General features: G+C 40.3%; 6 protein-coding genes and 1 long non-coding RNA gene across 21 annotated transcripts in view; 3 read left to right on the forward strand and 4 right to left on the reverse strand.

Moving 5' to 3' along the window:
- Positions 1-1,089, forward strand: part of sdhaf2 (succinate dehydrogenase complex assembly factor 2) — a 4,657-nt gene extending 3,568 nt beyond the window's left edge. For both annotated transcript variants that reach the window (XM_086025817.1, XM_086025816.1), the window contains exon 4: positions 589-1,089. In XM_086025817.1, the coding sequence (XP_085881943.1) occupies positions 589-716 (128 nt within the window). In that variant the 3' untranslated portion in view covers positions 717-1,089. The remainder of the gene's footprint in view (positions 1-588) is intronic.
- Positions 1,090-9,019: 7,930 nt separating this feature from the next.
- On the reverse strand, positions 9,020-150,700 carry syt7b (synaptotagmin VIIb). 2 transcript variants are annotated; one of them, XM_086026576.1, is made up of 13 exons: positions 150,386-150,700; positions 99,549-99,652; positions 80,844-80,923; positions 80,324-80,458; positions 77,348-77,548; positions 66,010-66,357; positions 56,806-56,928; positions 28,111-28,246; positions 17,997-18,264; positions 14,472-14,641; positions 14,079-14,193; positions 13,723-13,922; positions 9,020-11,416 (listed from the first exon to the last, which is right to left on the reverse strand). In XM_086026576.1, the coding sequence occupies exons 1-13, from the start codon at positions 150,417-150,419 to the stop codon at positions 11,312-11,314; spliced, it is 2,019 nt and encodes a 672-aa protein (XP_085882702.1). In that variant the 5' UTR covers positions 150,420-150,700; the 3' UTR covers positions 9,020-11,311. The 2 variants fall into 2 exon arrangements, with proteins under 2 accessions (XP_085882702.1, XP_085882703.1); XM_086026577.1 differs by lacking the exon at positions 77,348-77,548.
- A 2,861-nt stretch (positions 150,701-153,561) lies between these two features.
- Positions 153,562-210,002, forward strand: apba2b (amyloid beta (A4) precursor protein-binding, family A, member 2b). 2 transcript variants are annotated; one of them, XM_086025841.1, is made up of 14 exons: positions 153,562-153,691; positions 187,126-187,610; positions 189,910-190,982; positions 195,272-195,352; positions 197,072-197,111; positions 197,551-197,696; positions 202,387-202,422; positions 203,122-203,208; positions 204,057-204,242; positions 205,177-205,356; positions 206,388-206,600; positions 206,701-206,820; positions 207,060-207,200; positions 207,286-210,002. In XM_086025841.1, exons 2-14 carry the CDS (start codon positions 187,166-187,168, stop codon positions 207,355-207,357), a joined length of 2,820 nt encoding a protein of 939 aa, XP_085881967.1. In that variant the 5' UTR covers positions 153,562-153,691; positions 187,126-187,165; the 3' UTR covers positions 207,358-210,002. The 2 variants fall into 2 exon arrangements, with proteins under 2 accessions (XP_085881967.1, XP_085881968.1); XM_086025842.1 differs by lacking the exon at positions 202,387-202,422.
- A 4,057-nt stretch (positions 210,003-214,059) lies between these two features.
- Positions 214,060-225,738, reverse strand: sord (sorbitol dehydrogenase). Its single transcript, XM_086026750.1, has 10 exons — positions 225,720-225,738; positions 225,104-225,273; positions 224,987-225,020; positions 221,833-221,997; positions 219,861-220,020; positions 219,643-219,761; positions 217,110-217,175; positions 216,861-217,039; positions 215,444-215,565; positions 214,060-215,337 (listed from the first exon to the last, which is right to left on the reverse strand). The coding sequence occupies exons 2-10, from the start codon at positions 225,155-225,157 to the stop codon at positions 215,172-215,174; spliced, it is 1,065 nt and encodes a 354-aa protein (XP_085882876.1). The 5' UTR covers positions 225,158-225,273; positions 225,720-225,738; the 3' UTR covers positions 214,060-215,171.
- A 3,388-nt stretch (positions 225,739-229,126) lies between these two features.
- On the reverse strand, positions 229,127-233,928 carry terb2 (telomere repeat binding bouquet formation protein 2). Of its 2 annotated transcripts, none has more exons than XM_086026133.1 (7): positions 233,764-233,928; positions 233,311-233,392; positions 233,102-233,241; positions 229,690-229,745; positions 229,532-229,587; positions 229,376-229,460; positions 229,127-229,297 (listed from the first exon to the last, which is right to left on the reverse strand). In XM_086026133.1, exons 1-6 carry the CDS (start codon positions 233,825-233,827, stop codon positions 229,406-229,408), a joined length of 453 nt encoding a protein of 150 aa, XP_085882259.1. In that variant the 5' UTR covers positions 233,828-233,928; the 3' UTR covers positions 229,127-229,297; positions 229,376-229,405. The 2 variants fall into 2 exon arrangements, with proteins under 2 accessions (XP_085882259.1, XP_085882258.1); XM_086026132.1 differs by having other exon boundaries at positions 229,376-229,464.
- A 24,809-nt stretch (positions 233,929-258,737) lies between these two features.
- On the reverse strand, positions 258,738-259,759 carry LOC147150415 (uncharacterized). The gene is made up of 2 exons (XR_015086063.1): positions 259,242-259,759; positions 258,738-259,074 (listed from the first exon to the last, which is right to left on the reverse strand). It is a non-coding gene; the product is annotated as an uncharacterized LOC147150415 (long non-coding RNA).
- The window catches only part of tjp1a (tight junction protein 1a), a 132,846-nt gene continuing 103,474 nt past the window's right edge, over positions 258,987-288,358 (forward strand). For 8 of the 11 annotated variants that reach the window (XM_086025030.1, XM_086025036.1, XM_086025037.1 and 5 more), the window contains exons 1-2: positions 258,987-259,511; positions 285,733-285,946. In XM_086025030.1, coding sequence (XP_085881156.1) covers positions 259,420-259,511; positions 285,733-285,946 — 306 coding nt within the window. In that variant the 5' untranslated portion in view covers positions 258,987-259,419. The remainder of the gene's footprint in view (positions 259,512-285,732; positions 285,947-288,358) is intronic. The other 3 variants (XM_086025035.1, XM_086025041.1, XM_086025042.1) reach the window with 1 other exon arrangement.

The raw sequence follows: 288,358 nt of genomic DNA on the forward strand, positions 1-288,358 counted from the left end.
AATATTTGTTTTATAAAAGGTTGTGTGAAGACAGTTTTTCTGAGATTAAAATTGTAATCGTAGAGAATAAAGCGGTATTATTACAAGGGGTAATGAAAGAATGAAGTGCAATTTGTGACCCGTATAACGGCGAGCACTGTAGGCAATCTCCACTAATGGGTGGGCCTGAATATTTCCCTCACTGAACACAATCCTCCTGTCCCGACACATTGTATATTCAAATCAAATGACAAAACTGAATAATATGAAGTTCAAATCTTCCTTAGACAACCACAACTATGCCGTTCTTAATATTCAATACAATAAAAAACACAAATTACAGAATAATTTCATAATAATTTACAAAAGAATGGAAAAGTATATATTTTTTCATGAATCTCACTGGGTGGGCAGTCTGTCAACCGTGGCCCCGCCCCTGCTGTACCCTCATGTGAAATCAGGTCTCGCCACTGCTATACTGTATGTATGTCGATTATGTGATTTTTGAACAATTTCTTGATTGATTCGTTGCCATAACTTATCCCTCCGATTATGATTTTTGTTGTAACATTGTGTAAAGAATCCATTCATTTCCTGTTTTACTTACAGAGGCTCAGCCCACCCCAGACATTTACCAAGGAGAGATCATGGATATGCTAAAGGAGTTCACAAAGAATCGTAATCAGGAGCAGAGGTTGGATGCCCCCAGCTTGGAATACCTGGAGAAAGAAGGCTAACGACGACCCCACCCCCGCCCCTCCCATTCAACAGACTCTTTTTCTTTTGGGTACTGAATGAAATAATGGTGACATGATATACGGTGGAAGACCTTCGACTGCATTGCTATACTGTATCAAGTCAGTTGTGTGCAATGTATTGTGAGCTACATTACATTGACAACATTTTCTTCTTATTATCCACTTGCATCTTGATATCTGAGGCTTTTAAGTGCAAGGCTGAAGAAGTATCAGTATTAGTCAAGATGAATTTAAGATGATTATTATCGGCAGCACATTATTCATTTTGCATAGAATTGAAACAGTCTTGGTTTTCTGGTCCAATTATGATGTGTCAACCACAAACATGTTATTTAATAAATAATTGATCGTCTCTTGGTCCTGTCATTGCCATTTTCCAGTTCTTATTGGAACAGTTGGGGCCATAAATAAGCAATGAAGTTAATCAATTCTTGTAATTATTAGTACATTTTTTTTGCCGCAATTCATATCTCTTTGTTTTGCGTTGAAGAGGCTGCTTTGTGGAAAAGAAAAAACATAAGTCCATGACAATGGACTATGCAGTATGCACGGAGTGGTGCGATGTATTTCCGGTAAATGAAATGTAGAATTTTTTGCAAATTTATGAAAAAAGAAAAACTGAAATATCATATGGTCGTAAGTATTCAGACCCTTTGCAGCGACATTCATATTTAATTCACATGCTGTCCAATATTTCTGATCCTCCTTGACATGGTTCTGCTCCTTTATTGGAGTCCAGCTGTTTTTAATTAAACCGATTGGACTTGATTAGGAAAGGCACACACCTGTCTATATAAGACCTTACAGGTCACAGTGCATGTCAGATCAAATGAGAATCATGAGGTCGAAGGAACTGCCCAAGGAAATCAGAGACGGAATTGTGGCAAGGCACAGATCTGTCCAAGGTTACAAAGGAATTTCTGCAGCACTCAAGCATCCTAAGAGCACAGTGGCCTCCATAACCCAATGGAAGTCTCTCCTCAGTGCAAGGCACATCAAGGCCCGCATAGAGTTTTGCCCAAAAAAAACACATGAAGGACTCCCAGACTATGAGAAATAAGATTCTCTGATCCCCGTCCGTCCTCATCCTTTTAAAACGGTTCCGTCCTTACGTCCGCCCCCATCCATCCAAAAAAAAAAGTGTCCGTGCATGACGTTGCAGGAGAGATGCTAACGGAAGATGTTTGTGTAAAGCTAATTAGCTGGCTAATTTACTATTCAAATCCGCTTATCTTATGGGCAACGAGAAGAAAACTGGCCAGTGACGCTTCCAAGAGGCCAACGGCAACATTGAACAAGAAGCAGAAATGTATGGCATGTACGTGTGACAACAATCACCCATCTTTTTAATTTGTCTGGGCTATGGGGTATGGTGGAAACGACGGTATCTTACAAAGAAACAAATTACACGTTTGTAATCTCCTTGCATCATGCTTGGGGATTTATGATCTATTCCAAATATCAGTCAGTGTTACAACAAAACCTTCAGGTTTCTGCTGTAAATAACATTAAAAAAAAATAATAATGCTGGGAAAAACCTACTACAAGATCTGAACTTTAAATGGTAGCAGACGTGTACTGACTCCCATTTGACATGAGTTTGAAAGTGGTGAACAAGGCCATATCGACGCTTGTTGAGATGTGCACACTTGTGCAACCACATTATCTCAGCTGCTTATTTTTACTTCTCCTTTTGAGAAGGATTTTTTTTTCTGATTGAGTTGTGCAGGTAATAGGTGAACTTACTGGTGGAAAAGAGGTTTGAGATGCTTTATATTGGTCTCATTTTTTTTGTACCACAAAAATCAGCCATTTGAACATGTTTGGGTAGACTTTAAATCTGCTGTACTTTGGTTTTAAATTCACAGTTCATGTCACATTGACGATGGCAACTGAACGAAATGCAACAAAAATTGGCACATTCCAACTGACCCATTAACATCTGAAATCTTGTATTTTGAAGTGCAACATCAATTGTGTTCTTTTTGGGAAATGAATGCTGAAGATATAATATAGAAGTTATAAATACACCAAATAATTGTTGTTGCATTGGAAGTTGCATTTTGCTTTCCCCATGAATCGCTGTACTGATTCATGTTGGCCTGATGCCATTTCGAATGAGTTAAGTTTGACATTCTGCCAAAAGCGTAATTCTAGCCATGATGTCTGCTCGCCAGAAGCTGAGCTGCATTGTGTTTGTTTACAGACTAAACGTATGGCTAGAGCACGATGCAGGTCAACTTCTTACCCTCATTTTTACATTTTGAAATGAGATCATTCAGTAAAAGATTGTGGCCAGAATTAGCAGGTCACATGAAATGACGTGGATGACCGGATCTGGCCCGCAGACTTTGGGTTAGACCCCATTGTGTAGGGGAACCTACAATTATGGTAAAGACTCAAGAGTGACTGTGTTTATTACGTAATACAGTACACTTTTGTACACTTGCAGTGTCAAATTATGTCCAGCAGATGGCGACGGGGTATGCTCGAACGCAACCATTTTGGATGTGATGCCAATGTCTACATTAGCCTACTATAAATGGATAATATAACCACATAGCCATCGGCCATGCTCTCTACAAGTCAACTTGGCAATTATGAATTATCCAAAGCGCCTATATTTGATTTATCTGTATGAACATATACAAAGTTATGATAGTTAGCACATGTGTTATCGTGCTCATATGGGTCATTATGAGGTACGATGCCTCTGGGTTTCAAAGAGAGTTAGCCAATCTTTTTATTGCAACAATTACCACTGAAATTGTCTTTCCTTTTAAAGCTCATAAACGTTAGCTCTGAGGCATTTAAATATAGCTCCATACTCTCATCCCTTCGTTATGCCTCAACTGCTGAATAGAGGAGAAAACCCCTTTGGCCAGATGTGCGCAGATTATTAAATTAGATCAAGCCTGCATGTGCATGCCCGTGGAATTATAATGTATACATAAGTCGGACAAGGTGTTTTGATATTGCACAATAAACAGCACATGCTGAGCACAATTTGTATGGCCAATGTCTTAAAGCGACACTTGATTGGGTTGAACATCAACACTTATATAATAGGTCTGTATGAAAAAATTATGCCAGAACTAAAATTCACCCCCCCTAAAAGAATCTGTAGGGATTTATGGGCTTTGTTGTGATCACTAAAGCTGCAAATTGGACCGCCCACTTTTGGGGCGTGGTTTACCCTTCCCTCTTCTGTCGTTCGCCTTTTTTTCGTGGGGGGGCAATAGTATCCGCTTATAGGCCGGTCTGCCTTTGATTTACAACGGGCTACCGTCAGCGATTCCGACTGCGAATATTAATAGCCTACCCCCAACCCCCCCCCCCCCGAAAAAAAGCAAAAAAAAAAATTTGTCCAAGCATGACACTATTTCAAACTCATTAGCTGGGTAATTTCCTACGCACATCCATTTACCGGCTGGGTGTGGAATGAGTGGATAGAATTGTTTACAACTAGCTTTTCGCAACCAGCAACCACCATTGTGATGCGATGATGATGCGGACCGGAGCAAGCCAGGGGACATCACGAGGATATTTAAGATTGCGTAATAACACAATACTATTGTGTTTTGTTGCACGTTTTCACTTTTTATTGCATCACTGATGGTACACTGGGTTGTGTACGGGCAGGATAGGCTCCAGCACCTCCCCGCGACCCTGTACAGGATAAGCGGTATGGAAGATGACATGTCACTATTTATTGTGTTATTTCGCAATCAAAATAATGATTGCAAAATAAGGCTATGTTATTATACGAGGAAAACGAACGTCTTCCACTTCCGTATCATAGTTTTCAGAGTTTTTGTTTTTTTCCCTCATCAGTGAAATGGGCCCGCACAAGAGGGCAGTCTATGCCTGTGAGAACAATACTGCAGGGAGGGAATGCATATGAAAAAGCGCACTCCAGTGTTGTGCAGGCTTAGCAGGCAGTCTTGCTCTTTAAAAGGAACCAATGCAACAGGTCAGCCAGTACTTGACCCTTTTAGGGACGATTAGAGGGACGGAATGGGCATCTGCGACAGACGGAGGGACCGTTCTGTCCCAGGGATGAAATGCCCACCTCTGGTCTGTCTTTGCACTAGTGACTCTTTGTTTGAAGTTTGGCTGCAAAGTGAGCAGAGGTCAGTTGTCACAGGAGGTAAATAAAACTAAGTTAACTGAGTTAATTTTTGTTAACGCTTTATGAAAATTAAATTAATCTATAGTTCATGCTTTATCTTTGGCAGCCCCAATATATATATATATATATATATATATATATATATATATATATATATATATATATATATATATATATATATATATATATATATATATATATATATATATATTCTTGTTTTCCAGTGTTTTTAGGATTTTGAATTCACACTATGCTTGATTAACCCTTTGCAGTGCGGCGCCAAAGCTGTTTATGGACTGGAAAATCAAATGTTTGCTAACTGTGGGCAGATGGAACCACAAAATCCTGAAAACATCGAGGTTGCTGTTCGTGGGCAGCACCACAATTTTCCTTGCTGATCCATAACAATGTAAACCAGAGGCTCCTATTGCTGATGTTGAATAAAAGGAAGACCTATAGAATTGTGATTACAGCTTGTAAATATAATCACTCAAACATGTTTAAAATAGTATCGGTACTTTAAAAAAATAATTGGAAAATAGAAAGAGAAATGCTTCTTCATTGGTTAAATCAGCCAGAATGTTATGAATGGTCCTGACCTCAGATGCTTTAGAACTGCACTATATCAACCTGAAAAGTGTTTGTAATATTTTTGTTACCTCATTTACTGTAGCCACTTGAGGCAGCATGATCTTACACCACTGCAAACCACAACAGAATTATCATCATTCACCTAGCAAACAAGCTTAAGTGCTTAACAGGATATGATGAATCATCTTCACACAGACATTAACCTTCTGTTTGGATGGCGGCCATTTTGAAAGGCTTCAGAAAATCGCTGTCATTCAAATGAGATCCTGTAACTTGTAGTCTACTAGTTATTGATCATCACTGGGATCCATCGTGTTCATCATATCAATACACACCCAATATGATTAATCATAGTGCATGTATCCTGTATATCATCCTGGGTTTTGATATTTCATTATCAATCTGCCCAACACAAGTTGCTGTTTGCTGGAGAGATGCCAGCTCACATTCACAAGTCCTTGAGTCCTGCAATGCCCTTCGCTCTAACATCTCTTCCTAATGCATGTCTCGAGCGTGCACCGTCAGAAGCTGAGTGGGCACATAGAAATAGACACGATGCTTGGCAATGTTGCTCAAAACCACACGATTATCAATCATGTCTTGGGCGTGCTATTGTTTTGGGCATATATGGGCATTCCGTTCCTTCCGCTGCGGATGTGAGTATGGTTACAGTGTCAGCCCCGTGATTGAATGCATAGTGATAACTTAGGTTGTAGTGGCCCACTTCTCACTCTAAGACAGCTGATAGACTGCAGCTCCTCGTGAGCCTCGACTGGATAAGCGCTATCGAAAGGTTTTTGTTCTCAAATGAGACGCTGCTTTAAATGCACAATGACTTAAGTGCAGTCAGAGAGGAGAATAATTCTATAGTTCATTCTCAGGGAACCACCTCGTTAGTTGCTGTTTTACATATATGAGTACAGTGAGGATGAAAAAAAAACCATTAGTACACGGACCTTTAAGATGAATATCAGCGATATTGCACAGAAGGCTTTCGACACTGTGAGGTCACATTTGTCTCGGCGTAATGTTATGTCTCCGACAAAGCAAGTTTCCTTCCTTGTGAAGGAATAAAAAGATGCTACTTGTGGAACCCACGTACACCGGGAGTGGGAATCGCATCCCTACAGCTCTGAGACGTGCATTCATCATTTTCCTACGCACACCCACTGTACCTATCTGTGGCCCAGCATTGCTGTCATCCTCCACCGCGGCTTCCTGTGTCGTGACAGCTCCGTGTTTGATCCTCAGCTGTGTCGCCACCCTCTGCTCACCAGGATTTTCAATACCTCATTCTCCTGCTCTGTTTATTCCTCCGCCTCGCGCATCCCCAGCATTCAGCTTGCCCTCCCATCTATGCAGGAGAAGAACTGCTCACTGGTGTGCCACTTCACTTTTGTGGATGGATGCATTGGATAAAAGCTCATGTTTGACTTAATCTCCTGCACAACAATACACTGAATTGTAGTCTGTTGCGGATCCTGTTTAGGAAAGTCTGAATGGAACAGACAAAATAGCAGTGGGGTCAGGGCCTTCAAAGCCTTCTTTGCTCATCATTAAAAGTGCTGACTTTAAAAAGACACTAAAAACTTTGTATGCATTTGTAAAATATTGTATCAATTCAATTGTAGGTTGTTTTTTTTTCTGGGTGCTGAGCAAACTTTTGCCTATTGGGGGGTACGGTGGTGAGTGCTACATTTGAAAGCACTGCCCACCACTGGAAAAGAGTATTACTGTTATTCTAAACCTGACAAAATAATTACTCGGCTATGCATAAATAATTAGTATCCAAGGCCTACAAAAATAGGATAAGCAGTGTTGGGTATTTCTTTGTCTGCTAGTATTGGCAGTGGGAGTGAACGGGCAACACATGCTTTCCCTGCACTATGATGACAAACCTCTGAGCAAGGCACCTAACTTCCCCCATTATTGTGAGAGATCATCCATGCTCCCACAGGAAATGATCTAATTTCACTTAATTTTCCCGGAAAATTGTTATTTATTAATAACAAATATTTCTTTCTCATTATCTATGCTGGCGACGTATAGTGAAAGTCAGAGCAATTAAAAGTTCTTCCATTAGATGAGAAAATAAACAACCTGTGTATCTGCCTGTTGCCCACTTCCTGCAATTAAATTGGACCAGATTTCACACTGAAGAAATACATGTTTAGGTAAAGTGAGAAAGATCATCATTATTTCAGCATTTTTTGTTGTTGTTTCTTTTGTAAAATGGGTGGCTTGGCTCAGTCAAGAATGGAAAACTCTGCACTGCCGTGATAGGCCAAATGCAGAGGAACAGTACACAGGAACAGTCGCAACCCCAATTATTAACTAAGCATTGGCTTAAAATCAATTTATATTTGTAGCACTATTATTATTACTATCTTCTATTATGTTTTTTTTTGTACAGAAAGACCTATTATTCAAAATGTCCAAAATGATTCATACCAATTTTCAAAGCATGCTTATCTCTGGCGTCAGGCCAAAACCCCATAAGTCAATTTCAATTTTTTTCCAAAATCTATACTATTGGTCAATCCACACATGTGGGTGTTATTTTTGCAAGTTAATGGCCTATGTAAAATGTTGAAAATGACTAATCGTCAATGATGCCATCTAATTGGTTGAAGAAACATGCCGTTTTGGAGGTACAGGGTTTCGGCCTGACGCCAGCATTGACGCCAGTTTTTCATTTCTAGTTGATTATAATGCTCCAGAGTAGCCGGCGGACCCTGTTCTAAAAGTAGCTCACCATTAATTGGATATTGTGATTTCCAAACAATGTTGTACAGGTAATCATTTTAAAATGTGAACGCTTGCAGAAATTAAGTGTTGCCTATTGATATTTATGCGACTGTTTCCTATCTTTTCAACATAGTTGATAATAGCTACTATTATCTGCAGTCCAAAATCCAAAGTCCAAAATGATTCATAATAATTACCGCTACATACACATTCAGTGTTTTAAATGAATACTTAGTTAAATGTTCAAAATTGGGCTGACTATATTGGGCATTACTATAAATTTTTGCGTTGTTTCATGTAAAACAACCAAGAAGCAGGTCGGTCTAATTTTAGACCAAAATTGGGTTATTTTTGACGCAGTAGTTTTAAGAGTAAAACATGGATGCATGTGTTTATAACATACTATATATATTTATGGGGGCTTAACTACACATGTGAAGAAAACCAATGAAGATTATCTTGTTTCTTTGGCACATTACGTTTACAAATTTGTAGATAATAAGCCCAATGGAATGCACACATACTGTATAGACTGACAGGGTCCTAGAGTCTGTCTCATTCCTATGTTGCAAAAGTTGAAGTGCAAATCTTAAAAATCATAATTCATCAAAACTACTTCAAAATTTCACTTTCAATGGACTTGGGAAATCTGATATTTTGAGTTGCAAGATTTACCTCATAGATTATACCTTAGTCTTATCTAGTTGATGTATGAGTGGTGGAAAGGATGGATTTGAAAACAATATGAGATGTTTTTTTGTATGTACACATTTATCTTTTATATACACTGTACAATAAAAAAAAAGAAAAAAAGAAACAAAAGGTCATTGTTTCACATTGTGCACCTTACAGATGTGTAACATTGAAACATGGACCAAAGACAGATAGAGCTACCCAATTATTGCCCATGTGGACATTCCATTGCACTTTATACAGTGTGCACATTAGATATTGCTGGATAACCTCTCTTTGATTTAAACAGTCCTTGTGTATTAAATTGTCAGTGTCTATAATAAAAAGGCAATTTGTACCTCTTTTTTCTTTTTTTTTTAAGATGGAATATACCAAACCCTGACACTAGGTAACCTAACCAGAATTTGTAGCTGCATAAATTAAGGTGACTTGTCGTATGCCTTAGGAATGTCATTTTCTGTCATCAGTACTGTTACACCTTGTTTTTGTCACACATGGCCATCAGCACAAACAAACAACTGCGTTGCGGGTTATTTTGGGATGATGTGACGCGCTTCGCTGACCTGTTGTGATGCAGAGAGGTGATGACTATGTCCTGTCTCACCTTTCCCTCTCCCCTCCGCTCCCCTCCTCTTGCTGGCTCTTGAAGAGTGTGTACATATGGTGAGCAGCAAAGCATGGGGGGGTCTGGACATGGAACATGTTGTGCCAGATAGCATGTGTGCATGGTGGGGGTGTTTTGGCAATGCCAGCAGTACTGTGGTTAGCTGCTTTGGTCTAAAACCTAAAATCTGTCAATGTTTTCTTTGTAATCTTAAGATTCCAGGTGCCATCCTTATAAAATGAAAATAACCCTGTTATTTATTATTAAGAGATTTGTTCCAGTATTGCCATAGACATAAAAAAAAAACAACCCCCAAAATATGAAATTAAAAAAATATATAAACAATTTTTAAAACTGACATTGCACACAAAGCTGAGTCAGTGTTGTTAAACATGAACTTCCTATGATCACGCATGCACGCATGCACACAGGCACACACAGATATTCGACTTTCCTTTATTCGTTCACAAAGTACATAGAAAAAAAAATGTCTGAAGGGCAAATATTTTGTGGTTCTTGAACCAATGAAACAAACAACTGGAAGACAAAACTCCAGAATGGACCATAATCCAGACGGACCAAACTTCATTCGCTGCCGATAAAGAGTAAGATTTGGCAGCTGAGTAGAAGGCAGAAGTTAACCTTTACGGATTTATTTTGAATCACCTGACAAAAAGCTGTATTATTTTGACTAATCATGCAGTTTTAGTACAATCGCCAATGGTGAGCCACTCCGAGACCACTGCCTAATGAAAACATTGACTCTGAAATAAAATGTGTTTTCTTTGGAATTAATAAAAATGCCTCATTTTATCACACCAGAATCAATCTTTATCATCAAGACCTTATCAGGCTCAAAATGCGCTCTCATTCAGCCACTGATGCTCACAAACATCACAAGTTGTGACACTGACTTTTGCTTTATCTTCTGTCTTTAGGAACAACTTGATTCTTTTTTTTTTTTGTAAAACAAAAGATAACACACCAATCACTTCTATTCTTTTTTTTTTTTTCTGTCCAAGAAAGCAGGACAGTGTTTTGACGCTATAGCTTTGTGGCCCAGTACTGGAGGTTTTGTCACTGAATCCTCCTCTTTTTTTTAAAAATTTTTTTTTTAAGAACTTCATTTGGGGTCACAGCACATCACCCACAGCACGCACAGACAACAAAGGGGTTCCAGTCAAGGTAAATGATTACACAGCTGCCAGAGCAAAAACAAAAAGTCCACTTTACATCCTTTCCATTTGAAATGGAGCCCATTGCATTCATCAACATCCTGATGCCTGGGGCATGATCAGGATATAGACTGGCAGTGACAGCAACAGCAGAGTAGGACAAGTGAGAGGGCTGCTCCCTCACTCCGACATGAGACGGGGCAGTGCCAGTGGCGCACAGCGCTGTGTATGACTTCTATGGTTACCACCATACAGGAGTTTTGGATCCATATTTCATCCGTTTTTTTGGTCAACAGTTTGTATTCTTGTGTGGCAAGAGGTACTGCTCTCGTGTTTAACACTGGGAGTGGTTGACAAGAAAGACACAGTGGTATTGTGAACAAAAAAGAAACATCTCGTAAAAAGACAGTACAAGGAGGAAGTGGGTGGACATCAAAGACATTTAAAGGTCAGAGGAATGAGAGGGGGTCAAGTGGGCATCACTGTTTGACAAGGGGTGCAATTTAGGAGTACAGGATTTCAAAGAGGCCTGAGAACAAAGAGGTGACACACACTGTCCGCAGCCCACGACTGCAGCTCGAGAGCAGGAGATGTGTGCTGAGGGCACGGGGAACAGAGCCTGCTCGCTCCCTCAGGCCTTGAGTGCATGCCACTGGGCCACGGCAGTGCGAGGATGACCCATCATGTCCTTCCAATGTTTCACCTCCGCGGGGCCGCTCTTCCATGAGAGATAAATCTGTGAAGAGAAGAGACTATGTAAGCTCATGTACTGTGCCGCCAAGTGACTAATGGCTTTTTGAGAAGAGCCTGGCAAAGTAGTGAACACACACAATATAAAAGACGCGCTGAGTCTTTGGCTGAGCCCCGCTTTTAATACTAAGCCTGATATTCAAATCAGGCATCAACAAATCCACAGTGGATGAAACAACTTTCTCAACAATAAGACACCAAATAGTATCTCATTATGGGCATGGTATTAGAAAACAAATTAAATCTAGACATGTAATAAGGATAAGGAATACAAATGATTTGAGGATAGAAACAGCAATTTGTCTTTCAATTGTCTGATGTCCCAAGGGAATGTGCCATGACTATCACAGTACAAGTGGAAGACGTTATATACCACTTTTTATATTGCAAACCTATGTTTTGGTGCCCAATTTCCTTGCCATCTGCTTGTCAGCTATATTAGTACCGTAAATGTCCATCCATTTTCTAGTACATATCCTGTTCATGGTCGGAGGTGAGCTGGAGGCCTGGAGCCTATCACAGCTGACTTTGGGCAAGAGGCGGGGTACACCCTGGATTGATTGCCAGTCAATCACTGGGCACAAATAGACAAACAACCATTCAAACTCACACTCACGCCTCTGGGCAATTTAGTGTCTTGGATGCGAAAATACAACCCTTGGCAAAAATGATGGAATCACCAGTCTCAGAGGATGCTCATTCACTTGTTTACATTTTGAGATTGGGGGTCTTGGCTGATTAATAAAATGCTACAACAGCAAACGCGACTCGAGCATTCAACCTAACTGTTAAGCAGTCAATGAATCACAGCTAAACAGTTCCGCCTCATGGCGTCACAGTGGCAGACAAAGGGAGTTTGGCCACTTGTATGCCGGAGAGAACAAGCTTAGCTTAGCTTAGCGCTACCTAGCTGCTTGTACAACAAGCGGCTGGATTTAAAATTGGTCCAAAAGGATAAGCGCTTCAGTAAACGCATGGATGAATGGTTGTAAAAACACGCTGCAATTTGACAGTGTTCGGCGGGGGATTCTGGAGATTAAAGTAATTACTTTGTATGTTAGCGCGTATGATGGCTTGACATGACATGATAGGTTTTCAAAAGAGTGAATTTAGCCTTGGCAAAGTACTTTGGACAACATATGGTGTACTATGTAGATAAAAGTTCTATAAAAGTGTACTTCATTTACCATTATGATAAAATTGGAGGTTACATTTTTTGGGGTCATCTAAGACGTATCAATGCATTTGATTGGATAGTTAAATGTAGTTAAATGGTTAACAACAGCGATCGCGAGTCCAGCCCTGAGTAATCAATGGCATCTTTTGCAACATTGTGAGATCATTTGCTTTTAATTATTTTGACAGTCATCTCCTTTGTTTTAAAATACATCTCTGGTTCTGGAGCCATGATCATTTCAGTCAGTCCACTTGGTGCAGCAGCGCTCCAAGGTGTGATCACTCCTGTTTAACAACAGAATAATGATATAATGTTATAATCTGATGTGGGTGTCAAATTTGGGAATGGAATTTTGCAGGGTGATTGTATAATTTTTAATCAGACTTGAGTGATTCCATGATATTCTGCTTGGTCTAAAAATGTAACTGTTGCTGCTTACCACAATTGTTCTTGATCCCGTCTAGTGTTTCTTAAAGCCAGAAAGTTGCCATTTGAAATAACTTAAGTTTTGTGTCATGTCTGTGATCTGCTTTTTCGTTCAACAAATTTAAACAACTGAACTTTAGATTGGTGATTCCATATTTTTTTGCCAGTGGTTGTATAATAACCAGCATTATCTAGAGCAATGTATTGTTTGTAATGCTATTGATCTATCTACCCTTCTTTGGCTTAATCTAAAAAAACAAAAACAAAACAAAAAAACCCACCAGAGACATGTGTGACATATTTGAAATAGGCAGCTGCTTAGGGCCTTGTGGCTCTGAGAGTTGGCAAGAATATCAAAACCCCTCACACTATGGGTCACACTATGGTGTTGGAGTGGGGCCAACAAAACAAATTCTGCTTGGGGCCCCTTAAAATCTTGGGCCAGCACTCACAAAGTTAGTTGAAGCAATTTTGTCAATGATCTGATGTACATACATTGCGCGTTCATGACTGAGATAGGACATATTTGAGATAAAATCCTTTCTCAGCTAAGAGGTAGCATGCTATGGACCAGCAGGGGTCAGTGGAGACTAGCTGGGTGATGAAGTGAAGCTGGCCTGTCATGGAGTCAAAAATACACACAGGAAGAGGAAGAGGCAGGAAGGAGCGAAGAAGAGGGAAGGAGATACCTTTCCAATGACATCATTGCGACTAAGCCTGTCCTTGTCCATGACAGTGATAATTATGGTGGTCTCCCTCAGCACGTGGGCAGGCACGTCGAAGGGAAAGGACTCGTTGAAAACAGGGTTTAGACAACGCTTCATTACTACCGTCTTTTTCTTCTCCACACGCTTGTCCTTGTTCATCAACCACACCTTCACATAGGGGTCTGCGAAGAAGAATATGAATTGTTAACCTTGTACTCAATGGGATGCGTATGACGTAATGCATTTAATTCCTCCCTGTGGTCGTTAATATTTCAACGTATTCAAAGTGCACACGACGATGATGCACGAGGAATCCAATGAAAGGAGCGTGTGCGTACCAGAAGTGCCTCCAATGTCCATGGCTTTGAGGTTGCGGGCTTTGACAATGCTCACAGTGATAGTGTTGGCGGTGGGATTGTAGCACAGAGATACCAACAGATCCCCTCGGCTTCCCTGGAGAAATCATACACAAACAGTGACCTGCTTATTTTTCATGTTCTTTCCAATTGTTCTCCCTTCTTCTTACTGTACTTTCCTCCAGCAGTCTGTGTTCAATCCACCAACCTGTCAGACGCTCAGTATTTGCTTCTATCCTCTCCCACCGGCACACTACCCCATCTCCCCTGGGACTGTCACAGCAGCCAGCAATGACATCACCCATTACATTCTGTCCCATCTCCCCTCCTCCCACTCTATCCCTTCTGCCACCTATTTTCTCCCCCTTTACTCACACTGCCGTCGCTACATGGTTTCAATTCCTTCCAGAAAGTCTGCATGTTGGCCAGATCCAATTTGTTGAGCGGGATGGACACCTCTCCGATGGGGTCATTCCTGCTGAAGCGGTCATAATCGAGAACCTGCAGGTAGAGAGTTCTCTGGACCACTTTCTCAAATGGGAACCCTGAAATAGAAATGCACACAAGTCGAATCCACACTCCAATGGCCAAATGATCAACAGGGAGTAGAAAAATTCATTGTAAAAGCTCCTCACCGATAGAATCACCAGGAATACGTACTGTAATCAAGGTTATTTTGGTTAGTGAAAACTAAAGAAATACTGAAAGTAAAATTAAAGGTATATTGACACCAGAAAAGTCCTTTTGTCCGTTTGTTTGGTATGGACCAAAAGTGGACTTAATTTTCTCCTTTAGTGCGATTCGTGCCCAGACTGAACTATATTCTGTAAACACATCGGCACGTGTGACGATCGGTGCTCGTTGGACAGAAATGACGATTGTGGCACGCACAGACCTGAAAATGGATTAAAAATATGGAAATCCTACGTGCTGCATTCCTGCATATTTGTGCTATGATTAGAGTTGCAAAATAATTGTAAGCATTAAGGGCAGCTACGGTAATTCAACACAGGTTTTGCAACGCTGAGTTTCTAATTTTGGATCAGCATCGGCGAATGCGTGCAGTAACCTGAAGGAGACAATGTGCTTTGCGTGCCCTGACCCACAACATGCTGACAGCGGCGTGACCGAACAGAAGATGGAGGATCAGGAATGAACTTATGCTGCATTCGAGGTGGAAAGTCTGACTTTTCCGACCTCCGACTAGGAAAAGTGCACTAGACCGCCCTTTTGAACTGGTAGGTCAGAATTGAGAAGTCGGAAAAAAAAAGGACCGCGACTTCACCAACTGGCTTCAATCTGACGTCACTAGGCCATGGTGACCCCCATGGAGAGACAGACCGTCAGAGGTGGGCATTTTACTAAAGTTTGCCGGCCCGTCATTCGTCATCCGCCAGCAGCCTGGGTACCCATCCGTCCTCCGTCAATCCGTCTATTTTTCAAGCCGAAACAAACTGTAATCATCTGTCAATCAGACCGTCGTGTCATTTTAACCGCGCTTCCGTCAGTAAACATCAAAGGTCCGCCAGTCCGTCAACAGATGAAAAAAAATCCATCAATCCATCCATTATCTGAACCGATTTGTTTAAAATGGTAAATGGAGTGCACTATGTATGTACATCATAATGTGTCGGCTTGCTGCTCAGACAGCTTTATACACGCATACATTTGACATTTCACATAGCCTACACTTATTTGCCAATTTATTGACGTGTTAAGTGGGAGCCTGCTGCAGCTGTAACTCTTAAAGGTTTTACTTCAAAGTATTGCTTACCTTAACCAGAACCCTGTATTGCCAATGGTACAAATCCTGGATGATTAAAATGCTTCCTAGAACTTGTGAAAACTGAAATGAATTACCCATTATAATCAAAGAATGTTTTTTTTCTTTGAGTTCGTCTTCTTTTACTTCTTCTTCTTCTGTCTTTTAGCAGTTGGCAAAGAACTTTTGGTGCATTACTGACACCTTCCGAAGTGGAGTGTGGGGGGCGGCAAAACACTGTTTCACAAACTCCTAACCGCACTCTTTCCAAAAATAAAAATAGAAATGTAAACCTTAACTCACAAGAACCTCTCTGTAAAACTGTGTCTGTCTTCAAAGCAACTTTATTACTTCTTACCAGAGCTGGGCATCGCCTAACCGCCACCGCGTTACATCCTGCATATTTAATCGACCCACGTGGTCCCGGACCGTCCCTTGTCTGCGACAGCCAATCGGTGTCGCGAAGGTCATTTTTTTCACATCACACGCAAGTGCTGCACAAGCAGACACGGCACCAAACAAAGAAAAAATATCAAACAAAAACAACAGACACACACACACACACACAACATGGTGATCGGCGAAATAAAAACAATAGGGGCACATCTCATTGCATCTGTGGGACCGCAAGGTACACAACACTCTTATCTTTCTTATTTTTTTCTTACTCGACCACGTGTCAGGAGTGATCCACCTGCGTGTGATGTGGTATCGGTGAAGTCCGATCTCTACGCCAGTTGGCTGACTCCGACCGACTGGGACCACGTGGGTCGATTATATATGCAGGATGGAAACGGAGGGACGATGCCCAGCTCTGCTTCTTACTGCTCTTTGTCAGGCTGAGGAACTCATGATTCTCTCTTTGGTACATGCCGCCACCTGCTGTACACATACATTCAATGCAGTCTGGGTTGCGTTTCCGTCTCTCCTCGGCAAAACGGGCGTCCGTCAATAATGGACTGTGAGGTCCATTCGGAATTGACCAGGTTAGTTATGATTACACAGACGGACGAAAATCCACTTCCATCTGTGCTTAGTCCATCTTTTTTTTTTTAAGTTTCCTGTCTAACGTCAGCAAAACGGGCATCCGTCAATAATGAACTGTAAGGTCCGTTCGAACTTGATCAGGTTAGTTACGGTTACAAAGACAGACAAAAATCCACTTACGTCTGTGTTTAGTCTGTCTTTTTATTTTAGTTTCCCGTCTAACGTCAGCAAAACGGGCGTTCGTCATAGACGGACAGATGGACGGAATGCCCACCTCCGCAGACCGTGATTGGCAAAACATAATTTACATGATTACAAACACATATTTAGCTTTATTTATTTATTATTCCATTAATTTAGTTATTCAAAATAACTTCATGTAACACAAATTGATTTGTACTGACTGCGTGAAGATATGCCGTTATATCCTGCCTGAATTTATTTGGTGAAATGAATGAAATGCTTTTTTGTGTGTGTATTCACACCTGCATAAAATGTCCGGACTAGCGTGGGAAACGAAGCCTGGTCCGTTTAAAGTGCAACAAACTGTGCAGGTGTAAATACCCCTGAAATTGAAATAAAACAAAATAAAAACAAAAGTGCAATTAAGCAAACAATAACTGAGCTTACTGAGTTTACGTAATAGATGGTTGGATACTGAAACTACATTTATTTAATTATGTGACTATAATTATAGTAAAAATGTCCTTCATTTTCGTGTTTGTCAATTAATTTCATAAATAGGCTTTCAGGATTTATTTTAAATGTATTTATTTTGGTTACCCAGACTCTAATATGTTTTGTATGTTTTTTAGATGAGAGATATCCATTTTCTATAACACTTATTAGGGTCAGGTGTGAGCTGGAGCCTATCCCAGCAGACTTTGGGAGAGAGGCGGGGTGATAGTATATACAATTTTGCATCTGTGGTAACACGTTTTTTGAATGTGGAAGTCGAGGCTGAAAACCCAAACAAGCAAGAACAGAACATGCCAACTCCCTACAGAGCTGATATTTGAAACTCGAACCTCAGAATTGATGTGATAACCACTCAACACCGTGCTAAGTGAAAAATCTCTGGCGGTATTACATAAAAGAATCTAGAATCTACGCTATGGCCATTAGCAATTAAAAAATGTTGTCATTCAAACCTTCAAACAGAAAGGTCTCATTCCAGTGTGGGTTCAGATTCTTCCTCTTCACTTTGGTCTCCAGTTTGTGCTTCTTGTCAGGCAGCAGGTAGAGTTTGACAAATGGGTCAGAAGTACCGGAAAAGTCCTTGGCAGGCAATTCCTGGCCCTTGAGGATTTTTACAGTGAGGGTGGAGTCCTGGAAGCTGTATCCGACGCTGAACTGAATGCGACCCAACTTCTCACACACTGGACCCTCGTGTTCGTCTTCCTCCGAGCCTGGAGACAACTGGGTAAGACGATGACAATGAATTTTCTAGTTTGACAGCATGAATTGAAATGCATGACATTTGACAGTTTTCCTGAACGATTTGATAAATTACACTTGTTAAAAAAACATCTTGGTCAGAGTAAAAGAGGCAAGAAAAGAAAATAGTGAATGAATGCTTTATTGTAAACTTTGAAATAACAGTTTGACAACCCCCCCCCCCCCGCCCTTTTTGTGGGTAACCAAAATAGAATAGAATAGAACCAGAATAGCTTTATTGTCATTGTGCCATTGAGTGCAACAAAATGGAACAGACAAAACCCGTCCAAGAGACACGGACAAAACAATGACCAATGGGGGTATACAGAACGGGAGTCTGATGGGTCACGTGCAACAACCCCCCTCCCCCAAAAAACAAAAAAAAAGGAGGGGGAGTGGGGAAAAATCCACATTAAGTTCCTGTAAGCGTATGTATTTGAGAAATAACCTCAGCAAACAGGCATATTTTAATAAACTACAAACAGACTAGCACATGTGGAGGCGGGGTGTGTGTTGTCTGGTAGGGGGGGTGTTATGGTTTGCACTACAGCCCAGTGAGCAGGCTTTGCAAGCCATGAAGGCACCACCACATTCACTCAAATAAGGCTGGCCGTACATTCATACCTGAAATGACGCGGGCCAACCTTGGACTGCACAAAAGAATTTTTGCTTTGTGCCCGTGACCCGCTATGTGTTATCAATTCAATGCATCGGTGCTGTTGCAATTGTCAAGGAGTTACTCAGTTACAATAGAGCTTTCTGCCACTTGATAGCGATAAAGCAAATGTTGCAAAATGCAACACATAGCCACATTTGTCAATCATCTTCCCGTGGCAGGGCGGGAGTGGCCAGTGAGGTGGCTGGGGAGTAACCACGTAGCTCTGCCTATCATTCAGACTGCTTTGGGATCCTTTTTAATTTTACAATTCCCTCTGATTGAACAGGTCCATAATCAGGTTATGTGTGGTCAGTGAAAATGAACTGAAAAACGTAATTAGCCACCGTAAATCCATAACTTAAATGGGAAGTCAAGTCAAACATTCTCTTGACAATAATATGTTCTATGTGTCCCCACGAGTCTAAACACGGCTTCTGATTAATATCATATTTGTGGACTATGAATGAAGCAGCAAAATCCAGACGTTTTTAACCATCACATGGGTTGGCCATTTTGTCACTGGCTGCCGACTGAAAATGAGGGCTCAACTTGCGAATGTCGCATGACCAAACTCGGAAAACTGTAGACAAGTGAGCTATGTCTGGTCATTACCTGACCCCTGAACAGTTGTGATTCAAGGCATCCATGCAACTCACTTCCACAACCATTACGAGATACCAACTTCCTCTACAATTAAAAATGTATCGAAAAACTCTTCCTTTTCTCATTTTATTACTTTACTTTCATGAGATTTCTAATTGTCATTACTTTATTAGTAAGTTGTAAGGTGAACCTGATAAGATTTTTTTTTCTTTATTATATATAAAAGAGACTCTACCAGAGGCAGAGGTCCAGTAGGTTGAGGGTTCTACACAGGATCTTAGCTGTTACTAGTATTGCGTTCCTCTGCTGGAGCCATCCGGCCAAGCAGCCAGCTTTGGGGTTACTGTCCACAGTGAACGATCACTACGGGCACCACTGATCGATCACTACGGGCACCAGTTTTCCTTCAGTTCTTGGTATTTGTACAGATTTTTGTGCTCCTTTATCCAGATTTTGCTACATCCACAGTATCTTCTCATGATTATTCACCACCACAATGCCAGGCAGGTTGGTCATCCCCAGTTTGTCAGTCTGGATCTGGAATTCCCACAAGATCGTGGCCTGATTGTTCTCAACCACATTCGGAGGTGTCTGCCATCTTGTTTCGAGGACCCCCCAGTCCATATTTGGTCCAGATGTTCCAAAACTCTATTCCTGCTATCTGGTTATGCCGCTTTATAAACAGTATGCCTTATCTGCCAGAACCTCACACTCTGCTATATACAGTGTATATACACACTTTTCCCACGTGCTATTTAAAGCTAAGATTGCTTTACTAAGGAAGAAAAAGGACACAAACTGATGGCATGTCATAATTCAGATTCATGGCGACAGGGGATAGTAATGTTACATGATAGTGTCCAATCTGCACAGGGTACAGGTCCAGCTCTTTAAAATGTCTATATTGATCCAAAATGCAAACTAGCTTAGTGTGTTGTCACATGGCCAGTAGCCACTGCGCTGAAGGGCAAGTGTGCATGACTGCTGCGGTATGACAGGCCGATTATCTGTTGGTAGACTGACCCTCTGATTGACAGCGGTGCAGCCTTGAGGGAGGTGCAGAAATCCAGTTAAAATGTGCAATCTGTTGGGAAAAGAGCTGAGAGCATCACTCAAGGAACAGTCCCACATATGTAATATCCAATTCCATACTTTGCACACACATTTCAGCTGGTGCTGCTCGACCTCTCTCCTTTGTCGAGTGTGATCACTTTTCATTATTCAGTTTGACGCTCTAAAATTTATTCATTCCAAATCAAAATTATCTCCAAATGTGCAGACTCACATATTTTAGTAATGGCTCAGCTCTTTTCCTCAGCATCAGTGCTTACTTTCTTTTCCCTATGAAAGTCTGCCAAATCACAGAATATTGTTCAACGATATACAGTTTACCTGTAATTTCATTGTGTTACTTAAAGCGGAAGTCAACCCAAACATATTTTTTTCAAGAATATGTTAAATATGTATGCAGGCCCACTAACACGGCATTCTGATTAATATTGTAATAATGTAAGTAATAATGTTCTAATAATGGAATATGAGTTAAGCAGCAAAATCCACCCCTTTTTAGCCATCTCAGGGGGCGGCCATTTTGTCACTTCTGTTGACTGAAAATGACATCACAGCTGCTCAGGGCTCAGGTAACAACCGATCACAGCTCAGCTTCAGAAAACAGGTCAGCCGTGATCGGTTGTTACCTGAGCCCTGAGCAGTTGTGATGTCACTTTCAGTCGACAGAAGTGACAAAATGGCCGCCCCCTGAGATGGCTAAAAACGGGTGGATTAACTCTTGTTCCACAAACAAATATTAGAATGCCTTGTTTCAACTAGTGGGTTTGCAGAGAACATATTCTTGAAAATGGCGGCACAGTGGTCGACTGGTTAGCACGTCCGCCTCACATTTCAGAGGTCGTGGGTTCGATCCCGGCTCCGGCCTCCCTGTGTGGAGTTCACATGTTCTCCCCATGCCTGTGTGGGTTTTCTCCGGGTACTCCGGGTTCTTCCCACATTCCAAAAACATGCATTGTAAGTTGATTGGACACTCTAAATTGCCCCTAGGTGTGATTGCGAGTGTGGTTGTTTGTTTGTCTCTGTGTGCCCTGCGATTGGCTGGCCACCAATTCAGGGAGTCCCCCGCCTACTGCCCGAAGACTGCTGGCATAGGCTCCAGCACGCCCGCGACTCTTGTGAGGATAAGCGGTAAGGAAAATGGGTGGATGGATATTCTTGAAAAAAATATGTTTGCGTTGACTTCCCCTCTAAGTGAAATGTCATGTTTTACATTTTTGTAACGACAATAAGAAAACCAACGCAAAACCTCCAACCAAAGCAAAAAAGACCAGTTCAAACGCCTAATGAAATCTAATTAAAGCATATTTAAAAAAATATTTGACATTTGAATTATCTTTATTAATACTGGTCTTCTTTTACTATGTTCAAAATAAAGTAATGAATCACATTGCAGGGTACAAAGACACTGCTGGGAGAGAGAATGCTAGATGATTAGATGAACAAACCTTGTTTATGCAAGTGAGCCAACCCTTATTCTGCCTCACACACTGCTGAGCCAATGGTGAGTACGGATTGTGTTACTATGACGACTTGGGAAGCGCTAGGGGCGGCTGCATTTACAGCCCCAAATCCAAACCAGATACTGTTAACTGTGAAGCACACGCAACCTCGACAAGACAGCATGGACTCGATTTCCCCCTGAGGCGGCAGCACTAAACTGCCGAATTACTGTATGGGACATGTATGTGGCTGCAGACACATCACCAAAAACTGTGTCGACAAATTCACCGAGCAATAATATTCCGCTTATCAGAAATACTGCAGCTAAAGCTATCTGATCTGTGCATTACGTGTCACGCAATGCTGAGGCATTCCGTCCTTGCACTCTCCTATCACATAATGAATGGGTTCATCGATGGTGTGCATTTATTTCTCAGTGCAGTGTGAAAAGGCTTCAAGCCCTGAAACGTAGTGTTGCCCCGGGGATGTGGACTGTGCACTCCTGCCAAAAGCGGACATTCGCAAGTAAGCCCCCTAAATAAGTTTAGAATTGCCACAAGATAGTGGCAAAGCACTACTTATGTCAAAATGAAATTCTTCAATTTACTTCAACGTAGTTGTTGGGCACCAAGATATCACAAGATGGCACCAAAGTCATACTTTAAATTGTTTTGGCCTGAGGGCAAAAGTAGCACATTTTTAATGGAATAACAGAGGATAGGTTCCAATACAAATTCACAAATAGAATTAGCAAAAACTTAACCACGAATACGCAGGGTTTCACTCACAGTAAGGTAAATTTGCGAGTCATGAACTCCCCTCCTGAAATGCTTATAAATCTCTATAATAATAGTTTGAATCATAAATACACCCCAGGCTATGATCCCAAATAATTTAATATAATTGAATTCACATTCAACTTAATTACCATTAAAAATGAATGGCTTACAAATTAATAGATTTTGAAAAAATACACCGAAATTGCAAGGACGCTGGCTTGTACGTCAATGCTTTGCAAGCTGTGAAATACCAATTACTACGAATTACTAGACTCGCCTCTTTGTTGGACCTATCCTGAATTTTTCCATTATGGAATGTTTGTTTGTCTTGTGTGCCCTGCGTTTGGCTGGCATCCAATTCAGGGTGGATTGCGTGAATACAGCTGCGATAGGGTCCGGCACGCTAGCGACCCTCTGAGGATAAGCGCTTTGGATAATGGATGGGTGGTCCTGTTCACCGTCATTTAAGCCAGCCAGCCATTATCTGGTGGCCAACATTAGCTCCTCGTCCGCTAACGTGGCGACGAGAAGGAGCAGGATAGTTGGCGGCATCAGAAAAGAACACAAAAATATGCGTATCAATGTGAATAGGTACGTTTTTTCGGCTACAAAAAAAATAAATAAATCGCAACTCGTGACCTAGGTTCACTGTAGTGTTTCATTCCTCATATGTCCGAACTGTAAAATGTATGGAGCTTGCATGGATGAATTTAACCCTCTTCCTCACAGACATTTTCACACTTCATTGGTGGGACTAAGCGGACGAAAGTTCTCTGTGATGGACCAGTCCGTCTATCCGCCTATGACGTACGCCTGTTTTGCTGATGGTTGACGATTGACAGGAAAAATGTTAAAGGTCGTAAGAAACGCGGTGCTCGCCGTAATGCCTGTGGATGATGGGGAGCTCGCCTGCGCAACCCTGACGCTGGAGGAGCCGTCCGCCTGTCTTCTTTTGGTATCCTGTAGAACAGGGGTCCCCAACCGGTACGGACCGGTACCGGGCCTATGACTGATTCTTAACGCATGTCAAGTTATATCTGTCCCGTGACGCTAATATTAAATGCATAGCAGATGAGTAAAATAAACAGACGTATTTGGAAAATGTCCACATATGAGTTTGACTTTGCAAAGTGCGCAACTTACTTTGGATTTCTCCAATGAGCCATCAAGCAACTTTTTGAAGTAAAACTACGTAAAAGTCCGTCTTTACAACAGTGACTCTCCTCCAAGTTTGGCTGTAAAGTGAGCAGAGGTTAGCTGCCCCAGGAAGTAAATAAAACTGAGTTAACTGAGTTAATTTTTTTAAGTGTGTTTGAATTTTGAACTAATCTCCATAGTTAATGCTTTAACTTTGACAGCCCTAGTTTAGAGTTATTGGACATCGTGGCCCTACTAGATGTGCAATGTACACAATTATAAACTTATTATTCACTAAGAAGTCTGAAAAACAAATACTGAGATAAATGTAAAAAGGACAGGTGATACTTAATCAATATAGATTTTCAAAGAAATGTAATGCAACCACCAAGAAACCAATGTCCATATGCAATTTATGAAACTACTTATGGCCAGCCCTCAATTATTTAAACTGCTTTTAATTTGGCCACTTGAGGGCAGTAGATAAAAGGTGGTAAGCATAACACTGACGTTATTAAATTTTGATTGGGCTGCGCAAACCATTTGATTATTTATAGATGATACATGTTGATCTGAAAACAAAGTCAATGCATTGTGAGAATTTCTCTGTTGAGCCATTTCAGAGGCCTTTTCATTCCATTAGCGTCATCTTGTCAGGAAAACTTTCCACTCTTGTATCAATTCTTACCCGAACAAGCCCCAAGATTGATTGGCACAAAAATTGACCAACCACAAGTGTAACTAACCAAACAGATATATTTTTTACAAGAGACTCGATATAGGAGATTTGCTCATGCTCAAGTGTGATGTGCACACACCAGAGACCATATCAAACACATTAATTAAAAATGTACCCTTTCCCATAAGAAAGAATTCAGTTGGTAATTGTATCAAAAGATAATCACCTAAAATAACTGGACTATTTTACGGCATCATAAGCCTCACAACGCTTGCATAAGCTCTTTGTGAGTGACTGCATATTACAATAATAATAATAAGAATAAGAATAATAATGGAAGGGAAAAACAATTAAGAATAATGTGCAAATGAATATATTGAAAATGTCAAAATCCATTAATCTAAATGTTAATGGATAAAGTGGAACGCAATAAATTGAGATGGTAACACTTTTAAACATGACGGTAATATTGTACTTGTTTATTACAATAATATTGTTCTTGTATGTAATTGATATTATGAATACTGCACTTGGAGTTATTATACTTGGATAATGTAGAGAAGAGTCCGCGTGTGATGAATTATTTGGGGTTTCATTTATAGCTTTTGTGTATTGTCATGGCTCTTGAAAAAGCACATGTATATTTACTTAAAGGAAGGCTTCCTTAATTTTAAATGTGTGGCTTTATTGGAAGTAATGAATTAGTTTAGCTTGGAAAACACATAAGAGCTGAAAGATACACCTCCATATTGATATATTTCACTTTTCATGGCAACGTTTTCAACTTGTCTAAGTCACCATCTTGCAGAGGCACTGTCATGCTGAAACATCCCCCACGGGTGCAAGGTTTGAAAAAAAAACTCTTAGCGGAGCAGTTTTGCAAATCAGTGACTTCATTTGAGGAACACCTTTCTAATTCTAAGGAGCAATTTTTTGTTGGGTAAATCTCAGGGACCTGAAAAAAGGGTTTTATAAAATAATAACAATGCAACGATATAACAAAGGAACATTATCAACAGTTTTTACTTCTTAAATTAACAATGTGTATAGCAGCGAAATATTTCTTGTCTAAAAACATTTTCAGTGGAGCAATTTCGAAATGAAAATACAAATTTGAGTATTTCTGAATGGTTTGTATTATGGTCTTTTAGTATAGCTAATCAAGTTAAAAAAAAGATCTACTGTGATGTAATTTTGAGATCATTTATTGTGCAGACCTCAAAAGTCAAAATCAATACTTATTGTGAAAACAAACAAATAACCAGAGCTGGGGGACCTTCCATCGGCCAAATTCAGCCCTTCGCCCCCCCGCCCCTACGCTTTGCGAAATTTGAAACGACAGACTCATCGTGGAAGCCTCACCAGGTCTCCTTTTGGGACCCAGAAGCTGACAAAAAGCCTCACCACGGCCGACGGGAAACGGAAGCCTCTCCGCGGCCATGGAAGCCTTATATGATATTTTAAAAAAACAACATTACTGATATTATAAATATTGCACTTAACATACTTTTAAGCTTATAGGCCACTCTTCTTCGCTGACGTACACTGTAACGCAACTTAATTAATTTTGATTTCCAATTCTGTTTAATGAGCAGGCCTATGATTTTCTCTCCAGAGTCCAGACACTTATTAATTTGCCTGCTATGTTGCTGTTCAAAGTTGGATTCTCTCCACTTCAACACGGTTCCAGCCAGACCTCTGTGAAATACGCACTCGTTCACCCAAGCACTCAATTCTGCTGTTAAACGGTTACGTGTCAATCTTATGTTAGCTTAGCAATTAGCCTGGCTTCTCAGTCTTTCCTCATCATCCTTTTGTGAGAACAATACTTGTCAGAAGTGTATCTTATTCGGCGCCATGAAGGCGGTGGTTACTTTTAGATTATGCTTAGCCGCACTAGTAGTCAGCTGAAGCTTATTGCTAGCTAGCTGGTGCGGCTATGGCTGCCAACTGTCCCGTATTAGCCGGGACGTCCCGTATATTGGGCTAATTTGGTTTGTCCCATACGGGACCTTAAATGTCCTGTATATTGACTATCAACTCTTGCAAATACAGAAAACGGCAATCTACCGATCCTGTAATATAAGATGCTTTTAGTAAAGCTTTGGATGGCGATTGATTGTCAATAACAACGGACACAGACGAGTTGGCAGCTCAATGTCTTTTACTTGTATACTTGCTCGAACATACATTGCTGGTTCTTAAACAGTGATAGCACATTATAGCGCTCCTACTGGAGACTCTCAATACTACATACGACAGATCCTAGATCTGATAAAGCGTCAATCTCAGAACAAGCGTCAATCACTCCACCTCTCATGTAAGGACTTCTCTCTGGCTGCGCAAAATGACAGAAGACTGCTTGAGTCAGTCAAAAGCAGCCAGAAATATCCACAGAAAAAATAAATTTGGTGAGTCACACTCCTCTTTTACATTTCAGATTTCTTACACCCGTTTTTTGATGAAAAGAGCCAAATTGGTTTCATAAGAGGTTTCATATGAGGTGGCATATCGTCGCTGTCCATTTTTTTCATTTTTTCTTATTTTTTACGTGAATGTGGTTTCCGCATTAACGTGAAAATATGAAAAAAAATCCCAAATTCATAGATCATGCTCACACTACCTTGGCACCGTGCACCTGCCCCTTATTCAGGAGTGAGAAAGTTGGCAACCCTAGGTGCGGCGTAAATAGCACCGAGCTTTCCTCGACCTCCAACTGTTTGCGTGGATTTGACGTGAGTGCGTCTAGCCCAGCTTTTTTGCTTTTAGGTTAGCGTACAAACTTAAAAAGTCTGTGATTCTCAGTTTGGCAGCTTACCAAATATCGGCTGGAACACGCACACTCACAAGCGAGCTCCAGCCCATTATTATATTGACACTTTTCGCCAAGATGACGAAAGACAGCCCATGAAAACTCTGTAATCGCAAAGCTCTGGCTTCTGCCCCTGGTTGTCATGGTAATAAAAGTTGGACTTTGCCATTGGCAAAGGATTAGGATGGACTTAAAGCACAACAAACAATAGGGCTTGCAAGGAATCCCATAATTATTATCTTTGGGTAATTTTGGCAAAAGCATGTCACAGGCATATTATTAAGACACGTGGGAACTGTTTTCAACTGTAGGAAAAAATGCATAATTGGTCTCCTTTAAACTGACTTCAGTTTTATGTTATATTCTCTCTGTAAAAGGTTGACAGCTATTGTGCAACAACAGTATGTTGACTGGCTGTAATATTTTTATATTCTCGTCAACCCACTCGCCCCACTTCTTGTCTCAAGGCTTGCATGTCACTTTCATACTGGATTAGAGGCGATGATCTGGAAGTGCCCTCTAATAGTATATCCATAGCCATCTCCTTCACTTCGATTTGAGAAGGCTTTGCTACCGTGTCCATCATGGATGACTTCAGTTACAAAGAAACAAGAGAGCAGTGTATCAATCAATGTGTTTCGCGTGTTACCATGAGCATTTCACTGGTGACCGAGTTGGCTAAATCGGAGACGGATGAGTTGGCATCGTGGCCCGAGCCCTGGCGACGTCCACTCTCATCGGGGGTGTGGCCTCTGGGACTGCTGCCTGGTTTGTTACCCGGAGTCCTGGATGCAACAGATAGAAAAACACACATTGGGCACATGCACTTAACATGCAACATTAATGAAACACAACCGCTGCTTTCTGGTGAGGGCTGTTCTTCTTGGTAATAGCACTCAGCCAATAATTTGAATTATTAAACAAACTAAAGTAACCTGTTCACTTTCAGCTCACCAATACAATTGCACCTTACCAGGGGCGGAGCCAGAACGTGGCTAATGGGTGGGCCTGGAAAAACCAGGGTGGGCCTGAATATTTCTCTCACTGCGCACAATCCTCCTGTCCCGACATCGTATATTCAAATAAAATGACAAACTGAATAATATGAAGTTCAGATCTTCCTTGGACAACCACATGCCATTCTTAATATTCAATTATAAAAACCCAAATCATTTCATAATTTACTAAAAATGTAAAAGTATATATTTTTTCATGAATCTCACTGGGTGGGCAGTCTCTCAATCTGGGTGGGCCTGTGCACGCCCAGGCCCACCCATGGCTCTGCCCCTGCCCCTTACCTTCTCTTACAAAGGAGCCACACAAAGTGGATTTAGATTTTTCGCAGCCACAAAAAAAATGGTTTATGATTTACTGATAAACCATGATAAGCATTCCAATGGCTAGTGCTGCCATTTTATATTGTACTTATCGTTGCCATCGTATTTAGCATGTCTGGGAGTACACAGCTCTGGTGCTAGCTCCTCTTTTTATTATGTGGCGCAGCACATTACTAGCGAGAGCGTCGGTCGCCAGCGCCCATTTATGTTTTTGGTTCTGCATGTTAAGCGTCAATCTTTCAACTCGCAAATCAGGATTATTTGATTGAGTCGAATTCTTACAGTGTGCTTTGCTTGTTGCTGGTGTGTTGTAGCCTGCTAGATGTTTTTCTCATCTTTAAAATTTTGATTCATCCTGTTCAACTTTTTGCTTTTATTTTGCTTTCTTTGAATCTGCTGTCAGCATCACAAATGACAATCCGTTGTCGATTGCCTCACCTGGAAAAATAAAGTTAAAAACAAAAAACTCAGAGCACATTCCGTATCGACAAACAGCCATTCACGTTTACATTCAAACCTGTGTATATTTTGGAGGGTTGAATTAACCTACTGTGCATGTTTTTGGAAACCCCACATAAAAATACAGACAGGCATTTTGCCAATCTCAATCGACCAAAAAAGAAAACATGACTTTTAGTTTGCACATAAAATGAACACAAACTAAAAAGTTCTTAACTCCCAAGGTGGCAGCCACTGAGTATGCCAAGCTGACTGATTTATTTGTAGAGACAGATGCTGTAACACAGTTGCACCATTTCAAGACGTGGGCGGCCATGCCCGTGAGACAGAGCGAGGGGGACAAAGTGACCTGGCCCACAAGGTGACAGATAGTGAGCCGCAGGACCTGAACATGCACAAAAGATCTGACATCCAGTCCAGTCCAGGAAAAAAGTAGGACAGCGTCTGAGGATATTCAGTCTACATATAAATGCTTTATGAATAGTAGACGAGAAACCCAGGAGAGTTTAATCCTAAATCTGACAACAAATGACACTAGTCATCATGAGCCTGCTCTCCTGAATTAGAGCGAGCATGGGCAAAGTAAAGGTGAGAGCGCGCTTCTTGACCACCTCTGGTCACCACTATATCTGTGAGTGCAAAACAGCTCTTTCTCCTCAACTAGTCTCACTAAAGCGCAGTACAGTATTTGGTAAATAGCAGTTGAGTATTAAGATTTATTTATGGTATTACTTTGAAAAAAGTGCCACACAACTAATGAAAATACAAGCGCATCTCAATAAAGCAGAAATTCATCTATTTCAGTAGTTCAATTCAAAAAGTTAAACTCATATTGCTGGCGTCGGGGCTGAATCCTTGTACCTCCAAAATCATCACTTGTCAGGAGACCCCAAAAACAACATGCTTGTTCAATGTAATTTGCATAACACTCACACATGCGGACTGACAAATAGTACATGTTGGAAAATATATGAAATTGATCAAATTGTGACATAGGATGTTGCGGCCTGAGACAAGCGCTATATTAGACTAGTAATTCATTAAACACATAGAGAAAAGGCAATTTCCCATGTAGTTTCTATATTAAAAATAATTTGGATCATTTCTCATGTAATATTACAATTTCTTGAGATGATGAATTTGGTGTTCTCGTTAGCTGTAACTCATGAAAACTATAAAACACAAATATACAATTGTGAAACATTCCACTTTGCGTGTAGTAAATGTATACAATATACTGGTTACACTTTGTGACTTGAAGTACTGGAATATATTAAGTTTTCCATGCAATTCGAATTTATTGCGGTATGCATGTATACAAATGTTCGTTATCACACTCACAGTGACTGTCTGATTAAAAAAGACGCAACAATCAGGTTCAAAACCATTTACAATGACGATAACAGTGGTTCTAAAAAAACAATTCAATTTTTCACCCCTTTTAAAACAATTCACTTTTAGTATTAGCACACAACTGAGACATAGAGAGAAACGAGTGTAGGACCTTGGAGTTGAAAAAATAGGTTCGGAGAATTCGAAAAGGAAACTCATAAACCTGTAAGATTCATATAATTAGAGAGTGCCAAATAGTACATTCACACAAGTAAATCACAGTACACACCTAACAGGGAAAGAAATTTGGCGGGGAAAGGAGTCAGCATGAAAGCCTAGGGAACAAAAGATCCCAGATTTGCTTCAGCCGAAAAGTTATACAATGGAAAAAAGGAAGCAAATTGCCATGTTATATTAGGCAAGACAAATAGGAGAAAGCTGGAGAGGGAATGGTGCGAGATGGACGGGGGTTGTGCCACAAGGAGACAAGTACAAGCGAGTGCAAGCGAATAAGAGAAACACAGAAGAGACGATGCTGACCCAGTGTAGAGGAGAAACAATTGATTTGTCACGCTGGGATTCTTCACTGTGATCTGCAGGTCGGAGCAGCTACAATGCAGCACAAAGTGAATTCAAAATGCGTTGCTGTCTGCTTGAGACATGTCTAATACACAAATATACCAGCTGGCTGACACACTGGTCCACTGACTGCCTCCAGACCTTTGCTATATGTGCATTTACGGACAACTCCGTGTTTTATTACATGCATGGGGTATTTTAGCAATAGTTTGAGTGGCATTTTTCAATCAAATGCAGATGTAAAATGTGCATTCGTGTTGGGATCCAATACTAAAGGTATGTACAAAAATCTGCTTTGGGAAAGATGAGTACAGTGAACACCTCTGCTAAGGCCAAACAATCCAACATGTCCATCTGTTATATGCTCGTTCTTTGAGTGTAATTGGGTGCCAGCTGCCAGTCACAGCAATCTTTTTTTTTCATCACAATCTCATGGGACCGGTGGATTGCTGTCTCACAGGATTGAAAAAAATAATACGGGAGTCCTCATTTTACGAACGAGTTCCGTTCCTATACTGGCGATGTAACACGGATTTCCGCGTATGTCGGATTTCACCGTTAAAGTCGAAATTGACGTCAAAATACTTTGTATAAAAAATTGAAAATACATTAGAATAAAAAGCATTCGATGCTGTACTTGGCATTACTGCTGAGAAGTGGATGGAGAAAGAGGATTGGAGGGCGAAAAAGGCAACGATACTGCCGGCGCGCAAAGAGACACGATCGAGACACTCTGAGCATGCTCAACCGCAAGGAATGCTGGTCTTTGTAGTACAGGAAGTGCGTTGTTGCCATCGCAAATACACAAGCAGAAGTAAACAAGCTCAGAGGCGCAGCACAAAAGCAGACTTTTGGAGCGAGGAGGAAACCGGCTGCTTCATTCATGTGGTGAGTGACATGAATATCAAGTGTTTTATTGACAATTGAAAGTAACAAGCGGAAATGACGTCCATTTGAGTCATGACGCCGTGTGTCGCCGTACACAGTGGGTTATTCAAATGCCAGAGCAACTCCGTCCGCTCAATCATGTAAACAGGATATGAAGCGAATGTTTCAGAAATCGGAATTTTGACTTTAACCCGAATATTGACTGCATGTAACACGTAGTCACTATGGTGCTGGGGAAAAATGGAGGAGGAGGCACGGGCGTCGTAAAGTCGAAACGTCGTAGGTCGCGTACGTGTAATACGAGGACTGCCTGTAATATGTAAAAATAACTAAAGGAATTTATTAAAACAACAACAACTGAGCAACCAACAAATGACAATCAAAATAATCCTCAAATTGTGTGATTTGCAGCCAAGTTATAATGTACATTTTTTGAATGACACTGTCAGGGATCAATTAATACAGAATAACCCCTAGCTATGATTACTATTGTTACTGTAGTTTACGGTAGCATAGGAATGGACTAAGTTATGCCCTTTTCCTGAACTTATATTAGTAGTCCCCAACAATGAACCAGTGGGATGTGCATTTTAGACAAGATTTTATATGGCGCCCTCCTCCATCAGTGTCATGATTCTGTTCTGTGTTCCTGTCAGGAGGCTGATTGGTGGGCGTGTCCTTCGGCGCCGCACCTGTTCTGCATCACAATCAAGGGCTTTAAACGACTCCGGCGTCGAATGCTCATTGTCAGACTATTCTACCTTGCTTGCTCTCATGGCGCCAAGTGTACGTTTCTTGACTTTCCATGTTCTTGCTTGTATTTCCATTTGCGTGTTTTTTGTCGAGTGTTGAATTTTGTTTTAGTTGGGTTGTATGGCCTTTTGGTTTACTTTTGAATTGGAGTTTCCTTGATCCCGTTGTGTTCTGCGTTTTCCTTCGGTTTTCCTTGCCTTATTTGCAAGCGTCTTTTGTCTTCTCCCGCCCGAGTTCTGTCCAGGCAGTTTGCCTGCGATTGTACTTTAGTCGGTAGTGATTGTTTTTCTGTAAAATAAATTTTTGTTACATATTTCTTGCCTGTCTGCATTTGTGGGATCCCATCACTTCTGGTTGCAGCGAGACCTTAGAATCAGCAATTTACATATATGCGTACAACAGAAACTGAGGAGCATGTTTTGACCATTGTCTTAAATTAACAAGAAAGCATATTCCAATTTTAAATGTAAAATACAATTAAAAATAATGGAATTAGTAAAATTTAAAATACAAATTGAAAAACCTAATCAGTGTGTTGTCTTCTATGCCTGATTAGCTACTGTGCAATGGATTTTTTTTCTGATATGCATAATAGATTAGAAGTTTAGACAATTTTGAGCAGTAACACAACGAACAAGCGATAAAGTGCTGCAAATAGCATCTCCTAACTTTAAATCACCTTTTTGTCAAAAGCAGTTTTGCTTTAGCCTAAGGGATGGAAGAACAATTCACATAGAAATAATATATGCCTGTCAACTGGATCTCGAGCCCAAGAGTCAATAATTTCCTACTTGTAGGAGTGCTAAGATCAATGAGAAGTCACTAAACCCCATTAAATCAGCACTCAGAGCAAACACCAGAGACCACAAGGACAATCACGCTTACATAAACAACCCCCCCTTCCACACACACAAATACACACACATGATTTTGTAGTCCAGTTTCAGTGGAGAGGTGCATTTTCTGTATTTTCTAATCCCAATCAGATGGTCACATGCTGTCATGAAGGCAAGACTCTATACTGTACGAGACCATCTTTTCCCAACCAACCGTTATTGAAAAATCTCATGGCATACCAGCAAACAAAAATGTCAAGTATGAAAATGAAATAATGATCTGATCCGATCCGACTCACAAATTGCCTGGCACTGTTTCAATGAACCCAAATCTGATATACAGTACTCACAGCAGGCCATTACATGTTCTGTTGAATAAATGGCCACAGGTGATTTATTGCACCTTCTGACATGTGAATTAATTCATTGTTCTGCATGTCACTATACAGAATGTCGCTGGCATAGATAGATGAAGAAAGATACATTTGTAGTTGATAAAATACCTGTATCAATTTTTGGACAACATTTTTTGTGCCGCCCTTGATGATCACTCACGGCACACTAGGAACTATGATACATGTTCCTTTGTGTATCGTATACACTACATTCCATTCTATTGAATAGAGAGGTCATCCTTATAGGCTAATGCAAATTACAATACAGTACATGGACAAAATATCAAAACCCTGTTAATTATACCTGCATCTCCAGGAACTGAAATATCAAATATAAGTAATGTTGTGACTGGTTGTTCCTTGATGCATCAATTGCTATGCAATTGCTGTGGTCCTATTACGCTTTGGTCCTTTATTATGTCACGTTTATTCTGTCATATAGGACTGATGTTTTACAGTGTATAAACCCGGGTTACTAAGTGACACGTCAGTACGTCAAGCTTTGTTTGAGTCGGAATATCTCCAGCCAGCTATACTTTTGTCGTTACTTTGGATTTTCGTTGATAACGACGTGTCATGTCTGCTTCTGGGTCCAAATCCCGCTCCTTACAACAAGTACAATGTATAAAAAAAGGTGAAGTTGGTTCATGATGTTGGAGTTAGATTAGATCCAGGGGAAATGTGGTCTCACAAAATGGTTTAAGAGTAGACACAAACACTTTTTGGATTATTTTAATTTACTGTGTGTAGTTCTGTTGTAGTTTCTATTTCTACTTAGAGTGAAAAAGAGACTGATTTAGGAATGCATACATAGTGGTTTTGGCAAGGCCTCAAAATATCCAGTAGAAAAGTGACAAAAGTTAAAACCTCCAAATCCAAAATCAGGCGGTTTTTGTATTTTTGGAAGGATTTTTGTCAGTATTGCCGGAAAGATATAAATAATGCTATCCAGAGGCCTAACATTACACAACCTAATTGTAACTGTGTAATGAGGACTCATTATAGAAATAGAAGTAATCACATTTAATTTAATGCTGAAGTCAGTACCTGGTGAGGCATTTTGAGTCAAGACAGAAGCTTTAATAACCCCAGAAGTAGATGCCATGTCACCCACACTGACACACATAATAGTAAAATATATTTTGTCATTCGTTATAATGTTGTATGGTATGCCAAGGACAACCACATTTGTTGATGTGGAAAAATCCGTGTGGACTCAAATTTTTATTTATATAGTGCTTTCACAACAGCTGCAGCTGTGACATACTCATTCTGTGGGAGCAGAAGTTACCTATTAAAATACAAATTTTGACAACCGCCGACACAGAGAGAAAAAATAATCTAAATATCTCTAAATAGCCCACTGCTTGCAAAATTACAATTATTGGTCCATAATCCCAAATACTAATTACCCAACTATATTTCATAACTTCTTTTGTCAAATTGATGAAGTTGTTTACATTCAGTCAATAAATAGACCTACACCTTAGTTAATATTTGATGTGAAAGAATGAGTCTGTCATGCTTCAAACAAGATGTCACACATCTGCAACTGTGTGTACGCATGCTTGTGTCTATTTTTGGGGAGGGATGGGGGGCACACTAGTTACATAATTCATCCTTAGAGGTTTTTGTAACCATGACTACGGAAATGTGCGCACCAACTTAAGGTTGTACTTACTACTATCATGCATTTTACACAGGGTTGGAGTAACCATGGCTACCAGACCCTTGAAAGGAGGGCAGGAAAAGCCAAGTATTGTTAGGTTTTCGTGGAGGAGGACCCAAACGCAGGAGGCAAAATTGTGTGCAAGATTAAGTATTTCATTTAAAACAAAAGGCATACAAGGCGCTGGAATAATAAACTAACAAAATGTAGAAGTCTCCAAAAAACGAACACGGAACAAAACAAACTAAACAAACACTAGGACTAGGGCCATGACTATGACCGGACTATGACAACACTTACAAAGACCGGATAGAACAGATGAACCAACAAGGCCAACAAAGCTGGCAACTAAATACAGACAAGTTAACGATACAACGAGGAGCACCTGGACAAGACAGAAAGGGTAGGAGGAAGCTGGTTGGTTAACACAAGGGACTGGGATGACAAGCACAGGTGGACTCAATAACTTGACGAGAGACAAAGGAATACAAGGAAAAGCTTGAAACGCAAAAACAAAACTCAAAACACGGACCATAACAAGTATGCTCAGCAGAGTGACGCATTTTCAAAATAACACAAAATCCACAGAGGAGACACCAAAACAACTTTAGGAGACCTTTGGATGAGCACCACAGCTCCCCTTTGGTCACATTCAAGCGGATTCATAAATGCCTAAGATCTGAGAAACAATACAGGAAGTCCTCAATTTACGAACGAGTTCCGTTCCGACACTGGCGATGTAACACGGATTTCCGCGTATGTCGGATTTTACCGTTAAAGTCGGAATTTACGTCAAAATACTTTGTATAGAAAAAAACGAAAATACATTGAAATAAAAAGCATAAGATGCTGTAGTTAGCATTACTGCTGAGAGGTGGACGGAGAAGAAGGAGAGGAGGACGAAAAATGAAAAGATACTGCAGGCGCGCAGACACGATCGTGACGATCTGCGTATGCTCAATCATAAGGAATGCTGGTCTTTGCAGTACAGGAAGTGCTTGTATGCGGAAGTGCGTTGTTTGGCGCGCAACCCATCGCAAATACACAAGCAGAGGTAAACAAGCTCAGAGACGCAGCACAAAAGCACACTTTTCGAGGAAGCCGGCTGCTTCATTCATGTGGCGAGTGACATGAATATCAAGTGTTTTATTGGCAGTTGAAAGTAACAAGCGGAAATGACGTCCATTTGAGTGATGACGCCCTGCGTCGCCGTACACGGTGGTCAGAGCAACTCTGTCCGCTCAATCATGTAAACGGTATATTCAGAATGTTTCATAAATCGGAATTTTGACCTTGACCCGAATATTGACTGCATGTGAACGTAGTCACTATGATGCTTCGGACAAAATGGCGGCGCAGGCATGGGCGTCGTAAAGTCAAAACATCGTCGTAATACGAGGACTGCCTGTAATATGTGAAAATAATGATAGGAATTTATTAAAACAACAACTGAGCAACCAACAAATGACAATCAAACTAATCCTCAAATTGTGTGATTTGCTGCCAGGTTATAATTTACATTCTACAGTCACGTATGTCGTCATTTGAGGACTCCCTGTACCAGAACAAAAACAATTAAAAAAATTCTATTAGACAGTCATTATGTTACACATTTATGTAATGGCATCACAATAGAAAAAAAAAACCTCAGCCCAAAACTGGGTTAAGATAAAACAAAATTTGGTATCAATAAAGCTATAAGCATTTGACTTAGTGATTTAATGAGAGAGGGGAGGGCAGTGTCTATGGATCAAAAAAGCATCATAACACGGGAGGCAAATCAGGCAATTGACACTCCAGATATGCATCCCCTTCTAATTTGTAAAGATTCCTTACACACATTTTTACAGCTGCTAAAAGAATTAAGTTCCTGTTGAACATGTCGCGACAAGCATTTCCGAAAATAGAGCAGGTGCACAAAATACTAATTTGTGGGTTCAATTCTCATGAACAACTTTGACATGGGGGCAAGCAAATGGCGTGCATCTCATTGCCTGCAAGTGTCCTTAAAGTCAAGTCTGTTCTTGTCAATGGCCTGCAATGTCAGGTTTTTCACAATGCCTTTGTAGCTTATTCCCAGCCTGAAAAAAAAATCAAATTTTACTACTTGTATTTCTGTCCATTGTCGATAACACCGGCCTCTATCTCTACCTTCATTTTCAGAAAAGGAGCTCTTGATTTGCTGACCCAACTGTCCAGTACCGAACGAAAAATTGTAACGAATGGCCACAAATGAGCATTTTGTGCACAAGTTATTCTATATTTTAAAAAAATGTGCCCCCTTTTTCAACTTTGAGCATCTTCCCCTCCAAAGGTCTGCATGCCCCTGCTCCATATAACCGATCAAAAACAGAATATGGAACAGCTGTGGCGAGAACTAATGGCTGTATAACCTCTATATGTTTAAAGTGGATGCAATGTGACAAAATGCTCAAGCAATCGTTTTTGCAAACATACTGTAAATTCATGCATGGAAACTGTCCGCAGAGGAATATCATTTTCTTTTTAAGATGTGCAGCAATAGGGCAGATTCATCACTCTGGCAAAAGTGACAGTCATCTACGCTGACAGCAGAGTTGTGCTGTGAGAGCATCCCATCACAAGCATCACCATTCTCAGAAAAGGGTTGTGGATGAATAAGAAGATGGATGGATATAGAAAAAAAAAACAGAGTGAAGGACACAGGCTAACTAGGAAAAGAGCAGAATAAGAGAACGTATTAAAAGAAACTCGAAAATGACAAATTAGACAAGCTTGTTATTTGCTTTGTCTGTTAATATGCGAGCACCCACTTCATGTCTGAATTAGAGTAAATCACTTCTTATTATTTAGGATGAGATATTTAAATGTGCATTTTGCACCGCAATGTCAGTATTGGCTTGGTAAAGCTGGTAAATGTTCAACATATTTTAATAAACAGTTCGGAGGTGGTCCAAGAAAAAGTCACTTTAATTTATACATATGTAGTACTGGTATATCTCTTATCAGGTTCAGGGTCACAGAAGCTGCAGTGTATCCTAGCTGACTTTTAAATCGTTGACTGATCACCTGTCAATCACAGGATTGGCTCACATTTGCACCTATGGACACTTTAGAACAGCGTTTTTCAAACTGTGTGCCGCGGCACAGAGATATTGTCAGGTGTGCCGTGGGAAATTATCTAATTTGTGTGCCTGTGTGCGGTCTAGTGCCTGGCAGCGTAATCATGTCTTTACTACATTGTAGTACTCTTACATACCAGCAGGTAGCAGCAGCAGCAGCAGCAGCAGCAGGTAGCTAATTGTCTTTGTTCAGAGACAAGCGAATTAGTGACGTATGTTTATGCAAACATGCCCATGTTTCACACTAAGTATCAATATGAAACATTATAAAATACTTTTTTCTTTGTGTTTATTTAATTCCTATTCAAGACATTATAATATAACGTCATTCTTCGATGTTAAAAAATGCTTATATAAACAATATAACGCTTATATTGTTAAAATAAGCTTTTTTTCCCCCCACAATTTGAGCTGGTGGTGTGCCGCGGGATTTTTTCAATGAAATAAATGTGTCTTGACTCAAAAAAGTTTGAAAAACACTGATTTAGAACACTCAAACTAACATGCACTGTTTGAGAACACGCACATGCCACATGCATTCACACAGAAAAGTCAGCGTTGTCACTATTTGTGCTTCCCCCAAAAAGATTATGCCAACATTTCCAATGGGTTTGGTTGTGTTATCACCCAAAGAGCCACTGAAAGAATATGCCACAATTTTCACGATCGAGATTGTGAAAACTGATTTAAATGTGAGCAATGAATTAAAAACATTCATTTTTGTACTCTTTTAATGCCCAACAATCACCAATGAACATTTTTGATCATCTCTCATAAAGGAACAAAAATGGGAATGTTGACGGTAAAGAAGATGGCCTCTTGTTGCAAAGTGGGTCTCCATAAACATAAATACACAGGTCATGTTGATCATGTACTCACCCTGGGTGACCATGAAGCACGATAACACTTCCATGTCCCATGATGGATGAGGCCTTTGCTCCCATGTCTGCCCACTCAGTGCTCACCACAGAAGGGAACAAATCACCCGGTCGCTGCCGCCTTAACACACAAGCTAATACAACTAATGGAGTCATCTATAGTGTTTGACTGGCTTGATGCTCTTTGAATCGATCTGGTTGTTTATGTTTTGTATCCATTTACACTTAAATGTTTAGATGGAAGTTACACCTTTTAACTAATTAAAGCCAATCAAAAGGCGTTTCTTGCCGCCACCCTCATTGTTAAATCTTTGTTGGATCATTTGATTATCTCCCACTCGCAGTCACAAATGAGGTACACAAAAGCTATTTAAAAAACACACACACACACACACACAAAATCACTGAAAGCATTCAAACTCAGTGTTTTAATCCATACAACTAAAATGAATTTGAAGTTGTTTAGCTGTCAGCTATTGTTTCACTGCTTTTTACTGTTGTTTTAAGTTTTTGCCGTGGTGTCGTTTCAGTATCGTAGTCAACATGTTGGTATCGTGATGACACGAGTAGCTACATGATTTTAACAGACTGATTACAAAGTGTCCATTATTTTACGTTCATTTTTAGGACCCATTTCTTTCTCAACTGTTTGACAATGTCCATATCAATTATTTCCTTCCTACTGGGGACTACAGAACACAAAATAGAAAGCAGAACAGATTTCCAGACTTCAATGTTAATTAAGAATTACATGTGTAAAAATACTGTTGTTAAATGAATGTGAGGATCTTGTTTGTTATTATTGGTTATTTGACTGTGTTCCACAATATGTACCGAGATACTATGAAATACCGATGAGTTCCTGCAAACACACAATTGTGTACTTGTCTGAAATCTATCTATTTGATTGGCACGTTTGACTGCTTTTACAAATACCGAGTTGAGCTTGGAGGTTGTCCAAGGCCAGTGCACTCTTTGAAATGTAGTCATATTCATTTCCCAGTTGCGCTCATGTGTGGTGGATGCCTAAGCTCATTAAGATTCAGCTCCGCTGTGCAACAACGGCTCTCTGTGCTGATAATAAGTCAAACAGCGTCTGAGCTCCCATCACAGTTATCTGCAGGTGTCTGATTGTGTCCAGTCCGGCACAGGTCTTTAGTCGGTTTAGTTTGAGTCAGTCAAACGCAGTAACCCAAAGTGAGTTTTGCACACACAACAGAGACTTTCCCAATGAGGGGGAAAACAGCAACTACAAAAAAGCAGCCGTTTTTGTTTGGCTATAACACTGCTGGAATGTAAATGTGTCCTTTGACAATAACCTCATGAATGGTAATCACAGCTGCAATAGTTGCTGTTCTCTGATAGGCAAAAAGTAGAAAACTGCTACATCGGCTGCTATTTCACTAATCGAATTTGAACTATATTGAGCTATTTTCTTGCAGAGAGGTTGAACGAATTCCTCAAAGATTACAGTAGATTGTCTGCGAAAGAAGGAGGGGTGAGAAAAGATCAGATTTGACCATTGAAGTGCATATATTTTTTCAATCAATTTCACTGGCAGCCAATGTTCAATAAAATTGAAAGTTTGAATAGAGAGTACTCACGTACTCATTTGACTTGAACCTCGACGACTCCAAAGTTAAAATCTTTGGAATTTGTCACTAATAAATAAAGGCTCGTTTCCAAGGTGCTATTACCACACAAAGGCATGTTGCCATGGTCCACATGGGTGTACTCATTCATTTATTGCTATATTTTTTGTGTGAGGTATTATAGTATCAAAGTATTCATTAATACGACAAACAACTTGTACATGTGGCAAATGTAACAGAGGACCAAATTATACATGTTTTATACATGATCAAGATTGAGAGTTTTTTTTAAACAATCTTATTTTGTAGGGGTAAAAGTACCAACCCGTAACCCTGAGACTAACACTCCCTTCTAAATACAGTGCAACAGGGAGCACAATTAAAAAAATATATTACATATGGCTGTAGTCGGATGAATAAAACACATCTGCAAAAGCATCACCTTTCAAGATACCAGAAAAAAACAAAAACATTTGTTGTCATTAACATTGCATCGACAAAGAGAGCAAGACATTTTCAACAATTGAGATTGGTCGATAGTTTATAAAAATGACATACCCACGTGGGACTGGCCAATAGTATTGATTTTTGAAAAAAATATGGAGCTGACCATATTTGGTCATATGGGGTTTCTACTCGACAGTGATGAAATGAGATACAAAAGATGAGATCATAGACAACAGTTCATCTTTTATTTTTAGCAGAGCTGGCCATTTTACTAAAAGCGAGCTTCCGTTATTCGTCATCCATCTGCAACGTGGGTACCCTTCCATCATACGTCATTCACATTTTTTTCAGGGGGAAAAAAAAAGTACTCGTCTATAGGTCGGTCCGCCTCAAATGTTAAACGGCCGTCCGTCGGCGAGTCCGAGTAAACTTTCACTAGCACCCCCTGAGCAACTGTGATGTCATTTTCAGTCGCACAGCAAGTGCCAAACTGGCCGCCCCTAAAGAGAGGTGGATTTTGCTGCTCAACTCATATTCCACAAATGCAATATTAATCAGTATGCCGTGTTTAGACTAGTGGAGGCACATAGAACATTAGTGCAAAGATTTTTTGGGGGTTGACTTCTTCTTTAAGATGTAACTCTGAATATTTGGTCATAAAGTCTTCTGTGTTAGATTGTGACACCTTCACTTCTGTCCCTTGGAGGTTATTTTTGATGATCTCACTAACGGCTGTTTAGGATTTAGTTGTGTGTGGTTTTTTTTTTTTTTTGAAGGGGAAGTCAACCCAAACATAGCTGAAACAAGGCAATATGATTAATATGAAATATGAGTTAAGCAGCAAAATCCACTCATTTTGAGCCATTTCAGGGGGCATCCATTTTGTCACTTCTGTTGACTGAAAATGAAATCAAAGTTGCTCATGACTCAGGTAATGACCAATCACGGATCACCTGTTTTCTGAAGCTGAGCCATGATGTAAATGACAGTGTTTTTAATCAGTTTTGCATCTCTGTCTGATGAGGATGTTTGGACAACATTGTTGTCTTTACATAGAACTCCCGTTTACACTAGATGGTATTTGTGAGAACATAGGATGAATAGAATAATTTGGCTCAGACGTGGACCATTGAATCAAATCCTATATTCACATCACTCACAAAATATTGAATGCAATACCTCACTATGTTTGGTGCAGTTTAACAGTACTTCAAATTACAGCCTCCGAATTGATGATTAACATAAATCTACACCTCTCTCAAACTGTTTCAATAAAACCGCAACTTTATCCCCAACAAAGGGAGGATTTATTGCAGGCTTGTTGGAATATACTGCATGAGTTTGTGTGTATGTGTGTGTGTGTGTATTTGTGTGCAAGTAATAACTTTGAAATGGGTGCCCATAAAGGTTTGACTGAAGAGAGCTAAGAAGAAATGGGCCATGATTAAATATATTTCCATGGAGTTATATACGATATATATATATATATATATGTGTGTGTGGATGTATATATGTGTGTGTATATACATATATGTGTGTATATATACATATATGTATATATATGTATATGTATGTATATGTATGTATATGTATGTATATATGTATATATGTATATATATGTATGTATATATATGTGTGTATATATACATATATGTGTGTATATATACATATATGTATATATATGTATGTATATGTATGTATATATGTATATATATGAATATATATGTATGTATATATATGTATATATACGTATATATATGTATATATATGTATCTATATATGTATATCTATGTATGTATATATACGTATATATATATATGTGTATTTGTGTGTATGTAACGAGCGAATGAAGGCAGCGTGGTTGTTGAGCGGAGTGGGCGTGTCAGGTGTGTGTGTGTGTGTGGGGGTGTGTGAGAGAGAGCGCAACCTTCCTGCCCAGGTGTCCTTCATCACGGCGTGATGAGGACCGGGCCAGCCTGATTGGCCAACGGAAGGTGAGCGGGGGCCATAAAGACGTTGCCATCGAAGGTGGGAAGAAGGAAAATGTGACCGGCCGTGGCACGAACGCCCATCGGAAGACCGCAGCAGAGAGGAGTGACCCGCACGCCGATCGAAGCACCGCAGAGGGAAAAGGAGCGACCCGCGGCGCCACGCACACCGATCGAGACACCACAGCCGATACAACGCTCGCCAAACGCCGTGAGAGGACAGTCCCCCCCCCCTCACGCACCGGCGCTACTGCAGCATAGTTTTAGCGTTGTTTTAAGGGGTTAATAATTTTTGAAATTTTAGCAACGGGGTTTCTTTTAAGCGGGACCGTGGGATGGAGCCTGCAGCCAACGGGGATGTGGAGTATTAGTGGGACTAGGGTTGCCACCTTTCTCACTCCTAAATAAGGGACAGGTGCACGGTGTCACGGTGGTGTGAGCATAATGTATGAATTTTGGAATTTTTTTTCCCCCTAATTTTCACGTTAATGCTGAAACCACATTCACGTGAAAATAAGAAAAATTTAAAAAATTGACTGTTTTTCACAGGACAGTGATGATATGTCACCTCATATGAAACCAATTTGGCTCTTTTCATCAAAAAACTGGTGTAAGAAATCTGAAATGTAAAAGAGGAGTGTGACTCACCAAATTAATTTTTTCTCTGGATATTTCTGGCTGCTTTTCACTGACTCAAGCAGTCTTGTCATTTTGCGCAGCCAGAGAGAAGTCCTTACATGACAGGTGGAGTGATTGCCGCTTGTTCTGAGATCTGATCTGTCATGTGTAGTATCGAGAGTCTCCACTAAGAGCGCTGTAATGTGCTATCACTGTTTAAGAACCAGCATGTATGTTCGAGCAAGTATAAAAGTAAAAGACATTGAGCTGTTGTCTGTGTCTGTCGTTATTGACAATCGATCGGCATCCAAAGCTTTACTAAAAGCATCTTATTACAGGATCGGTAGATTTGCAAGAGTTGATAGTCAATACATGGGACATTTAAGGTCCCACAAACCAAATTAGCCCAAAATACGGGATGTCCCGGACAAACCAAATTAGCCCAAAATACAGGATATCCCGGCTAATACGGGACAGTTGGCAACCCTAAGTGGGGCCGACCCAAGGGTGCACGTGCTTTTATTTGCCTGTTGACATTGTATGTCCCTGAGTGCCGTGACTGTAGCCCGACTGAATAGTTCCATTTTATATTTTTAGTGAGTGCAGTGTTTTAATCGTGTGTGTGTGTGTGTGTACATTTTAGCATGCCCGAACCCCACGTGACCCTTGGGCCCTACTGACTTCCCGTCTTTTTTTTTTACTTAGTTTTATTTATTTTTTTGATTGCTATTTTTTTCCGTATTTTATTGTGCAGGCCCAGGTCCCCTTGTTTTAGTTTCTTTTACAAATCCCCCTCACGGTTCAATAAAACATTGTTAATCAAACCACCAACCCGTGGCCGTATCTCGTCTATGTATATAATTTTCATTGCATCTCAATTAGCCAATGTGTTTTGGAAATATTTTTGCGTAGAGCTTCGCTTGATTTCATAAAACTAAAATCATATTTCACTGGAAAACATAAAGCGTGGCCCCTTTTTCAGTCGTTTCCTTACTGTCTCACAGTGGCTCAAATTTACTTATACTGTATATTCTTGAATGTGAGCCATTGTTTTCAGTCTACTGGGCACCACTGAAACTGCCAGCAGCAAGCTACTGTAGCAGACAGTAACAAGGAGCTAAGTTGGTGCAGAGACCAAGAGATGAGAAAAAGGGCAGTGATGAAGATGGAGAGCTGTTATTGCTTGCAGAAAGACATTAGACGACTTGGCCCACACAACCCCCGAGCTAGAGGTTTCTTTGCTGCCTGTGATTAGAATTTGCTACTTGACAGACCTTCAGACAATTGAAAGGGAAAGACAATGAGGAGGGAACAAGAAAGGAGCTGGTGATCCCCCTCCCGATTACCCTTGCCGTTTGAAGACATAAAAACAGGCATTAACCTACCTACTAGCTGGAGTCTAATATCACTGAGAAATATTTGATCTGGAATGGACCCAAAATTTACAGCTGGTCTGATTTGAGTAGCACACCAGCGTACACTACTGAAGGGTTTAGAGAAATCTGTAATAAACTGACAGAAAGTTCGCTGAAAGTAGAACCCTTAACTGTAACTGTATTTTTTGCTCATACAACAATTTGAATAATTAGGAAACATAAGTGTTCACCCCATTCATGTTCTTACACAAGGCATGATTATAATCAGGTGTGCACACAAGCACAAGTACTGAAAATAGTGATGTGCGGACTGGATTCGATTGCCTCAGTGTGCATTTGCATTTCAAGCATATTGCAGCCACATTTCTGTGATTGCATCTGAGTTCCCACAGTCGAAAAGTCCAAAAGTTATCAGTCACAACAATTGCTTATTAGGATTAACTTCAGAATAAACAACTGCGGCATCGTTATCCATTGTATAGTATAGTTTGTGAGGCTTGTAATTTGAAGTTGGCATTGTGGCACGTCCCATAACCATTTTCATTGGACAGCACTTTGAGTTGCATTTTTTTTTTTTTTTTTTTTTGTATGAAAAATGCTATATAAATAAATTTGATTGATTGATAACCGTTGACTTTTCTGGCACTCACAGCTGCTAGACATGAGTGCCGCGTCTTCGATGGGCCATCAAAATACGCAAAAGCAGTATGCTGCCGGACGGCTGCCATAAACTGTGCTAAATCAGGTACTGGTCTAACACGTATTATTACATTATCTCATATAAGTCATAGGTGGTCAGTTAATTTTTCGAAACTGCCATGTGGAAAAACTGAAAACGGTTGCCAAAGGCCACATCAACATACTAACTCAATATCGTATATATGTGTGTGTGTGTGTGTATATATGTGTGTATATATATGCAGTAAATTGTATTGCCACTTGTGTAGCCCTGCTACAATTCAAAACTGTTGAAAACATTTTTTAAATCAGCCACATCATATTGACTTATCTCCACATATTACCATTAAACCATTATTTGACAGAGGTAGGCATTCCGTCTGACCAACGAACCAGTCCGTCTATCCGTCCATGACGGATGCCCGTATAGCTGATTTTAGACGATATACGGGACACTTCAAATAATAGATGGACTAACTTTGGTCCACAGTTATGGCATAGCCTGCTAGAGGACGTCAGGTCTGCAGAGACAGTTGACATTTTTAAAGGGATACTTTTTTAGTTTGGCTTTTAAATCCTTTCTCTTTTGATCTGGGACTATTTTTTATCTAATCTTACATTTTTTTGTTCTTTTCTTAATTGTTTTCTGTTATTTTTAGCTTTTTCAGCTCCAGTGTTTCCTCATGGGGAGCCTCCGCGCTGGGTGGTGTGGCTCTCCTTCCCGCGGGGGGGGCTCCCTCCTGGAGGCTCTTTAGGCCTGGGTGACCGGGGTCCTCTGCACTATGTGTAGGGTCTGCCCCGGTTAATCTGAGCCGGGGGTCTCTGTGACGGTGACACTCCCCGTGGCCATGGGCTGTCCTTCATTCAGCGTGGATGACATCCCCTTGGCTACTCTTTCCTCATATGGTTTCTCTGTGCCTTCCCATGTCTTTTTTAACATAGTTTATCAAGTTATATGTGTGTTTTGTGTGTGTGAGTACTGGTGTGCTTATGGATATCTGTCTTTGTGTATGTTGGAAGGGAGGGAGAGAACGGGTCTTCTTTAAAATTGTTGCATACATGAGGAGGTCAGTTGGTGTTGGCGCTAGAGTTGCCAACCCCCTGAAAAATAAATAAGACCCACCTCATCAGCAGGGACAGCCGAAATGACTGCCTTCAATTAGGGATGGGCGCATCGATATCAAAATATCGATATCCCGATCCAAAGTGATCAATTCTACGGATCGATCCTCAAGATAAAGTAATGATATATATATATATATATATACATATATATATATATATATATATATATATATATATATATATATATATATTTACTCAATTTATAAGGCTGTATTGTCATCCAATCAGAAAGTTCACTGTGTTGCCAAGGGCAAAGAGCTTTCTGCCTTGGCAGAAACGTCTTTGACTACTACAGAGCAAAAAACTGAGCAAGGCATGTCAAAGTAGAGGCTCAAAATGAGCTCCCCTTTAATCAGTTCAGCAGAACGTTTTCACATATTTGTCCACTTACTCTTCATAAAAGGGAAAAATAATGTCAACAATTTTTTTTTCCTAGTGTAGTATATCGACTGCCTGTGCAGTACAAAATATGCCTATCTTTTTGAACTTGTAATAAATGTAAGGCTGTGTGTGTATTTTTTATCGATTATTCATCAATTTATTACGTTTATGTATTATCTAATGTACTTGTCAATCAATTGTACTTGTTTATTCCACCCCAAAATGATGTTGTCTGTTCATACAGTGATGACATTCCTTGCACATTCCCATATTAACCTTGATCGGAGGGTTAAAAAAAAAAAAAAAAAATCTTTACATACCACATATCTATCTCTGGCGTTGCCTGGTGGACAACAAATTTGTCATGCTGCTTTGTTGACTTCCGCTATCTACTTTGGCAAGCGACATTACCTCGACCAATAAGATAAGCGGATTCTGTATCCTGATATGCATGAATGTGCTGTCACCTCATTGGTCACAGAGCAGGGGATGGCCTAGGACAGTTACCGTAAATTGTCATATAAAGAGAACTTTTGTTCATTAATTCCATCGACATTTTACGGATTATTTTCTACTCTGACGATATTACGGGACAAAGTGTGTCCCTTTACAACTCACGGGATACGTACAGACGTACCTAAATAAGACACGATTCTGTTGGGACCCTAGTTGGCGCTATCCATTTAAAAAATAATAATAGTTGGAGGAGGGTAGCATGATGGTGTACAACTGGTTAGCAGGTCTGCCTCTCAGTGCAGAGGTCTACAGTTCGTATTCGGGCCCCGGCCTTCCTGTGTGGGGTTTTTCTCCCTGTGCTTGCGTGGGTTTTCTCCGGGTACTCTGGTTTCCTCCCACATTTAAAAAACATGCATGGTAGGTTGATTGAACACTCTAAATTGTTCATAGGTGTGATTGTGAATGTGAATGGTTGTGTGTCTGTGTGCCCTGCCATTGGCTGACAACCAGTTCAAGGTGTACCCCGCCTACTGCCCGAAGTCAGCTGTGATAGGCTCCAGCATGCCTGCGACCCGTGTGAGAATAAAGCGGTTCAGATGATGGATGGATGGATATTTGCTAGGATGGTCAGAGAAGTCACTGATTACAGTGACAATATATTTAAGGTGGTGACACTGAAGCCAAGTCACTGCTCTTGTTCGCTTACACTGCTGACACTCATGCACTTCAAAATAAAAGCAGCGCATACTTGACCTTTTAGTTTGACTTCCTAAAGTCTGCAGAAACTGTGGACAGGCAGGATGTGACTCTTCATCTTTATGTTTATCATGAGGTTGGTGGGTCGGGGGAAAAAAAATTAGCCCCATCGGGGGAAAAAATTAGCACCAAACAACAACCTCAGTTGTTCATCTGAGAACCACACAAACATTCTTGTGCTCCCCTGGTTATTATCAAGCTGTGTATTCATATTATTGTCAGCTACTGGATGATACAAGTGGGTAATCAACTGTTCCTGTTGGCTGACTTGCTGATGTACTGCAAGCTGTGCATTAGGGAGCAATATTTTGTCTTATTCTTGGTGTCATGCAGGGATCCGATCAAAATATGTCTGCTAGAGTTGACTTTTACGTAGTCATCACCTACATTGAGTCACGTGTCCATTACTTGCCATACTCGTGAAATATAAAAACAACAAAGCACTTTTCAGTACAGCTAAACTCATAAACCCTCTTTATGAAATCACATAAAATCCTAAAAGCTTTTCAATAACATGGGCCATAAGTGTTTATAGTTTGCTTGTGTTCACAAGAACCGTCTGCCTGATGCAAAATTGCCATTCTTACTGATTTTCTGAATCTAAATAACAGAGAATTTGATTCAAAGGCCAAAATATAATGTCAATTGAGTCTTTATGAGCCCAAACTGGCAACGATCTCTTGTGGTACTTTGGCAAGTCTCATGTGGGATACACTGATGCACATTAATCTTGAGAAAACTCAATACAAGCCCATTCTTTGATGGTAAATTGTTCAATAATATCACAAATAAGGGCCCGAGTGGAACTCATTTTTAGCCTTGGAGTTTCAGGGCTCAGCCTGTTCCTTTTTAGTTCATGTTGTAATGAAGATACACAATTTAACACTCATTGGTGTATCAATATGAAATAAATTATCATTCCCTCCAACAATATTCATATTGCATTTGATCAAAAATCTAATTTACAATAGAATGTGCTTACAAGATCACAATAAGTGTTTATTCGAACAAGTCTATAGAGCTCCGCATCGTTTAACCGTCACTAAGTTCTCGTCTGCATATTTAGCTAAGCCACGTGGTCCCAGTCCATCCCTCGTCGGTGACAGCCAATCGGCGTCGAGAACTTCATTTACACGTCACATGCAGGTGCAGCATATGTCATTGCGTCTGTGCGACCAAAAGGTATACAACATTGATTTATTATGTATTTATTATTTATTTCGCTGCGTGTGACACTGTACCAGTTAGGTCCGTTTTCGATGGCATTTGGCTGACTTGGACCAACTGGGACCACGTGAGTCGGCTAAGTATGCAGTGGGGAACTTAGTGACGGTTAGACGATGTGGGCTCTGCAAGTCTGAGAACGTAAATGGTTAAAATGGGCAAAGGGACAAAAAGAGACCAATTGGCAAGTGTACATTCAGTGAGATAAGACATTTTACACTTAAAGGTGAAGTTACCCCGAACATATTTTTTTCAAGAATATGTTCTTTGCGGGCCCACTAGTTGAAAGAAGGCATTCTGATCAATATTGTGTTTGTGGAATACGAGTTAAGCCACCCGTTTTATCTCAGGGGGAGGCCATTTTCTCAATTCTGAAAATGACATCACAACTGCTCAGGGCTCAGGTAAGGACTAATCATAACTCACCTGTTTTCTGAAGCTGAGCCATGATTGGTCGCTAACTGAGCCCTGAGCATTTCCAGTCAACAGAAGTGACAAAATGGCCGCCCCCAGAGATGGCTAAATAGGCGTGGATTTTGCTGCTTAACTCATATTCCACAAACACAATATGAATCAGAATGCCTTATTTCAACTGGTGGGCCTACCACCGGCGTTGCATCATCGGCTCCGGGCACGGATTGCTCCCGAGAGCCGATGGTGCTTTTCACACTTTGGCGCCTTGTGTCTGCCGGGCTTAACCCTGCACTTCTTGTTAGAGCTCTCATTTTGAAACCTGTTCACACTACTTCTGGTGCACAATAGGCAACTGACGCTAATTTGAAGACAGCAACGGTAATCGTTGGAGGCTTTCACATCATGCTTTGTTACAAGTAACACTATTATACGTATTATATTTTTACAGACAGAGTGTAATATAGTTACAGTGTTATTATTTGTAGTCATGTATTACATATTTGATGCTTTTGGTGTGACTTGGTGACACCTTCAGTAACAAATGTAGGCAGTCAGTACTGCTGTTATTGCTGTATATAATATTATGGCCAATTCCTACACCATTGGCAATGCCGTATATTTGTATGAAAACTAGACAAAGTTGAAAGCTGATAGTTACTCTATAGTTACTGATATCAAAATGGATCAGCGGGCTGGAAGGAATTAATGGGCAGGCTGGAGTAGTGGCCCGAACAGTGTATATTGATTACCCAAACCGGGCCTGCCTTCCACCATGTACGTCATTGTTGAGCTCCCGCCACAGATGCTCAATAGAATTGGTACTTGGGTGCTAAGAAAGCCTCTCTACAACTTTGACTGTTGTGTCCTTCAAAATGTTTTGGACTGACCTTTATTATGTTAGTCGTGGGTGATCGTCATCATTGTCCATTAGTGGGAAGTAATGCAGTACAACTACTTCACTGTTTTACTTGAGTAGATTTTCAAGTAGAATGTCTGTACGTTACGCATTTATTTTTCTGATGAGGTTGAGTTCCTGATTAACAGATCGATTGAGATCTTTGGGAATTACATGGCAGCAGAGCTGGGCATCGCCTAACCGCCACCGAGATCCCGTCTGCATATTTAAACCCACGTGGTACCAGTCAGCCCGAGTCAGCCAAACGGCGTCGAGAACGGACTTAACCTGTACAACGTCACACGCAGGTGCCGCATTCGCACACGCAGCCGAGTAAGGAAAATGAATAAAATAAAACACTGTTGTGTACCTTGCGGTCCCACAGACGCAATGACATGTGCCCCATATTGTTTTTATTCCACCGATCACCACGCTGTGCGCGCGTGTCCATTTTTATTTGGCGGCATGTCTGCTCATGCCCGTGCAGTGACGTGGAGATTAATTCTCGACGCCGATTGGCTGTCGCCGACCGACGAGGGACGGACTGGGACCACGTAAATGTTTTTTTCTTCCTAGGAGGGGCTTAACAGAAAATAATTGAGAAGCACTGGTCTTTTATATTCTTGCATAGGAAAAGGGGTTTTGATGCCACTTATAGGTTTGTTGAGGGGATAGGGGCTGTGGCTGTCCCTCCCGAGGTGGAAGCTTGGGGCCACCGCTCTCTCAGCACCCCCATTTGCACCCGCTCTAGCAGTAACATGGACGAATGTGAAAAAGGGCGCATTAACGATGATGATGCAATCAATTCCAAGAGGCAAGATATTCCACAGCCATTGCCTTGTATAAGAACATTGTTTGATTGTTGGTTGTAGGCTGAATGAAGAATGATTTGTGGCAAATAAGATCTGTCCTTTGCCAACCTAAAAAAAACCTTGAGCTTATGGTATTCAAAATTAAAAAAAAAAAGTAAAAAACGTTTTTTTAAATTGTTATCATTAGTTAATTTATCATTTTTTGCTAGTCAGTTCCAACGTTAGCAAAGCTATGGAAACACAAGTACTCCATTGTGTGTCCAGTGTTTTATTTTCTTCCCAGTATAAACTAGGGAATGAACAACTACAGATTTTTTGCAGGCGAGGCTAAAGGCCTAGATACACCAATCCGACGTTGGAGGTCGTGAAGCATCGTTGACGTCATTTATATTTTTTACGCTGTCCACTCGCTAGCCAACACGATTGTTTGCCTTCAGCCTCCAAATAGTTGCTCAGTCTCCCCGCCATTGACATACACTTCTTGCTGTCCCCGGCTGCAGTCGTCCCATCCCGTGCCTTGCTAGTCCAATCACATCCAGATTCCTTTGTAGTCAGAATTCATCTAACTAACTCTAAAGGCCTCTACACACTTATCTGCCGTCGACCGTCAGTACACACCGTCTGTTTGGTGTAGCGCACAATGTCGTAAAGTCAGAGCCATTGTCAGGGCGTCTGGGGGGCGTGTTCGGCCGATTCAAGATGTAGAATCGTTTGGGCTGTCCCTGGGATTGGCTGCTAGCTAGCGAGTTAGTGCACTGGACAAGAACGGGAAGTGACAAATGTGGACAAAAGGTGAAAATTGAATCTATTCCTCACCAACTAAATCAACTTTGCTAATTTTTCACATCTCCATGGACATAATGGCGGGCTGGACAGAACAGCGTGAAAAAAAAGACGGCCGTTATTCGACATCACTGTCAAAGTTTACACCGATTGAGTGATGAAAGGCAAGTTATGGACAGCTATTGAGGCGCAATCGGTTATACCAGGTAGGATTTATTTTCATACACTAACGGCAATGGCAATGGGGGGGGGGTGTTTATTCTCACTCATGCGCAGAAGGTCTGGCGTAGTTGCTGTCTCCGTTGGCTTTTGCAGTGTGTTTTTCCGTCATTTGCCGGTCCGACGTGACGACTTCTAGGCCGACGCGACAGTTGGCCACGGCGGCCGACGTCGGATTGGTGTGTAGAGGCACATAATCACATAACACAGCTGCAGTGGAGCCTACTCACTGCAGTACTATAATTTAAAGGGAAAAAAAGCACAGGAGGAGGGAATGCTTTGCAATAATGTGCTGTAACGACTCTGCTCCAACCATCTTACGTGGATTCTTGCTCGGGTTTTCTAAGATCGGACCATCTGTGAGGCAGTGAAGGTAGAGGAGTGTGATTGGATTTTTGAGTCGTGGGTGTGTGGTGACTGGAAGAAGGGAGAGGCATGTGCTGGAGGGTGTCTGTTTGTTGTTGATTGACCACAGCTCATACTCATTTCATCATATAAGAAGACACTGCATTAAACTGTCTTTTCTGTGTTCCAGTGAAGTGTTTGGTGAATTCACAGTTTGCTTACATGAGGATTTAGGCTGTTCATCAGATAGCCTTAGCGGATGCTTTTTTAGATGGGTGTGCATTGATTAAAGAGACCACTCAGAAACAAACAGCTCAAGTTTGGCTTCATCAGACCGAAGTCCCAGTTTCCAAAACCATGTTTCAGGTTTTCTTAGCATACTCTGATGTGTTGCTATGAGAGCAGTAATGGTTTTCAAGACAATGATCATAAATTCCATCATGATGAAGACTTTATGTGAATTATGTGAAAACATAATGTGAAATATCCAGTCCAGGTTTTGACCACAGGCAGGTTTATTTTTGAGAGATTTGGATTCTTTGTACTTTGTGATAACATAACACCCATCTGTTCTCGAAACGGTGAAACGACTGGAAATACCTATTCTTCCCCCATACGATGAGCATCCACTGCCTTTTGTCTGGGGTCAGGAATGACTTATTTGCTTTTTGACAAGATGATATATCACTTCTTACCAACTTTTTAGAGCAACTTTAGAGGAATCCCTTTTGGTCAAGTGGTCATGAAAAACTAATACTGTTTCTTGGGCTCACTTGCAGTGCTCATTCACCGCTCAGGTCACATTTCAAACCTAATTGATTTCTCGGATATACCAAAAAGGGGCCATATCATTTATGATATGGGCAGTATTTTAGGGAAATCTTCAATAGTATCTAGGGTGCAAATCATTTTTACTGTAAGTTGTACATTAACTTTGATAACAACTGCATATGGTGACGATTACCAGAGATGTGCAAGTGACAAGTAAGTCTTGAGTCGTAATCATCAATTCTCAAGCGAGTCCCAACCCACAGTGGAATAAAAAAACAAGCAAGTCAAGTCGCCACCAAATTTTAAACAAGTTATTACATGGTTCAGACAAGTCATGAGTCAATTCATCAAATCTTGCTCAGTAAAACATGTTGGAGTGATAAAAAAAAAAAAATCACTGATCCTACTACAAAAAGTACATTATTTTTAAAAATGTAACAAACATTTACATCTCTATAAAAATGAAATGAAAAACAATTAACTTGTACAAAATAATCCATTAATTCAAATTAGTCATCCTCTGAGTTGCTGCGATGCTGTTTGTGTTTATGTTGCCACATCACACTAACAAGTGACGCTGACCGGGTTGCTAGGTTGGAGTAAATGAACAAAAAAACCCCTCTTTTTTCTTTTCTTGTTTTCAATCCTAAAAAGAAAAACTGTGTTCAAATGCAGATTTTAAACCATAAACAGGATGACTTGTCAAGTCATGAGGTCCAAGTCAAGTCAATTCAATTAGATACCAAGTCCCAAGTCAAGTCATTCCCGTGTTTTTGGCAAGCAAGTCGCAAATCCTAAAAATAGCAACTCGAGTCTGACTCGAGTCAAATCATATGACTCGAGTCCCCCATCTCTTACAATTACTGCTTTGATTGTGAACTCGCTTACTTCACATAATTTAAAGTGCACACAATATTCTTCTCTTTACGCCGTTTGTTGACATTGACTATTCCTTTGGGATAAGCATTGTTAAAAATTTGCATAAGGTGAAAAGGTATAGCCGGGAAATCCAGATTTATCGCTGTGCCAGCGATGAGTGTGGTCATTGTCTCATCAAGCGCATTTCCGAGGCGGAGCAAACAGACGGCGAAATTAAACAATCAGCGGAGAGCAGACGTGTCGGTGAAAAAAACGTCCTCTTTTAAAATAAATGCTTCCATGGCTGTCAGCTGCTGGGGTTTTAATGACTATGATGATGAACTTCCATCGCCAAAGAGTGACGCTGTGCACAAAGGATAAATCAAAGCAAATAAACAAACTTGAATGGACGTCTCCACCGAGGCCCGGTCGTGGTGAAGGGCCTGCTATCCAGACCCACTTTCTTAGCGGGTGTGGCCAGCCACACTACAAAACTTCTGCTTTGAACCGGGCTCATGTGAGGTGTACTAAAGGACCTCACATGACATCACGCATGACAATAATCTGATATATTGTGTGACTTGACTGTCGACCAGTTCGATGTTTACCCCACCTACCGCCCAGAAGACAGCTGGGAAAGGCTCTAACAAGCCTGCGACCCTCGTGAGGACAAGCGCTTCAGATGGATGTATGGTCAGATAATTATATATCCACTAATGATGCATTTGTTCATCTGTTACAGTGACAAATAGTGACAGGGACAACATTTAAATGCTTGTCTATTAGCTGGCACAAGGTACAATTAAACTGCATCTCAACCTGTTGATGACAACAGTAAAAGCTTTGTGTTCAACTAAAAAGGCCCAGATTTAACACTGAGTAAGTTCAATTGTGAGTAAATTGAGGTCGTCATTATTTCAAAATACTGTCTATTATATGGGACGGTTTTGTTTGGTGGTTTGATGTGACTTACCCCTAATTGTCGGACAACTTTTGAATTGCACATCCCAGGTATTTGTTTTCAGACATGTACTCAAGCTGTCGTACAGAGGGAAGCGTGTGGAGTCACTCCGTCCAAGGGTTATTGATCCAGGTTAATAGTTAGAAAATGAGAAGTGCGACTAATGATGCAAGCCAAATAATGACTGAGTCAAACCTAACAGATTAAAGCAATGTCAAATAAATGCATAATGGCCTTTGTCTGACGACATGAAAGGCCAATTTGTGGAAGGTACCTCTGGTAGTTTCAGCACAAGAGTATCTCCCTGAGCTGAATGATTATCAATTATGGCATGACCTCATTCAGTCTTTTATGACACACGGCCACTTCAGCAACTCTTTAGGCCCACTGGATGACTTTCTAATTACATTCCATTTACCTCTTCTCTGGTGTGGTTTCATTCTCTTTGCTTGCTGGCGCTTCCTGTAGGTCAGGGAGGTTAGCGAAGTCATCTTGCTCAGCCAGTCCAATCGCTAGAGACAGAACAACCATCTTCCCCTCACTGGACACAGACGTCACATAAACCAACATATAAACACACCCAAATATCATTTCAGGGTATAGAAAGTGTGTGGCAGAATGTTATGAGACTCAATCTAATCTGTGCATTGAAGAACAGCTTCATCTCTGTGTGCTGTGGAAAGAGTGACCTCAGGGGAGTGAGAAGCACAACAAACTAGGCCTGTGCGACAAACCGAAAATTTACCGTTACCGAAATTTACTACAATAACCGACGTCGTTTTGCCCATGTCGGTAAATTCTGTGTTTTAATAAAATAAAGAAAAACAAAAGTCGTTTTTGTCTGTTTGACTGTGTGCTGTTCGGCCCGTAGAAATAGACGATGAGGAAATGGCTGACGGTTCAAAAGAAGCGGCTGACACAGCTGTAGACGAAGTAACGTTAATCGAGATGATCCTGTTATGCTTGTCGCGAAAAGAAATTTGGCATCTGTCGTTTGGAAGTATTTTGGGTTCCACAATGATGTTGAGCAAACACATCCGACCTTTTTCACCACCTACAGCACATGCATGTTGTGTTTGAAGATGTGCGAAAAGCTCAATGTGGGAAGTAAGGTTCGAGAAGTGCCACCCCAGGACAGCAGCCCATAACAGAGACATTTGCAGGGACAACACAAAACGAGAGAACGTCTTGGTGGATAGAAATAACCAACGCGATAGCCTACCACAAAGCGAAGGATATGGCTCCATTGGAGCGCACGGAGTTTAAACACCTCATGAAAGTAGCCGACAAGTACACAGTGCTTCCCAGTATGTACAACACTAATAGGGAGAATGTCGCTGCCAAGGTTAGACGTGTCAATTATTTTGCAGCCTCATCCGACCTGTGGTCAAGTCGCACCATGGAACCTCTATATGAGCCTGACTGCACAGTAGACAAGTGGCAACTGCGCAGCAGAGTGCTCGAGACAGCATATTTTCCTGATGATAAAACAGGAGAGATGATCGCACAGGGCCCAAGACTGATGCTCTCTGCATGGGACCTCAAAGAAGACAACCTTGTCGCCATCACAACGGACAAGTTATGCCCCTCTTGCTTTTAATCATCGGTGTTACACTGTCATTTTTGCACATGGGCCATGGCACTATTTAAAATGTTTGTTGAAAAGATGTAAAACATTGTCGACCTTTCATTTGGCAGTAGATATTTGCAATTGTTTATTAGTGTTGGACTGATGTTATCATTTTGTTTGCACAGCCACACTACCTCCTTTGCACATGGCATTATTTAGTTTTTCAAGTCATGAATGTTTATACTTGAATACAAGGGATTTTCACACTTTTATATTTAATAGAAAGCAAAGTGCGCCAGTCGGTCAATAAATCAACGAAAAAGCAGTTAATTTGCATTTCCTGCAGTTATTTTCAGATGGCATGAATACACAGTGATCCGCGGGGGGGGGAATTTATCGTGTATTTATCGTTATCAAGGTAAAAGTGCCCAATTTATCATGATATTGATTTGAGGTCATATCGCCCAGCCCTACTACAAACTATATTTTGTTCAGAATAATAGCAGTATAAAGCGATTAAAGCTAAGACATGTTTAATATCTTTTATTGCTTTACATGCAACTGGAAGTGTCTGCATTATCTTTCCAAATTAAAAAAAAATACATATTTTGCTTTCCTGCATATGAAAAACAGTTGGGTTAAAAATAACACATTTTGTTGTCAAAAATGTACCGATGCACTAATTGGGTCAATTTGACCCACCTTCTTGCGTTGTTTTGTACAAAACAGCCCAATTTTAGGGGTTGCTTTGTACAAAACAAAAAAATGTTTGTGTTGGTTGTGCAGTATGTTGGGTCAAATTGATCCCAGTAGTGGGTCGGTCCGTTTTTGACCCCAAATTGTGTTATTTTTAACCCAACTGTTTTTAGAGTGTGAGAATCATTGAACAAATATTTAGTTGTATAACCATTGTTTTTGAGAATCACTTCAAACCTGTATGTTGATGGAGTTGACCAACTGTTTGTACTGTGTACTGGTATTCCAGCCTAGAACGACTGAACGACATTTGACAATTTCTCTTCCTTTTTTAAGGCACTTACGTAAACTCAAGCTATCAGCAAAAAGGCCCCTCAAAGTTGCAATGTTGAATTAACAACAGTGCTGAAGATGTAATTTGTCAAAGAACACAGAAGGGTCAAAGACAAATGGCTCAACATTTTGTGGACTGATGAAAGCAAGTTTTTTTCTTTTAAGGTTGAAGGGCAGCAGATAGCCTGTGAGACGAGACCCAACCTCTGAAAAATGACAGAGTCATTTGGAAGACACTGCAGCATGGTTGTGCAAAACTCATGATGTGGTGATCTTTCTCATATATTGGTGTTATATATACACTGTATATAAATGGCATAAGGCTGAACCCTCATACCTCCAAATCCCTCACTTTTCAGGAGACACCCAAAACGGCATGTTTGTTCAACCATTAACAACATCAACAAAGAGAGCAAGCTATTTTCAACACTTTAGATTGGTCAATAATTGGTGAAAATAATACCCACACTTAGGGGTGGGCGATATGGCAAAAATATATCACGATTTTTAAAAAATAAAATCACAATCATGATTCCATCATGATTCTTTTTTTACATCGTTTTTTTAAGACTAATTTGCAATGTGCAAATGAATCTGACCATTTTCCTCATGTTAAACATATAAAACATAGTTAAAATGTGTATAAAACTCAAAGGAAAAAAATGACATTTTAAGTGAGCAAAGCTTTCTGAACAGGTTTTAATTTGAATAGTGACAATTTTTATCAAAATGCGCAGTGAATGTAAACATAAAAGGTAACATAATGTAAACATAAAAACACAGCTCGTAACGCAGGTCTAGTACTTTGAAGAGTCTTTTAAAGCCCTCGATTTCCACTGTTTTAATGGGAATCATGTCTTCAGCAAGGTAATAAGTCACTGCCTCAGTTACTTCTTCACACTGCTTGCTTGTTTTTTTCATATGGAGTGCTCTTGTTAAATGACTGTGTTACCGTGGGTTGGGTTAGCTTGGAGCTAGCGGCTGCCTCTGGCTACCTCTGGCTACCATGTGTCTGATCTCCGTTTGCTTTGGCTGTTGGCCCTAACGTCCAAACCGAGTCTCTGCAAACTTTGCAAATAACTGGTTTGTGCTTTCTCCTCCGAGGAAAATCCAAACCAAATTGACACTGTGGATGTGGAGTTTCATTTCGGGACCAACTCTGCTTCGTGGTGACTTTCCGCTATAGCTTCCCGCTATACAAACAAACAGGGAGGCGGGGAGTGTCACGTACGTTGCACTGTGCGTGCTGTGATTGGTTGGTCGGGTATACGCGTCAGTGGCTTTGCGCCGCCATAGAGCTAAACCGTATAGAATGTGCCATGTAGACGATCAAACGATCTTTCGGCTTTATGAGATCGTGAACATGTTAAACCGCTTAACGATCTGATATCGTCACATCGCCCACCCCTACCCACACATGTGGACTAGTAATGGGCATGACAGTTCTTTTAAGTCAAGAGTGCTCAATCACGGTTCTCAAGAGGCCCTATCCAGCCTGTTTTCCATCTCTCCCTGCCTGCAACACACCTGATTTAAATGATCCGCTCATCGCCAAGCTTTGCACAAGCCTGATAACGATTGTGATCATTTGTATCAAGTGTGTTCAGGTAGGGAGGGATGCAATACAATACAATTTTATTTATATAGCGCATTTTATGCGGCACGGTGGCCGACTGGCTAGCACGTCCTCCGCCTCACAGTTCAGAGGTCATGGGTTCGATCCCGGCTCCGGCCTCCCTGTGTGGGGTTTGCATGTTCTCCCCGTGCCTGCGTGGGTTTTCTCCGGGTACTCCGGTTTCCTCCCACATTCCAAAAACATGCATGGTAAGTTGATTGGATTCTCTAAATTGCCCCTAGGTGTGATTGTGAGTGCGGATGTTTGTCTCTGTGTGCCCTGCGATTGGCTAGCAACCAATTCAGGGTGTACTGCCCGAAGACAGCTGGGATAGGCTCCAACATGCCCCGCGACCCTTGTGAGGATAAGCGGTATAGATAATGGATGGATGGATAGCGCATTTTATAACAGCTAGAGCTGTAACAAAGCACTTTACAAACTACAAAATAGCCATGATACGTCGTCACTCCGTCATTTTTTCAAGCCGAACCAAACTGTAATCATCCGTCGGCCAGTCTGTCATTTTATTTTAACAGTGTTTCAGTCATTGCTTCCAGCAGTAATTTTATTTATTTTATTTTTTTTTATGCCGTATGAATGGTCCTTGTATTTTGGATTCTGATTCGATGATGAAGAACCCGTCTCAAATATAATTAAAGTTGGCATTTCTGTTCATAAGAATCTTCTCACCCAGAAGAAAAAAACAGCACCTACACCTACAAATTTACTTTATATGATCACAGACAACATATTTACTGTACTGTTATGCTATCTTTCTTTCAAGTTATATATATCCTTTTATCTCCAAATAGTTCTAGATGTCACGTTACAGGTAGTGCGTGGAGGAGGACCCAAAAGCAGTTAGGCAGGAGGCAAAAATTAAATGCAATATAAAGTATTTAATTAAAAGAAAACAAAAAGGCAAACAAGGCACTGGGATCATTCCAAAACAACAAGGATCAAAGAGAAACTAAAACACTAGGATGGGACTTGACTTCAACAGCGGCAACAGACAAATGACCATTGACAATAAAGAGACAAGGACTGAAGGAAAGCAGGGAACTAAATACAGACAAATTGACAAGACAATGAGGAACACCTGGACATGACACAAAGGGTGTGGAGGGAGCTGATTGACTAACACCAGGGACTGGGATGACAAGCACAGGTGGACTCAATAACCTAACAAGTGACAGACAAAGGAACACAAGTAAAAACATGAAACTAAAGTCAAAAACCAAACTCAAAAGAGAGTATGACACTAGAGATACCACTACAAATGGATTTCCAGACACTGATGGCACAGCAGATTTTTTTCCATGCAAAAATGTTTTGGTAGGGGGGTACTTCACCAAATTTCACTGGGGGTACATCACTGAAAAAAGGTTGAGAACTACCACTCTACTTTATGAATTGATCTAACTGCGGGTATTTTTGGGTCTGTTTATTCACCCTCGCCTACAAACACGCAGGAGACACGCTGTGTGTGTTTTGATTAGTCATCAGCGAAAAGGGCATCCGTGAGTGACGGACTGAGCGATCCGGCGGTACTTGACCTGGTTAGTGACGATTACACCGACGGATGAAAATCCACTTCCGTCAGTGCTTGTATAAAAAAAAAAAATGTAAACAAACACAACATACATAAAAACAATAACATTTATCAGTTTGAACATTACATATCTTTTCTCTAAAGTTTTTAATTGATGATGGGTTGAAAAAGATTTCTAAATCATTGTATATAATGATTTGTGTTAATTTATTGATTTCACTTGTTGTATTGTGGGTAGTTTGTTGTTGTATGTAAAGTGCTTTGTTACATCTGTAGCTGTTGTGAAATGCGCTATATAAATAAAATTGTATTCTATATTGTATTGACTTGCCCGCTCAAAACATGTTTTTTTTCTTCCTGGACTGATTAAATCAAAGCTTTTCTTTGATTTTGCAACATTTAATTTTTCTATTTACACTATGTGGTGTTATGTGATTTTCGCTAAATAAATAAATAAATAAATGAAAAAATAAGCTCATAGTGTTTTGAACCTTAATAAAAGGGACACAAAACAAGAATGACTGATTATAACCAATTTTACCAATTTGGAGGAGGCGGTAAAGGTAGCTCTTTCTAATATACGAGTGCTTTCTCTTGTGCACAAAAATATCAGCGCATTGTTAACACCTTTGAAAAGATTGAGCTGACCTTTTCCTCAGTGCTATACACTGTCAGATCATTTTCTTAACCACTTTGATGATACACAAGCTGTTTTATTTGTGAGACCTGTATTTCTTTGCTGTTATGTTGTGAGCAGCTTTTCATTGTGTTGTAAACAAGTATCATGTAAGTTATCATGGCCGTTTGGTTTAACTTCCAGACCAGTTTACTTAGTGTAGTGTTTGGATTTGGACATGTTTCAATGATTACAGTTCTCTATGTATCTATCTATGTATCACAGAGAAAAAGTATATTGTATATTAAGTTAGATTTCATATTTTGTCATATCACATATCGTACTCATTCATCCATTTTGGACTCGATTAAGCCTATTCAGGGTCATGGCAGTGGCTGGAGTGTCTTCCGTCTGATTGAAGAGCTGTTACACAAGTTTCTTTTTGAATAAGAACAGATAAAAACTCTCGTTTTGGCAAATTGTTTATATTACAAGAGCATTTTAGGGAGCAAAAACGCACATTTGAACCTGTAACACTAAAAGACTCGTCCATGAGCGAGTATGTCAAATTCAGTCATGGATATGGAAACACGGGGCTGTTGTGTGTGTGATGATCAAGATAATGAGCTTGATAAAGCTTCTCCAGCAAACTGTACTATAGACCCATTTGTAGTTTGTAAACAAAGATGACATAATCAAGATGTGCACGCATTGTTGAAGCAGAAAGGACGGCGGTGTTTGTTAATATCTACAAAAGCCGATCCGTAAAGGATCATGAAAACTACTTTAAAACACTAATGTTGCTGGACAGAAAGCAACTTTCCTATCGTTATGGGATCACAGAGCGGGAGGAAGATGTGACAAAGTGGCCCGATGTTTCATCTTTATTTAGTGGAGAGACTTGGTATTTACAATAGAGAGAAAACTGTGAGCCCTGCTTGGGCCATCGTCAACAGAGAGGAGAACTACAGCCGCACAGCTAACTCTACTTGCATGGTAACATAGCCAGCTAATTTACTAGTTTGTTTTGATGCTTGTTGTATTATATAAAACAGAAGTGAGAATTGCATTATACTTAACTAATTTACTGTCAGACATTTAAAGACCCTAACGTTTGAAAAGAAAAGAAAAAAAAATAGAAATATGTCCCTGGGATTGAATGGCTGGACTGTGAAAAGACAAGTAAATTCGTCAATGGCAGTGAATGAGTTAATAAACCATTGAAAACAGCGTTTTATAATTAACAGCCAAAATGAAAGACTTTTTTTTTTTTTTCTTTCTTAAATCCCCCATACAAGCATGACTGCATTGATGATGCTGGACTGCTAAATTGATGAGTTCATGTAATGAGTGGTCTTAACAAATACACATTAACACACGAATAAACTGAATTGTTAATTCAGATGAAAAAAACCCAAAACAAAACATGTTAGTTCATGTAAAATTCATCCTTATAATTCTTTCTCTTTTCAAGTTTTTTTTCCTTTCTTTTTTCGTACCGGGTGTACACAGCACACTCAGGCAAGGACACATTACCTCAATTCCTTCTACATATAGCCTTTCTTATACAAGTTATTAAACTAGATTGGAAAGGTTGTGTTGCAGAAATTGGTTAGTTGTATGCTGAAAAACGTCAGATTCCCACAAACCACATTTGAGGGCTGGTGCATGGAAGGTTTTAATTTTGAGGAAGAATTTAATCTTGGTTTACATCAAGATAAAGGGTTGTTTTCTCCTCCTGCTGTTTGAATTGGGACAAAGTGAGGCAGTGCATGTATGCTGCCACTTACAAATGACCCGTATCATCCTACAACGGTATGATTACTGTGTTGGAAGCAAACACAAAGTATTTCGATGCGTGCTAATGAAAGAAAAGAAAGACAAAAGAGCAAAACAATGCTTTAATTGCTAAAATGCAATTATTTGTATCCATGATTTTTACTATTTTACAGAAAAACTGGAATAGTGCAGAACATTATTTATTGTTTAACATGTTAAAGCATAGTTATTTACTTGAGTTCCTGAATAGATAAACTGGTTTTAGTGGTTGAATGTTATCTTGATTAATTTCTGATTCCTTAGACAAGCAGACGGTGAGCCAGATCACATTTGGGTATGAATAGATGTATTCAGTTTGAAATTTCTCATTCCTGTTCAAAATGGTGAAACATCGAGAGATCACTGAAATTTAGAGTATGTCTAAAGTCGGGTTGTCAAAACTCAAAGCATACCTTAGGTTGTGGTCTGAACAGAATACACGTCTATGGAACAGACTAAAACAAAATGTTTTTCAACATTTGCTCTTGACTTCTGCTATGCACATTTGTAGACTTTGCTTTATGCACAGTCATGTGATAACAAAATTGGCCCTTCACTTAACCGCTCTAAAGTTTGAATGGGATATTATCATATTTTTATATTGGTTGTGTTATCGTGTTGTTTTTTTGCATCAGTTTGCATTTCACTATTCAAATTCCTTGCTTAACAGGAGGCATTTTGTTGGTGAAATATTGACATGAAGAAAACACATTAGCACTTGAGAGACAGTGACCTACTGGGGAGTTGTAAACAGTACCAGCACGCGGCTATCAATAAGGGGAATGGATCTGTACAGATGACCAGAAACGACACGTGCCCTCTAACCCGAGGCGTGGAAATCATTACCATGACATCAGTTCTATCGATTAGAAAAGAAATGGTGAGGCTCACTGTTGCATGGCAGACCTGGAGTCACTTGGTTATACTGCTGCATTTGGTTATTCATACCCTCCTGACCTGACCACAGTGGTACTCCTCAAACCCACAGTGTGTCTCCTCCTCAGGCTCTAAAACCGATGTGTTTGGCCGAACGAGATTCATGTGTTTCAGGGACAAAGGGACGTGCCACCTCCCTATACACTGGATACTGTATGTGGCCAGCATTATTTGAACGATGATTCACGTAGGCATGGAGGTCACTGGCCTCAAGACACTGCTAATAGAACATGTGCAGGAAGAGCAAGAGCAGAGAGCCATGTGCATGTTTATGTGTCTGTTTGTGGTTTGTGGATCAAGGGGCATTTATGTGAAGCTGCTTTGCGGAGCATATCCCCTGGAATCCATCAGTGCGGGGGAATGGAGGGTCTCGGTGCTCAGTATCCTGAACTAGCAATAGCCTGGAAAACTTGTACAATAACAATGCTATTATATTTTCAGACTCTAGAGGTCTGGAGTTCAGGGTACTGTCACAGCAGCACTTACAAGAACGATTTGACGTCCAGCCCTCTGTTGCGGATCTGTTCCATCATGTGGTCCCAGCTGCCTGGATTTGACCTGGAGCGGCCTGCCCCACCCCCTCTGTACCGGGAGGCTCCAGCCGTACTCCCCCGGACCCCTCGTGGCCCCCCACGGTGGACCCCAGCACCTGGGCCCGTGTGCAGTTGGCCCAGGCTCTGTGAGGTGACTGGGGGGTCGTTAGGACCTGGAGGGGGCTGGTGGGTGAGGGGCTGTTGGAGGCTCTGTTGCCGGACTAGAGGCCGGGGGCGTGCCACTGCTGAGGATGGGATGTGCTCCAGTGTGGAGGTAGTTGAGAGGGAGGCATCTCCAAAACTGAGCAGAAACACAAGAGACATATGATTAATAACACAAGTTCTACTGAATTTGTAATGGTGCTGAGAAAACACTTTGAATAAAAACAAAATAAGTAGTAATAGTAGGTCTCAGCTCACATCTATGTGGAGTGACGCTATGTAGAAACGAGGGCTGTGCACAAATCGATGGTGACTGGAATTGACATACGAAATGGCCATTAAAAAAGTAATGCTAATTTTCTGATTTTGAGTGAGAATTAATCATGGCATGATGTCGTGTGTACTGGTGTCACAGGAACGATTGAATGGCAACGCGTGTGATGTATGCACAAAGCACATATGTAGGGAATGCAGAGCGTCATGACACACGCTCTTGGAGACCCAGCATCTCCAGTATTTGTGTGTGTACGGCAATGTTTAGCCAGCTAATGAGCATTTTTCATATAATAATAATAATATACTAAATATTAGCTGGGCACGTGCATTTTTGTGTTGACTCATTGTTTTAGTTTGGGTTTAACTTGTTGGCTCAATGCTGGCATTAGACGTACTTAGCCAATTCTAACTCCGGGTCCAGAGCCACACCAGTTCTAAGGTTAGGCACCGGCCGAGGCAGGCGACCGGGCCGGCCTGGCCAGGATCTCTGACCCCGCGAAGGGCGACTACTGGCATCGCGGGGTCCGAGCAGCTGCCTGGGAAGATCTGTGAGAAGGGCCTGGCGAACGTCCAATGTCGCCACCGGGACCCGTGTTTGCCGGCATGTGGCGGGCGGAGGGGGCTAACCAACAGGAGCAGCCAGTGGGGACAGGCTGCCGTGCACCAGCGCCTCAGCTTTGGCAGCAGGAGGGGCTGTGCGCTGTGCACACACATTTTTTATCTGTCCTACTTCATCCATGCTTCTTCCGCGCAGCTAACTAGGAATCGAAATTTAGCACTGACATTCTAAAATCTGAGCGATTCAGGGAGAACTGGAATGATTCTCGGTTATCAATGCACAACCCAAATTCTGCCGTTGGCCAGGGATCCTGGAGATTAAAGTAAGTTATTTAAACAAAAAATGAAAACCTTTCCATAGGTTGATGCGGCTGTTTCAGCATATCGGCCGCATATGCACAGTCCAATATGCTGTCAAAAAAGTGACTATGAGGCTTGATAAAGCACTTTGGCAACATACGGTATAGATAACATTTACTAACAGCCAGAGATGGGCATGTCAGTAAATTTTCCCATTCAGTCTTTCGTCATTGGCCGGCGGCCGGGCCACCTGTCCGTCATGGTCAGTCTGTCATTATTTCAAGCCAAACCAAAACCGTCATTGTCAGTCCTTCACTCCGTCATCGTTATTTTAACCATGCTTCCGTCATCGCTAAATTACAGTTCGTCACCACTATTTTAGGACCGTCAGTAAATTTCATTGGTATACCAGTTCATCATCGTCGTTCCATCATCGTTACTGTCACTCACAGGTGTGCTGGCTCTGAAGCTTACGCTACTTAGCCTACTATCACTATCAGTATAGACACACTCCTGCTCCTGTCTCTCCTGCTAAATCTAGCCATGATCTATAATAGTGCGGTCAGAGTGAATGCGAGCTTTCTCTTTCTCCTTCTTCACCTTTTTCTTTTCTTAGTTTACTGGAAGATTACAGCTCTTTGGTGCATATCAACACCTACTGCAAAGGAACTGCAAAGGGACTTGGCAGGCTATGTTATCTACTACGGGTCAAAGCTAAGGGTTTCTGGTGTCACATTTCCATTTAGAATCAAATCCAGTCCATTTGTAGCAACCCTGGTGTATATTCACCCAACATACACGAGCGAGAAACGTGGTGTGTGTTTCCGCCAGTCTTCAGCGAAACCGGAGTCCATCAGTGAACGACTGACCGGTTAGTCAGTTTCCTGTCATTCGCCAGTAAACCGGGAGCCAGTCAGTGACAGACTGATGGACCTTCCATCACTACTCACGGAATTTTCACCTCCGCTAACAATGATTTTTGCTGCTTTTGATTTGTTCTTGCTGGTAGTAACAATCAGCAAAAGAAGCAGAAGGAAAACGGTGGATTATTGCACTACTTGCCATTAATTGCCATTCTAGTTACTTCACACGGTTCTTAATTTGTTCATACTTTTTGGATCTTATTAAGATGGCTTTTGTTTCTCCGTCTTCATAAAAGTAGGTACTTCTGTTGTTTAGCATTTAATTTCTGTTGTTTAGTTTGTTTTCTAGCTTAGTGAAGCCTAGATTGTGTTTGCATATTTCTTGATTTTTTCCTTCCACTACGACTCTCCATCTCTTTGAGTTAAACGTATACTGTATACAGAATATGCATCATCTCAGAGTGCTGCCTACATAAACTCCAGGTAAACTTCATCTGCAGCACTAGTTTTTAATCTCTCTCTAATGAGACTTGACCTGCGTTGTTTGTCTTGCCTTGCCGCTCTGTTCACAACTTCACATTTTCAGTCCTTCCTTCCCTCAGTCTGCCGTGCTCAGCTCTGTTAATTCATCCTTTCTTCACTTTTATTCTCTCCCAAGTCTCACTTTATTTCTACTCCATCTCGAGTCGCCATTTTTTAAATCCAACCCATTACCAGTTCATTACTCTTACAGCCATGTAAAAGTGCTTCTGCCTCTATCCTCTCCTGAATTGTCTGCTGTCTATAAGCTTGTAACTTGTAAAGAGGTGTAAACAGCCCTGGCTCGAGCTAATGGTGTAAATGATTTACTGCTTGAACTTGTGTTTGCAGCGCTTTGTAGAATTAACGCTGTGTGAACTCTGTTGGAAAGCCAGGAGATGAACACCCAGAGGAAAAAAGCCTTTCTGGATCAACTCATAGTAAACAACAACAGCTGCATTCATATACTATGCCTGCATTCATCCAAAGATGCTTGCTCTATATAGGCACCCAAACTTTTGTAATGCATTGTGTGTGAGTGTATTCACAGTGTGCAGACCTGGTTGACAGTATTATGATGACCTTGAATAATGTCACTTTACAATTGTTGGCTTTCTATTGGTCAGAATAATGTAAAGTGCTATATTGAAGTGACATTTTACGTTAGGTTGATTGAATGAAACTCAGAATTTACTAAAATAATTTTTAAAACGAGGACCCTAAAATGAGGAACATGACTGATTAAGGGCAATCATTCCACAGAGAGATTCTTGTTGGATTATAGAAGGAATTCACCAACATAAAAGGATTCTGTGCAGGATTTTAGCTGTTCCCAGTATTACGCTCTTATGCACGGAGATGTCAGGTGTTGTTCCTGGTATCTACCTGAGCCAGCTGAGAAATTGCCCCCAGTGCCCCGATCACTATTGGTACCACTGTTTCCTTAACCCTAAACATTTTCTCTAGTTCTCCCTTCAGTCCTTGGTAGCTTTTTGTGTTCCTTTTTCTGGATCTTGCTGTCATTGGGGATTGCTACATCTATTACGACTGCTGTCTTTTGATGTTTATCAACCATCACGATTTCAGGCTGGTCCATCACCAGTTTGTCAGTCTGGATCTGGAAATACCACAGACTCATGCATACTCACATGAGTACCAGGAGATTGTCTTTGGTACTCACTAGTGGTCCAACGGATCACACCAGTCACGGTTCGGATCAGTCACGGACTTTGAGTCACGGATCGGATTGTTTTTTTTGTATGAGCAAAAACAAAAAAAAATTGAACTTTGCCTTCATTTATTTTATAAAATGCTTTTGCCCATAAAAAAAAGAAAAGAAAAGAAAACAACTCCTATTGTCTAATATGTGGAAGCACATTCCCGCCAGTAAAAAAATAAAAATAATAATAATTTTTGTTTCCTTTGGAGGAAGCCCAGTAAAAAAAAAAAAAAAAAAAAAAACAACAACAACATTTTTTTTAAATTGCAGATGCCCTATTTCCACCAGTGAATTTTATTTTGCAGAAGCCCATTTCCACCAGTGGAGAAAAAAAAAAGGGAGTGGGGGTTTCTAAATTGTACTATGTCCGCTAATAATGTTTGATATAGATGGCATCTGAAGAGACCGTAGGTATACCCACCTAGTGCGTGCAACCCTTTGCTTCAACGTGATGGGCTATATCACATAAAGGCCTATAAAACCACAACTAACACCATTTTAACACACGTCGTCAAATACGAGTATACAATAATACCTTCATAAAGTCAACTTTTGCATGCCCTTTGAGTGCGACTTTCTGTAGCTCAAACGGTGATTGCCTGTGGATGGGGCTTGCACCTGAAAGTTTTTTTATTTTTTTATTTTTTACCAGCGGAACTAAAAAAAAAATTTTTTTTTAAATCCACTGGCGGAAACAGGCTTCTGCAAGTTGAAAAAAATATAGATATGTATATAGATATATATTTTTTTCTTACTGGCGGGAATGGGCTTCTTCCAAAGAAAGACAACATATTTTTTTTTTTTTTACTGGCGCGAATGGGCTTCCATAAATATGTTCGTTTAGGATTTAAGACCACAATTTAGCGCCATTTTGTAAGTGGTACAGTGTATGCATTTCAAGATATCCTGCCAGACATTTTGAGCTGAATGTTTTCTTACAATTATTAGGCAAATGTGTTGTTATAAATTAAATGAAGACAAAGTTTTATTTTTATCTAATTTTTTTATAATGAAAAAGACTTGAAGTGCAATTTAAGGCACCTTTCTTAAAACACGGACAGCACATTACCAAGTAATCTCGGTCCACAATATAGAAAGAAGTTAAAAAAAAGTCAGTAAGCCAAGGAGCATCTGTTGAACTGCCAGCTAATGATAACAGCTGCTAGCCACTAACGCCGGAGACTTTTGCCATATCATACAATGACAGCGTAATTAACCAGTGGTTTGTTCATGTCCTAATTTAGCGACTGAATATGATTTTGAGACTGCGTTGTGTTGGTGTTGGTAGCAAGCGTTAAAACTGCCGATACGTCGAAAAAAGAAGTCAAGTCAGCCGTTATGCCACCACGCGGGCCAACATCATAGAAAAAGTTCACTAAGGCTATTGCAATGGCATCAATGACTCAATGTATTATTTGGTAAGCTTTATTTTGAAGTTAGCCTTTGTGGAGGTAGTGTGTTCGTTGAGTATGTTTGCAAAACGCTCTTGTACATGCAACTTACGTGATCTTGGGTATTCAACTCTACCGAATGCAGACTAATCACATTGCCTTATTGTGAACGCGCACAGTTTTTTTCACCAACCATTCTGCGGATCGTGCCCATCATGAACCGATGCTTGATCCTTACCAATCAGAGATGATTCGATGCACTGTGCCACTAGTGCGCGTCGTGACGCAAATGACCGTACGCATCAGCCAGAGTGGCCATGTTTTCACTTACAAGTTCATTTTATGTATTTTTTGATCAGGAAAATGAATAAAGAGCCATGCTTGCCTGATTGCTTGCAAGCCTGTCGCACTCCTGGGAGTTGACACGAGTTTAGCGTAGCTAAATGTCCGAAATATAACAAGTCGGGGTGCATGTGCGCATTCATGCTCCTTTCCACTTCAGCCTCTGTAAGTGGAGAAGCGATCGCCACTGTATTTTTGATTTTCTGAAGGTGATCATGATGAGATCACGTTTTATGTCAATAAATCCAAACTATTGTGCAGAAAACTTTTATACTTTCACAGGTTGAAGTGGACAAGAGTAGAAATGTGCATTTTCACTTTGGTGGCGATCGGTCGCCGTTTTAGACAACAGAACTGACAAAGCGAGCAATATTACCACGCTTGCCTCCCTCCCGTGACGTAGACCGCTGAGACTGAGAAAATGTTTTTAAATGCAAACTATTATATAAGTGCCACTTTAAGGTTGCATCTTAAAGTTATATTAAAGCATACAGTTCCATATGAATTTATTGCACATGTTTTGCATTCTGCACTGCATGTGCCATTATCACATTCTTTTTTCAATATATTGTGCAGCCCTAATTTAAATTATGCCTCATCTGTATGATTAGAAAATTTAAAAAAAACAACAACGTAGTTGTAGCTCTCTTTTGAAGTCTTACTTAAATATGACAATGTTCTCAATAATACCTCTTCTAGCTTTAACAAAACATTTCTTACTTTCTTTTCAGTGTAATAATGTAAATAATAAAACAGTAGTCTCACAAAGATGTTCATTCAACAAAGAAAAAAATGCCACTTCAGTCTTTAGTTTTCTTCCTCATAATTTTTTTCTTTTACATTCTGGGTTCCCGGGTCTAAGAATTAAGGACCTGAGCCAACTTTATATTGAACTTTCTCCTCATATAGCATATTTGAGTTTTTCTGCGCACATGTGAGCTCCGACCGGCACCTTCATTAGGCATGGAACATACATGCGAGCTTTGCACACTGTTAACTTTATTGTGTCATAGACTCATTACTGTCCTCTGCTCCCAACCCTAATCGTAACGAACCTCTCGGTCCAGTGACTTCCACCACAGCCGTGAAACAGATGAATGAATGGGATGTCGTATTGCTTGCTAATTCAACTGGGGCTTCATTACATCCCATTTCAGCAGCAAACAGTTTTCTATCGCACTTGCACGCTTGTAACTGAGCGCACCTGCTCACTGCCACTACTTGTCATCTGGGATGAAGCCCAGGGGCATACATTGCTCAAGGTCCTATCAGAATGTGAAAAAAAATAACAATGTGTTAATTTTTCTGTCAATCAATTTACATTCCTGCTATGAATTGACCAACACACAGGTGATTCCGTGCGGCGGCGGGGCCGTATTTATAGTGTCTTATATAGTGTATTAAAAGTCTTAATAATTTCACATTATTCTACCACCTGCTCAACTTTCTGTCAGTCACTTTGCCATTGCAAAAGTTGACAAAGAAGCCCATTCAATGTAGCCTAAAGATTAATGCCAAAGAGCCCATCGGAGGGCATTAAATTCCACATTAATCCGGTATTTGTTTTGATTTATCAGTCAATCATATCCATGGCCCAGTCACACACCTGTACGATAGACTCCGGTCATCACGTGAATGATCCCCGTATTTGTTTACACAGCCAAGCTGACAGGACCGGAGCGGCGGCAGTTTATCAGTCAACATTCTGTCCAAGTGAATTCACATCTCACTTTGATAAAAAGGACATAATGAGATAAATGTACAAGCTGGAGAGGTTAGATTTCACAGACGCACCAAGAGTGCTTTCTCAACTACCATGAAGGCAGATATATCACTACACTGCTGAGTCCTTGTGATCGTACAAAGGCATGGAAGGTTACAAAAGTTTAGGCTGCGGGCTGTGTGTACTTAGAATCGTATGACTTTAATCTTTTAGACAAGCATGCTAGCAGGATCAACCAGTTTGCCACTTGCCTCGAAGGCCTGAGCTGGGCTGGCTGCCGGCTGTGGTGGCGGGTGGCCCGGTGACAGGTCAGGCACACCCGCCGGCACACACGCTCGCCCGCGAACCCCGCCATAGTGGCTGCTACCGGTGCTGAAAAGTATAAATATGCATCCTGATCTCTTTGTCAATGTTGAACAATGGGTTGAGCATCTCAGTTAGGGTTGGGGAAGGTCCTATATTTGATGGTTAGCCCCAGGGCCTATCATTAGGTAAAGGTGGCCCTGGTTCCCCATCCGTGCTGATAACGGTGCACTCTGCCTCTCATGAAAAAGGAAAAAAAAAACACTGCGCCTCACATTCGTTGCGCAAAACGTCACTCAAATTAAACACATGCTAAGTGGTTCCATGAAAAACGATTAAACCCAGACATTTTCATGAATTTATAACCCCTCCCCCCGGGCGCCCAGACAGGGTGTAATACAGTGGACATGTGCGAGAAAAAGAGGACGTTTGGTCACATTAGTGTATATCAACCGGCGGATGGCGGGGCTATTAGTCCACCTGTGCGGTGGTTACTGTGCAATGTAAGGAGTTGAGTCAGCCACCGTTACATGATAAAAGTTTGGATTGGTAAAAGGTAAAGTTACCACAACCTCTGTGAAGACTTTAATGTCACGCATAGTTATAGTTTTTTCTTTCATTTTTTTTAAATGTACATTATTTTATGACGTGATGATGCTATTAAGAGGTGGATTAGGTCACTTAAATATCCACTGAAGGCCCAGGTCCGCAAGTCACCACCCGTCACTGGTATTTATTTGGTCTTCCAGAACTGCTGCACATTAACCATAAATAAAGTCAATTCTTTCTACTCGAACCCGTTATGTGCATTGAGTGTTCTCTTCACTTTTATTCTTGCTTGAAAGTCAATTAGGGTGACTTTAAACCTTGAATGATTTTGTAATTAAGGGAAACTGAAGGTGAAAAACAGACAGAGTGAAAAATACCACATTACAGAGGCAGATAGAGGAGAAGTGAAAGCCATTATAGAAACATGTCTTAGGGCAGCACATAGAAATACTATAACATTACAAATAAAGAAAATTGATTTCTTTAATTATCACATTTAGTTTTTGTGTAATGGGCTGTTTGCAACTATAACATTAGCAAAAGATATCTGAGTGAGCACATATCGATACAACTAAATTGGAACGAAATATGTTATATAACGGTTATTTGCTCCCTGGCTAGATGTCCTGAAGACTTTGCTGCTTGACTTGGGAAAATCAGGCCAGAAAGCAAATGAACTACTACTGCATTTCTTCTGTTGTTTACAATGCCAATACCTTGCATAATGAACTGTATTCGGGCTCAGTAGGTTTAGACTCATGCACGTGCAGTGTCAGTTTTGAATCCCGCTTATTAGTTTTAAATCTACCTAACAAAGTCACGTAATAATGTAAATACTAAGATGAAATGCTATTTGCGGGGGTTAGGGAACAAGCCCTCCTGCCCTAAAACTTTATGCCACTTTTTTCTGCATCATTTTGAGAAGTTTACCACTGTATTCTCCAGTGTCAAAGTCCATGTAATCTTGCATTCTGCTGTTCATTGTCAAGATGGCCAGCTGTCGGTTGGTGGCCAACGCTTAGCTACTCCTCCACCTACATGGCAGCGTGGAAGGACCAGGGCTTTTGGATGGCATCTTAAGGCAATTCACCAAGTGAAAATAGGTAAGATTTTCAGCAAATAGTTGGTAAGTTTCACCGAACAATTTGCGAGCATGTTTGTAAATGGTGAATTGCATATTGGTGGGCATTCGCTGTACTTTATATTGTGGAGACATTCTGGGCTCTTGTGTAAAGCCATCTTTAACTTTTGATGTCCGCGCAATGTACGATAAACATGTAGCCATTATTGGTGACATTGTTGGGCATAGAATATTTACTGCTGCAATAATGGTGACCACACTCTGGGATTCATACTATTATGCGTATGTGATGAGGCAAAATCTCCAAGCTCGGGCAGTTTCTGCTTCCGTCTGAGTAAAAGCAAATACAAAAGTGTCAGCACTAAAGAGCACCGGGTTATAAGTCTGAGTAAGACTGCTTGAATGACTTCACATTTCATCTAATTTCCAAAAATATAATTCAATCATGCTGTATAACATTTGTGATCATCTGCACATGTTGCCAATATAATCTTGTTGATGTTTGCTGAATGTAGTCAAATGTAGAAGAAAGTCGAGATGATTGCTATTAGCAAATGGATTGGCTGTGATAAAACCCATATTCATTGCTTTCCCGTGATAAACAGAGAAATTAGATTAAATCAGGCTGGATTCACCATGTTGAAGAAAAGAGTTTCATTTGTGAAAATGACCTAATAAAATATCTTCCCTGCTGTTCTATGCAGCAGCCCACTTGGAATTAAAAAGATGAGGAGATGAGCTATTTTTGAAGATTTCCTCTGAGCCAGTGTTTTCGTTGATAGCCACGAAATTGTCACAGCCTGAACTAAATTAGAGCCTGCGGAGTAACAGTTTGACTGGGCTTGACATCATCTGGTGGACATAAAGCATGTTTAACATTCTACACTCACAGAGGCTTTAACCAAAAGTTAGTGGAGCATCAGTGCCACGCAGTGCAAGACAGCTGGCTTCCTCCTAACACTTTTTTTTATGCAAATTTAATTCACAAACTCACTAGTTGTATACAGTACATCCATTGTTCCCAGCAGGGTTGTGGATGTGAACATGTTTAGATGAATTTGAGAACAAAAAACAAAAACCAATGGACAATTATTATAATCTTTTGACCTTGTATATTTTAGTGTATTGAAATTTGTGTAAAATACTAAGGACATTTTTCCAAATTAAATCTTACTATATTATGACAAAAACAGGATGGCAGTATACCTAAGACTTGGGGCTAAATGTTTTGATATTTCAATGCATAAAGCAAAAATGTAAGAAAATGTAGTAACATCAGCCAACTCATTACAAGTGAGAAATATCATATGAATGTGCAAATGTAGCCTGAAAAGTGATCTGAAAACACCACACCGAACCTTAATTAATGTTATTATAGTTAATGCAAGTGACCGAAATAGCTAAACTAACATTGAAAAAACATTTTTGCTAACGATTTAAAAAAATAACTAACTGCAACTACATTTTACGTTTATAAATCTAACTAACCAAATTATATCGAAAATCTTCTTTGTTTGCGTATGTCAGTTAGTTTTTGGTGTTGATTTTAAATTATTTTGCTATATGGCTGTATGGAAGAAGAAAGTTGCTTGGGATTTGTACTTTACTTTGTAACACAGTACTCATCTTGAAGTCCACAAATACTCTTATAAAATAAACTAAAGCTAACACTAAAACTAATAAAAAACAAACATAAATGAAGCATTTCACAAATACAATAAAAAATAAACACTAACAAACCCGCTCTATAAAGCAATTACAACTAACTGACTTGAAAAAAAAACACATCAATACAAAATGAAAACTAATTTTAATGAAAAATCCCAAGCTATTATAACCTTGCACTGAACATACAAAAGACCCACACTTAACCAACATATTGTACAAACCAATTTTACATCAATAAAATTCCACATTACAGAAAAGCTCACAAGTTGAATCAATTTGTCACAGCCCCACCTTAGTTTCCACTGCCCCAACCTTTATTTAGCCATGTGGGACTTACTTGCCAAAGCGCAGGCCTCCTGTGTGCATGTGGCTCTGGACCGTGTGCCAACGTCCAGCCCTGCTGCCCCCCGTCAGCATGCTTCGAATGCTGTCACTGCGACTGGGCCCTGCCCCAGCCCCAGAGCAAGCACCAACCCCGCCGTCACTGGCCCCCGGCGAGGGTCCAGCTGCGCCCTGCCCACTCTTATCCACAGCCCCACTGAGACGACGGACAAACACGAGGGAAGGATCAAGAGAGGATACGAACCAAGACGAAAGACGGACGAACGGCATAAGGACAAAGTTGGAGATCAGTAAGTGTTTCCTCTGAGCTTATCCAAGGCAAAATGCAGCCACAAGTGTTCAACAGGCAAGAAAAACAAAAAATGATCTACTGATTAGCCGCACTGTCTTTGGAGACACATCATTTTCACATTTTCTTCTATGGACAATTAGAAGCAGTAATAATTATGGTAGCAAAAAATGATTGACAACGGCTGTATCTTTTCAAAGTTGACAATTCATCAAGGCAATTTGAAGTGTTTCAGAGGGACTAAAACACCTGTGGTGAACATAATTTGAATCATTTTTATCACTGGAAATCAGGCATATATATATATATATATATATATATATATATATATATATATATATATATATATATATATATATATATATATATATATATATATACCAAGCTATTATATTTGTGTATATATACATATATATATAGACACAGTATACATGTATATATATGTATATATATATATATATATGTATATACATGTATATATATATATATATATATATATATATATACCAAGCAATTATATTTGTGTATATATACATATATATATAGACACAGTATACATGTATATATATGTATATATATATATATATATATATATATATATATATAAGTATATATATATATATATATGTATATACATGTATATATATATATATATATATATATATATATATATATATATATATATATATATATATATATATACATATATATATACAGTGGCCCTCCCTGGGGGACTCCTTCGTTCTGCTGGGGGACTTCAATGCTCACATGGGAAACGACAGTGAGACCTGGAAGGGCGTGATTGGGAGGAACGACCCCCCCGATCTGAACCCGAGTGGTGTTCTGTTATTGGACTTCTGTGCTCGCCACGGATTGTCCATAACGAACACCATGTTCAAGCTTAAGGGTGTCCATATGTGCACTTGGCACCAGGACACCCTAGGCCGCAGTTCGATGATCGACACACACACACAACTGTGTCCCTGCATCAATATTCTAAAATGCAAATATCAAGATAATTGTATCAATACACCATCTACTCATTGAGAATTGCACAGGAATAAAAAAAAAAAAAAAAGTAGGAAAAAAACCCCACTTATATCCACAGTACGTCTGCCATGTTGTAGATTACCATGTTGCTGCAGTACTTAGCAATCATTGGTGGTTATTTTTTTCACGATTTCTTTCAATATCACTGCTGCTGCTGCACCTTCAAGTGCTTTAAGTTTTACCATTATAAACAGGAATGACAAATTCAGATCATTGGACTTCTCTGAGAAGTCAGGAATTATCCATTATCTGTACCGCTTCTCCTCACAAGGGTCGCGGGGCGTGCTGGAGCCTATCCCAGCTGTCTTTGGGCAGTAGGCGGGGGACACCCTGAACTGGTTGCCAGCCAATCGCAGGGCACACAGAGACAAACATCCGCACTCACAATCACACCTAGGGGCAATTTAGAGTATCCAATCAACTTACCATGCATGTTTTTGGAATGTGGGAGGAAACCGGAGTGCCCGGAGAAAACCCACGCAGGCACGGGGAGAACATGCAAACTCCACACAGGGAGGCCGGAGCCGGGATCGAACCCACGACCTCTGAACTGTGAGGCGGACGTGCTAACCAGTCGACCACCGTGCCGCCAAGTCAGGAATTAATGTAGCATAATTTTCAGCAACTGAAACTATGTTTTTCCGTTCAGGAAGTTAATACTCCAGTGTGATAACTATTAACTATTACAATCTAAAAAAAACACAATTACCAATGCTGTTAATTTGAGCCAGCTGTGGCATAACCCTTACTTTGGTTGTCTAAAATGTACAAGCACTCTACCATACATGTGTTCATCAAAGCTAAGAGTGTTTTATCGTATTTACAAAATCACGCGTTGAAAGGTTCATTAAGAAGTAAATAACAGTTAACCCAACCCCTGGCATACACTGACATATACATTTAAAAACAATGATTGAATGCAGAGTAATACCGATGTCGGAATTGCTAAAAAATATTGGGGTTTATTCATGGTAACGCTTCACCGGCTGCAGGTGTAAGGTAATGCAAGTCTATTGAGACAAGCGGAGCGACAAGGAATGGGGCAATCAAATTTACCACCTTGTATGCAAAGGTGCATTTCTAGACTTGATGACCACTCTCAAACAATGGAATTTGGACATCAATATTCCCTTTAGATAATGTAGTGTACACCCTTGTTTCTTGATTGACTGTCACCTGAAAATAAAGCACAGTCTTCAGGCATAACTTGCACAGAGGTTGTAATTCCTACCGACACACGTGGGGTCCTGAAATTCAAAGCAATATTGAGGAAAGGCAGTGCACAACCTTATCAGGAGCTGCATGGCCGGCAGTGCATACTAAACGCCACCACACTGTGGACATGCATGAATGGAAAACATGAGGATTACCAGGGATGAAGGCAGACTTGTGCTAACATACAGAATGTGCACCAGCATGAATACAAGTTCAGATGTTGTGTCCCATTTTTTAGGCAGTCAAATGTGATCGTTTCATATATGCTATTTCATGAAAAGCCATGGATTCCGAGTACATTGGTGGTAAGCCCCAATTGACTGGCAACATCTAGTCATAGGTGTTTACATGCTCCCTTTCCATCCAGCTCCACCATGATGGACATATTGTACCTCAAGTGCACCGACTGAGACTCACTTGGGCGTGAGGCGAGGGTCTCCATAGGGAGCGTAGGGAGACATGTTTAAGAGAAACTCCTTCGGTGGGTAGGAGCTCCACCTCTGTTGCACATTGCTGCTGTCATTGTTATTCCAAAAGTCTCTGTCAAGATCACTGCAGTCAGAGAGAATGTTAAAAGACAGTCAAACAACGCAAGACATACAACACGAGAGCATCGTAAGGGGAGAAGGCTGGCAAGGCAAAAGGTGATAAAGTCTAAACCAACAAAATCCCATTTTAAAACTGAGGACAAAGTTGTTGTTGGTGTTTTTTTCTGCATATGTAAACATATATACATACATATTACTACAAGACATAAATTATTCAAAAAATTATTTTTAAAAAATTCTATAATTCTTGTATGCATGTGAAAAAAAATACAGGCTTGCTGTACCAGCTAGTATGCTAAAAGATGAGCTTTTTACTCCGAAACTCTGTTACACAAAGCACCATAAATCATTTCCATGTGTCCCCCATCTACAAATTTCCTGTCACCTACTTGATGGCTTTATTTTCCCCTCGACCTCTCACAGACTCTGGAGAATTGGCAGCTTCCACCCCGGGCTTATTCCTCTTCCCCTGTGCACAGACAAGGTAGAGAGTGATGGCGGATACTTCGAATGATATACTAAATGTGCAGTCACTGTATTGTCAAAGGGCCACTTGTTTGCATTGAATCGTTTTATTAGGTGAAAACATTCCCAGGGTGATCTACACAGAATAAATACATTTTAAAAGGGTCATTTACACAGAATAAATACAATTTAAAGCTTTTTCATTGAACGTCTTGAATGTAAAAGCAATTATTCTTCAGTAAAATATTACCCCGCTCAATTGGGGTTCATAACAACATACATAGACCAAAATAAAACAGGTTCGGAGGGTTACTTCAGAAATGTATTCTGAGTTACCCATTAAAAAAATTTAGTTAGTAAAGTAATCCAAGTACCTTAATATTAAAGTGATAGTGATTTAAAAAGTGAAAATGATTTAATTACTTTTGGACTACTCTAATACCCAGAGCTGGGCAGTCCGTCCCAGGGGCGGAACGGTCCGGCCCTCCGGACACCCATTTTTGGGGCAGAGGGCAGGGGGTGACACATTTTAAAAAAAGGGCGGTCTAACCAAGGGCGGAGGTGGATTTTAGTCCGGCCCATTAATCGGCCCGCATGCGTGTGACGTGGTCGCCAGGCGACCAAAGTTCATGTCAACCTACTCAGCGATATGCATATGTTAACATGGCAGCGAGGTCATTGTTTGTTGTGCGTTCGGTCCTCACTCATGGTTTCATAAAGTAAAATGCATACGTGTCCAGAATTTTGCTCAGCACATTCATGGTGGAAGTGAGAACAAATCTAAATTTAAAAGTAGTGTTTAGAATCGTGGCAAATTCGTGTATTTTGTGTCATGGTGCTTTTTAGATATGAACTGATTGAATAAGACACCAGCATCAGTCTACAAAGTGGTGTCATTGACAATCACTCTGATTGGCTGTCAGCCAGGAAATGCAAATCAGTGCATGAGATAATGGTATACAATACATTTCAGTTCTTTTAAACCAAGCAATATTGTATTAACTGTATTGCATTGTTCAAGTAAAACAAATGTCCAATGTTTAAAATCCAGTTATATATCAATTCTACAAGGAAATATGATCCTTTCCACATATATTAACTGTAAAATTAACAATTACCGGTAGTAATTGTTCTGTTTTTTTTACAATAGGTTGCCTTAAAATACACACCGATTCATTGTCATATTACAGATTTCTGATGTCATGATTTTGCAGCATATTAATGTTAATTTCACAAACATTTTTTACAGTGCAGTTATAATAAGATCCTCGTTCATTGTTCTCCAAGCCTGCTTTCTTTTTTTCTCGTCTCGCTTGTAGCTTGTAGCTGGTCATGTCTTATGTAGCCCAGTAAATATTTTGTTTTATATTTTGCTATTTTAATTTTGTGAACAGTCTCAAAAATCGACATATTCTGTTTAAACAATTCAAGGGTTATTTCTGTGCATTATTATCGGTAATCTACGTTAGTGTTGGGTCGTTCTCGAACGAGTCGTTAAAAAAGAATGAATCTTTTCAGTGAACGTGAGTGAATGGATCACTTCCTCAAGTATTTCGTTCTTTTTTTATATACCTTTATTTAAGCAAAGAACAGGTACAGAACATAGTGATTAATTCGTTTCTCCGTTCATTTGAGCTCAACCATGCTCATGTCGCCAATCTTTGTAAACAACCAATCCGCAGCTGGCATCAGATGGAGAAGGGATTTTATGAACATACTGCCACACTATTGGCGTTCACGAAGGAATTAGTAAAGTAACTACCCGTTCACGAATGAGTCAGTGAGCGAACGTGCTGCCATTTCCCGCTCACCAACGATTCAGTGAGTGAGCGTGCTGTACTGCCATTCTCGTTCATACATTATAGCTGCAACGTTTTTGATAGTAATAATGATAATAATACAAACACACAAATTACAATTACTGCAACATCAAGGTGAGCACTATATATATATATATATATATATATATATATATATATATATATATATATATATATATATATATATATATAGTTTTTTTTTTTGTTTGTTTTTTTTTAAACTCACTCTGTCCGTGCCGGAGGAGAGGTGGCGTGTTCGTGTGTGGGTGGGCTGTATGTGTATGTGTGGGGACGGAGGGGGGCGAACGATTCATTGAACGAATCTTTTGAACGGTTCTTTTTGATGAACTAATTCTAATGATTCAGTTCACTGAAAAGAACTGTCATGCTCATCACTAAACTACATTGACCATTTTGGAAATATGATTGTTGGTTCTGCATTGTCTGTTGTAGCAAGGGGTGCTTTTATTCATGAGACACACAGCGGCACTTGTGTAATGTAGCTGCGCTTTCCCAGCAAAACAGAGACAGCTTCTGTTCGGGGGGGAGATTACTCTGTTACCTGTGTGAATGTGACATGCTTTCTCATGCTCCATCACAGAATAAAGAGGTGTTTGTGCGTACTCCTGGACAACTACATCACCCATAATGCATAGTGCTATTGGCTCAATACGCTGCTAACGAGATCGCTACATACCAAAGGGCTGTGTGCTCCTCCTGAATGACGGTTCAGGTAAAATGACAGATGACAATCAGCTGGTATTTGTAACCTATGCACCGACATCACGGACATTCACAGAGCCATAAAAAAAAAAAAAGCAAATAAATTAAGTGTAAACGTATGAGATTTAATGAAACCATTGATCACGTTTAGGATATAGCAAATTATTGCCCAACAGCTACATAAATGTGTCCATTAATTCAGAGGTCTTAACACTAACCTATTTCACATACGCAGCATCGAAATATAAATAATGACCGCTGTTAAATAAAGCAAGCAGTTACATTACAGCTCTCGACTCGCTCACTTCGTCTCCTTACACACATACAACTATCTCTCCCGCGGCATCATGCACGGACGCTTTTTTTGCGGGGCGGAGGTGTGTCGGGAGGCAGAACGGGGTCGGGGGCCGACAATTTTTATGAATAAGGTTGGAGGGTCGATTCTGGAAGGGTACCGAGGTCACAGCCGGAGGCGGGGGACTGACCGGCAAAAACGGGTGAAGTGCCCAGCTCTGCTAATACCAAATATGTTCAAAATAAATAAAAAATCAATAGATTATCGAAGGCCACATAGCATAATTGCCTAAATCATATTTAAATGTTTTTGGAAAACAAGAAGACGAAAAAAAAACTACACCATTTTTAGAAAACACAGTGGTATTTTTTTTATTGATATTGTAACAAAAGAAAATGCCAAAGTGGCAAAATGGCCACCCCCAGTGAGGGCTAAAAACTGGTGTATTAACCATTATTCCACAAACGCAATATTTATCAGAATGTCTTGTTTCAACTAGTGGGCTTGCATAGAACATATTCTTGAAAAAAATATGTTTGGGTTGACTTCCCTTTTAAAGGGACACTTGATTGGATTGAACATTGGCAAATATATAATAGGTCTCTGTATAAAATTATGTCAGCACTAAAATTCACCCTCGGGAAAAACTCAGTTAAGTGATTTAATGTGTTTTTATTGTAACTTTCAGCATATCTTAATGATGTCTATTTTTCATGTGCATGGTCTGCTTTTTTTTTTCATCTCAGCCTGTCAACATCATTGAGGGAAGGAGGCAAGCATTGTAATATTGTTTCCTGGCTTGTTTTGTTACGTTGTCATCTAGTGTCTGGAAACGGTGACCAACAATCACTAAAATTCATATGCATAGCTCTAGTCATATCCGCTTCAACCTGTGAAAATATAAAAGTGATCGGCACAATATTTAGGATTTTATTGACATTAAATGTTTGCTCCTATGAGGAAAAGCCATTATCACCTCCACAATGATACAGCCAAGGTTAGCGGAATGAAATTATCTTAGGCCGGTTTGGCAGATAATTTCATACCGCTACCCTTGGCTTTATCAGCATAAGAATGATAATTGAGCCCTAACAGCTGCAGTGGCTTTAGCCTGTTAGGTGAGGAGGGCTAATGGCTGCCTGTCTACGGAGTCTAACAAAACTTTAGTGTCACTTAAATGTCAGATGCATTAAAGCTGCTGGAACTTGAACCCAGGTGATGCTATCTTCTCAAATTTTCACAAATTTGATGATAGTCCAGACCTGAAGACTAAACGCTAAAGGAAAATACATGTTTTATTAATTGATATTTTTTCTCCTAGCGGGTTGACCAGACGGGCGGCACGGTGGTTGACTGGTTAGCACGTCCGCCTCACAGGTCAGAGGTCATGGGTTCGATCCCGGCCCCGGCCTCCCTGTGTGGAGTTTGAATGTTCTCCCCGTGCCTGCGTGGGTTTTCTCCGGGTACTCCGGTTTCCTCCCACATTCCAAAAACATGTCTGGTAGGTTGATTGGACACTCTAAATTGCCCCTAGGTGTCATTGTGAGTGCGGTTATTTGTTTGTCTTTGTGTGCACTGCGATTGGCTGGCAACCAATTCAGGGTGTCCCCCGCCTACTGCCCGAAGACAGCTGGGATAGGCTCCAGCACGCCCGCGACCCTTGTGAGGATAAGCGGTATTGGATAATGGATGGATGGATGGGTTGACCAGACCTACTTCATAATTAGCTCGAAACAGTGCTTAGGCTTTTGTGATGTCAAAGCAAGAAGTTTGTTCCGTTTGCAAATACGTTTCAACGTGTACTAATTCTAACCAAACATGCAAGTAATCTGAGCGGCATGGTTCAGTGGTAGAGTGGTCATTTCTCAACCCGGAGGTTGTGGGTTCAATCCCCAACCATGTCGAAATATCCCTGAGCAAGATACTGAACCCCCAGTGTGAAGCGCTTTGAGTAGCAAAGGTAGAAAAGCACTATACAAGTGACAGCCCATTCAAGTGCAAGACTCACCCCATCCCTTTCTCCCCTCACAAACACACATTACAGCTGCAGCACAGGAACAGGAAGTGTGTGGAACAGAATGGCTACTTGTGAACATTTTAATATTTTAAAACTTCAGTAGATGGGTGGATGAATAAATGAATCCTCCGTCCGCGACCTGAATACCCTTCAATCCTTGTCCCTCCATCCTTATTCATAAGAATGATCGTCCCCCGACCCATCCGTCATCGTCCTTTTAAAGTGCTTCCGTCCTTACTTTCCGTTCAATCGTTTAGTTTTGGATCTCCACTCAGCTCATCAGCATGCTGGGTAGAAGTCTGAAACGATCCTGATCATTTGAGTCAGGTGTGTTGGAGTAGGGAGAGATCCAAAACAGGCAGGAACCAGAGTTCCCTACCCGAGCTCTAAAATGACAATATATCGACCACAACGATCATGAGCTTGTCATTTAGAAAATTTAAAAACAATATGTTGCTCTTTGTCCAAATGTACCAGGTGTGCTTCGTTCAGTGCACGAGAAGAGGCAAGAGATGTGGTAGGCCTACTTGTGGCTGCTTTAGCATGATGACACGCCTGCTCACAATGCCCTGAGCAACCTCCTTTCTCAACTGTCCTGGCTACACTTGTTTTTTTGTTGTCATCCCTCCTAAGCTTATCAAGGTGAACCCATTTTGAATGCCAAGGTACATGGACAACATCAAGACGGCCATGACAACGGAGCTGTGTAGAATCCCGGTCAAACTCTTCCAGGAGTGTTTGAAGATGTGGGAGACAAGGCGGCTGGGAAAGTACTTTAGATTCCAAGGGGATACAATGAGATAAAATGAAGACTTGTAGATTTAGACTTTGGATTTGAAGTATATATTTTGTGACCTGTGTCCTGGAAAGTTCCTGGCAGAACCTCGCACGAATGGATTGATTGATTGATTTGGCTAAGTCAGTCATGTGCCTGGTGACGCTTTGCAGTTGAAAAACTATTGTACAAGTTTCCTTAAGGCAGGTTTATCACACAGCAAAGCAGACTATTATTGATGTTGAAAAGATTTAATTCCATAGATATTTCGGGGGGAGGTTGTAGCTTGTAGAGTTTGTGAGGATTCTCAATGCATACAGTATATTTTTACTCTAATACAGTATGATGCATACTTATGCTACACTCTTTCTCCACTTAATGGTTATGGATTCAGTGGTAGTAGTTAAAGCTATTGACCTGGCATTTTATGAAACTATAAAGTCAATTTTGAGGGTGGTAAATGCAATGCTCTTTTTAGCTGAGTTAAACTAAAACGTTATGTAAGTTACTCTTACATAATGTTTTTCTCATTTTGAACTCAGCAAGGTCAAAGCACACGCCATCAAATAGGACATTTTTTAATAAAATCAAAACTATATTGTAAATATTGTATGTAGAAACTGTACAAAGTCTGTTTAGATCACCGGTGTCAAACTCAAGGCCCGGCCAGGCCAGGTGCTACATCAAACCCGCCACACCATTCTATGTGGCACGCCAAAGCAAATTATGCGTATCTACTAAATGTTTCTTGCTAAAATACCAAAATTCCAAATTGATTACCATTATAAAGACATTGAGATATTGCAAGAATTTTGTTACCAACCAGACTTTGAAAATAAATATAATAATATTAAGAAAACACTTTTTACAGGCCTCTGATTTCAAAATGAGTTGTTCATCATCAATTTGTTGTGTTTATGTAACATGAGGCAATCCTGCATTTATTTGGGTTCACAGTCAAAACGGCTCTCCGAAGCAACCCGTAACTACAATGTGGCCCACGACAAAGATTAGTTTGATACCCCTGGTTTAGATGATGAGGCATAACTCTAAATTGCTTGACCTATACTGTCCAACACAGACACAGAGAGTACAAAAACGTGAAAAAAACTTTTAAATTAATCACAATTAATTTATTTATTGTTCCTAAGTAAGAACATCTAATGTACTGTTTAAGACAAGTTTCCCGTGCTGTAGGCTGTGGTTTGTAGTGGGAGGATGCATCAAGCTCATCAGACCTGCTCTGTTAACGTATACACGTCATGCAACCTGCCGACCTTAATTAATTAATGTTTCTCCACAGACACTAAAATCTAAGTGTGAAATCATCGTAGACAACAGGAGTTCATCTCTCAGAGCACCAAGTTGAATTGGATCTGTATTTAAACCCAACTGCATCAAAATAACACCCACATGGACCTAATTGGATTTTGCAGTGCTTTGCATTTAAATGAGAATTCTTGACTTACATGTTTCGTGTTGTAATATTAAACGTTTCTCTAATAATATTGTAGTGGACTTTTGGGGGGTGGTCGCCATGGAGACGGCAGTAAATGATTGGGATGGACTACACCTGTGTGTACTACCGGGGTGTGAGCGCTCGCAGCTGTAGGTGATTGGGGTGTGGTAGCCTATAAGAGTGAGGCAGAAGAGTGAGGGCTAAGTTCGGGGAGTCGTGCAGACAGCACCGGCATGCCTCTGATTTTAAACGGGCTTTGTCAGCGAGTCCGACTGCAAAACTTCAATAGCACTCCCCTGGATGCCCGTTTTGCTGACGGTTGACGAATGACAGGAAAACATTTAAAATAAGCATAGTCGGATGCCCATGTATTTAATCTGTCTTTCGCCTGTCGTCTGGCTTTAGTCTATTTTTCACGTGCGTGGCGAATAACAGTCGTGAATTGTACTTGCTTGGGGGACAAATTTTCAGTGATGGACCAGGCTGTGAACAGGCTTCCATGATGCGGTGAGTCACTCTTTCTGTTCAAATATTGGCAGTGAGTCACTTTCTGTTCAAATTCAATGAGAGCTCCGCTTGTCCGACTGGAATCTGGAAATCTTATGTGCCTTCGATTAGCCGCTTGTCTGACTGGGAGCTTTCATCCCTGACATGCTGCTTATATACCTGGTGAGCTCTCACCTACGCTGCTTGTTCATGATTGGTGGCCCTCGTTTGAGAATCGGTCATCCAATCAGTGCGCACTGTGTGTGGGAGCCCTCCCATCAGCGCACTGATTGGATGGCTGATCATGAAAAGCAGTGCAGGTGAGAGCTCTATATAAGCAGCATGTCGGGGTGAAGGGCTCCCAGTCAGACAAGCGGCTAATCGAAGGCACATGACAACATTTCCGGATTCCAGTCAGACAAGCGGAGCGCTTGTCGAAGACAGACAACTACATTTCCAGATTGTGGTACACGGTGCACACAAAAGGCGCATGGTGGGGAAGGGGGTGAGGGGTTGATTACTATTATGTTTTTTAGAAACGCTAATGGGAGCCTGTTTAAAATCAGACCAGACTGTAGGCAGGTACTCTTACTTTTTTTTTTTTTTTTTTTTCCCCCCCAGGAAAAGGGTACCCATGCTGCAGACGGATGACGAATAACAGACAGAGTAATTTGTAGTGAAATTGCCAGCTCTGGTTTTCCCATTGTATTTTCTCATTTGAGTCCAAGTAGGTGCTGTAGTAACGCTCCTGCACAGACTATCTTCACATCTGCAATCTGCATTGATGCATAATTTAAGATGTGTATCACTGAATGTCACTTTCTGATGAATTCTATATTGTGAACTTTATTGTTTTATGCATGGATTTTGACATTTCCCCATATCGTCGCTGTCCTGTGAAAAGCACTTATCTCCAATTTTGGAAACTTTAAATTTTCACTTTATTGTGATGTCTGTAACGCGGAAACCTGATTCATGTAAAAATAAGAAAATGGAGAAAAGTGTTTTTCACATGACAGCGACGATATACCGTAGGTCTCTGAATATTTACACAAATACAAGATTATGTGAAGTAAAAATCAATTTATATACAATGCAATGTGCAATCCTTGTGCATCAATAGCTGTTGCTCTCAATGGTCAGCAACATCATGTATTAGAATATAATGCCTTCAGACTCCCTACAAGTTTCTATTCAAGCATCCATTGCAGTTGCATCTGTTTACCGGTACTATACACTCTGGCACATCTCCACAGATTTCCAACAGAGAATGGAACATTTCAATTCAGGGTTGAAAGTCAGGGTTGTACAATTCAGTGCAGCTCGTCTGTCATTAAACAATCATAAAAATTGTCAGAAAAGGCTGAGGAAAGTGGAGAATGTTCAATATTGAGGACATGGCAAATGGGAGGTTGGGCAAAAACAAACATATATGGGATAAAGGTGATCTAATCGGATAACACAAGTGGATTAAATCAAAATCCAAATAACATTGCAATAGAAAATCAAAGATGCAGCAGCCTTGATTTGCAGATTGACTGAGGCCATGCATCCCTCTGAAGTATTCTCATAAGGGCCCTGCTGCCATCATGGTTGTCACACAACTGACTGTTAGCGATAACAGCGTTAGCCTTGCGTTTAGAAATATGACATGGAGTAAATTCTCTGTGCCAGCAGCTCAACTGCAGACAGAATTTGACATAAAATTTCGGGCAGGAACCAAGTCACAAATTGTATTATCATTTATTCTCATAAGATGGATATAATATTCTTGAATACCGTTTAATTAAAGCAATTATGTTAACTAGTGAAATACTGTTAGACTATAAGAAGCCATGCACAAAATATATTTGGGGATGGCATGGCCGCGAGCGGTTGGATATTGGGCCTTGCTGCGAATTGCATTAAATAAGTACATAATTAAAATAACTCAAGTACTGTACTTGAAGCATCCTAAACACCAGCCTATAAACTGAAACTACTTAAACATATAAGCCTATATAACTCAAACTAATCAAAACAGTTTAATCTCATTTCAAAGTAATTTTACGACTCTGTTCTTAAAAATACATGGCTTACAGATGGTTTGATTTGGGAAAAAAATGACCATAACTGCAAGTGTATGTGCATTTGTGTTGAAGAGTCCCTCTTAAACACCCATCATACAAACCTTATTTTCTCTCATTTTTGTCCTAATGGTGCAAACTGTCTTTATAAACTAGCAGTAGTACATGATAAATATGATTTGAGAAAAAAATCAGCCATCCGCGGACCCATCTTGTGCCTCTAATTAGATTTTTAAGAACCCATCGCACACAACCAATCAGAGACAGAAGGTGGAATTTCTGAGGTGTCAATCAAATGTCACACACATTCATGGTGGGCACACCCTTGGGGCCTTGCGATGGTCTGTTACCTTGGGCTTCAGGACCTTTGCTGAAACTGTTTTGGAATATCCACCTCTGGGGGAAAAAAAAAGCCTATTCCAAGTTTGACAACATCTGGGCATACAACTAGCAAACAGATGCAAGAAAAAAGGAATCAGATCCCAGCGACAAAACAAGGGTGAACATACTGCATACCAGGCATTTTATGGCGTACAGGCCAAATACGGCCCTTACTGGCCCACGAAGAGTTGCTGGGAATTAAGAAAATAAAAGCTACAGTACTTTTAAAATTTTGCATAATGCGTTTTGGGGCGCGGCCCGGCTCTTACTGGCCCATGAAAAGTTGCTAGGAATTAAGAAAATAAAACCTATTTCCTAAATTCCTCAAAGTGCGTGGACTAACACTGCAGTGCTTTTACTTTGAAACTTGTTTATAATGTGCGTGCATCATTTACGTACAGGTACTATGTCCGAGTCCATGTGATTAGTAACATGTCATTGAAATGGTAACCCTTCAAAATGTTTGCCCATGCCAAAAAACGAAAAGCGGATTATTTATTTACTGAAGTCAAGGGTAACACCATGTGTTTAGTTCGTGGTGAGTGGGTCTCCGCATGTTTAAGGAGTATAACGTGAGTGGTCACTACGAGACCAAGCATGCGGAAAAAAATAGTCATTTGACTGAGATTGGGAGAGCGCAGATATCCGAAGATTTGCTAACGAAGCTCGAAAAACAACACGGCTATTTTGCCAAGCTATACGCAGCCTGGGAAGCAGCGACCAGAGTGAGCTTTGTGGTATCCCACAAAATCGCTTAGAATTGTAAGCCATTTTCGTAGGGGGACTTTGTTAAAGAGTGCTTGGTGGGCTCCACAGCGCAAATATTATGGTCTGTGTTTTGAGTTTTGTTTTTGAGTTTAGTTTCATGCTTTTCCTTGTGTCCCTTTTGTCTCTCGCTAAGTTGAGTCCGCCTGTGCTTGTCATCCCAGTCCCTTGTGTTAACCAACCAGCTTCCTCCTACCCTCTGTGTCTTGTCCAGGTGTTCCTCGTTGTATCGTTAGCTTGTCTGTATTTAGTTGCAAGCTTTTTTTCCAGCCCTTGTTGGTTCGTCTGTTCTACGTTGTCTTGTCAAAGTCCAGTCATTGTCCTAGTCCTATTGTTTGTTTGTGACAGATCTGATGAATGAACTGAATACTGAACTGCAAGGTAAGGGCCTTTTTGTTCATGAAACACATAACCTGGTCAAGGCATTCATGAGAAAGTTGCAGTTTATTTTGAATCAACTAGAGAACAACATTATCACTCACATGCAAACCCTGAAAGAAGTCAAACCATCAGCTCGACACCTCTGCAGGTACTCGTCTGTGTTAGGAGACCTGCACAGTGAGTTTTCAAGACAATTTGAAGATATTAAAAACAATGAGGATGAAATGCACCTGATTTCATCTCCCTCCTCCCTCTCCCCGATTTGAATAATGCACCCATTGATGTTCAGCTAGAGCTCGTAGACTTGCAGTCAGATACAGTACTGGCAGAACACTTTAAGTCAGCATCACTGCCGGAGTTCTATTCATCTCTTAAGGAGGAGAATTTTCCAAACATGAGGAAACATGCTCAGAAGATGCTGGTTCTTTTTGGATCTACCTTTTAGATGTGAGGAAACGTTCTCGGTATTGAAGATTACCAAATCCAGTTACAGATCCTCTCTTACTGATGACCATCTGTCACGTGTGCTTCACATCTCCACCTCAAACATTCAACCTGACTTTGATGCACTTGTTGAAGCTCAACAGAGGCTAGATTTGTCTCACTGAACAAGAAAAAACAAAATAAAAACACTGAAACATGCTTACTTTCATTTTCTCTGCATTGATAAGCAGTTGGGACAAAATGTTGTGTGTTATATTATTACTGACATACAAAGACATTGTGAAAAAGAGTTACAAATGTTGCACAATTACCATTGCTTTTCATAATTTCACTGAATAAATATTTTTTTTGTAAAACAACCGCACTCCCTTCTTATATAAAACACATTTTAGCTTTTGTGAACAACGTAATTTAATTATTTCAACAAAGAAATAAAATCGATAACCCGAGTAGATTTCCAGCCTTCCACAATATTTCCTGCTTCTCATTTGGCCCCCGGGGAAAAATAATTGCCCACCCCTGACATACTGGTATCTGTTGGCTTTAGAGGTGCGGGGGAGCTAGGGCAGCTAAGAGGATTCAGAAGTGATGCAAAATGATCTACATTTCTGCTCCACTGGTAGGTTTATCACCACTTTCTGATTTTCAATTAACTGTGCGTGTGTAGGAGCAATTCAGAACAAGAAGCATCTTGAGTTAAGTTTTATGAGCACAGGGAACAAATGCCATAAATACAGCCATCCCTGTAGTGTGACCCTCATCTCTCTGTTGTTTTCTTGGCTACCGGACTCTGCAAACTGTGGCAATGGACGACTGGCATTATGGTACAACAACTCCGGCCATGGATAGGGGCTCTTGAGGACCGGACTTGAGCACCCCTGCACTAGACGACACAATGAAATGTGACACTTTGATAAGGACATAAACATGAGAAAATGATAATTGGACAAATGCAAACAAGACGGAATAAAAGTAGACGACAAATGATAAGAGAAACACTGACAAAGATAACGTAAGGATAAGCACAGATAAGCAGTGAGTTTACAATGAAGCTGACAGTTGACATTCATGCTAAATAAGCTTTTGAGCTTTTAGCCATGATAAATGCTAATTCCTGCCCAAAAACAGCACCAAAGTGACGTTTTCCTCCATTCACCCATCCTATCCAAAATCGCTGTTGCATTACTTCATCCATGGTACATATAAAATTGTAAATATGGTTCCCCCGGTTCAATGTTGATGTAAAATAAAGTATGTGGACTGTATACACTGTATTTATTGTGTTGACGGCGGGCAGTTTTGTCTGGCTAACTTAAACCCGGAAATAGAGTTCTCGTCTACCTGTGAAAATTTCTCCTTCTATGCATTTGATGGGCTGTACTTTGTGACGTGGCCACATCGTGCAACTGCAATTCATAGTTTCGTGGCTGAGAGGTGGTATGTGAAATGTTACAGCAGAACCTAACACACTGCCAGTGTCGCCATCAGGCGCGGTCCCATCCCGCCGCGTGCCTGCTGTGATGGCAACGGTGGCCGTGCGGTATGGTGTTGGGCCAAGCGGGGTGGTGTGTGGTGCGGGGCTGTTTGGGACTAATTGAAAAGTGGCACTTGTCTGCCTAGTGATAACAACGGTTCATCGTGGGTGGTGACCCCGCGCGTAGCAACCAGTTTTAGGATGACGCCATGAACGGGGTGTGTCAGCCTCACAGGGAGAGGCTGGGTTTTAGTGAACCAGGCGTCTTGCTTCTGGGTTAGAAAAATAGCCACGAAAATAATTCATGTTTCATAAGAAAAAAAATGTAGATCTTGATTTTAGGAATAAGAGGTTGCATATTGTCATTGTTCTGTGAAAAACACATATGCCCAATTTTGGAAAAAAAAAAATTGTCACATTAATGCGATGTCTGTAACGCGGAACACCATTCACGTAAAAATAAGAACATTGAAAAAAAATAGACATAAGTGTTTTTCACAGGACAGCGACGATATGTTAGCCTATATTTACAGTGGGAGTAAAAATGTTCACAGCCACAGGGCCAAGCTTTTGCGATACATTTGTAACCAGCCTTTCAAGCTCATAACTTGCTGCCGCAATTTTTGATTTCATTACAGCAGTTAATCATTCTGGTAAGGGTCTCTCAGCATGGTACATCTTGCCTTTGCAATGTTTGCCCGCTTTTTCTTGCAAAAGTGCTCCAAATGGGTCCAATCACCATCACTTGTGTACGGCCCTCTTCAGGTCACCCCACAGGCTTTGGCCTCTAGGTATGTTGTGTACTTTTGATTTGTTTATGCACTAAACAGTACATTTTAATGGTAGGAGAAATTTGTTAATAGTTTTACATGTTTTTATGAGACCTTAGTCATGTTTTCCTAAAATTCTGCTCAGAAATGTGATATGTAAAATTGATATGAAAAGGCCTCTGTTTTGTTACCCAACCCCATGGCTACAATACAGATTTGACAAAATTGACATTCATTGCACATCCGGTCCACTTGCTGATGACGTTATTGAAAGTGAACCATGATGCTTCCATCCATATTATCTCACGGAAGCGAAAGCCTACCCCAGTTGACTTAAGATAGGCACACAAGCAATTTTAGAAGTTTTTTCCCCCCCTAACTATTATTACTACACTGCACAGGTAAATTGCCTTCCACAGAAAGTCAAAGTGAACAATTTATCGCTAAGTGCTCACACTGTGAAGACCAATTTAGAGCTAAGAGTTGACTGCTCTCACAATACTCCTCAGTGGCAGCAACCTGTTGCCAAACTATAGAAGAAATCAAGAAAATGAAGACAGTTCATATAATTTAATAAAATATTCTTCACTAATGGTCAGACTGGAGGAGTACTGGTTTGCATGGAATCGAATCTTGGCTCTCAAGTTGCCCACAGTAGTGAATGTGACTATGAAAGGTTGTTTGCATATGCCGTGCGACTAAGTGGCGACTAGTCCAAGGTGTGCACCAACTCTCGCCAAAGTCAATTGTGATAGGATATAAAATGAATGGATGGATGGATATTAACTGACTGCAATTGGCTGGCAACCAGTTCAGGATGTGCCCCGCCTACTACCCGAAGACAGCTGGGATTGACGCTCCGGCACACCCGTGGCCCTCATCAGGATAAGCGGGTCAGATAATGGATGGATGGATGGATATTAAGTGTGACGATTATCGGAGATGTGCGCTTTTCAACATTCCTGTCACACAAGTGTACAAAGAAGTGATTAATTGTTTAAAGAAAAAAAAAATCTAAGAGCAACAAACCACTACTGTGCCTTCAGGCTGATAAAAAGTGACGATACATACTGCATGGTGACACTGGAGTTTTACTGCTTTCGGTACAATTAATGTCTATAGTATATTCTCTTACTGTCCGTTTCTCACCCAACCCTTGTTAAGGTCGGTCATTCTTTTGTAATAAAGATAAAAATAGTAATAATGGAAAAAAAAGATGACCAAGATCTTGGGCAATACACTCCAATCTCACGTCATGTCCTGTATGGCAGCAATTGTAATCTTGAGGTTTTGTGGCTTTAAAAGCACATTTTTACTGGATTGAATCGCATAGGTAGAATTACATTTGCTAAAGCAGCAGAGCCAATTGCTCCGAGTGATTCTTATTAGCATACGAATCATTAGTATGGTGCTGGAGGCATGCGGCACGCAGCCACTACACACAAAGCTTGTGATCCACAAAGTCCTGATTACAGAGCGCGGTAAAGTTTTCGATTGTGCTCGCTGTCAGGAACAAATATGCAAACCTTTCTTTGGCTCCAGTGCCTTGTACTCAGCATGAAAAACATGAGGTAAACACTCACTGAACACATTCTGTCCAAGGTCACAGAATCATGGAAACAAAAGCGTGACTGCCCACGTGAGTGCAGTTCACTTTCAATGGCCAAATGATACAGACTACAATATTGCAGGCCACACAATGTTAAATGTGTTTGTCATTTAAGCTCTCTGCGTTCAGTTCTATATATTGCAGATGTCATGCTGCACTTTTAAAGTTTCCCACCAACTAATACATAAAAGAAAAAGATGTGTCAGTGGAATTTGAATCAATACCTGAACAGAAACGGGTAGCGCAAGATGGCATACGCTGGGATTTACCAAGCTTTTTGAAACTGAGAGCTACTTCCAGGATACTAATTAATACGAAGGGCAACCAGTTTGATACACGCTTCTGAAATAATAAATTCCCTCAAATTGTTATTCTATCTATCTTCAATACTGCTTAGCATCACTAGATTTGCAGGTGTGCTACAGATTGTCACAGCTGACTTCAGGCAAAAGAAAGGTAGGGTACAACCTGGATTGGTCGCCAGTCAATCGAAAGGAACATAGACAAAAAAAACATCCACTACATATTCAGTTTTCACTTATGCTGATAATTTCTCAAAACATCATCAACAATTATTTAACAATGTAGGAAAAACAATAATCCACATGCAACTCTTTGTCTATGTAAATAGTAGGTGAAAAACGAATAATGATTAATGAAATTATTTTCCATGTTAGTTCTCTGGTCCGTACTTCACATTGATTGTCTTTTTCAATTCAATAATGTCAATGATTTAATCATCAGAAGAGATGAATTTGTGTATTTCCTGTTCAAATACACGGACGTGAAGTGAAGAGCAACTCGGGGAGGCATTGCTCGCTTTGTGTCTCAAGCAACTACGCACATATTAATGGCGCGGGCCCTCACACAAGACACTGCTGTTTGTCTTTATATCGCCAATATTCATGTTTTAGCACTATTATTATGTACTGCACATGCTAACCACCGTGTTGCACGGGTGGTTGCAGCTGTACGCAGCTGTTCATATGGGAAAGTCCGGCCTCAAGCATTTTTTTTTCCTGAAACAATGCAGAATACAGCTAGTTACACAGTAGCTTGCTAGAACCTCTATCAGTCTCTCACTGTCACGCGAGTTAAATTCACTGATGCGCTTCACCAGGCAGCAGTTGCAGCCTTTGCAAACAAGCTTATGTGTTGGGGAAATGCAGAGGATGCACGGACTTATTATATAAGTCGGCGAAGAGACTGTGGACATGCTATCCTGTTGTCTGTTGCCAGCGTAGGTGGGATTTGGTCGCCAAACAAACAACAGAAAGAGTCGCACTGCAGAGATTGCTGTATTTATGGCACTCGTTCCCTATACTCATTAATCCATTTAGGCCGGGAGCGCATAACTGCATTTGTACCACTAACGCCGGGAGCGCCGTTGCGTTTTTCTAACTTTACAGCCGGGAAAGCGTGTGTCATTTTCTTTTTTTCAACCAATTTCCTGGTCTCTTAGCCAATGCAATGCATCAGAATTTACATGTGACGGTGTCGTGAGACCTGTAGGATGACAGAATTTTTTTCGAACAGTCATGGTGGATGCAGACAATTGCGGGAGCTCTGAAATAAGTGGTGGTTGTGATATAGACGACGCACTTGTGGTTGCTGTTGTTATGTAACTGGTCTAGGGGAACCTGGTCTAGGGGAACCAAAACATTGGGGTGCTCTTCTTGTGAGCCCCTCCAGCTTGTTTTATATGTAACCCTGTTCCAACATACGATTCGATTGATCAGGATCGTTATCAGGCTTGTGCAAAGCTTGCTGATAAGCTGATGATTTGAATCAGGTGTGTTGGAACAGAGTTACATATAAAACAGGCTGGATAGGTGCTCACGAGGACCGAACTTGGGCACCCCTGCTTTACAGCAACACTTAAGAACTTTCAGCTTTCTTTGATTATGGCGCCGTCACATGAACAAACTCAGTATGGAACTGCGAACTATCAAGCTAATAGCAATTTATTGCTACCACCCAAATTTCCAATAGTTATCATTAGCATTATCATTCGAATTTGAGCATGGAAAGCTACTAACTAGTCCACCTGGAACAGAGCCAAGGCGCGCAAGCATGGTTAAAATAACGTTGTTAGACTGAAGGACTCGCTGACAGTCCAAAAATAGTAGTGATGAACTGTTATTTAGCGATGACAAAAGCGCTATTAGAATAACAATGACAGAGTGACTGACGATCCTAAAATATCGGCGACGAACCGTAACTTAGCGATGACGGAAGCGCAGTTAAAATGGGGACGACGGACTGGCAGACTAGCTGACGGTTAGGCAAGCCCCCTCACTCTCCATTTTTAAAGCTCATTTGAAGGCACGTTTCTAAGAATATGGCTTTTGACCCGACGTGAGACTGACGCTTTTCTGCTGTTTTCCGGTATTTACTGTATATAATAATTGGTGTGTTAATTTTAGCTTTCACTGGCTTTGTTATCGTATTATTGCTATTTTGTTAATATAAAGTGCTTTGTTACAGCTGTAGCTGTTATGATATATATAAATAAAGTTGTATTGTATTGTATTATATTGTATAACTCATACAATTCTTTACCGATTTTGACATTGAGATGTTTTTTTAGAAACATCAAAAGTGAAGTGAGGGTACCAGAGGGTAATTTTATAAAGCAGGGCTTTCTTAACATATTAAATATAAAGTAAGACCAAATGCTTTTTTCTTCCAAATTTCTTTTTTTCTGCACTTTTGGTCCAAGTTGTATTTGACAAAGAACTTTGCGTCACACCTTATATTTTGTAACTTTAATGTATTGTTTGTAATAATTATACCAGGGCTATTCAATTATTATGCAGCATCTGGAAAATGGCTCTGGGAGAGGCCAGCACCCAATGTCACAATGCTCTGAAACGGCCCAGAAAGGGCTTTTTTGTCATACGTGACATGGCATGACTCCTTCTTGTGATTGACTCCAAGTCAGCCTTTCGATCATTCACCCTTTCGATCATTCAGAATGTCGAAAAATTACACGAGTGAATAGATAGAATGGATGTTTAAACAATTTTTATTAACATTTCAAAAATGTTTTCACAAGCATAAAAGTCCCCTTATTATTTGTATGTATGCTGTTTTTGGATTGAAATAACTGATTGATCGACACCGCGGCTGACTGATTGAGAGAAATAAATTCTGTTACTTACCAGTTTACGCTGACACCATGTGCAGACACCACATAGAGCTACCAGCCAAAGGGCACATACTAGGAATGCCAAAGACACCAGGAATACACTGAGAGACACTGAACCTAAGTGAGAGAGACATGATGGGGGGGGGGGCACACATAGAGGAGAACATGAGTTGAGGTCCAGTTAAAATATCCTTACTTTTTGTGTTCTTGCTTTTATGTTCTTTGTGTTAGATTGAGGAACTAACTGAAGTCCATATTATACGAATACACAGTTGCAATTGGGAGCAAAGGCCTATGATGCTCTTGCCTGGTTTCCTTCTCTATACATCATCATCCGCTAGTTGTTATCAGCGAGACTGAGAAGTGTTAAAAAGCCAGAGAACTGTTTCATGCTCATGATCTGTGTAATGTATAAATAGATGATGTGCACATGTCAGGAAGAGATCATATCAAGGGCCACAAGCCATGCAATTACTCGCTTCCGTTTTCTCTTGCAACTACTCTACTCTGTTGTAAGTCCTTTAGTAACTTGGTTGCTGCCTTGATAGATGAAAACTTCTCTTCTATACTTCTTTCAATTAGAGACACTCAACGCTGCAAACAGTGAGCTCACAAGTGCCGCATTCTTTCCACTTGCAAAACTAACCAACCACTGAATCACTCTTCTAACCCCTCCAAATCATTTTTTTTTCTACGCCCGCTTGTGCATCATGAACACTCATGAATGTTTTAAGCCAAGTAGAGCCAGTGGATTTAGGCAAAGATTTTTTAACAAAATTAACGCACACTCTACTCTCTTTTCTCACATTTTTTTTATCTCCACTCTCTACTTGCATTAAACATGCTTTACAGTGTTTGTCCAATACAGTACATTCAATCTTACATTTAGATATTCATTTACATGCCCATGGTGGTGGGTGTACATGCACTTAAGAAGCAGCTGGGGTTTGAATGAGGAAACACCCAATTACTTACAGCAACTTTAATTGTGCCTTACACAATCTTAATTTAGATGATTCACTTACTTATAAAGAGGATATTGTAGTGCCTTTATCTTTGCCATGGAAATCCAGATCCCATACATACACACACACACACACACACATTTTTATTACAAAAAAATGGGTGTACCGGCATGCCCCTTACATTTAAAAGGTTGACTATATATATATATATATATATATATATATATATATATATATATATATATATATATATATATATACATATACATATATATATATATATATATATATATATATATATATATATATATATACATATATATACATATACATATATATATATACATATATATATATATATATATATATATATATACATATATATATATATATATATACATATATACATATATATATACACATATACATATATATATATATATGTACATATATATATATATATACATATATATACATATATATACATATATATATACATATACATATATATATATATATATATATATATATATATATATATATATATACACATACAAACACACACACACACACACACACACACACACACACGTTAATGCTGGCAGATAGTTAATAATGAGCGAGCTATGGCTGTGCAATGTTCACTGCGGAGTACTTGAAGATGAGGCACCTGCTGTGTTGTGTTCGGTATCATACTGGTCCCTCCCGTGGCTTCGAGTGTAAACAAGAGACTCTTGCAGTTAACCTGCAATAACTCAAATGCTCTCATTCACACTCAATGTGTGTTTTAGAGCCAGTACTGATTATAAATCACTTAAGATCATTTAGTGAATAGTCTATGAATACAATGTAATGATATTTCCTTTCAAGCAGAAGTGCTGCAGATTGTTTTCTCCCCCTCTGTGTTCTCTCATTGTTATTCTTGTCAACCCATTTTCCTGCTTGCAGACACTGTTGTCTCTGCAATATTTTCATTTGTGGTAATGCCATGATTTATGACACAAATGAAGTGCTTATTTGAAAATAATATCTTGTCTGCCCCTCTGCAGTCACAAACGACATACTTGTGCTATTTGTATGGAAATTCACAGCTCACCTCGGACACCGCTCAAGCACCACAGTCTGCACCATGGAGAGCAAATGAGGAAACTAAGAGCAAGTGGGCCGTGATATTTCCCCGTCTAAGTGGCACAGCAGTAATGATGGGCTAAAAATACAAACAGAATGTCTGCAGTTTTTGTCTTTGCCAGAAATGCACTTATCAATATTGTTGTTTTGACTTAATCTAGTAACTTTGCCTGTGAACTCAGCATGGAGCTGGCAAAGGTGACTGCCCAGCAGGCTCATCTTCCATCCTTGCCTCTCTGTCAAATTACTCCACACTGTCTTTCCTTATTTCTGTCCATGCGTTTCCTCCCTCTGTGTCCCCTCTCTTTCCACCTGCTGCGTTCATAAGCTTGTGTTCGGTCCATTCAGCCCGCTGTTGGAGTCTAGTGCAACTCATAGAATATGCAATCTGAATCATATACGACCTGCAGATGCGCAACTCTTGCTATAGGTCAGCATATTGTGGAGGAGGCCAAGCACCAGGGGAGCCGACCCGCGTGTCTCTCAAGCCACTAGCTTTAGCCAGGAATGTTGAGGAGAAGGCATTTTAGGATTATAGGCATTTTACTAGAATTCACTGTCATGGTATACATACTGGATACAGAGTACAGAAGTAGCTCCTGTGCCTTTCTTTCCAAAGAAATCAATTCTGCTACAAGGAAGGGTAGGGGGCACAATGAGTTTCATAAGCCATTTAAGTATTTTGGGGGGATTAATTACACAACTGCTTGTGGATGAATCAGTAATGTACCGTATATATATATACAGTACAGGCCAAAAGTTTGGACGTACCTTCTCATTCAATGCGTTTTCTTTAGCTTCAAGACTGTTTACATTGTAGATTCTCATTGCAGGCATCAAAACTATTAATGAACACAGGTGGAGTTATCTACAGAACAAAAAAAAAAGGTAAAAAATATCTGAAAGCATGTTTTGAACCCAATTTGAACCCAATGAAGTTGCTTTGGTGTGAGCTGGACCGCAGAGTGAAGGCAAAGGTGCTAACAAGTGCTAAACACTTCTGGGAACTCCTTCAAAACAATTGAAAAACCATTTCAGGTGGCTGCCTCTTGAAGCTGAATGAATTGAGAGAATGGCAAGAGCGTGCAAAGCAGTAATCAGAGATGAGGGTGGCTATTTTGAAGAAACGAGAATATAAAACGTGTTCCCAGTTATTTCACCTTTTTTTGTACATAACTCCATGTGTTCATTCATAGTTTTGATGCCTTCAGCGAAAATCTACAATGGGTACTCTTTCCTCATATGGTTTCTCTGTGTCTTCTAATTATATATTTTTATTTTTTTTATAATCTTAGCTTATCAGGTTAGTTGTGTGTTTTGTTTGTGTGTTTGAGTGCAAGTGTGGTTGTGGATATCAGTCTTTGTGTATATTGTGAGGGAGGGGTGGAGGGAAGTAGGGAGTGGGTCTTCGCGCGGGTCTTCTTTTTTTGTTGCATTTTGATGTTTTTATTGTACAGCACTTTGAGTTGCATGTAAAAAGTGCTATATAAATAAAATTTGATTTGAGATGATGTAAATGAAAATAAAGAAAACACATTGAATGAGTAGTATATAGTAGTATATACCCAAAATATACCCATTTTGGGGACGGAGGATGAGAGTTTTGTTCAAAAGGACGCACTAAGCAAGAACAGAAGTGGGTTTTCGTCCGTCCCTGTAATCATCCCTAACCAGGTCAAGTAGCGATGACGTGTTGTTGTTGTGTTCATTTAAAAAGAAATACCACTGTTCTCTTTTGCGATATCACGGAGCCGCCATTCCTATAGCCTGCACAACATTGTAAGAGTGCTCTTTTTCATGTGCGTTCCCTGCTACAACATTGTACTCAGGCATAGTCTGCCCTCTAGTGGTTCAACACATGTAATACCATAGATTACGCCACAGGACGCCCATTTCACTGACAAGGAAAAAGGTGGATAACTATTTTGTTGTGTTAATTAACTGGTAACATTCAGTCCATATCTTATCCCTTTGAATGCGAAGTATTTCCTTGTCTGGGACACCTCTAGAGCGTAAAAATCTCTACAAACCATCATGCTCAGCGCCGCCAAACACTTTAAGATACAACCCGAAAGTGTAAGTCTTTCGTTTCCCTTTGGAAATAACAGTGCATTATTTTGCAATAATTATTTTTATTGTGAAATAACTCAATAAAAACTGAAAGCTTACTGCACTATAAGGCAAAAATGTTGCAGTAAAACACAATAGTATTGCGTTACAATGTAATCTTAGATCCTCGTGATGTCCCCTGGCTCATGGCTAACTTGGGTGACACTTCAACTAACAGCCACCGAGGTCCCGTCTGCATAGTTAAACGACCCCCGTGGTCCCAGTCGGTTGGAGTCAGCCAACCGGCGTCGAGAACGGACTTAACTGATACCACGTCACACGCAGGTGCTGCACTTCTAACACGCGGCCAAGTAAGGAAAAGATAAAAAATAACAGTATTGTGTACCTTGCGGTCCCGCAGACGCAATGACATGTGCCCCATATTGTTTTTATTTCACCGATCACCACGCTGTATGTGTGTGTCAGTTGTTTTTCTTGATTTTTTTTCTTTTTTGTTTGGTGGCGTGTCACCTCGTGACGGCGCCTGCGGGTGACGTGAAGATTACGTTCTCGACCCCGATTGGCCGTCGCCAATTCACCACTTCAGTCGTTTGTTCGTTCAGTTCACGGCTGACCTGTTTTCTGAATCTGATGCATGAATGGTTGTTGTGAGCAGTTGTGATGTCATTTTCAGTCGACAGAAGACAAAATGGCCCCCAGAGATGGCTAAAAATGAGTGCATTTTGCTGTTTAACTTATATTCTACAAACTCAAAAGTAATCAGAATGCCGTGTTGTGGCATAGTGGGCCTGCTGGGAACATATTCTTGAAAAAAATATGTTTGGGTTGACTTTCGCTTTAAATAATGTTTATGAATTATGAAACATCTGCTGTTAGCATCCCTCCCACAGTGTTTTTATTTTTGTTTTTTTTGGAGGGGGGCACTTTGAAGCGCTGTAAAAAGACGAGGATGGACGGGGTCAAAGGACGATGAGTTTTATGAATGAGGATGGAGGGACGATGACGGAATGGTGCCAAGGTCACGGCCGGAGGACGGACCGGCAAAATAGGGTAACGTGCCCATATCTGTAAATCACAATATTAAAATTGGATGCCCTGCAAAAATACATGGTGACAATACCAGTTCTATTGAGTTGTTGTGTGTGTATGCGTCCAAGCGTGCATGCATGCGCTCGTGTTCTGGCAAGGGACTGCTGACACACAGAAAAAAAATTGCACTGGGGCCTATCACCATTATGTTTACGTTCTGTTCGTACATTATGTCGCTTTTGTGGTCACAGTTTTCACTTCGGTATACTTTGACTCTTGGGAAAACCAAGCTGTATCTTTAATTGTTAATACAAGAAATGTACTGTATTCATCAAGGCTTTCTCCATTGTCCTCATGGCGCTACCTGTAAATAAGTGCGCCAAAATAGCAGTAAATCACTCTCTAGCAAGAAAACCACACTGCTCCTCCTGAATCAGAAATTCGACATCCCAATGAACCCTCCTCTCCAGTACCCCTGAATAGACCTGACCAGGGAGGCTGAGGATTTGATCCCCCTGTAGTTGGAACACACCCAACACATTCAGTCCTCCTTCTTAAAAACACAGATGTTCATATGTTTTGGTTCAGTGCAACCTAAGCGCTGCAAACAGTGTGTGGTTTTGTGATACAGTTTCATAAGCTAATACACTTGAGCGACAGGTGTGTTTTTCACAGTCTGCAAGCAGCGCAGTAAGATGTGTGTTTCTGGAAGGGCTGTGATCTGTTGCTTGTAATGAGGAGGATCTGAAGGTTTACTCCGTGTGACAAGGCGGGCTACGGGTGAGCGGACTTTTGAAAGATCATGATGACTCACACACATATGTTGAGGAGCAGGAGAGAAGAAAACCTTCCTTGGGCGAGGTTTAAAACTTGGGTGAAGTGACGCACAGCTGTCCGACTTTTTTGCTCTTGTTGTTGTTAAAAGACAAAATATGGAGAGGGTAATCTCAAACCAACGTTGGTCCGAAAAGTAAGTCAATAAGGTCAATGTTGGCTGTGGTGTCTGCGTTTCTGGACAATCGGGTTAAAACTCCATCTGCTATGACACGATGCATCATGCTCACGAAAGGTCGAATGGAGCAGCTCCTCTTGAGCAAGTTTATGCCGAGATCGTTCTGGCAACTGCTGTTGTTGCTCTGAGCACCTTTTTAGCCTCAAGTACATTTGAAGATGTATGTATGTATTATTTGTGTTATAAATAACACTAATGAGGACAAGCACTGTAGAACATTATACCACTATAGATTTTTTTTGGAGGGGCTCGCTTACAACAACAAAAGTATGAATTACAGGCAGAACATTTAATTGTTTTACAATACTCTGTCTTTTAGTATTTGTTTACAACAGAAAGGAGTTTATAAGTACAAACACATGCCAATAAAATGATTACATTATCTTTAGATTTAGTTCATTAATAAATATAGTACATAACATGACAAATCATGATTTATGCATGATTCCCTGCTCCTTTAACATTAATGCTGCATTCAAGGAAGGTGGGAAGTCAGACTTTTCTGAGCTCCGACCAAGAAAAGTGGACATAGGGTCGGACGATATGGACCAAAAAAAAATCTCAATATTTTTTCAAAAAACTCCATAACGATAATTTGACGATATTCGACACAAAATATTTTAAATCTGCATTTGCTTTGCCGTCAGCCCCCGATCGTAACCAGACACACACACACACACACACACACACCAGTTGTGCTGGGGGTGCTTTCAAAAGTATAAGATGATAATAATAATAATAATTAAGAATTGGTAAGCAGCTTAGATAATGAATGGATTTCTACAATGATTCAGTGTGTTCGATGCATGCTGATGTCTTAATGAATGAATGAAATACAATTACCTCCACCGCACATATCAGCGGAGCGCAGAGTCTGTCTGCCTGCACCTGGATCAAAACTAAAATCACATTACACCACCTGCACCATAATTTAGTCCTGGTTTCACCTGGTCTAAAAGTGTAGTCTACTTTCTGTCACCAAATTGTCAAATGTGCGTTTAATGGAAAGCGCCTCTTGCACCCAATTATCAAGTGTGCCATGAGAAATGATCACATTTTACTTATATTGGTCCAAAATGTATTTATATACTACAAATTATATATCTCTGTTAATATACTTATGTCAATGATCTATATTGACAAGGAGAACAATGAAATGCTCTTCCACTGGACGGCAAAACGTGTATCCACTTTTTATGACTTTTTTTTTGGGGTGGTGTGCCATGTTTGTTTCTAATGTTAAAATGTGTGGCAAATAAATGTTGGGAAACGTTGCATCCTACTTTAATTTGAGTTTCATACAAGCTCTGTAGATGATATCCGAATGTACAACATGAGCAAAGAAATGCAATAACAGAAGTGACACCAAAGTTATATTGATAATGCTCATTTTGAGCTTACTCAAGAGCTAATGTCTCCTGATAGGTTAAACTTTCAAAAGTACCTTATTTTTATTTATGTGTTTTGAACTTAATTACATCACTTTCAATCATTTAGCATTCACATTAGTGCATATCAACTTTGAATTAAAAAAAAAAAAAATGACTGGTGGCTTGACTGTGCTCAACACCAAGTACTGTACAGTAATTTAACAAATAACCAGTACAGTAAATACTATATAAATAAGGTATTACCATTTCAGTTTGAAGACGCACAACTGTACTGTATGTAGGGGTAAGTTAGGAGTGAGTTAAATTAAAAACTACATGTTGTCAAATCAAACAGTAATTCCGATCATTGACAAATCCACATGCGGTCTTGACTATTTTTTTCCACTTTTTAAATTTTTTTTCATTTATTTTTTACAATAAATAGGCCTAACAATTGGAGCATCAGGTTTTGTGGGTTTTTTTTTTTTTTTACTCCTGCACCCCCAATTGTTGAATGAATGTAATTGTAAGTGAGTGTTGTAAATGCAAATTCAAAGAAAGCATTTGTTGAAATGCTAAAGCCAGCCAACAAAGTCAGAAGATAAAAATAAAAATAATTAATGTGAGTAACTCTGCTATGGTGTGCATCAAAATGTGTAGTAATGCATCACAATGAAAACTGTTGCAGATTACATACATAAAAGAACTAACATGACAGTGATTGGATGTACTAGCAGTTTAAATAGTAGCTATATTTCTCCACTGAAAAGCACTGTATTTTCATTTTTTTTTTGCAATTGCTTGGAGACAGCAGGTCTTAGATCTTACACCTCACAAACCCTCAAATTCATCTTGTTCAATAAACACCATTCCGCATGTTCCATTCGCCATGCCATAGTATTTTCTCCACCAAGTATGCCACATGTGGTGTGATGTGGCGGATTATGCGCTATTCCTTTCTTTCCCATATATATATATATATATATATATATATATATATATATATATATATATATATATATATATATATATATACTCGATTTTATAATACATTTATTTAGTAGATGTACAGTCTACTTAAAAAAATGTATCTTAATCCAGATGATTATATTTTGTGCAACTGCTTGACAAAATAAAATTGAGTAAATTCAACAGAAACTTTTTCAGTGATACTGTGCCTAATGGACTTTTCATATACTAACTCCGATTTTTTTTAATGATAGACGGCAGAACTACGCTACGGCAAAACTCGCCTAGGCGAACTAAAGGCATGAGTGTGTGGCTCAAAAAGAGGGCGGAGAGGGCGGAGACGGAGCAAAACCCGAGGTTCACTGAGGTAAACATGCTCCCGACCAGATTAGTTTCAGAGAGCCTGTTACTGCGGTAACTGATCAGGAGATTAAGTTACCTCTCTCGCTGACTCTCCTCTAGACGTACTCCTATTTCTCTGGTTTGAGTTGCCTCCCTTTTTGAAATGGAAAACTCTGAGTTTCCCTCATTGCGGGGTTAGCACGGACAGAGTTTTCAGTAAACTTGCTTTGTCAAACGGACTCCTGGTCAATTAACCTCCTAAGAATGAGTTGTCCAAATAGACTTCAGAAGCCTATGGGGGGGCTATGATTCCAAAATTTTGTGAAAGTACTCCCATCAGAGATGAAACTTTACATATCAATGAAGTCATAATTGTTTCATTTGAAATCTTTTAAAATATAAATCCAAAATGATCCTCTGTCATTCTGCAAATATGTGCGGAGCTTACGCAGTGTAGACACATATTGACAATTGAGCCTAATTTGAGCAGTTTCATTCTCTTGTGATCAAGATCAAGCAAGGTATATTTTTCCACACCAATTAGCTTGGAAAATATTTTCGATCACCAATGCTTATGTCTGCAGTCAAAATCGAATTTCCGCCGTGCCCAAACTCTGTGATTGAGATGTGAAACAGAATGATAGCCAATTACCAAGCAACCTGAAGCTTGCGCTGTTGCAGATAAGCCAAGTGCTATTTTTGTCTTTGTACTTTCTTGCAGTCTGGATGCCCTGTGGCACCATGCTGCCTCTCGCAGGTCTTGGTACTACAACAGACACCTGGTTTGGCAGAGGAGACTCACTAGTTTTGGTGGAGAAATAGTTGTGTGTGTGGCAGGGGCGGAGCCAGAATGTGGCTAATGGGTGAATATTTCTCTCACTGAGCACAATCTTCCTGTCCCGGCAAATCGTATATTCAAATAAAATGACAAAACTGAATAATATGAAGTTCAGATCTTCCTTAGACAACCACAATTATGCCATGCTTAATATTCAATAAAATAGAAAACACATTTAAAAAAATCATTTAATTTATTAAAGATTGAAAAATATGCATTTTTTCATGAATCCCACTGAGTGGGCAGTCTGTCAATCTGGGTGCCTGGCCCACCCATGGCTCCGCCCCTGGTGTGCGGTGTGCTATGTTTTTCATCTCGAGCACACCACCACAAGAGCCTGATTTAACAAGATCGCTACCCTGCATACCCTTTAGCAACAGGTGTAAAAAGCACAGCCAAACTAAACAACAGATATGAGAGACGAGTTAAAAGTTGAAATGTTCCCGTGCTGAAGCAAACTACATCAGCACAATGTTCTCTGTTTTTTTTTTCCCTCCTTTAATGTTGAGTTAAAGTATCAAAGAATGATTCAGACAAGCACCAAGTTATCCAGGGAAGGCCACCTGTATCTGCAAATCCACTTTATTAGGGAATTGTTGGTGAGGAGGATTTTAGTCTGGCTTATCACCTCCGTGGTGATGGTTTTGCATGCAAAACATCCCGGATCGCTTATCCATATTTAAAAGAGGCTTTTGGAATATTTGGGCGAGCACCACAAGCACAAAATTATACTTTGAAGACATTGAATTAAAAATAGTGGTGGAAGAGGCAAACCAGTACAGCACTAAATTGATCGCTAGCAATAATTTGTATGATTTTTTTTTTTTTAGGATTATTACTGATTTATTTAGATTGATTTGTTCGTTGCACCCCAAATGCATGGCAATTGAATGTACAGCTTTGCACTCGTCCTGCTTTGTCGCAGTGCGCCGAAATGACCCAGATGCACTGAAATGCAGAGTTCAAAGGAGTTTTGTCATTGTTGATATGGCATGACTCCTGACTGTGACTGGCTACAAGTCATTCCTTAGATCAAGCAGAAACTCTCAAATTGCACTGCTGACTAGAAGATACATCACAATAATTTTTGTTGGCATTTCAAAAAATGTTTACTCGAGCGGAAAACTTCTCCCCACCGTCTCTCATGTTGCCTGCACTACACAGGAAGCGCTTTGCACCTGCCTTTCATTTTTTTCAGATCTGATTAATCACAATGTGTGTGCTAAATTCATTCATTTACATTTACTCATCCCATATCATGCAAAATGAAATGCATGGCAATTTAGTGCATGTTGCAGATGCAATCCTGATAGCGCCCCATGAGTAGGTTTCATGTCTGTTTGCATGCATACGCAATCAAGTTTGATCCCCTTTTTACAACTTTTGTAAAACAGGCCCCAAAAGAGTAGTAAGTAGACATGTCAATTTTTTTCAAATCATCATTTGTAGGGTCTCCTACCTTCCCCAAAAATCATTTAAGGTGATAAAAATCGATATTTGTGTGCCAAGCTTAATTGTAGCTACATTGTAGAGTCAAAGCCAATAGTCTGTAACCCAAGCGGCCAATCATCATTGAAAGCAGGTAAAACCAGTGGACTAATGTAGCCCAAGAAAAGGGGGTGTCAAACTCATTTATGTCACGGGCCACATAGAGAGAGAGAGAGAGAGAGAGACAGAGAGAGAGAGAGACTTTTCTAAAGTGTTCCTGAGCCCATGTGCCAACATCCTTGACACAACCTTTCCGCTTATGTGAGAGCAAGATTTCTCTGAATTCTCTGAATCTTTTATGGACTGTAGATGATGAAATCACAAATTTCATTGCAATTATACTTTGAGAAATGTTCTCAAAGAGACACTTGGACGGGCTCAACATTGCCACTTCATATTATACTATTGGTGCGCATGTAAAAATGACATCAGCACTAAAATTCACCCCCTTAAAAGAATCTGTAGTGTTTTAAGGGCTTGTTTGGGATGAGATTCACGACAAATTGGCACGCACCCTTTTGGAGCTTGGCTTGTTATTTTTTTCGTCTCTACTGTCTACGTCACAGCAGGGAGGCAATCATTGTAACATTAATAATAAGAAGGTCTTTATTGATCCCACAGTGGGGAAATTGTCAGCGTTACACACAGAGACGGCAGCATAATGTAGCCGTTAATGTATAATATTAACAGCAAACATTCAGAATCAAACCTATGTAAATATAATATAAGAACAGCATTGGATAAAAATGAAAATACAGTAGTGGGGAATGTTGAGTATTGCACAATATAGCTCAGGTGCAGGACTGCACAATTGCACTAATGTCCACCAGTTTGTAGAGACTATAGCCAATGTTCTTGTTAAACAGTCTGACTGCAGCAGGCAAGAAGGAGCGGCGGAATCTCTCCTTTGCACAGCGAGGATGTGACAGTCTATCGCTGAAGGAGCTGTGGAGTGCTGTTAGAGTGCGCTGGAGGGGGTGGGCCGGGTTGTCCAGCATTGATGGCAGTTTAGCCATCATCCTCCTGTCCCCCACTGAGTCCACAGAGTCCAAGGCCGGCCCTCTTGACCATTTTGTCCATTCTCCTCTTGTACCGGGCCGAGACGCCGCATATTGCTTGGTTTGTCACGTTCTGTTGTCTTGTTCTGCGACTTATTGCCACTAAAATTCAAATGCACATTACAAATCTTGCCCACTTTAACTTGTGAAAATATGAAAGCGTTCTGCAGAATAATTGGGTATAAATGTATAAAAACCATGATCACCTCCGCAAATAAAAAAAAAACCGTACCGGTCGCTTCTTGATTTCCACAGGCTGAAGTGGACAAGAGCATGAATTGAGCACACAAAGCCCGGTTGCAACTGGTTGTAGTTTTTGGACATTTAGCTACACTAAAGTTTTGTTAAGTCTCAGGAGGCAGCAGGCAGCCAGACATGGGCCTAACAGTAGCCGCTGCGGTGGTGTTAAAAGTAACAGTATTGTAAGGGAGCAATTAGCTTTCGATCGCTAAACAGACGAGGTTAGCACAACAAAATAAGCTTCTTATATTCCAAACATGCGGTCGAGTACGTTTTTGTCCACCACCGTTTACAGCCAATTCTTGAAGCCATCAGCATCGCGGTGTGAGTGTGCGTCAATTTCAGATAAACACCTCATTGAAAGCCCTGGATGTGAGCTTTTTGAATGTTCTTGTCTGCTTGAATGTCTGCTTTTAGGGCCGCTTCGGGAGCGTCAAAGTCGGATAGCGAGCGTCTTCAAAGTTAGACTTTAAAAATCCATCACGCCTGCACACGACCCTAGTGAGGATATGCAGTGCAGAAAATGGATAGATGGATGGATGGACAGACTGAAAAATTCAGCACACCAAAGCACCAGCGAGGAGGCCGACTCTACATCCGAATGTGGCAGCATTTGACGCGTCATTTTCGGATGAGTGGTGAGGCGTAGCCCTGAATGACCTTGGTGAAAAAAAAAAAATAGTCAAACTAACGCTAATGGATTCAAATCTAATATATAATGACCTACAAACAATTCAGTTTATGTCCAGCCAATCGGAATTCATTGTGTTTGCGTATCTTGGTGATATCTAAGAAAACGGACATGGCATGACAGAAACTGTATATAGGCTGCTCATTTCCTCATTCTCTTTTTAGTCAGACATGGAACATTTACAGTGACTTTGAATGGATGAATTGTGATTGGTCCCTGGCATGACTCCCACCAAGACACGGAGGGAGGCGAGGGGGCGTGGCCATAGTGCTCATTAGAAGCAGGTGTTTTTAAAGTCGTTAGTTTTGTATTGACTTCTCAAAAACATATTGATAAAATTGAAAACGCCAGTTAATATAATTTACTGATTGAAAAAAATTAATTTAGCTTGTTATAGAAAAATGGCCCATCCCGACTGGATGATCCCATTAAACTGTTGGACTATTTGCTCACACGGTTGCTCACAAAGTGGTGATACAACATTCTTGCATGTGAAAAAGTACTTAAGCTTTTCAAGGATGTTTCTTTTATCACCAATTATGACACTCGCCTGTTTCCACTTAACCTCTCCACTTGTGGAATGTGTTTTTGAGCATTCGTCCACTTTCCCAGTCTTTTGTTAGACTATTTGCAAAAAAAAAAAAAAAAAAAGTAAATATATTGTAGTGTATTCAATTGCGTAGAGGTTGGAAATTACTAACAAATCTTTGTCTTGTTTTTTATTTACATTTCACAGTGTCCCAACACTGTAACTGGGGTTGGGTCTAATGAATTATGGAACTGAGATTGTCCTTTCATCAAAATCTATCCCAAGAATATTTCCCTCCAAATGCAACAATTTTATAGTTTGCAGTGGCTTGTCAAATGCGTATCATTCAAATGAAACCTATTCATCTTAAGGAATTTACTAATCAAAACAAAAATAATTTATTAATACATCTATCCAAATTTTTTTCCAAACTGTGACTTGCACACTGTAAATAGGCATGCATACACATCATACTTTTTTTTTTTTTTTAACTTTAAAGGGAGGTCAATGGAATTTTTTTCTTTCAAGAATATGTTCTATGCAAGCCCACTACTTGAAACAGGAAACAGGGCATTCTGATAAATATTGCGTTTGTGGAATAAGTGTTAATCCACTCGTTTTTAGCCATCTCTGGGGGAGGCCATTTTGGCTTCTGTCCACTAAAAACGACATCACAACAGTTGTGATGTCATTTTCAGTCGACAGAAGACAAAATGGCCGCCCCCTGAGGTGGCTTGAAAAGGGCTGGATTTTGCTCCTTAACTCATATTCCACAAACGCAAAATTAATCAGAATGCCGTGTTTCAACTAGTGGGCGTGCATAGAACATATTCTTGAAAAAAATATGTTTGGGTTGACTTTCGCTTTGGGCGGCACGGTGGTTGACTGGTTAGCACGTCCATCCACCTCATAGTTCAGAGGTTGTGGGTTCGATCCCGGCTCTGGCCTTACTGTGTGGGGTTTGCATGTTCTCCCCGTGTCTGCGTGGGTTTTCTCCGGGTACTCCGGTTTCCTCCAACATTCCAAAAACATGCATGGTAGGTTGATTGGACACTCTAAATTGCCCCTAGGTGTGATTGTGAGTGCGGATGTTGGTTTGTGTCTGTGTGCCCTGTGATTGGCTGGCAACCAATTCGGGGTGTCCCCTGCCTACTGCTCAAAGACAGCTGGGTTAGGCTCCAGCCCGCCCGCGACCCGTATGAGGATAAGCGGATTGAATAATGGATGGATGGATGGATAGATGGACTTCCGCTTTAAGTAGGCCCAGAATGATGTATTACTGTTTTCTAATAGGTCCTTCCACACAACTTATACACACATACACACGCTATAAAATCTGTGTTTGGAGCACACAAACTTGTAAGTTACAAAATATAAAACATTACACATATTGAACAACAACATACCTTATGTAGGCTACATCAGAAATAACAATAAGGAAAGTCAAATTTGAAAAAGAATAATAATCTTAATTCTTTTGTTGTTTAATGAGCCAGACTTCATGAAGGGCTTATAAATCTAAACTCCATTAAGAGGGATGAAAAGTGCTAATGTGCTCACTCAGCCATTTAACTAAGACAAAGAATAACTGTTGTTTTGGCAAGGCATTGATAAAGTCCGAAGAAAGGTCACAATGCTTTCCGGATGTAAAAACTAATCGATTGTGCTGTAACAATGGTGCTCCGAGTGGTAAAGGATCAATGTCACGATATCTTATCTACAACGCTGTGGGGCAGGACCAATTAATAAACATTCGTGATAAGGTTAAGCACTAAACTCTGCCAGTAATAGTGAACAAGTACACAATTTAAAAACAATGTCATCACCTTATTTCGTAATAATCTTTCCATAAGACTGTGAATGTTACATTAATGTCAGTCATCAAATTTGTAATCAGGTACTTTATGTGTGTGCTTGCAATTTTTGTTACACTTATCTACAGAAAAAAAAAAAGTCCAGAGGGGTGTGGAATTTGTCCATTTGACCTTTTTTTTTTTTCTTCAATATTATTTTTAAAACATTGCGTGACTTTAACTGCCCATCTTTCAACATGTATTCATGAAGACAAAAGTGTTGGCCAAATAGGCTTGCCTAAGCCAGTACAGCATATGTTTGTAATTGTACAGTGGAAGTGCTGAGTAGCAGTCTCCACACATCAGATCATTAGTCACACTGCGTCCTGTCTGTTTGACATGAGAAGGTCTCTCTGACAACAGAGCGACACTGCCATAATACACTCTGGTTTGCACCCAGTAATGAGTGCCCACTCATCACACATTACATCAGCAGAGACTTATAGACAGCATCAAGGTCAGAGTCAGAGACGGGAACCAGTGCACAATATCTCCTGACCCTTGGAAATTATTGATGGTTTAAGAAGCCCACTAAAGTCAAACCATCATCACATTCATGCTCTATGTTTCTGTGTTTCCAAACAAGACTCTGAACACCGAGCATCTTAAAGTCAAACAACACAACCTTTTGGGTGTTGCATCCATTGTCAATGTCAATGTATTGTTGCCATGTCTTTCATTAAATGCAGTTGCAACACAATCTATTCTCTAGTCGAACTTTGATTTGGTCATTATTCAAAAATTTCACTTTGAGATCATTTATATTTGGAATAACTAAATGTTATAGAAATATCTCTGTGTCCAAACTAGCAGAGGTGGGCATCGTCTATCTGTCACTAAGTTCTCGTTTGCGTATTTAGCCAACCCACTTGGTCCCAGTCTGTCCCTTGTCGGCGATAGCCAATCGGCATCGAGAACATGATTTTCACGTCACACGTAAGCGCAGCACAAGCGAACACGGCATTAAATAAAGACAAAAATGAAAACAACAGACACACACACTGTGCTGATGAGTGAAATTAAAACAAAATGGGGCACGTCATTGCATCCGTGAGACTGAAAGGTATACTACTCTGTCTGTTTTATTATTTATGTTTTATTTGTTTGGCTGTGTGTCAGGAGTGTGGCACCTCTGTGTGACGTGGTACCGGTAAAGTCCGTTCTCAACGCCATTTGGCTGACTTGGACCAACCGGGCAGGCCTGAAATATAGACCAGAACTCATAGATGGACTAAAGCGTTGACGAATGTCCACCTCTGCAAACTAGCATCACAAAACCTTCTTTAACAATAGAGGGAATGTTTTTAAATGAGTTCAACAATATCACATTTCATATCAGTTAAAATTCTGTAAATCCACCCCCCAAAACACTCTTTTAAATCTGTATTTATTTAATTGACAAATGAGCATTTTGTCCCAGAGGCATTTCATGCTTTTTTTTTTTTAAAGTTCCCAGGTTCCCACAAATGTAATTAATTTATTTATTTATTTGATGTCCTTTTGTCAGGTTTGCAAGATAAATGTAATTGTAAAAGCCCAGGATTGTCTTTTTCAAGCTATTCTAGTTGGTCTTAAATGCCTAGGCATCTAGCATAGCTGGATTTGTCATTAATATTCAATATGTAAATGTGCTTTGCTCCGAATGGCTCACAGTTCTTAATTTGAATATAGAAAATAGTTTACCTCTGACTAGTAGTTGGCGATATCTTGGCATCTTGTGGCAGCCGTGTCGGGTTTTATCATCATTGTGAAGCAGAATTTACTAAGCGTTGGCGACTCACACCCACATATTACAGAATTTGATACATTAATACCTTGAATGGTTAGCCTGCATTGGCTTTTGAGGCAGGAGAATCTCTTTAATCCGAGATAAGAGGCAAACTGTCTTCATATTGATTTGAAAACAAAAAGGTTAATGTGAATGTTCACATACTGTAACAGCACTTCAGAAGCGGGCACCGTTTGTCTGCTAAAACAAGATGATCAGAAAGGCACTTGGCAGTTACTTCCAGTTGCTCTGATTGGCCTGTTACGGATGTGACATGGACAACATTTATCCAGTCAACTTCCACATTGATACCAATTGGCTTGCCTCTCTTTATTGAAACAAACCAGTCTTTCAGCATGCTATTAGAAGTAGCTGTTCTCTGTGTTCAACATGTCAAAATGCACAAAAGATCCGTGATAGCAGCAGTCATCACTGTACCAGACAGACTTCCTCAATACACAATCTGACGAAAGCCCCGGCAACAAATGAAAGACAATTGTCGAATGCTAGTAAATGTAGCAGCTGGCCCGGGCTTGCTCTCTTTTATTGTGTTGTGTAAATATTGCACAGAGAAACAAGGTTGTAAGTCCGGGCAGATGAAACTAGTCGGAGGTGAGAGGAATACAGAGAAGAAAATAATTCGATAATTTGTAGGTGGCAATGTTGTTTCGAAGCTATGGAGCAGAGTTCAGAGGTCAGAGTTGTTACAAATAACACTTCGTGATGAAACTATACAGTATACTAACCTCATATTTTTGTCAAATATGTCACAATTAAAATGTGCATGCGCACATAGCTTGTCAAGAATTGGAAGATTCAAGAGGCAAAATTAAAGAAATTGTGACCTTCCAATTTCTAATGGACTTTCGTTAAGTGACTGACATAGCTCACTAATATTGGTGAACACGTTTGAATACTCATCCGCGTGCGTGTGCGCGTGTGTGTAGGGTTATATCTTTGCATTTGATGTAGCCTCTGAATGCTGCTGTTTGTATAACATTTTTTAGTATCTGAAGGGTTATCTATCTCTTCCTGACCTTGTTTATTTTTAGAAACCAGTAGGCGTCTGCCGTTCTTAACTGTATACGCTACTGGTCTTGGAAAGAGCATCCTAAGGCTTGTACTGATTTCAAGTTTAAAAGTTAATTTCAACAGAGATGGCCTCAATCCAATCGTCCTTTTCTCAACTTCCTAACTTCTTTCCTCCCACCTCAATCAGTTTTTCTACAAAGTACACATTGTCGATTGTCGTAGTCTTGTTGCTTGAAAAATGCAGTCTGGATGTGTGAGCAGCGTGGGGTCATTTCATCTCAACTAGGTTAACTGAACGGCAAATAACTGAATGCTTTACACACACATGCGCATTTTTTAAAGTCATATGGCACATTTATTTGAAATTATTTTGTGTACCAGTTTACGGCTGGCAGTTTGAGGTCCAGTGTCTTCATGGTTCTGTGACGGACAGTTTGGAATTCATCCGAAAGAAATATATAAACACGATGAAATCAGAGTAATTGTGTGTAAGCCGTAGGTCTCGTGCTTTTCTTGCACAGAGAATCCATGTTGTCCTTTGCAGTTTTTTATTGGACACACTGCAAACACTTGTTCAGCACCACAATTTATTAGCCTCACTACTCTATGATTTATTGTTTCTCTCGTGGTCCTTATCCTCCTAAAAGTCTTCTATTTATGTATACTTAGGAAGAAAGTGTTCCTGACAAACCACTCACAAAATGATCCACTAGTTCCTTGTCATCTACCCTCATACATCTTGTGCTCTATGTTATAAGCCCGAGTTTGCGCAAAACACTCCCAATTTTGCAGAACTGAAGTTAATTGTTAACCTTGCGCACTGAAGCGTATATCCTTTTCAACCCGCAGATGCCTTAACAGGAACACAATTAATTAAATGCTGAAGTTTAGGAGAAATCGGTCACCGCGGTGGTTACCTCTAATTAATTAGGTTGACAGCATGTAATTTAGCCAACCAAGCATCAGTAATATGTCTGCTCCTGTTTTTCTTCTGGAATTAAAGATTACTTTTCTAATCCCAAGACATATTTGAATAATTAACTTCCTGTCCTGTTATGTTTTACTCTCTGTGATAAATTACATGCGCGCTTCACACCCACGCACCTCTTTCAGTGTGGCTTTTCTGTAATGAATCACCTGAATGCAACATTTACAGCTGATAGGGTCTCAGGTAAACAGTGTCAGCAGTGGTTAGCAATGTCATCTTACTTTAAAACTGTGACCATGCTTTTGTATTGAGCCAGCTTTCAAATTTTACAATCAATTTATATCTTGCCATATTTTACATGTTGCCACTTGATGAGTTTGACACCCATTAACTATTAACCAGTGCTTTAGGTGGAAAGAAAGTGAGGCTGGTACTCCCCGTATTCGACTGTTGCCAGCCAGGTAAATTAGGCAGTGGGTAACAGCAGATCATTAAATTGAATAATAGGTGGGTAGGTAGGTAGGTAAGTAAATAAATAAATTCACAAAACGACAAATAAATAAATAAATAAATACATACGTACATACATACATAAATAAATACATGTGGAGACTTCATACAAAGACGGCGTAATTAACTTTCTTAGCATCCTAAATTAGCAATTGAATGGTGGCATTTTGTTGATGTCGGTAGCAACTATGTAGTGGCAATAAACATTGTGATTAGGAAATCCTAAATGTCAAAGGTATCTGAGAAAAGACAAGTCAAGCTAGCTGTCACGCCCGCACGTGGGCCAACTTCAAAAGAAAGGCCTTGTAAAGGCTACTGCATTGGCATCGGCATCAATATATTAATTGGTAAGATTTTACTTTGAAGTTATCGTTTGCGTTACATGTTACATTGTGAGAATGTTTACAGCTTCCTTGACATTTCTAAATGATGACGCACATTAAATCAAATGTTAGCTGAGGCAGAAAAAAAAATGTATCATTTTTTTTTAAACTTGTGGTACCTGAATTATTGAAGGATTCTATGAGTATCACAAAGTGCAAGAGAGAAATAGAACAAGAGAGGGTACTGTGGGCTCATGTGAGGTCCCAGTGCGATGTAAAAAGCCCTGGTACCCTAGAGGCTAAAATTGAGAAGTGCCGGTAATCTGTACAGCTGAGTACCGACACACTTAAAGGGCAAGTCAACCCCCCAAATTTAAAATTTTTGCTGGAACGAGCGCACACTGCTTCTTTGCTAAAAAAAAACAACAACAAAAAAACACTGCTTCTTTGCTGATCACGGTTAGGACGAGCGAGGCATTTAACACCAGTCAGGATATTTACAGAGACTAAAGTGGGAATGAGTGGACGTGCACATTTATTTAAATGAGGAATGGCCACAGTTTTTCGACCGACAACACGCCTTGGAACGTAACAGCCGAAACGGTACGTTACGCTGCCACAGTCGGCTGTGCAGTCAGCCTCCTTTTGTGCGATGAGGTCTTACCTCACTCACGCTGCTTCACTCACGCCGAAGCTGGCGGCTGCAAGCGGTGTCGGACACCGCACGCGACTGCTTGGGAGGCAACCCCGCGACATGAAGTCGCAGGCTCATGATCACCTCCACACGCTGCACGGACAGTAAGGAGCTAATGTTGTTGTGCTAACACCTTTTGTTTTAAAGGCCTGAAACTGGTTGTTGCTATTAGCTGTACTGTTATTCTACTGTTAGCTGGGGATGGGAGGGAAGGGGGGGGGGTAAAGATCCATGCTTGCCTGATTGCTTGCCCACTGCCAGTCGCCGTCTGCCTGCTGAGAGTTGACACGAGTTTAGCGTCACTAAAATATAAACCAGTCGGGGTTCGTGTGCGCATTCATGCTCTTGTCCGCTTCAGCCTGTGTAAGTGGAGAAGCGATCGCCACGGTATTTTTGATTTTGTGGAGGTGATCATGATGAGATCAGGTTTTATGTCAATAAATCCAACCTATTGTGCAGAACACTTTTATACTTTCACCGGTTGAGGTGGACAAGAGTAGGAATGTGCATTTGCATTTTGGTAGCGATCGGTCGCCGTTTTAGACAACAGAACTGACAAAGCGAGCAATATTACCACGCTTGGCTCCCTCCCGTAACGTAGACAGCTCAGACCGAAAACATAACGTAAAGGGGCGGGGCACTTTGTCGTAAACCTGATCACAAAAAGAGCCCTTAAATCACTACAGAGTCTTTTGGGCGGAGCATTTTAGTACTGATGTCATTTTTACATTCAAACCTATTATATAAGTGCCAATGTTAAGGTCATCCAAGTGTCTCTTTAAGAATCAAATTCAATGTCAAGTTTTATGAGGCACAACCTCCGAGGTACAGTAGGCCACAAACTGAGATTAGTTGTGGAGAACTCTGATTCTTATTCCAGGTCATGTCAAATGCTTGCGCTGCCACTTTTTGTTAGACAGACTTCATAAAGGGTCAATTATTACTCCTAAATATATCCTAGGGTGCCCTGCGATTGGCTGGCAACCAATTCAGGGTGCCCCCCGCCTACTGCCCGAAGACAGCTGGGATAGGCTCCAGCATGCCCCGCGACCCTTATGAGGAGAAGCGGTATCGATAATGGATGGATGGATGTATCCTAGGGCCATTTGGTGGCACATGGGCCAGAACCAGCCCATCAATCAACTTAATATCAGTTTGCAGCCCACATACCATATCAGGGCACCAGATTGCCCCTAAATGGTGGCATTTTGCCCCTAAGATTGGAGACAGTGTAAGTTAATTTTTTGTAATCAGGCATGTACGACCAGTAAATTTGCAGATTTTTTATTTTAATTATTCTTTAATTAATTTAATTATATTTTTTGTTACTGACTAACTCCTGCTTCACACGTCAGCCCATCTACTAATAATATAGTAAAAATTAAAGGAATTTTTAACATTTACACAAGTTGATTTACAGTGTGCGCCCCTAAAAGTTTGGGTTAGGGGCTACTGCGACCGTGCTCCTTGTAAGAGGAAAAAAAAAAGTTAGTCTGGAGCACTGTATCTGGTTATAACTATCAAATAATTGTCACAATGACGAACGCATGTCAGACTGTGACAATTTGCAGCACTGCAGTTTATAATATTTACAGAAGTTTGCATGGACCAGCCATCAAATGAAAACAGGTCACAGTCAAGGGAGAACAGCTAAATAGAACATTTGATGACGACTGGACTGTTAAGTAAGACAATCCTATGTCCCTGATGTGATACAACATCAGCTCATTGACTCAACAATCTTCTCCCATTCCTGTTGTTCTCACATGAATACCATTACAATGAGCAATCGTCCCTCTATGAAAAATGAGCATCTAAATGGTTTGTGGATGTCACTCACGACATATGAACCTACATTTTCTGCCCCACTTCAGTCAAAGAAGTGCAATTTCTGTGATTACTAGTACAGACTAGTGATTCCGAGCCAGGGTGCACAGCACCCTAGTGTGCCGTGAGAGATTGTCAGGGTTGGCGGGGAAATATCCAATTTGACTTCATTTGGCCTACAAATATTATTTATCATTACAACTATACAAATATAAAGTGCATGAATGATACGAGCAACACAAAAACTGGGGTATTTTGTAGATACATCAAACGTGAAGCCACATTTTTATGTAACTGAAATCCGCCAACATGACAAGGCACCACAGAAAAAATATAAAGCCCATGAATAACTCACTATGATGCTAAAGCAAAAGCTACTTGCCACATATTGTGCAGAAAACATTTTTCATTTGGTCTCCTACTATTGTCTGTGAAATGAATTTTTCTTTTTCTTGTGTTGTCTCTTCACTGGGCCTTTCCCACTTGCAAAGAAACTTTACAAATACTTCTGTTTTTTTCTTATATTTTTTTTACTTTTTGCTAGCTCGTGGGTTTAATACAAGCACTACGCGCCCGACATTTGACATGCTTCAAGCGTCTGTCATAGACGGATGTAACAGCGATACCGGCAATCAGATCATTTTCCAAAATATAATATTTTTCAGTCTCGGATGATAAATAAATCATAAGTACTGTAAGTTTCGTATTCTTTCAACTGTGCGGACCGCAGTGCAAAATGGCCAGCAGCCCGGTACCGGTAAATGTATCATATAATTAAATGAAAATACATGGTTATCTAGCGTCCTGCACATTGATGTATTGTGGTTGATGTTAACATTCTATTAACATAAACTCATGGCTATAGCTCCTGTATTTGCTCATTTTACGCTAAAATCCCCAGAAGAGGTTCAGTACAAAAAACAATCCATCCATTTTCTATATTGCTTATCCTCACTAGGGTCGCGGGGCGTGCTGGAGCCTATCCCAGCTGTCTTCGGGCAGTAGGCGGGGTACACCCTGAACTGGTTGCCAGCCAATCGCAGGGCACACCAAACAACCATTTGCACTCACAATCACATCAAGGAACAATATAGAGAGTCCAATTAACCTGCCATGCATGTTTCTGGCATGTGGGAGGAAACCGGAGTACCCAGAGAACACCCAGGCAGACACGGGAAGAACATGCAAACTCCACACTGGAAGGCCGGGCCGGATTCAAACCCACGACCTCTGCACTGTGAGGCGGACATGCTAACCAGTCGTCCACCGTGCCGCCATACAAAAAAAAAAGACAAAAAAAAAAAAAACATGTCTGAGATGGACCAATACACTGATTTGTTCAATCAAACGTAAAGCTTAAAAGAAAGGAAAAAATACAATTGAATTTAGTTTGACTGTTACAAAACACATTTGGCACTGTTTTGGTGGAATGGCTCATATAATCCATCCATTATCTGTACCGCTTCTCCTCACAAGGGTCGCGGGGCGTGCTGGAGCCTATCCCAGCTGTCTTTGGGCAGTAGGCGGGGGACACCCTGAACTGGTTGCCAGCCAATCGCAGGGCACACAGAGACAAACATCCGCACTCACAATCACACCTAGGGGCAATTTAGAGTATCCAATCAACTTACCATGCATGTTTTTGGAATGTGGGAGGAAACCGGAGTGCCCGGAGAAAACCCACGCAGGCACGGGGAGAACATGCAAACTCCACACAGGGAGGCCGGAGCCGGGATCGAACCCGCGACCTCTGAACTGTGAGGCGGACGTGCTGACCAGTCGACCACCGTGCCGCCGGCTCATATAATATAAACACAATTTATATATATAACATATAGCATACGCATTGAAGTATATACACGTCTGTATGTGTATTTTCTATATTAAATTGAGAAAAATCAGATGCACACTTTTTTTCTTAATACATTGTTGAGGTATAAGACTGGGAGTCGGTATCACCAGATACTTAACGAGGAAATCAACCATTCTCTTTACAATCTATTAATTCAGCACCACACCATCAGCATAATTCTATGCACCTCCACTATTCTAAATAAGGCATCGTGATTAAATTTGTGTTTGTGGAATATGGCTCATCTGGTTTCTGAAGTGAGTCATGATGGGTTGTTACCTGGGCCCTGAGCAACTGTTATGTCATTTTCCGTCGATAGGAAGTGGAAATGACCAACCCCCGCCCCAACGCGAGATTAATCAAAATGCTGTGTTTAGACTTGTGGGTCTGCATAGAACATATTACTGTAAAGAACATTTTTGGGTTGACTTTGCCTTTAAAACCAAAGACTCGGACTCGGGTGCCAAATAAGTGCGAGTCCTATATTTGTCTCTCTTTTATTTTTCTTTCTTTTTTTTTTTACCCTTCACATGCGTAGAATGGCCAGCAGGTTGCGCTTTGGCAGTGCCTCACTTGCCTACCCTGACTGCATGTCCCTATTAACCAGAGGTGGGCAGTCCGTCGCTGGGCCGGACCGGTCGGCCCCTCCGACCTGGCCGGATGCCCATTTTTAGGGTGGGAGGGGGTTTTCGCCTGACAAATTTTAAAAAATGGCTGGACTAAGCATGGCCGGAAGTGCATTTTAGTCCGGCCCACTAGTCGGTCCTCATGCGTTTGACGCGGTTGCGAGGCGGCTAAATTTAATCTCAGCCTACTCAGTGAAAGGCTTCTTTTTAGGCTCCTTTCTAATCCCACGACAACTGCCGCATTGATTCACGTGACCAACGCATTGTGCTGTTGGCGACAGGTCTGCAACACATGCCACGCACACATCAGGAATTCTTGCTGCTCTGATCGGTCTATTATGTCACATGTTGCGATGACATACAGTTTCCCACACGGAGAGGAGAGAGAGGATGCAGCACGCAGCTCATTGCTGCTGCAAAGGAAGCTAATTTGGCAATAAAATTAAATGCATAGTCCAGTCATCTCGGTCCCTAATAGTAGCAGGCGCAATATCCATTGTTGTCGCTGTCTTTTTGAAGCGACGCCCCCCGACTTGGAACTCAACTGCAAAACAACTTTTGTCTAGGAGTATATTAGCACACACAGCACTCAAGTATGACGCTGGCACATCAAGGTGGAGTTCATGCACTTCTTCTGGCATCTTTCCTACTTCCAGAAATACGCTGTAGCAAACCTGCTTTGTATAGTGGTTTGCTGGCATGCTTTTATTTTGAAGGCCATGAACCAAGGGAGGTGTGGAAAATAAGTAACTTGTTCACTGCGACTTCATGTTTGTCTGTTGGACCCTTTTTTTTTACTTTACAATACTCTTGACTTAGTAAAGACTACTCAGAATTACTATTTTAATCTACTAAATGATTGCATGTTAAATTTACTCAGTTCTGTTCATAAATTGTAAATGGGCTGTCATTTGTAGCATTTTTCTACCTTCGGTACTCAGCGCTTCACACTGTTAACTCATTTACCTTTGATGACACAGCATCAGGAGCAAGTGGCGGTTCAGTATCTTGCTCAAGGATACTTTGACATGGTCACAACAGCCAGGGATCAAACCCACAACCTCTGGGATGGGAAACGACCACTCTACCACTGAGCCATGCCACCCCTTCATATAAAATACTTATCAAGATTTCATTAACTTGTATTACTTCACTTGACTAATGTTTACTTTAACTCAATTGTTTTCACTTGTCTTCGATTGCAATCTAAGTGGCTAAAAATATAAAGGAATGAGCAGGTTCCATTTTACTAAAACAATCTGAATTACAATTACACAAAATAAATCAAGATAACAGTTCAAAGTTAAAATACAAATTGTTTTTCTCTATCTTCCATTTATTTTTTTAAAGATTGCTTTTAATGGCATCCACAAACATTGCTTTAATATTGTACAAATAATATAATAAACATCTTTAAAACTATAATAACAGATTATAGACCACAAGAACCAATATGCTGACAAGTGCACTTCAATATTCCAAAACAATAATACTCAAAAATATTTAAAACCGTTGTTTTAAAAGAACCCAAGAAAACGTTTTCATCTCCTTATAACACAGTATTTAACAGAAAAAAAATGTTCTGGACATCATCCATCACAATACCTCCCTCAACAATTGTTAGCAAAATGGGAGAATGTTTTCCCTCTTCTTTGTACAGTTTAACAGTGGTTGGTCACCTTTATAATGACCATTACCGCCACCTACTGAACCGGGTGTGAAATATATACGGCTTTAATGAGAGTGTTTGCTACTTATTGTTGCAAGTGAGCTTAACTATAAAAGAAGTCATCTTTACTCTAAACACTAAGTACTTTGCAATTTTAAGCAACAAGTGATTGTTTTTTAATAAATATGAGTCCTAAAGGCACATTTTTGATAACGTAGTAAAGTTAACTCATTGCAAGCCAGGTCAACCATTGGATTTTATAGTGCAGGGTTTATCAAAATATACTGGTAGTTCGATTTCCTTTCCCCAAGGCATTTCCCTGGGCATCCATTATATGCAAATTGTGGCTATTCTTGGGCCGGTCTGGTTCCAATCCCCCATTGTCAACCCCCTCCCCATAGCGGTAGTTTGACTGTACAGTAAATAAACAAGTTGTTTAAATAAATTGGACCATGTTTTGATCGGATGAGTGATCTTTTTTTTTTTTTAAACCCACTAATCGGTGTTCAATGATCTGCTCAAAACCCCTGATCATGTAAAGCCTAATATAAGCCTATATGAATAACTAATTGTTTCAATTTGATATTATAAATTAAAAACAATCTACAGAGCAGGTGGTAGGATTAGATACTGTAAGTCTTTTGCTTCCTCCTACTCCTTTTTATCATTTCAAGTATGCTGAATTACTGTGTGTAATGTATTGCCTTTTTTATATTTTATTTTATGAGTATGTTTTTGCTTTGTTCAAATACAGCCATCAGTCAATTAAAAAAACAAAACACCTTACACTGCTCATAAAAGTATGTTCCAAACCTCACAACAATACATGAGTGTAGTCGCGCCAGATATGCGATTTATATACACTATTTGCATTCCCCGTGTTTGTAACTGTGTCACGCATCAATAATTGAATAAGGATGACTTCACTGAAAATAGCAAATGACTGCATAGACAGACTGAGAGTCAAGCATCAACAACCGGCAGGACAACTGAACTGGCTGCAGATAGGCTGTTCCAAAGATATCAGGCCACATAGGGGCCCAGACCGACTTACTCATTTCTCATCACCAAGCACATGACCTAATTTGATGAAAAAGAATCATTATAAAATGCTGGATGTGGAAGACATCCCCTTATTGATGAGTAATACATTACAGTAGTGTGTTACTTACAATGCACTTCCTCTTGTACAATATAACATTTTGCACCATTCCCCAGTGTAAATTCGGATTTGGTGCCCCTTAAGGGGTGTAAAAGGTGGGAACGAAGATTGTGTTATAAGAAGCCTATTAATGGGGAGGGGGCAAAACCAGGCTTTTGTGAATTCATCCTTTAGCACTGCCGTAAATAATTTGTTATTATTAAAGGAGTCATACTGGAACGCCTTGTCATGCTTAATTTAATGCTCTCTCTAATATGTCATTTCTAATTCATAAGAGAAGTCAAATTATGCGCACTGAGCTCGACTTTACATCAGCCAAGGGGCATGACAATGGGAAGTGAAGGTGCCTTGTCATTAAATGAATGAAGACACTGAATTCTATATTAACATGATTGGGTGTGGCTGTGTGGATGACCTAATCACAATGCTCTTAACTTAACACCTTATGGTATACTGCATGTATTCTTTATATGCATATAAAACGGTGTACGTTTGTACATTTATACAATATACTATCTACTGTAAAATAGGAAGTACAGGTATATGGTGTGTATTGCAGTGGATGAAGTCATAAAAAACACAGGAATATTGTGTTTTTAATAATAATATATATTTTTTTAAAAACATGTTATAACATATACTGTAGCTTGGCAGCTTGTATTGTCGCTCACCGGCACCAAATGAGAAAACCAACCTGCTTATTTATTGCCATTGTTTTGAGTTATTCATTACCGAGTGCATTAAAGAGGCTATATTTTTTTATTGTGATTCAGCTCGGGTCAGAATTGTCAGCCAAGATGTCTAACGTGTCTTGAATGCAAGCCAATCAAACACTTAAAAACAGTGCAAGAAAAATTTTGGGGTATGTGTTGCAGCCCTCATTCTGAAACATGAAATAAAGTCACAAGTATTTTTTTTTTTACAAAAAAAACAAACCCTGCAACTATTTTTGCAAAAAAGATCAATGATACATGGATGTTTCTTAACAGTGCTTCTTGGCTCGACATACAGAACACGCTGAATGAAGTAATTGAGTCAGTTTTCCCTGCCAGCAGCCTGGCATTTCTGCTTAATGGGCTTCCAGCATGAATCCTCCAAAGATCACCTTGATCAGTGTTTTATAATCCATCAACTGTGCATAGTTTTAAATGTTTTGCTGCTTTAGCACATCTGATTGACATTACATTTTAAAGGTGACATCAACCCAAACGTATTTTTTTCAAGAATATGTTCCCAGCAGGCCCACTAGTTGAAGCACGGCATTCTGAGTAATATTGCGTTTGTGGAATATGAGTTAAGCAGCAAAATCCACCCATTTTGTCATTTCTGTCAACTGAAAATGACATCACAACTACTCAGGGCTCAGGTAACGACCAATCACAGCTCCGCCTCAGAAAACAGGTCAACCGTGATTGGTCATTACCTGAGCCCTGAGACACTGTGATGTCATTTTCTGTCGAGGGAAGTGACAAAATGGCCGACCCCAGAGATGGCTAAAAACGGATGGATTGAATCTTATTCCACAAACGCAATATTTATCAGAATGCCTTGTTTCAACTAGTGGGCATCCATCCATCCATTATCGATATCGCTTATCCTCACAAGGGTCGCGGGCGTGCTGGATCTTATCCCAGCTGTCTTCGGGCAGTAAGCGGTGACACCCGAATTGGTTGCCAGCCAATCACAGGGCACTCACAATCACACCTAGGGGCAATTTAGAGTGTCCAATTAACCTACCATGCATGTTTTTGGAATGTGGTACGAAACAGGAGTGCGCGGCGAAAACCCACGCAGGCACGGGGAGAACATGCAAACTCCACACAGGGAGCCAGGATCGAACCCACGACCCTCTGAACTGATAGGCGGACGTGCTAACCAGTCGACCACCGTGCCTGCATAGAACATACTCTTGAAAGAAATATGTTTGTTTCTCCTGTTTCTCCTTTAAGAATAATGTGGGGTTGAACTCCTATGTTGCGTAAAGATGCCCGAATCTTTTGGTTCAACTATGAAATAATCCTCGCCAACCACTGTCTGCAAGGTCAATTAAGGTTTACTAATGAAAGTTATTAATGAAATAGTATTGATGATCATAAAGGCCAATAAGTAAAGTAAAAGTAAAAAAGTAAAGTAAAAAAAAAAAAAGTAGCAGCAGTACAGACAGGTAAATGAAGCATACATTTTTCACACGCGTGAATGTTGCACATTAGCGAGTACTGTTCCGCTGATCACACACGCAAATCGGAGTAGAAGTCAGTTTCCAAGTGCCCACTTCACAGATCATTGATCTCCCTGGCCAACTTGACCTTATCCGCCGGTGGAGGTCTGCTTGCAGTTCCTTAGAAGCGTACTTTGTGTGCTTTGACCTCCTGCATGGACTCCAGCAAATCAGTTTCTGCTTCTGCCATGTCAAGAACTTTCACCTTTCGTGCGCTGATTTTAAAGGGAATGCCTGTTTAGGCACATACATACAAAGTTAACCTCCAGTGCCTGCTAGTTGTTGACTTTCGTACTTTACTCTGACATAGAACCTTTCTAGAGTCATGCCAGCCAATTTCTGATCATACTGGCTCAAATGTCAGTTGTGAAGTAAACTTGGACAACCATCCTTAGTTTGCGTAATGGCTAAAACTATTTTAAGCATACTTTCGTTCATTTTGACGCGACCCACCTAGATTCAAAATTTGACCCATGGCAACTCGCGTAACAACGAAAATGAATACGTTCTGCAATCTCCGGTAATCTTTGGCGAGTCACATCATTTAAAGAGAGCGTGTCGCTAGTCAGCGGTGGTACTGCATTGTTGATTGTCCCATGAACTGCTCTGTGGCGATGCATTGTTCACATTCAGGCCAACAGTTGTTTGAGTGACCAAAATATAAGGACAGGGCATGTAAATGGGCCAGTCCCATTCTCACAAAGCAAATGAATTTCACACCGGTGTTACGGTTCAACTGGCTTCCACATTAAGCGGGTCCCGATTCCAGCTGTGACCAGTCCAGTAATTTTGTTTTTCTTGTCCGGGAGATTCGTCACAAGCAACATTGAAACCGTTCAACCGCATACCTGTACAATCTGTTCAATAAGCATTTGAAATTTTAGAACTCCAGAGTTGTTGCAAGAAATTGTAAACATAGTAAAAAATAAAAATATAAAAGTAGAGAGCAGTATTTGAACCCGTAACACAAAGGGGGAAAAAAATAAACAGTTGAAGCAGTGACGTATGCTCTCAGTGCTAGCAGAATAAATGAACCGGGTAGGTAATCTCATCGTGCGTAATTTATAACATTGCACAGCATCGAATTTCAAATGATAGGCTAATAACCACAGCCTATATAGCTAACCATTCTTCCATTCGTGATGGGTCTCGTCTCCACTCCATGTCCGGTCGTTCGGGCACAAAATTTTCAGCATCCTGACGATCTGGCTCGTACATGTGTGGTCAAACATACATCATGCCAACTCATCTCCAACTCATCAAACAACTGGATTGCCTCGGATAAGTTTGAAATACCGCTCCATGTTGCGCTCCGCCATTGTTGTCTGGGTTTTCGCTTGCCAGGATCTCACTTCGGGAAAACGATTACTTTGCCGAATATACTAATTAGAAATTACTTTTTTTCATGCTTTATATATTGTATGATGTTTAATTACTTTACTTATATTTCTTTTGGCATTTTCCTGAAATTACTAAACACTTGCTCTTTAAGAGAATGACATCTTATTAACAAAAAAAAGTACATGCGTCACAACATTTTGTGAGGCACAGGCAATAGTGAATATATCTTGTCCTGTTTCTACTAAGTGCTGAACTACACCAGTGGCTGCCATGAAACTCAGTGGTGCTGTCAAAATGACACCGGAGATTTACATACACACATCAAATTTCACAAACCTTCTTAAGAACTGGCATAGCACCTTCAAATCACTTCTCATAATCAATAGTGAATACTTTCTCTTTTATACATGTAACATGAAAAAAAAAAAAAGTTTCACGGTCTGCCTGCCTAGTAATCATTTTTGTCGGCTTTTGTATAGTAGCTCGATAAATGCAGCATGTCTGTACCTAACCCAGATTGGTGCGAAAAACAAACAAATCATATCAACTTAGTAATCATAGAATATGTATTATTTTGCATATAATCCTTTGCTCACAAAATGCATAAGCTTTAGTCATGTGCCAAACTGAAATACAGGTCACATCCATATTTGTGGAGGTGAAATGATATTTGAAAATGCAAAGCACACGCTGAGTAAATAGTATTAGGAGAACAGCTATAGAGTGAGTGGCTCTGTTAGCTTGAGCTGCTCTCTTGCCAAATGTATTCATCCAATTCCGGCCAGGCTTGTATCACACACACAGTAAAATAATTTGATCATATATAATATGATATTACAGGGGTCACTACATTTTTTGAAGCTCAAAGCTTCTTCTTGAGTACTGATTAATGCAAAGGGATACGAGTTTGAAACACACTTCGAAATAAAACATTTGCTCTAATAAAATTATAATTACTAATATCTACCCACTCATCCATCCTGTTCAGGGTCACTGGGAGCTGGTGTTTATCCTAGCAGAGTTTCGGATCTGGACTGGTTGCCAGTTGGTCGCAGCGCACATATAGAAACGGACAATCATACGCTCTGACTTCACTCAAAGACAACCAAACTCAAAAAAGCCAGCTGGCTTATCATGTGGTGCTTGGGGTGTGTGTGTGTGTGGGGGGGGGGTGATACCTGGTGCCTGTGGGCACCATGTTGGTGACCTCTGCTGCATTATATAAGGATTTGGGTGTGGTGTTGCATTTAATTTATTGCAAGATTCTTTGTAATTGGAATCCAGTCCAATAACTGTGGTAGTCACTGATGTATTATCAACGGAAATCATATTCTCCTGATGTGATATTGGATTGCACACATACATACACACATTTTATGGATTCAGTATAGTCAGAACTGTGTAAAGGCATTCTCCAGTAAAATCAAAATGTTACCACTGCATATACAGTTTAACTATATACTGCATATAATGCCATTAGAATTACTGTTATAGTAAATACAAATTTTCTCATTAAATGTAATGTATGAGCTTCTTTTGCACATTATACATTGACATACATGGATCTATTTTGTGCAGGGCTGTTGTTACAAGATGATACAAATATTATACATGTTTATCTTATCAACTCTTGATAACATTTTATTATGTGGCTTCTTCTCCATCTTTATGAAGAATAATAATTATTTTAAAAAAAGACCTCCCATGAGTACTGGTTGTTTGTATTTGAATTGCTCGTGAGTGTGCCTGCAGTAGTGTATAATTACTCAGACATGCAAGGTGACTCACCAAAGAGCCGAGAGAGATGGGAAAAGAACTGAGGTAAAGAAAGAGACAGAAGGTTGAGTAGACAAAGTGCTAAACAATTTGAAAGCAAAATGAATTTATGATGACCTGCAAATACGCAAAACATAAGAATGTTAAAGTTGTTATCTTATGAGGTTTGAAATGCCCCACAAAAGCTCCACCATTAATTTTAATCATACATTTTGAAATTACTTGTAAAATGCAGCTAACATCAAATCATAAGCAATACAAACGTACAATAAATAGCATCTGGCCATCATTTTACTATCAGGAACTAATAAGCATGCATGGCTGACGTTGTTCTCAGTAAACTGTATCCAGGCCCGTCGTTCCCGATACGCAGAGTTCTCATAGTGCGTAGGGTACCATCGTCCGTTGGGGGCACGTCAGGTGTGCACAGGCTCGGGGAGTAACGAAATACATGCACTGGCATTACATATTACAGGATACAAAAAAAACTAACTGTATTCCATTACCATTGCAGAGAAAAACGTAATCCGATTGCAGATAGATTTAATAAAAATGTGGTTTATTTTTGCAAAATTACATTTTTGTTACATTTTGTTGCTCGGGGCTCAGGTAACAACCAGTAACGGCTGATCTGTTTTCTGAAGCTCAGCCGTGATTGGTCGTTACTGAGCCCTGAGCATTTGTGATGTCATTTTCTGTCGACAGAAGTGACAGAATGGCCGCCCCCAGAGATGGCTAAAAAGGGGTGGATTTTACTGCTTAACTCATATTCCACAAAAGCAACATTAATCAGAATGCCTTGTTTCAACTAGTGGGCCTGCTGGGAACATATTCTTGAAAAAAATATGTTTGGGTCGATTTCACCTTTATGTCGGATTCGTTTCCAGTGAGGGTTGGACTCCGCCAAGGCTGCCCTTCGGCACTGTAAGTTATTTTTCCATTTTATCTTAGTTTTACAATTTGCCTGTTTATCCATCCATAGAAAAGACTCTGATTTGTGTGTTGGTTATATATTCAACACATATAAATGCAGTCTACACAAGCATATACCAATCTGAAATTATGCATTTCCAGCACAAGTTATTAATCATTGTTCCAATCCTTTAGCCTTTTCCTGGAAACTTTATAAGGGCCCCAGAAGACACAAAGCAAAAATAACCTCAACCCACAATTTAGGAGAAGCATCAAATGATTTCTGCTTAATACATTTCCACATTTTGTCGCTGTCCTGTGATAAACACTTATGTCCATTTTTTTCAGTGTTCTTATTTTTACGTGAATGGTGTTTCCGCGTTATAGACATGCAATTAACGTGAACATGGAATATTTTTCCAAAATTGGACATAAGTGTTTTTCTCAGGACAGCGACGATATGTAAATGTTTCTAGAGTTTGAGTCTGAACCTGAACACCCAGACTCTAAATTTCAATCCACTGTGTGAAAATAACCCATTTTGCCTCTTAACCTGTTGTTTCTCATCTGCAGTATCCCATTTGCCTTTTATTATTACAAAACACACACACACTGTTTAGGCTTTTGCACAAGAGACACTATCTCTGTCACATTATTGCTCTCTCTACCTTTGGCTTTATGTTTTTTCTGCTATTCATCTTTGCCTCTATGTGTTTGATTATTGTTTCTGATCCAAGGACATTGTCAGTGTTTTAGTGATTCTGGGCTGCCACAATCAGCACAGTGTAGGACAATATCATGAGGAGCAAACTTGGCAGTGTTGTGGTATATTGAGATCCAAAGACTTAGACAGGTACACAGACAAAAGAACAATGATGAAATGGAAGATTACAGGTATAGCTTATGATTTTTTTTTTTTTTTTTTTTTTTTAAATCGGTAACCTTCCAAGAGTCTTTTTGACAAGCTATAATCGGATCCGGTTATCTGATTTGAATAACATCATCTACCTCCACTGTAAGCAAGAGTGTTTTTTGACCTCTGCCCATTAAACATTCCCGCTGGTTAGATATCATGGATTCAAGATTTTTGTATGTGAGGCTACATAGGACCTTTTGGGGTTGACTTAGTCCCCTTTAAGTACAGATAATGAAGGCCAATGCCAAAATTCTACTTAAGGTGTAAATGCATTCTCTATATCAAAAGAACTTTATCAGTAAAGCATAATAGATTTTCATACAGATGAGTTTTTGCACAATTTGAAAGTATTAAATATGTGCTGTCTCGATTAAGAATTTTGCAGTTGTATCAATCCTAGTCCAAACCATGTCAGTCATAGTCCAAATGTGTTACTTGAGTATTTCAGACTTTATTATTGAAATGTTTCTGCCTTGAGAAAATGTTTCAATAATTTAAAGGGGAAGTCAGCCCAAACAGTTTCTTTACAATAATGTGTTCTCTGTATCCCCGCTAGTCTAAACACAGCATTCTGATTGATATTGTGTTTGTGTGAGTCAAATAGTAAAATCCACCCGTTTTTTTCTATATCAGCGTACAGCCGTTTTGTCACTTGAAATCAACTGAAAATGACATCACAGTTGCTCCACACACAGAGATGGGCACTTAATCCTAGTTGGCCTGTCCGTCTGCGAAGTGGGAACCCTTCTGTCATCGTCCCTTTGTCCTTATTCAAAAAAAAATAGTCCTCCGACACTGTCCCTCCTTGTCCTTTTAAAGCGCTTCTGTCCCTACATTCTATCAGCCCTCCCCTCGCTGCCCCGCCCCAAAAAAAGCATCAGTGCAACATATAGTAATCTCCTATAGGTAGAGATGGGCACTTTACCATTTTTAGCCAGTCCGTCCTCTGTCCTCCATGACCTGGGTACCCTTCCGTCCTCATCCCTCTGTCCTTATTCATAAAAATAATTGTCCTCGGACCCTGGTCCATCACTATCCGTTAAAAGCACTAATTTCCTTACATTCCATCAGTCCGCCGCCCACCCAGCCATCTAAGAAAAAAAAAAAAAGCATCCGTGCATGACATTATTTCAAGCTCATTAGCTGGCTAATTTCCTGTGCACATCCATTTACCAGCAGGGAGTATCGTGAGTGGATTGAATTTTTTACAACTGTTTAACCAAGATAGCATTTAGCTACCAAAACAAACTTTCTACTGGATATTAGACAGCCTATTCCCCAACCTAGCCCTAAACTAAAACTATATATATATATATACACATACACACACAGTATATACACACAGCATACATTTCATCTGGGATGGCCAAACATCTTGGTTGGGACACAACATTGCATGACTATAGAGCTATTTGAGCACTCTTGCCAAGCCATAAATCCAATTTCCTCAATCCATTTTTTCTTACTCTTTGGATCACCTTGGTTTTCCCTGTCTCCTAAATCATACCACTGTTGCACTCCACCCCCTTTCTTCCCGCCCTCACTATTCTTGGCCTCTTTTCATCATCAGAATTTCTGCATTTTCAAAGCTGTGGTCGTTTTGAGCAATCATGAAAAATAAAACAATCTATTAAAATCATAGGGAAGGAAACTGAATGAGAAATGCACGCAAATCACACTAGTGCCGTATAATGGCTGCCTGACATTGTTACACAGATGGATACAGCTGTTGCCACCCCTCGTTTCAAACAAAGATGTGTGCATGAGCAAGCATCGTCATTTGTGTGATGGGACCCTCCATTAGGCTAACCTGTAAACAAACAGGCGCCGTCATATTTCTCCATTTCATTTCCCTCGAGAGAAGACACTGTAGATGGCCGATAACCAAAACAGTAATTGCAATCATCAGCGCTAGTGTGCTGGTTGAGGCAGACATGTTATTACACAGAAGATAATATAATTTCTTGATTTTGTTGTGAGTTTTGAGCATTCCAAGCTTTGAAAAGGGATACTTTTTGTGCACATGTCGCTTTATCACTATGTAGTTGTTTCTTTCTGCTTCTTGCCAACACTCACAGATCCACTCATTCCAAAGAAAGACATAGAGTACTATCCTACTATCCTGGCCAAAAGGACCAGCCAATCGGAGCTATAATGCAGTAGTGAGTGGAATACAGATGAATGGAAAGGACCCATATATTAGTTTGGTCAATAACTACCCCAGAAAAATGTAACATTTGCACTGCTAAAAATGTAGTCAACATTTAAAGAAATGAGTAATAGAATTGCTTTAATGGGAATATGTCATGAATTGAATGGATTACTTAATGACGGATGACTGAAGGGTACCCACGCTGTAGACGGATGACGAATAACGGACTCTCAATTTTTAACAAAATGCCCACCAGCTCTACTGTGTAATAACCAAAAGTTAGAAACACTCGGTGGCATTCCCACAAACTTTCTTTCAAAGCATGCCGCCTTGTCCAGCAACAAAACCTGCAGGTTTGGCTTCTCTAAAAAACAAAGTTAATATTGAAAGGCCTTAGAGAAGGGGTGGGCAATTCCGGCCCTCGAGGGCCAGTATCCTGCCGCTTTTCCATCTCTCCCTGCTGGAACACACCTGATTCAAATGATCATATAATCAGCAAGGTCTGCAGAAGCTGGATAACGATCCTGATCATTTGAATCAGGTGTGTTCCAGCAGGGAGAGATGGAAAAGGGTGACATAGAAAACATGCAGGATACCTTCCCTCGAGGGCCGGAATTGCCCACCCCTGACTTAGAGCAAGGAGAAAATGAATTTTGAAGTCTGACACGGTAACACAGAAGATATGTCGTTGTTGCATTTGCAGGTAGCAGGTTTGCCGTTCTTCTGGTTTCCACCCCACCCAGTGGTGGATTTGAATTTCGAAAGATAGTAAATATATAATAGGGGGTATAGGGAGCGGGCCAGCCCGCGAATAGCAAAAATCTGTGTATAAGTGACACTCATTGGGAGGGGATAATAATAATAATAAATGGTTATTCTTCAAAGATGGAAAACATGGGTAAAACACACAGGTACACAAAAAAAACACTTGGAATTTTTTTTTTTTTAAATTGACAAAAAAATCTGCAAATCTGAGGGTGCCGAACCAACTGTATGCTCATCAGAGGTGGGCACGTCAGTCAGTCATCTTTCCGTCATTATTTCAGGCAGGCCCAGTCCTTCTATCATCATAGGTGACAGCCAATCGGCGTTGAAAATGTACTTAAAACGTCTCGCACACAGGGACAGCACAAGCAGACTTGAGTTAGAAAAAACAAAATAAACAGTGTTGTGCTGTATACTTTGCGTTCCCACAGACCGTAATGACATTGTCCCATGTTGTTGATATTTCACCAATCATCTTACTGTGAGCGCGTGTGCGTGTGTGCGTGTACCTGTTATTCGGTTTTATTTGCTACCAAACATTTCATGTACTCCATTTGCAGATTAGACCTGCACAACAGACTGAAAGAATTTTCGACCTTTCCTATTTGTAAAACTGTTTTAGTTCAATAATATACCTGGAATGTCTGAAGTGAAGTGCTCCCTTGAGGTCATGCCTCAAAATTTCAATAGGGTTGAGATCAGGACTCTGAGTGGCCCACTTTGAAAGGGATGTTTTCTTCTGTTTTCAGCATCAACTGTTGTATTACCCATCTTCAGGTTCAATTGGTAGACAGAGATGGCCTTATGTTGTTCAACAAAATGTCTTGATATAGTTGGGATTTATTTTTTTTAAGTTGTCAGACATCATGTTCAGTCATGAAACACCATGAAAATTCAGTACAAATGAACAAAATATCAGTTCCAAGAACAAGACAAAATACAGTGACGCACTCAACGGTCCTTTTGTACACACAAAGAAAAATTACCCCAGTCTGCTTGCAAATGGGCCCATTCTAAGATTCATACTTCAGCTTTGTTTGTTCTTTCTGTAGCTTTGTTTTTTCATGAACATTATTTTTGAGATTTTGGACTTTTATTTCTCTCCGTTGTGTCCTTAAGCATCTCTTTACAAAGTCTCAATGGCAAACTAGTTCATTCTTTGGCGCTATGTAGCTTATTTCTTGTTTATAACTAAAAGTGAAAATAAAACCAAATATAGAAAAATATAATTGAAATGAATAAAATTAAATATAAATTGATATCCGGCTCTGGCCTTCCTGTGTGGAGATTGCATTGTTCTCCCCGTGCCTGCGTGGGTTTTCTCCGAGTACTCCGGTTTCCTCCCACATTCCAAAAACATGCATGGTAGGTTAATTGGGCACTCTAAATTGCCCCTAGGTGTGATTGTGAGTGTGGATGTTGGTTTGTCTCTGTGTGCCCTGCGATTGGCTGGCAACCAGTTCGGGGTGTACCCCGCCCACTGCCCGAAGACATCTGGGATAGGCTCCAGCACCCCCCGCAACCCTCGTGAGGATAAAGCGGCATAGATAACAGATGGAGGGATGGATGGATACATTGATAATTAACTGTATTTATATGTTTATTTTTGTATTTATTTACACATTTATTTTGCTACTTATTTTTTATTTGTAAAAATGTTTTTATTTATGTATTTATTTTTACTTTAATTTGAATTATATATTTTTTTGTTGTTCTTATTTCCTTTTTTTCCCATTGTATTTTTTATTTTCACATTTATTTTTTGATTTTGGCAATTTTGGTCCTGCAGCGCAGAAGGAAATGTTATTCAAATGAGGGGGGCCGTCCAAAGTGTGTCTTGGGTTGAGCTATTCGCCTATTGGTTGATGGACATTTCAATGCAGAAATCAACTAGGTATGCTTGACCTGCTAGCAAATTACAGCGAGAAGTCTTGTTTCTTGCCGGTTAAAAAAAAGGCCACATGACTCTGAATGGCGGTAAATAAGGATTCGATCGTGGAGGCAAGCGCAGACGGGTGGCGGAGGCTTAGCGGCTCCGCTCGCCACACGAGGTGGTTCGATATATGGATGTCGATCAACCACTAAGTGAATAGTTCAACACACTTTGGACCATCCCCTCATTTGAATAACATTTTATCACGTCAGCATGAAATGCAGAAAGAAATGTTATTCAAATGAGGGGATGGTCCTGAGTGTTGCTTTGGTTGAACTAGTCGCTTGTTGGGTAGGTGATCGTGCTCGCTGCAATGACATATCGATCAACCAATAGGCGAATAGCTCAACTCAAGACACACTTTGGACCGCCCCCTCATTTGAATAACATTTCCTTCTGCATACAAGACCGAAACAAAAAATCAAAAATAAATAACAATGAAAATAAAAAATATAATTGAAGAAAATATATTTTTTAAATATATGGAAATGTGAACAACAAAAAATATTAAATAGATGCAAAAATGAAAATAAATTAAAATTAAAAATGAATAACAAAATAAATGTGGAAATAATGACAAAAAGACATATAAGTACAGTTAAGTATCAATTTGTTTATATTTTACTACACATTTTTTAAATATTTGGTTTTATTTTCATTTTTATTTATTTTAGATTTTAGCAGTTTTGGTCCCCCATAATTTCTATGTGACATTCCCTTTAAAAGAGATTCGCTGATAAAGCTGGAAAGCATTGGGATGATTAATTAAGTCAAATGCCATTTACAGTATCATTAAACATAGTGTCTATTGTTGGGCCAACCATAAAGATTAGATCACATTTTATGAAAAATATGTGTATAATAATAATATAATATATCCATCTATTTTTTATGCTGATCATTTTAATAATTTAAAGTATTGTTGTATTAAAATTTCTAGGAAACACTGACTTAGACTATGAAGGATGAAGGTCATTGAGAAACTGAAGCAAATTTGTTGAACATGAAAGAAAAGTCTAAAACAGCCAGAATGGTCCAACAGTGGTTCAACTAATAAGAGTTATTTTAGAAAAGGTATGGTCTGCATCGACTCTCAGTAACCTCAAACCGACCAACTAATCAAATAATCAATCATGCGTGGGTGTGGATGTGTGTGTGTGTGTGTGTGTGTGTGTGTGTGTGTGTGTATGCACTGTATGTGTATGGCATATCTGAATAGCTGACCCTATAGCCAACCATTTAAGCGCATACATGCAGATTTAATGACGGCTGGCGCAAGGAATGAAATATAGTGGTTTGCTGGATCATAACTAAGGCCAGCAGGATACTGAGTGCCTACATACCACAGTGGGAGGCAGCAGATGCATATGCTTGTAGTCTCTGTAATGTCACCATCTCACAACTATGACAGTGTCCCCCACCCCCAGGTAACCCAGGACTTGTCATAATACTAATGCGCATCAGGCTGAATTTGATTCACTGTGAAGTAAACATTTGTGCTACATTTAATCGTCCCTGAGAGCTTCCGTGCATTAGCTTATTTAATTGCCTCCCTACCACCTGTAATGAATAATTTACCTTTCAGAGAAATGTATTTGCTGGGAAAAGGTTGTTTCCAAAGCAAGATCGAATGAAGGAGAAATAAACAGTATATTGAGCAGCAGAGTTGTCCAAAATTTTCAGATTCATTACGCAAGTAATGTATTCAGTTACTTAATTACTCAATGTGATGTAAGGGGTAAAAATCCACTCAGGACAAAAGTTTAGTTAACGTCACAGGGGCATATATTGAGCAGTATCCCACCTCCCCTCCATTTTTTTTCTCAATGACTTTAATCCTATATTAATAAAATATTACATTGCTGTTTCAGCTGCATGTACAGTATGCATGCATCACATTTACGAGGCCTACAATGCAAATACATTAAAGGACCATGTGTACTAAGTAGCATTAATATGTGTTTCATAGAGTAGAAGATATATGACTAGTTAGTTACCTGAAGTATTCTTAAATCACTATTGCTAGCCAGAACCCTGATATGTACCCAGATATAGAAGTAAATTTCCTATTGGCTAGCGCTAGTTCGTTACTAGGTCACTATACAACATTTTATCAGTAATCGACAGATCATAACGAAAATTATAATTTCGAACAATTAACTTACAAGTATTGCAAAAAGAAATAACACCAACTCAGTTAACATTTGGCTGAAAACGAATCTCAAGTCTCACACCCACTCCATCCCCTTGATAATAAACTTTCATCTCACCGAAATATGCTTTTTCAAGCCAAAGTCATTAGCTGGTGGTACTCGCGTTGTTAGAGTTTGCAGTGGATTTGAAAGGAGGGTTTTTTTTGGTGTAAAACCCTTTTGAAAAATTTTACCAGGTATAGCAAGTGGCGTACAAGGGTTGGCTGGCCTTTCTGGCTCTCAACATTGTTATCGCTTGTACTCATTTAAGACTTTTGGTTTGACTTCTCTTCCACAGGCATCTACAAGTTTAGGCTATACATCTACACACTGTGTCCTAGTGTGGCAGCTTGTGATTTATCACTTGATTTGTGTAATGTGTAGGTGAGATGGATCGCATACAAACCAAGAGGGTGTCGGAATGTTTATGTAATGTTTATAAATTTCATCCAACCACAATCAAAATCAGTCTATTCTAGCACAATTTATCCAGATAATTTTTTGAACAGGTTAATTGATCACTCGAAATTGCTCCTAGGTATGATTGTGAGTGTGGTTGTTTGTTTGCCTCTGTGTCTCTGTGTGCCCTGCAATTGGCTGGCAACCAGTTCAGGGTGTACCCCACCTACTGCCCAAAGACGGCTGGGATAAGCTCCAGCACGCCTGCGACACTTGTGAAGAGAATCGGTATAGATCATGGATGGATGGATGGATGAACACCATCCAAAATAATTTGGATTAAGGCTTTTTGTCAAGGGGTAGGAAGAATATTTATGTGAAAATATGAGAAGAAGTAAAAAAAATGGCCCAAAAAATAAACACTCCAGTAAAGTATAGATACCCAAAATGTCGACCTAACGAAGTAATTGCATTTGCTACTTGACACCTCTGTCGAGCTGCACTTTTTAGTCATCTTTCAGATGCACTGTCATAGCACTCCAAAAAGATACGATGGCTAAAAGGTGGAGGCAGAATGAGGCCTGGAAAGATGCATAACAGAGAAAACAGTCCAAAAAATAAATGTGGGAGCAAATGAAAAGGGTGACACCGACAGCAACGCAATGTCTTGCAATCCCTCATAACGGCTATTAGAAGTGCAGGGCTGCTTTTGAATGTGTCTGTCGTTTGTGTCTGCCTTGTCTGTATTGGCAGGAGGAGTGTGTCTGTGTAGCTCTGTCTCACCATCTGTTCCTGGCTAGACTGCTGATATCTATTCTTATAACATCCTATCTTGAGTGCCCGCTTCTGGTATATGGACTTCCTTCTACCTTTTGTCATCTAACCAGCCAAACTAGCCACTTAACATGCCCACTTTGAAAAAAAAAACATATTTTTGTAACCTATTCAATAACATGGGGCGAAGTCAAGTGGCCCTCTTACTTTTAATGCGACACTACACACAGGCTCTCTAGCCTATATTTGGGCCCAAAAAAAACAAGGCACAAATAGTCTAACCCTGCGAGCCCTTTGCTGACAGCACCACTGTTGTACAAAACATCCATCCATCCATTTTCTACCTTAAATAGAATTAGTGGTGAAATGGAGTATGGCGTTAGATTGATGCGTCAGGGTAATGTCAAAAACCGCGTACAAAAATGTGTTTCGCGTATATGCAATTTGAAAGACCAAGTACAAAAGCATGTTTTGGGCGTTCAAAAATGTGTTCCGCGTATACAAAACCATCCACACGCACGCACAAGATTGTTTTTACGCTTGCGGCTTCGCTTCGCTATGCGTACAATACGCTGACTCACGCATGCAATACAGGCTTGATAATTGTGCCACAATTCTTAACCAATCAGGAGTCGGACAGCAGGGCTAATTCTGACCAACATACATAACTGAATTTTCAGTCGTGGCCTTCTAATGGCCGTGATGAGGGATTGCAATTATGAATCTTGAAACATTTATTGGACATGTTCAATCTAAAATAGCAATTCATTCATATTTCAATGCACAAATCATTTCTAAAGAAGGTATAAAAACATGTTGCACATGGGTTATGTTGGGAAGGGAGAATAGTTGTTCAGTGTAAATTTGTGAGATGAGAAGAACAATTGGGTGAGAGGGGTGTGTGGACCAATAGTGTATGTGCTAGTTTATAGATGAGGTGTAAATTGATTTTGGGTATGTCTGTCTGTCCGAGTGTATATATACTGTATATGTATTTTGGGCTGCAAATTTTGATTATTTAATTACCTTGGTAATGTGAAGCTAGGGGTAGGATCTAAATAAACTTGACTTTTATCCTACTCCTTTTCGGACAAGCAATACGTGTGTGTGTGTGTTATTTTAAAAATATTTATACTGTAAACTTTTGTTCTGTTTTGTGTGTGTGTTTTTTTTACTGCATTTTCGAAATGTAAAAACAAAATCTTGCTTGTAATAAACAAACTCTACGCACATTTTTGTAGTTTTAAGACCTAGATCTTTTTAGGAATTATAGTCAAAAAATGTTTGCTTACCTCACTGGGTGATTTTTTTTCTCAAAATAAAAAAAAAATTTCATCACTTTTGAGGAAATTTTGCTCATTTTTACTTGGGATTTTTCTGCAATGCAACCACCAAATTATGAGGTGCGCAAGGCACACGTCAAAGGAAATATCCTCGGTATGCCAGAAGACACACCATGGCGCAGAGCAGTCTGCCAAATTTCCAAACAAGCAAAAGGAGGCTGGCACTGGCATGAAAATGAAATTGCGCCGGTTTTTACGCTTGGGTGCAGCTGCACCGTCTACAAATATAGCGGGCTTAGTCTAAACTTTTAAAGAATCTTCCGGTCGGGTTTTAACCATTCAGTAGTAACATAAAGGACAGCCTACTTGTAGTTGTATCCTTCCTTGCCTTTTGTCTCATCATCACTGTCTATGTGCAGTGTCTGGAGACCAGTGTTGCTTCGATGAGTTCACAAATTAAAAGGCATAGTGTGTGTCTCCTTCTCCCTTTTGCCTCTTCTTCAAAAGCACTTACTTTCAGGAGCTGTAACAAAGTTCTTCCCTTAAAATCTAGTCTCTGCCTCTCTTTTTCTCTCTGCCTCAGTCTCCAGTTATCTATTTCCGTCCACCAGCTCCCTATATTTGTCAGTAACACTTTCATCCCACACTCTTAGTGGGCTACTTCCTTGATGCAACCTCATCCAGATTGCAAAATCTTCTCATGCCTGGCACTCTGTTTTTGTTTTTTTCAGCGACTACTTATCAATAATTGCAAAGCAAAAAGTACAACCAGACATGCCGCCAAATGGGGTCAAGTGAGAGGAGGCGCAACAAAGACAAAAGACAATCACACAGATTCTGCCTTTAGCGCGATTGGGGCTGCTGCAACAGACTTATGCAAGAGGCATTGCCATAGAATTTCTATTTGCACTGCATCAAGTGATGCATGTGTCCACATATGCAATGTGACGCCAGTCATCATTCAAGTTGGGATTTTATACACCGGTGGCAATATTAGTCCTTTTCTACTTGCCATCACGCTACTATGATGAGCTGCAGAATGGGGGGCATTTTAAAAGGCAAACAATAATAATACAACATGGGACCTGGCATTTTAAAACCATTTGGGGGGAGGTAATTGCTGAGTCTTTTTCCAGTCTGAAAACATATACGTTGTCTGACTCTATGTATCCGTCCTGTGACTGACTAGTGATCTCTCCAGGGTGTACCCCATATATGATCGTATGTTGCGTACCACGTGATCGGTTTATACCTTTTTCTTAATTCATTCTATTCATTTAACGGCAAATACATCCAAAGATATTTATTCTAGGTTCATCAGTGAACAGCCTTAATTTTCGGTAGGTTGAAAATGTGAGTGTGAAGGGTTGTCTGTCAACATGTCAGCCCCCTGATCAGCCCGGAGTGTATAAGCTAGACTCCAGGGCTCCACAACCTTGCGCAGGTTAAGCAGTATAGATGGAAAATGGATGGCTTTTACACCAGTAAAAGTCAAGCTGGTGACAGCAAGCAATGTTTTCTGAGCATGCAGCACGGGTGTGTCAAGGACGGTTTATGATGATAAGTCTAGCTTCATCACATGATTGTACATTTTGTTTGTTTGTTTTGACCATTTCACACCCAATATATAACATGCAATGTTCATCTTTTGCACTGTTTATCGTTTGTAAAAAATGTAATTGCACTTACATTATTGCACAATTTGAAAGCATTTCTCTTTGCTGCCACAAGTGTATTTACAGTCACTGTGCCACTTCCTATTGCTCCAAAGAAAGTATGTTGTGCTGCTTGATCAATTTCTTTTCCCCTTTCTGAGTTTCAGGCGAGAACACCGGCATGCATAGTGGATCATTTTGATCTTGTGTTTGATTGTGTTCTCACTAGAATGCAGACTCATTATCCGGAGGGCAGACTAATGGATCTTTAGACCCAAGGGGTGTATTGAAGTATTTTTTTAATGCCCGTTGTTACTGTGATACAAATATGCATAAGAAATGAAATATTGGCTCTCTTCCTTTACTTTTTTCATGTGTTGTAAATAAGGAGGGTAGAATTGCAGTTCTTTCACATAGATAATGTCTAAAAAAAGCATTATGATGGCCATTTTTCTTCATTTTATGTTCAACAAACAGACTGACAACATCTGAAGCAGAGAAAAACATTTGTTTTTGCATGAATCCAAAATTAGGATGTCACTGTTCCTACACCTCAGAGCCCCGTTGTCTTTTTATTGCCTCCATGATTTGGGACTTTCCTACTCTGACCATCATTTTGATGTGATGTTTTTAATAATCATATTACTTTTTTGTTATATAATGTACAGCAGAACAAGATAGTATTTCATCTTACATACCTTGCACCTGTAAATAAATCAAAGGCTAGGTTCACACCGCAGGTCTTAATGCTCAATTCGGACTTTTTGAAAAAATCTGATTTTTTTGTGTAAGCGTTCATATTACATTATAAATGCGACCTCGGTCTTTTCTGCTGTATGAACACATGTGTCGTCAAAGTGGCCCACATGCGCAGAAGAAGAGACGACGTCACAGCCGACGTTGTGTTTGCGGAAGTTAATGTGGTCCAGCGTGTCGGGGCATTTATACAGTCAAGGGATTAGGTAGCAGGTAGAAATAAATGCAGTATTTGGGTGAAATTATGAGGCGAGGCTTTATTATCTCATTTCATGGAGGATCACTAACGATGGCGTCACGTCTTAACCATGCGTAAAAAATGAATCTGAGCCATGGCTGAATTACTACGATGGCCATAAATGTCCACTTTATGCTTCATGTTTCAAGGTGGATTTCAATTAAAGTAAAATATAAAGTCAATAGTGTTACCTAAAACAACTTTGTAGATTCGATCCCATGCTGCCAGCAGTTTCCCTCTGCCTGCGCGGAGCACATTTTGGGCTCCGGATGACGTCAATGTCGGATATATGCGACCTGGCCGTTCCGACTGCGAACGCACTGGAAAAGATCGGATACGTATCCGATCTAGGACCACATATGAAAGCGACCCAGGACGCATTTGAAAAAATCAGAACTGAGCCGTTGAGGCGGTCATAAAAAAAATCTGATAAAGGTCGCATATGGGCAAAAAAATTCAATCTGGGTCACATTTGCCTGCGGTGTGAACCTAGCCAAAGAGTTTTGCCTACTAATGTTGTGGCTCAGGGTTACAGTGATTTTTTTCTCCCCCATAATGTTAATTATAGCTTGACCTTCCTCGCAATTTGAAACTTGAGATTCCGGGGCCAGTACACAACAATACCCTATGTCAGAGATCCTCAACTACAGGACCTCGGACCGGTTCATTTGGTTTTTGCCTTCGTAGCGAAGCATATACGTTGCAATCGGGAATGTGCAACAGCACCCCTGCAGCCCACGCCCCACCTGGCAATTAGTGACCCATAGAGGATATATGTCAGAGCTTAAGGTGTTTTTTGTCATTTCTTTGTAACTTCCATTGTTCCTTGGGTGAGTTGGGATTAGGCCCATTTAAGAGGGCAGAGGTTAGTGATGTTGGACAAGAGGCCCTGTCACACAATCTCTATTCTATTTAAGCATAAATGTGTTAGATGGGGTTGAGGACTGGAATCTCTGTTGGAAAGGCATATTCTTCCGCAGTAAACTCATTCATACGTGCCAAACCTTGATTTGTGTATTGGGGCACAGTCATGTTGGCACAGAATGGGGCCTTCCCCAAACTGCTGATGCACACAATTGTCTTGAAGGACTTGAAGAATTAAAGGAGACATATGCTCTTTTTTTTTTTTTTTATAAACAGTATAAAAGGTTCCCATGTGTCTTGACCTTTGAGATTCTTCCAACAAAATACATAACAGATAAAGTATTAGAGCTCACTTAATCTACTTTTATATTATACAGTATAATATTATATTCTGGTTGAAATTCTTTCTTTATTTATTTATTTATTTATCATTTAATTATTTATTCACCATTTATTTATTTTAGGAGGGAGTGGGGGCGGAGACATGTGGTCTGTCCCGAGCATATGCAGCAATGCTCACCCCACCCCGTGTAATACAAAGCCAAGAAGAGCTTTAATTAAATTGATGACCAAAGCTAGGGCATTGCAATTTAGCGAGGGTTACTAACTGTTGCCCACTTCATGACGATAATTCGCAACCTTTCCTAGATATCTAGTGACAATTTTTCAAAAATGCAAATTAGCAACGAATTTTGTGACTTTTGCGGTTATTTCTCTCCAAAGCAGATTTTCACCCCTCCACATACAGAATGCAAATGAAACACGCTTGCATGAAGCCACCAGCTAATGGTTCCATGCCTCTATGATGTAGTGTTTATCTATAGGGGACTTTCTGCTAACATGACTCAAATATTGCCATTCCATGCTAGATTATTAATAATTGTGTGTGGCGTTTTCTTGTCTCCTGACAATTACGCAGAGATGACAACAAAATTGATAAATAGTGTCAACAAACAGTTCGGGTTTTTCATCATATTAATCCTAAATGGTTCATCCAAAATGTATTGTGCCTGTTGTAGAGAAATTCAAATTCAATAAAATCATTTTCACTGAAAGCATAGCAAAGCAGAAGTCAGCCATGCATATAGACCCATACTATAAAAATCCCCCATAAACACCAGGAGCCATTACGCCATGACGATGCCCTTAGGTAAATATAATTAAAATGCATAATCAGGCATCCAGGGTGCATGATCTAATGAAAGACCTAGTAACATCTCCTTTAAAACCACTTGGGAATGTCGATACAAATATTTATATGAAATTAATTACCCAATGACTTTTAAATCCAATTTATTGGGGAGATGAAAATATTACAGATTAACGTCGTGCTCTGTCATTTACTTACTGCTCTTTGAATTGAACTATTGCACACACAATACATTTTCTAATAAATTTGCAACTACTGCTTTTCTGGTGATATTTCAAGTGCAATTACCAGCCAGTTTAGCTTTATGGAGTTTTATTAATCATCAGTCTTTTATCATTAGTGCGTCAATGCAATGGAGGGTTGTCACCAGCCAGCATTCTTTGCAGCAAGTAGGAAACAAGATATTAACTGCCATCAACCTTGGCAGCTTCAAATAAATACTAAAAATGTAGCAATCCTTTGCCAGAATCATAATATCATAATTAGTAAGCTGCTCAGATGTGAGAATAGTGGTGTTTACACTTATGTAGCAACAAATGGATCTGCTAATGATATATCATTTGCATTTAGCATGCGCACATACACAAATGCACATGCAAGTGATTGAGTCATACTGAATAATTAAAGTCAATTAAACAATGGCATTTATTGAATTTCTCTAACGTGTGATTTGTGCATGTGCGAAAAGTCGGAATGGTATTATTTCACAAGTGCCCTCATTCCAAATAAATGCTTAAGCACACTAAAGTGGCAGGAATCGGTGTACTGAGTGTAAAACTGCATACTGTATTCTGGAAATATGTCAGTTTTCTTCTTTATCACCAAACCCTTAACTGCTCAGGGGATACATTACTCTGACATAAACACCCTACTACAAGTCCATAAGATACTGATTGAGAATGTGTTTACGTTCGGCATCATCTGTATGTGCATTTCAAATCAAATGTGATTGCTCTTATCCTTAAGACTACAATGAGCAGCAGGTGTTAGTGACCTTAACCTTACTACACAGTGGAAGGCGCAGGACGATGCACGCCAATCTATTTACTCTGTCGTAACATATCCGGATGGAAAGGTTTATCTCACTCCACACAATTGTTCCATGATCTGACCACAAAGATAGACCCATATCCTGTCAGCCACACGCACACGATATATACGCACCTGCAGACGCACAAACATGCAGACAGCTCATTAATATGACAAGTGGGTGACCTTGTGATGTTATGCTTTGGCCACCTCTGTGGTGGACGCCACATCGAGCACAACAAGTGCTCCAGCGGCCGCCTCACTGACTTGACACCTCGGGTGTGTTGCAACATCCCATCTCACTGCGATGCACGTTTTGTGAGTGTGTTTGGGGGGCGGGGGCAGACGAGCAATAGGAGATGGCAGTTGGCAGCTTGTTGAAATGACCCCCAGCATCACTGCCTGACATAAACGTGACACACTCAAGGGCATCTGCTAACCAACGCGACATCTCTAAAGTGTACAAAATGGAGCAATAGAATTATTCCCGAGAAAAATAGTGAATAGAAAAATATTTTACTCACCACTGCTGTTATCGTCTTGTCTGTTGAGATGCATGACTCTTCTTAGTGTGTACTCATTGAGGCTGATTCTCGCAGCAAAGATGAGCTCTTCGCCCCAAAGAGTGTCTAAGCTAAACTCTCATTCCAGTTTTCCTTATGTTGTTGTCCTTTTATTGTCTGGCTCGGTTGGCACGCATGGACGCGCCTGCACTTGTGCGTCCTCCTCCCCTTGCTGAGCCGGAGCAGGTAGTCTAGGTGATGTGGGTTGTCTGCGTGTATTTTTGGCTCTCTCACTTTCTCCCGACGTCTCTCTTTTCCCGGCTCCGAGTGGCTCTCGGGGATGAATCTGAGGGTTTGAGGGAGGATCCGACAGACAGACGGGCGGGGTGACGTGAAGAAAGTCGGGAGGAGGTCGAGGCTGGCGCGATGGGATCCGCGCGCCCTGCGCATGTGTTGCTCATTTATTTCAACTGCTTTGCTTCTCATCACCGCATTCTCATACGTGATCGCACACGACAAATAAATAACCCACAGTTAGAGACAATAACATGACTGCTTGGGCATGCTTTTGTTACACAAGGTCAGAATGCTGATTCCAGAACATGTTGCTTCCTTTTGAAGCCACATTCTCTTTCAATTGAAAAAGAGAATGTATACCGGATATAATAATGCATTTTTGAGAGACGACGCTCGTGTCGTCGACGGTTTCTATTCATTCAAAATTGCTATTATAAGCTACCCTGTCTTCATTGGTCTTCATACCGGATGGCATAATGTGGCAATGTGTGCGCGCAGAAGGCTTTTACGCACAAAACAACGCGTTCTGACTAGCGGAGTTTAAGTTCTTTGCTTGGCTCGTAGGTGAACCCAAAAGTGTCAGTCTCGTAAGCAATGCGCGGCGCTCTCGTTACAATGGTCATGTAATTACAGGCAATAGCACTGTCCTGTCCATAGCACATCAACTCGCTGTTCACGTTCACGGGTAGCGAATGTCTTAACGCAGCTTACCGGCGGCCTCTAGTGTCCAATTCAGCGATCACATTCACTCAGATATGTCAATGTTTGTACTTTTTCTAATTCTAGTTGGGAAATAGACCCGCGGCCGACAGCTGTCTGGAGCCAATGCATCACCAAATGTTGAAGCCAACTTGACTTTGTGTTTGTTTGTGAGTCTTGCTGCCTTCCCTTTTCCCCTAAAAGGTGATGCTCTCTTCACTTATCAGGCCAACAACTTGGTCATTGAATAGTGTGACATTGGTATGACTTGAGTTGAGTTGCTTTTGTTGTTTAGGATCATTATGTGTTCAGTGAGTCACTATACTGTCAGTTTGGAGTATTTGTCTGAGTGTCAACTTCTAAAATTCCATCGGCAGTCACACCATCAATAAACCGCCTGTAGAGTTACCACCAGTTATACATTGCCATTAATTGGCACTTGCTCCACCAGTTTTACACATGATGTGGTATGCTTTGGGCTGCTCCTTTTCTACTCCAAGTTTCTCTTCCCATTTTTAGCGCTACAATAAGAAGCATGCTGTCAGCACACCTGCCTTGAAAAAAAACGTCTCACACCATTTTTGTTTGGAATTAAGTTTAAGTTTAAGTTGAATTTAAGTTAAGATTAAGTTTTAATACAGGTCATTGTTTTCATTTCCTGAGGAACATCCTACAATTTGGATAGCGAGAGGAAGATGGAAAACAACCAGGCAAACATGGAGAGAAAATGCAAATGTCACACAGAAGGACCGCAACCCGGATTTGAACCCCTAACATCAGAAGTGTGAGGCATATCTGCTTACAACACTTCCAAGTGTTTGGAATAAAATACTGTAATTTCATGCAACAAATACTAGCATTCGGGTTGCATATAGGTCTGCTTCGGACAGTGTTTCGTCCAGTAGAGAAAACCATTTGTCTATATTATGTCCGTCAACCCTTTAAGAAAATAATAATCTTTTTTAGAGAGGTCCCCTCAAGATTCCCTTGATTGTACTGCTAAAATATGTCCACTAGGTAGCAGTATTGGTGTAATAGTGAAAAGTTGAAGCCTCAGAAAATCTCGCCCATATTCCCCGATCGTATTTTATTATAATTTACTTATAGGGTTATGTTAATTTAATCAGGGAAGATTTGGGTGTAATTTCATATTGAACCAATAAATCTCAAACTTAACTCAAACCATTGCAGAATTGTTTTTTAATGTTTGTGTTTAAAATGAAACTTTTTGGAGACAAATTACTGTTTAATATTTAAAATGTAATTTCAAATCTGAGCCATGCTGTGCTTGGGGAACACTTGAGATGAGACTATAATATTGACTTTGTTTGTTTTGTGCAAATTGTGCTGACAGAAAGCCATTTTGACTCTTCAAGTGTTAAGACTCCAGTGGTCTTTAAAATCAAAACTACTAAAGCATTTAATTTGCTTGGTTTTTTTTGTTTTTGTTTTTTTTGTTTTGTTTTTTTACATATTTAACCTAGCGATGGTTATTAGTCAGAGCTAAGATAAGTTTGTATAAAACACTGGTGTCAAACTCAAGGCCGGGGGCCACATCTGGCCTGTCACGTCATTTTATGTGGCCCGCGAAAGCAAATCAAGCATGTCAACTTCCATAATGCTTGATGAAATCTGTAGCAAAATTTAAATTTAGTAACTTGAACAAACTATTATTCTTGATTTCTGATTTTAAAGACCAACAAAGACTCAAAGGAACACTGTTAATAGTGTAACAAACACATGCAAAACATGCAGTAGCAACCCAATATAACTATCTGAGAGCACTCAACTTGACAATAAAAAGGAGGTTGTTGTTGTGGTACCAAGCTATCCAAATGGACCTTCTTCAAAATTGAAAGTAACAACAATTTGTTTTTACATTTTGTTATTGTACTGCTTTTACAAGCAGGTGCCCCCCCCCCCACCACACACACACACACACACAGTCTAGGCAACTTGTACTTAAGTACAGAGAGTGAGTGAGTACTTTTTCCATTTTTTTTAATAATGATTTTTTTTTTTTAATAGTTGGGGTGGCCTTTCTTCTTCTCCTTTGTCTTCTCTTTTTTTTTTTCTTTTCCTTTATTTTTTTGCGTGTGTAATTTTAGTTGCCAGCTGATGATAGGGCGTGCTAATCAGCCCTCGCGCAGAAATCCAGACAGCCGCAGTGGACTGACTGGTATGCCTTTATGCTGGTTCCGGGGCGCCGCTTCTGTCAGACTCCGTCCGCTTTCTGTCGCTGAGACAAGCCGAGGGATGTTCGGCCTGCCAGCACCAGCTCTCACACCTCTCCAAAGGAGCTGAATTGCTCTGCACGTCTACAATACCCAGGTGAGACCGACTTTTAATAAAACGCAGTGATCTACTGTTGACAGTTGAGAGTGTAATCTTCGGTAGGCGTAGAGAAGCGCCCCTCAGATTAGGGCTTCGGCGTTTCTCCTCCAGGGCATCCTGGGGAACGGTGGATGCTGATCTGCTAAGCCACTGAGTTAATGTTCGTCATCCGCGCTAACAATAGGGCGGCTCGCCTCGCTGCTATTAAAACACAAATTACGTGAAAATATGCTTCTGGATACGATCACATCCAACTCTACATTTCATGTCGGTCCGATCGAGAAGCATCCCTTTGTCGGGTAAACGTACGCATTATTTTCCAACGGCCCGGTGGATCGCATTCATTTTCACATTGATGACTTTTCCTGTAACGTCTTAATCAAACGATTGCTGCGTGAGTTCCTTTCCATAATGAGCTCATTCACGTCTGTCCATTAGTCTATCTTACATCTCTTACACTCCCACGCACTTTACGAACAACAATGGGGGATTTCGTGGTTTTGTCTCATTCAAGATAGATATAGTTGATATAGATTTTTGATGTATTGAAGTGTAATTGACATGTAGTCTAACAAAAGAGATAGATAGATAGATAGATAGATAGATAGATAGATAGATAGATAGATAGATAGAGAGATAGATAGATAGATAGATAGATAGATAGATAGATAGATAGATAGATAGATAGACATAATTCATGTAGTGAGTTATGTTTTTCTTCACATGTGTTTTTAAGAAACAAAAAAACAATGCCCACTAGTACACTACTGGCTGTTGGTGTCACTAAGCGTGTCAGCCCCCATGGGAACATGGGGATGGCAGGCACTTGCTGGCTTGTTGCTTGGTCGTCATTGTTGTTGGGGTGGGATTGCATCATGAAATGTGACGTCCATAGTGTTTGTCCTCATCTTCATTTTCAGAGCCTGTTTCCACCCCCATGCGTGTGACAACAGTGAGTCTAAAGACAATTTGAGTTCCAGACGTCTTGGTTTTGATTAATTCAGTTTCCAAAGCTTCCATGCAATATTTGGTTGAATTCACACAGAGGTATTAGAAAAATTATGAGGCCACAATCAGATGTGTTTTACAACAGGAAAAATCAGTTATCACAGTAAATATACGTTTAGCAAGATTATGCAAAGCGATTTACAGGAAACCTTGTACAGGGGTGGCACATGGGCCAAGGAAGAGCCCATTAATATTTGGTGAGGATCAGGACCGTGCCACCAATGAAGGAATAAAGCCAAATGCATTTTTACCTTTACTATCCAAGGCTGACCACAGACATTTGAATCGTAGTTGAATAAACTACAATTTATTTGTGGTTGCTCTTTGTTGAATACAGGCAGTCCTCAAATTACGACGTACGCGCACTACGATGTTTCGACTTTGCGACGCCCGTGCCTCCTCCTCCATTTTGTCCCCGGCCCCGGCTTTCCTGTGTGGAGTTTGTATGTTCTCCCCGTGCCTCCGTGCGTTTTCTCCGGGTACTTCAGTTTCCTTCCATATTTTAAAAACATGCATGGTCGGGTAATTGTACACTCTGAATTGTCCCTAGGTATGATTGTGAGTGTGAATGGTTGTTTGTCTATGTGTGCCTTGCGATTGGCTGGCAACCAGTTCAGGGTGTACCCCGCCTATTGCCCCAAGACAGACTAAACGTGACTAAATGTAGACTGCCAAATATTTCTCATCGCAACTAAAATTGTAAGTGTTGAGAATTTTTATTGCATAGCCTACAAGGACCGGGTTAGTGTTCAACATTAAGCTATGTTATTCACATGACATGCATAATTGCATGTCATCCTCATTCTTATCGACTGCACATTTGCAGTGTTATTTAATTTTTTTATTTTATTTTATTGTTGTTGTTTATCTGTGCAATGACAATAGAGGTATTCATTCATTCATTCATAAACTTTGGCAGAGAAAATGCAGAAAATAAAACCTGAACCTGAAGTATGTGAGTGATGTTCATGGAGATGGGATGTGTGCCAATAGAAAGTAACGGGCCCCCACAGAGCTATGACAAACCCTTCAGATTATGGGGGATGTGCGTACACATGTTGACATGTCGCTGCATTGAGAGTGGGTTGCCTGGTTGCATCCTCCACGTCGTCCCCATCGGGACCTTCACACATCTTCGAACCTTTTCTGCTAATAGTGTGCCCCGCTTCCCTTGAATCATCCCTTTGAGAACGTCTCACTCCCTACTTAGTCGATAGTTTGCTATATAGCACCTGCACTCAAGGACAAACACCTTCCCTGCAGGCTGCAGGGATTTTATTCATACTGCAGCGGGAGGATACTAAATTGGACTCCTGGCGGCCAGGCAAAATGCCAACTCTGCCATACAAACAGACATGATGAACTATTTGTAACAAAAAAAAAATCAATTCAAGTTTGACAAAGCAAATGAAATTAATTGGATTTTGCTTCATGATTGGGAAAGGGAATTTATTTAGTCGTTATATACAATGATGCTTTGTAATATATTTTTGAAAGGTTTGATCCTGCATTTTAGGAATACACAGATTCATTTGCTGGATCTCGACAGTATATTGTATCACGTGGTAAGTTCTACCGGGAAAGAACCCAGTCAAACACAAGGAGAAGTGTCTGATTTGACATTTCAGTTCCTCATAGCCATGCAAGACGGAAGGCAGCCGTACAATTACATTAACTTCTTTCAAAATGAAACATACTGCAGAAACTACTCAAGTCAGCCCTTTTCGCACAGCTCTTCAAAAGTAATTGAGCAAAGCTGTGGATTACTTTGCAATATGTATATGTATTTCTGCCATGGCTAGCTTCTTTTGAGTTGCTTTTTTTAGTTTTTTTAATCGAGACTGTGCTGCTGTCGAGAGCTGGCCAACCCCAACAATTAACCGATAAGGATGCTGTTTTCTAAGGAAAGGCGCTCTACACTGGAATATGGCGAGTTATTATTACAAGCGGGTACATACAGGGAACATGAAAGAATCAAGGTCAAATGATGTAGATCAGTCAGGAAAGGGACAGTCTAGTCTCTCTGACATTTCCTACTCTTGACAGTACTCAGGATTTGTAAAACGGTGCTCACCTTTTATCTTACTCCTTAAATATATAACAGGTTCAGTTGTACTCTAGGTTACACGCAAACAACATGGATACAGAAGCAACTGTTGTACAAGGGAAAAAACAGTAAGCCAACCGGAAAAAGCAAAACAAGTTTGCAAGCAATAAGGACAGTGTAAAATTCTATATTAACGAAAAGTAAAGTGAGTGGAAGTTCTGTATATGATCATTTCTGGTGGCTTGCGTCTATGGCTGAGAAAATGCCACTTTCTGTTTATTTGAAGAAGCTACTCTGAATATGTGAATCCGCATGCTACACAGAGTGTGTAGAAATCCACTCAATATTTGAACTTGATTTTGCACTTCATTATTTATAAATTCTCTCCTTCCCTGACAGTGCTTTGAAAGCCATTAGCATGAAAGAAGTCTGCAGAATTCTTTTGTCGCTTGCAATTATTGTTACATTTCTCAAACCATACACTTGCAGCATCTTCAGTGAATCAATAGCAATGCAGTGGGAAGAGTTTCACGGAGTAAAGTATTTTAGACACCCTGTTACTGTTAACAGATTATTGGAAGATTTATATGGCAGTATGTTTTCTGACTGCTGCAGACAGTAATTCGTTTCTAATGATTATCTGATACATACACAAGATTTGTGGCCATAACTTGGATCAATCACATTTATTTCCATTATCTTATTATGAAAAAGTTGAAACAATAACATTCTAAAAACCTCCTAATCCGTAATTATAATCTGATCTTCATACTCGACATGCTAACTGTAAAAAAAGAACCTGCAGTTGGCAATTAGGTAATAATGGAAGTACAGTAATTGTTTTGCACCAAATTTGTGTCGTATGACTGAAGATTCATATTGTAAGAACTCACTTTGATGATACATCTCGCCGCCAGGATTGCATTTCATTGGTAACCCAGTGTTGGTAACCCAAAAGAATGATGACTCCTGCTTCTGTACATATTAGCCATAAAGTACTGTGCCAATGTCTTAGGTAATCACTATTTTAAAACACCCTTTCCTCAAAATAAGCAGTTTCAGATTGCAGTTTGCGGGGCTGGATTAGCATTTTGTACCTCAAACGAATACATGGAACGCAAAATTGCGCATGGGCCAGCGTTAAAACGCAGAGCTACCAAATGTTATAGAAATCAGTGAACACTAACGTGCTACGCAACAGAGTGGCCGCCACTACCGAGGGCTTTAGTTTTCCTTCCACTCCCTCCACTGGAGAGGCGGGGAACGTGGCAGCCCTGGCGGGTCTGATCAGGGAAGACAGTCCCGTTCATGTGTGAGCTTGTCTCTGTGCTAAACTGAAGCATATTACGGTGACGTACGTATGAACAGATCTGGGCATTCCGCCTACGTGAAGGACCGGTCCGTCTATCCGCCTATGGGCGATAAACGATAAATGGCAAACTTAAAAAACTAGGAAGCCCATTTTTTTCCATCTATGTAATCGTCTATTTTCGCGGTGAGGCGAGGTTTCTGTACCAATTGTTGCTTGAGTATTGTTAGCTTGAGTTGTTGTTGTTCGGGGGACAGATTCGAGTGAGGGAACAGGCGAGAGGAAGTGATGTTTTTCCTATGTTACAAGATTGGCGGCCGGACTAAGGCCCAATCCCAATACCCACACTTGCACCCTACGGTCTTCGCTGAAGTGCACACATAGTCGAAATGCACGAAGGGTTCGAGGGCGCAGGTTACAAGTGTACAAAAAATGCTGAATTGAGACACTGCGTGTGACGTCTTTGACTTATGCCGCTGCATCAGCGAGGATGGCGGCACGCGTTGTTGTTTTGGCAATTTTGCTATTTAAATTTACTTCAGTAAAGTAGGAGTAAAGTAAAACTCGGGCTCGGTCCTCCAGTCGATGGGAACTATGACTCCATTATTTGGACAATTTGCGGCTCCTGCACGATATGCAGTGCATGCGCAAAAGGTTGCTAAGTAGGGCAGTTAAACTAGGACAAAATATGTAGGTAATGGTAACAGGTAAACAGTGACATGGATTGAAATTGCACATATAATTATGGTACACTGTAATAATCCAATATTTACACTTGAAGAGACATTTTTCTCATCACAGGTGCAGGAATTCCACCAAATATCGTCAGTTTCCCCCTACTTTGGTCAAAAAAATGAATTGTTTGGTTCTGGGGCCAAGGATGCGGGCTCAGCCGAAGTGCGGAACAAGGGCGCAAAGGGGGCGGGGCAAGAGAGCACTTTGCTGAATTGGGACGCCCTACTCATCAGTACCCTCGGCGGTAAGTATGGAATTGGGATTGGCCCTAAAAGCGTCTCCTTTAAAGGTGGCGAGGTGCAAGGTCCTTAAAGGTACATAAAGGTCCAAAAAGGTCCTTAAAGTTGCTAAAAGGAGAAGCATTTAGTCCATCTGAGGCAAGGTTTCTGTAACAATAGTATTGTTAGATTGAGTTGTTGTTGCTTGGGGGAGAAACAGGTGAGAGGACGTTTTGTCAATGTTACGAGACTGAGGGCCGGACTAAATGCGTCTACTTTAAATGCGGCTAGGCCTCAAAGGTCCTTTAAGGTGCTAAAAGGGGATGTTTAGTTTGTTTGGTAGTTGGAAACACTAACGGAAGCCCATTTAAAATCATAGGCGGACTGGCATATAGGCGCCGGTTAAAGATGGTAGGCGAGAAACGGTCCACAAATTTTTAGTAAAATGCACAGCTGTGCGTATGAAGTGTCGATAGTCAATGTGTTGTGCAATTCACATTAGCTCTCGCGGCTACTCGCTGCCTTCTTCATCAAGGCACAAGCCACTAATCATGCTGTGTGTATGCGAGCCGGCTTGCAACATCACTGGCGCAGCAAGCCATTGGGGGTCCAAGCTATACACAACCTTATATTTTGATTTATTGCTCCACTGAAAATGTTTCTAGACAATAAAATAAAAATTGCCGCTATGCACAATCTGAATTCAAGAAAAATAAACAAATACATTTATCGCTGGTGTCGGGCCAAAACCTTGTACCTCCAAATTTGTCACTTTTCAGGAGACCCCAAAAAAGAGTTCCCCCAAAAGTTTGGTCAACCATTTGCATTGCATCGCGAAAGCAAGCCATTTTCAACATTTTAGGTTAGTCAGTAATGTGTAAAAACTAACACCCACGAGTGTGGATTAACTAATAGTATAAACTTTTTAAAAAATATGAAATTCACCAAAATGTGACTTATGAGGTTTTGGCCCGATGCCAATGTTATACAAAAAAAGGAAACCAATTGGTTGTTTGTTATGAAGTCAAATGTACGAAGTAAAATATATTGTAGTTCATCCAAATACACAATTAATCTATACCATCTCAGTAGTATACTAAAATATTGCAATATTCGATAGCTGCAGCCCTACATTCAACCTCCCCCTTTTATTGTTGGTTGTTTTTATTGTTGATTTTTATTGTTTATAAAAATCCTTGCTTCTGATCCCTGGGATTACGCTGTGAAACATCGCTCCTCTGAATTAGTATTTTATAGTAACATCCTTGATCCTCAAAGAAAAAAAGTTACTTTGAGCCTTGTTCAAGTCGATATGAATTGTAAATCAATAATAATATTATATTTTGTTAATGATCTGCGTAAGAGTGCATTATGTTTTTTTCACCTTGTGAGTGTGTCATTGGAAACATTCAAATCACAATGGAACCCTCCACCTGTTATCTATCCTCTATTAACCTGGAAGTAAATGTTTTTAAATATATTACAAAAAAGACCTCTTAGATGTGGATTTGAATTGTAATAGTGGTGACATTCCACATAATGAGGTATGTGCACATGTTTTTCCTTCGCTTTCACAGCATTTTCATGTAAATGAATGCGTTAAATCAGTTTCATGCTGACTAAATCAGGTCATGCAGGAAGGAAGGCGAAAATGCCGAAATGAAAGAAAGAAAGGAATCCCTCGTCTCATAGTGAATGCTTACTGAAAAGGAAGCCATCAATAGCATGGGCAACATTCAGGAAGAGGCCTGAATCAAAGCATCAATGTTTTCCTTATTCACATATGTCTTGGGTGAGCCACAATTGTTAGAATATATGTTACATACTGGGCCCGAAATTCAGCCCTGGAATTTGAGAGAGACACTCGAAGGCTGAACATTTTTTGTTGCTCCTGCCGCAGGACGAGGCCCCGAAAACCGTGATTTTAGGTCTCATCATTTTTATGGAATACTACACATAATATAATTGCCTACCGTACGGCAGCCAGAAGCACAACTACCGGTCTGGCTATTACTTATTCCTGCTCCATTCTCTTCCTTCTCCTCCTTCTCCCCCACCACATCTTTCTCCTCAGGCAGTGCAGAAAATGCAAAATAATAATATAATGAGTTACTGGTTTGTCCAGAAAATAGGCCCAAATCCTGCTCATTTTTATGCCAAGTAAAGGCATTGTTTGCAAATGTTTTATTTTGATTCAACACAAAGAAATTGGATCCTATTTTCATAGACAGGTGGTAAGTTAAGGTTTATTTTGAACTTGGCCTTCTCACCACGTTGGCTGCGTGTTACTGTCATGCATTGCAGAATAACTGTTGCTGCGGCTTGACTTTTTCTTCTTGGTAGCGTACACGTTAGGGCTGCTCGATTTTGAACCGTAACCGAACTTTCTGGATGAAACGATGTTAAAAACGTTCAAATCGGCACGTTCGATTTTGTTATTTTTGGCGTATCTAAGTGTAGCCCATTTGTAATTTCTGTATTGTCTTCTGTTTGTACATTCTCTTTGTATTTGTACTTTCTGTTATCGTTCTCTTCGTATTAAGATCTCTGTTTTCCGGTGGTTACTTCCGTGTTTGTCATGCGGTCACGTGAGTAGCGCGAGAAAGTGACACATGTGGGGGATTCTTTGCTGTGAGAGCCGACTATGTGAGCCGATTGCCGAGTGAGTGAGGAAGTGAAGTATGCTCAACTGCTGGAATTGGCCAGGTCGATGTTGAGCCTAGGAGCCCAGGATTGAAATTTGGAAATTGCCTGGAATAGAACTGAACTATTCTGAACCATCTCTGCTCTGGTCGGGCTGGTAGGAGGCTGCATTTTAGCCAGCTGATCCCCCTCATTGAACTTAAATTGACTGGCATTTTGAGTTCAAAGAAAGACAAATTAAGTTTAAATAAAAGACATTCAAAAGACTTCATTTTTCATTATTTTTTATTTTACAAAGAAATCGTAATCGTAAAATCGGGTTTGAGAGAAAATAATCTGGATTTTCTTATGAGGCAAAATCGAACAGCCCAAGTGCACGTAAATAAGAGGGTACTTGAGGCAGATAAAATGCAAAAAGCATTTTTTTGAATCGAGTTACTTGAATTACTCAAGGACCCTTTTCACCCCTTCTGCGCTTTGCACTAGACTTAATTGTGCTGTGCACAAAAATAGGACCCGATAAGTCTTCTTTCATGGAGGACTTCAGAAATCTGAGAATGAGAGAACTGAGAGGCGAAAATTCCAAGGATTTGTACAATTTTAAATCAATCTATTTTTTTCCTATTAATCGTTGCATCTCTAATTTCAAGTCATTTAGCTAGCAAAACACAACATTGACATTTTCCATTCTGATATTTTTCACAAAAACCTAATCAACATGCAGCAGCGAACCCTTTCTCTTTAGGTATGCTTTCACCATTGTTGTTACTGAATTCGGCAATGCAGTCGATTAGTGTCTGCATTTGTTTTAGGAGCAGGAAACATTAGCATTTAGATGCGCAGAGAACCTCACCTGCTGCTTTTTATTGCTGGGCTGCTCAGGGGAATTGTCATCAAGTAAATGTCCTCCTCTGGGGTGACACATTGTACTATATTGTCAATAGATACATTAAGTAAATGTATTCCCAGTGATACTTAGCATTCAAGCACGGAGAAGGCAAACTGGGCCGAATGTTATTATGAAGCCAGATGTGTTTGCTGAGTGACAACCAATGGCAGCCCAGCTTTGTCCACGTCCTGCACAGAAGCATGTTCGTTTTTACCAATTACACAAACGGTTTAATCAAACAAACAAAAATGATATCATCAATGTGGTAAATTGCCTCTTGGGTAAAAAGATACAATAAAAACAGACACACATGCGGCTGGATGGACACTAGGGCAGCAGTTGTTTGATTGTTTCAGCAATTTAAAATTCAACATAAGGAGACTGTGTAGTGGGCATGTACACCGCACACCGCGTTCAGGGGGAATATTCAGTCTCAGAAACGATTTGAGAACCTCTCATCATGGTGGGAGAACCACTACTGCTGTGATCAATAAATCAAGTTCCCACAAGTAAATAGAAGCACTGGGATTGTTTTGTTTTGCTTGTCCCCTTTCGGGCCCTTCTCAAGTCGTGAAATGTATTTTTTATGATTCTGTGGGATTTACATGGCTGTGGGCAATTCTTACTTGTAAAGATAGTAACAAATAATGAAGAGAAGCCGACACTAATTATTTCTGTTGTCATAAGACTGGATAATACGTAATGTTTAAATTTGATAACTAGCCTACAAGTTTCTTAAATGGATTTTGGTTATTTTTAGTATAAAATAATAAATTGCTGACGAGTGCTGATAGTTGCCTTCATTGTTGGTCAGAGAAATGTTGAAATAAAGTTGTGAAAACATTGAGAGCATGTAGCCCACAACATAATGTCAAAAAGGGATGTTCCTACTCAACCAAGAACATGAAGCCATTTAGAGCAAGCGCAATAAAGTCAGTTAAAACGTTTCACAGGTGTATTATCAACACTTTACGCACTTTACAAATCCCAGGCTGCACCTGGAGCACAGCATTTAAAAAAAGCTACTGGTAACTGCAAAACACAACCACACCCAACAAAGACAGCATTGATTATATTTTGCTTGTTGGAGGCAGCACTTTTTCCATCATCTGCGGGATTACATTTGACGATTTGTGGAGCAGATATGTGTATATGATGCCTGCAGACAAACATAAGTACCGCTGCCACCGCGTCGACAACTTCCCCAAGCAACCAAGTATGAGCTGCTTATCATGACGCTAATCGATGCATCCAACACATCTCAATGCAGTTCCGCTTACCTTTTGACTTCGTTGGCTGGACTCTGGCAGCCGTTTGTTATTGGCAAATTATCTCCCAGCCTAGTGTTTGAGGGATGAGGGCGCTCATCATGTTCACTGTGACACAATAGTGGTATGCAAATTCAGAACAACTCGCTCACATTAATGAAAGATGTAGATGGTTGTTTCATTTCACACTAAATAGGTGGGCAGACCCTCCAGAGGCCCAGCAATTTGCAATTTTGTTGTTGTTCTAATTATGTTTTCATAATATTGCCCACTTTAAATTAAATGAAACCATAGGGCTGAATTGTTAAAAAATATGGCCAGTGATTGAAGGGGCCCGTTTTGGGAGTGGATGAGCACCAGCTCTTTCTTTCCCCATGACTGAGGCGCTTTTGAGCAAGGCACGTACCGCCTTCAACATGAACTTGAAAGCAGCCCGCTGCTTCAAAGTGTCACTATAGTGTCAGCTTTCTCTTGTACTGGTTTTGTTCAAGAATAGGGAGGATTTCATTTCTCGCATTTATTAGATAAGTAACAGGTTGAATATTAGAGGGCAGCCCTCATTTCACTGACTCCATTTATTTTTACTCCGCCTTAGTTTTTTTGTATTGAGTATTTTTGACACTCGTGTCTTGACAGTTGATTTTTGTTGTGGTATCTTTTGGTATGATTGATAATTTCTTAATTTAGGTTTACATTTTTTACCTGTTTTTCTTTCATTGGTGTGATGCATTTTCTTTTCTTTGGGTCTCGACCCATCTTGAATCTTGACTCATCCAATTTTCGCTTCGCCTACCCTACTGTGCCTTCCTCAAACGGTTTCTATTAAGTCTCATCGAAACATTGGCCCCTGGAGCATTTCCTTTAGATTCTGAGCTTTTTTTTCATTTTGTTAATAAGGAGTTTATTTGATTTCCTTGTCATATGTTCTATTGCTCAATATATGCATGTGTCCACCTTTGGTTGCGAATCAGCAAAAAGATGCGCCTTTTTATCTTATTTAGTGTCTGCACATGCAAGTCATTATTCTGGAGACTCAAGCAAAGTATATTGCTATCAATCTGGTGTGCAAAAACAAAACAAAACAAAACAAAACAAAAAAGCGTTCTTTTCCAAAACACTATGGGGCCTATTTTTATGAAGGTGGCATTTCCTTTATTTTGTGCCTGGCTACAAAAAATAGGGCCCTGTGAATAATGTTTGACTATCTATGAAAAATAAATAAAAATCTATTAACACGGACCTGCATGTTTTACAAACATGAATTTTATGCTGTTAAATCAATGCACTTGCTCAGTCTAAAAAAGTTCAACAATAACTGCTGGATTAACAGCTTCACTATTTGAGTTCCCCAAACCACATGATCAAAACGTAGCACTTTAGGTATATTCAAGTCAATGTTTATTGTCATGGGCAACAGCGTAACAAGTTATCTCAAGGCACATTACATATGGAACTGGTGAAGGAGCACGCTCCTTTCGTCAACAAACATTTTCACAATACTAGTCCTTGCGGCAACATAAACAGCGTTTACAGTTGAATGTGCAGTCTCGTTGCTTCTACAGACGCATAACCTTCTCGTCCTGAAAATACCTGAAAAATGAACAGGATGGACCGGATAATGAGAATGATCATGGTAAGCTAAATGTCAAGGCTAAGGTGCAGTATGTGGCGGAACTAAAAGAAGTGAAAGGTGGAATCCATCTGCTGCCGTCTAGATAGGATGAATTCCCCACCAAACAAAAGGCACGGCACTTGTAGCGGTTTGGAATAGAATTGCAGTTTGCGCCACGTTAAAACATAGTTGGAAGTGCTTGTTGATGCAACAGATAATAGTACACAGCTATACAGAAAATGATGGCATTTGAAGATGCTTTATTTTGAAAAAGTATTTTCCACGCCTCTCTGATTTAGTACTGTGCTACACCATACTCTTTTCCACCAGTACATTAGTACACTCTTTTATATAGATTGCAAAATTAGGTCATCCATCCATCCATCCATCCATCCATCCATTTTCTCCTCCTGTTCAAGGTCACGGGTGAGCTGGAGCCTATCCTAGCTAAATTTGGGTGTGAGGTGAGTTCCGCCCTGGAATGGTCAACGGTCAGTCACTGGACGTTTATTATTGTAATGTTTTGAATAATAGCGTGATAGTGAAGTGCGATGCCAAAATTAGTCATTCAGTTGCTTTGTGTATGAAATGTGCTGTATAAATGAATTTGCCTCGCCTTGCCTAGTCTATGAAAATTGTTTTCAAGTTTGATGAGATAAAAAAACTGTGTCGTGTCAGTTGTTGTTGATTATGGCGGCGCCATGTGGACAAAAGCGATAGTGTTTCATGAAACAAAAAAATCAACCCCATTTCCCATGCGTGCCAGCGCGTGGTGACGTGAAATCCTGAGCCGTCCTTATAGCAAGAGGAAGTGAGTATGCTGTAAAGCAATTCAGGACATTGTATTTTTTTGTGTGCCAGGGTTGATCCCATCCTCCTCAAAGTTGCTTTGTGCCAGTAAAAACGATACAGACCCCCCACAGGGCATGAAGTCCCGTTCAACTAGTGTACTTGTAAGTCAATGTTTCATCAAAAGAGTTGTGAATAATTTGTATTAAGGTCTATTTCTTGCCCAGTGCTGCTTTAAGTTTTAATTATTCTGGGCAAGAATAATTCTATTCATGTGAGCTGATTTATGTCTGTGTAAGAATACAACTTGATGAAGTGTTTTATTGCTTTTGTTGCTGGCAACAGCATTATGGACAGCTACTCAGCTGGTTCACAGATGCCTTGTTTTATGTCCGACATGAGATTAATGTCAGATCCTGACAGTTTACTGATGCCAGACATTGCTCATCTTCAAGCTCCAAGCTCTTTGCCAGGTTTTCCTTTGATTTATCGCTTGAATAAAAAAATGGATCTTATCATTTCTCATTTGTAGTCACCTGAAATAGTTTGATCATATTTGACTGTTGGGATTAGTATTCAGTGTACTATGGCACAAAACAATGTAAACATCTGTCATATTAGTGTCACTGTGAAGTAGTGTGGCAGCACAAAGTTGTACTGGTTAGCATTGCAGATTCAAGCAAGAAGGTGTGGGTTAAAATTTGCTCCTTTCTGTTGCCTCTGTGTTTGTGTGTGTTTTGTTTGCATACACTTGCATTTCTGCCAGTAAATGATATATTCATATTTTTCATTAATTAAACAATCTTAGGCAGCTCAGTGGCTGAATGGTTCGCACATCTGCTTCACAGACCTGAGGTTTGGGTTTCCGGGGTGCGGACTTCCTGTGTCGAGTTTTCATGAGCTGTTTGTGCTTGCGTGAGTTGTCTCCTGGCACTCTGGTTTCCTTCCACATTTGCAAAACATTAAACATCATCAAGTCAATCGAAGACGCTAAATTGTCCTTAGGTGTGAATGTGCCTGTGAATGGTTGTCTGTTGTATATACAGGCAGTCCTCGTTTTACAACGTATGCGACCTACGACGTTTCGACTTTGCGACGCCCGTGCCTCCTCCTCCATTTTGTGCCCAGCACCATATTGACTATGTTTACATGCAGTCAATATTCGGGTTAAAGTCAAAATTCTGATTCTGAGACATTCTGAATATCCCGTTTACATGATTGAGCGGACGGAGTTGCTCCGGCATTTGAATAACGCACGGTGTACGGCGACACACGGCATCATAACTCAAACGGACGTCCCTTCCGCTTGTTACTTTCACTGTCAATAAAACGCTTGATATTCATATTCAGGTCACTCACCACATGAATGAAGCAGCCGGTTTCGTCCTCGCTCCAAAAAGTGTGCTTTTGTGCTGCGTCTCTGAGTTTGTTTACCTCTGCTTATGTATTTGCGATGGGCTTTGCGCCAAACAACGCACTTCCGCATACAAGCACTTCCTGTGCTACAAAGATCAACATTTCTTGCGGTTGAGCAATGAGCATGCGCAGTGTCTTGATCGTGTCAGTACGCCGTCAGTATCTTTACCTTTTTCGCCTCTCCTCCTTCTCCATCCACTTCTCAGCAGTGATGCTAAGTACAGCATCGTATGCTTTTTAATTTAATGTATTTTCGTTTTTTATACAAAGTATTTTGACATAAATTTCGACTTCTAACTGTGAAATCCGACATACGCCGAAATTCATGTTACATCGCCAGTGGAGGAACGGAACTCGTTCGTAAAACGAGGACTCCCTGTACTGTGCATTCCCTGCGATTGACTGGCAACCAGTTAATGATGTACCGTGCCTCTTGCCCAGAGTCAGGTAGGATAAGCTCAAACTCACCCGCCACCTTAGTGAGGCGAAGTATTATAGCAAATTGGTGGATGAATGAAGGGTGTTAATTGGCAGTTGATGGAAAGTGGATGTCAGTGGTTCTCACTATAGCGTGTAGAGCAGTGTGTAGGTACCACACAGTGAGAAGGGTGCATGTTGATAGCTTGATAAACTCCAGCTTCCTGGTGACCCTGAACAAGATGAGCAATATAGAAAACAAATGGATGAATGAATCCACTGACGCTGTCATCAGTCAGACAACGACACTTTTTTCAGCACATCCTCTAGCTTTTGTTAAAGAACTACACAAGTGACACTAGCCATGTTGCTGCATCAGTGTTTTTCTTTGAAAGCCGCCAAGAACAGACAGCAACTTTGAGGCTTTCACAATGGTACTGGACCCATGAGGATTAGGTGTGTCATTTAAAGGCTTTACGCGATCAGGGTTTTGGGGGTCGATCAGCAAGTTTGGTACCCGATCGCCGATTTGATCAGAAATGGGGCAATATGTATATTTAAACAATTTGTATATTTACTCTACAGTCGACCCCGACCATAGCGAAAATGAATAGGAAAAAAAAGAATTTAACCCCCCCCAAATTATTTTAAAATATGCTGATAAACATTAAATCCAACATATAGCTTACATCTCCTTCTCTGACATTAATGAAAAGAGTGCATGAACATCACCAGTCATTCAGGTCCACCTTTTGCAGCCACAACAACACCCCAAATACCTGGTTATGACATCTTCATGTAGTAAAAATATCAGATCGTTGTTGTTTATCACATGTTTACCTCCCAATTGGTGTTATTATTTCAGATGCTGCACTTAAGTAATCAAAGGTATCATTTATATACCTGTTAATGGTTAGGCCAATGGTAATACCCGCTAGTTCAATGTAAATCAACATAATTCATGTTGGTAAATGTAAGTGTACATTTTAAACAGGAGCTTGAGTCAAGAAACCTTTTGGGTCCTGAATGACAAGAAGTAAATCCACAAACGTGTTTAGGAATACTGGGAGCGTCTCACCACTTCCTGTGCTCATATTTTATTCATTTGTAGTAACATTCTTCCGTCTTGAGAGGGAGAAATTAATAGAGTTTTTTATCATCCTGACACTGCATCACAAGCTTCATAACTTTAGTCACTTGAATAGCGTCCATCCTAAACCACCACATTTCAGCCCCCTCCATACATTTGTTGTTATTGTTGATTTTGCTAGTACCCACACTCAAGATGGAATAGTTTGTCTTGCACTAAATGCTATAGCTAACATATGTGTGCGATAGCTATAGCTGTGACATAATTTGTGTTCCTTTCTAGCAAAGGTAACTAACCTAACACTGTTCATTAGTTCTCACTTTTTGTCCATAAGTTCAGCATTGCAGAATATTTTGTATTTCATTTAAGACATTACCTAGCTCACTGCTGTGAGTTTTCTTCAGTCTTAAACTGTTTTCTCTCCATACAAATGGTAGCAGCGTATCACAGAAATAAAGGAGTTTCTCTGGTTTTTATGTTTTACACCGTTTTATGCAAATTAGCAGCCAAACATTTACTTCCGATTCACACTGGTATATACGTGCATGTCAATGATTACTAGGGTTGCCAACTCCCTGAAAAATAAATAAGGGACACCTCATCGGCAGGGACGGCAGACCTGACTGCCTTCAACTAGAGATGGGCGTATCGATACCAAAATATTGCTATTCCGATACAAAGTGCTCAATTTTAAGTATTGATCTTCAAGATAAAGTAGTGATATTTGCAATTAATGCATATATATAACATATTTATTAATGTATAATTTCGAAGGTTGTATTGTCATTCAATCAGAATTTCGAAACACCTCAACAGGAAAATATTGCCTCTTGTTACAAAAGAAATTTCAGGGTACGAAAGGTAAAAATACAGTATGGGCTGCTACTCACAGCTCCAGAGTTTCCTGAATGCAACATACTCATAGCTGCTCTGCCATTGGCTATTATCTAGCGTCTTCCTGGCATCCCATTGGCTAAGAGGGACCTCTACCATATGTGTCTATGTCTGTAGATAGACAGGTAGATAGATAGATATGTGATAGATATGTCTATGCAGCGTCCTCATTTGCCCCTCAGGCCATGAGGTGTTCCGATAGTTTTACGTGAATTAGAAATGAGGAAAAGAAAAAAAGGAGAAAATCGTTTGTTTTTTTTACATACAAACAAAGCAAGAGATAATAGAAAAGTATGAAAAAGGGATGCGTTTGGTTGATCTCACCAAAGAATATGACCGTAATGTATCGGCAGTCGCCATGTTATTAAATCAGCTCTTTACAAAACGCCAGGCAAAAAACACTTCTGAGAGAGAACATGAACCAAAGAGGGCAAAAAGCGATGAGGACAGCAATTAAAAGGTAAACGACCATCATTTTTATTCTTTACTCTATTCTTTGTTTTTTACATTATGCACAACTCTCATTTATTGCGAAATAATTTAATTGTAACATGTATTTGTTACATGTTTTGATGCATTTTCATGCTTTATAAAACATTTATGACTGAATATTGGGGGGCTTGGAACGGATTAGGGCATTTACATGGAAAACGCGGCTCTACTTCCAAAATTTTCGACTTAAGAAATTTCTTCCAGAACCAATTAATTTAAGTAGAGGTACCGCTGTATGTTGTTTGTCCATACAATGCTGACATTCATTGCACATTCCCATATTAACCTTGATCGGATGGTTAAAAAAATCATTCTTTACATACCATATCTATCTCTGGCATTGCCTGGTGGATAACAAACTTGTCATGCTGCTTTGTTGATTTCCACTATCTACTTTGGCAAGCGACATTACCTCGACCAATAAGATAAGCGGATTCTGTATCCTGATACGCACGAATGTGCTGTCAACTCATTGGTCACAGAGCAGGGGAGGACCTAGGACCGTTACCATAAATTGTCATATAAAGGGAACTGTTGTTCATTAATTCCATCGACATTTTACAAACAACTCAATACGGGACGCGTACTGATGTACCTAAATACGGCACGATTCCGTTTTTCAAAGGACGGTTGGCAACCCTAATGGTTACCTAGCCTAGTTTATATGACATGATATAAATGATGCAAAGGACCATGGCGTGGATTTAGACCAGAGTGACAGTGATGTGATATAAGGGGATTGAAACGACAGAGCCAATAATCCTGATTTCTGTCATCACAGTATTGGCTCGAGTGTTGGCTCGGTTTGGTTTTAGTGAGACAGACCTCGTGAGACCTTTTGGATCCTCATCCCATATCCTTTCTGTCCCTTTTGACCTCAGGATCCATCCATAGGGATTGTGAAATTAGTATTCAGCACAACATGTTGACTGTGGGACTTTGCATTTGTTGCATCTTTCTCATTGATTTATTTCTCCTCAGAATTGTCCCTTGATTAAATAAATAAGGCTTGATATTTTCCTCAATCTGTAATTTGATTGTACTGATAGAAAATAAGACTCATCAGGGCATACAAAAATAGTGCTGCATTTCAAACAACAGTAACACATCATATGTTTAGCAATTATATAGATAGGGTTGCCAACTCCCTGAAATATAAATAAGGGACACCTCATTGACAGGGCCGACCTGACTGCCTTCAACTAGGGATGGGCGTATCAATACCAAAATATCGATATTCCGATCCAGAGTGCTCAATTTTAACTCATTCACTGCCATTGACGAATGTACTTGTCTTTTCACAGTCCAGCCATTCAATCCCAGGAATTTATGTATATATTTTTTTCAAATGTGTTATCAAATGTCAGGGTCAAAGAGGGTCTGAAAATGTCTGGCAGTGAATGAGTTAAGTCTCACTCCTCAAGATAAAGTATTGATATTTGCAATCCATTCATATACATGATATATTTATTAATCTATATATACTCTTCATAAAAGAAAAAAGTAATGTAAGCAATTTTTTACATTTGTTTTACTACATTTATAGTTAAAGTGTAGTATATCGACTGCCTGTACAGTAAAAATTATGCATATCTATTTTAACTTATAATAAATGTAAGGCTATGTGTGCATTCTTTATCCATTATTCATCAATGTATTACTTTTATGTATTATATATCTATTTAACGTACTTGTCAATCAATTGTACTTGTTTATTTCACCGCTAAATTATTATATATTGTTTTCCATACAATGCCGACAATCATTGCACATTCCCATATTAACCTTGATTGGAGGGTTAAAAAACAAACAATTCTTTACATACCGTATCTATCTCTGGCGTTGCCTGGTGGACAACAAATTTGTCGTGCTGCTTTGTTGACTTCCCCTATCTACTTTGGCAAGCAACATTACCTCGACCAATAAGATAAGCGGATTCTGTATCCTGATACGCACGGATGTGCTGTCACCTCATTGGTCACAGAGCAGGGGATGGCCTAGGACAGTTACCGTAAATTGTCATATAAAGGGAACTTTTGTTCATTAATTCCATTGACATTTTACAGATTATTTTTTACTCTGACGATATTACGGGACAAAGTGTGTCCCTTTACAACTCATTACGGGATGTGTACTGACGTACCTAAATGCGTCACGATTCCGTTTTTTAAAGGGACGGTTGGCAAGCTACATATAGACATCACAAACAATAATATGACCTAATATGCACATTTAGTGAAATCAAATGTAATCAGCTTTCCCATGAACTGATTGTTGACATTGGGAAAGTGTTCCTAATCATACTTGATATATGTATTTCCTTTAGCTCAATTTAATGCACCCATATGTTCAACACTGGTGTGGACAACAGGCAGTCCAGTCAAGTAACTTTGCTTTGAAACTGTGCTGTGTTTGTAACTGTGCTTGATTTGACATAGAAAAGAGACCGTGTGGCCAAATGTTTCTCCATTACAGTATGTTCCTGTCGCCATTAGGCAAAGGACCCTTCACAAATCGTACACATTTCATTTCCACTCCTTGTTCAAAACATCCCAGTAAAATTTAAATACCCATAGTTTGATTATGTTGGTGACAGATTTTGTGTATTTTCAGCCACAGTAACTGTTCTAGTAAATGCATATGAATAGAACCATGTCACACTTTTTAATGCAGCACTGTCAGAGCGTTCCAAGCGATCTTTTATGTTTATTCAGTCCATCAACATGTCATCATCAAACATGAGATTTCTCCGCATTCTCTGAATCCCGCCATGATGTTTTAGCTTACATATGGCAAAATCACCCAAAAATATGGGCGTATTCCTTTTCAAGTGATACATTTTACAAATCAATATTATTCATAATTGGAATCATTCTTGGCCAAGTATGTTTGAAAAAAAAAAAAAGAAGGAATTTATCATTTTATTGCATTAATAAGCAACTACGCCAACAATGTGACACATAAACATAAGCACACAGTCTTTATGTAATGGAAGGGTACCATTAAGTAGTGTGGCAATTACAATACAATAACAATTGTGCAGTTGATGCAGATAATCGTCGCACCATCCAAAGTGACCAGTCGCGCAGTAATTGCGAGACAATTTCGAACGAGCAATGAACACTCTGAAGTGTCTCGTGGTGCGGAATATTGATCAACGACAGACAATAATCAAAACAGCAATTCTGTCACAGAGGGATGTGCAAAATTGGCAAGCATTTGCAAAGTGCCACTGTGGAATTTTGAGTCAGCTGTTTCGGGAATTAATGGCAAGATGGAAGAAGTCGTTGGAATGTCTGCTGGTTTTAGTGTGCATAGTTTGATAGCGTCTACATGAGGTAGGAGCTTGAAGAGCTGGCAAAACAGGAGTGGAGGGCCTGAGAGGATTAGGCCTGCCCTTGTCTTAGTTCTTTCAGCATGCAAGTCCTCAACAGTGGCTAGTAGAGTAGCAATGATTTTTTCTGGGGGCTCAGTCACAATTAATCATGTCCGTTGCAGTTGAACTTTGTCCTTTTTTTGTGGCAGTAGCAAACCAGACAGTGATGGAGCAACACAGGACTAATTCAATGATTGCTGTATAGAACTGTCTCAGCAGCTCCTGTGGCAGGCCGGGCTTCCTCAGCAGCCGCAGGAAAAACAACCTCTGCTGGGCCTTTTTCAGGATGGAGTTGATGTTGATCTCCAATTTTCAGGTCCTGAGAAGTTGTAATTCCCAGGAAATTGAAGATCTGGATTTTTGACTCAGGGCAGTTGGACAAAGTGAGGGGCAGCTGTGGTGAAGGATGCATCATAAAAATGCTGATGCAATATTTTTCCTTGACACTTGAGCCAGAACCGATTCAAACAAATATAGGGATAACGTGTTATTTTCTGATCAAAATAGAAACATCCTATTATCAAGCATGTAGGCACTAACAATCCTTCTACAAAGCATTCTAAGGGAGAGTTCCCCAAAGAACTCTTGAAATAGCTTTGAATCATACATTACACTACAGATGTGCCTCCCCTGTCAAACTGCACTTGCTGCTGTGATTAGTGATTTCTTGTTTTCTCCAAACGTACATCTGGAAAGATGACCCAACTACATCAACATACTTTTATAGTTGATATTATGGGATTTCCTGTTGTCATTTCAGTCTCTCAAAAGCAAATGCACTTGGAGGTAAAATCCTTGTGAGATTGCACAACATGACACTACACATGAATATATATTGTGCTTTGATATTTAAATGCATAAGACAGAAGTTGGTGGGGATAGAAATTTCAAAACCTACAACATGGAGCACTGTTTCCCAAATATGTGATGTATGTGTGTTAGTATGTTGGGCAGATTTCAGTCTTCCCTTCTGACTCTCTGTGTTTCCCTTGGGTTCAGTAAAGCATGAAGGATGCTGGGAGTTTGCAACTCCTGCTTAACCTGCCACTGCTTCATAAAGATTGATGTGACAGATTCACACATGGACACACACACTCCACACTTGCAGTGCATGGGGATGCAACATTGAGAGACATTGGTAGATGTTAACACACTGTCAAAGGAGGTCTAAATTCATAATAGTTGTGTATATTCAGTCGGTCTGGGCAATTAATCGAAATGTAATTGTGATTTCGATTTTGGCTTCTCACGCTCATCTTACAAATATTACAATCAAAGAGATAGAATGAGTTGAAAGGTGCAGTGTATTTGCAAGTTCCTGATATTGTAAAAACTGCCCTGAATGCACTTGAGTTGTGAATGTTGCTTGTGCCGCAAGCGTGTTACATGTATCGGATTGTACCCTCCCTGAGCATTATTTAAGATGTTTAATGACACCCCAGTTGGAGTGGACTGTAAAATTAAACACACAACAAAAACAATTACACATCTTGTATATTTAAATAGAAGACATGCTTTGTTCTAAAAACATTGCCAGTGCTAAAGCTAAAATCAATGTAAAATCCTATTGACGTGCTAACAAAAAATTTTGCGATGACTTTCGGGAGTGGTTTTCCCTCAAATGACGAATATTCACACACACAAATGCTGTAAGAGCACATACAGAAGGGTAATGTAAAAATACTCAAATGCATGTATTCCTTCTAATCTGTGAAAGGCGAGTTATATTAATAAAGCTCAATCATAACATTCTTCTTGTACTCTTCTTATTGCATTGCAAGTGTGTACTCCATGCATACACGGCACTACACTGCCCCCCTAGAGGCCAACACACACATAGCAGGAACCGCTGGTGTTTTTTTTTTTTAAATTGCTATTGTTTTAGTATACTCTTTACATACTTTGTTACTACTTTAAGGGCGGCACGGTGGTCGACTGCTTAGCACGTCCGCCTCACAGTTCAGAGGTCGTGGGTTCGATCCTGGCTCCGCCCTCCCTGTGTGGAGTTCGCATGTTCTCCCCGTGCTTGCGTGGGTTTTCTCCGGTAACTCCGGTTTCCTCCCACATTCCAAAAACATGCATGGTAGGTTGATTGATCACTCTAAATTACCCGTAGGTGTGATTGTGATTGTGAGTGTGTGTGATTGTTTTTCTCTGTGTGCCCTGCGATTAGCTGGCAACCAATTCAGGGTGTCCCCCGCCTGCTGCCGAAGACAGCTGGGATAGGCTCCAGCACGCCCGCGACCCTTGTGAGGACAAGCGGCATAGATAATGGATGAGTGGGTTAATAATAAGGATTCAAGGAATTTTTATTGTCGTACCAACACACATTTCCACATGATATGGCACGAAATACGCTAACCGAGGTCCCAGGTTAGATCAATAAGTCCTGTAAAAATAAAAATAGAACAACAAAGTAACATAAATATGATAAAGAGATAAGGTAGCTGCTTATTCACAGCTTGAATAAGTGCAAAGATGCAATCCAGCAAAGATGTGGATGAATCACATTATATTTACAAGGTGATTTTGTACTTGACAAAAAGAATAGACTCTTCAAGAATAAAGTGGTCAACGTGCAAAACGGCCATGAGGGTATGTTGGTAGTCTTGAGCAGTTGAGTTTTGGTAGTTGAATAAATACTTAATACGTTTTGAAATCAATGAATAATCACCCATCCCTAATATTCAATACACACAGACACACACGCAGAGATAAGGAAAATGTCAACAACATTGTGCAGGACTGATAAACAACACCAAGGTCCTTTGTGTCCGTGTGTCATTTGTATGGCGCTGCTGCTCTCAGTGCCTGAGCAGTCACTGTCTGCACAATTACTCCTCTGCGTGTCAGCTGGCCAGTGGTGATAGGGACACAAACAAAAACACTACTTGTGTTCATGCTCCATCTGAGGATGAGGAACAGGTTTGATTGTAGAGTCGCATTGTTGTGATGCAAAGAGCTCTAAAATGTTTTCCAAATTGTGTTTATGAGAGGCAAACATGAGAAGCCAGAGGGAATCTGTGAATCGTGGTTTGAATTTTCTCTGGTAATTCTAGTCACGTTTGAGGTCCATTGATACCTAGGAAATTTGTATTGGGTGAATTAATAGACTGATGAATATATTTACCTTTAGTGTTACCAGAGGGGCTGTGTGAGTGAGTGCCTGAACCCAAAACTTATTTCAGGTTCCGATCACCAATCCACATTAGCATGCCGGGATTTACATAGAGATTTTTGCTTTTTGCACAACTGTAGATATTATCGCCATCTCCAAATTCAGTGAATATTAGCGGATTTCATGAGATCCTGTCAACGTGACAGATTGAGAGGTACAACCTGGTTCTTGATGTAGTCTGATATACTTTTAGGAATCCCGTTTTTTATCCAGTGTATTGTTCTGTCAAAATAGAATTATGAGGCAATTTCCAAGTGTTCATTAGCTCTGGTCATTAACCAGAGGCCACGGGTCTCACCAGTTTCGATTTGCTGCCGTTATTTGAGATTGAAAAGACCTAAGCGACGTAGGCCGTGAACAAGTAACAGGTCTTGATTAAAGATGACACTGAACAAGGATTACAGGCCAAGAGAGGGATGGATTTTAGAGAGTCACGGTAAAAAAAATAAAGGACCTTTAAGATTTAGTGGCCCATTGTGTCATTGTGCGAGTAATTTAAACCATGATCTTACCTGCGATTTTAGTGACAATTTACAGGCCATTCTAACCTTGTGAGTGTGAAATGCTCAGCTGTACAGATCAGAATTTGTGCATTTATAACAAGGTAAAAAAAAAAAGACAAAACAGGACGAATGATGCACCTTATTAATGTCAAAGTCTTAGCTAATCACTGGCTAATAGTGATTACAATTATTAACATGGTTGTAAGTCAATGCCAGAGGCTGTGTTCTGATTTGGTGCTTTTCAGTTTTGTCCACGTTTGGGTTTCCTTGCCAGTGATTCAATTATAACCCATGCAGATTTGCGTTCGGGCTGCTTTTGTCACTTTAGATTGAATATGATGCTGGGCAGCGATGCACACAAAAAAGAGGGGAGTACTTTTCACAGTTGGCATTGCAAGTGTCCAAACTTGCGAAAATAGTTTACATCAACACAATGACTCTATTTGAATGCTAAATTGTCATTCTTTGGAGGGGTCTTTTTGATAATTGGCTTAGATCCTTCTCTGAGAAACTGTGCTAAAAAAACAGGAGTTGCTGTGGAAACGGTCAAGGGTGTAGTTGTGCTTGAGGTGGCAAGATGGACATTGGCATGCCTAATGAGAGGGAAGTGTGGAATGGGTTTCTGTGGTCCTGTGCCATTCCCGCTGCGAACCAACTCTCCCTTCCTCCTCTTCCTGTCTCCCGCAACGCTTCCTTGTTGTCGTCTTGAAGTGAGTGGGAGGCTTTAGAAGAACAAATGCTGAATGTCAATGAGACTGTTGAGGAGAAACTTCTTTTCAAACATAGTCTGTTTCTATTCGTGATTCTATTCTCAGTGGACAAATAACAAAGACTTGTACGTATTATAGATGTTGTGGCCATGATTTTGAAGGAATACTTCACATATTGTATGTATGTGTCCAGCGGTAAATAGCACACGTTACGTCTCGTTGGAGCCAACATGGACATACCCGTGTGTTGAAAATGTTGCCATAAAAGTGAAATATATCAATATATCAATACTGTATATCGAGTTGTGTTTTCCAGCTCCCATGCATTTTTCCAAGCTAAACTAATTAATTACTACCAATCAAGCCACACATGTAAAATGAATGAAGCCTTACTTTAAGTCATAGTTAGAATAAATACTGTTTATGTCTAAGAAATTTAGGCATCCTCCTATCTTCTCACTTGTTATCATCCCATGCCAAATCAAACCCAATGTTTCAAATTTGTTGATAACATGGTTTGAATTATAACCCACAGCATTGGCCCATAAGCGCAGTTCAAACGATTTTACAGAGAAAGGCTGAAAGTCTGAGAGAAAAACAACCAGAGCTGGCCATCGCCTAACCGTCACCGAGTTCCCGTCTGCATATTTAATCGACCCACGTGGTCCCAGTCGGTCCGAGTCAGCTAAACGGCGTCAAGAACGGACTTAACCTGTACCACGTCACACGCAGGTGCCGCACTCCTGACATGCGGCCAAGTAAGGAAAAATAAAACAGTGTTGTGTACCTTGCGGTTCCACAGACGCAATGACATGTGCCCCACATTGTTTTGATTTCACCACGCTGTACTTGTGTGTCAGTTGTTTTTGTTTGATATTTTTTCTTTGTCTGAATGAAATATCTTGACTTTGTAGTGTAAAGTGGACCCCTGCTATTTGCGGGTGAAGGATCTTAATCTATAAGAATGGTTTTATATTAGCCAACAGGGTAACCAAAAACCAAATTGGGAATTACACATCGCATAATCAATTCAAAGTCAGCGTGCCCTGATCTGAGCACTGGACCAGCTGGTGAAGATCAGCCCCATAGGCAGGGCCAGCCAGGGAGGAGACCATCCCACATTATTTTTAGATTTCGAAGACAGTATAAATGTGAGGGCTGCATGTTAGACCGCGCCCCTTTTCTGCCCTCGCCCGTCTCGGGTGAGAGCATTTGTGAGGATAGAAAAGCTGCCTGGATCTGCTTATTGTATGATTCCTGAACTTCAGAGAGGGTAAAGAAAACTGACGAGAAAATTCAATCGATTTGTGTGAGTCTTTATCAGAATTATTATTTACATATTAGATGCATTCTTAAAAGATAAAACAAACACGCAGTGAGTTGTTTTTGTGAATTGATAATTGGGCTTGCGCCCTGGTGACCCTATAGCAACCAACAACTCCAACACGGGGCAAAAGGACGTATAGCGAAAATCTGTGTATAATTGATGCCCACTGAAATGTATTCGGGGGACTTTTTTAAACCCCAAAAAGTCTTCAAAAAACACTGATAGACCTCTAATATGCATTTTCCACAAAACGCATGAGGAAATGGGCCGGGTGAGAAAACACCCCAAAAGTATATTTCTCACATATTAAAGGATATTTTGGGGAATAATTCTGTGAATAGATGAATCCTCGATTGCCAAACCGTGACTATATGCGGGTCCACTGTATTCAATTGAATAGGGTTTGAAAAGGACCTGAAAATGTATATATTTCAATTTTTACAACATCCCAACTTCATTGGAATTGGGGTTTGTACATCAATGCATACCTTGAATTTCTCCGTTGTGGGATTTTAGGTTACAGTACAATGAAACAAATACGGCATTGAGAAATTGAATAGTAGTGTAGGACTAATGGAGCTAATGTGAAAAAATACAAAAAAAAACTTTGAAACATTTGAAACATTGAAGTAATGTGTCTCCGCCGTTCACAGTGAATACACACTGTGTTGGAAAAGTGTTATCATCTTAATAATCTTGAATGCAAACATACAACAACCATTTGGCTCCGTCATTCATTTTTCAGGGCCGATACTGATACCGATTATTAGTAGTAAAGGAGGCCGATATTCCTTTTCAGTGAAAACGAAAATATTGGCATCAAAATCTAAAGAATAATTTGCTCTTAACTTTGTTGTAACGTCTTTAAGCATGTTCATTGAACAATGTTTCAGGTTTGCATAGTAGTGATTGTTTTAAAATCATTATTGCAAGAAATCTTTGACAGTATACATCTTTGTTATAAAATTCTAACAAAAAGTTCAGGAAGCACACAGGATTGTCAGCATCTCTTAAAAAGGATAAAGGAAAATATCAACGATAGCTCTATGTAGTTTTCTACAGTCGATTTCAAAATGACAGAAATGTTAAACTTTCACATATCTTTGCTTTGATTTCCATAGTTTTAAATTGATATATTATCGGCCCGCAGAGTTTTGAAAAAGACTGATGCCGATATTTGTCAAAAAGCCAAATATCGGTGCCAATAATCGGCCCTGCCGATAATCGGTCTATCCCTAGTAATTACCTGTTCTTTAAAGTTTGCAAACAGACGCCAACTTTATCTTGTTTTCATTTTAAGTTGAAGTGTCCACACACTCCACAGTTTTAGGACTACAGGGTGGACAGACACAAACCTGGCGCATATTTTTTCCCCCGTTGAGATTTTCTCAAAGCTTTGGTCTAAGTCTGTACGGTATTATATTGGAATTCTGTTTGGTCATAGCTGAAACAAGAAAAACATCTCTTGGCAAACTTTCATCTGAAATTTTAAGACTGATCACTTTCTACATAATAAATACATTGCGCTGATATGCTAATGAAACTCATGGCGGACCCATTGCCAAAGTCCGAACTTTGTGATTTAGTCTTTCCGAATGAATGCTGGTCCCATTCACAAGAGTGATTGGAGGTCATACCAGAATTCAAGCAGAGACATTAGTATTCCCAGGACCCTCACTATGGCTAAGCCATCTGCTGCTTTCGGACTGTTTCTCACTCTTTCTCCCCTCCTCAACCTTGCATAAACACACTGCACACATGTATCTGCCAAACAACGTGAGTGGCTGATGATAATTTAAAGCTTCATCTCACTCTAGCTAAAGCAATTCATGGCAGACAGAAATAGGTTTGGTGGAGAGATGATAGCTTGGCTCAATTGTTCCCAAGCTGCTGCTCAAAACAGACAGTTGGGGGCTCGTACCAGGCTGTGTATGTGACATCCGTTTGTAGCATTTTTATTAGGGTTGTCAAATTAATGAATTAATTGCGATCAATTAATTACAGTCACAGTTAAGCGTTATTTTTTTATTGCATTAAATCTAATTTTTAATATCTATCTATACTGTTTCTATATGATGATGAGATTCATTTTGATGCGTGGGGCTTATGCTTGAGTTGTTGGGGGTGTAAAAAACACTGGTCAATGTCACACCCCGAAGTGGACACTGATTGGCTGTCATTGTGTTTGGTATAACCTGATAGTTTCCCTTTGTAGGTGGCAGGGCAAGTTCAGGAGTAGCGAGAAGACATGAAAATGGATGAGCATGTGAGAGTTATTGGTCTGATGAATGGTAAATTAAAAAAAACGCCCTGACAACACTATTGATAAAATTATAGTGATATGCCTTCTTTGTAAGAAGGACTTTGCTAACCAAAGAAGCAGTTCAAGCGTACCACAGAAATGCAAAGTAACCAGCCGCGACTAAAGCCACAGCTAATGATTGCAACAAAGATGCTAACGTAGTGAGCCATTGCAAAGCTCTTCGCCAAACTAAACTCCAGAACAGACCGCGTATGAGCAAGTCTGCGACCGACTGAATAGCGATGAACTGCAGGTCGATCAATATAGTTGAAGACGATTAAGGGATTCATTGAGGTGTTTCAAACAGCGTCAAATGACCCATCATACAAACCACAGTGCAGGACTGCAGTGATGACTAAAATCAGCAAGATGTATGATGGTGAAAAGAAAAGTAAGCTTGATGTTTTTTGGGGGGTTGAGGTAATTCGGACAAATGTATTGCTATAACCGTAGCTCACTGGACCTCAACTCGCAAGCACGGTTATTTGGGGGTGACTGGACTCTTATTGATGGTGAGTGGAACTTCAACTCGTTTTGCACTGATCGTCGTAAAAAACAGAAACTATGGACTTGGTTGATAAATGGGAAGAACAGTTCCTCAAGGTGGCAAATGACTAGGTAATTGAAAAAAATATATATACACCATAAATACATATACATGCATAGAGACATTGGGGGGTTTGGAGCCTTTTTCAGCCATTTTTAAATGAGATTAAAAAAATAGACTAATTTGGTTAATTAATTACAGCTCATAATTAATTAATCTCTCGATTTTTTTTAATCTCTTGACAGCCCCAAAATAAACAACATTCTAACCACAGCCTTTAGTTCAGCACATTTAGGTGTGTGACAGCCAGATACAGTTACGGTACATCTAATAGATGCAGAGATTGATCAGAGATTGATAAAACCACTGGTAATGAAAATGTATTCAAATACACAATTTGTGAGTACATTTTATTTGCAAGTGGTTATATATGAATATGTAAAATAATGAAGTTCAAATCACGATTCAATGGGGCAATAGCATACCAAAATCCAAGAGCTTTTCAATATTGGAATCCAACAAAGAGGAGACCAAAGGGGAGCTTTCCCCGCCCCTTAGATGCAGTTACCCATAGTTACTGATCCTTACTCTCTGCTCAGGAGGGGCTGCGCTTCAACAAGCGGATGTTAGATGTAGCAAAACGGGGCGGGTGGAGTCAGTGAGGTGCATGCCGTGTCGCGGCTGGTGGGGGGAAGGGAGGAGCAAGGAGAGACTGAAGGGAGGCAAGGCAACACTGGGCCGTTGTTACCACTGCTATTGTATACCACATCCCATTTCAGGACCTCAGGTAAGAGGGTCATTTGGTTTGTTTTCTTGCTTTGACAAGGATTGGGCTCTTGCATTAATTTGGAAGGGTAAAGTATTTGTTCAGTCAGTTTATTTGATTGTCTACATGTGCACATTTAATCAACGGCAATGATATCCTTCTACTGTATAATTAGTAAAAATGAATGACTCATTGTGAACTACCCAGCAGCCAGTCAGTCACTGATGTCCACATACAATATTGGTTAGCGTGAGGATTGTTGCTGTGTGGTCTTTTTGTATTTGGGTTTCAGTGTGAGCTGTTTGAGCTGGCTGGTTCATAGCTAATTAATTCCTATAATCACTCATGATTGGAGCAGCAAAAATGTGGAAAGCTGTCAAATGGATGCTGACACGAGATGACAGGGCACTGAAGGGCGTGTCTGACCGAAAGCTGAAGAATGATTGGTGACAATAATAGCATTTGCTAGTGAAGATTCATGTTGCTGTGTGTGCATGGATAAAGTTACAATTAGGGATGGGAATTTCAACTAATTTGCCCGCCGACTAGTCTCAAATTTTATTTGCGACTAGTCGACTAGTCTGTAAGGAAGAAAACTTGAATTTTAATACATATTGAAAGTTGAAAGTACAAAGTTTAAAATGCAAATGTGTGTATTTAGGGGCTATTTTAGCCCAAACATTCAGGACAGTTTGTTAATTTAAATTCTATTGATGTAACAACAACTGACTGAATAAAGGTGAACAATTGAAAGAGAAATACATTTCTGATACATTTTCCAATGCAATGCGTGGCATTTATTCTGAATAATGTAATGAGTAATGGTACCGACTCCCAGTCCAGCAGGGTCTCAGGGTGCACTCACATGTTAGGTGCATTATTATGCACACAGGCGACGGCTTTATTTTCTAGTGCCCACGTACCCATCACATTCCGCTGGTGAGCAGCCAAGTTTTCAGCTGTGTGTCTTTCCTCGAAGGCACATGTCTGAAGCACACAGCAGCGGAGATACCCTTCGTCCACATAATGACACGTTATAGTCATGTAAGATTCGGTGGCTATGGACGTCCATCCGTCTGTAGTTATGGCCACATACGGTAGTTGACTCGCTCAAACGCTCGTAGCATCTCCTTTTCTATTTGGTTATGGCTTCTCTCGAGTTGGGACGTGATTGTTTTCCAACTTGGCGCCGCGTACTCAGGCTCGATATACAGCATTAATTTTTCGAACCCTTTACCTTCAACAAAAAGCGGCAGCATATCGCGGGGAGTCATTTCACAAATTAGTTGGGTAATCTTTGCTGTGCGGCGAGCATGCAGCGCCTGGCTGGAACAAACGCTCTCATGCTCGTCTGACTGGTCCCGCCGCCATGCCCACTGTCATATGCTGCATCAAAATACTGTCAAACGGTGCTGGGTTTTTTTCGTGGTAACTTCGACATCTTCAGAATTTACTTTTCTAAATATTCTTCCCCAATCATAGAGCCCCCTACTATGTGTGTGTAAGTGCAGGGTGGGGGTGGGGGTGCGTTTAGGGGGGGGGGAGCAATTCTCTCTCTTGGTGCTCAGCATGTTTACAGAGGCCGAGGCAGAGGCGTGTGGAACAAGATGCGTGATACTTAATTCCGCGTTTAACCGACTAGTAAAATACAAAAGTTTAATAAATAGTAGACGGTTAAAGGTTTGAACGACTAGTCGCGCACATCCCTAGTTCCAATATGATTTTTTCTTTTTTTTTTTTTTACATCTACATGAAGTTTCTTCAATAGCATCCCTCACTCACAAAATCAGCCCAACTGTGACATTTTGCAGATTATGTCTGCATGCCATAACTGTTTGCTCCTGCCTCTATTGAATCAACTAGAGCCTGGCTGGTTATTTATCATTACTTAGTTAATGTCACCCTGTGCAGGATGTTAGTCTTTGTTGTGACTTCAGAAGCACTGAACCATCTTGTTACTTGGACAAATGTACCACATTATTTCCAGAGCTGGGCACTTGACCCTTTTTTGCCGGTCCGGCCGCGACCTGGGTACCCTTCCAGCCGCGACCCCCTGCCCTTATTCATGAACATTGTCGACCCCGCCCCATTCCGCCAACGGCAGAAGCTTTTTATGGATCATTAGCTGGCTAATTTACTATTAGAACCCGCTGTGGACATGCTTCAAAATGTGCCACTAGTACTTTACTACTTACCCAACTGCGTGTGCTTACTTCCATTGCAAGCCCCGGGGTTGGTTTTGTCGTATTGTATAATTATTTGGGTCCAACAGATGGCCAAAAGTCGCAATCAACAAGTTACTTATTTATTTTCCACACTTCCCTTCATTCACGGCCTTCAAAATAAAAGCATACCAGCAAACAACTATACACAGCAGGTTTGCTACGGCGTATTTCTGGAAGTAGGGAAGACACCAGAAGAAGTGCATGAACTCCACGTTGATGTGCCAGCGTCATACTTGAATGCTGCGCGCAGCTTAATATACTCCCGGACACAATTGTTTTGAAACAGTTGAGTTCCAAGTCTACTGCCCGAAGACAGCTGGGATAGGCTCTAGCACGCCCCGCAACGCTTGTGAGGATAAGCGGTATCGATAATGGGTGGATGGAGTTCCAAGTCGGGGGGCGTCGCTTCAAAAAGACGGTGACAGCAATGGATATCATACCTGCTACAACCATAAAGGGACCAAGATGACCAGACTATGCATTTAATTGTATTGCCAAACAGCAACAAGCTGCGTGCTGCATCCTCTCTCTCCTCTCCGTGTGGGAAACTGTATGTCATCGCAACATGTGACATAATGGACCGATCAGAGCAGCAACAATTCCTTATGTGTGCGTGGCATGTGTTGCAGACCTGTCGCCAACAGCACATTGCGTCGGTCACGTGAATCAATGCGGCAGTTGTCGCTCGCGCTGACGCGGGAGCAGAAAGAAGCCTAAAAAAAAGCCTTTCACTGAGTAGGCTGAGATTAAACCATGAGGGCCGATTAGTGGGCCAGACTAAAATCCACTTCCGGCCATGCTTAATCCAGCCATTTTTTTAAATGTCAGCCCCCACCCCCCGCCCCAAAAATGGGCATCCGGCCGGGCCGGACTGCCCAGCTCTGATTATTTCTCAAGTAATTTTGCTGGCAACTCACTGTAAAAATATTGCATGTCTTTGTTGCACACACGTTTGTTAAAGACAAACTCAACTCAAACGCATTTTTTTCAAGAATATGTTCTATGCATGCTCACTTGTTGGAACGGGGCATTCTGATTAATATAGCAAAATCCACCTGTTTTTAGCTATCTCAGGGGACGGCCATTTTGTCACTTTTGTCGACTGAAAATGACATCACAGCTGCTCAGGGCTCAGACACCGACTAATTACAGCGCACCTGTTTTCTGAACCTGAGCCATGATTGGTCGTTATCTGAGCCCTGACCATCTGTGATATCATTTTCAGTTCACAGAAGTGACAAAATGGCCACCCCCTGGGCTGGCAAAAAAGGGGATTTTGCTGCTTAACTCATATTCCACAAACGCAATATTAATCAGAATGCGTTGTTTCAACTTGTGGGCTTGCATATAACATATCCTTAAAAAAGAAAATGGTGGGTTGACTTCTACTTTAAGATACAGTGAGTCTATATTATCATTTCAAAACTTTCCAAGTTAAATGTGAATCCTAAAGACTATTAATATCACATTAGTCCAATGGTTTCAGTATACATGGGTAGCTCCCTGCTTGGAGATTCGGGCCTAATAAGGTGTACAGTACATATAGCGCAAGGCATTATATTTATTTCACCCAGTTCCCTTCTAGTCTAGTAACAACAGACTGTCTCACATGTATTTCTGAAGTGGAATTTGCTCATATATTTGCATCTTTCTGTCTTTGTGTTACTTAGGAGCAAACCGTAACAATGCACGGCCTGTAAACTAGCAAACATGGCTCAAAGGAAGAGGCCAGGGACCCACAGTGTGGCTCCTCCAGTCGCCACCTCCTGTCCCACAGCTCATCATACAGAATCATGTGAAGTGAAAGCCATCCATCCTCGGCAGCGGCCGACCCGTTACCCCAAGGAATCACATGTGCCAAAGCCCCTTCCCCGTACGTGTAAGGCACATTATTCCTCTCTCAAGTGTGAGGATGAGGTTCCCAGCCGTCCAGAAGTGGATGTGGATGCAGATGTGGAACTGAAGCGATATAACAATCAACCAGATGTCGAATTAGAGGACCAGAGACCCGCAACACCCTCAATGCCTGAACTTGAGCATGAGCAAGACAACCACAAGAAAGCGGACTTTCATGATGGAGCTGACAGCCTGGATGATGACTCCTGCTCTGACTACATTAACAACACTTCAGAGGATGAGGAAGACTATGATGACGGTGAGTGATTTCATCAGTGAATATGATGAGTAAAAAAGTGATTTTAACCCCATCGAGACATGTTGTCTTATGCATTTCTCCTCGTTGGCCTATCTGTCATCAGATTACCCTGTTTAAATATTTGTCAGAGGTTTTTCATAATTTGGAGGGATCTAGTTCTGAGTATTTGACAAACTTGTTTTTAAAATTTGTGTCTGCTTACTTTACATGAGTTCTGGTTCAAGTTATTTTCGTCGCTCATTCCAATAGTCCTGAATTTCAGCTTTGAGGTGTGTCCTTTGGAGCAGTTATTGCAACATACAACCACAATTTCTTGGAGTTAATATTTGCTCACCAATCTGAGCTGTCACCTAGCTCTGCCCCAGGAATTTATTTCTTATTTTATTCCCCTAAATGTTGTTCAGATTCTGAAGTGTACGACTTTAGAAAGTTCCACTGTTGTGTTGTGTTTTTTATTTCGTAGTATTTTCCGAAAACAGCCATCTATTAAGAGTATGCATTTCATCTGTTGACTTCAATTTCTCACCAGTAAATGTGCCTTAAAGGTTGTCACCACTCTTGCTTGGGGTTGAGGAATATGTACCACAAGCGTTATTTGGTCTCTTGAAGGGTGCAACATAAATCCAAGTTATGAGTATTATTACAGTGAACCCCTGTTTATCTCTGGGGATACATTCCAGACCACACACAATAGGGGAAAATTTGTGATATACTGTAGAGAGACAATTGGAAATTGTGTGGTGGGGGGGGGAGCAGTTGGCCACTCGCCCGATGTTAAGTGTTTACCCCCAGCGATATGACCTCTGGCAGCCTGGATCACGTTTTTGAGTCTCAATAGGTATGGGGAATTCTTTTAATCCACAGAAAGATAGTGGCACTGTGGCAGTCAAGGAAGATGCGCCATTGCTACAGAAATAGGACGTGAGCGATAATCATGAGGAAAGTGTAGATGAGAATCGCTCCCACTCGACTGAATGGCCCAAGCTTTGCTATTTTATCCTCTGCTACATGTGAAATTATAATTATAAGGGCTGGAAAAAAGTATTGTATCACAATTTATTGGGACACTTTTTATGCAGATACTAAGTATCGATACATTGATGAAGTATTGATGCTTTCGATACCTTATGTTATGTTTTGCACATTGTGTAACATACCTTTGGAACATTTGAGGTCCTTAGGTTTGATTCTGAATGTTTGCCGTTAATGTTATACATTAATGGCTACATTATGCCGCCGTCTCTGTGTGACCTATATCTTTGCTGCTGTAACACTGAAAATTTCCCCACTGTGGGATCAATAAAGTCTTTCTTATCTTATCTTATTTTAAAGTTAAGCTTTGTGAATAGAGATTTATTTATTGCACTCCTGTGTATGAGGAACAGTTACTGGAGCAGTTTATGCACTTTTCAATCGTGACACTTGAATAAATGTCAAATGGCACTTAAGTTAAAACTTTGGAAACACATGCTTCAGGTTTGTTTAATATATATTTTCATAATATTTAATTTATCGCAACCCAAGTATCGGGATCCGTATCGGATTAGGACAAAAGTGTATCGTCCCAGCCCTAATAAATATGGTCGCATAATGTCGTAAAACACAATATACCGTATGTGCAACATATATACTGTATTGTATGGCTTGAATGCAAACGGCTGTCTTGAAACTCTCACCAAGAAGTGGATTTCTCGCGTGTGCTGCTCAGCTGCACGTGTCCCTCGCTCCCTCCCTCCATCTGCAATATGAATGTCATTGACTGGCTTTAGCTGTCTATCAATGCCAAACTTGAAAGGATGAAAGATGTTACTGTAACTGTAGATGTTACTCTCTGGTAACAAACAATATTAAAACAGCAAAACGTGGTACTGTTTTACAATGAAGGGGCATCCTGAAGTGGCTACATCAAAGGCGTGCAACTCTAAATTTGGACTTGTCTATAAACTTTGTTTAACATTTGTGATACAGCAGGAGAACGCAGTATTATTCAATTAACTCTAAAAACAGTTGGGTTAAAAATAACACAATTTTTGGGTCACTTTGACCCAACTCTTGTGTTTTTTTTGTACAAAACTGCCCACTTTTTGGTGGTTGTTTTGTACCCCAGAAAGTTGGGTCAAATCGACCCAAGTAGTAGTGGATCGGTCCAGTTTTAGAGTGTAACATAATAGAGCTGTTTCTAGGTGTGCTCTGCCAAGGATGTTTTGAGCACTTTGCCGAGTGCCTTTGTATGATTCTCCTGTTTTTATGCATTATAGAATATGAAGCCTAAATGTTTGTGATCATTAACCATTTCCAGGACTGGCAGAGGAGGATGAAGGTGTTACTTACTACATCCGGTACTGTCCCGAGGATGAGAGCTACATGGAAGGTATGGACTGTAGCAGCCAGGGAGACTGCAAACACGGTCACGAGCGGGCCTGTATTATTCAGCCAGGCGAAGGCCACACTGAGTGCCAGGAGGCAGTTGAAGGATGGACTGAAGAAGGAGAGGCAGAGGGAGAGGTGAGAGAGGAGGAGTGGGTGGAAGATGAAGAGGAAGAAGAAGAAGAAGAAGAAGACGAAGAAAGTGCGGCCAAAGAAGAGTGGAGAGAAGAGGAAGAAGGCATGAGTGAGGCGTGGAGGGAAGGAGATGAGGAAGGTGGCGAGGAGTGGAGGGAGGAGAATCCAGGCAGGCAAGAGCAGTGGGCCGGTAGTGAGCGCCACAGAGCGGAGGAGTGGCCTGAGGACGAAGGGGAGGTACGCTGTGAGGTGGTGGAGCAAGATCCAGATGAACAGATATACAATGGACGGCCAGAACCGATCTTGGACCATAACCATCACAATCACCACCAACAACAACCTACCATTCAGGAAGCCCTGCACACTCGTCGGCCTGATGAGGACGATGAGGACGACGCAGAAAGCGAGGAGTACTGCCCAAATGAAGAAGGAGATGAGGAAGGAGATGAACATGAGAGACATGAAAGGGCCTATACTGGTGACTACTATGCCCCAGAGCACAACGGCAACTCCGTGCATGTCTCTCCCTTCCGAGGCCGGAAGGTGTTAGTGGTAGAGGGGGAGACGGGTGAGGAAGCGGAGGAGGACATTGACCAAATAGTTGCTGAGATCAAGATGAGTATGAGCATGGGGAGCCTAAGTAGTGGCACTGATCAAAGTCCAGAAGAACTGGCGCAGGATCCGCCCACTGGTGACTACCTCCACGCCAAGCCCAACACAGCCACATACCCACCCGCCCACCATGGCCATGACAGCAGGCCCAAATCCCTCAACCTGCCTTCTGTGCATCATAACAACCCAGAGCTCCAGAGGGGGCTCAAGATCCAAGCACATTCCCCAGAGGATCGGCAGAGATGGCTACAGGAGCAGGTGAGCTCAAAGACTTTTTACTTCGACATAGCAACAGCTTCCCTCTGGGTTTTGTCGCATCCGTCACAAATAAGAAAACAGTCTGCCAGCTTTAACTGAATTTGGAGGAGAAGTTAGGACAATGAGCCGGCTTATTCACCTTGAAGCACAAGCACTTTTGCACTCTGCTCGGAATTGTTTTTTTTTATTATTATTTTTTTTTTTATGCACAAACCCCCTCAAAAGGCATTTCCAAACCTTTTTTAGCGCCCTTTGATTTAACAGTACTTGAAGTATTGAGGCAGGCATGCAAAATGTAGGAAGTTATCAACAAAAGCAATATAGCAATGCATCTGTGCTCAGTAGTTGTGCGGAAATGATATTCATAATCCATCTTTTTGATGGCTGTCGGGCAGAGACTCTTGCCTTTGAATATAATGGAAGAGATTGTGGCCAGGAGCGAGTCTGGGGGTTACAGGGGAAATGTTTCTCATTTCTCCACCTAAAATAGGTGTATTCTTCCCCCTCCCCCGTGTTCTTTGATTTCTCCGTGTCCTTGTGCCCTGCTCTCACAAAGCAGAATAGATACACATAAAGCACATTAACACACTACACTACATACACACACACACACGAATAAACTGCACAGATGCGCCCTCTCTCTAAATCAGATGGTGAACAGCGAAGTTTTAATGTTGTTGAAATGCACATCTGCTCTACCATGTGAACATGTGCTTGCATGTTCACTCTATGGTGCTCTTTCGTAGTCCAGAAGTGGGTCACACACACATTTCGAAACAGTGCATAGATATTATTGGCAGTGGTTACCACACGCACGCACACACACGTACTGTATTCTCCAATACAATGTACTTGTAGTGTATTTTTTAGGTTGTAATTAGTCGTTCTTTGTGTATTGAGGTAATACAGTCCATTGAATAAAGTTATACTGTGACTACACCAGTTCTTGATATTTATTAAGGTTGAACAGTATCTATCGGTGTATCCATCAGTGTCAAGTGTATTAAATGGGAAGTCAACCCAAACATATTGTTTTTTTTAAGAATATGTTCTGTGCAGGCCCACTAGTTGAAACAAGGCATTCTGATTAATATTGCATTTGTGGAATATGAGTTAAGAAGCAAAATCTAGCCATCTCAGGGGGTGGCCTTTTTGTCACTTCTGTTGACTGAAAATGACATCACAGTTGCTCAGGGCTCAGGTAATGACCAATCACGGCTCTGCTTCAGAAACAGGTGAGGTGTGATTGGTCGTTACTTGAGCCCTGAGCAACTTTGATATCATTTTCAGTCGACAGAAGTGACAAAATGGCCGCCCCCAGAGATGGCTAAAAACAGGTGTATTAACTAATATCCCGAAACGCAATGTTTATCAGAATGTCTCGTTTCAACTATTGGGCCTGCATACATATTCTTGAAAAAAAAATGCTTGGGTTGACTTCCCATTTAAAACCAAGTACAGGTAATATTATGATAGCCTATTACTTTTAAGTCAAGCTAAGCATGTAGGCATGTTTGTCATTGTTTTAGATATACACATTCTTCATGTCAGTGTTTAAATTTGTTCATCTGTTACTTGTAGGGTTGGATTAGGGTTACAGTTATAACTGAGAAATTGTTCAGTCCTACTTTCTACAATGGGGAATGCATCTGCATTTTTGATCTGGTGTCAAATTCACATTTGCTAATTTCATATTTCTTTGCATATATGTATGGTTGGACGAGTACCGATAGTAGCCTTTTTTCAAGGTACTGGATACTTGTGAAGGACGCAAGGCCAAAAAAATCTGTCATCAAAAAAGTCTTCCTTGCCAGTAGTTGGTGCTACACTCAATCAATCAATCAATCAATCACATTTTATTTATATAGCACTTTTCATACATAAAAATGCAACTCAAAGTGCTTTAAAACATTCAAAGCAAAACATAGAATTATCTTCAATCAAAAGAAAAGATAAATTATTTAAAAGTTGTTGAAAGCCAAACTAAAAAGGTGTGTCTTGAGCTTCCTCTTAAAAATATCAACAGTCTCTGCAGACCTGACATCCTCTGGCAGGCTATTCCAAAGGTGAGGACCAAAATGGCTGAATGCAGCCTCGCCATGCATTTTGGTCCTCACCCTTGGAATAAATAAAAGGCCGGCGCCAGAGGACCTCAGGATCCGCGAGGGCTGGTATGATAAAAGCAAATCAGATAAATAAGATGGCCCAAGATCATTAACACATTTATAAACTAATAAAAGTACTTTAAAATCGATCCTGAAACACACAGGGAGCCAATGCAGCAATTTCAAAACTGGCGTAATGTGCTCCCGCCCTCTGGTTCTCGTCAGCACCCGAGCGGCTGAATTCTGCAGTAGTTGCAGTGGTGAAATGCTCTTTTTCGGGAGGCCAGAGAGCAGGGCATTACAGTAATCTAAACGACAGGAAATAAAGGCATGCATCAGCACTTCCGTGTTAGCCTGAGGGAGAAACGGGCGGACTCTGGCGATATTCTTAAGGTGATAAAAACCAATCTTGGTTACATTTTTAATATGAGGAATAAAACTGAGCTCAGAGTCAAAAATGACGCCAAGGTTCTTCACACAGTGTGAGGGATTAAAAATGTGTAGTTTTGGTAAAAGCTTCTCTCTCTGACCTTCGGGACCGATAACTAAGACCTAAGACACTGTGGCCGTTTGACACATCGGCCTATCATCATGTGTGTCTGAAAGACAGAAAGGTCTTTGTTCACAATGATTTGTAATTGTCCATCCATCCATTATCGATACCGCTTATAAGGTACCTCACAAGGGTTGGCTGCTGCACAAGGCGTGCTGGAGCCTATCCCAGCTGTCTTCGGGCAGTAGGCGGGGGACACCCTGAATCGGTTGCCAGCCAATCGCAGGGCACACAGAGACAAACAAACATCCGCACTCACAATCACACTTTTAGGGGCAATTTAGAGTGTCCAATCAACCTACCATGCATGTTTTTGGAATGTGGGAGGAAACCGGAGTACCCGGAGAAAACCCACACAGGCACGGGGAGAACATGCAAACTCCACACAGGGAGGCCGGAGCCGGGATCGAACCCACGACCTCTGATCTGTGAAGCGGACATGCTAACCAGTCGACCACCGTGCCACCCGATTTGTAATTGTGTTAAATGAAATCGCATGTATCGGTAGTACTAGTGGTGTTGGTATTGTTATTGTTGAGTACTCAAGAGTGAATACTTGTACTGGTATCAGTTTGAAAAAAGTGGTATCAAATATCCCTAACATACATTGTATATTGTTCAAAAGTGTTAAATCAAAAAGGGACAACACTTCCAGTGTGTAACTAATGATATAAACAATACAGGCATAGATATATGCATCTTATTTTTAGCATGTTCGCTGGACTTTATGGGTACTGTATATTATGGTTTCTGAACTTCCAACACAAAACATTCACATGGCATCTGTCATGACTAATCATCATTTTAGTAGTCTAGGTCATTGATTTCACGTATCAAAACTGCACATGTTCTTCCTGAGCAATATGTCTTTACATAATTGCTTTAATTATATGCAAATGGTGAAAATATCCGTGATGGAAGTGTGTACTGTAGCAGGGTTTTTAGTCGTATACAGCTTTGTGGCGCGGCATGGAATTTAGCATCACATCCCACTGAATAACACAAATCTCATTAACGGCAGTTTTCACAACTGAGTTACAGAACACAGTGAATACTAATCAGGTCTTTAGCTCTCATTTTCCAAAGGAGGGTCACTAATGTCATACAGTATACAGTACGTACTGATTCATTTCAGCTCCATTTGCCTGACAACATTGCCACTGAATGACACATTTCCACTTTTCATCTCTGCCCACCCGGTGAGGAGCACGTTTATTGGCAAGAGGCTTCATTGGGCCAGTAATGGTAGAATGTTAATAAGCGGTTGCGCACAGCGAGATAGATGTATCCCGGGGAGTAATGATAATCCTCTGCCTGTGTGATTGTGTGCTGGCTGACCTGCTTATAACCAAGTATTTGCTAGGAGCTGAGACAAAATAAAAAACTGAATGAAGGGCAAGTGAAAGACAGCATACGGTAATTCTGACCGAGTCACTTGTTTCAAACTATTTGGGATCAATCCAAATTCAAGGCAAATTTGTTTATTCTCCATCAGTTTGGAGAGTTCCGGCAGATCTGCATTTTAAGATACACTTCTTTCAACCCAGTCTGTAGCAGGTTCAGGTATTTCCTCGAAAGCTGTCCTGTTCTATATTTTTGTTCACACCTGTTTGTCTGTTTTGACCTTCCAGGTGAACAATGGTGCAGAGCAGCCCAGAAAACAGCAGCGCTCTGACCTGAACGTTCCCCTGGAGAACAACAATGTACCAGATGTAAGATTTGTGCTGCTCTATTCTTTCATACCAGAGGTGGGAATTGCGTCAGTACTGACAGAAGGTCCGTCAATCCGACAGACGCCCGTTTTGTGCATGAATGACAAATGACAAATGATAGGAAACTTAAAAAAAAACTGGTGGACTTCCCTTTGCTGACAACTGTGTTGCGCGCGTTTGTTCGCGGGTTGAACATACACTGGGGTCGTCTGCATACACTCTGGGCTCATCTCCTCTAATCGCACGTTCCTAGGTCCGCGCGCCTCGAAACTCTCTTCACATTCTAGCACCTCCCACCACAAAGTCCATCGAGGTAGAAATGTTTTGGAGTAATGAGACTATTGCTCCTCCATACCGCCATTTGATGGAGACGTCTGCTAAAGGGGACGTCGCGTCATTGATGCGTGTCACAAATGCACCGGCTTGCGCTCATATTATTCGATTGGTTGCCATGACAACAGAATTTACAATCTTTGAGGCCAATACTTTATGTATGTGTATTTATTTGCATATAAACCTTTATGGTTATGGTTTTCTGTTAAATCTTGGTGAAATGATTTTTTTTGTGAATATTTTGTAAACAATTACTTCTAGTTTGGGTCACGTATGCTGGATATACATCAGACAGACAGAGAGATAACTGGAGGGAAAGAGAAAGCGAGAGAGACGAGAGTACTGTGTCATGTGATGGACTTGATTTATCTACTCTTGGGTTACATAGCACACATAGTATTTATTGAATGTTTGAGTCAAAGAGATGATTATTGATTGTAAATGTTAAGGCGTGGTTCTTTACCGGAGTAGATACACTACATTCCTTGTGCTGGTGTAGTTAGTTTGTAGAAGAAGAAGAAGAAGAATATCAGTCAGCCCTAATATAGTAGTGATGAACTGTAATTTAGCGATGATGGAAGCGTGGTTAAAATTACAATGACTGACTGGCTGACTGACCTAAATTAGCGGTGACGAACTGTAATTTAGCAGTGACGGAAGGGCGGTTAAAATAACGATGATGAAATGGCGACTCACTGACCATTACAGTTTTAATTCAGTTTGAAATAATGACAGACTGACGAATGACGGACCGGTAAAATGTGCTGATGCCACCTCCGTCTGATACCTGTGTGCATTTGTCAAATTGTCAAGTCCACTTAAAAGTACAGATATTGCTGTTTTTATATAACAATGGCCGTGTGTGACTGCATAAAGGAATCATTTTCGAATTACACCCCAGCACGTCGTCTGCATATGCTTCGGTGGATTTCTCGTAAGTGAGCCTGATATTTCAGTGAAGAGATGGTGCTTGTTTTCTGAAATGTTCCACAAAGTGCTTTTGTCCTCGGTAGTCTTCAGTTCTATCCTGTAGGAATAAGCTGAATAACAATCATGTCACAGTTCACAGCCAGATAGCATTCCTCCTCCCGCATGTATGTTTATCTAGCTTCCACAGAAATGTATGCAGGATTATGTCTTTTTACTCTCCCTACACCCACTTTTACTCATGAGCATAGTGCAACAAACCCATTTTTTTAATCAATTTTCTTGCAAAACCATTCATGGTCATGGTTGAGTTGACGAGCATTTCAGCCGAATAGAAGCGTTGACATTAGGCAGACATGCTAACCACCACAACCGTTCCCAAAAAGCAGATTTCGCTCAATCTATCTCGAAATTACATCGTATGACATCATAACACTGTATTATGTTTTTGTTTTGCAGACTACTAAAAAAGTTGCGTCGTTCCCCAGCTTTGTTGATGGTAAGTTCATTTGCCTGTACATGATCTGCTGTATGTTGTCCTCAAAGTAAAGCAGCTGCAGTGGGAGGCACTGATCTCCACCTCCAGTCTACCCCACGGAAGGCCTGGTTGAGCTCCTTCTGTGCTCTTTCCACGCCTGCAGCCAGACGTTAGACCAAATGACGAGTGCGAGGGGCTTTACTATGTCTGCTTCCTCGGATTGTGACAGTGCAACACGGCCCAGAGCGGCTGTCTTGTCTACATTTACATATATCGCAGATTAATCTCAACCCAGGCTTCCTCACACATCGCGCCTCCATCAGCTCCCGGCCAGTGGCCATCTCATTGCTCACACAATCTGTTATTGTTCTGTCACCGCGGTTTCACCATACCCGCACCAAACTCTGTCAGCTCCTCCTGTTGGCTTCATATTAACACTCCTCCTTTCTCCCTGGCGTAGTCCCAGGACCCTGCGAGCCAGAAGATCTGATTGATGGAATCATCTTTGCAGCTAACTACCTGGGCTCCACTCAACTACTGTCCGAGAGGAACCCTTCCAAGAATATCCGCATGATGCAAGCGCAGGAGGCAGTCAGCAGGGTCAAGGTACTAAAAGACCAGAATACAACGTATATAAAATATCGTTTATTGGTCCAACGGTGAATGACAAACTTTTAAGGTGTGGTCATTTTAAGGTTTGATATGCTTCAGTTAGATGGTGCCAATCAGACATGTTTTCATCGCAGAACAATTATTTATACAATTACACAGTTTGGTTTACATGGACAGATTAGCTAAATGACTGCTGTAATTCGACCAAGGGACGTAATAGTACTACTTTCTTTGTACCAGTAAACAGGGCTTTTTTGTTGCACTATATAGAAAAAAAGTAGGCAAGCTCACAGAAAACTGCTTCCATTCGAGCAATGATTTGGACAGTTATAACTCTGTACATTTTCCATGCGCTGTACAATATGGCATGCATCTATTTTGTTAAGCTTGTTCTACAATGATGGGCGGCATTGTCACGTCTTGTGTGTGTGTGTGTGTGTTTTTTTTTCCCCACAAAAGCATAGACAAATATATACGGCCTAAATGTGCTACATTAGATGTGTGGTGAACATACATACAAATTGAACATTAGTCATATGTAGGCTCTGCCTACAGAACGCAGAATGACATGGTCGGGGTTTGCTCCCTGATTTTTTGAAATAGAAATATTGATATTATATTGAGTGCAATTTCTCTTGATATTGATGAGGTGTCTATCGCGATATGTGTTGATATTTGAATTATTGCCCAGCCCGATAGGCAGACTACACCCTGGATTGGTTGCCAATCATTCACATAATAAAATAATAAAAATGGTGTTTAAATATTAAGTCAATCTAAAAAGTTATTTTGTATAACACGTGACTGTGATTGACACATACAAATTCCATTTTCGTTGCTGGCCTGCAAAATAAGTCTTTCCTTATTTTGAAAGTGTGCTTCTCTCTCTAGTAATAATTAGTATGACATTCATGAATATTGAATAACAATCTGTGACATCATCTACTTCTAAGTTGAATGAATGTCACTTATGAATCTGAAATGTGAGTGTTTAGTCCAGTAGGAGTCAAAAAACAAAATGACAGAGAAGCTTTATAATGTCCTTAAAGTTCAAGGGTTGATTTTTTTTTGTCTTTGTGGAGCAGTTTTGCAAAGCAGTGACTTCATTTGAGGAGCAACTTTCTCATTTTTAGGAGCTATTTTTTTGCAGGTTAATCTCAGGGACCTGAAGCAAGGCCTTTATTAAACAATGATAATACAACCATTAAATAAAAATATAATAAGCAAATAAAAATACGACAATTGTTTTTCTTTTTTGGTATAATTTATATAAATTCACATTTATGTATAGGCGCAAACTGTATTTTCTTGTGTAGAAACATTTTCAGTGGGGCACTTTCAAACACGAATACAAATTTCAGTTTAAACTTCTACTTCTGAGTAGAATGGTCTTTTAGGAAAGCTAAATTCATTTAAATATATATATATATATATATATATATATATATATATATATATATATATATATATATATATATATATATATATATATAAGATCTACTCTAATGTAATTTTGACAACATTTATTGTCCAGAAGTCAAAATCAAAACTCAGGACTCTATTGTAACAACAAACCAATAAGCATTACTGATTATGATAAATGTTTTATACCATATTAATATCTTTTAAGCATATAGACCACTCTTCCTGGCTGACATACGCAGTAACAGAATTTAATTCATTTTCGGTTTCAGGTTCCGTATAGCCAGTACGATTTTCTCTCGAGAGTCGAGACACTTATTCATTTGCCTGCTATGTTGCTGTTCAAAGTTGGATTCTCTCCACTTTGAGTTCACAAAAGTGTACTCCATCACCCAAGCACTCAATTCCAGTGTTAAACGGTTACGTGTCAATCTTAGGTTATTTTAGCAATAAGCATTACTTCTCCGCCTTCCCTCGTAATCCCTTCATGAGAACAATACTTATCAGAAGTGCATCTTATTCGCCGCCATTGAGGTGATGATTACTGACCTAATAGAGATACCATACTTTGGGTTGTGCTTTCATGACTGACACACTTCAGGCGCAATGAGCAGCGTTCATCTGCACGGAAGTGGGTTAGTCCGACTATTGGTAAATTAGCAGCCACTCACAAGATGGCATATTTTAAAAAGGCCACTGTGGGCCTGAGCACAGCTGACTTCATTCACCGCCAATCAATGGACACAATGAGCAGAAAGAGATGCCGCGATCTCTGCGTGACCAGAGCATTTTCAATGCTCTTAGCCAAGCCAGTACGTGTGGCAAAAGACAACATACGCATGTACCCTCATCAAATCCAGAATGAGGTGGTGATAACCACTGGCTACTTAAATGTATCCGCAGACCTTTTATCTATCCCTATCGGGTATAAAAGGAGCATCTCAGAAAAGGCTCCGTTATTCACAAGCTAAGAGAGGTTCACCACTTTGTGACACCGTGTGAGTAAATAGTACTTTGTTTTCAGAACATTTCGCAATGTACAATTGCAAGGGACGTAGGGATGTCATGATCCACAGTCCATAATATTATGACAAGATTCAGAGAAATCTCTGGAGAAATCTGTGCGAGTAAGCGAAAACCAACATTGAATGGCCGTGACCTTTGATTCCTCAGATGGCACTGCATTGAAAACTGTCATCTTTGTGTAAAGGTTGTTGCCACGTGGGCACAGGAACACTTCAGAAAAGCAATGTCAGTTAACACAGTTTGTCGCTACACCTATATATGTGAGTTACAACTCTACCACGCAAAGCGAAAGGCATATATCAACAAAGGCTGCTGACTTTTCTGGGTACAAGCTCATGAGATGGACTGATGCAAGGTGGAAAAGTGTGCTGTGGTCTGACGAGTCCATATTTCAACTTGTTTTCCAAAATAATGGACGTCGTGCCCTCTGTGTCAAAGGGAATAAGCACCATCCGGATTGTTATCAGCGCAAAGCTAGCATCTGTGATGGACATTTGGGTGTGATGCTACGTCATTGTGTCAGTGCTTGCCCATTCGGGAAGGCACCATGAATGCAGAAACGTACATACAAGTTTTGGAACAACAACTGGCATCCAAGCAAGATTTTTTTTTTAGGAACTGTTGAGCAATTGAAGTTGTACATCAATCAAGAATAGGAAAGAATTCCTTCCACCTAAAAAGTTTCCACAATTAGTGTGCTCAGTTCCTGAATGCTTTTTAAGTGGTGTTAAAGGGAAAGGTCAGAGCTGGGCATTTTACAAAAATTTCCCAGTGTGTTTATCGCCCTCTACCTGCAGCCGGGGTCCCCCATCCATTTATCGGCCTTTTTGTCCTGCCGGAACAAATAGTATTCGCCTATAGCTTCACTGTGAAAATAGACTGTAGACGATGACATAGATGGAAAAATGGGCTTCCGACTATGTTTAATCAATGCAATTTTTTAAGGTTCCATCATTGGTGTATAGACGGACAGGTCCATCACATAGGTGGAATGCCCAGCTCTGGGAAAGGTGATGTAACACAGTGGTAAACATGATCCTGTCCCAGTATTTCTGGAGTGTGTTGCAGATATCAAATTCTTTTTTTCCAAAATAAAATAAAATATATCAGTTTAAATATGAAATATCTTTTCTTTGTAGTGCATTCAATTGAATACGAGTTGAAAAGGATTTTCAAATCAAGCGTGTGTATGTGTGCCACACTGAGCTTAAAGAAATAAATCAAGTGTAAATTGTACCAAAGCCTTTGTAGGTTATTTATGCAGCTTTTTTTCTGCATGGTACTTACCGTTTGATGTAATATTTATGTGGCTTTATCCTCACTCACTCCTTCCTGCTGTCTGTCTCCTCCCTACTGAGCTTCCCCAAAGCAGAGAAGCCGTGGAAAGAGTAAATCATGGTAAACAACCCCCCAAAAACCCAAACAAATGCAAGAAAGGCTTTCTTGTGACAGATGTGACAGTTGAACCCTGGGCAAAAATCCACTTTCACATGGTATTTGGGTTATTGGTAGATGGCGAAAGGAACATTTAGGGCATCATTAAGATTCTTAACGAGGGGTGCAACTATAACAAATGTTAAATTCAGGCCCTATTCCTGTCAAATGTAGTCAGACGAGTGCTGTCTGTAAACCAAGTACAAAATCAGCTACAGTCATAAAAACTAAAACTGTTCACTGATCACTTTAATTCCAAAGATGGTGACCCAACCAAGATTGAAGCATCACATCGAAATCCTCGTTCGGGGCTTGATGTGCTCCCCTCTCTTTGTGTGGTTGATGGTTATTTCGTGGATGTTTTATTTCATGTTTGGAGGTGACACAACTAACTAATAATGAAACAATCCAACCTTTAACGTAGATTTTTTTTTTTTTACTACTGAATTCCGATTCTGATTTACAATTAATTTTTGTTTGCATGTTGTTTTAAATACTGTGTTCATAGACAATTATTGCAATTGGTAATTGCGGTTTTAATTCATAACTGATAACCGAAATCGCTGTGCTTATGCTACCTCCACAGACACACACACACACTTAACACGCGCACACACGCAGTCAAGCACACACACGCACCCAACTTTTCAGAGAAAGGCAATAGCACTGCTATTTTTTGGTTTGGGGCTTTGCTGTCTTACCCTTCATTTACCTCTTTTATTTCCCCCTCCCCCCGTTTTTGTGCTCCCATATCTGCTGATCTTGTCTCGTCCAAACTCCTACCTGGCCACCCGCCTGCCAGAGGGTACAGAAGGCTGCCAAAATCAAGAAAAAAGCGGTGTGTAATAGATGCAGCAAAAAGAAAACATCTTGCATTTTCTCCCACCTTTTTTCTTTTCTTTTTTTTTATGGGGTGGGGAGGTCTGGGGGGTCTGTAGTGCCTTTCCATCAATACCATGTATGTTTTCTGTGGTCATTTCTGATTTAATCAAATATTTGTTTTCTGTTTAAGTCAAACACAGTATGCATGCTTCAAAAATAATTATTCAATCACTGACATTTTTTCTTTGGTTGTTGTATTGAAATTCAAAGAAATGTAAATGAAAATAGATGAATAAATGCATTCATTGCCTAATTGCACATGTTTTACATTTACATGTGGTAGGTATGATTTTAAGGTTTTGGTTTATAGTTTTTATCTGAGCCAGTAAAAAATGACACAGCTGTCTATCAACAACAACAGGTTAAATGACAAATGATTTCATAATTTAACCTAATTATAAGTAAAATCATAGCACATGTTGAATGCATGTTGCATTTGTGTGTGTGTTTTTTTCCAACACTATTTGCAGCCCTGTGACTTCATCAAATGCTTCAGGTGACTTAATAGTCAATAGTCATTGCTGTGTTTCATTAAGATTGTCTAAAATGTGACACAGGCATCACATAGGCAGTTCCGAATGAATGACGCACAGCTAAATTAGCTCTTGGACAAATGGTGAAACGTGACCGTGTTTGCATTTTTTATTTCCTCCAGAGCCAAGATGGAGACGCTCAAACCCTCACTGAAGTTGATCTATTCATCTCCACTCAGAGGATCAAGGTCCTCAATGCAGACTCACAGGTGAGCACGTTTCTCCAAGTGCTTCATTTTACTTCAAGAAGGAACGTTGTGTTCTCTCAAACAAGCGAAGACTAAGTGGTTGCGTTGTAGCTTCTGAAATCCCACTGCAGATTTTATGACGTGACAGAGGATTAGGGCAGACTTCATAATACCCAAAATGCTTCACAAACATCTGTGCTTGCAGGATGAGTCAACATGTACTGTGCCAGCTATCTGGTTGCAGCTCTAGTATATGAATATTTATTCCTTTATGCACTCAGTCACAATTGGATTGTTTTTCCTTTTTCTGATAGCTCATTTCGTTTTATAAGGCAGATTATTTTTTCCTTTTTAATGATAAATGATCTTATGTGCAGTGTATTGCAGTTTTCTTTGTTTTTAGCAGAACAAAATGAAGGCGGATGTGTGTGTTTGCAAAGTTGGGCACTTCACCCTTTTTTGCCGGTCCGTCCTCCGTTTGCGACCTGAGTACCCTTATCCCTCCGTCCTTATCCATAAAAAATATCTTCCTTTGACCCCGTCTGTCCTCGTCTTTTTAAAGAGCTTCCGCCTTTACATTCCGTCCCAAAATTGAATGATAGAAATATGTGGAGGTTTTAAAAAATTAAAGCCCTCATGATGAAAGTCTGTGAAAACTGAGAAAACAGTTTTAGTACTGTGCAACAGTTTATCAACATGAACACCTATCAAACCACCATTGATTTTATGTGTATACATATTATATACATTATTTTCTAAAAAAAAAAAAATTACCGTGCGTGTTATGTAAAGTTTTTATCCTGTGCATTTGATACATTTTCAATACGTATGATAATATCCTTTTTATTGTTTTGTTGCTGGGTCTATAGGAAACAATGATGGACAATGCACTGCGCACCATATCCTACATTGCTGATATTGGAAACATCGTGGTACTAATGGCAAGACGTCGAATGTCACGTACAGCTTCCCAAGATTGCATTGAAACCACACCTGGGGCGCCTGAGGCCAAGAAGCAGTACAAGATGATTTGCCATGTTTTTGAGTCTGAGGACGTAAGTGTCTTAAACTATGTTGGTCATTGCCCTAGTGGCGCCACATACCGTTACTCACCTACATTAGAGAGCTATACCAGAGTCAATAATGTGGAAGCTTTTTCAAAGTGGCAATTTTAAAATAAACAAAATAAGAATACTGTATCTATTAAGTGACATTCAAATGTGGCAACAACATACTAGCTGGTAAAAAGGTCAACAGTAGCCTTTCTATGACATCATCCTAGTGGATCACTCTCCAGACATGACCAATCATTCCATACTTAATCCATTATTTTATTAGTGTAACAGTTGGCTATGCATGTGTGTCGGTCAGGTTGAGTGTAATATTGCGTTTTATAATGAGACCATAATGATCAATATTTTCCTTTACTATTTTGAATGTAGTTTTGTCCATTCTTTTCACCCTGAAGGAAATAAATAGTTATTTGAAATCTATATTGGACCTAAATCATGCAAATTGGACAGGCAGTGTTCTGCTTAAAGCCAGAGCTGTAGCACGTCTTGCTTCTGATTGAGCACGACCTGGCAACTTGAGCAATGTTCCACAGTGCAGCCCGCAACTCAGCATCTGTGCCAGTCATTGAAAGGCTGTCTCATCTAGTTGATGGGAATTAAAGGTCAGCGGAGTGTCATAGCGGAAGCATACAGTCCCTTATCCAGTATCTCACACATTTTGTTTCTGCTTTGTCTCCATGTTCATGGTTATATGCATGGGGAAAACAGGTTCATAGTACAATATATTGATGTCAAGTTGTCTGTTCAAATTATGTTGTACATGTTCTTAGGGAACTTCTTTCTGCTTGGGATGCCACCACAATGACTAACTTCTTTCAACATGCATGCACCTGCGTGACTGTCTCTCCATCACTGGTTCTACAGGGTGGCCTTTGATACGTTGTTTTGTTTTGTTTTATTGCATTGTTGTACACAGGCTCAGCTCATCGCCCAGTCCATCGGCCAAGCTTTCAGCGTAGCTTATCAAGAGTTCCTGAGAGCCAATGGAATCAACCCTGAGGACCTGAGTCAAAAGGAGTACAGTGACATCATCAACACACAGGAGATGTACAACGATGACCTCATCCACTTTTCCAACTCTGAAAACTGCAAAGAGGTGAATAAGCTTTGAGTAAGATGGCCAAGTTTCTCACCCTATCTCTAAAGAGGATCCTCATTTAGGATCTGTGTGCCACGGGTGACCCTACCAGGGGCATAAAAGGCCTGACGACATAGCTCCTAGGATCATTGAGACACACAAACCCCTCCACCGCGGTTAGGTGACGGCTCTCGGAGGGGCAATATTTTTTATCTATTTATCTTTTTACTTCAAGCAAAGTAGGGTGGTGTCCGCCACGCTTGGTAAGACAGCATCCAAGTGCCCCCTAAAGGCCTCTACACACCAATCCGATGTCGTGGCCAACTGTCGCGTCGGCCTAGAAGTCGGCACGTCGGACCGGAAAATGACGCAAGAACACACTGCAAAAGCCAACTACTCTCGACCTTCTGTGCATTCTTGAGAAGTAAAACCCCTCCATACGAGTATAAAAATAAATCCTGCTTGGTATAACCAGTTGAGTCTTCATAGCTTCCCATAGTTTGCATTTCGTCACTCGATCGGTGTAGCCTTTGACGTGATGTTGAATAACAGCGGTCTTTCTTGAATTTGAGTGATTAATTCGTCTTCACACACCACCCATTAAATACGTAGAGATGTGAAAAATGAGCGAAGTTGATTAATTAGTTCTTGAGGAATCGCTTCAATTTTCATTGTTTGTCCACTCTCGTCAATTCCTGTTCTTGTCCAGTGCGCTGATTTCGCTAGCTAACAGCCAATCACCGTGATCATTTGTCTCGACCGCTCGACCACATGTTGAATTGGCCGAACACGCCCCCAACACGGCAAAGAGACGGCGTGTACCGACTTTCCGACGGCCGTCGGATTGCGGTGTAGAGTCTTAAATGATGAGCTGCCACTTTTTAGAGCCTAATTAGTGTCGTTGATTTTTGTTTGAAAAAAGGGGCAAGAATAAAGATGAGTATGAGTATATGGTCTAATGTCCCAGCAGGACTTTGTCTTCAGGCACGTTGTTTACTGTCGAGTCCATGGATAATAAAAACGGACCTCTCCTCTGCTTCCATCCACAGCTGCAGCTGGAGAAGAGCAAAGGTGAGATCCTCGGAGTGGTGATTGTGGAGTCCGGCTGGGGTTCCATCCTGCCCACTGTCATCTTAGCCAACATGATGAATGGCGGTCCTGCGGCACGCTCGGGCAAGCTCAGCATCGGAGACCAGATCATGTCCATCAACAACACCAGCCTTGTAGGGCTGCCACTCGCCACCTGTCAGGGAATCATCAAGGTACGCGGATAAAACACTGACCCACAAAAATTCAACTGAGTGTCTGTTTTTCTAAACATTTGACTGTGTGTTTGTTTGTCTGTGTGTGTGTGTGTTAAAGGGCTTAAAGAATCAGGTTCAGGTGAAAATGAACATAGTCAGCTGCCCTCCTGTTACTACTGTCCTCATCAAGAGACCTGACCTCAAGTACCAGCTGGGATTCAGTGTGCAGAACGGCATTGTAGGTGTCAGCCACAGTTTTCCTTTGTTTTCGCTTTCTTTTACATGTTTCAGATTTATATGTATATAAAGGTATATTCAATATATTATATATTCAATAAATCACATAATCTTTGGAAAGATCAGCTCAGTATAAACTAACCCTTTCCTAGCCCGGAAACACCTTCCCAGGTGGCTTCAGACGTTGAATGCGCTACTATAATATGAGGATCTTTTTCCTTTGTGTTGCTCTGACTTTAGATTTGCAGTCTAATGCGGGGGGGCATCGCAGAGCGAGGGGGGGTCCGAGTGGGCCACAGGATCATCGAGATCAATGGGCAGAGTGTTGTGGCCACAGCACATGAGAAGATCGTCCAGGCTCTCTCAAACTCTGTCGGAGAGGTGACACTGCACGCACACACACGCGTGCGCACGGGCACGCATTACATGGCTGATTTTTTCTTTTTCTTTGTTGTTTGACTTTTAGATTCACATGAAGACTATGCCTGCGGCCATGTTCCGACTCCTCACAGGCCAGGAGACGCCAATGTACTTATAAAGTGATGAACAGACTGTCAGTTGCTTGTCTATGAAATCTAGTATTGTACAAACTCGCAGGTCGATTCTTTTCCCCATCCTGTATTCATTGTTTGGATGACACTTGCGACAGCCGTTTTATTTATTTGGTTCCCCTTTGAAGAGCTGAACAAACTGTGTGAATGTTTTTTGTTTGTTTGTTTGTTTATTTATTGGTCTGTGCTCTTGTGTCCCTACAATGAGATGGAACGACTTACATGTACTGAGTGAAGGCCTCACATTTGGTTTTATATTCACGCGCAGAGTGCAATATATTTGACTACACACCGTATTCCAAATTATTATGCAAATTATGTTTTTCTCTGATTTTTATAGATGTATTCAAATAGAACGCAGCATCATTTTCAAGTCATCAACTGTTACAGATTAATTTGGATGAATAAATTTTTTTTTTTTTTTAGTAAAAAGGGAGCTTTTATTGAAATTCACAATTAGAAATGATTATGCACAGCAGTGTTTCAAGACATTTTATACAGTAAGGAACTGAAAATAGTCATTTGTTGGAATGTCAGCATTAGAGCATTAGAGGGTTTTATTTGCTGAAATCAAAAGCCATTTCAACCAAAAATAGGTCAAGTTACAATTTAACATAGAGCCTCCTGTTTCACAGCAACTTTGCAAGCTTTGCATTCATTGAACTTGAGTTTTTAAGATCCCTCATATTTTATTTATTTATATTATTATTATAGTACGGTATATTTGAGATATTTTGCTTGAGGATGATCCAAAGGTTCTGAACAGGGGGAAGATGGGAGCCACACACAACATTCTCTCCTTTCATGCTGCCCACAGCTGCCAATGATGTAGAGGTATTCCTTGTATCATGAGATTTTTCACTGATGAGTGCTGTGCAACCCTTGGATGGTCAGGATGGATGGACCAGTATATGGTTGATGGATGTCGCAACAAGGCTGCAACATCAGCAGGGAGGTAACGGAATCATGTTTTGAGCTGGAATCATGGCAAGAGATCTGATTGGCCACTGTCGGGGCCCTGAAGGTGTGAAAATAATCTCTGAAAAGTATGTGGAGTTTCTGACTGAGTACTTTCTTTGATTTGACAAAATTAAGAACAGAACTTTTCGCAACAACGTCATCTTAATGTATGCATGATAATGCACCATCTTGTGCCGCAAGAAATTTCTCTGCGTCATGGGCTGCTATGGGAATGAAAGGAAGAATCTTGTATGTGGCCCCTATCTTCCCCTGACAATCTACCCGGTTGAGAACATCCTTAAGCAAAAGGTCTATGAGGGTAGGAGGCAGTTCACATTCCAAAAAGCAGCTCTGGGAGGCTATACTGACATCCTGGAAAGAAATTCAAGGAGCTGTCCAAAAACTCACAAGTCCAATGGATGCAAGAATTACAAAGCTGCTATTAAATAAGAGGTCTTATGTTAAAATGTAACTTGACCTGTTAAGATCAAGTTTGTAACTGAAATGGCTTTTGATTTCAGCAAATCCAACCCCCTAATGCTACAAATTCAACAAATGACTATTTTATTTTTTTTATTTGATTTGATTTTTTTGAAACACTGCACTGCATAATAATAATTTGGAGAAGTGCACTTTAACACGAACTATATTTTCATTTATGAAAAAACTTATCAATGGGAGGTTAATTCAAAAACGTCCAATTATCTAACAGTGGACTTCATAATTATGCTGAGTGCCATTTGCATGGACTACTTTTAAAAAATCGGAGAAACATTTGCATAATCATTTGGAACACAGTGTATTTCTTGTATAGCGTCATGTTCATCTGTTTATTTATTGCCCATATGAATACTTTTGTTAAAAACGTGACAACTGGTGATGTCAGGAAATTTGGTGTAAATAGTTTACTGAAATGTGCAGTTAAGTGAGACACAGACGTATGGCAACAACATTAGTTGCAGGTCACGGTAATGACTGCCGGTTAAAGCCGAGATGTTTGTGTTGAAAATTATGGATTGAAATAGGCTAAGTTATCATACGTGTGATTGAAAGTGGGATGTCAATTACGGACTTAAGGGAGAAATGCCATATACTGTACTTTGGTTTAACTTTATGGCAATACACACTAAGGATGAAGTCTTTTCTATTGCTCATGTACAAACACATACATTTAAATAACAATAGCAAAACTAGCAAGATGCATCAATTATGCTTTTGATATCAGTTACTTGTTTGGGAAAAAAAAAAATGTTTCTTCAGTCTGCTTCCTGTCGTGTATGTTAATCTTTGATGTTCCTTACTGAAACTCATGCAAACAATGAGCGGACTGTGAATGTAATGTGAGCTGCCCCATTGCCATACCAAGTATTTGAATGTCTGTACATAAAAAGAAACCTGTTGTCTAGTATTGTGCGTATCATCTAAAGAGAAAACAGTGAAACGCGACGGTTTAGTCACTGCAAACGTGGTCCCCACTTGGTTGTTGGCTTTGGATCCTGGGAGGGAAAGAGCAAACGATGAATGGCACTGTGACAGTAAAAGCTTTACAACAGAGTAACGCTTTTAACAATCCACTGTATTCCTTTTAACCACATGAACATTATCGGTGTGCATGCCTTGTACTGTAGTATCATGTCATTGTGGCAAGATAATAAAATCAGAGGTAAACCTGGCTGGATGTGTGGGACTGGGTCCAATATTAAAGTGCCGTATCCAGAATGTGGTTCATTTGTGGAGTTTGCATGTTCTCTTTGTGCTCGAGTGGGTTCTCTGACTTTCTCCCACATGGAATCCAAATTGAGTGTGAGGAATTGTTTCTCGTGGTTGGCACATATGACTCAACATCGAGCGGTTCTGGCTTCAAATCTCAGTTCTGTGTGGAGTATGCATGTTCTTACCGTGCTTGCTTGCGCTTCCTCCTACATTCCAAACACATGAACGTTAGGTTAAGTGAAGGTTTTTAAATTGCCTATGGGCTGAATGGGAGTGTAAATGATTTGTTTGTCTATATGCGTCTTATGATTGGCTGCTGACCAGTCTAGAGTGTGCTCGCCTCCTGCCCTTGTATTCTGGGAAATGCTCCAACTATTGAAAATGGAGTGTGGGGTTAGCATGTTGTCCCCTTGCTTTGCCTGTTACGCTAATTGAAGACTCTATATTGTCCATAGGTATTAGGGTTCAGTTCAATTTCTTGGAAACTTCAGTTCGGTATGTTTTCGGTATAAAAAAGCAGATTTTTTAAAAAATGTTTATTTTGAAAAGATGACAAGTAAATGGTACATGTTTTTTTAGGAAAAAAAATAATAAAAGCGAACCATTCAGGTGGCATTCTAAGAAATTACACCAGAATAGAAAAACACTAACAATAAAGGTCTCTTAATTTTGTAAATTATTAAGACACTGAAATCTTTAAGAAGATTGTTCACGGTGGTCGACCGGTTAGCACGTCCACCTCACAGTTCAGAGGTCTTGGGTTCGATCCCGGCCCCGGCCTCCCTGTGTGGAGTTTGCATGTTCTACCCGTGCCTTCGTGGGTTTTCTCCGGGTACTCCGGTTTCCTCCCACATTCCATAAACATGCATGGTAAGGTGATTGGACTGTCTAAATTGCCCCTAGGTGTGATTGTGAGTGCGGATGTTTGTCTCTGTGTGCCCTGCAATTGGCTGGCAACCAATTCAGGGTGTCCCCCGCCTACTGCCCGAAGACAGCTGGGATAGGCTTCAACACGCCCCGCGACCCTTGTGAGGATAAGCGGTATCGATAATGGATGGATGGATGGATGGATGGATGGATGAAATCTTTAAACACTCAGCAGCAACAGCCTACGACACACCTAAGTATTCAAGTTAAAGCCAAGTTGTCATTAAAGTACATATACACTTTTTGTGAAAAAAATACACACAATAACAGTTACAATTATTGCTAACTGTATTAAAACTCTTTTTATAATGAAATACAGTAACTTTAAAGTCTTTGAATGTTCAACAGCATATTGTAATGAATTGGGTTATCTGTGTTGTGGTCGGATTTGTGTTTTGTGATGTCTCCGAGGTTCATGAATGCATCGTACGGCTAGCGAGAGACGTAGCGGAGAACAAAGAACAGAGCTGTTGTACTTTGTTTTTGGCTAAAAATACTGCTTGCTTCCTCGTCTAAGAAACATTCAAAGTCGGATGATGTCGTTTTGAGTGCTATTATGTTAGACGTGCTAGCTACAGCATAGCCAATGCAGCAATGTCGGCACACAACTTTTTTACTTATACACAGACCTTTCCCAATCGGCGATTTTTAACAGGAAAGTTAGAATGTTCCCAAACAGGAGACCGTAGTGTACGGGGCGCCTTCGAGCTCTGGCATGTTTGCGCATGCAATTATAATGCCATTTATCCTTGCATTTATGATTTATCACGGCTTCTGGCGTCCTGGCTCCTCTTTAGTGCCGCCGCCCTCCTCTCCCGCATGCAACAGTCAATAGCGCCCGTGCGTAAACTCGCGCTAATAAGTGGACCGAACCGAACCCAAGTGGACATAACCGAACATGCCATACCGAAATGTATTAATACACCCACGTGTACCATTACACCCTTAATAGGTATGAGAGTGAATGATTGTTTGCATGTGCCATGTGCAAAGGTGAGCATTCCGTCACTGACGGATGCCCATTTTACTGATGTTAGACGATAAATGGGAAACTTTAAAAAATAGGCAGACGGAAGTTGATTTTCGTCCGTCTTTGTAATCATCACTAACCTGGCTAAGTCCCGACGGACCTCAGTCCATCATTGACGGACACTCGTTTTGCCGAGGAGGAACGGAAACGCGAACCGCCTGTGTTGTTTTGAAGGCATGCTTCACGGAGTAGACTGCATTGACTGTATATGTACAGTATACAGGTGGGGGTATGCACGAAAGAGAGAATCATGAGTTGGGCTGGCTGTAGGGTAAGAACTAATTATGCTCTAGTGGTATTAAAGTAGCTTTGAATAAAGAGACAGTTTTGCAGAGAAGTTCTTGCAAGTTAAAGTTTACATTTTTATTTTTATTTTTATTTTTTTGAAAGAATAGGTTAGGAGGTTGTCAAACGGTATTTTGCAGCCATTTTTCAGAAGGTGGCAGTAATGCACCAAAGGTTGTTAACCAACCGCTTAAAGACAGGAGAAGACAAAGACAAATTCAAGGAAGAAAAAACGGATTTATTGTAATGGCTACTTTATTTCGGTTTTCACAAGGATTAGAAAGCATTTTAATCCACCAGGATTGTACATTTGGGAACAATGTGACATGGGATTCTGGTTAAGGTTTAACTTTTAAGAGTTAAAGTGGCAGCAGGGTCCCAGTTAACTGCTCAATAAATTGTCAAATTAGTGTCGGCTATGTGAAATGTCAAATGTTGTGAGTGTAAAGCTGTTGGAGCAGCAAGGCAACACATTATGATGTACATAGTGCACTCCATTTACTATTTTAATCAAATCGGTTCAGAAAATGGATGAAATGGATTTTTCATCTGTTGGACCTTTTTTTTCTTCCGGATTGACGGACCGGCGGACTTTTGACATTAACTGATGTAAGCACAGTTAAAATAGCACGATGGACTGACCGTCAGACAATTACAGATTGGTTCGGATTGGAAAAAAAGATGGATTGACGGAGGACGGACGGGTACGGAGTGCAACAGATTGAATTGCAAAATGTATGAAGTTTCGATGGCGTAGGACAATTTGGCATCTACGAAACTTCATACCGAAGGCTGATTTGACAGCCTGCTCTGCCAAAATGTCCGACCCTTTAACATGCAGGATGGTAGTTGGAACTGAAAAAAAAAAATCCATTAAGAAAATACTGTACTTACACAGAGGTGCAGGTAGTACATCCTGACAATTGTGTGTAGTACAGTAAACTGCGTGATGAATGTGGTCACTATGCTCAAAAGCTACGATGCTTAAAAGCATCAAAAGCATTTTTGATGCAATGAAAAAGTCAAGTAAGACTCAATAAAAACAACAATTGTAAGTACTCACCGTTTTTAATCAAATGCACGACAGGTAGGACAAAAAGTTATAAATCCCACGAAAACACTTCGGTGTTGTGCACATACGTGCGCAAGCGCACTGGGAATTGGTAGGACGTCTCAATAGGACGGAATTTCAGAACACCAGTCCAAGACACAGAACGATATTATCTTGTAATCTGACAGCGCGACCATCGTGCACGACAAAAAAATCGTGAAGTCTGAGAAGGACGTAGACAAAAAAAAACATTCACACTCATAACTAGCTAGGGGCAGTGTTCCATTAGCCTCCATTGCATGTCTTGGCAAAGTGGGAGGAAAGCGGGAGTACCCGGGGAAATCTCACGCAGGTAAGGAACATGCAAACTCCAATCGAACCCTACCCCTCTGGACTGTGACGCGGACGTGCTGACCAGACGTGCACCATGCCGCCTGTGAAATGTTCACTATAAATATATTTAGCTGCCTATTGAGAATATATGTGCCGTGAAGGCTTTATTGTTATTCATTCGATTGCTTTGAATTTATGGCCAACAAGTGTTTTCATGCTTATATTTACAGTTACTGTGACCATAACCTAGTTTGTTAGTGTAGGTTAGTGATAAACTATGGCGCAACGTAACAATACATCGTCATGTTGTGCTGTTTGTGTAGCCTGCGATTATTATTTTTTTCATGCAGTTTGCTTTCAACACACACTATAATCAATGCAGGGACAATATTTTCAATGGTGAAACCAATGAACTTTAATTTGATGACTGCAATCAAGTTCCCAAACAGTCAACAACATGTTTAAGCAGTGTTCCGCCACTTTTTCCAGTGTCAATCGCTCTGTATTGTACCATACGGTAAATTCATGATGGTTGTTTTTTAAGGCGGGGGCTGAACATCACGCACCCATGCCATTTCAAATTTGATGATCGAGTTCCCCCTTCTGGCAGTAACAAAGAAATGCAGGTGAAGCCGTATCATACGAGCAAGTGTCAGTAGTTTTAAAAGCGTAAACAGTCTACAATCAGGAGTAAAATAATGTATTATTTCTAATGTTGGCTATATCATAATATCACCCTTTAGCTATTACAATTTGATGAATTTGTCAAAGATACAGTCATATACGTTTACATGCCATCAATATTTGGGTTAAGGTGAAAATTCCGGACTGTGAAACAATTCCGAATTACTTGTTTACATGCGCGAGCACACAGAGATAATCCCGTATTCAATTGGAATCTATCTGGCCCTATCTAAACCTACTGATTTATATACAAATGGACTCACGCTGAAGGTGGGAAATCGGATTAATCCCAATCGCAGTAGACCATAACATTCAACAATCTCTTGCGAGCTAACGGGCTGAGAGAACAATCTTTATTTATTCAGAGCCCATTGCAGAGAAGTTTGCTTTAAAGTATACCGTATATCATTTTGACCTGGGTTTGGACAAGTTTATTTTTGGGCTCTAAACCCCACCCGCCACTCCAATCAACATTTTTTGACTGGTCCGACTTAGAAGAAAAAATGCAAGAAAACACACAAAATATAGCAAGGTAAAACTGCAATAGATGACATTATAGGCACAAATGAAAACTCCTGATAAGAGTAAAGCCGCAGTAGCGAGTCTGTATTCCGATATGCATTTATATGACCCAATATTCAGGTTAGAAAAGGAGTAAACCAGGGGTCTTTATAAAAACATGAATGTCAGCTTAATTGTTTTTTTTGTTGTTTTTTTTTGCGAGTGTTTACATAGTCTTGCACAACTGGAATATTGCAAACATTTGACTTTTGAAAGGGTTATTGATTGCATGTGAATGTAATCAGTTTTACTGCAGGTTAAGGATTCTGGTCGTTCGGGTCACACTTTAACATGACCTTTATCCCAAGACCCTGACGTGTGGTCTCAAACGCCTGGATCGCCTGCTCCAGGGTGAAGCGGTGAGTCACCAGAGGCTTCACATTCACTTTTCCTGATGCCAACATGGCGATGGCCATGGGCCAACTGTAAAAGATTAACACAGGCATTTTTGGGATTATTGTGTGATTCTTAGGGGGAATAAAGTAGATGAGAATGAACAGCCAACATCAGAGGAGAATGTTTTACATACGTGTTGCAGTAGCGGAAGACGCCTCTGATGTCAACTTCTCTGATGGCCGCGTTGAATAGAGGAATGGTCACCTGACTTGATCCAAGGCCCACCACCACCACTACACCTCCTGAGCGGGTCGCCTGGTAGTGCACAGCAGCAGTGACTTACTTGATCAAAAAGCAGTGTTCTGAATATGTAAATATCTTTTAAGTGCATTGCACAATAAAAAACACTCCAGACAAAATTGAATCTGTAGTGTGCATGCCCATCCATCACGAGGGAAAACGTGTAAATTTTGTCTATTTCTGAAAATGTGTCTGTAAGCAAGCATGCAGTTCACATGTACATTTACATGATATCCGCCTTCACAGCGAGTTTCTACACCCATGATTTGGCATCTGGCTTCCATGATCTGTCACTGTCAAGCGACGGCCGGCATGTTTCCAGACTACACAGAAGCACTATCATGTTGTGTACGTGGTTGAATTAACTGGTGGTGATATGGCACAAGCGCTATTTATATGCAGTCTGGAGGGATTTCTGGAGGGAGTCTTCCATAATACCACAAAAAAAAAAAAAAAAAAGACCTGCATTTTCATCACTATATAATACAATGAACCCCAAATAATTGTGGTTCACCATTGCCAAATTGACCTTTTTGGATTTTCTGAAAAACTCACCCGTTTGCTGCGTTTGTGCTCAGGCAAAAGCAATAAAAGTACTTTGGCACCAACGGCTGGCAACTTGGCGCCAAGGAATTATGTTGAAGTAAAATGAGGAGATTCATTTAGACAAAAGTGTGTTTTGCCGAAATCTTGTGGCATCTGTAGGCAATTATTCACAACTTTTTGCGATTCATCGCAGGGCTTAGTCACTTCACTTGCCACCATGAATGGGGGTTCACTGTACAGAAAGGCATTAAGGGGATGGCCCATCTTTCACTCGAAAACACTATGTATTTTTTTTTAATCAGGAAAATGGTGCTAGCTTGCATTTTAAATTTTATGAGACCTCGCTCAAAGCTAGCGCGGCAGCATTAGCTTTGCCTTCTGTGAACCATCCTCACCCCTTCCGCTCCGCTCCACTCTCAATACAGTAATGAATCGTCAAATCGCAGCCTTGGCGATTACAAAGTGGGATTTTATCAGATCGCGATTGTATCATAAATGCAATTAATCGTTCAGCCCTAGTGTCATCAGAACGTGACAAAGCAAGTCAGGAAAACAGTATTCCTGTTTCCTTCAATGACATGGACAAGCTGAGATGGAGAAAAAGCAGTCCCCGCCCACAAATAATGAGTGTCATTAAGATGTGCTAAATGTAATCATAACACATTAAATCACAACAGAGTTTTTCAGGGGGGTGAATTTAGGCACTGTATCTTCCTCTGAGCCCACTGCATGGATGTCAATAGTGTGCGGACCAGTGTACGTACATAGATGGCAGTTTGGATGCTGCTCTCAACACCACTACATTCAATAGCGATGTGAGGCTGAGCTCCCAGTAAGTCCTCCACCCTCTTGGCCAACTGCTGAGGTCCGTCCCCTCGCTTCACAGTCAGCTGGAAGTCTGCACCCAACTCCTTAGCCAAGGCCAAACGCTCAGGGAACAGATCTGAACGTGACGGTAAGGTGAGTAAGTACCCTAGAAAGGATATGTTGTGTTTTGAAGGATGTCATGTTACCCGTGATGACAACTTGAGAAGCTCCCATTGCCTTGGCCACAAGCAGACAGACTAAACCAATTGGCCCTGTCAAACAAAAATGAACAGAAGTACCAACAACCTCATGAAACACAACCAAAATGGATAATAAATCTTTTCATCTTAAGCAGATGTTTGAATACTAAATGAATGAAATACGAGAGAAAGGCTAACATGGCACAAATTGTAGAGTTTCGATTTCAATCAAAGTTACCCATAATGTGGCTCAAAAGTAAAACAAAAGCTGGAGTTGAATCTATTTTATTAGTGTGAGATCCGAGCAAAATCTCGTGAGACATCTTTTTTGTTTTCCTGTGATGCTAGCCACAGAAAAGTGCAAAGGGTCGAATGAAACAATTACAAGGGCATCTCAATAAATTTTAATATTGTGGAAAACTTAATTCAAAAAGTGAAACTCTTTTATTATATAGATTGAAGAATGGACTACTTCAATATCTCATTTAAAAATAAAATTATAGTCTCCAGCGAAAGCAAAATTCACCATTTCAAATTTGAATTACTGGTAATAAAAAAACAATCAAAATGTTTAAAATGTTAAAAAATTACATAGAAATGTTCCTTCTTTAAAGTAATTTGCCAATTTTTTAATAAATCTGCTTTTTACTTTTTGAATTACACTACTGAAATAAATCAACTTTTCGATGATATTCTAATTCCTTACCCCTTTAAAAGTGCCAAAGTAGCAAAATTGCACCGAGCAGCATTTATAGAATGCCTTTTTTTCCAACCATTTTTAAGATACTTACTACCTTTTGAAATAGTGATATCAAAACGGAATATTTTATTCAAAAACTTAGATACCTAAAGGGTTAACTCATTCAATCCCAAAGACATATATATATATATATGTGTTTCACAGTCCAGCCATTCAATCCCAGGAATTTATTTATATTTTTTTCAATTTCTTTTCCAAATGTTAGGGTAAAAGGTCTGAAAATATCTGGTACCGAATGGGTTTAAAGAATTGAAAATGTTTCACATTGTTTGGACATTTATCAGTACATAAGCAGTACCTAGGGGTTATAAATAAATAAATAATATAGAATAACTGATTTATAGCACCTTTCATATACAACACAACTCTGTATGCTTCACATAATGAAATTAAAACCAGCAACAGTGTTAAATAGATGTAAGAGCAAAATAAAGAAATAAAAAAATAGCTTACTAAAATTACGAAAAGTGCGTACAGCGCAATTACAAAATGATTGAAAAAATGATTTTAAAAACATTTCTTAAAGACCTTAATCATAGGAATGAGAGAAGAGCAAAGTTTTTAACCTGGATTTAAAAGCATTCACACTTCATTGGTATGTTTTGAATCTTTATTCATTCTTATTATTCACTCTCAGAATGAAGAACACCAGCAAATTGGGGGACCGTATAATACACAGAGAAAGAAAAAAAAAACTTTTTAAGGGTGAGTTTGAGCGGGTGGGTGCATTATACACAGGTGCATGTTATTCACGGCATATAATTTGCTCCGAGGAGATAGTATCTCTCTGCAAAGACCTCCTCATTGCATCCACATTACGCATTTGTCAGGTATTATCAAAGGGTGAGTAGCGTTGTTTTGTTTGCGTTTTATTATACAGTGGTTAACATCTCTTCATACTTGTCATGGTATGTTCTTGTTGTGGTCATGTTTTGTTTTTGTTGTTCCCGGTTGCTCCAGTAGGGGCAGTAGGTGGATCCTCTGCAGCGCACCTGTTTGTAATTTTAATCAATGGACTATTTAAGGACTGCCTTATTCCTCTGCTTGCTCGTGACCATAGCACCAAGTATTGGATTTTATAGATGTCCGCTCATGTTTTCGCCATGTATTTTGCTCCTTTTGTTGCCTCAAGTTTTTCGCCATAGCAAGTATTGTATCTTGTGTTATTAAAGCTACCCTCGGTTAAACATTTTGGAATTGGTGTGATCTTGTCCTTTTACGACAAGAAATTTTCGTTATTTCTTTCCTTGCCTTTTGCAAGCGTTTTTGGTTGTTCTCCTTTTCCTGGTTTCGTCATACCAGCGCCTTTAGTTGCACTTTGTCGGTCTTGCCTATTTTTGTCTAAAAAACCCTTTTTGCTCAAAACACCATCTGAGTCGACGCTTTTGGAGTCTGCTTTGGTTTCCGGGTCCTCCCGGAACCCTGACAATACTTGCATTACAGTTCATACGAAAGGTCTTAAAATGCTATATTGCTTGTCAGGTTAAATGTTTGAATCGTTGAGACGATTTGAGCCTGGTGGTGTGACCTGTGACCATGTTGGGGACCACCGGTATTGAAATGGACGGAAAAATGTTTGAAAATTAGAACTGACTGACTTTGACTTTAAGAGTTGCACCGTGGATGTTTCTCCTGTTAAATATTAGTGTACTGCTACAGCTGTTAATGTTCAGCAGTTATGTCCATGTTGAGACTCAGCCACTAACAAAACAGATTCCTTACTTGTAGAGGCATGATTCACTCACATTTCTCACTCCCAAATCATTTTTTCTAAAATACCTGCACCACAGATGAGCACGGTGCTGCCTAGGGTCACATCGGCCCTGTTGCAGGCGTGGATGCCCACTGACAGAGGTTCAATCAGAGCCCCCTCCTCAAATGTCACATTGTCGGGCAACCTGGAGAGAGAAACAAACTTCACTTTCAAAGTGAAGAGGAAGTGTGAAATGATTGATTAAGAGGACACTGTTAGGTCATTCTTGGTGCGAATGAGTTACTTGTAACAGAAGTTGGCACTGTGTGTGTAGTATCTGCACAAGTTGCCATCATCGGGCGGCGTGGCACAGAAGAAGATAGTCGGAGATAAATTGTAGCGCCCGTTTTTGAAAAACTCGTCCATCTCTCGGGGAACACCCGGCTCAATGGCCACTCTGTCTCCTAATAGTTAAAAAAAAGACACATGTACAATATGATGGTTCATGTTGTTCAGAGTTGCAACATTTTTAAACACTTGTTTTTTTTCCCCCCATACCTTGGATTAAGGGCTTCTAATGATTTTTAAATCTTTCGTTTCTTTTAGTAATTTTAGAAACATTTTCTTTTTATTTCTTTACCTTTTAAAATGTTTTCTTGTGAATGTGTTCAAATGTCAATGCACATTCTAGTCATTTTTGTAATCTACTCCGCTTTGCTTCTTAATTTTAACTGCTGTGCTTGTAAATGCTTTACGTGCTGTGTCTTTGCTTGCGTGAAGCACATTGAGTGGCCTTGTTTATGAAATGTGCCGTATAAATAAAGTTGCATTGCCTTGTTTTTGGTGGTTTTTTTTTAGCAGTTTGGACCAAACACGAGGGGGCCATTTTCCCCAAAGTAGTATGATTGTGATGGAGCGCCGTTGAGCTCCATCACTTCTTGGCTGATGCGCTTTAGTTGGCTGGGCGGTGCAGCTAACAGGAGCATGCAGCAGCCGGTTGTTCCTGTGGAACCGCGTTGCATGCAGAGGTCTGGCGGTCATACACGTATATTTAAAAAAAACCTGTTTCTCTGCTTCCCCAGGCTTTTTGTTTACCCTCATTGCTGGTGTCGGGGGGTGCACACGCGACACTTATGTGGCGCGCTTCACGAGGTCACCTGACCAGGGACTCAACCATAATAGTTTGGTAATTATTTCATGATTTTTTTTGTTTTTGTTTTGTGAATAAAGTAACTGTGAAGAAAAGATTAATTGTATATGATACAGATAACATGGATTTATTTGAGTCATTAGCAACTTTTGACTAATTGATGTATGACTACCCTACTGTTTATGGTTTGCCCGGAAGGAGGGGCTAGGGGTATTCAAAGGGACCCAAATTCATTTGTAGAGAGGGCTGAGCCTGAGTGACATCGATGGTGACTGACTGCTACAGAAAGTTAAGTTGAACTTGTCAAACTTTTCAAATCGTTTTTCCTTGGAATTCCATTGTAAATATTTTTTTGGGGTTTATTTTATTTTTATTATTTTGTCACTTGAGCCTTCACTGTAAATATCTTTGTCACGTGTCGGTGCAAAATTTGGGGGTGGAAAAACCCTCAGCTGAAGTTTTTCGACTGCGCCATCATTTTATTGAAGTTTCCAGAACGAACCCGTGACAATGATCATATCCTGTCTGAGCACGCCTTCATCAGCCACAAAGATCATTCATCATGAGGCGAGTTTGTGCAGATTTTTGGTAAGCTCATTGTTGTATATGTTGTATCACTCATGACTTTGAAAAAGAGCTTGGTAGGCTTTTGCTTTTGAGAAGTTAAAAGGCGGTGGCGTCGTATGGCCGCGGTTGTTACCGCAGTTGATCACCTGCCTGCACGGTGGCAAGTTCGTACGATTTTAATTAATAATTATCAATTTCTGAGGATTTTAAGTTTGCGATTGAACATCATTTTGGGGTGATGATGCAATGGTATGCCGCCTGTATCCAAGTTGAACAAAGCGGTGTTTGGAAACTCAAGTAAAATGCAGTTTTTCTGTTTGTTTTTCCTGAAAAGTTGTCATTTTGGAGGTGGGGGGGATTCCGCTCGACAGTAAAGATATGTAAAATATGAGAAAATACAGCCACTTTATAGTATATTACATTCCTTTGTCCGCACCCGCTACTGTAAATATTTTCCATACTTTTCTACATTGGGAAACTTGTCAAATCAAATTCTGTAGTTTACATTTTTTGTGATTATTGCTATTTCCCAAAAGGTGAGGAATTTCGGCTCACTCACCAACTTGAAGGTGTTGGACTGCAGAGCCGACCTTGATCACCCGTCCCGCTGCTTCGTGCCCCAACACCATTGGCTTGGTCAACACAAAGTCCCCAATGCTGCCGTGCTGCCAGTAGTGGACGTCTGAACCGCAGATGCCAACTGAGTGCATCTGGAGCAAAACCTCTGAAGGCAAGAGATGACAGAACAACCTCGAGTTGAATAGGGAACACCTGGAACTGAATGTGCCAAAGCTGAGGAAAACTTTAAACCATCTTCTTGTGTGACAGAATATCAGGCAACAACTTGGCAGCATTTATCTGACACAAGAAAATGATAATCATATGCAATTCCACTAAAAGTGGAAGGACTCCAGCATTGCTTGTTATCACTGTGTTTTGCTGTTTTTACATTTTCCTGTGGTTAACTTGTTAACTGGTTTTTACAGTTAATAACATAAAAAGGAATCCTGATATTTAGTGTGTGTCGTTTTGTTACTTTTTTTTTTCTCTCATTTTTATATCAACAGTCAGGACCATAGCATAGAACTAAGCAGCTGCTTAGGGCTGATGAGAACAGAGTAACATACAAAAAAATACTGAAATGTATGGACAATGATTTATTTTGAAGCTTCTTTTACTAATGATTTTCCACACAGTTACATGGTTTTAAGACCTAATTATTCAATTTCATATGTGTTTTTTTTAAACAATTTTCAAGGATTCGAGGATTTATGTTGTCATTCCAACACAAATTTCCCCATGGTATTTTGGTACTTTGGCGCAGGCACTTCTGTGTAGTCCGATCCTCTAGTGGACTCCCATTACACTGACGAGGAATAATAAATACTGGAACCTAAGACCTAGATATATAAGACGTTTGTTCTCTCTCTCTAAAATAACATTGCCTTATTTTGCAATAATTATTTTTCCGGACCGAGGGAATGTAAAGACGGAAGCGCTTTAAAAGGACGAGGACGGACGGGGTCGTACGATGATCATTTTTATGAATGTAACCTGTAGGACACTAGGACCCAGTGGCCACCACATGTTGCCGACAGAAGGCAGCCTACCCTTATTAAATCCCGTGACATTTCTCTAACTCACGTTTGTTCTCGCCATGTGTGCAGCCAGTTGAGATCAGAGGAGGTCTGAATGTCCCAATGAAGAAGGTATGAATCAAATAATATTGTTTTTATTATAACTGGCATATATGATTTTTTTCATGACAATAAACTGTCATTATTCTGTTTAAATACATGGTGAATGGTTGTTGCCCCAAACCCAAATTGACCACCTGTAGCCAAGTGTACCACACCACCAGACCAGGGTTGAGTGAAATAGCCTGCACCAGCAGAGAACCCTTTCAACGGGTTGGGTTGACCATTGAGGTGAGAACATTTAATCTATTGTGAATGGTGTTTTATTTCCGAATGATTTAGCCAGCATGTAGGCTTAACCATTCCTTTGTGTTGCAGGCTGTATTGGTGCGGCACACCACTATACAGCCACAGTTTTTCCTCCTACTAATCTGTGTCAACCTAATAAGCATACGTAGACTCCCTTGTAACTCTGTGCATTAGTTCACGTACCACTGGAAGTACTAGCGCCAATTTACAGTCTTTTTATCAGTGTGATTCATCTCCGAAGGTTGTTGTGCGTTTGTTATGCAATACTTTTAGAGCAACATGTTTGCAGTGTATTTCTTTATTTATTAGATGTGCAAAGTGTGGTTTGTTGGTGCTGTGTGCCCACATGCTGTATTTTGATACTATTATTATAGTGGTTTCCTGTCCTACTGCATAGTTGTTCCCTTCCATGTAGTTTTTTTAAACAATTTTAACTGTGTAAAATAAATGTCTGGTTTACACTAGCCTCTGTGATCCTTTTTTATTTCTAATCAAAGTGGGGATAAGTTTAAAGGACATTCAGTTTTGGGGTTCAACCCCAGTTGTATTTTATCAGCTTTTTATCAATATACCAAACCATTAAGGTTTCATGAATAAGGACGGAAAGATGAGGACGGAAGGGTACTCGGGTCACGGACTGAGGGCGGAGGACTGACCGGCGAAAAAGGGTAAAGTGCGCATTAGGGCTGCTCGATTAGCGATTTTTAACTGAAACCGAATTTTTCGGATAAAACGATGTTAAAAACTTTCAAATCGGCACGTTCGATTTTTTTTTCATTTTTGGTGTATCTAAGCCACCGTAGTTTAATCTGCATTTCCGCTTCCTCCCACTACTACAACAACACCAACGCTTCCGGTGATTCTGCTATTTGCTCAGGCAAGTGAGCGTTTGGTTGATAAATCGGGCAAATATAGATCTGTAGTGTAGTATGTGCCCCGCATGTACAATACAACTCGTGTGCAAGTAACTCAAGGTCTGAAAGGCATCACTTTTTTTCTCCTCTCCAAAGGACCTCTGGTCATGCATGACTATGCATTTGTACTTAAGCTTGACAGTGCATTGTATTATTGAGTGACAGTTTTAAAGTAATCATTGATTTATGTTTAAGTAAGACCAAGGAGAAAGGTGAAAGGCTAGCCACTAGCTGGTTGGCAAAATGATTTGCTGACAGACTGTTCGGTTTACAGAATTGACTGTCTACCTTCTCTCATGTTGATTTCGTTTCAGATGGTATATGCACTTTCTTCTTTCATTATAGGTTTAATTAAGAACAGATCTGAAATCTATTGTGTAAGTAAAATGTTGCTAATCCCAATGGATTGTTCTGTGTGTATTAAAATAAATTGACTGGCATTTTGAGTTCAAAGAAAGAAAAATTAAGATTAAATAAAACACATTCAAAATACTTCATTTTTCATTATTTTCTATTTTACAAAGAAATCGTAATCGTAAAATCGGGGTTGAGAGAAAATAATCTGGATTTTCTTGTTAGGCACAACCGAACAGCTCTAGTACGCATCTATGATATTTTTGATACTACATACTAAACATACTAACATTACACTACATGCTAAAACGCAATATTCATCCGAATGCCTCGTGGAGGCACAAAGAACGTATTTTTGTGCAGAAATTGGGGGGAGATTGACTTCCACTTTAGTAGATTCATGTCAAAGTCATGCAAACGTTTACATAGCTGTAGTTGATGTTTGAAAGTTTACTACGACAGTGACATGTTAAAAGACACATGCTGTGGGTTTTCCTACCATTAGGACCCGGTTCTGGGACAGGGCGCTTCTCCTGAGGAACAGGCAATCAATCACAAACCGGTCATGAGTACACCTTGCAATGACTTGCCACATGAAAATATTGTGAGACAGTACCAGTCTGAGATCTCCCTGGGAGTGCAGAACCACGGACAAATTGTCCTGCTCCATGACAGAACCCTCGGTGGTGTGTCACGCACGTGCAGAGCAAAGACACGAACCAAAGTTCGACAGACAAGCGAAAGGTGGAGTTTTTCTGAGTGTCAAAGTACATCATCGCCTTCTTTCTGGGGGTTGGTACCACAACAAATACTTGATTGGTTAAACATGAGCGGCGCAGACCACTGTGAAGGGGTGGACACGCATCTTTAGTTATATAATAGTGTCTGCACAGAAACATTTTCTTACATCTACTATTGCTATCCATTCTCACATATTGTAAGGGAATGATAATACATATTATTCATTTGTTACCACTTTTTCCCTCGATGTTGTTTAATACACTGTAAGTAAGTCCTTTACCACTTTAATATGCAGTCATGTCGACTCGCTCTGTTAAACATGGCGCACCATGCCAAAGCTTTTGTAGAAAGGAGACGGACGTATGAAAGTATGAACATAGTTTAAAATAATCGAGCACAACCACACATTATAAATTCTAAAAGAATCAAGAAGAGAATTGTCTTGAATGTATACATTAATACTTATGACAGCTGGAAAAACGATCATGTACCATAAATGCTCTGCCGTTGAAACGTTACGCTTGTGCCTTGTCGAAGATCATTGGCTCAAAGTGGAACATGTGACCAAAACCAACCTGAGAAAAATGTAATTAAACATCTCTGCCGAGTTCTTTCGTTTACCCCTTTTTTCTTCTCGTCGGGTTTATTTATACATTGGAATGCGCCTAAATTGTACGTTAGAAATAGCATTTCAAGGATTCAAATAATTTTATTGTCATACCAAACACATTTCCACATTGCATTACAGTATATGGCACGTAATGTATGGGGATCCATTTTATGGGGTTCCATTTGTATGGGGTTCCATTTGTGCCAAAAATATGTTGTGTCTATGGTGTTATGTGTGATACGTGTCTTTGTTATACGTCCATGATACGTGTTATGTGTTGATGATACTGTATGTGTTGATGATTAGTGTTTGTTAGACGTTCATGTTAAGTGTTTGTTAGACGTCCATGTTTAATGTTTGTTAGACGTCCATGATACGTGTCTATATGTAATGTGTCGATGATATGTTAGACGTCAATGAGAACTTATTTTTTAAATTACACGGTAGACAGCGCAATCTGTCTGCACCCTCACTGCGCAATACATTAACAACAATGAACCTCCATTTTTTTTTCTAAATGTGCAATATTTGATGAAATGAATCTTGTTTTTTTTCATTAATGTAAGCAGTACTCAAGTTTAGCAAACGTCATACTTTAGGCTATTGTTAGGCTCATTTTATTCCTTTTTTTCATCCCTATTCTATTTTCATTCGTAGTGTACTTTATACCTTACTGTGATGACCAACGTCAACACCAATTTTCTTACTGGTATTATTTCTGATTCAAAAAGTAATACCAATAACGACAAGTCAGAGTAATCCAATTTTTTTAAATATAATACAGTATTTTTGTACAATAATAAAGAGGCATAATTGGCATACACTGTAAACACTGGGAAAATTGGGGGTGGTGGGCTTCAATTGTCCCCAGTGTCCATTGCAATGATGCTCTTCAAGAAAAATCTTAATTTTGGCAAAAAGCACAGGTTGTGGCTTGTCACATTGGGGAGTCTCCACTGAGCTTAGTTTACTTGGCACCTACATTTAAAGATGCAATTTTGTTTCAGGAACAAGCAAGCAACAATCTCATACACAGTGAGAAATCTTCTAAAATACTGCACGATTTTATTTCCACCAACAGTCAGATGCAATATTTCTCCATGAGTTCCTTGGGTTCCTCCTCCGAAGGGTCAACTGAAGTATCCTGGCCCAAGCGATGGCGCTTCACACCAAAGTCAGGAGGTCACACTTGCACCATGTGGCGATCAAACAAAATGTTTACAGCTGTGTTTCTGACAAAAATAATTACGGTACACATTTCTAAATATTTAAGCAAATACTTAAGTCTCTCATAACATGTCTTTGTGGTGAACCAGACAACATAGATGAGTAGTTTCCGCCATACAAATTCATGTACATCAATAAAAGGTGCTGGTACTTTCAATTAACAATAAACAAACAATGGACAACTGTTTAAAAAAAAGTTTGTTTCATTTCACTTGTGTGATTACTTTACTCAATTTCAGAAACACCATCAGTTAACAGTGAAAATTTGAAAAAATTATGAAACGAAATTTTAATTCTGTTTGACATAACAGCGGACGACTGGTTAGCACGTCCACCTCAAAGTGCAGAGGTCATGGGCCTTCCTGTGTGGAATTTGCATGTTCTCCCCGTGCCTGCGTGGATTTTCTCCGGGTACTGCGGTTTCCTCCGACATTCCAAAAACATGCATTGTAGGTTATTTGGACTCTCTAAATTGCCCCTAGGTGTGATTGTGAGTGTGGATGTTTGTCTTTGTGTGCCCTGCGATTGGCTGGCAACCAATTCAGGGTGTCCCCCGCCTACTGCCCGAAGACAGCTGGGATAGGCTCCAGCACGCCCCGCGACCCTTGTGAGGAGAAGCGGTATAGATAATGGATGGATGGATAGTTCTGGGTGTACCCTGCCTGCTGTCCAAAAACAGCTGGAATAGGCTCCAGCACGCCCCCGACCCTTGTGAGGATAAGCGGATTGAATAATGGATGGATGGATTTGTCATAACAAGAACTATACAACATTAAAGTAACATTTCATTAATTTATATTGTAGTTAAGACATCTTAAATAGTCCCAAACTGTAATCATGGCATTCTATTCTTGATGGAGTAAAACCTGACATGTGATCACAAGTGCAGGGAACAGCAGTGGCTATCACCAAGACTGCTCAGAGCCTGCAAAAAGAAAAGTGAAAACAATATGACGAAATCTGAACATGCACACGATTGCAAGAGATTGTTGTCCACCAGGAGGCACAATTGACTTTGAAAATAACCCCAAAGGTCATGTGATATGTTGTCTTCGAATATGATCACTTGTAACCCTTAGATTTATTGGAAAAGCGGATTCATGCTGATGAGCTGATCATTTGAATCAGGTGTGTTGTAGTAGGGAGAAATCCAAAACAGGCAGGATATGGCTCTCAAGGTCTATCTATCTATCTATCTATCTATCTATCTATCTATCTATCTATCTATCTATCTATCGCAAAGACAGACTTTTACGGAGTTTTACTTGAAAAAATTGCTCGACGGCTCATTGAAGAAATCCAAAATAATTTGCACATTTTGCAAAGCCAAATTCACATGCCCTATTAGTCTTTGGTGCATCTTTCAACTGTTTGTATTTTACAGGAAAATAATCATATTCAAGGATCAAAGAAAGGTATTAGAACAGTCTTTGAATCGAAATATACTTTTAATTTGTTTCCATATTAATTCCAAGATTTTACTCCAAAAAATATTGGTGCCAAGCTTTGTAAAAAAAAATTGTAGTTGAAAAATGCGATTAATCGGATCAATTAATTAATTAGTTAAAATTTTGTAATCATATATATATATATATATATATATATATATATATATATATATATATATATATATACACATAAAACATGATGATGCTGGTGCTGAGGTCGCTCGCCACCACACACCCTGGACCCAGTTCCCCAGTGATGGATTCAGCCCAAGAATGTTCATCTTTTACACCAGGTCCTTGGTGGCACTGAAGGCGGAGGAGAAATCCAGGAACAGCAGGTGGACGTAGGAATTACTGCTTTCCAGGTTGAAATATTTTTGAACAATTTTACTCCACGCATCCATTTTCCATACCGCTTATCCTCACTAGGGTTGTAAGCATGCTGGAGCCTATCCCAGATGTCTGGTCACCAGCTAAAGTATTTATTTTATTATATGTATCAAGTGACACTGAGCGGAGGGACCATGTTTCCCTCTAGCATGTCTTTCAATTCTCACTATAACATCAAAAACATTGAGAACCCGAATATGCACAATCAATCATACGCTGACGCTTTAACATAAACAAACAGTATTTAATTTCCAGTGAACGACATACAAATGGTCATTGTTCTCTCTATGATTTTGGCATGCAGACATGGGTGTTACACTTGGAGCAACAACTTGGAAGGTGGTACCACATTCTCACCAACACAGTTTTGCAGGCTGTACACACGGACATCCCCCTAAGCGAACAAAGTGATACAACAAATCAGCCCAATACTGACCTCAGCAGTCCAAATAAAGATCTGTAAATGTTCCACCTGTAACAGTGTCACTGACTGGAACATCCTTTAAATCGCAACATGTGCACGATTCAGTCTCTGATGTGCTTGTACTGAATGAGTCCTTCCTGGTAGAATAGGAAGATTACTGCATTGTGGTCTTATTCTAATCTTTGCAATCAAATCTTAACAAACCCGTCACTGCTGCACTCTGCTTCCTTGGAATTGTTGGCAGCCTGGTCAGCAAAACTCTTCAGGAGAGTCAAAGAGGCAGAAACCAGGCAAATTGTGAGGTGATTTTTTTTTTTAACAGATTAGCTCAGTACATCATCACCATGCGTGATCAATCATACCTGAACAGGTGGTTGGTCATGCTCCCAAATAAGCCTTCCAATCACATTTCTCACCGCTTAAGACACAAAGAACACAATCACCAGAGGTGTCAAAATTATTCACGTCCATTACTCAAGTAGAAGTATAGACATTGGGATTTAAAAAGAATTTAGTAGAAGTTGAAGTATAAACTCCAGCTTTTTATTCAAATAAAAGTATAATAGTAGTTTTAAAACTACTTAAAGCACAAAAGAAATGCATTGAAGCGGAAGTCAAGTCAAATATTTTCTTTTCATTATGTCCTATGAGCCCTGCTCGTCTAAACACGGTTTTCTCATTAATCTTGCGTTCATGAAATAATCAATCAGATGAATCCATCCCACCCCAAAATTTGTGACTTGACTTGAAGGACAAAAGCTTGGGCCGCATCAGAGGGGCATATTGTGTACTACCCCAATTTCTCCTCAAAACAGTTTTATAAAGGCCATAATGATTATATTAATAGTGTTATATTAAAATGTTACGTTAAAGGCTACCTGTTTCAGGTGCATATATGCCCATTAAAAATTATCACTGTAGGCCTACAAGGCAAATACTTTAAAGTGCCATGTGTACTTGTAAGAATAATTCGGAAATAGTTATCACACATTTGCTGATTATGCTAAATGAACATTTGTTTGAGTTCTTTAGTTTACAATATATGTATGTAGTGTAAACTAAATATAAGAATGATGTGATATTTGCTTGCAATTAAGAAATTGCTTCTGCTTTCATATCTATTTTTATTATAATCATCCGAGGAAAAAGTGAAAAGAAAAAGCAAGAAGGAAAAGTAAGTTGTTGATATGACTGAATGTTTTTGCAGTGTAATGCTTTGACACATGTACACCGTGATCTCTTTCCCACGTACACACACATAGAAAAACAAGTTCACTATCTCCAACAGCTTGCATAAACAACCCCGCCCCTTAGGTTGGAAAGACCCATGTAACCAGCGAATCCGAAAACTATTAAAAAGAGAGGGAATGGAGGGATGAGTTGAGAACGTATGAGAGAAGCGTTCTCCTCAAAAGGACAACACCAAGCAGAAATTGTGCTTTCTCTCATATCATCAATCATAGCTGACCTGTTTTCTGAATCTGAGCCGTGATTGGTCGTTGTAAGCAGTTGTGATGTCATTTTCAGTCGACAGAAAACAAAATGGCCGCCCCCGGAGATGGCTAAAAACGAGTGCATTTTTGTGCACTCCAACTATTGGGCCTGCTGGGAACATATTCTTGAAAAAAATGTTTGGGTTGACTTCCGCTTTAACATTTTCATTTTTATCCTAAAATTGGCTTACCTTAACCAGAATGCCGTGGTGCATTTTAGCCAAAGGTACAATCCTGGTGTAATGCACTTTTAAACCCCTGTCGTTGTTGTTGTACAAAGCGAAAGTGTCATTTCTGCTGCTGATGTTGTTGCTGCCGCTTCTTCTTCCCTGCCTCCGTCGTTGTCATCTTCTTCTTCTCTGTTTCCTTTTCTTTCAAAACGAAGAAGCAGCACGGTCGCCGAAAGTAATGATGGCTTAACTTTCTCTTTGCACAATAACAATCAACATGCTCCTTTGGATAAAATGCAACACGGGCTTCTAGTTAAGGTAAGCTGTTTTAAGACAAAGCTAAGACAAAACTAACACACAATTTGACATTTTGTCGATGTTTCGTTTTCCTTGTCGTGCTTGCCGTTTATCCGGCTTGACTCTGACTAACTGAACGGCACATTTGAATAACATGAGTTTCCGAACAGAACGTTCAAAAGCGCTGTTCGTTTGTTAGCGTGGGTGAGACTAGCGAGAGGCTGCGATGATGCGCAGCCAATCAACTCACAGGATAAAACCACTCATGTTCTCATTTGTTGATCTCACACCGTGAACCAATCACACGCCTTTTATGAGTGCCCGCGAGTATGTACAAAGCCTCAGAGTCAACTTGCCTCTTTGAAACGTGTCTTTCTGCAATTTGGCTGTCGATATGGCTGTATTTTTCATTTTTATTTTTTGATGAATACTTTTTGAAAACCCGCGAGGCACTGAGGCCGTGAAACTCGAATCGCGAAGTGGTGATGGATGACTGTATACGTTGATACTTCTCATCCAACCACAATCAAAATCACTCGAGCTATCAATACAAAATGAAATAGTAATGAGGCTTTTTTATTAGTGTAAAGGGTAGAAAGTACAAATATTTGTGAGCAAATGTAAGGAGTAGAAGTACAAATTAAGATGAATAATAACGACTTCACTATATAGATACCCAAAATTTCTACTCGTATTCACTCTGTTCATAGCTTGACTGTGCAAATGTTCACACTACACAACTCAAATGAGAAGCTTAGTGTAGTAGTTTAGTGTACAATTTCAAGTTTTGTGGATAGTAGAGGTGTGAGTTCAATCCTCAGGTTAGACCCACTAAGTTGTTCTAATTTTCACTGTTTATTTTATTCAACGGTGAGGTGTTTGTGTTCCAAGGAAAGTGAGTACAACAAGAACATCTCACTGGGAAGATAAAAAAAAATACTGTATCCCAATAAAGTATACGGGTACTTAGTTACCATGTGGAAGGATGGGAAACATTTACTCACACTGAATAAATATCGTATTAGGCCTAAACACTTCATGTGGGGAAAGTATTTTGTCATAAATATTTTGTAATTCGTCATTCTAAGAGTCAAAACAGACGCGAAAATCATCTATGCGTCAATGCACCACACATTGCATGTACTTACAGCTGCTTGTAATTATACCCATAGCCAGTAGGTGGTGGCATGTGCACATGACGCATCAAGAAATGAACCATTGCTCGAACGAATGGCTGAAATGGTTTGAGGCCTCTTGGCCCTTCATTTTTCAAAAAGTGGGCTGCAACTTATTAAACAGATAGGAAAAGGCGATATAGTTCCAGTTGAGAATGACTGCCACACAAGAATAGGTACTAGTGCCTACAGCTGACACTGAGCTATATCACAATTATGCCCTTCCAAATACCGTACTAACACTCAGTTATGACTGACTGTTCAGAGGATTATCAATTTATCAATATCAGCTTGCTAAAATATTGGACATCAGTTATTTGCTTTCCAGAAACCCCCCCAAAAATGAACCTAAAACGTAATATTTTATAGTTCTTAATTATTTCATTTAAGGGGTAGAATTGCATCTGCTCAAAGGGACTTGGTGATTTTAATAGAGGTGGCCATCTCCATAAGGGAAGAAAAATAAACCAAAGAACGATTTAGGTCTCTTTTTTTTTTTTAAGGTAAGGTCACAATTGTGCACTATGACTGACAGAGATGACTTGTTATTTGCAGTGGTTTTGATATGGTTTGGTTGCTTACTATTTCTATATCTAGCGACCTCAAGGGGCATAAAGAAACATCTATTCGGGTGCTTACCATCCTGCGCTGGGACTGGAGGCAGCACATAGTGACCGATGCTTACTGACTTGGTACTATGTCGCTTTTCACATGCACTCAGGAACAAGCTGTGAAAAACCGTCACCTTGTCCCAGATGTACTCCAGGCTTTGAAAAACCCTGAAAAAGAACACCACCTTTTGCATACGACCGACCATGGTGGAATGTTGAAGCAAAGATGTCACAAACCTGAGTGTGTCGGGATGTTTAGCATCATCACTGAAAAGATAATCTGCTGTTGTCCAACCCGTAACTATCCCATTCTCGATAACTACAAGGTAACCAAATGACATTAACGTGCATGTTGATAGAAAATGTTGAAAATGAAAATTTAGCGATAGCACTTAAACCGAGGCTTTTACATGTTTTATCTTTTGTGCAACAATCAATGAACAAAATGTTTCTGTTTATGAAGTGGTGACAAATTACATTAAGATCAAGTAGTACAGTACTAAATGGTACGAACCCAAATATTTACTTGGATTATTGCATGTTTGTATCCAATTAAAATGTTTAATAAGTACTAGTACAGTTTTTGTTCGAGTGGGCGAGTATTTACATGGATAATCAACACGATCTTAAGCTAGCTCGCTAGCTAAACAATACTGTTTTTTTTGTATACACTCTTAACGTTTTACTTACGCCAAAAATCCAGAAATGACTGTGAAACACTGCTTGAAAACCAGGCCTTCTTATTTGCAAACATAATCGACGGCTTGAGTTAAATTTACGTGCTTCACAAACGGTTTTTAATGTCTTAATTCTGCGTTACATTTGTGTTGTCCTTCAAAACTGCCGTAGCTACTGATACACTGTGTACTGGTTCTTCTCCCCCACCCGCCCTTTTTACACAAAGAACAAACAGAAATTATGAACTGTGTTACTATTTCTGCTTCCACTTGTATGATTGAAGGTCATGTAAAAAATTATTTTATTGATATGCAGACATTTTTGTCTTTGTTTTGAATTCTGTAATTTCAAGATTTCTACAACTTCAACCTTTCTGTTATAGCTTTCCATTTTTAGTTCAAATGTATTTTTTATTACCATTTCCATTTGCATATATGATTTGCACATTTTTTGTTTTATGTTCATTCATAAATAAAGACCACAACGGTCGAAGAGTCAATGTCTGCAGCACTAGATTTAACCGCGAGATGGCAGCATTTGATAAGGCACAGATTAAGTTCATAAAAAACACCGTCCTTGTTTATGGCTCGTAACAGGCTATTCAACTACTGTAATGGGTCTGAGGTAAAATCAGGCAACGACTAAGCATCACTTATGAATTAGTGTTCCCCTTTCTTACCCCCTCAAGAGCCCTATATGAAGCCACTCTCCATTCTCTCTGATATCAAAACAGTGAAACGTTCAGCTTTTTTTTTTGATGACGGTTCATGTTCTGCTAGAGGTTGCAGCTGCCATGAATGAAAACATGTAAGTACATTTAACGCAATCTGTTATGTCTTCAAATCTCAAACAACATATGGGTGGCTGCGTGGGACAGACCACCCCACGTACTCCACAGCTAGTGAGGTTCCAGAACAGCACTGGGGTTGTGTGCAGGTCAGGCGCTTGTTGCAATCACAGCAAAGCACACGTCGCCTCCCCCAACATCCATTCCAGTAATATCATTTAGCCTTGTGTTTTATAACAGTGACAGCCTATTAAAGCGGTTATTGCGATGCAGGAGTGCTGCCAGGATGGACCGATCCAAGTGATGGGCTTGAGAGGCTCTCACTTTGTCACCATGCAATAGGCTTTTTACCAGAGTGTTATGGGCCACTGCAATTGCAATGGAGTTCCTCCGCAGTGCCCAGGTTGTGTACAGTGACTGGTCCAAGGGATTCAAAGCAGCGCGAACTCTGTTGCCATGACAACACTGAGGCCACTCCCAGTGTCCCCTCCCTTCCAAACCCCCATCATGGCGTGTTCAGTGTGCTCTTAGAAAAGGGTCTGGTTGTGCTTTTACAAGCTCCCTGTTGGGTTCCCATTTTAACAGATTTTATTCTATCACAGCAACAGAATCATCAATGCATCTGTTCCATGCTGGAGGTAAATTGAATATTTTGACATGCAGGAGAGAAATAATAGATTGATCAATGGATACTATGAAGACCACTTAAATCAATTGTTTGATTGTTATCATATCTGAAGATCATTCGAACTGTTGGTATTGAATTTCTTTTGACTTAATGACTAAAATAATGATTAACTACAGCGCTAATTCCATCATTATCATTTATTTACTCCCTCTTCATTCATTTTGTACATCCACTTCTTTCCTATGACACTATACTGTACTGTATTTGGATCCTTTTATATCCAACAGTAATTCATATCGGTCACAAATGGTAAAATTATTGGACCGGTCATTGTCTCCATTGTTTGCCATCGATTTTGTCCACTAAGCTTGCCTCCCACTGGAGGAGGAAATGAGCAGTGGTGGTTGAACTGGCCCAGCCATCCTATGGTGTCCTTTGTCACTGTTTCACGGTGACACAACCTACATTACTGCACATCACTCTCGGGTAATAAACCAGAAAATGGTTACCTTTGATAGGTTTGAACTGCTACTTATTTTATTTTATGCATTTAAATTAATACAGTTGCATCACCTCTTCGTGTTTATATGTAATCACATCAGTCCGTAACTGATTGCCTTGAAACATTGTGGATAAGTAGGACATTTTTTTGCAGATACAGATAAAAGGTTAATGTTGGGAGTTGGAGTATTTTTCAAAATTTACCTCAATTTTTAAACAATAACGCTTAAAAACAATAGGGATGGTCCGGACCGCTGCTCGGACCCGAATGACAACATTTTGGGAAAACAGAGTATTGGGGTTGGAGGAGGGTATCAATTTGTGGTGGAAATCACAGCCTAGTGAGTGTTAAAGCACAATGTGGAACACAATTTTTGTTGAGTTAGGTCTGAAAAAAAAAAAAAAATGGGTATGTAATCCAAAATTGATCTGATTTTCTCAATCACGTCCAGTTTTTAAGATGTTGGATCCCCATTTTCTTAAAAAAAGAAAGAAAGAAAGAACTGCGTATGTATATAAATAAAACACTAAGATGGAATAGACACAAGTTTTGAAAACTAAAAAAAAATTCATGAAAAGAAATAGAACTTACAACAGTATGCCAAAGGTTACAAGGTTAAAGGGACACTTGGATGATCTTAACATTGGCACTTATATACCGGCAGTGTTGGGGGTAACGCGTTACAATATTAACGCAGTCCAGTAATACATTACATTTAGGTAGTCACGACATAATGTGACTTGTTACTCCGACTTTTATTGTAATATTATTACAGTTACCAAGACTGGTAACGCGTTAAACCTTTCACGACCATAATACATATATGTTGACATCATTTAGCAAGTAGGGCAGTACATAACATCACTTGATTGTAAGCTATTACCTCCAGCTATACTCAAACAACAAGTTCTTATCGCACTTGGAGCTTCACGCAACGTAAGTGTGCAAGTCAACTCTCTTCCAAGCAATTAAATTGTCTTTGCACCATTGATAACAACTAAAAGGGCTGTCACGGTTTCATAAAATAAAATGCAAATCATAGACACAAAATACAAGCAGGAACAAACCTAAGTAAAACGAAGCGAATAAACTGCAAAAAAATAAGTCACTGTGATTTTTACATATGATTTAATGAACTTAGTGCCATCAATTGCCATATGTATAACGTAGTGATTCTGATTGGCTGTTCGCAATCAAAATGCAAGTCATCTACCGGTGACAAATGACGTCACGCTACGGCACCATCAATCGGACAAACTACAATAGACGGCATTATTAGAGTCTGATGCGCTCTTTGTCTCAATGTAGTAAAATAAAATTTGAACTAACTGAACTTTCAATTATTATAAATAGAAAAAATAATAATGAAAAAGGGAAAAACTTTTAGTCAGGTCAGTTTTGACTTGATCAATTTTTGCTTTTATTACACATGCCCTGTCTGTGTGTTTATCTATCTATCTATCCATCTATCTATCTATCTATCTATCTATCTATCTATCTTGTTAGACCAATTATCAATTATATGTTATGCATCACTATTATTTGTGTGTAAATGGCAAATGGACTGTCACTTGTATAGCGCTTTTCTAACTTTGGTAATCAAACGCTTCACACTTTACCTCATCTACCTCCTGATGACGCAGCATCGGGAGCAACTGGGGGTTCAGTACCTTGCTCAAGGATACTTCAACATGGTCACAATGGCCGGGGATTGAACCCACAACCTGCCGGTTGGGAAAGGACCGCTCTACCACTGAGCCATACCGCCCCCAGTGTGTAAATTAATTTGAGAATAATGATCATTTCATTTGTGGTTTACTGTCTGTGATGATTTATTGAGAACCCCTCTTGAAGGAAGTACCCTAACAGAACCCCAGGCTCTGAGGGGTGACTATCTGTCTTGGGTCGAGATGGAGAGACAGAGAGTAGATAGAGAGAGAAAACAGTACAGAAAGGCTGAGCAGCTGAGGGAGGGACGGGAGAACAACGTGCACACTTCTCTCATCATTTAAAATCGTGAAACAATATATTTTTTATTTATTTATTGTTTTTTATTTCAGTTTGCCTTGTGAAAACATTTCATTGGTTCAGTCTGAACATTCCTGCATCCATTTTCGACAGTATATCGCTTATCCTCATTAGGGTTGTTGCTAAGCTTGAGCCTACCCCAGGTGACTTTCGGCAAAAGCTGGTTGCTAGCCAATTGCAGGGCACATAACAATGAAACATTCACACTCACTTTACACCTGTGGACAATACTGAGCAGGGGTCACCAACCTTTCAGAAACTGGAAGCTTCTTCTTGGGTACTGATAGATGCGAAGGGTTACCAGTATAACACTTCTGAAATAACAGATTTGCTCAAATTACCTTTATATGTTAATATTAATAATTAATGATATTCATTTTTGTGATCATGATCATGTTAATGATTTCCCAAAATAATTAGGAAACGGATAAATATCACATGCGACACTTTATTTCCATAAATCTCTGTCACAGTTTCAAATGATCACTTCTCCAGCATTCCGAGAAAATATGGTCCTTGGGGGCTACATGGTGCCTGCGGGCACCACCTTGGTGCCCTGTGTTATAAAGTCTTCAACCAAGATGGGAAGTAATGAAGTATTTGTACTTTACTTTACTGTACTTGAGTAGTTTTTTTCCTGTACTTTTTAATTCACAGAGTATTTATTTTTTTAGAACACTTTTTACTTTTATCTGACACATTTCAACACCAGTATCTGTCCTTTTTACTCGATACATTTTAAAAACAGGGCCGTTACTTATGTTTTACATGATGCATGTTGATTAACAAATAAATGAGACCAATGTTCGTGGCGCCGCTAATCATATGAAGGCTTACACCCGGCTTCCCAGCTCCTAGTTTATTCTATGACGTCACCCGGGGAGACGCTATGCTACCCCGCTACAGAAGATAATTTATTTGGAAGGTTAAAAGAAGTCAAATGATGGACGACGTGGAGTGTGTTGAAATGTGTTGTTGAAATTGTCAACAATATGGGCTCGACTCAGAACTCAGTACGAGCCAGCGCCCGCGAGTCGGCAGCTGGCTGTCGCCCACCCACGGCCTTACCTGCAGGAAATGTTCGCATTGGTCGGCTCGAAGAAGCCTCTTGGCGAATGTAATGTGTCCTGTGTAAACCTAAAATCCACGAGCTTGCTAGCTACAACAATTCCCCGTCAAATCTGAGAAAGCATACCGAGATAAAGCTAAACGATTACCCTTCCGTTAGCTTGACGTTATAACATGCTGTATTAGCGTGGTAGACCATTTGGTTTCATTTGCTTGCTCTCGGAAAGACCTTGAAATGTTGAAGTTTGAGAACCATTGGTATAGTATAGCAATTTTATATTCAATCAGTGGGTCTACCGGCATGATTCATCACATCACAGTTAAAACCAATCCAGTCAGTTTAAAGGGTGTAAATCATGTTTTATACAAGTAATCGTACTTTTACTCAAGTACAGAATGTCAGTACAGATGAGATTGGAGAACCATCTCTGGTCTTCAATGAAGCAAACATGCATGCTTTTGGAATGTAAGAGGAAGCCAGAGTACACGGAGAAAAAGCACACAAGCATGTGGAGAACATGCAAATACCACACAGGAAGGCTGTAGTCGAGATTCAAACTGTCAACCTCAGAACTGCGAGACAGATGTGCTATCCACTAGTTCATCGTGCCAAGTCTGAACATGTCCAACAAACTATAAGAGTACAATCACAAAAGAAGGGCATGTCAATAATGGGGCATTTATTGCATTTTGGAAAACAGCTCTTTATGTATATTTATGTGTCATGTGTTATCACCCAAACCGCTTATCCTGTACAGGGTTTATGTACATTTAAAGAATGCTAATTATCCCAGAAATAAATCAAGTCAGTAATCATTCATTGAGATTGATAAACAAAGCTTTTAACACCTGCCATGTGAACTTTCATTAAGCTATATCAAGCCTTTTCCCCCGCAGCGGAACCTGACACACATCAAGGCAGTGGGCTCCAAATCGCAGGTGTTGAAGGATTAAGGGCCGCCGCAGGATGAGGTTGTATTGTTCAACTCATCTTTGATGTACTGTCTCTTTAGCTCACTTGTGCGTGGAACATGGAACGGGGATTGACAGCCCAGAGTGAGCATTGGTAATCCAAAAATATGTGTTTGTGCTCTCACACCGCTGCACTAAATTGGAAATTACAGACAATTAAATACAGTTTAAAAAGATGATTCATGTCTAGATTGACACCAGTGACATCAGTCATGGGACTGTTGGAGGGTGAGATTAGTAGATAGTATCTTAATGACAGAAACATGTCAGCATTAATTTGTCTATTTCAGGGATCGGCAACCTTAAATGCTGAAAGAGCTAGCTACAGTATCTGTACCAAATATGGACTAGAGAGCCCAGAATCAAGATGGCAGACACCACCAACAGGGGTTGAGAACAACCAGTACGAAACAAAATTCTGTGGAACTTCCAGATCCGCACTGAAAAACTAGTGATGGCCAACCAGCCAGACATCCTAGTGGTAGATAAACAACAGACGACAGCAGTCGCGATAGATGTAGCGATCCCGAATGATAGCAAAATCCGGTAAAGGGAACTCTAAAAGTTGGAGAAATGAAACTGAAGGAAGAACAAGAGAAAATGTGGAGGGTGAAGGCGATAGTGTTGCCACTAGTGAGCGGGCACTGGGGGCAGTTACATCCAAGCTGGATGGATGGCCCGGGCAGACACCAGGAACAACATCTCCATCCAGAAAAGTGCAAAACTGGAAATGCCCTCAAGCTCCCAGGCCTCTGATAGAGAACCCAAACTTGAAAGTAGATACCGGTGAGAAAGGATATATTGTGAAAAAGGTCATTATTGTAAACTACTGGCGTCATAGTCCAATCACCTGCAAAAACTTCATGGGCCTTTAAATGGTCTTCGAGTCTATTTTACGAGACTCCATGATCCCGGTAAAGCAAGTTACAATAGCTTACCAAGAAACTGGTTGTTCTCCGAGTTCTGTATCCAAGCACATTCATAAAAAGTTGAGTGAAAGGTCAAACGTGCGGTAGAAAAATGATGCACAAAAGTACGAGCGTGAAGTAAAACCCATTGAGGTATTTAAGGATTGGATTGAGGCCTGAGTGCACGTACAGTATCAAGGCAATTTGGCTGGAAGTGTCACATTTCTGGTGTTAAGCACTCTTGAAACAGAGGCAACGTCAGAGGCGTCTTGCCTGGGCTAAGGAGAAGAAAAACAGGATCGTTGCTCACTGGTGAGAAGTTTATTTTCAGTTGAAAGTCAATTTTGCGTTACATTTGGGAATCAAGGACCTGGACTTGAGAGGAAGGGTGGAGACGAACACAATCTAATCAAGTTGCTTGCAGTCAAATGGTTGCTTTGAGATGCGTTGTCATCTGTCTTTCCTGAAGTGCAACGCCAAGTCAGCTTTTTAGCAGGACATTTTGGAGCACTTCATGCTTCTTTCTGATTTATGGAGATGCTGCTTTGAAAAGAGGAAAATGTGAGACACCGGACTGAATTACACACACAGATCTGAAGGCAGCAATGAAAGCAACCTGGCCTTACTTTATTACACATCAGCCGTGCCACAGGCCTCCATGCTACACTTGGTGCATTTATTAATTCGAAAGGTGCTCCAACCAAGATTTCCCTCATATTCTGTCATGCTTTTTGTCAAAGTACCCCAGGCAAGGATCAAGACTATTAGATGTACTTTTATCACATAATATGTTATGTTGAAAGTGCCTGTAGGTGTAGATCTGCCTCATACAGTGCCCTTAAGGTAATAATAATAACAGAAAAAAGAAAAGGTACTTTTCGTCAACATCATCTCCAGTCCAATCTCCTATAGAGGTGGTTTACTGTACTATTACCAAAGGCACAAAATAATTGTGCAAAGATGCAGATGTAAAGGTTTGCTTATACACAGAAGGAATATCTTCAAAGCATAAACAGAATTCACGCTTATTCAGGTGTGTGTCTCACCACGACTGCTCGTGACCAGAACAAGTGTGAACGTTATTTGCCCTCTCAGTTACTTGCATCCACTATGAGTCATCTTTTGGAGGCGAAAGCCTGGCATCACTGAATGATGGCCGCTCCTTGGGGGTCACAACTGGCGGAACACCAGCCATTGAGAATCATGGCCTGACGTCTATCTCTTGTTTTTAATATTCTTTCATCATCTTCTTGTATCCAACTTTTAGCATTTCTTCTCAGACAGCAGCGCAGCAGATACAAAGAGACATTAAGAGATATGCTTACAAGGCATGTTTTGATCTGCACAATTTTTGACCATAATTAAAAATATGGTTACATATTGTTTTTTTCTCCTGCCCTGTCTGATTAATATCTACATTTGAGTTGACCATGTGCTAAAAAGAGACAAGAGCAACATGCTTGTAGAACGTAGACTTAGGAGTGAATCATTTGCTTTAGTCACGGAAAGTAACTCAATTGACCTTGATTTTTGAATCGTGAGAGGCAGAAGAGGCATAAATAATTTGGGGCGTTGAACATGGCGACACACATGCAGCAAGCGAAGTCACGTCACTGCTCCATGCAAGCTTCATGCAAATGTTCAAGCATCTTTACCTATTGATTTAAATGAGGGGAACATTGACATTGCATTATTTAACATGTGGAACGTACCATATCTAATGGTCTCATTTTTTGCATTTTATTTGTGTTTGGGATTTGTGTGTTCCTCACCAATGTACTTATGTTTTTCTTGTTTTTTTTTTTTCACTTGCACTGCCATCATACTAATCCAAATTCTGCTAATTGCAACAGGTCGTGGACCTCATCCTACTGCAACACTCCCTTGAACACGAAAAGGACACGGACAAATTCCTTTCATACATGTGGACTGCTTGTTTCTGCACCCTCCAGGACACAGGTGAAGGCACCAACCTAGTAAGTGTTTAATTGCTCTTAAACACTGAAAATAAATTGAACTGATTTATGCCACTTCAATCGGAGCAAATAGACTGCTCCGTTTCTCCCTCTGGCAAGGCTTCATGAGTTCATGCAAAAAGGCTTTGTTAGGACTAATTGGACCAGTCTGTGTTCGTGTGGAAAACCCAACTATTAAATTAAATTGCCAGTTTTAAAGCATCTGTACTGACAAATGTAGTAACTAGAGAATACTTAAACATTGTATCCAGACGGGAAGTGCATTTTTAAACCGAAATGAAAAAAATGATGAAGAGAGAAGTATTTTTGTTTTAAATTAGTCAAAAGTACAACAAATTTAGAACAATATAAAATAACACAGTGAACTGCTATAAATTGATTCCTCTGGAATAATGCCTTAAAGAGCAAGTCAATGCAAACATTTTTTTTTCAAGAATATGTTCTATGCAAGCCCACTAGTTGAAACAGGGCATTCTGATAAATATTGTGTTTGTGGAATAAGTGTTAGTACACTCGTTTTTAGCCCTCTCTGGGGGAAGCCATTTTGTCTTCTGTTGACTGAAAATGACATCACAACTGCTCACAACGACCAATCACGGCTCAGATTTAGAAAACAGGTCAGCCGTGATTGGCCGTTGTGAGTAGTTGTGATGTCATTTTCAGTTGACAGAAGACAAAATGGCCGCCCCTACAGATGGCTAAAAACGAGTGCATTTTGCTGCTTAATTTATATTCCACAAACGCAAAATTAATCAGAATGCCGTGTTTCAACTAGTGGGCCTGCTGGGAAGATATTCTTGAAAAAAGCATGTTTGGGTTGACTTCCGCTTTAAAATGTATATTATTATATGTATTTATATAATGTTATTTTAAACTTATGATTCTACATACGGCGTTAATGTCATTGCTACTACTGTACTTGCAAATGTGCATGATTGAAACATGGCACAATTGTTTGTTGCTTTGACCCAGTTGCTACACAGCTAGTAAGTAGGCGCTAAACTGCTAATGCTACATGGGCTGGCTGTTCAAACGCCATTCGTATTTCATACTCTCCGCATTGTCATTTGGATGTTGCGTTGCCTGTTTTTGGAGGACATACCTCGCAGATTTACTCCACATTGCTTCGGAAATACCGCCACACAAGCAATGCTACGGAACTTCTCTTGTCAAAATAGCTTTATTTTCGAAAGGTAATGCCAAATCACGGCTGCCCATCAATTGCACGTTTAGTTGCACGTTCTGTCATTGCTTCCTTACTATTACCTTCTGTTTAGCCTGAAATCTAAAAAATAGGGCCTCTGTGTCAGGTTTTCCATTTCCATTTCAAGGATGTAAACAGAGGAGGGACTTGAATGACTTTAAGAATATTATTGGACATCTGGATTCTCTCTAGCAGTCTATGAAGCTGTGTGATGTGGAGACCTGTTTCCTCTTGTTTAACACTGCAGGATGCTGCAATCTAAACATAAGCATTTTCCTTTCTTCATTAAACAATCACACTCACACACGCTTACACACACAAGCACAAAGCTTACGACTGTTTTTTATAACTTGCTGTCACGACTGTGAAGTATAATCCGCCAAATAGTTGAAATAATACACATTTTTTCCACGGACTAGTTAATCATGGTTGAAATGTCAAATCTTAAATAGTAATATTATGAATTGATGGTGCAGTCAGAAAAGGGTGTTGATATTATTCAAAGACCATGTATCTTCCACACAATCACTATTATTTCTTTCACAAGTTTCTTGCTTGCTAAAGCCATGCGCCAGTCAGGTTGGTGCAATTTTGTTTCACTGTCATATTACTAAACTGTTGAGACTAACTTGCCAGCTTGTGTTATTGTCGTTCTCTCTGAACCAACAACAGCAAAACTGTCACACTAGCAACCGATGAAAGTGAAAATGTCACGTGATGAAAATGTGATTTCTGTTTCCCTTTGGTTGTTAAGAAATATTAAGGTGAATACAATCTGAATCAAGGTCCGCTGATAGTGTAGTGGTACACACGCCTGAGTTGTGTGCGGGCAGCGTGGGATCGATTCCCGCTCAGTGACAGTGTCTATGTGTGCCCTGCGACTGGCTGGCGACCAGTTCGGGGTGTAGTCTGCCTTCGCCCATTGACGGCTGGGATAGGCTCCAGCAACTCCCCGCGACCCTATATAGGATAAGCGGTTTGGAAGATGACATGACATGACAATCTGAATCAGCTATAGAAGTTTGCTGTTGGAATCGCTGACGGAAGCCCGTTTAAAATCAGAGGCGGACCGGCCTATAGGCGAGTGCTATTTTTTTTACCCCCCGAAAAAAAAGGTGAATGACAGACGACAGAAGGGTACCCCACACTGCAGATGAATAACAGACGCTCCATTTTTTTGTAAAATGCCCAGCTCTACTAATTTCTTTTGAAATATGCGTTATACTGGTGAGTGGTGACTATTTTTCTAACCCGGAAGTAAGACACCTGGCGCACTAAAACCCTTCCTCTCCCCATGTGGCTGCCGCACCCCTTCATGACATCATCATAAAGCGCACCACGCACCTAACAGTAAATAGTAACAATGATGGAAGAATATATTGTTTTAGTCTTACCCCTTAATCCAGAGTCAAGTGGCAATCTTTATACAGTATTACTACTATACTATTCATCCATACACATGATAATGTGTGTAACAAGTAGCGTATTTTCCGGACTATAAGGTGCACATTTATATAAGCCACATCCACTATATTTTTAATAAAGTAATGAAAAAAAACAAAAAAAAACACAACGTACTGTATAAGCCCCACCTTTATATAAATCGCACCTTACCATTATAACATGGCTACAAGCTCAAAAAAATAGATTTTGCATGATACAGACTCTTTAATAAATAGGTATATAGATTTATATTGGTTTTAAAGGTGCAACAATTATTCAACAATGAATTGATTATCAAATGAATCAACAACTATTTTGACAATCAATTAATGGTTTCGGCCTATTGTTGAACTTATTTGTCCAGATCCTTGGATTTTCAGTCACTCAACAGTTTTTTTTCTATTTTGTGTTGTCTCCATTAAAACAGACAGATTGTTTGTGTTTGATAAAAATAAGACATTTTTGCTTTGACTGTGGAAAGCAATGATCAATGTTTTTTTTTCTAATTTTCTGATGCTATGGATCAAACCAGTAAGTGAATCATTAATCATCATCAATTTATGTCTGTGCATTGTCTGAACCGTGAATTTGAAAAATTGTCCTGTTTCTGGAAAAAAAAAAATGGATGGGAATTTAAAAATGTTTTTTTAATTCGATTCATGGATTAATCGACAAAGATTTAGCAGATTAATCCATTAGTAGCATAATTAATCGTTCGTTGCAACGCTGATCAGTTGAAAAAAATGATATCTTTAACTGTATCAATAAGACTGAAAATTATTGCTAATTTTATAAAGTCAGAGTTTATATAAAGCCTTGTTGTGGTTCTCATTAGATGGTGATTGCAGTTTGTAGAAAAGTGTCGCTCTGACAGTATGCCATTAAATGAAACTATATTCGGATGAATCCCTTGCCCCTCTACGCTCGTTACTAAAACACAAAGCTTGCTTGATTGCTTCCTGTTTGTGCAGCTATGAAGCAGCTATTTCAAGTGCGCCATTACTGTCTCCCATCACAAAGTAGGTACAGTAGTGATCTTTTGGGCTGTACTTAATCAAACAAAATCCTGGCTGACCGTAATTTGACCCTGCGCTTCAACTAATCACCAAATCAGACCTTAACACAGGCTCTGCCGTCACGTCTGCTAATTTACACTGACTGTTTACATCTCTGTCGTTTTTTGTTTTTTTTTTTCCGCAAAAGCTGCAGCAGCAGACCAGAACAGTTGTATCTGTGCGGCGTGAGTGACGGTTTGGATGCAAGCAGGTATTTGAAAATTGGAAAAGTAGCCATACTGTATAGAACTTCAGTTGTAGTATTATGTTTGCAATAAACTGGATCCTTGACAGGTAGTCCACAGTTTCATTTCACTCGTCAGCATTATTTTGCTGATCATAGACGATTTTTATATGCTGAAGTCAAATATCGCATTGGTTTTGCTCAATCAGGTAAACTTTTTGAACTACGGTCATATGTTGTTGTTGTTTTTTACATGGATTTTCACTTGTCAGGGATTCTGAATCTGGGGACCCGGAAGAGTAGGACATGCTGTGCTGTACAGATATTACTCATCTTCTCTCTTCTCCTCGTTCAGCCAACTACGCTGAAGGAAAAGCACGAAGTTATTAAATATGTACAGGAGAATGTTCTTTATGATCAGCATGAGTGCTTTATTTGTGTTGACCTGTAGATGGTGAATTAAAAAAAAATAATTAAAAAAGTCTGGATTCACCAAGTACCCATGCTTTCTGTGCATGTGGCATTGTAGGATAGTAGGGACGCTGCTTAACACTACACAAAGAAGGACTGGCCAATGTGGGAGGAATTGGTGCCTAGCAGAGCAAGAAATATCATCAACAACACGCTGGTGGACAGAGACAGGATACACTTCCCACCGCTGCACATCAAGCTCGGCTTTATCAAGCAGCTCACCAAAGCTCTGGAAAAAGGTGGTGGCTGCTTACTTGTGCTCGGGCCACTGTTCGTAAGACAACAAGGTGAATACAATTGTGAGAACTGTTGATGGCCAAGGCCCAGTGTTTTGAAGGAACGTACAACTGTTGACAGGTATTACATGACAAACCATTTCTGGACTAAATACAGCCTAATCTCTGAAAAGACACGAGCTGTATCACACAGATCCATTATGACATTTTTTTTTTTTTTATTTCAACACAGCCAAAGACTCTTCAGTCAACATTAATCACTTGCAGTGAATTCAATTGTACATTCAAGTAGCTCGATGTTGATGTAATAGAGTGCTTCTTAGCCTGTCGTACCTCTTGAATCGAGACTTTCTCCATCAACTGTGTGAGCGGGGAAGGATGTGTTGTTCAGTAAAAAATACATCACACACTAGCAATCCATGGTAACAAATTCGCACGTATAAATTGCAGTTGGGAGTCTCCTTTCTCACGCAAGCTGAGTGGCCTCGCTGTGACTCACCACTTTGCATGTTCGCTTCATTAATTGGCTGACAAACACAATATAACAGCTAGTGGTTCTAGCTATATTGACTCATGTTTTGACTCACCCAATTATTTGACTTCACTCATTATTCAGCAACCGCGTTGAGGGTAATGCAAGTTGATAAAAGCGTCACCATGTCCGTATTTAACTTAGTCGAACTTTTTTTTTTTTAATTTACTGAAGCACCATTGCAAACTGGCACGCTATGCGCTTACATAAATTGCGTACACAGATGGCGGTGCACTATTTAGGTCTCTGTGAGTCGATGCACAGTGACATCCCATACAGTGAATATGTAAATATTTCTGGCTACATTCACAGTGCTATTCTGTGCTACAAAAACTGCACTGACTTCTGTATGACCATATGTGACGACTCCAGTGTAACCACGAGTCAAATGACAGCACACAGTCTCGCACAGAAACAAACTTTTCAAAGTGAATAAAAACGGACCAAAGTCCAGGCATACGAAAAAAAAAAAAAAAGCTGGTTCATGTGTTGCCGTCCGTGCCTAAAAGTGTCCACTTTTCAGTCTACAAAGACTTGAATTTTGAACTTGAGAAACAAAAGCATGTCTTGGTCTGCTCAGCTAAATGTAATGTGCTGTGGAATAAAAGCATCAGGTCAACCACGGCACACAGATGCAGTTCCATCGACCCAATCAGACCCGTTGGAGCTTCCTGTTCCTTGTAGAAAGGATTGTGCGCAATAAAAAGGAGATGTGAGAAAAGGCAATCAGCAATGTAAGCCCATCACTGAAGATAAAGACGTAAGTTGGCACAACTAAGATGTTTTTGAGTAATGAAACACATGTCAGATGTGCTGATAAATGTGGGTGAATCCACCTATCCGCGTCAATATGATGAAATTATATACAATTACAAAATTAATAATGTAGCGTAAACGATATTAAGAATTTGCCTTAGTTTATATTTATTTTATTTGAAAAAAGGTTTTAGGTAGTCATATTATTGAGATCTGAATTTGCACATTCCTATTTTATACTTGCTTACTACTTACCTAATTAAAACAAATTAGAAGCTCGGTTCAGTTCTTCACTTAATGCTTACCGTGACTCAAATAATTAATTTGAGGAGTATGTTTTACTTTTACTTGTGTCATATAATTGTAGTAAAGTAACTACTCTTAATTGATTATGGCTACTCTACCCAACTCTGACTAACTTAAACAGCTCATGCAAATCATTTAAACCCCATTTTAAAACCTTGCAGTAGTAATATATATTGTATTTTATAGACGTTTATAAGGAACTGCAAGAAGCTCTCCACTTGCGGATGATGTAAAGTTGGCAACTGTGAAGTGGGCTCTTCCACCCACAAACCCCCCAAATTGTCAGGTGCGTCGGGTGCGTGTAATAGCAAACGCCCTCGGTATTTAAAAGGAAAATGAGGCCAGATTTTATTCCAAGCACATGTGCTCACAGTGTTTTCTCATTTAAAAAAAAAAAAAAAAGATGCAAACGTGTTTTCAACATTACTTAAAACACTAATAATACAGTAGATGAACATAGCCAAAGGGATGTGATGGAAATAAACACATCTATCTATTTGTGTTTGCTGCAAATGCCTTTCTAATGTCCTCAATGCCTCATTTGTCACTTAACTCAGCAACTCTAAGGTAAACATGGCACTCAGCCTGGCAGGATGGTAATAAAGGTGACAGTGGAAGGGCAGAAAGCTGCTGGTGTCACACCCTGCTGTTTGGAGGCACATTGGCATCAAACTTCACCTACAGTCTAGAAATAGTACACTTATTTAATCAGGCAAAGAACTGTAGCTGGTCATTTCGGTGGGGATTTATTTTATTTAAATGAACCCCACATGTTTTCTACAGTAGTGCTGCAGGGCTTCCTATCTAATCAGCATGGAAAAATGCTGAATAGAAGTTATTGTATCATCCAGCCAGGATGGTCCATTTTTCCATAACAAGCTCAGTTTATGTATTTTTTTTCTATTAAAATATAGAAAATATAGCTTGCATTTGAACTTTGATCAATTTCTTTTGGAGAAACAGTACAAAACTAACCAGTTCAGAACCACCCCCAAGAAATGAGCAATATGGCCGCGCCCAAATTACAGAAATGATCAGAACTGGGCATTTTACTCGAATTAAACAGTCCGTTTAATACCTTCCGCCTGCAGCCGGGGTACCCTTCTGGCGTCTGTCTTTCCGCCTTTTTGTCCGGCCTTGATTGAAGTTGGCATTGTTCACGCCCATAACGGTGCAGCATGCCTGTTTTTCACAAGCTGTGTGTGTTTGCAAAAATACCAAAACCCAGTCTTGCATTCCCCTGCACATATTTCCACCGTGCCTCACATTAGATTTGCACTGGGCATGAAAATAGAACCGTTTGTATGCAGCCCTGCTAATGAACCATAAGTCATTGTCCAGGCACTAACAGCAGTCATTTAGTGTCCAGGCTTCTTGCATCCATTCCTCCACACAAGCCTGAAAACACTATCGCCGCCATCCCTTCTCTTACCCGCTTGAATGATGTGATGTTGTGTAACATTAAAAAGGCTGCCATTTCTAAATGACTTTTGACTTCCAAGACAAAACTATCAGGCCTTCAGTTGTAAGCACATCTTGACTCGTGTGTCTCTCTTCTTCTCCGTATCTTTGACCTGAGCTTAAACCCATGGTCTCAACAATAAAACATAAAAGGGGGGAAAAAAAAGCATGCCGTGCGTGTTTGTTTTCAGTCAGTCATGTCATATGCATTTCGCATGCAATTCTTTAAAAACAACAGCAGGCGGATTCACTTTGACAACTGTTTCATTTCCATATTGCATTACATCCGGTTGGCTTCATGTGGTTCAAACATCCCCTGTTGAATCCACGTGTGCCTTCGTACCATCATGGCTCACTGCTAAGTCTGAGAGGTGGCTTTTACACAGAGGTCCCTTTTGGTCATTGCTCTGCTCTGCTGTGCATTAGAATGCAAACGTATCAGCCTGGTGTTCTAAAATCAGTCAATTGCCTTGCAGTTAAAACACACTCGAGGTGATCAGTCGTTACAGCCATGACATTTATATGCACATTCCAAATATATTTCCTTTCTTCAGTAAACAAACACATCATTAAAACACACCACAACAATTCCAATATCCTCTTGCTTTAATAGGATTACTAGGACTGCAGTGTAATATTAGATAGCCTTGCATTTCAAATTACCATAGGTTTAATTATAGATCCCTTTTACAGTTCCATTAAATAAACTAAACATTCCTTTTATTCGGATGGTTGACCACTGTCTGTATAATTCAATTAGGTTTTTTACCACTAACTAATTCAAGTTTCATAATTGTGTCTAAATTAGGTTTCATTGACTATACTGTACGTCAACACACCAGGGGCCCTCTTTTCAATCCCAGCGCAAGTCGAGCACAAAGCGCAGTCTCACTGCACATGGGTGGAGTTTTCTTTCTTTTGCGTCTTTTTCTTCTTTTCTTTTGCATCTTTGTGCGCCGATGTGGGATGGAAGTAGCCTTTTCCCAGCCAATTGTAGCGCCATCCCTCATTTGCATTAAAATCAGGGCATCGCAAAATTGCGGAAACAGAAATAGACTGTGACGTGGGCAATTGGGGACCACCATGACGTGTGGTCCTAACCCCAATAAAGATGGGGGTGCTATTAATATATTTTTTAGATGACAATGATTATAATTTGTTCAATTAATTGATTTGTACTATGATTCAGAGGGATTGTCCCATGATGTTGTCATATTTATGGATGAAATCCGGTGACATCCACCATACACATCCGCGGAGCGCCGAATCTGTCTGCCTGTGCCACGATCAAATTCTCCAAAGTGGCGTTATACCACCTATTCTACCACTTAGACCTACTGTATGTTTACCTAGTCTAAAATCTTGTGTACTTTTTGTAACCAAATTTGCAAATACGCTGGGGTACATGTTGGGAACACCCAGTGAGGCGTAGCGTGTCTACCAAATTCACAAACACGCTGAACTGGACTATTGCCCTTAGCAGGAAAATTGATATGCACTCATTTTTATGCTTAGCGCCAACAACAAAGCAACGCTGTGTGCAGGAAGGCCCAGAAGGGCGCAATACGGCCCCAAACACGCTAGACTAGACTTGCGCCAGCACGAAAATGAAGTTACGCTCGTTTTTACGCCGAACGCATGGGCGCCAGTCCACTAAAATAGGGCCCTTGGTACCCATCCATCCATTATCTACACCGCTTATCCTCACAAGGGTCGCGGGGCGTGCTGGAGCCTATCCCAGCTGTCTTCGTGCAGTAGGCGGGGGACACCCTGAATTGGTTGCCAGCCAATCGCAGGGCACACAGAGACAAACAAACAACCGCACTCACAATCACACCTAGGGGCATCTTAGAGTGATCAATTAACCTAGCATGCATGTTTTTGGAATGTGGGAGGAAACCGGAGTACCCTGAGAAAACCCACGCAGGCACAGGGAGAACATGCAAACTCTACACAGGGAGGCCGGGGCCGAATTCGGACCTACGATCTCTGTGCCCTAGGTACCGTATTTCATCATTTAAATTTAGTGTTAATAACTAAATATAGTTATTAATGCCTATTGTTGCTCACGTATCATGTCTGTATGTGTTATGCATCTAATTATTTCAGTTGTTTTGCATTTGCAAACACTTTTGTGGTGTCCACCGCCTTCTTCAATTAACACCCCATTGTTGTGGCTGGTCTGCAATTTTGAATAAGTACTGAAAAAAAAAAAAAAAGCCAAAGAAAGCAAAACTTAACTATTGGTGTCATGACAGTGGTTCAAACTCAAAATGTGTGCGCCTTGTTTGCTGTCATCATGTCATAATTACTGTTGCTGATATGGCTGTTATTATGCCCATTCTTCTCTTGACCTTCCATCAGTTGCTCAACCCCTCTATCGACCCTCTTTGCCTCTACTCCAGGGGTCACCAACGTTGTAACCTTCCAAGCCTTTCTGTGATTGCAAGCACTCACCTGTGTAGTGAGAGGGAAACGTGACGAGAAGATTGTAGATATCTGCGTACTGCAGATCCAGCCGGAACATTATCCCTCTCTGCCGTCGTGATAGTTGAAAAAAAAGCACTCCTGGCGCATGATAGATCAGTAATGTCCAATATCCTGTCCAGCTTGCGCATATATCTCATTGTGTCCCTTTCATCAAAGTGAGATGTGAATTCACTTGGACGGAATGTTGACGGATAAATGCTTGTTTATCGCTTCTCTCCATTGTTAGTCCTTGGCGTGCTGGCGCTTCTATAGTGCCAATGTGGCTGCGAAAACAAATGCACGCGGGAATAGTTACGTGATGTCCGGAGCTCTCTAGTGGCATATTATTCCCAAAAATGCCTGAATTGTACAACCTCAGGACAATCGGACTCCTGTGAGTCCGCTGCATAATGAAGCTGAGCGTTATCATTTCGGCTTGGTGGATGTCTGAGTGTCTTTTCTTTGTGACCATGAGTGTCTTTAAATTTACATCATATGAATGGACTGTATTATTGCACTTGTATTATTTTACTTGTGCATATGACATATTATGTTGGGGCTTCCTGAGCTGAGAGCCAGAGTAACCATGTTAGCGGCCTGTCAATGAGAAATGTATTCTGCAATGCTCTGCAATAGAGAGCTGAACAACAGGACGTATTCTCTTTCATGTAGTCAGACAATGATCTCAGAGTGACAGGTAACCATGTGAATAATGACACTCTGACAAATCACACTACTGTGTTTAGAACTTATTACTGAAGTTGTGTTTCCTTGTGTGTGCACCAGTGCTTCCTGTTTGTATGCATCCCACTTGACAGAGGAGGTTGAAAGAGTGAGACAGGAGAACGGTCCAAGGCTACAGATTTAATCTGGCTCCTGTGGTCATGTGATTAATCGTGGCCAGGGACCAGGGTGCTCTAATTTATGGTGAGGGTGGAGCCTGGGGGAGATCAACACATTGCTACTCCAGGGGGAAATCTTACTCTCCAACCAATATGGTCTTCTCCAGATCTCCATCCACCAACACAATATCACACAGCTGGCCTTTGAGTAAGCAGTCCATTTATTTCCGTGACAATGCGGGTGATGAAAAAGACTCCTTGTGTAGTTTTTATTAAAGGAGAGTTGACACATTTAAAGATGATAACAGCCAGATGTTTGCCAGAGACATTATGATGAAAATGACCTCTGGAAGTGGGCTCGTGCAACATACTGCCTTACAAGGCAACATGGCCAAATGCTACGGAATTGTCCAGTTGTGAAAAAAATACGGTCGGCAACTCAGACCCGCGCACTTGGTGATTGGCCCCCCGACATATATCAACTCACTGCAACGGAAAAACAACGGAAAAACTGTGACCCCGGTGTTGTCATTAGGACCTTCATCCTCAGTTCGCAACGTGGGCACCCTTCTGTTATCATCCCTGCACCCTTATTCATAAAAATAATCGTCTTCTAACCACGTCCGTCCTCATCCTTTTAAAGTGCTTCTGTCCTTACATTTTGGGCCTGTGAGTACAATGCTACTGCAGGGAACCCGCATGAAAAAGAAAAAAAAGGACACTACAGTGTTGTGTCTACAGTGTATCGTGGAAGACAACAGTAGTCTTGCTTTTTAAAAGAACCCAACAACACGTCAGTCTGTACTTGATCCGGTTAGGGACGATAACAGGGACATAGGAAAACCCACTTCCGTCCTTGCTCAGTGTGTCCTTTTTAAAAAACTTCTTGTAATGAAACACAAAGAGTGTAGCTTTAGCAAAAAATGGATTGGCCAGGCTGCTGTAGCTATATAATAACAACACAAAGAGAGGAGCCGAACAAGAAACAAATGGACAGAGTGTGAATATTTGAGTGGCTATTGGTCATCATCCCATTCATTCACTGCATTTATTCATTTCTTTGATAGAGACACAAGTATATATGAAATTACTAATGTTTTATATACTGTATTAGTATTGCTTGGCATCGGCGACCTGGATCTTCCTTCATACTGAATTTCTCTTGTGAAAGCTAATGATACGTTTATGATATAGCCCATACGACATGAGATTTTTGACTGGCCGTTACAACATTGTGACGCCATTCACCCGAGATTCAAATTTCAAGTTGCAAAAAAAAAACTAGCGGCAGGCTATTGTCAACTCATGAAAACTAATTGCAGAAGCTAGCACCTAATATGCTATCTTGGAGACTGAGGACCCTAGTTTTATGCCCAGCGCAGTCGAGCCATGTACATGAGTGGAGTTTTCTTTTTTTTGGTATTTTGGTATTTTTGGACCAGCACAGATAGAAGAGGGCATTTGCCCCATTGTGGGAGGGAACACGGCCAACTCCAGGCCAATCAAAGCGACTCCCCTCATCCATTTAAATTCATCAGAGAGAGGCGTACTGTCTACATGGTGGAAGGACTTGCTGGAGTGCATGCAGGAGCTCATCTTGCGCAAAGTGCATTTACAGTAAAAGGAACTGCAAGATCTCCACTTGCGGATGGTGGGAAGTTGGCCGCTGTGTATAGGCACCGCCTTTCACCCCCGATCATGCATCAGTGTGTGACAACATATCATATTAATAATTCGGTCAATGAATAGGTATTATAATAAGAGCTCATAGTCTGTCTGCCTTCACCGTGATCAAATCCACCAAAATCTCCTTACACCACCTGGTCAAAAATGTAGACCTGCTTTTAGGTAGCCTAAAATCAAGTAGACTTTTGGTCACCAAATTGCCAGATGTGCCGGAAGCATGCAATGGAGTACGCCAGAACACCAATCAAAGCGTAGCGTGGTCCCAAACACGGTAAACTAGACCTGCCCCATCATGAAACTGACGATGAGCCCGTTTTTACGCCGAGCGTATAGGCATTTGTCTACGAATATAAGGTCCTCAATGTGAATGTGATGGAGCCTGTTCTGCAATGTGATCAATTTTACATTTACAAAATAATACAGAGTAGTGATTCAAGTGCAAACGTGTCAATAAACGAATTACTCCTAACTGTTTTCTACGCATCTGCTTTGTCTGAACTTAGTTTGCCACTGTGTGAAAATGAGATTTTGGTCTACGAATTCTGCTTGGCAACAAGTGGCTGAACAAATGTTTTTTTTTTATGATGAATCACACTGTTTTTCTTGCTAATAACCACATTACATTTGAAAGATAACACACACAGACCAAACATAGAAATGGAAATATTCAACACAACTGTAGTTTTTCAGATTTCTAATACTTCTTATTCAATTGTATATGCCTATATCATAATTGTTTGGTGCCTGAATGTTTTCATGTAACAAGGCCACTTGGTTTGGTTTGACGTAATTGCTGCAAATGTTATTACACCTAATTGTATTCACTGACAGTGTAATGGTTCATTTGCCTGATTTCCTTGCAGGTCGTGTGGGTTGAGTTCCACTCGATGACAATGTAAATGTGAGTGTGAATGGTTGTCTGTCTCTATATGCCCTCTGATTGATTAGCAACCAGTCTGGGTTGCGAACTGCCTTTTTCCCAATGTCATGTTGGAAAAGTGCCAACTGCCCACAACTCTGAACAGAATAAATGGGATAGAAAATACGTGCGTGGATGTACATGTGCGGTGCACTGTTGTGCCTTGTTCACCATGCCTCTGGCTTTAGACCGTATTGGTAAATGGTCTGCGTTAACAGAGGACATTTCTCCCTATAAGAAATATACCAAGACTGCCACGTTCACACAATAGAAATGATTGATCACAATGGTTTATGCTGCCGTGGAAGGAAAGCAAACAGCACATTCATATGGTAATGATGCAGCATCAGCAGCAATTTGGGGTCCAGAATCTCAGTGATATTTTGGCAGGGGTGAACCTCAAACCTTCCACTTTCTTCCCTTTGGCTTTTGTCGTGTGCACTATGTTTGTTTTTGTTTTTTTCCCTAATGCCAAAAAGTGTAAAAGCACATCGGATGACTTTGGAAAAGGTGTTTTGTGGTGTGTTTTTTGGTGGACGCTGTGTTTCTAATATCAAGCAGTGCTGAGAGCAGCTCTTCTGACCTTCCCCACCAGCTGCTTCCCAATGTGTGCCATGCCAGTGTTAGATGCTTTTGCTCGCTGACTTTTTTCCCTTAACATTGTACAGGTACTGTTATCCATTCTTGAATATCTGCATTTACTTTTTCGGGTGCATGGGCAATCTCAGCAGGGACCCGGGTGTATACACAGCAGTTTGTTCAACCTTCACATTGTTTATGAGTCTCAGTAAATATTTAAATACACTGGCAGTGGGAGTCATCTCACCTTACATTTGAGCTTCACAGCAAAAGCACACACCATGCTGTGCAGTATCGCTTAGATAATGGTGGATTTAAACACAAGCTTTATGGACGAAAACCACATTTCAAATTCTATGTGTAAAATGTAAACAAGCGTGCATAACCCGACTGTTATGAGCTCATCGACTCAGGAAAGATTCCTTCGCCCTTGACAACTCACTTAAGACTCATGTGTACCAGGCATCTCAATTTGACACTGAATCAATTGTTGGATTGATTTGCATCTTCACAGAGACTCTGCGAGGTGCTGAAGGGTGACTTACTGAACCTAGCATCACATTGTTAGTATGCGTTAAGAGAGGCATGGTAAACAATACGCCCACGTTATAGCGTGTGTTTATAATCCTGTCAATCAATAAATGTAAATAAGACAGGCTTAATTCAGTTTTTTAATCAACATTTTATAATTTAAAATGAACACACATGCGTTTTACTCTCGTCACTCATTTGTTTGTTTATTAGGGTTTTTTTTGGTTTAATCTAGCTCCTTGAGGTTTAGTTTACAGTAAACAATCTCACTATGTCTGCTCGATGCTATGAGATTTGCTGCATATAACTTCGTATAAATATAGCAATTATACTAGAAGGGGATTTCAAAGATGCTACCAGTCGATACAAATTTCATATCTACTGGACTGTTTTGTTCACATATTCTGACCACATACACAATGTAATGTGATACTCCGATATACAGTTCAAGAGACAAAGCCAAACTCATGCCTTTACAATTACATGGTTTAGTTTTCATTGAGACGGCTGCATTATTATTCATTTAACTATTTTCATATTTATGGTTGTTACTTGCTATACGTTGACATCTGCAACAACAACTGACAGCTTAAATGTAACCAGTATGAACTGAAGTATGCTGCACACATTTTGACCATTAGTTTACAAAATTACAAACCCCAACAATTCTTCCAAAAAACATTTATAAACATTCAACTAAGGGAAGATGGGTTGTGTAGTGAGTGTGTTGGAATCCCGGGGAAATAAAAGATTTAAAAAAATTCAAAATATGAAAAAATGTTTTTAAAAAAAAGACCTGTGAATCCGAGGGGCCCAAACTGCGACTATGCAGGGGTCGACTAGTTTTAAGTTGTAATATCATCAATCACCACTAGATGGCAGACATTTTGTTGATGCACTTAGGGTCTTTACTGCCCTCTCTATATTACAACGTGAATAGGCCTAGACTTGTCTTGTGGATTTTGATTGTTATGCAGGACAAACATAGCACCTCAATGATATTACAATTTTGAGTGATTTGATTTTTGTGAAAATAAATGTACAAATTTCACTTAATGTTGGTTTCTTGTGCAGCAGTTTTGTGCTTGAATGGTCATTTTAACTCATTTGCTGGCATTGACATATTTATTTGTCTGTTCACATAAATCCAGTCATTCAATCCCAGTAAATTATTCATATTTTTTTTTTCAAACGTTCGGATACAAGCGGGTCTGAAACTGTATGGCTGTGAATGAGTTAATGCAAGAGAGCACTTTAAACTGAAAAAAACCCGTTCTTTTTTGTTCGGTGAGGATAATGAATCTTGAATGTATTGATGAAAAATTGTGGCCCCCTCCAGCATGAACAATATGGTTGTGGTTTAGCACTGCGAATGTTAAGAAATTGTGCAGGAATAAATCAGAGTTGTGCTTGAATATTCTTTTTATTTTCCTTCAGTTTCTCATTCATAAGTTAGACAGCGATTTAAAAAAAAAACCGTTTTTGTTCTTGCTTCCATGTTGAATGCACGTACTGTGCTCTTTTTCACGCATACTGTTTCTTCTGATCCTGCCTCTTTAAACATAAAACAGGCGTCCATCGTTGCTGAGATTTTCTCTCATTGCCAGCAGGTTATAACCCGCTCTCCATAACCATTTCATCTCCCCCGCTCCCCTCCTCCTTCTCCTCCTCTTCCTCTGTGAGCGCACTCCTCTTCCTAGCTTCACAGACTCATGGATGCTGCCGCCGCCGCCGCATCCTCTCCGGCTCTCCTCTCCTCACTCTTTCCGAGAGCATCAAACTAAACAAAATAGAGGGTGAACAAAGAGAAACAAGTGGCCGCTCTCGGGCCAGCCACAACAATGAGCCCGTCCTGCCTAAAATTGAATGGATTAGCCAATCTATTCTGAGCTGTAATGAGATTAGAGGGGCAGCGCGCAGACATGCAGGGTGGCGGCGGCGTGGTACCTTTTCTTCGACTCCCCGGGGACTGCTCCCTCTGGAAATGGCGCTGTTGATGCCGCTGGACGCGCGGCGGATGTCGGGGGACCTTTGGAGACATTTGAACGCACGCTCACCTGCGCCGCTTGTGCGGGGCGCGGATTCCTCGAAGTAGCGCTCCAAAGTAGAGAGACGGATTCCGAAGATGAAGTACCAGAAATACATCACGGTGATGCAGATGGCCATGGGAGTGACAGCCTCCAACAAAGACTGCCTCCCCACCAAGAGACAGCTGTGGTGAGTTGGGGGCGTTGGAAGTGTATCGACAGTAGACTACAGGCTATAATGTGCGTGTGCATGGGAGCGTACGTGTGTCTTCTTGGGCGTGGAGGAAAAATAGCTTCAATTTGAGCCTCTTAACCATTGTGGTCACGGAAGGTGTCAAAGTTGCAGCTGAACACGGGCAGCTGTTGACGGAAGTGGCTGCCGAGCTTCCCTCTCTTGTATGGTCCTATTCTTTACCTTCAACAACATCCACACCGGAGCGTGTCTACGTGCGCACGCGCTTCCAGTGCAGCCGTGCGTGGCTTACTTTGCATGTTTGTTCTGATCGTGCCTTAGTTTCACACGTGCACAAGCTCACAATACCAGGCAGGTGTTCTCACAATCATTTAAAGCCCACCTGCTGTTTCACCTTTAAAATCATTTCATCTATGCTTTTCCCTATTCCATCTTTGATTTTTACTGTAGGGGAAAAAAAGAGCACCCCCACTCTCTTAATGACTTATTCAGTAGCTTCCTGTGCATGCGGGAGTCTCTTGCTGAAGGCTTCAGTCATTATGCGTGTGTAGGATTTTCCACTCCATTTGACCAGTTGTCTGCTTTAATGGTACATAAACAACATCAGCTATCATACGCACGCACGCACACATACGCGTTCTCACATCTTGTCATCAATTTATCTGCAGTCTTACTGTATGTCTCTGGCTTGATGCAATCAAACCACTATCATGAGCGTCCTCATCATCAACATCATCAGCTATGCTGTCAAGTACTGTAATTTAAGTAACAGATTTCAATGATGAACGATAAAGCAAACAGCCCTATGAAATTAGTTTGTGGTCAAGCAATTGGACCTTTGCAAAATTGGTTCCCTTGTACCCCTCCCTTCTGTTCTTTTCATCTCTATACAACTGATTCTGTAAAACAGAAATGGCGTGCCTGTTTTCAAATGGTAAAGTAAATCCCTTCAAATTGTGGTAAAATACTTTAATATTGAAGTGATTATTGCCGTGTTCAGCCATTGCTCTCGCAACGACTTTAAAAATACATTTGCATTTGTAGAAATTAATTGAATAATCGACATCTATTTGAATGTCAAATTGAAAACTGTTTTAATCATCAAGTTATTCTTTAGAGTAATTGTTTGACGCCAAATTGTCCAAATCCTCCGATTTTTGCCTCTCAAGAGTCATTATTCTCTGATTTCTGTCATCTTAATGAAGCAGACTGATTATCTTTAGGGCTTAATCAAAATAAGACAAACATCTGTTTTTACTTTGGAAAACAATGACCAAACCAATAACTGAATCAGTTTTAAAAACTTTGGTGTGTAGAACGTTATCAATTTTGTATACCATTTGGCCTCATTTGGATCACCCAAGACGTGTTGCCAGTCAATCACAGGGGATATATGGACAATTAGAATCACTCACACTTCTTCAATTTTCTTCAATTTTCTTCAATTTCGAGTCTTCATTTAACCTAAAATGCTTGTTTTGGGAATGTGGGGGAAGCTGGGGTCTCTGGTGAAAAGCCACTGTCTATTGCTTTTGAGAACGAGAGGATGGTATTTTGTTAATAGATATTGATGAACTAATAAGTGAATGTTAGTTCCTTTGAAGATCTTAGTTCAGATATTTGTCATCTAGGTTTTGGCCACAAAGTGGTGACCATATTCACGACATGGACTTCAATTGCTATCTTCACCTCCATAATTACAAAGAGCAAAGGGGTGAATGTGCATATAATTATTATATGATATTACTATATGATATGATATGATATGATATAATATTATATTATATTATATTACATTATATTTTAAATATATGGAGCAATAGAACTTTTGTGGACACGAGGGTCCCTATTTTTGTTGATATTTTACATCTATGGAGCAATAGAACTTTTGTGGACACGAGGGTCCCTGTTTTCGTTCCCAGCGCAAGTCTATTGAGCATTTTCTTTCTTTTGGTATTTTGCTCGACATTGCACAGGTGGAATTGGGCATAAGGGAGCGTTTGTGCCATTGTGCACCGTTGTGGGATGGAACCAGAGCTGGGCAGCGACCCTCCGTCCCCGGTTTCCATCCTGCATATTCAATGGACCCACGTGGTCCCGGCCCGTCCAGGTGCCGCACGAGCAGACACGCCGCCAAACAAAATATCAAACAAAAACAACTGGCACAGCGTTGTCATCGGTTAAATAAAAAAAATATGGGACACTTGTCATTGCGTCTGTGGGACCGCAAGGTACACCACACCCTTTTATTTTTTATCAGCACACCCTTTTATTTTTTATTGTTTCCTTACTCGAACGAGTGTCAGGAGTGCGGCACCTGCATGTGTCACGGTATCAGTAAAGTCGGTTCTCCACGTGGGTCGATTGAATGTATAGGACGGAAACCAAGGACGAAGGGTCTGTGCCCAGCTCTGGATGGAACCTAGCCGAGTAGCGGCTTCCCTCATTTGCATTTGAATTATGGCAGTTGGAGTGCACGCTGTGCTTCATGTTGCGGAAACAAAATTAGAGTCGCTGGGGTCCGTGCGTGACATTGGGTGATAAACTGCAAGATCTCCCCTTGCAGATAATGTAGTCGGCCACGCATGTGATGTGGGCAATTTGGGACCGCCTTACACCCACAAGCCCCACCCCACCTCTCCCCATCACATCTTTATTGGCAGTAAACAGTTAACATCTGTAATTAAAAAAAGTAAACCTGAATTAAATGAATAAATAAATGAAAAAAATAAATAAAAACAACTTCAAAACTGAAATTAATAGATATACAAATCTTAAGTGAGCGTGCCAGTGTGCCTTTTACAGAGGAACACGTGCATTATTTTTGGATGCATGGTCACCAGTTAAGTCATTATATGACAAATTCTGTGAAGTGTTATAACTGATACTTCGAATTGCCAAGCCAATAAGCGCTCTTTCCCACTGATGATGATTGATGATCTGCTTCATTTTTGAAAAGCTCCACTCAGCAGAGACAACTGAATCATGGAGGGTTACTGCAATGTGGACGGCAATCCAGAGATTTGGATACAGTGAAGTATAATAATAATAATAATAATAATGATAATAATAATAATAATAATAATAATAATAATAATAATAATAATAATAATAATAATCAGTCCATACAGTGATTCCTACCTGATGATTAGCAGGTTTTAGCTGCAAAGTTCTATTTGAACAACATACCCACCTTCAAGTGAAACATGAGATTCCTCTTGTTGGTTTTTATTTTGATTTTATTTTTTTTACCTCTTGCTTGCTCCCGACTCGTGGTATCGTTTGGACTCTGATTAGTCAGATGTCGAGTTTCTCTATCCATAAGCAAATGATGCTAATTTGGGCACCTCACGGGAGCATTTATGTGCAATTGATGCGCATATCCACATCCACTGCGCTTTTGCGCAAATGCGTCCCCTCAGGCTAAATGTGACCCACCACGGAGGATAAGGCTCAACACACGGTGCGGGTTCTGCATTTAGGGAGGGGCAGTCCTGGACGCCTCTCTGTTTGCAACACTATTAAGCATTGAATATATCCATGCTTGTGAGGACACACATTTAGTAACACCTCTTGCACTTAACACAAACTGTCCATGGTTCATGTATGTGGGGAGGGGGGGGGATGCTGTTTGTGTACATTTGAGATCTGGGTTGTTGTGACAACTTCCAGTTCGGTCAACATATGCTGGCGTCTAGTCAGGAACTGCTTTCTCTTCTCTGATGAAGAAGTACAGTCTGGAGGTGCTCATGAGCGATGTCTTCCATTGTAATATTATTAAGGTACTGCCATCTAGTGGTGAATATTGTTATGACAACTAACTAATCAGCGGCACTAATCGTTTTTATTTTTGATTATTATTATTATTATTTTTTAATCCGCAAATAGCTCATGTTACGCAAGTTGCCCATCCCTAATTTAGCGGATGTTATAGCTCATACAATAAAGTTCACCAGTATGTCCTGTATCTCTAACAAACAGTGGTGGAAGTGGTAAATGAGCTTTGTAAATAAATAATATGACAGAGCTGTGCGGCAAAAAGTTGGCAATTTTTATACAAACAATAGCTGAGGGCGATTTCTAATTCCTGTGTGATTCAAAGAAATTAGTTTGAACCCATACTCATCTCACTTTGGCTCTGTGTTGTATTGAGTGGATAAACCAAAGAAAAACAGTAGCGTCACAACTAGCATGGCATGCAGTTGCCTCTAGCAGTGTTTCCGACCGTAATTCAGTCAAAGCTCCTATTTTACATAAGAAAAGTCTCCCGACGCATGACACGGTGATCGACTGGTTAGCACGTGCGCCTCACATTGCAGAGGTCGTGGGTTCGTTTCCGGCTCCGGCCTTCCTGTGTGGAGTTTGCATGTTCTCTCCGTGCCTCCGTGGGTTTTCTCCAGGTACTTCGGTTTCCTCCCACATTCCAAAAATATGCACGGTAGGTTAATTGGACACTCTAAATTGCCCCCAAGTGTGATTGTGAGTGTGAATGTTTGTCTCTGTGTGCCCTGTGATTGCCTGGCAACCAGTTAAGGGTGTACCCCTCCTGCTGCCCGAAGCCAGCGACCCTTGTGAGGATAGGTGGATTGGATAATGGATGGATGGAAAAGTCTCCCAACAAGTCACATAACAAAAGTATGGAAATAATGATGATCTCATCTCAATTTGTTTACAAATTTCTTACTCCGTTTGAAATGTGGACTTGAACACAAAGCTGATATAGTCGCAGGAAGCAATGGCTTCAAGTATTCTGTTGAGGGCCATTTTACCAAATCTGTGCCATTTGCTTGTTGTAACACTCTCCAAACCTAGATTTAATCTTTCTTCGCTTCTAAAGCTGATTATACACATATTGAAGAAAATGTGGATTGGTCCATCACAGGCAACTTAAAGTGGTTCGCACCCCCAAATCAACTTTTTTTTTTGGCTGATAAACTGTACAAATGCGTATGTAGTACTGCTGTCTATATGTTCTGGTTATTATTTTGACATTTTAGCGCAGGTTTGTTGAAATCATGATTTTAGGGCATAAAATGTCTGTGTGTCGCCATCTTCATGTTAGAAATTGCACTGCATGTGAATTTTGGATTGGACTAGCAGGGAATCCTGACGTCACCTCCGGAATCTTGACGTTGTCGCTTTGGTCTGCCACTGTGGGGTATACAAGGGACTCAGTCTCGTAGGCGCCTCCGTAGTGAGTTGGAATAGTAGCATTTGTGAAGATCTTCATATCAAATATCAAGTCAGTGATTTATTAGCATAGCATTTGGTTAGTTTATTTGGCATAGTTTGTTGTAGTATAGAAACGATTTAGGTCGTCTGCTGCTGTCACTCCAGACCATGCCTGACACTCTCCCCCCTCGCAAGCCCAATGGTCCTCCAGGAAAGGCCCCCGTTGAGCGTCGTTTTCAAATATTAGTGAGGGGTGGAGCAAGAGTCTGGTAGGCGGTGAGAATTCCTTTAATTTGTCATTGTTTTATTTCACCGAAATTCCTCATTTAGGTCACAGGACTGAAAGTAACAGCGTTCATCAGAAATAGAAGTTGAGAAAGCTTTTTCCCGATCGAAATTAGGGCTGCCACAAATGATTATGATAATCGACTAGTAACTCAGTACTATTGCAATTAGTTGACTAATCCGATAATATGCACTGTATATTGCGTCTTATTACAAGCAATTAATAAATGGACTGTCATTTGAATAGCGCTTTGAGTACCAAAGGTAGAAAAGCGCTTCACACTGTACCTCATATACCTACTGATGACGCAGCATCACAATGGCCGGGGATCGAATCCACAACCTCCGGGTTGGGAAACGACCACTCTGCCACTGAGCCATGCTGCCCCGGGTTTGAGAATGCCTTTAATTTGTCATTGCTCTTATATAACTATCATTAGCTTCCTGAATGAAGTGTTTAAGAAATGTCCAAACTAAAACAATATATAATAGTATGTTCTCTCTCTTAAACTTTACATCTTGTACCAACACTCCTGACATTTTTATGGCATATACCTCTTGCGAAAATTAAATATGAATGGGATACGCTGGCCTTTTAAACTTTTAGCTGTAAATGTTTAGTGTACTTTATAATGGAACTATAAACTATACACAATCATGTAGAATCACAACAACGGAATTGGGAATAAACTGTCATCGGTAAGAATAGTTTGTCCTCTTGTATAAGGACATGCTTTGGCATTGACAAAAAGGAAACCTCATGAAAACTGGTTGAGAAATGAGCAATTTGTCACTTATTTTCAATTTCCATGTATTGCCTTGATGGGGCAAGCCAAATAGCTGACCAAGGTGACCCTGTTTGTCCCTGTTTGTCAGAAATTGAGTCATCAAATGCTTTTTAGATGCTCGTCCATCACTGTCGTGCTGCCATGAAAAGCAAGTTCTGTCTCGCAGGGTTTTCATTGCATTCCTCTTTGGTATTTTGAGTGAAATTCAGGCTCCGTTGTTCACGCCGGTTAGCCATGATACATTTAGCCGCAGATTTTCTGGTTACATCAGGGCTGACCTGGATTGCTACTACGACTACTATGCAATATGTGTCAAGTACAGAAGAGACAACACTGGCATCAGTGGCAAGTTTTGACAGAAAAACAAAAAAATAAACAATGACGTTGATATTTTGAGATTTAGACATTTAGATTTTGATCATTGGCATAATCGTGACTAGTCGGACAATCTTAGCATTTATTTCAATTCGAAATACAACCCACCAAAGTGGCAAGTCAGAGAGGTGCGTTCACCTGTCATAGATGAAATTCACCCGCATTTGGCGGATTGGCAGTCCGTGGCTGGTATGTCAAGCACTGCCTGCAGAGGATCTGAATGATGCAACTTCCTGTGGACCATATGGCTTTTGGAATATTCCAACTCTTTCACCAGGGCTAATGTTAGGCTAACAGGACTAAGCACTCTAAAAACAGTTGGGTTGAAAATAACATAATTTTGGGTCAAAAATTGACCTATTCACTAATTGGGTCAAGCAATTACAAAACGACGCAACAAGGTGTGTCAATATAAACTTTTTTTTTTTTTAAGAAAATAATCGTAATTTATAGTTGAGATAAGGAATAATACAGATACGTAAAAGAATAACATAAACATTTCAAATTAAATTATTATATTTCATGGCAAAGTAATCTAATAGTATCATGCACACATTTTATTTCCAGGGGACACAAATGGCACCAATCCGGTAGAATGGCCCTTGAATACAGTTTTACTGTACCTTCTGCCATCTAATGGAAGAGCATTTAACTGTTGTCGCCGGATATGGATGAACTATGGTATACTTTGTTTGTAATTAATATATATATATTTTTTATTACAAATGAAGTGAAAATAGATCATTTCCACACCTGATGTATCACGATACACTATGGTCCCATGGCACCATGGTTGGGAATCACTGGCCTGGAGTATTATGCCCGACTTAGTCACACAAGAGAAAAAGATTTGATGTCACTTCTTAGCTCATGCGACTGCTGTCAAATGGGATGCAAAGGACATAGTGGTGACTTGGTTTTGACGCTTCTCCCTTTAAGAAGAGCGCGGCGGTACGCCTGTGGCCATTACATCAGGGTGGGGGAAGGGGCATGGCCATTAAAACTGGATTACTGTATTGCCTTCGACAGCTACTTTAACGAAGAGAAGCTGATCTCGGGTGTGCCTTCACTGCACGCGCCTCATGTAGTCATCCCATGCATTCACTTGCGTGCCATGTCCATCTTTATTCGGAGTGAAGTCCAGGGTCACACACAGGGAAGCTTAGCCCACCAAGTTTCATCACCATTAGTTTGAGCATGGCAGCCGTCTGAGTAGAAAAATGTTACTGCAAGTCACGTGTGTCGTTGTCCCCCTATTCTCTGACCTCTGTGGCACGTGCAATCAATACCTCGAGACGGCACCTTGACAGATTGCCAATCTTGAAATATTGATTGCACCTGAAATCCAGTATGAATATGCCTCTTTGCTCCCCTTATGTGCATACATATCAAAGCAAACGCTACACACACAACAATTGCAGTTAATTACATTTCAAATTGAAATTGTTGCTCAATGTCAAATATGAAATGTTCTGGTGTCTGGAATTATTGGGTGCAATGGAAAACTGAAAAATTGACATGGCTAGTATAGCCCATCCTATTATCATGTGCAAAACGTCAATTAAAATCAACAATACTATGCATGCACTACTATGCAAAAGGCCACCATTTAGACACGTCCTTTTAAGAAATGTTATCATGTCCATCTATGCTGTAACTAGAACAGGGGTGGCCAAGTCCGGTCCTCAAGAGCCACAATCCATCCTGTTTTAGGATTATCCCTACGGCAACACACCTGTTTCAAATGATCAGCTCATCAGCAAGATATGCGAAAGCCTGATAATGAGCCTGATGATTGGAATCAGGTGTGTTGCCGTAGGAATAAACCTAAAATAGGCTGGATTGTGGCTCTTGAGGACCGGACTTGGCCACTACCTGAACTAGAATGTCACGCAATATTGCGCAATACCTACCTCCATCAAAGCTGAACCAGGATGTAGTTAGGAACTGACTGACTGAGGTTTTCACATTCATCACAGTGAGGAACTGACTACATGGTTCATGGGAGATGATGACTAGGCAGGCGGTACCATGAAAGATTAGTAAGGGGTGTCGAACTCCGGTCCTCGAGGGCCTCTGTCCTGCCTGTTTTCCATCTCCCCCTGCAGCCACACACCTGATTCAAATGATCAGGATCATTATCCATCTTCTACAAAATGTTGTTGATTACCTGATCATTTGAATCAGGTGTGTGGCAGCAGGGGGAGATGGACAACAGGCAGGACACCGACCCTCCAGGAACAAGATCGAAAACCACTGCCATAGAGACTCAAAGTATGAAAACAAATTGCTACCACCAAAATGGAACCTCCAGATCCGTGCCAAAATGGAATAGTTTCTTCCTTTGCTCGTGTGCCACTACAATATTGCTAAAATAACTAAAATCACAGCTACATGCACCAAAGTATATTTATAAAAAAAGTAACAGATTCAGCCACCCTTTGTACTAATTATATATGTGAAATAAACATTAGCAACTAAATTTAAATTGTATGCACCCAAGGCCTCATGAAATTGACTTAAAATGACTGACGAATGAAGACAACATCTTACTAACAGCAACCTTGGCTTGATTACAATTGTGTGTGATGACCTTCTGTCTTCTTTTTCTGTAGTTCTGTAGTCTGTTCTTTCTGTGTTTGCTGTTGTTGCATCCAACATATGAGAGACTACTACTCTCAAAGTCTAAATCGGCCGTAAATATCATGCTAATTTCAAACGGTAGTAGTAATCATGTGAAATGTTTTTATGGTTCATCGGTAAACCATGACCTGTTCCGTCCCGATGTGCCACTCTTCACAAAGTTTTGTGCAAATCAGTTTTGTATTGTTTTTTAACTGTGGAGCGTCTGTATTACTATTTACAATTTCAAAATGACTGGTTGAAAAATTTTGTGTTCACACACTAACTTAAAAATGAGTATGAAAACATTCAAAACAAAACCTACTGACACTGCATATTAAGATGTTTACAGATTGCTGCAATGTCAAAATGTCTTCATAAGAATTATTATTTGGATTTAGAGAGTATCTTTCAAGGAGATGTGAATCTCCACCCATCATGAAGCTTCAGCATAATTTCGTTATGTGGGTTTGACTAAAACTCTCGACTGTACACGTACCGCTTGAAAGTACCTCCTGCACTTGGAAGTCTGCCCATCCATTGGGCATCTGATACTCGTTAATCCAACTAAACACATCTTGAGCTCTGACTGAGATTAAAGCTACACCCAAAACAGATTCAACTACAGATAAACAAAATGGTTTGGTTATTCTCTGGATTCTGCAAGAAGTCTCACTTGTCAGAAGAGAAGCAATTTCAATACTTTCCTGCTCATGCCCTAATAATGGCAGATGTGCGAATGATGCATGCTACGTGGTCTTGCTCAAAGAACTCAGAGTGCTAACCAAGATGATGTTTTGCATAGTTTTTTTTTTTGTCATAAGACTAATTAGTTTGAGAACATCCATAAAGAGTAATTATCTTGTTGACATCTCGAAACTGTCCACATCTCTTCCTAACACGTGGGTGTATCCTCTTGTATTATGGACCAGATGTCTTGTCTGCTTCCCACTAAGAGTGACAGCTCTGCCTGGTGTTCCCAGTCCACCTGCTTAATGATGCATAAAGTCAGCTCCCTTCTTTCCCACAACACATGAAAACACACCCACACCTACACATCCACACAAGTCTGCCCTCTCATTGGCTTGACCCCACATCCTCCCTCCCGAAAGGAACACACACACACACGCACACACACCCCTCCATAACTCCTGTCCTCCCCCAACTCTTGCCCAGTTGCACTCAAGGAGGCCTTGAAGCGTAATCCTACACAAACTGACAATGATGCATATTAGCTACCTCAGTGGGAGTCCGTGTCTGGGGTGGGCCTGTCATGATAATCACAAGTTTGCCAAAAAATGTGCAGAATTTTTTCCTTCCCTTTGTATATCTGTCCAGACCTTCATGAAGTCCCATCTGAGGTTTTCACATTCATCACAGTAAGAAGTAATGAAGATATTTTAAACTGCTTGTATTTGAAGTACATAGAGGTATGTAAAGTAAACTCAGGGCCGGCACTAGCCATTTTGGTGCCCTAAGCATAAATGCTCTGTGGTGGTTTTTGGTTGGAGTGGAGGAAAGCCTATCCTGAGACCAAGAGTTTTACGTCATGCACTTAGAAATCAAACTATTGACTGAACCATGTAAACCAGGTTTTTCTGATTGTCGCATTACTGAAGTGCATGTCAATGCATCAAATCACATTATTGCCATGAACTGATTATTCACAGTTATTGGATTATTGTGGTCATGTAATTGTAGCTGTTACAAATTAAACAAACAATTGTTATTTAAAACATTGCCTTACCTGCAAGTGACGTACGAGCATCATCTTACAGTTTTTTTTCTTTTCCTCTTTTCCACCCCCGACTCTTATATCCAAGAATAAACTTCTGCGAAACTTGCGGTTGAAGCATAATGGAGCAAACTACAAGAGAATGGGGGGGGGGGGGGGGGTTGTGTTGGGGGAGTGGGGGTGGACCAAAGTTAGACCGACAAAGGGGCCGAACAGGAGATAAGCAGATGTTATTTTTGTATTACATATATTTATTAACATGCCTTACAAGCAATTTGGATAATAGATGGATATTATATAGTGTTATTATTACTATTATGATTTTTTACGAGCCTGATTTTTTTTTTTATGCCGCCCAGGCAGTTGACGCCCTACGCGCAGTGCGTGACAAGTGTATACCGATCCTGTCTTGTGTATGTTTGTGCACTGATTGTGCTGCCAAATATATATACAAAAGTTATATTTGTTGGGATTACATTTAATTCTTCATAGCAAAAAAGATGCAAGTTCACGTACATCAGTGTTTCCCAACTGGGAGTATGCGTAGTTCTTGGTTTACAATGGGTACGGAAAGTATTCAAACCACTTGAAATTTTTCACTTTCTGTGTCATTCCAGCAATTTGCCAAAATCCCCCAAAATATTTTTATTTCTCATTAATGTACACTCAGCACCCCATCTTGACAGAAAAAAACTGAAATGTTGAATTTTTTGCAAATTTATGAAAAAAAGAAAAACTGAAATATAACTTTAAAAGTAAAACCAACCCAAACATATTTTTTTCCAGAATATGTTCTATGCAGGCCCACTAGTTGAAACAAAGCATTCTGATAAATATTGCGTTGGTGGAATATTAGTTAAGCAGCAAAATCCACCCCTTTTTAGCCATCTCGGGGGGGGTGGCCATTTTGCCACTTTCTGTTGACTGAAAATGACATCACAACTGCTCAGGTAACAACCAGTCACGGCTCAGCTTCAGAAAACAGGTCAGCTGTGATTTGTCGTGACCTCAGCGCTGAGTAGTTGTGTTGTCATTTTCAGTCGACAGAAGTGACAAAATGGCCACCGCCAGAGATGGCTAAAAATGGGTGGATTAACACTTATTCCACAAATGCAATATTTATCAGAATGCCTTGTTTCAATAGTGGGCTTTCATAGAACACATTCTTCAATAAATATGTTTGAGTTGACTTCCACTTTAAGCAGCTCTGCCAACGGCGCCAAAACAGCGCCTCGTGTACGCCGAGCTTTATAGACACCTCTTTGTGAGTCAATACGTCACCCTGGCCACCCCACAGTTTTTTTATCTGGCTCCACTCCTGCTTGTTTTACCCATTAAGGACGGGAGCGCATAACCGCGTTTCTACCACTAGAGCCGGGAGTGCTGTTGCGTCATTCTACCTTTAAAGCCGGGAGAGCGGATACGTCATTTCTTTTTTAAATCCAATTCTCGGTCTCTTAGCCAAGGAAATGCATCAGAATATACAAGTGAGACCGCGGAGGATGTCGTGGAATTTTTTCGAACCGTAGGTAGGCTAATGGCGGACTCCGTCAATCGCCCGGAGCTCTGATCAGTAACGGCAGTGATATATAGACGACGTGCACGACCAGTGGAAACAGTCGAACGTGATATGATATGGTTTGTAAACAATGACGATACGTCTTTGTAACAGAATAGAGGATGGTAATTACCACTCGATTTTTTTAATTTTTTGTTAAAATGGTGCTTCTCTTGCACTGACATGTTATTTTTACATCTTCGATTGAAACAGTAAATAATAATAAATTCTGCCTGTGTGAAAGCCACATGTCTACGCTGAAACATAATTCTTTTGGAATTATGTTTCTGTCTGCTACAGGGGCTGATATATTAATCATTTTGTAAGTGTTGAATTTCTGGGAAATCTTCAGGTTTTCAAGGGTAATTCCAAAGGCGACCTTAGGTTTTGGGGAGCTGTTGAGACAGGCGCTTTAGTCCTTAATGGGTTAAGATAATTTATACTTGTGTCAAGGTAGATTTGTCTTTGATTATGCCTGATAACATTTTTTATCCAACTGCTTTGAGGTAGATTTGTCTTTTATTATCCATCCATCCATCCATCCATTTTCTATACCGCTTTTCCTCACAAGTGTCGTGGGCGTGCTGGAGCCTATCCCAGCTGTCTTCGGGCAGTAGGCGGGGGACACCCTGAATTGGTTGCCAGTCAATCGCAGGGCACACAGAGACAAACAAACAAACAAACAAACAAACAAACAAACAAACAAACAAACAAACAAACAAACAAACAAACAAACAAACAAACCATCACAATCACACCTAGGGGAAGTTTAGAGTGATCAATCAACCTACCATGCATGTTTTTGGAATGTGGGAGGAAACCGGAGTACCCGGAGGAAACCCACGAAGGCACGGGGAGAAAATGCAAACTCCACAAAGGGAGGCCGGAGCCAGGATCGAACTCATGAGCTCTGAACTGTGAGGCGGACGTGCTAACCAGTCGCCCTTTTCTTTGATTATGCCCCATCAAATCTTTTGCCCAACTGCTTTGGAAATCACACTTCTTAGTGTATTTCAGCAAAGTGTAGGTTTACAAATGTTTGTGTTTCCCTCCATCAGGAACTCGCATGTTCTTACTTTGGGCAGAATGTTTGTAATCTCCTCTCAAATGCTTTATGCCACTAAAGGGAACGGATTAACAAGGGTTTAAATGACTCGCAGCTCGCCCCCTTACCACCAGCCTGCTCTGAGCATCCCGTGGGTGTCGGTCTATGCGGATTTCGTTTTTGGGGGGTGTCTGTGTTTTTGTAAAAAGGTAACGTTCCTAACATGGAATCAGTCGACTTTGGTGTGTGTCTCCCCCAAAAATATATATACTGCATTTCCTTTTCAGCATCCCTACATTTCCAGGCTGAAAATGCCCTCAACTGAAAGCAACGTTACTTTTACACTACATGGCAGATTCCCAGCTCAAATCTCATGATTTTGTTGAGTGGAGCTGCTGCTTTGCATTATTCCTTCATTGTTTTTTGTGATGGACCCAGTGAGCTTCTGGATAGAGTGTAGCAGATAATTACAGATGCTTTCTTTAGTTGTTTGTGGTTCTCCTTGACTAATCTTCATTCATTCACCTCTTTTTACACTTTACACTTTTTACATTTTTGTGGCACTAAAAAAGGTTTCAGGAGCTTGATCCCAGAATTGTTTTATTTTTCATTCTCTCTGTCGAGTAAAATCTGAACAGCTTGGAGGCTGAGAAGCATCCTGAAATGGATTGTGTTCATTTGTAGAGTCTGTACTCTTTTATGCATACCTCTTTAAATTATGTTGAGGTATACGGAGACTAAATAAATCAACTGCAATTTTATGATAGACTATTTTGCAGAGGGCCACAAAGTCATGCCGTCATTTATCGTTTGGATTGTCTCACGCATTGCAATAGGCAAGTGGTTGAAAAACCAATAAGAAGTTGAGACAAAGGTGTTTCAAAATGTTATTTTTGTCAATCCATTTAGGAATGTCACAATTTTGTAAAATTTGAAAAAGCAGCCTTGTCAATTGAGATTTTTATGTATTTATTTATTTATTTTTAATGGTTATACAGATCTCATAGGTTTTTTTGCAACTCTGTTATAATATAGGTGAATAAATTTGGCAGAAAATTACATGTGTATTACATGTAAATTTATGTTGTACATGTTATTTATTTATACCAGTTCGGGGTGTAGTCTGCCTTTCGCCCATTGTCGGCTGGGATAGGCTCCAGCAATTCCCCGCGACCCTGTACAGGATAAGCGGTTTGGAAGATGACATGACATATTATGTATTTATTATTATGTATTACTGTTATGTTCAAAGCCTGGAAGTTATATGACGATATATGTTGGGCGGTTGCGAAAATGTGAGAATGGTCATGTTGCTTTGGCCAGGTGTTACACAGAAGACAAAAAAAACGAGTACGAGAGGAAACATAACGTGCAAGTGTTAGAGATAGTTTTGATTGTGTAATGGAGTCAGTTGATGAGAATGTCTGGCGTAGAGCTATAAACATGCACGGTTAGGTCTTTGTCACTGTTGACATGATTTACTGAAGTCCATAAACATTCCTAAATAAGCCATGTAACTGCTACATGGCCTTTGTCTCCACTGTACTTGATTAGCCTTGCTGTAGGCTACACCACTCATACAAAGCATTGAAAACAAAAAACAAACTGCTTATTTCAGCCGTCTTAAGTCACTCAAGGCCACATCAAAACTTTGATTCTAACGGGCTTCATTCGGCACTGATTGTAGGTGTAGTTCAGGCAATGGTGTACCTTTGTAAGGGTGAAATAATAACTTCTTCAGGAGGTATTGAATGGAAAGAGGGGCCCATAGAGACTCACAGTCCCTCCATCAGAGTCAGAGCAGCAATGACTTTTAGAATCTGCGAGTCACGCGTTCTTGACCTGTGGTGACTCACGACTGACACGATGGCTCACAGGGAGCTGACAAGAGGAAATACATCACTGCCGTCCCTCAAACAGAGAAGGACACAGTGGAGGGGCTTCACTTCTGTCTGACAGGGATGCCATTTATTATTTTATTTCTTGTCCTCTGCTTGGCGGATTTATGTCTAGCTGAAACAGGGATAGCAGGAGTCCAGTTCATAGAAATTGCCTGACAGCAGTTTAATCTGTTTACTGTCATGCTGATCAGATGTTCTTACCCTCTTTTAGCTTTCACCATTCCTTAAACTCAGCCGTAGAGGAGGATCTGCACTGTTGTTTTACGGTACACACTTTTATGTTGCCATCCAGCTTCCATCACTGTGGCCACTCCATTACATACACCTGAACAAATTACAGACATCAAGTACACTGCATTTTAAGAGTATTTGCCTTTGTATAAACTATGTGTGCCTCAGGGTTCAATTTTAAGCCCATTATTGTTCAATTAGTACATGCTCCCACTTGTTGGTGTCATCAGGAGACACAGAATCAACTTCCATATAGCAACGCTTAGCTTATTATACACAGCTATACGAAAGACTGGGATAAGTTGAGCAAAGGGGCAAGTTGAGCCACCCCTTGTTGTTAATAAACCATTAAAAATTTTAGAATGTAACTCAATGATAATGGCAAAGACTATTTTGTGGAACTTGTTAAAGTAAGCGCCACATGGCAGAAGTCATTAGGCATTTATGTAAAAAAAAAAAAAAAGGTTTTCACACATGAAAGTACATTTTTCTCTATCCTGGATGGCTGGATGTTCCTTTTAACTGTATTTTAAACATCAAATCCTGGATGGCAGAGAACTTTCTCCAGCTTAACCAAGACAAAAAAAGGGGTTTTAGTCCTCGGTGATGAGACCCAGCGAGAGGTCATTTTAACTGAAGTATGAGCTCTCTTGGTAAATACCTCACCGTAAGTGAAAAACTTGGATGCTATTTTTGGCCGGGGGTGGCCAACTCCGGACCTTGAAGGCCGCTATCCTGCATGTTTTAGATGTTTCCCTGATTCAAATGATCAGGATCATTATCAGGGTTCTGCATCGCTTGCTGATGATCTTATCATTTCAATCAGGTGTGTTGGAGGAGGGAAAGATCTAAAACACTCATGATAGTGGCCCTCAAGGACCGGAGTTTCCCACCCCTGTTTTAGACTCTGAACTCATTTTCTGGTCTGGTCCCTGCGCAGACCTTGAGAAGGTGATTCCTCACCAGTCTCAGGTTATTTGGTCATTATGATCTGATTCCTAACCTGTGTGCCTGTGTGTTTGTCTGGGCGTGTTTGCCCACTGATGGACAAGTGGTGGGCAGGGTCAATTTCAAGCCATTTTAAAGCAATTAGAGTTGCATTCTGTGTATGAGAAGTGCTAGACAAAGATAACTGATTGATTGATTGATTGATTGATTGATTGATTGATTGATTTGTAACAGCTCTCAGTAGCAGTTTTACCTCACTGCAAACTACACCCTCTATAACAGACATATTGTCCTCAAGAAATTAAAAAAAAAAAGCTTTTTTTTTTCCCAGCACAAATTGTGCGAGACAAATTATGCAAAACCTACCAATTTGGGTCAAGGCTAAAATAACACAAATAGTGCAGCTTTTGATAATGATGCCTGGTATTTTAATTTAACCAAGGTAATCCAGCAAGTGCTGCACACGAAAAAAAGTTTGCTGTGTGTGGTGTGATTGGCACCTACTTTGTGTATTAACATGGCCTACGTTAAAGGGCTGCACTAGAACCAACAAAACAAGTTCAGTAAACTTGGTGGAAGTCTGTACTCTTCAGCCATTTTTGTAAATGCTATTTGAGTGCTTGTGTTGGGTCTGATTACATTGTGCAGGAGCGGTGTCGCCACAGTAACCTTGAACAAGTAACTTTGGTACATTACTGATTACTTGCTTTTAAAAGTAACTCAGTTACTTTACTGATTGCTTGATTTTGAAAGTAACTTTTGCAAGTTACTTTAATAATTACATTCAGCAGAAACCGAAAACCCTGCTTAACATAAAAATGACACTTGGTTTAGTTGGAAGCACATTTTTAACAGTGACATTCAAGACATTCTTGTCTATGTTTATATTATATACTGTATATGAATACATTTTTAAAGTAACCCTTCCAACTCTGTTCATTTGATTTTTTTCTGTGTTGTAGAGCCAGTGAAATTATTGAGGAAGAAGATAGCAACATTTGTACTTATGGCTTTTAGCTACTACCTTTATTCAGAGAAGTGTACGCGGATGCGGCGTTGGAACCCAGAGTAGCCATAATGCAGCGGTGAACGCAAACTCAGTCTTGGAAGTCATTAGAATGTGGTTGCAAATCATCAAGTATATATCAAATGTAGGTGTCATTGTGAGAGTGACTCAAATTGGATTGTGAGGGAAAAAAAAGGGATGATATGTCACATATGGAAAACATTTAAATCAGAATTGGGGCAATTTTGCCCACAGTGTGAATGCCGTACACTGAGCCATCCTATAAGCACATTTTACTATCCCTAGTGATTCCTCGGGCTTCGCCACCCCCTAATAATAGGACAGCTGTTAGAAAAGTAGTGAGATGTGGTTATTTCAGACTCTGGGGCTGCAAAGGCAATTGATGGGCTGTGGATGTGTATGACAACTTGTCCTCCCAGCAAACATCAATAAAAGACTGACATCTGTTGTGTTTTTTAGAGCTGTTTGGCGACATCATGTTTTTTGTGTGTGTTTTGAAAAGAAAAGTTGTTTACCTTTCTTGCTGCAGGGGTCAGACAGCACTGGAACATGACTGCATGGAGTCCCTCCTTGTTTGATAGAATGTCTAAACGCCTAATCTGCGCTCTCCATCTGTCAGGCCTGTCTGGCCCAAGCACAGACTTGATCCCATCTTTTTCCCATCCACGTCGCCCCAGGTGGCATTAAACGCGCTTACACACCCTGACTTGTAGCTAACGGGCTGTGTAATGTGACTTTGTTTTGTTTTCCACTGCTGTTACCAGTCTGGAAGAATCATGTAATTCCGTTCCATTTTGACTGTGTCGAATATGTTGTTTCTTGGACCCATGACATTTTTTTGATTAGGTAAAGTCAAGGTCATAGGAAATTCCTACATGTTTGTTGACCTTGATAATATTTCACACTTATGCCTAACAGGATTAAAAAATGAGTGGAAAAACACTCTTAACCTGACAGTGACATCACTACACACCCTGTTCAAATTTTAACTTCGAAGCACCTAAATAATTAATAAAACACTGACAGACGGTATGGTTCTTCCGTGGTAAGCAAACCTGCCTCGGAGTCGAAGTGGGTTGGTTGTTGTTGTATGAATGGTTGTTTGTCTATATGCTCTCTTGCAAACCTGATGAAAGCAAGCGCTATAGAAAATGGATGAATGGATTTTGAAATCAGGGGAGCATTGTATACGTGTCTTAAAAAATACCTTTTCAACTGGAAATGCTTGGTGTAGAATATGGTCACGCCTTGGTTGGTCTTCTTTCCTCCATTATAGCACACCTGCAGAATAGGATGTGGTTGGGCCTTATTGGCTGTGAAGCCTGCCCTCTACAGGTAGACTGTAATGTTCCCCCTGAACACTTCCCACACCACCCCCACATGTGCTCGTCTGTGTGTCGTGTAATAATGTATGCCTGTTTGGCTGAGTTTTTTTTCTCCAAATCCATACTGTGCTGCCCTTACATGAGCTCAATATGGGATTGCGGGGGGTTTTCCCCCTCACTTATGTTTTCCTTTTATCTGTGAAAATGGGGTGGTGTCAAAGGCGACCTGATGAACTCCCATTCTGTATACACCTGTTGGTCACACTTTTTCTATCTTGGACGGATTTTGTCTGTTCCATTTCGTTGCACCCTTTGGTACAAATACAATAAAGCCATTCTAATTCTGATAATCACTCCGCTTATTTGGTGGATAATTTTTTTTTTTTTTAAGATTGTTTTTTTCGTGTGTCCATTAACACCAATGACACCATTTATTGAATTATCCTAAAAGGATTTTGTAACAATTAGGGATTTCAAGATATCCAAATGTCATGATACGATAATATCACGATATGAACCTCACGATACGATAATTAGCACGGTATTGTGGAGAGGTTGGCGATATATAAAAAAACTCACAATACTGTCAAGAAAAAAAAAGGAGCTCGTATAAGAAAAACAAACAAACAAACAAACATCACAATATTCTGTTTTTGTACATAATAACAGAATTCACAAAGAAATAGGCTTAGCCAGTCATGGGCTCCTACTGGCGATTAGTGTGGGTTTTAAACATAGGTGGCATCAAATTAAACTACACTAATAAACTAACCACCAGAGTGTGCTGGACAACTGCACAAAGGGAAAACAACTTTGGCTTTTAAACAGATTTGCTGCTATTAATATCTTGACACGACGGCGACGATATAGTGTGGCAATTTAATATTGCAATACCACAATATTGCCGGTATTGTGACATCCCTAGTAACAATACATCATGGTAAAACATGTTTTTTCATTTTTGAGGACATTTAAGACGCTTTTGCTCATAGACTCAATGTCATTCATACGACTGGTGTTATGTCCATTTAAGCTAACATTATACTGTAATTGTATACAACTTTTACGATACTATACAAATAGTGTATAGTAATTAATTTGAAAGAACTGGAGGCTGCCTATTGGAATACATGATGGAATATGCATTTGAATATGCATTTACAATACTTGACAATAATGTGCACAATTCCATGAATGTAAATGTGAAAGGCTGCCTGCTTGTCTACACTGTATGTGCCATACCAATGGTTTGCAGCCAGTGCAGGGTTACCGCCTCTCACCCAAAGACTGCTGGAAACAGTGCCACCTCACCTGTGATCTTAATGACAACTGGTGTAGATAATGAATGGGTGGCCATTGCCTAATGTTATGTAAAACCCCACTTTCACACTCTAAAAACAGTTGGGTTAAAAATAATTGGGGTCAAAAATGGACCGATACATAAATTGGCTCAATTTGACCCACATTCTTGCGTTGTTTTGTACAAAACAGTCAAATTTTTTGGGTTGTTTTGTAAAAACCTACCAATTATTGGGGTTGTTTTCTGCAAAAACAACCCAGAAAGTTGGGTCATATTGTGTAGTGGATCGGTCCATTTTTGCCGCAAAACTCTGTTATTTTTAAGTCAAATGTTTTTAGAGGGGCGGCACGGTGGTCGACTGGTTAGCACGTCAACCTCACAGTTCAGAGGTCGTGGGTTCGATCCCGGCTCCGGCTCCCTGTGTGGAGTTTGCATGTTCTCCCCGTGCTTGCGTGGGTTTCCTCCGGGTACTCCGGTTTCCTCCCACATTCCAAAAACATGCATGGTTAGTTGATTGGACACTCTAAATTGCTCCTAGGTGTGATTGTGAGTGCAGATGTTTTTCTCTGTGTGCCCTGCGATTGGCTGGCAACCAATTCAGGGTGTCCCCCGCCTACTGCCCGAAGACAGCTGGGATAGGCTCCAGTACGCCCGCGACCCTTGTGAGGATAAGCGGTGTGGATAATGAATGAATGAATGTTTTTAGAGTGCACCAATATTGGCAGAAGTTCCCTTTCCTTTCATGGAGCCCAACAATAAGAGTTTCAAAGGGACGTCAGCGAGGTTGTCTGAATCAAGCAGGATGTGTCATGCATCTCTCGTCACTACATGTCCGCTACAGTGGGAGTGGGGCCCGTTAGCACAACGGTGCATGTTCAACGGCCCCCCATCACTTCAGGCTGAAGAGTCAGACATTACGAAGCACTCAGAGCCATACACTGACAGTGTCCCTCTGTCCTTTGTCTCTTTGCATTATGGTCATTCTCCTTATTCCCTGTGTCTTTATTTCGCCTTGCAGCCTCATGTTCCCTCATGCTTTATTCACCTGTCTCCTTTTGTTTCGTCGTTTTTGTCTTGATGCTCAAACTTTTGCTTTTGGCTGCTGAGCGTGTAACGTCGAACAAAGTGAACTACTTCAGTGCAGCTATTTTTGGTTTAGGACCATCACGTTGTGGCCTGGATGATATTAACAAAAGCATCTCATTATTGTAGTACAGTATATCCAACGCTTTATGCCAACCATATTTTACACTACAATGCACAGAGGTAGTTTTCTTTAAAAGCCACTCCAGGAGTACGGAGGAAACCTCACACACATTTTGTGTACCGGTATGTGTGTGTCCTAATCAGTATATGACACATTGCTGTTGTCCCTGTGGTCCTTACTAAAGTAGAGTAAAGTGCTCTTGGTGCGAAGAGCTGTCATAATAAAGTGTTAGCTCATATACGTCTAAAAGCAATGAACCCAGGTACTCCCCTAATTCATCACATTTAACTCACAGTGAGCTGGCCTCTTAAAGAGACAACTGTGAGCTACAGAAACACTCAATACAGCATTCAATGTCCTTTTAGGGATTATAGGAAAACATGATTTGAAATGCCAAAATTAGAGTTGAATGTGATATGAGGTGACAGGAGCTCAGTATAGTATAAGGACTCTCCCGCTTTGGCTTTTTAAATTGTGCTCTACAGCAAGAATAATTTTATGTCAAGTCTTAACTCGATTTATTATGATTTCGATGTTGTTTGACAGTAACGTGCACATTTCCAAGATTCTGGGTAATTGATGAAGTTTGCTACTGACCTGTTTAATGCAGGGCAGAAGGGAAATACTCTATTTTGGGCTGAAGTCTCATGCAACATTCATGAACTACTTTTCACTGCTGTCAATGTTTCTTGTTATTTCTCTATTTCTGTACCGCAAGATGTGTGCTTTGTTGTTTTCACTGAAGAGGTTGCTTTGGGGACACAGTCAGTGCGCTCCAGCCTTTTTTTTTTGAGAGTCTGTCTTTTTCTCGAAAAAAAAAGTGCTATTTACTTCTCGCTGCATTGACATGACAGGCATGACTCAATATATTGCCCCAAAAACCAGTAGCATCACTCATGATTAATCATTCAGAGGCCACCCATAAGTAAGCGTGCATGTTTTACTTTTATCTGTCACTCTCAATAGTTGCAATATTAGGGCCCTCATGCAGAATGAAGAGCCAACAATACTATACTATACGAATAGGCATATTCTAAAAATAATTATCACACAGTAAATGTAAAAAAAACAAACAAACAACAAAAGGAGCAAATACAGTGGACCCCTCACTCTAAAAACAGTAGGGTTAAAAATAACACAATTTTGGGTCAAAAATGGACCGATCCACTAATTGGGTCAATTTGACCCACTTTCTTGCGTTGTTTTGTACAAAACAGTCCAATTTTAGGGGTTGTTTTGTACAAAACTACCCACTATTTGGGTTGTTTTCTGCTTAAACAACCCAGACAGTTGTGCCCAGTCTGTGAAAATACACATTTTTGAGTTACTCACGATATTCTTTCCTTGGTGATGAGTTTGCTCTCAAAACCTCAATCAGCTAATATTCCTGCACATCCTTGTAGATATAGATTGGCTGGCTTTTTAGTTCACGCACTTACTGCGTGGTCCTGGAAGTAGCTATGGCAATGCATAGGATGACTGTAATTCAAATGTCTTTCAGTGACTGACTTTTTTTGGTATAAATTATGAACACATAGACCAACCCCAAAGTCCAAGGTAAAAGCAAAGGTGCTCAGATTGTTGTAATCGAGTCTGTCCGATAGTCAGTGTTTTGGAATAACAATAGCCTCAATCTTAAAACCACATCTTTGGGGGTGTTAGTGAAAATATGTGAAATTTGTATTTTATAAGGTTAATTGGACACTCTAAATTGTCCCTAGGTGTGATTGTTTGTTTGTCTCTGTGTGCCCTGCGATTGGCTGGCAACCAATTCAGGGTGTCCCCCGCCTACTGCCCAAAGGCTGCTGGGATAGGCTCCAGCACTCCCCGCGACCCTTTTGAGGACAAGTGACAAGATGATGGAAAAAGTCAACAATTATATTTTATTAGCTTCTAGGTAAAGAGATTTATACTTCTAGACATACTGTAAAAAAAGTTGTCAAGTACATAAATGGGCCCATACTGAACTGTATATTACACCAAAATTCATGTTCACCTTTTTTTCTTTACTTTTATTAATCCCCCCATTCATAGATATCTGCTGAAACTAAAACCCTTCCCTTCACAAGCAATTAAAACAAAACAAATGAGAAATTGTTGAGGCAACGGCATGTAGTCAACAATATTGTACAGACACTATGCTTTCAGATCGTCTCTGTCTGGAGTCATGTTAAACCACAACAGAGCAAAGAATTCAATTATGCTCAGCGCTGAAAAAACATCACTGTCTGTTTCTTTCCCTCTATAACCTAGGTTTTGCCTACTTTTTATCCTGTCTATGGTAAGAATGACTACAATTATTGAAGAAAAAACTAATCACTCCTCACAAGTAGTGTCAGTGGAACCAAAAAGCACCATCAGCCGTTGTCTACAATGATTTGTTAAACATCACATTGGTGAATAACAATGCTAACTGACATTTTCAAACACTACCACATGGGTTATTATTCATAAAATCTTCCAATTTTAGTTCAAGAACATCCCTTCTTGTGACCAAAGCCACAACTCCATGTGCTGACATGGCGTTCCAGACCTTAGAGCAGCCTCAACCTCAGTGAGCCTCAATGTTGTCATAAGTGCCGCCTCTCGTTAAATGTGTACATAACATGAGTAGCTTCTCATAGTTCTAAGGTTTGGGATTCAAATCTTGGAGTTTGTATGCTCTCCGTGGGCTTTCTGCGGGTAGCCTACTCCAGTTTCTCACCACATTCCACAAACATACATTCGGTTGATTGGAGGCTCTCCACAGTTGTGAATGTGAATATGAATTACTGTTTGTCAAACATCTCCCCACGATTGACTGGTGACCATTCCAGAGTTTACGCGGCTGCTCACCCCACGTCTGCCAGGATAGGCTCCAGCTCACAATGGATAGGGGGTAGAAAACAAGTAATTCAGTAAACACGAAGAATATAATAGAGTGATTTATCATAACAAGAATTCCGTAATTGAATGTCACAGATTAAACAAGGTATGGAAGCATTGCTCGCTGTTTACATAATAGTAGTGTACAACTCCTATTCCACAATTCGAAAAGATCTGGTGATACTGTAAGTACAGTGAATTTACTCTCAAGAAACAAATCTGAGGTGATGAGATGAGCTGTGTGACAAGTGTCTTATCCTGCTGGTTGTAGCGATTAGAAGAAGATACACTGTCATCAGTGGGGGTGGGAAGGGCAAGAAATACATTTTAAATTATTCTCCGTTGGCCCTGCATTAAGCGTGTTAACAAAATATTACTCCTACCGCAACACCAGCAGCAGCCTGAACTTTTCAAGTAAGGCTAGATGGTCCTGTTTTCCCGTTTTTTTTTTTCTTCCTACGCCATGTTGTGATCCTCCCATCTGAAGGTTGCAGCAGAAATCGAGATCCGTAAAAGTCTTCTTGAGCTTATGAAAAGGTCTTCGGTTGCTATAGCTCAGCCTCTTCAAGATTGAACATATGCAGAGGTGCTCTCCAACGTATCTCGACTGTAAGATAGTGATTATTAGATTTACTGTGATCTTTTCATCAGCATTAACCAGCCTGAGAGTTCATTCAGCCTTGCTATCAACTTTGTATTTTTACCCAGCCAACTGCTGCCTGCTGGATATGTTTCTCTTTTTGAAAAATTGCATAAGCGCATAGCAATAAATACAAGTGTTGTCCCACGTCAGAGACTCGCTTTTATGCACCCCTGTCAGTTTCTCATATTTTTCTTCAAGTATTTTTACCATTCCATGATAGTAAGGAGCTATAATAAAGATGTAAATACCTTTTATAATGTATTTTTGTTTTAGATTTAATATTCCATTGGCACGTGACTACTGCGAATGGAAGTTGTCTATTATTTATTTATTTAGTTGACTAAATAATGTGCAGATTCCCCACTCCTCCCAAAAATTACTTAAAGGTTGAACTAAATCTCTGCATGAAAAAGCGACAAGTAGAGCTATAATGCTTAATCTTTGTAACGGCGGCGTTTTTATTACAGCTCTTGTGTTTGATTGTGCAAATGGGGGGATAATGGCCAGCCGGTGCATGCGACTAATAATGAAGTGGCATTACTCCTGATATCAGAATTGCATGCAAAATACGAAAAAAAAAAAAGTCAATAGGAGACAGATAAACATTAAACAAACAAATAAATAAATACATTTTCTACTGCCCCAAACCAAGGTTTGCAAGTGAAGGGAAGGCCAAAAGAACACTGGAAAAGTGTCGACTTTATTTCCCTTTGCAATGCTAGGTTCCCTATAAATATAAAGCATTGTGGCCTAGTAATAAAAAGCAAGTGGACATGCCATACCTTGTATCCATCTGCATGCCACCCTGTTGACATTCAACCCAATTACTCACACTTGCTTGACTGTCACCACACCCAACAGGGGAGGATGTCCTTTAAAAGGCATCAAGTTATCTTACTTTGATCCCCGAGGCATCTCTAGTTTTTTTTTTCTTTTGATTATGCATCAGTTACTGCCGGCAAGCAGTGAGCACTGAAGATTTAAATCGTGCTACTGAGAATTGCGTTGAATCTGGGTCGACGTTGATGTGGAGACATGAGCTTGTTTAGTCTGGGAGCTTGAAATTTGTGAGATGCATAGTCAGTTCTGCGTTTGTACAGCCCGATTGATTTGACCCTGGAATTGCAGACAAGAAACTATCGACATGGCACAAAACAGCATCAACATCATCGTTCTCTCTTTCTCTTGCAGGGTAACACCGTCGGACGGAGAGACGTCACCCTCTGGTGTTCCCGAGTCTTCAGATGGGCCTATAGGTGCTACCGGGGGTGCTGGTGCTATGGCCATGGCTGCCACATCCACCCTCTCCCTGCCCATGAGCCAGGGGAAACCATCCTTGCGTCGAATCAAAGGTCGCATTCACCGCAGCAAGAGCCTAGACAGCATTGATCTGCTTGACTCCAATGTAAGTGGGAATGCACACTCTCGTTAGCGCCTGTCGAACAAATGTGTTCTCAAATGCAGATGCACACATTTTTTAGAGTTGGATTATAGGAATTAAAACACAATTATGTTCCCATTCTGTGTATACAGTATATGTAAATTAGGGCTATATATAAATTAGGCGATACACAAAATTGATTCATTTCGGTTCATTTCAATTCGTTCGTCACGTTTTGATATATTTTTTAAAATGTTTTTTTTAATTGCTGAATTTTCACGCATTTGTAATTTGTAATTAGCAAATCCAGGTCCAGAAAGTAAAAACCAAGCCACCCTTTGGCTTTAGCTACAGGTGCTTCTACTCAAGAGCTCGTTTACCTGCTGGTTGAGTAGAATCAGCTGTGGCAGGGTTTTTACTTTCTGTACCTGGATTTGCCACCTCTGGTTAAATACAGTAGGTGATGCATAGGTACTTGTAGTGAAGAGCAGAGATGGGTACTTTACCCTATTTTGCCGGTCCGTCCTCCATCCCTTCTGTGCACACTTTCATCATCGTCTCTCCGTGCTTATTCATAAAAACAGTCATCTTCCAACCTGGTCCGTCCTCATATTGCATTTTGTATTGCATTATTTCTCAATAATAATAACTATTGCAAAATAAAAATAATTGTTCCAAAATAATGCAATGTTATCTTAGAAGGAGAACGAAAGACTTCCACGTCGGTGTCGTACCTTAAGGTGACGGCGGCGCTTGCAATGACTGTTTAGAGAGATTTTTACACTCTAGAGATGTCCCAGACAAGGAAATTCTTTGCATGCAAAGGGATAAGGTATGTACTAAATGTTAACAGTTAGTTAACTAAACAAAATTGATATCCACCTTTTTCCTACGCCCCATAAAAATCTTATCCTGGATTACACACGCAAAACAGGCTAGGCTGTCAATCATCAATGAAATGGGTGGCGTAATCTATGATATTACATGTGTTGAACCACTAGAGGGCAGACTATGCCTGTGAGTGCAATGTTACTGCAGGGAATGCACATTGGAGAGATGTTGCAGGTAGTTAATAAAGGGGGCTCCACTGTTCTCACAGAAGAGAACAGTGGCCTTTCTTTTTAAGACAACACAACACATCAGTCAGTACTTGACCCGGTTAGGGACGTTTACAAGGACGGACAAAAACCCACTTCCGCCCCTGCTTAGTCCGTCCTTTTTAAAAAACTTGTCGTCTTCCGTCCCCAAAATAGGTGTCCACCGTTCTGTCCCTGGGACGGAATACCCATCTCTGTTACTTACTATCAGGTCTCTATGCTAACAGTTTGAACCAAATGAAAAAAAAGTATATGTTTTTTTAAACTGCAATTTCCCCCTTTAAGTGCAACATATCGTCGCTGTCCTGTGAAAAACACATATGTCCATTTTTTTCATTTTTCTCATTTTTATATGAATGGTGCTTCCGCGTTACAGACATCGCATTATCTTTAACATTTTTTTTTAAAAATTCAAAAATTGGACATGTCTTTCACAGGACAGCCACGATATGTTATATGATAAATAACCCAACAAAATGTGTTTCATGTTACCACTATTTGTTCTGTAACTGTAAAATTATAACAAAGAGCAGCATGTGATTATTTTAATCAACATTGTCATCACTCATATGTGCAGTCGCTGCATTGAAATACTCTGGATCATACGCGCCAGGTCCATTTCCAATAGTGCTGGCCAGTCTGCCCTACAACGCAAAATGCAGTTTATGGCCACTGAATCACAGCTTTTACATGACATGCCCATCAAATCTGAAATATATTTCTCTCTTTTGAACTGACTTTTCATCTTCACTCGTTCCAGCCATAGACACACACACATTCATGACACAATGACCTTTGGTTATGCAATGTTTCTTAGGCTTACAGATGAGCACACAACGCGTTCCATATGCCTCTCTCTATGACTGGCTTACTCTCGTAAAAAGTATTAATCTAATATGTGATTGGATAAGCCGCTTGATGCTAAAAAGCCTGACCAACTCTGGGATTGTCCATTGAGCTCCACTTTCTCCACCAGTCAATTCATGCCTACATGTGCGGTCGTGCTTGTGTGTGTGTTCGTGTGTCTGTGAGGATCCGTTCTGGGAAAGCCACCAACGGTTTATGGCTCCCCCAAAAAAGCATGCCAAACTGCGACTAATTCAAGCTTGCTGAGGCTGTTTCTCGTGGCACTGAACCACAGAGGACACTAGGATACTGATAAATCTCTCTCTCCCACAAAGCACTGAATGTCGCTCCACCACCGCTATTCTCAACTAGGTAATGACACGGTAGTGGATTTTCACTCCCACCACACTCCACGACCCTAGTTAAAACATTTTTTTTTTTAAATCCTGTCCCGTTCTGCTCCCATTCAGAGTGACTCACATTCCCGTACTGC

Source organism: Filicampus tigris, chromosome 3 (assembly GCF_054856515.1).
Source record: "Filicampus tigris isolate MCC_2025a chromosome 3, RoL_Ftig_1.0, whole genome shotgun sequence".
Lineage (NCBI taxonomy): Eukaryota > Metazoa > Chordata > Actinopteri > Syngnathiformes > Syngnathidae > Filicampus > Filicampus tigris.

What these genes read in the sequence shown, in the direction of transcription:
- apba2b (XM_086025841.1), top strand. Translation starts at nt 187,166, where the DNA reads ATGGCTCAAAGGAAGAGGCCAGGGACCCACAGTGTGGCTCCTCCAGTC. An exon ending in TGAGGAAGACTATGATGACG is followed by an intron (nt 187,611 to 189,909) that starts GTGAGTGATTTC and finishes AACCATTTCCAG; the next exon opens with GACTGGCAGAGGAGGATGAA. An exon ending in GTTCCCCAGCTTTGTTGATG is followed by an intron (nt 197,112 to 197,550) that starts GTAAGTTCATTT and finishes TCCCTGGCGTAG; the next exon opens with TCCCAGGACCCTGCGAGCCA.
- syt7b (XM_086026576.1), bottom strand. Translation starts at nt 150,419, where the DNA reads ATGCATCTCAACAGACAAGACGATAACAGCAGTG. An exon ending in CATGGTGTCAGCGTAAACTG is followed by an intron (nt 80,924 to 99,548) that starts GTAAGTAACAGA and finishes GTCTGTGCACAG; the next exon opens with GGGAAGAGGAATAAGCCCGG. An exon ending in GACCCTCGCCTCACGCCCAA is followed by an intron (nt 77,549 to 80,323) that starts GTGAGTCTCAGT and finishes CCGTCGTCTCAG; the next exon opens with TGGGGCTGTGGATAAGAGTG.
- sord (XM_086026750.1), bottom strand. Translation starts at nt 225,157, where the DNA reads ATGGAGCAGGACAATTTGTCCGTGGTTCTGCACTCCCAGGGAGATCTC. An exon ending in CGTGCTCATCTGTGGTGCAG is followed by an intron (nt 217,176 to 219,642) that starts GTATTTTAGAAA and finishes TTTGTTTGACAG; the next exon opens with GGCCAATTGGTTTAGTCTGT. An exon ending in GTCTTCCGCTACTGCAACAC is followed by an intron (nt 215,338 to 215,443) that starts GTATGTAAAACA and finishes AATCTTTTACAG; the next exon opens with TTGGCCCATGGCCATCGCCA.
- terb2 (XM_086026132.1), bottom strand. Translation starts at nt 233,827, where the DNA reads ATGTTTGCAAATAAGAAGGCCTGGTTTTCAAGCAGTGTTTCACAGTCA. An exon ending in AAACATCCCGACACACTCAG is followed by an intron (nt 233,242 to 233,310) that starts GTTTGTGACATC and finishes GTTCTTTTTCAG; the next exon opens with GGTTTTTCAAAGCCTGGAGT. An exon ending in AGTCAGTGACACTGTTACAG is followed by an intron (nt 229,298 to 229,375) that starts GTGGAACATTTA and finishes TTGTTCGCTTAG; the next exon opens with GGGGATGTCCGTGTGTACAG.